Source organism: Rissa tridactyla, chromosome 3 (genome assembly GCF_028500815.1).
Source record: "Rissa tridactyla isolate bRisTri1 chromosome 3, bRisTri1.patW.cur.20221130, whole genome shotgun sequence".
Taxonomy (NCBI): domain Eukaryota; kingdom Metazoa; phylum Chordata; class Aves; order Charadriiformes; family Laridae; genus Rissa; species Rissa tridactyla.
The window spans coordinates 60,974,748-61,241,443 of record NC_071468.1 but is presented as its reverse complement, the minus strand read 5'-3'; the positions used below and the strand labels follow the sequence as shown (position 1 = coordinate 61,241,443).

Sequence of the window (266,696 nt, the reverse complement as noted above, 5' to 3'; positions counted from 1 at the left end):
TTATCAATAACTTGATTTAACTTGTAATCATACTTTGACCAATCGCTGTTGAAATATTTTAGTCAGCCAATCACTTGATTACTACACACTAATGCATAAACGTCACATGTAACACACTAACGGCCTACCTTTACATGTTTACCTTTAAAGAACACGGAAACCTCCTGAAATGTGTCAGATCCGCTCCCCTGTATTCAAGTCTCATTACAGAAAATGCACAGAATATGACGATTTAGTGGTACTATTTTTTAGAAGGCAATCAAAAACCCCCATGTGACAAGTGGCATGTATTAATGAGGATGCTGGGTGTGCCTGCGGACAGTGGACGCTACCCTTGAGCTTTATGCCTTGAAAGGTATGGGAGGACCCTCCGAGGGAAGGAGCCCAGGTTTTTTTTCCAAGTAGGATCTTGGCAGATGTCAAACTTGTAAGGAGTGATTTGCAGCATTTGGGGGTGGATTTATTTTTCTCCTCGTTTCATCACTTTTTAAATATCAAGAACAATTTTATTTTAAACCTTTACTGTTAACAGCTTCCTACTGTAACCCATTGAGTTACATAAAATGCCACTTCATTTTATTACTTTTGAAAGGCTGATCTATAATCAGACACATCTCTGTAACCACAGGGCCGGCTACCGAGTTACAGGGCAGCAGTGTGTCATTAATGGAGCCATGATAAAAAGTTGTTATACATTTAGTGTATGTAAAGACAATAAAACCATATATAGGTCAGCAAATTAGGCAAAGGGCTTAGACGTTAAAGTCAGGGAAACCAATCATGCAAACCAGTTTGTGGAGCAGATGTTTAATGCCCGGTGCTGCAGCTGCTGCTATGCTAAGGAGACTTTCCCCTTCACCCTTCACTTAGCCAGTCTTTGGCTACTTGGTCCATTTAATTTTCAGATCTCCTGATCCCATCACGGCACTCCCATCCTCAGGACTATCATTTGCTGCAGTGACAGGGAAAGGGAAAGGGAAAAAGAAAGAAGAGAAAGGGAAACTGAAAGGGAAAGATGAGAAAGGGTAGTTGTCAAGGCCTGCTCTGCATCTTCTTAGACTTTGCACGTGGTTTCTTGCCCCTTCCCCAGGATATGTCACCCTGACCAGTGATGGAGGCAGGCCACTGGAGTAGGTGGAACACACCACCATGGCTATTTGTGCACCTGTCAATTAAAACTAATATTTTTCACCCTCCAGCTTTAAGCTGAAGATCTGCCACGGTTCTTCAAGGCAGCAGCTCCAGTATTTCCATGCATGGAGGCTAACCTAGCAATAATATCTCTGTAGTCCAGGAAGAACTTAATGCCTCCCGTGATGAGAAATTAGTCTGATAAGGTTCAAGCACCACACCAGAAATAGCTAAATAAATCTCATTGAAACCTTTTTTGGAAAGATAGCCCTTCCTCAGATACATCTGCTTGCTCAAAGCCAATGCTGCTCTTGGTCTTAGATTAAGCCCAGATTTGGCACTCAGGAGGAGTGCACATTGTGGTGATGTCTGTATGGATTGTATAACTATAGCCATCTAATAGCAGTTTGAATGAATACAGTTTTCTCAAGGAGTGTTGAATGACCTACCCTACAAAATAAATGCCAGCTTGAGTCTTTAGCATGTACCACCTAGCTTAAACTAGGCACTTTCTCTCCAGACTATTCTAGTAAGGGTTCTCAAAAAGCGTGGCTTTAGATAGGCAAGACTTCTCAAAAATCTTGACCGTATTCCATAAGTGAAGTGTAGGAGAAAGAGCAAATGCTAACTCTGGTCTGATGTTTCCTTCCATTGCCAGGTTTTTCCCACCCTGGGAGCCCACAGAAGCAGGTAGCGGGAGGGGAGCGCATCCCACTCTGCCCAAAGGGCAGAAGGCTCCCGCTGTCCCCGTCGTGCTGCGTTTCACAGCGCTCCAGTTCCAAGTGCAGTAAATGCAACAGTATTGCACATTTACAAAATTCCACCATGGTTTTCTTTTCCACTCGCCTGGCACAACTGCTAGTGCTTTTCCAGCAGAGGGCAGTGGCATATCGCTAGTTGTAAAGCTGCTAAAATCAAGTTAAAAACGCAACAAGATTCTTCCACGTGTAAGCACCAGAGCAGAGATAAGTAGGAGAGTTCATATCAGGTTTGTCTATTATTTAGCAATCTGTTACATCACCGGATAAAGCAAACACTCTGCACTCGGGGAAGTGAGGGGAGAGAGCTGTCTGCCTGGATTTGGGCATATTTAGTGGAAGGAGCAATACAGAGTCTCTCTGTATTTTCTCTTGCTGGTTGCTACGTTTTCTCCTTTTTTTGCTCTGAGGGGATGCGATGGAATTAGGAATGGCTACGCTGCTGCTGGCTGAGCAAACAGAGCCAGCTCACCATTTCAGGCTTGCACACTAGCTTATTCCAGCACTGGGCAAATGATTTCATCTGCTGGGCTGCCATCTTGTGACTCAGAAATTCACTGTGTGCATAACTGTCCAGGGAGGGGAAAAAAAAACCAGCAGCCCTCTGTTAACAGTGGCGCACAGGCCCACACCTCCCTAACGCTTCTTCCCTCAACAGCATAGGGACAAATCTGCTGTCAGCTGGGTCCTCTGCTCCACATACTTTTTCTCCATGGCACATAGTAGCAGGTCAGCTCAACGAAGATGCAGAACCCGCTGGCTACATGCTCGACGGTACAGCTGCCCCCAAGGCCATTCTGTCGCGGGGCACGACTGATCAGAAAGCTTCTCCATTGGAAAATGGCACTGTGTTGAAATTAAAATGTCTCATCTGCAATTCTGGCAAGATCTCCAGGGAAAAAAAGTCTGAAACGGTTTGAATTCCCCCATCTCTGCTTTCCCAGGAGTCTCACTGGCACGTCCCTCTCACCCCACACCTGCCACCAATACAGCTGGCACCAAGCTAAGGGGAGAGGGGTGGTCTGGGGCAGATGGGGTGGGGAAGGCAGGGAAGGGCATGACCTGCTTTAGCCTCCTACTTTTTTTGGAGAGAGCCCATAGGCATGGGTTCCCCGGCCATGGGAAGAAGGAGCAATGGGAAGGGAGGCTCAGGAACTGTCAGGATTTGGTGTACAGAGCAGGACGCAACACTAGTATGACAGACATCGTGACACCATCACTGCTCCCAAACACTAGTGATGATGCTGTTGCACAAGTTCAGAGTCACGGCACAGCTGCTTTACTGGCACATCGCCTCTCAGTGAAGTGACACAAGCGCGGCTGTGCGCAAGGCAGGAGCCAGCGTGAGTTCCCCACCGTTTCTCTGTGCTTCCTACAACCAGCGCCCGCTTCCCAGGACAGGAGACGTGCCAGTGAGCCTCTCAGTCTGGCTGCAAATGTCTGCTTGCTCAGACCTGGCCATTTTCTAGAATTACACAAGGTACGGGGTGAGCTGGGCATTATGCAGATGCTGACAGCACTACGGAGCTGCAATCTAAAGCTGAGGACAGTGAGCCTGCTCAAGAAAGGAGGGCAAATGTGACAAACCAGCACCAGAAAAGCTTTGCAGGTGCACTGGAGGACAGGTACTGAAATACTGTGGTTTTCCATGCTGGGTGCAATTCTAAGAGCTCTCAGAGGATTTTTGTGCGTGTTTGCAACAACTTGGTGTGGGACAGGTCCAGGCTGAGCTTTCCAGAGAGGGCAGCTCGGGGGGATGCTCCAGCAGCCGTAGCTGAACCTCGACCCACAGGTGGCTTCTTCCTGGTTCTTTGGTGTAGCCTAGAGATAGTGGTAACAGTGGAGCAAGATCTGAAGGACTCAGGCTGGTGCCTCTTATGAGTTAGCAGGATGTATTTGGAGCCAGAGCTAAAAAAGGATTTAGGCAGCCTAAGCCTTAAAACGGTCATCCAAACCAGCCCCCATCTCCCTGCCTCCCTGCTCTGGTTAGGTAGTGGCTCTTACTGGAGACGGGGAACTCACATTTATTTTAGCTACATTAGATGGAAGAGAAGCTGGGGTCAAGACTGCCAGCTCCTAGTAGGTGGCTGTGAGGATTAGACTGTAGAGGTGCTTCACTGGGTTTTCAAAGGAAAGATGAGCCCGTTCAAGCCCCACACTGCCTGTCTCAGGGTCTTTGTACCAGCTTCAGCTGGAGGCACAGTGAAGTGAGTCGGTTGAGGTGCTTCTGGGGTGGCTGGGCAGACCTAAGAGAAAAGCCGAATGCACATTTCATTGCAGGAAAAGATCAACCCAAAAAAGATGAGCACAGACAGAAGCAGCCTGTCCCCGAGAGTGTGACTGTCAGATACTGTTGCTGGGTAACAGCCAGATAACTTTAACACATCCCATTCTTTTATTCTCGTTTATTTTTAATGCCTCCCAAAGATGGGTCTTTTTCACTTTGCCTGTTGTTTTCACCCAAACTGGTATGTGCTCTGGTCCAGCAAATAAGCAATCCTCTGACTGTATTTTATCTTAAGAGATACTGTATACGATGTTTCCTAGATTCAAGCAAAGAGATTCTTTCATTGCAATCAGACTGGATGTGAATTTGAGACCAGTGTAAGGATAGTCTATAAATGCCTCCTGAACAAGGCAAAGGTGAAGGATATGTCCTAGTGAAGCACCGGAAGACTTTCAGGACAGAGGAGACCCTCCAACACTGGAGGTGTCTAAGAACAGGCTGAACCTGGGCTTCCTAAACCCACTCATCAGCATGAACAGCACTATCAGATGACACACAGAGACAACCTCCTGCTCTGTGATCCTCTTTCATTTCATGTAACTATTTTTACTAATACACTACACAGCTTGAGGAGGAAGGTGCTCCCACAATAAATTCATGCCAGTACCCTACATCCACAGTTTATCTTCTTCTCCCCCTCTAATTTCTCAGCTGTAAACCCTTTGCCTATAACAGATGCCTGATCCACCAAACAGCTTCCCCCACCCCCTCCCCAAACAAGGACCCCACACCCAGCACACTTCCACTCTACCATTAATCACCCCAGTTACCAATCTCCCCCACTGAGGCAACAGCCCCCACCCCTTCACTTACTGAAGCCTCTGCTGTAGATTTAAAGCAGAGATGGCCACAACAGAGACGGCTCCCAGCTCTTGAGCCCTGGCACAGTGCTGTGGTGCAGCCGGTCAGCAGTAACCTGCTGCGTGCAGGCAACATGTGCTGGAGGAGCAGGCACAGGTGCAGGCACGGTCTCCACCGCCACCACCACCACCTTTGAGCCTTGGTCTCTTTTAGAGGTGGGTTGGAAACCTCTGGGTTAGGCATATGTATCTCAGGGTTGCTTTTGACACAGATAAGATTGCCTTAAAGAGGGAGGAAAATTAGACACCCTCTTGAGAACTTTTCTGGTTCCATTTTCATTTTCTATTATTATTTTACTCAGATTAAAAGCCTTATAGGAGTGTTGCAATCTCCCATGGGCTTGTGTGGGACTGGTGCCTTTATGGCCCAGGTCAAATCTTTGCCAGGGGTTCATGTATTTGTTTCACGCCTTAACCTTTATGCTAAATTCACGCGGTTGCCTGTGTGAGCTGCTACTATGAGCATGGTGACCTGCACCATCTTTGACTCTGCCAGCTAAAACTGACAGGCCCTTAATCTCCCAGTTAAAAGAAATCCATCCAGTACTGAAGATGCTGCAAAGGACATGTCAGTGTTTTCTTTCAGCGAGGCTGAAAAAAGAACATGAGAAAGAAGCTTCAGGGATAACAGCAACATGAAGAAGTTTGACTCAAAGCGTTGACATCTGCCAGGGACAGCAAGCATTATCTTCTCAAATATTTGGGTGCGCAGATGCAAGGGCTGCTGCGGTGCTCCCTGTTCAAGCAGCCATTTCGGCAGGTACGCAGCAGGCAGTGGGATGGGAAGGATGTAAGTAAGAATGCATATTGGTACCACATGTGGAGGGAGGAATATCCCGATGCACATACACACAGCGCAGCCAGGTCTGAAAAACAGGCCATGTGTTTCTCCTCTTCTTTTTTTCCTAAACTGCTGCATACACAATCCAGTGCAAAAGCAAAACACAAGCTGCTATTGTTCCAAAGTCCAGGATGCAGAAACTAACAGATAGTTTTCCAGGATATTTGCAAGTAAACTGATCAACCCAGTTCCACGTTTAGGCATTTAATTAAATGGCTCGATTTTTGTTATTTTTCATACCACAGGAAAAAAAAATTCTCCCTTTGGCAGAGAGTCCTTCCTCCTTAGATCTCAATCTCTGCCTAACAGGGTTTCTATGTGCACAAACCTTGAATTGTCTTGGCACATACAAATCACGAGGTTTTGGCTGCTTGGTGATAGGAGCTGCGGTGGCTTATTCCCATAAACCAGACATTTCAATGTGTGTAGAGCAGCTCTATGGTTGTGATTGGCATGTGGCTACTTTCAACCAGCTTGTTTCCCCCATGGCTGGCACAATGCCAAGAGAAGCATTTTAATATTAAGGTGGTTGTGGAAAAGCAGCAGATGCAATAGCTGAGGAACAAAAAAAAAATATTGCTTTATGAAGTGTTCTGGCTCTTTTACCCGTTCTAAATAATTACCGATGACTAAGTCCCTGAGTTCAGAAAACACAGGTTGTTTGTCTAGCACAACTTCATTTGTCCGGTTTGGGATGGATAGGGTCCACTGAACCAACATCCACATGTAAGATAGGCAGCTCTTGCAGAAATCATTTCCTTTATATCAGCTAAAATAGGACCAGTTTGCTTTAACTCTTTCGCCATATACTTGTGATTTATTTATTCAGCCACACTATTGAAGGAAGAGGAGGAGCATCAGCTTCACTCAGGCTGAACCAAGCCCTCCTTCTTTCTCTCCACACTTGGAGGGCTTAGCCTAAGCCTAGTATTCTGCATAGCCTCCCTATATATTTTGGGGGTTTCTGGGATGGATGTCCTTTCAGTGGAGCATTACTGCAGTGGTTCTCCAGGCCTTGCTCATGTATTGTAATAAAAATGCACAAACAACCTCTATTGGTTATTCACTTTTCCATTTTGTCAGGATCTATTTAGCTGCATAGCAATACCTTTTAAATTCAGGTAGTTATGTGATGTATATTCTCACCGTAGAGGTAGCAGAAACTTAAAGCCACAGAGCTGGTGCTTGACCACATGTAATCTCCTTGGCTGGCCTCCCACATCCAGAAAGTTTGGCATCATTTCTCAAGCCCTCAGCTTTCCCTTTACATAAGTCTTGAGCCTCAGACATACAATCAAGTTATTGCCATTTTAGAAGTTTGCCCAATCCTTCTGAGTCATTGGGACTGCCAAGGTGAAGGTTCTTCATCCGCCTCTAGCTGCTGCCAGTCCTCACTCAGCTGATCCACGTAGAATTGCTGTAACAGAACTACGTGCCCAAGACCTGAATGCACTGATTTATTGAGCGTGATGTGCTACTGATGTCTTCTTGTTGTGCCTAAGAAGCAGGGTGTAACTAGTCATATAAAAAATGATAAATGATTGCTTGTCTTTGCAATGATTTTGATCATAAGAATAAATTATTTCAGAGTAGATGAATGAGGCAATTCTATTTGTAGCCTTTATAGCTATATGATTTCTATATGTAAGTGAAATTATCATTTTTAAAAGGCAGGAACATCAAGTTACAAGCCCATTCGTTACCACATATGTAGTTTTTTAAAATATCCATACTTTTTTTTAGTAGCATGCATTATAACATTTGGGGAATAGAAAGTAAAATAAATTCTCTATCATACTGGATTAACCATACTTTTGCCAGTAGAAGGAATGCTGCTTACAAGTTTATGGCAGTGGAGCTTTAGATGAAAACAGATTTCAAAGTCCTGAGCAAGAGAAAGGGAATTGCCCCTGGTCAGTCACTGCATGAGAGTGAATGAACAGTGCATCTTGCACTTCTGTGCCTGTGAGGGCAAAAACCCATTTGCACACACGCTTACCAAAATGTAAATTGACTGTCTTCTCTTGCCCTTGTAAATCTGTCAATTGCAAGAAGCTGCCAGATAGCTTAAACCAAAAGCAAATTTATAGTTAAGGCTCAGGAATGAGTCGAAGATAAAAATCAAGACAAAGGGTGGCCTTAAATTGTGTCATTTGTCTCCTGCAGACATGAGGCTCTGGGGTAGAAGCCGTCCTGAGTCTGGCCCACGAGACTGTCCCCAGGATGGGTGGTGGGTGACTCCTGTGACACTGTGCCCTCTGGGTTGCTCTGCTGGAAGAGCACCAGACTTACTACGAGGGGTCCAGGTTTGAGTGTAGTCATGGTGGGAGAATTTGTATTTACTGCCCAGTGAGGGGCTTCACACCTGGTCTGAGCCCCAAGGAAGGGACCTGCCAGTGCACCCACCTGAGCCGCCCTTCCCCCGGAAAGCAGGGAGTGAGGGAGGAGAAGGCGGTCAAGCATTCAGCCTGTAGCCCGACATGTGGACACCATGTGCATCCTTACTGGGGATCTGGGAGAGCTCCCGCACTCTGTACTGAGACCAAACAGAGCCCGACATGAGACAGACATCAAAGCATTATGAGGGCAATGGAGCAGTAATAAATCCCGAGTCCTGTGAGCCCAGTTCGCTGTGCTCAGTGGGAGTCTTTCTAGAGCACCAAAGGATAAGAAACATTTCCCCCACCAGGAAACTGCATTACAGAGCAAGACACCGTCTCGCCTTTCCCTCTCATTCCTGGACCTTTTCATCTTGTGGTCGCTATGCCACTGAAACAAGACCTTCCTCCTGACAGCAGCGTCAAGCGAAGCTCAGTTTCTGCAAGTTCATTAATCCAACTGTCGTCTTGTCCTCAAACTCCCCGTGGATCTCCTGGTGAGCACTCTGACACTCGGAGCACACCAACGCTCGGAGGTAGACACATGGGCAGGAAGGAGATAGTGCTTTCAAGGCACCCCGCTGGCACCCTGAGAGCCTCGTGCTCTTTATCTCCACCCCAGGCTCCCTCTGTGACCCTCAGCGGTGCTGAGGTTTTCACTATCTGTTTTCCTTTGGCAGCAGCTTGCAGATAACTAACTCTGGCTAATGGGGCACTATTCTTAGCCGGTGGCCCGGTGGCAGGTGCAGCCGTGGGCACAGAGCCGTGCGTGGGAAGGTGGCAGAGCCACAGCGAAACCATCCCGTCGCACAGCCCCGGAGCTTCAGGCAAGTTGGGAGTGCTCAGGGATGGGCGGATGATTAAAAATAAAAGAAATCAGGCCGAGGGTACTGAAGCGTTAGACAAAATCCCTTCTAGAAATGTAGAGGAGTAATCAGCGATAAGTGGCGTTGGAGTAAGTGGTGGTAGGCCCCATGGAAACCTTTTCCACCAGAAGCCATGCTGGTGGTTGTAGCTGCAGCCCTGCCTGTGCTTGTTGTGCTCCTGAAGCCACAGCAGCACCAGAAATGTGAAAGTTTCACCTTTCTTTGAGCTGTTTCGTCTCTGTGAGAAGTGCTGCCACACATGCTTGGCTCAGTAAACCCAGTCCAACTTCCGTCTGGAGCAGTTCAAGAAAAGACAGCAGAAAGGAAGCCGGAAAAGGCAACTGTCACTGAGACTCACCAGTGACACTAAAGAGCCGCAGACTCATAAGCAAAGGTGTTCCTATGAAATCTGTCACATGCCAAATGTTAAACTCCTGTCTGGTATAATTAGCTTCAAATTCAGTAAAGACATGGATACACTGATGCATAAGCTGTAAGGCAACAAAGACATTCAAAAGAAGTAAGAGAAAAATGTTGTAAAAGTTTCAAATATTTTTGCTGGAATATGTTTACAGTTCATATATTTTTAATTCTTCGGCATATTCTTTCATTTTTAAAATAAACTCCACATATACAAAAAACCTGCAGACATTGATAGAGGTTTTCTTTTTATTTATTTATGCTTTCAAAAAGAAAACTATTGTAGGAAATAGGTCAAAATGAAGGGGTTTTTTTGGTCAGAAACCACTTTTAATTCCACATTGGTTTCAGATCTGCACTTCAATGTGTTCAGAGGAGTCCCTCTATGCCTAAACAGTGACACCTGACTGCAAGCAGCGCTGAGGACAACACATTTTTCCCATTCTGCAGGAACTTCTAGGATTTTTTTAGCTTAATACAGGGAAAATCCACTGAAATGAGAATTCCCAGCAGAGGATCAAGTAACAAAAGGCACCAGTATAGGTTGTTTCTGAATTCATTCAATGCAGAGGTCCAACAACTAAGGACATTGCAAGCTACATTCTATAGCTGAACTAAAAATAATTTTACTGCCCTTTGAGTGGGCAAATGAGGCTGCAGCAGTCAAAGAGCTGCCTCTACCTCCTACCACCCCCTCGGGCAGCCTCCTGAATTATCTTATCTATTTTACAGGGTTTCATATGGCTCTGCATGCATGAACTTTGTCACGCCTAGTATCTACAGAATGACCGAGTTACATGTTGTACACGCAAAACTTAACTCCCAACATGCCAGCAAAACATCTGCCTGCGTCCAACTTGGCCTAGTGCTGAAGTCCCAGGGGGTGTCACCTGGCTCCTGTGGCAGCATGACCTGTGAGCCACTCTTCGAGCTTGTCACCCCCAAAATACCCTTTGGCTTGTAGGCCATTCTTTGAGGCACTGCGCTTTGGTGTGGAGGGGGGCAAGCCAACCCCTGGCTTCTACCTGCTGTTGGATAACTGTTGGGCTCATCAAAATTGCAATGTCCTCAAGAAAAAGAAGAAAAAAAGAAGAAAAAGGAATAAAGAATGAGAAACAGAGGCAGCAGAAATCACAGACTCACATAATGGTAGTGGTTGGAAGGGACCTTCAGAGAACACCTAGTCCAATTCCCCCTGCCAAAGCAGGTTCACCTCGAGCAGGTCACACAGGAACGCATCCAGGTTTTGAATATCTCCAGGGAAGGAGACTCCACAACCTCTCTGGGGAGCGTGTTCCAGTGCTCTGCCACCCTCAAAGAAAAGAAGTTTTTCCTCATGTTGAGACGGAGTTTCCTGTGTTCCAGCTTGTGCCTGTTGCCCCTTGTCCTGTCACCAGGCACCACTGAAAAGTGTCTGGCTCCATCCTCTTGACACCCACCCTTTAGATATTTGTAAGCATTGATGAGAAATGCCTGATCAGTTGTAGCTGAAAGGTCCCCCAGCTGTGGAGCACCTGGCTGTGAATAGAAGGGTCCCACAGCTACCTCAGTGTCAGTTTTGACTCTTTTTGGTATTCTTTAAGAATATGAGGCAAAGAAGATTATACATCTTTGTGATGATTATTGTTCACATGCAACAATCTTTGTCACTTCACTATTTTTCTACATTTACATGGTGTCTGTGTCTTTTTAGCATACCAAGTAGACTGGTCTGTGAAGAAGATGGGCATGTAGGTATCAGAAAGTGTTTAGTCTTTTCCCTCCCCTGGCCAGTGCCTGTGAGACATCACGCAAACATGCAGCACGATCATACAGAGGTGCAGCACAAAGCTGTTGTGCTCCTCAACTCCCACCTGAACTCTTTATTCCTCCAAGCCATTGAGTTCACCTTCTCTCAGGTTTGCAGTCTTTGAAAAGTATGAGAAAATAATTGCCCCTTCTCTTTCTAGAGCCCAAGAAAAACGTCCCTAGCAAACAAGCATTCACTATAGGCTGACTCAACAGCAAAACCAATAACTCAGTGAATATTGGCACATTACACTAAAGGTAAGCCATAACAGTAAGAAAAGGTTTGCTAGATTGTACGTGCTGCTTCTGGTTCTGTATCTGCCTGGTGGACGGAGAATCCAATCTCTAGTATAATGAAACCAGCACACTCTACAATGCTAAACTGATCAGAAAAAAAATCCTCCTGAAAAGAATAAAAAGTTTGTAATCAATTTCGATGTGGTCCATGGATTTAATTTCTTTTCTTTATGGTCATTCGGTCAAAGGAGGTTCCAACTATTTTGATGTGAGATCCTGAGAAAAGACATTTGCGAATTCCAGCATCAAAAATTTCTAGGAATATTTTTACAAGACACAATCAATCAATTTCTCCAGATAAGCAGGGAGTAATTTAGTTACTACATATGCTACCATCAAACTTGCCTAATTATTATGCTAAAGCTTTCTTACCTTAAATAATGTTTACTGTCTTTTGGCACTGTTTGAAAAATACACAAAAACACTTGAGAAACTACCATTATACCAAACTCCTATCAAATTCTCAAAATATTCTGAAAAAAATAGCAATAATTTTCTTTAAATACCACAAGATTAACTAAAAATACCATTAGGGTCTCTTATAATTGTGTTCTGCTTCTCTGAACAATTAGATACACTTCTGTTTTTAAGTACTTCTCTGCAAACATGAGGGTTAGAAATGAATACTTTACTTTTTAAATGCAATTAAGGCAAGCAAGCAAACAACCCCAGCTTCAGTTGGCATAAATCAGCAGAGTCTCGTTGGTGGAATTACAATCTGTGCTGAATTGTTTCAGTTAATCATCGCAGGTTCTTGCCATACATCTTTTTTGTCACTCCATTTATCTCACATGCTGCTTCTTTCCCAGGCCTGTAATAAATTCTAAGAAATTAAGATATAAATGCTTCCAAAGCAACATGTTTACCCTAGGACAATCTGAATCCTTTGCTTTTAACCACAACTGATGCAGCTACAGGCTAGAAAATTTGTCAGTGCAAGAGGTCGTCTCTTAGTATCCGTAGGTACTTCTAGTAAGCTTTCTCAAAGCTTAAACAGTTAACTCGGGCTCACTCTGATATTGCAACACACCACAACCAATTGCAGCATCACAACAGTGCCGCATGACATCAGGTTAGGTCAGAATCAGCCCCACAGGCTCCAGTGACCTGATATGCACCTGCAAGGGGCAACCAACACAGTCGTAGGAGTGCCAACATCTCCATTTCTACCCCTCTGCTAGGCCTACCTTGGTTTTGGTTGTCTTACTCCTCTTCCTCCTTTGCTTCTCTGGGTCACTTGGGAGGGCTGTGGGGGGGGCAGATACAGTGCTGGACCCCAGCCTGGGAGAGCTGCAGTCCCTTTGGTATTTACCTGTACGGACCTGCTGGTCCTTAGCAGGCACTGTGGGCTCTGTGTGCTGTTGTATCACTGGAAACCAAAGCTATTCCTTCTTCTCTCAGAAAAAAATGGCCCTGGCATGGTGGGTAGCCAAAGACCCCAGACTGGAAGAAATGAAGGTAAACCAAATCTATGGATTTCTGTGGCTTTGGCACTCAGCTTTTGCCCTTTTGGGGGAGATGGTTCTGGTTTTCCTTTCTATATCACCATCAGTGAGACAGGATTGAGCCTAAGTGGTGTAAGAGGACTCCTCACAAAGCTCATATTCTCAGCTTATTTATTCTGTAACCTGAATTTTCTCATAGCATTTTATAGCCACAAATAATGCAAATGTTCAACTGTCTCGGTGCACAGTTGCCAAAGTAGCAGAGCAGTGTTAAGTGAAAGGCCTATTTTACATTAGCCATAATCCCTTTTAAACTGAGTGCTTCAATTTGTAATTTCCTACCCTATACTGCTGGTGTTTACTTTTGTTTAACTTTATGTTGAAAATATCTTATTTCAGATATTTCAGCACAGTAATGATTCTACATAGGTTTAAAAATTCCAATTATAATATAATTTTAAAGAGTCCAATACTTTTTATGGGCTGGCTCACTGAACCTTTTTTTTTTTTCCTCCTTCTCTTATTCTTTCATAAAAAGCAAATTCCAGTTGTGAGTTCATGAGCTGTAATAGAAAGGAAATAGATATCAAATCTTTGTTCTGGGCTCAATAAACTACAAGTGCAATCTAGAGTTTATGAAGGGGAATTCTTTCCATAGATTTTTTTTTTCTACTTCACCAGACAGAAACAATTTTCTGATTTATTCTTCCTCCCTTTCCAGAGGTTCTGTTTCAGCAATAGACCAGGTTCCACTCTCTGCCACACAAGGATTGCAAAATGCTTGCAACTCCTGAGCTTATGATTTACTTAAGATAATGCTTTTCAAACATGTGCAGCACATTCCTGTATAGAACTTATGACAGCATCTACGAGAAGAGCAAGGAGAAATAAAAATCAAGAAACAGGAGAAAATACGTCCCTTACTTCATAGTGTTGTCCGATCAAGAGGGCACAGCACAGTAAACAGTATCTGTTCCACTGCATCTCTTCAGATGCAGAGAGTGGTCTAGGGAAAACAGAACATTCTCTGTCTCGGAGGCTGAGTATCGCTCCTTGATGCCACCTTCCATCCCACACTGTGCATGGACTGCAGCAGAGGGAAAGGGACAGCTAGGAGGTGTCTAGAGGAGAGGATGTGGTCCTCAAGTGACCAGTCCCCCCCGTGCCCCTGCTTTTTCCACTGTCAGTGCTGGTGCATAAAGGCCACTGCCAGATGGTTTTTGGTGTATGACGATTGACAGCGTCAGACTGAAAGGCCTTGAACAAGGCACCGGTGACGCTGCTTTTTGCTTTTGTCCTCCAGAGAACCTTGATCCTTCTGAAAATGGCACAGAAGGGAACCTCTGAAAGCACCAGTGGAATATAAAAAATGCAAGTGCAATACTGCGTCAGTGCAGGAACACTTAGGAGTACTAGGAGAAAAAAAGAAAAAAAAAAAAGAAAACATGTTAAAACTTTCTATGACATTTACATAAATAGAATATAATAGTCCATGCTAGATTTAGGCAGGGTAGTATTAAAATTCATTTCTTGTCCAAAACATAATATTTTATATGTTTCACACAGGATCAGAAATGAAGTCTCAAGAGATTTAAAACATAATTGTTTATGTCTTTCCTGAAACAGAAGCATTCAAGTATTTACATATGCTTATATTCCTGAATCCTATCACCTTTGCAATGTCATCCGAGTTTCCTCTGCTTTTTTGATTGCATGGTGAGAATGACACAATTTATATGTATTGTCCTGTAAGTCTGTCTTTTGTCAATATTACAGTACTAATTGTTCAAACATTTTAAGATAAAACTGATCGTCACAGAGAGGATAAGAAAGCAGAAAACATTTAAAGTGGGCTAATGAAGTCTGCATCTCTTCGCAATTTTTCAATCAAAATTTCCAACCACAACGAAACGCCATATGGGTTTAGACTGAAAATTCATCCAGCTTAGTACTTTGTCTGGCCAACAGAGGCTACCTGCAGGTTCTTTGGGAAAAAAGTATAAAAAACAATTCATGCCTGAAGTGATTGCCAGTAGCTAATTTTTGAGCCCATTGACTGGATTTGTCATTTTTCCCCCCCTATGCAGTACTTTACATTACATTTCATCTCTCGTTTTATTCCCCTGTCACCCAATACTGTGATATCACACTCCAGCTTCTCACTGTCATCCTTCCAGTTGAGTATCCCAAATCCCCTTCAGACTTCATCACCTCTCTATTTTCCTCACAAATCAAATATGGGTATATTTAACAGTACAGCCTGCAGTAATGCATCTCTCATGGGGCTCCATTAGTAACCTCAGACCATTGCTGAAAGTTTTCATTCTTTATCTTTTAGCAGCGATCTACCCCAAAGGAGTGTCTTTTCTAGTTGTAGGGAATTTTAAGTATTTTTTAAGTTTTTTTAAGGCTTCTGGCTAATGATCTTACTGAAAGCTTGTAGAAAGTCCAGATGTACTACATGGATCTACCTATATTACTTACAATATATGTACTTACAATATATTAACAGCTCTGGGAGGCATAACTGCCTTTGATAACATCCATATTACCTGTTCCTTCCTGTAATGTATTATCCTGTACCTGTTTATTCTACTCTTTATTAGTTTTTTCACTAATAAAGAGTAGTATTCTGATTTCCCAGAATGAAAAATTAGACTTACTGGTCTACATTTTCCAAGACCAGTCTTTCAGTGACTGAAGTTACTTTTTTCAGCTTTCATATCTTTGGTATTAACAAAGGTTTAAACTATGTGTTATTGCCACAGGCAATAGTTTAGCAATTTTATGTCTGAGGTTCTTCAGAACTCATGGCACCAGCATCATCTAGTCCTGAGGATGTGTAAAGTTTGTCTTACTTCACCCAAAAGTCTAAAATGTAAATACCTGCAAGAAATTCTGTTATGGTTTACAAGATAGCCTGACCTGAAAAATACGTGGGTTTTTTCTGTTATAACAAAGTCTTTCTTGTGTTTTATGTGCAAGGCAGTGTACTGTCTTGCCAGCAAAAAGGAAAATGCATCGTGTCTTTTTCTGGGATCCTCCCTTCCTTCAGGCTGTGCCTCAATACACAGATGGCACAGCCCAGCCGGCAGCCGGCCACGAGTGGTGCACAGGGACAGTTCACCTCTGGGCCCCTCGCTCTGTCCCACCAGCCTTCTCTCAGTGGCTAGCACCTCATGGGATCAGGAGAGGAATAGTTTAATGTCTTTCTCTATTCATCTAATTGCTTTTTGTTTGGGGCTACAAAGTACACAGGACAATGCCAGTCATTACACACCTAAAAATCTGTATACAATCTATACATACTACCTCTCCATCCACCGCATTAACCATAACTTCAAGTCTGTGTCCATCAAGGTCTGTAACTGGTGCTGCCCTGTAGGTATCCTGCAGCTAATTGCGTAATGAAGGAGTCTTGTTCCATAATAGCTAATCAGAAAAAAAAGTAATTTAAGCATGCTCAGTGGAGTACTTAAGGTAAAAGAATCATAGAATCATAGAATCATAGAATGGTCATCAAGAATGATGATGTTTGAAGAGCGGGTGAAAAAAACCCTCATTTTTAAATGAGAAAGGGTAAGGGAGGGTTCTACTGGAGCGGAGCCATGCATTCTGATGAAAAAAATTGCAACTTCTTGGCAGTTAGGCCTGGATTCCCACTTACCATGGTCATGACTCCTAAAAAGCAAGAGAAAGTAATAACCTCATAGATATGAATTTAAGTGAGGTTAGATGAGTCACTAGAAAATATCACGAGGGAGCACTCCTGGAGTGATAACTCTGAATTAGATGGATTAACAAGGTCTTTCCATCTCCAACTTCCATCTCTTAACTAAGATTTTCCATAGGTTAAGAGTGTTAATTCAGAATTTCCTCCCACATGCACACTCTTCTTTAGAAAATCTAATATTGGCTATGTCAGGATGATACATGTAGGTTTTCCTGAGCCTTTGTCCTCATTCATGTTTATCCCATCCCTCTTCCTTAAAGGTGTACAGACCAGTCTGTAGCTTGACTGTAGATGTGAACAATGCACAGTTTTGAACAACGCAAGGGAGCTCATTCTGGACTTTTCTCAGTTCTTTTCAGTATTTTCCCCAACTTCCTTAGCATTCCCAGCCCAAGTTTATCTGGCTTTATTTTTAATTGTCCTGCAAACCCCCTTACTTAGGGAGAAGAAATAGTTCACAGCTGGTATGTTCCTTACCGTCTTTGCCAATCAAAACATACAGCTTGCCATTTACTGGCAACATGATTATCATTATTCAAGCCACTTGGCTCTTCTGTTAGGTCCCTCTGGCGTGTCAAGGAAAATTCACACCAGTGAAGAAGAAAACCATCAAGTCATTAAATATTTATTTGATTATTTAAATCTTTGGCTGCAGAGAAGTGTCTAGGGAGAGTTCCATATTTAACAAGGGGGCTTGTTGAAACAACGCCTGCAGACAAAACTCTTGCGATTTGCTGACACATTTGCTGAACACCTCTCTGTAAAAGCAAGGTGGAACTCTATATTATGAGAGACACTAAAATATAAAAAAAATCCTTTTTCTTTTGGGATTGCAAGGTGATGCTGGTGGAACAGGAAATCAAATTGCCAATGATACCACATGTGGTGATGAGGAACTTACTCTCCCTTAGTCAGACAGACTCTGGGTAATAAGCTGGAAGTCAAATGCAATGATCCAGAGCCTGACTTGAAGTAGAGTGTGACTTGTCATGTCTCACACATTGAGCATTTTCAGACTTAGAGAATCCATGCTCTTTGGGATCTTCGGCCTTGAACTGAGCCTTGCCCATTTTCAGAGAAACTCTGTTTGGAGCATGGGCTCAGCAGCCGAAAGGCCACTTGGCCACAAAGTTGAAAGAGCTGTAGTACATACTAAGAGCTCAACCTGTCACAGGTCCTGCCGGGTCCTTCCTCATCCCTCCTCCTTCATGTAACTGCTATGAGCCAAGGCAGTGTGTGCCCTCTTATGGCACTGTCTCCTGCCATGAAACAGAAGAGACCTTACCAGTTTATGAGTTAAAAATGAGAAAGATAAAATCAAGAGCATCTATTAGATGTGCAGAGCAAAGAAAACGGTTTTTTCCTTCTTTCAAATGAAAGCCATTGTATCATATGAATTATTACAACATTAAATAGAGAACTTGGAGAAAATGAAAACCCAGACAGGAAATACAGTGGAGGAATATTTTTTGATACTTCCAAAAGATTTCATTTTGAATGAGGGCAGGCAAACACACAAGGGCAGGCAAAAAACATTAATTTTACAGTTGTATTTGTTTAGCAAACCAAATGGGCAAAACTCCCCAAAATAATATGTTCCTAAAGCAAGATCAAGTAAATCAGTCTAATGCTTGGAAAAGGAGGCAGTTTATTCAGAATTGGGAAGGTCTTCCTAGGAAGCCTTCACTGGCTTGTTTAGATGAGAAAGAATAATATTGTGATGACATAAAAGTCTCTCTTTTTTCCTATTTTACCCATGTAAGTTCCAAGGGAAAGTTTGTTTCTTATATAACTGAATGTTACAAATTTGTCTATACAAATCTGAATTGACATGAATGACAAACAGAGTTCCCTTCCTGTGAAGTTCAAGATTCAAATCCCTTTTCCTAATGAGTGTCTTATTAATAGCAAGAAAATAAGTCTAATAGGAGAGAGCCTTTTGCGGAAATAATCAATACCCATTGGTTATGGTGCTACGTTATTCTTAGAAAATCAATCCTGATTTTCTAAGAAAATAGACCAAGTGTCGGTCGCTAGCACCACTGAATTCTTGGTCTCACAGCTGACATTGCCCACAGGAATTGTCAGTTTTATGCTAAACTGACTGGTCAAGTAAAAAAAATGCACTGTATTCAAGAGCTTGTTACCACACGCTTAATCATATTCATAATGCCAGGCTGGCACAGCTGTGTACCAATGCAAATAATGCCTTTCAAAAAGTAAGTTAAAATCTTTAAACATTGAGAACTCAACAGCAGGAAAAAAATTATTTATTTTATTTCATTCTTGGCAAAAGTCTAGCCTTTAGAAGGCCAACAAATAAGTAAGTTTAAGTAAGTTAAATAAGCTTTCAGGATGTCCTTAGTTTCTTCATCGTTAAGGGCATAACAAATAAAAATTGGAAATATTCCCTGCTGCCCTAAAACATCCCATCGATCACAAACTTGTGTTTGTGTTGACATCTTTTTCTTTTCCCTCCAAAGAAAAGAAGTTGGCTAAACAGAGCATCTGCCCAAAGCCAGTTTTTTCCCCAAAGTAATCTGGTGCTTATTGAAGTGAAATGAAACTACCAGTTTCCAACAAATATTTGTGAGAGTGGAATAGGAATAAAAAAATCCTTTAGCATAAAAAGTAATTGCTTGATCAATTTAAACACTTGCCCTCTTCCTTCTCCAAAGTGGCAATAATTATAACTTTAAGTCTTTCTACTTACTACCTAACAATTCAGACTACAGATATAGATATACTTACTACATGTTCAATATACGTCATAAAAAAAACTCCATCTCTGAAACAACTTTTCAAAGACTGAGGGACCCAACTTGCAGAAAATGAGGAACATACACAGGAAGGAGACAGATTTGTTTCATTCTGGTTATCCATTGCCCATGAAAGAGAAGTAAACTCAATTGGGGAAGGGAAAGGAAGGCTTAGGATAGAATGTACAATAGCATCTAGCTGACTTGAAGAACTAAATCCTGCTACGGGACTTAGGATCCTAAACCTCACTCCATTCTTCCATAATGTGTTTTTAGGGTTAATAAAAAATATAATGTAAAAAAATTTAGAGAAAAAGGAATCAGGAATGCATCCCAAAGCCTCCATCTTTGTGCAGGAAAACACTAGAGAGTCAGCTAAAAACCTTTTCCAGCGGCTTCTTTTGAGAAAAGGGAGGATGTATTTGCAAGGCAGCACTGAACACAAGCGAGACACACAGAGGGACAGAGGCTCTGCCTGTCATTTTGCATTTTCCTAGCTTTTGCCACTTACCACCAGGGCCTCTGAAATGTCTGCCCCTGGGCAGTGCAAGGATCCCGAAGCGTTGATCATACTGGGCTTCCCAGCACCCACCTCACCCCCAGGCCTCCAAGGGTCCACGATGGGTGATCCTGGCCATGAGGCCCAGTGTGCCCCACTCAAGATATGCTGGCAGGGAAACACAGAGGGGTCCTCTCCGGCTTTATACACAGTCTGGGGTTAAAGCACACGGGGAGTGTGAGGCTGTGCTGCAAGCCCCTCTTGGCTTAGACAAAATGAAGATCATTTCACTTCAGCTGAATTCAGGTCCCATTTGAGCCATCCTCACCGGGACTATGTTGACCCAGATTTGAGGGTTCTGTATCTGATCCTGGGCCTTCCTCACCCAACTCATCAAAGTGTTTCACATGCCATTACGTCCCTTTTTTTTTTTTTTCTCAAATCTGTTCCATTGTACACTCCACTTATAACCATTTGTTTAGATCCAGCACACAGAGCTGACAATGGAGGGGGATGAGGAGGGACAGAAATGTTCGCTACTGCTGCTGACAGCAGTCTGGTCTATGCTTTCTTTTCCTCTGCCCCACCAGTGCCGCCTCCCTCCCTGCCGGCCTTGCCCTGGAAATCCATCCCAATGGAGGGACTGTCAGGGAGCTGAGATAAGATGCAGGCTCTCACTTAAGAACTGAGTGAACATTTTATTTTTTAAACTTTTGCCTGCAGACCTGGTAAAGGCTGATGTACAGAGGATTTGGTGAAGTTTGTTTATTGTGTACAGTGAGAGCAACAAGCACTACCCAAGCTTCACTTTCTTTCTGGTCAAAATATTGAAAACAAAGGAATTTTCAGACACTGATAAGGTTACTGAGAAGTTCCCCCCACATTTCAGGACGTCTTGATAAAAATCTCATCATTGCTAGGGCCAAGTCTTTGGACAACATTGTGTTCCCTTTTTCATTTTCTGTCAAAGAAAGGGGCCACCCCACTGCTCTGGGACCTGAGGATGCACACTGTGGCGTTCACAGACAAAGGATGTTAGGCTTGCTGAAGAGAGGTCCACAGTAGCGGACAAAAATCGTTTCAGCCACAAACGAACTGTATTACCCACAACTAGACATCTATAATTTTTGTCTTTTCAAGGCCATATACATTCGTTATACAGGGAGTACTGTCACTTCTCCTGTGGTTTGACCAAGAGGAGATTGGCACAGTGATCACATAGCTGAAGGAAGTCTGCAGGTGCTGAGTTGTAGCCTGCGCTTCAGAGCTGCTCTGGCATTTGAATACTCTGTGCCTGTCTCCCTGGGGCACTCACCATGACCATTATCCCTGTCAGGGAGCACATCCAGACAGCGCTCTCTGGCCAGCCAAGCCTCCAAGGCAAAAGTAGGAGTGCGTTAGTACCATTATAACTGTCCCATTACGTAGTTTCATACCCTGATCATTAATTCTGTTTGAGTAAAGGTTTGCTGAGCTATCTATGCAACATATGACCTTGCCAGAGTCAGCTGAGCTGAGATTTCTGACCTTATGATCAGGAACAGGTGAAAAGTGGCTGCCTTTATGGCTGTGCTTTAAACCAGGTTTGTTCTTCTATCTGGATGTCTCCCTCAGTTCAAAATTTAACACTGAGCATACCTGCCTGTACATTAATTTCTTTAAGAGTAGAAGTAGTAGAAGAGGTGGTACCTCTTCTAAGCTCCTAGGATGCTCAGTGGCTTTGCTTGGTTCAGTCAGCAACTTGAAAGACCTCTTACAACTGCAAATAGTCTCATTATGTGACCGTTTTTGGGCAGAAGTTGAAATACAAGAAATTCTACCAAAACATAAGAAAATTCTTTTTTTATTGTGTGGCTGACAGAACACTGGAAGATGTTGCCTAGAGAAGTTGTGGCAACTCCATCCTTGCAAATGCTCAAAACCCAACTGGACATGGCCCTGAAGTCCCTGCTCCAGCTGCCCCTGCACTGCACAGGGAGGTTGAACTAGATGATCTCCAGAGCTGCCTTCCCACCTCAGCCATTATGGGATTCTTTTTTACGTAAGCCCTTTCATGCACATAGGACACAAGAAAATCTTGTGATAACCTTTTGCAATCTACAATGGTCATAAGAGTCCTAGTGAAGGCTTTACCTCATGCTTAGTGCTGGATCTGAAGCCTCAGTCACAGTTAGACACCAGAAGTAGCTTCTCAAGGAACAGGGAGGGAGGGCTGTGTTGCAGCGCTCTAACAAAACCATGAAAAACTCTGATGTAATGATTTTGAAGTCTCTACTACAACAGAATGCAAAGCATATGTTGAAGAAGCTTTAAATTAAAAAAACCAAATGTATGGATATTTACCACTTCAAAAAAAGGTTGATTTGTTTTTTCCAGACTAAAAATGTTTTTCCTGCTGCCATCAGTGAAGAATGCATTAATGAAAACAAATTTCCCATGGACCTTTCACGCCATCTGAAAGTAAGAAGAGAAATTGCTGTTCCTATTCAGATTTTGGTTTCCGTGACGCAAGCTGTCACTGGCAATGATGTTATACTGCCACTTCCACAGCGTATATTTATCCAGCACTCACATATCCTGACTGAGTTGTAAAATATGATTAATTCCTTCTGCATCCCACACAAAATATCAGGGTCACTCGCATTACAAGAACACAATGACAATTCCTTGCACATTGTTTGTACTTGTATAGATGAAATCTCAACTCCCAAAACATCCACCAATGTATTGCATAGTAATTTCATACACTTAAAACAATATTTACTCTATTCCGGAGCACGTTCTGTAGTGCTTGTCTTTCAGCGAACTGAAATTGCGTACAGTATATTTTTAACACTAAGCAAGGATGTTCACCATCACAATGAATAGCAGCAAACTAACCCCACATACTGCCTTAAGATGAGGAAAATATTTGGTAAACAATGTATTACTGAAGTCAAGTGAAACAGCTTTCAAAGAGACATTTGTAAGTCATTTGTATAACTTCATGCTCATTATTAGCAGTAGCTTAAAAGCTGAGAAAATCTGTTGAAATATATTCTTTGATAAATAATCACCGTATACCACAGCTGTAATTTTCCTCCCTTGCCTACTGTTTTTAATGGCTCCGGGAAAATAATTCCCTTCTATTTATTTGCATCCTCATCTGTGAACAAGAATTGCTGATGTTATCAGGATAGGCTTTGGAATGAAGCTCATTAAATATTGTTCACCTAACCCTGCAGTCCCTAAATGACTAAAGTTTCTTTTAAAATTAATATGAGGTTTCTCTGTGGGCAGACTTAGCATTATTATTGTACTGCACTATTCTTCATTGTTCCAGACACCATTAAGCACCGTGCAAAACACACGGTGAAAAAATGTAGAACATGAGAAGCAAGTCCCTAAAAGCCACAAAAATATTTAAAACTGGTGATGCTTCACTCTACAACTCTAATAATCATCATAATGATAGGTACTTGATGAAAGTGTTGGTGTATAATGTTTATTGCTAGGTTTAGCACACATGTAATCAAGAGTCATTTTTTTCCTTCTTGAGGGAAATGAATGCAAAAACAAAAGTGAACAAAAAAAAAAACAAAACAGGCTAAAAATACTATTATCTTAGCTACAGACAGAAATAGTCCTTTGCCTCACCAGAGTACAAAAGGTGACATGAATGGGGCAGGCCCTGCACAATGCGCTTAGAAGTATAAAGTGTGGAAGGGTGAAGGACACATTTATATCTTTCCCGGGAGCACTCAGCCTGCAGCATGTCTGCTCCAGCGGAGCAGGGACAAAACTTTCGGTAGGATTCCAATGATAAGATGCAGACGTTTATACAAATAGCCCATGCAATTCCTTAGGTAGGATAACCTATAAGACCTGATAGTCCGGATGTTTCAGGGTGTAATGTAGCCACTATCTGGGGGACAGCCCAAGGGAGCCCATGTACCCTGATCTATTCCTAGAGCTGGGAATCCCTGCCCCATCCAGTGCTGACCCTTGCAGCCACCTGGCCTCACAGGAAGGGGGGTCTGGTGGCCATAAAGGCACCACACACCCCTCCTGCCCTCTCGGCAACATGGGATACCGGAGCTGTGAATACCCCAAGAGGGAGAGCACAGAGCCCACACCTGAGATTTTCCCAGTAGTTTTAACACCTTCCTTGGACTATGCCACACGGCCTTCAGACACAGTCTAATAAGGAAATGTCAGTGTCCCCCCGCTGCCCTTCACCTTCTGCACCACTGCCAGCTGAGGAAGCCCAGCTCAGGTTGCAGCGTCACGGTCCCTGCAAGAAAAGGGGTTTTGTTCTGTGTCCTTTCCCCTGGGATTGAGGTTTAAACTGTTTGGGTGCTATTTAGTCCTAGAGAATCTGGGACGTTTCAGAGAGCCGTAAGTCACATGCTAAGCGGTGCATAATGAGAAACCAGAATTATTTATGAGAAGAACAACTTGAGTTTATTTTATTTGATGATGCTTTTATACAATGGCATGTTTTCATGTTTTAAATAATGATATATATCTTAAATAATGAAATTACAGGACCTTTTTGTTCAATACACAATCCTAGAACTTCTGTTCTAAAATGTGTACGGGTTGAAAATGTCCAGAATGGGCTCTTCAGTCCTGGGCATTTCATTAAAAAGTAGTTTTAAACTAAAGGAATTTATCCCTCCATTTATATATTATATTTCCATGTATGATTACTTTACACAACTCTGGAAATTTTGGATGCTGGACTTCGAGTTTCACAGAAACATTAGTTTCTGAGTCACAGTCTTAACTGACTGAGGTAACACAATGTCACAAAATATCATATCGTAATTTGACTTGGTTTATATTAACATTTTCTCTCCAACATAAATGTCTAAAGAATCAATAAACATAGGACTCTGTGTCCTTTTTCATTGGAAAATCTTCCATTTTAAGAATATCACCTATTTAAATTACTAGTGGTCATATGAACCTCCACTATATATAAAAATCTTCCAGTGATTTATGTATGAAACCTTATCTGGTAACCAATGTTGTTTTGTCTGCACTGCCCATGTCCTTTGTATTCTACTGATTCATTAGTATTAATTGGATAACAAAAACAAGGGCGTGGGGGGTTCTAGAAACTGTGTTTTCCACAGCATATGGCTGATTCAATTGGTCTAGTACTCAGCCAAAAATCTCAGAAATCTACACTGAATTAATCCTTAAACTAAAGTCAAGGAAGATACAGAAACTTTCTGATTAATCATCTGAGCTTCCACTTAGTTCAAAACTACCACAGATGCTGCTTTATAGTAGATGCCATGATGGATTTCAGACCATGTTGAAAAGTAATAAAAGTTTTATTCTGAAAATGTCCTACTGACAAAAACAGTCCAAGGTACAAGAGAAGAAATTCAGCATTCAATATTTTTCCAAGTAAAAGCTTTCAGGGATTGATCCAGAGTTGGTAAAAGCATTTGATGTCCTTCCACTGACTGCAGAGAAGTTTGGATTGGCTTTTCAGAGTGGTGCAGGGGTCATCGGAGCTAAAATTTCTTTCAACAGAAAAATAACAGACTAAGGAATTAGAAGCCTACAATAATTCAATGCTGCAGGGATTCAGGGATTTTCTAATTATTTGAAAAGGAAAATGCTATTAATAAATATTTACTTCTGCATCGTACTTTCACATCATATTACTTTCCTGTAATTCTTTTCACTTGAAAATTTCCAACTGCTTGAAAAACATTAATCAAAGTTAATAGAATAAACAAAACAGAATCTCACTGTCTGAATCCAAGCCAAATATCTGATTTGCAAATTGACTGCAAAAATGGGGAGAAAGAGTTGTAACTAATTTTCTTCCAAGTTCTTGAACTGATGCCTAACACATTTTGGACGTCAACATTACAGTTTTGAACAGTTTCAGTTTTATGGTTACATAAGTATGTTAAAAAAGAGGAAAATGCACTCTCTGCTAAAAACGCTGTACATAGATTGAAAAATGGCATAGAAAGCTGCCAAATAATAAAGTCTTGGACCTGTTCTGCTTAGCAAGCTCACACATAATGTAAATTGATTTTTATCTGTTTGGAACAATTCTAGCTATTGTCACTTTTAACAGTGACTTTAATGCACGGATCAATTGGCCAATACCAAAAGCCACTTGTGTATTGTTTGTGCATAGGACACCTATTTGGCCTCACTTTTAAAAATCTCCTGCTAACAAGACATTAAAGAAAGTCACCTGTGTTATGCAGGTGCTCTACAACTGGACCTGATTGGAAACAGAAGTGAATTTCAGGGTCTATGGCACCAGGACAGTCAGTAATGCCAGGGTCCCCCAGGCACTCTGCCATGGAGACAGGTACCTGCAAGCCCACGAACTTTCCTCCTAGATGGAAAATCCACATTTGGAAAAAAACCAACCCTCTCTTTTTGGCCAACTATTGAAAATAATGGCTGGCCACAAGATTAATTTCTCTAAGTTTCTCTCTAGAGGAATGAAGGTTTAGCAGAAGCAGTGGAAAGGACGAGGTCTAAAGACCCAGGAAAACACATTTGATCAATTCCTTCAAGCTTACAAAATATTACAGTAGATCTTCACCTGTCCACACACTTAGTCTGGTACATCGTAATCTGGGATATGATTTCTAATGTGTGGTTTGAGGAAAATGGTTTTGATAAGTAATGGCATGTGATTCAGTGGGTTGGGTTTTTTTGCAGTGATTGCCATTGGAAAGATACCACTTACTTGGAGGAACTGATTCAAATTTTTGTTAGGAAAATTCTAACACTTCCAAGATAATGAATCCCCATCTCTCTCTTTTCTTCCCAGAAATTACGAAACTGGTAAGGAGTGATATCAAAATTATTGATCAGCCAGCAACAACAGAATCAAATGACCCAGCTGCAGAAGCCATATGGGACATATAAAGGTGATATAATAATGTTCAACAACCAAGTGCCACTGCAGTTTCCCTCCAAACAACTTTCTGATTGAGCTGGCTTACTGGAAAAGAAGGCAAAAAGAATGAAGCACAGGTTTCCCAAAAAACCCTCCCATTGCCAATGGAAATCTGGCTGCTGGGAGCTTCTCCTTGCTGAACCTCTCTGGATGTACTTTATCAAAGAGTACTTCTGGCCACCAGGACTCATTGTGTAACTTCAGAGTGTAAATTCACAGGTAAGAAATTGCCAGCTTGCTTTTTTGAGGCAAGACTTGCTAACAGTGAGCCTTTGAAGGAGAGCAGAGGGGTCTCCTCAGTGTTTGATACAAAGCATATACTTCTGGAAAGGCTCTTCTCAATAAACAACAGCCCATACAATCTAAACCCTCCCTTCATTAGCAGTAGATTTTCAGATGTTCTTGCTGCAGGAAAAAAAAAAGAACAAAAAGATAATCTATCTTATATTTGGATTGCAGTGATGGTCTAAACCTTGCATTCATCGAATCTGATTCTTTCTACACTCACTGCAAAGTATCTCTTCCAATTTCATCGGAGTTGCTGCAGACTTTAAAAAATGTAAATGCTAAAAGAAGCCATCTCAGTCTACTGGCACGGTGCTTCAGAAAGATAATTATGTGTTTTAAGATGTTTATTGCAGGAGGGGAATATGCATGAAAAATTGTTCAGCAATGTAATCTCCTGAGTTATTTCCACGACATTATTGTTGGATGTCTCTCACTGAGCACTGTAAAAAACAAAAGGAAGTGGAAATTGCCCTGAGAAAACATCCCAAAGATGCTTAGAAAATACCTCTGGATTATAGGTCTGTCAAAGGCAAGTGAAATGTAAGTAACGGGTGATTCTTCATTCTTGCTGGAGATGTAAATGTGCAGTACTGAATCAAAGAAAGGAAAGCAGAAATGTATTTTCTATTGCCTCATCTGTAATAAGTTAGACTGGCAGCCTAGATCGTCAAATAACTCAACATGACCAGAATTTATGCAGTGGTCAGTTAAAGTGGATCTTGAACATTTACTGCAGTGAGTAATGAGTTTCAAGCTGGAACAAAACAAACTTCTCAAGCAATTTCTCTTATTCACCTGTCACAATTCCCATTCCCTTTTCCCTACTCCAGGCAAGCTTTCCAACAGATTCCTTCTATAAATGTAGATGCTAGTGGTAGAATTCTATCTGTCAAATGCAATGAAAGTTATGCCCTTTACTTCAAAGTAATTGGGGTTTTCCTCTGGCACTGGGGTTCGTACTGCTGACGCTTGCATTCTTGTGTTGCTCTGAGGTTGCTCTTACTTCTTTCTTGTGTCAAGAGGAAATACTTACATAACAAAATTATTTCACTTTTATTGAAAATGCATCCTGCATTATTGTTTGCTAAAGTATCCAGTTGATTAAGTTAATGTGCACTGGTAAACAGAGCTGCAGAAAACCACAAACAATGCCAGAGTAGCATTTTGACCTGGTGCAGGACATACACAGGAGGTCACCACGAAGAAGTTCCGACTTACAGTGCTGAACTGAATGGGACAAGGTAATACCATGTGCTCACAGGGCAATTATTTGTGACTGGCTGATTCCAGCTGACTGCAAAGTGCCTCTCTCAAGCTCTCCGTCAAGGCTGAGTACCTGACTACTATTGCTGAAAAATACAATGCAATAGGTGGATGGTGAAGAGCAGCACGGTTTAGAAGAATAAGCACAGAGATGGGAGATGAAAATTGCTAATTCCCATTTGGCCTTGGACCTTTGGTATAGGTTTTGGCAGATTTCTTCAGTCCAGGCCTTGATTTCTGCATTTGCAATTCGGAGGTAACAGTTTCCATCTATTCTATTCCCCCAGTTGTCACAAGGAACATTTGATGTTTGTGTCACACTTTTGAAGGCGTACTCGTTTTATTTATGCTTTTCTTTTTTTCATAAAGCTTATGCTCCATCACACTGAGCAGTCTAGAATTTTTGAGCACCTTCTTGCCATAGGACCAAATATGTAAAGAAGGCATCAGACAGTCCTCTGGAAATCTGCCCAAATTTGGTCATAATACCAGGTCTCACACACCAACTGCACTATGTGGGAGGCAGCCTGGAGGGGATGGAGCATGCTGCACTCCAAAGCCACACAGAGTGAATGGACCCCCTCTCCCAGGTTGTCCCCACTTCTATGGCTAGGAGAATGTCATGGGAACTGCACAAAGAGATTGGTACCTTGGTCTTGTACAGGCCTTATAAAGAGGTGACGATCACAACACACTTTATAGGAATCTTCTAAATACACTTACCTGTGTGCATGTGTGACTGCATATATGGCAAGAGAGAGGATGGATCAGTCTTTCTGGAGCACTCATTTTCTTAAGCCTAACAGAAGAAGATCTACAAGGAAATGTATAGTCATGCATTCAGATTGTGTCTTCATGAGCTACACACACACACTACAACAGAGGCTGAACAAACGTAGCTACTCACTAATTCACCATTGCTAAGCGCATCTGTGGAAAATTATGTCTGCACATATTATTACATTCTAACGTAACTGTAACAGGGCAGATATTAGGGGAGTTGAACTGAAGCTGAATGGTCCATCTCAGTTGTACATTTCCTAAATTTTGAGTGCTTGACTTTGCAGTCATAGTGTTTCTTTAATGAAGAGTTCTCATTTGAAATAAATTATTTGCTTAGATAACATTATCTAGATGATTCATAGCAACAGACCCATCATCCATATTTGTACTCGACATGTTGCCGCAAGTGCTAGTTACAGGCAGCACTCATTGCCTTACACTCTCACTTAAAGGTCAAAACAGAAGGAAGAGCATTATAATGGTCTTGCTGGCTGAAGTCAGATTTTATACTTTGCAGCTTCATTAGATGGCATTACATCACAGGATACAGACAAGCAAAGCCTGAATCGATCTTACTTGACTGAATTCTAAATGAATGGAAAATGACTGCATGGTTTGCCAAGGAGCAGCAATAATGGCATGACAAATCTATGATTTTTAAGAAGATTTATGTCTTTATAGCACTTCTTTTCAGTTTATGTGTTTCAGCTGTGGTCATGGAATTTGAAAAACGAAGACCCTTTTGCAAGATGATTTTGCAAGAAAATTGAAAAAATATATTGATTTCTCAGTGTGTAATTTTAGAGTTTTTTCATTTCACTTAAAGACTCATGCCTTATCTCAAGCACAGAAACCTCATGGTATTTTGGAAGCTTATTTTATTGCATTGATAATTATCAGTTATCGAAATGCTTTCTCCATCACTCTCTTGAAAGAGGAGCAGAAAAAAATTGGGCATATACGTTGTACAAATGTACCTGGAAAGGATGAATCCCTTAATGAGTTAATGAGGAATCTGGTCTTGAGTATACCTTTACTTCAGTATAATTTTGAGTAGTTCATTTCACCTTTAATTCTGATTTTACCCTTCCCCAGAAAACCTCATAAGAAGGATATTCTCGCAAAAAATATCTCCAGAAAGCTTCAAAAGCCAGCTTATTCATAGAATCGTAGAATGGTTAGAGTCGGAAGGGACCTTAGAGATCATCTAGTTCCAACCCCCTGCCATGGGCAGGGACACCTCAAAGTCCCATCCAACCTGGCCTTGAACATCTCTAGGGATGGGGCATCCACAACTTCTCTGGGCAACCTGTTCCCGTGTCTCACCAGCCTCAGAGTAAAGAATTTCTTCCTATATCTAATCTAAATCTGCCCTACTTTAATTTAAAACTGTTATCCTTTATCCTATGGCTACAGTCCCTGATACAGAGTCCAACCCCATCTTTCCTGTAGTCCCCCTCTAGGTACTGGAAGGCTGCTATAAGGTCCCTGTGAAGACTTCCCCTCTCCAGGCTGAACAACCCCAACTCTCTCAGCCTGTCTTCATAGCCCTCTCATCCTCTTCAGAGGATATAGAGAAGATATGACATCTCAGTTTACAGTGATCACCATAACAATTTGAATTTCTGAAGAAGTTTGTCTAATAGTGAATACACTGTACTTTTTCACGAGTACTTCAATGTGTGATGAACAGACAATTTTATTCTCTTCCACTTCCTGCCATGTTCTTTCAGGCAGACGTTGATAACACAAAGTAAGAACAGTGTCCTGAAAACAGTTTTATTAAACACACTAACTGTGAGGTTCACTTGCAAAGACTCGTAGAAACACACAGGTCTGGCCAGTAAAGGGCAGAATAACCCTCCCTTTTGACAAAACTCATTCTCAGATAAAATTCCATATTATTCTCTCAAGGTAAAGGATAGCTTATTTTGGAATTCAGGAAGCAACATTTCTCAAACATTTGGCATGGCCAAGGATGATTTGGGAAAAATCAGGCATTAAGGAACTCTTCCATTGAGAAAATGAAAGTGCTTGCACGTGCTGTGATTTAAAGTTCTACATTTTCTTTGCTGATCTCTCTTAAAATAAAATATTTTGACCAGACTGGGTGAAAAGAATGAACAAGATATCCTCTTGTCGGGCCCTGTGGGTATGTTTTGAGTGGTGTAAGAGCTGTTAATAGAAGGTTAATGCTATCTCTTATATTAAACTTTCCTCCTTTTTCCATCTAAGATTACTCCATCTCCAAAACAGATTACACAACTATCCAGACAAGTCTAATCTTGTGACATGGTTGTATGATTAAAGCAGAATCTGAGCCCACAAATCTGGAGATGAATTACAAAGTTTGTGTCCAAGGAAAAATGAAGGGGTACCACAACCAGAAAGAGCAATGCCTGCTCTGGAGCTGAAGAATGTAGAGCACGCCAGGAGGAAGGTGTCCAAGAATTACACTGCTCTGGGCATTTTCAGGAGAGAGCCTGAAGAGGAGAAAGGAATATTTATAGGGCAGTGAAAAAGAAATGAGAGTCCTACAGAAGTAAGAAGAAAGGGTTTGAAGTTATTAAGAAACAAAAGAAGAAGAGAAAGAGCTCAAAACCTTTGAACTGCTATAGAAAGTATCATTTTTTAAATATGGAACAGTAGAAGTTTAATATTAGTAGGGGTTAACACCAGAATGATGGAGTAAGCTCTGCTTACAGAGTAATTTTGATTACGAAACAGGTTATAAATTTCAGCCTGATTATAATAATGATTTTGGCCCTCCGTTTCAGCACTCTTCTGGTAGCGTAATTCAATAGCTTCAGTTACCAGAACCTATTTCTGTGGCACTTTGTGTCTGTTTGTCAATATGCATTTGCAGCAAAGAAACTTTGAAAGGTTTGGGAGTTGGATTTGATTCAAGCAACCATCCAAACATCTTAAAGCTTATCCAATCTTTCTGCCTCTTTCATTTCTTGAAATAGAGAAAAAGCCATTGGAAATTTCAGAAACACAACACTTCTCTGAGATTTCTGCGACGTCTGATTCTGCTCTTAAATGAAAAACTGGAGGAAAAAAAATCCATGTCAAATACTTTAGAAATTTATAAAAGTTTGTTTCTTTACTTTTTCTGTAATCAGTTCAAGTGAATGAACCCATTTTCAGTGTTGAAGACACAAGCAGATGTGGGCACAGTCACCTGAAAAGACCCTGAAAACTTGAAGAAAGAAAATGAGATAAAGAACATTTAGAAAGCAGGGGGGAAAAAAGAGCTTTTTCTATAGTAGCTGTACTTCGATCATAAAAGAGATCCTGGTTTCTGGTCTCTAATAGCAGGTCAAAACCACTACGTCCGCATGACATAAAATCGGATCTGTTATGAACTCACTCATCGAAACAGAGTGATTATTCAGCCTGGTACTTTGATATAGCGCTCACTTCAGCCTCAGTATCATTTGTCCTCTGGCAAGTAGCCTGAAACTGGCAAAAAAAAAGTCCCGCAAGGCAACATGCAACCTGCATCATTTTATGCAACAGAAATTCGGTGGTGTACCAATGCCGGACCTGGATCCAAACCAGGTGCTATTAAGGAGAAAGACAATTTGGGTATAAAATACAGAGGAGATTGCAAAAATGGAAAAACAAAGAAGTGTTTTCAAACTCTCTAATCAATTCCTTCAGCAATTCCTTTTTCCTTCTATTTCTCCTCAAATCCTCCTATATCTCTCTCAAATAACATACTGTCTTTTTTAGGAGAAGTCAACAAGTCTGGAAAAGAAGTACAAAGCTGTGGCACTGCATAGTAACTTAGGCCATTTTCAAAGGTGATACAAATTGAAATCAAGAGAAAACCTGAAGATAGCAAAGAAAAGACTTTTTAAAAGAAATAAGAGAGATCTGATTTTTAACAACTCTTTCGCTTTCAAACAGAACTACCTTTTCTTTGTAATAGAAGCAGAGGTATATAGGCTCCTGTATTGGGACTCTGCTAGAGCACTAGGATGCCATACATGCGGGATCATCCTAGTGTTCCCAGTAAATCAGCTGAACAGCTTACAGGAGGGGAAGGAGGGAAGGATAAAGTCCCAAGACCTAGCAGTTGGGGGATTCCATTTTCCCCACAGAGAATATTTTCCAACTTTCCTCATATAAAGAAGACAAAATACATACGAGCAAAGCTTAGTCTCATATTAAGTCATGAATGTAATATTTTTCCCCTTGGCTTTCCAAATTGGAGCTTCATCAAGCCTTAAAAAACATTTGAATGCTAAGGTACCAATGCATGCCATCAGTAAATTAGCTTTATCACAGATTAAGTCCAAGTCATGACAGTCATTTTTTTACTTGGATTAAGGTTTAGTGGCTAACCAATTGCAGTTCAGTTTCATAAACAGGGAAGGTCATTTTTCATGAGAAATCCCTAACATTGTTTTCTTACTATATTTTGGAGATGTGTGCTTCTCTTGTTCTAACATTACGTGCAACAGGAGAGACTGGATGATGAATTAGAGAAGATGGTATTAAAATATACATTTAAAAGTTCTGGAAATAAATCCTGCAATACTTGGCTACAGGAGTCTGACAGCAATAGTGGTACAATGCATCAATCCACAGAGCACGTATCTGTGCTGAGTTGTGTCATGCCCTTCTGATGAGAAGGTGCTACCAGTGAAGTGAGATGCATTTCAGCATCACTAATGATTACGGGATCAGATCCATATTTATGAGATCAGACATTCCTCAGTCTTGCTGGTGATGAGACGCGGAGGAATAACCCCATGCACCAGTACAGGTTGGGGGCTGACCTGCTGGAGAGCAGCTCAGCTGAAAGAGACCTGGGAGTCCTGGTGGACAACAGGATGACCACTGTGCCTTTGTGGCCAAAAAGGCCAATGGCATCCTGGGGTGCATCAGGAAGAGCATGGCCAGCAGGTAGAGGGAGGTCATCCTCCCCCTCTGCTCTGCCTTGGTGAGGCCGCATCTGGAGTACTGTGTCCACTTCTGGGCTCCCTGGGTCAAGAAGGACAGGGAACTGCTGGAGAGGGTGCAGCAAAGGGCTACCAAGATAATTAGGGGATTGGAACACCTCCCTTATGAAGAAAGGCTGAGGGATTTGGGTCTCTTCAGTCTGGAAAAAAGACGTCTGAGGGGGGATCTTATCAACACTTATAAATGCTTAAAGGGTGGGTGTCAGGAGGATGGGGCCAGGCTCTTCAGTGATGCCCGGCCACAGGGCAAGAGGTAATGGGCACAAACTTGAGCATAGGAAGTTCCACCTAAACATGAGGAGGAACTTCTTTCCTTTGAGGGTGGCAGAGGCCTGGAACAGGCTGCCCAGAGATGTGGTGGAGTCTCCAACTCTGGAGACATTCAAAACCTGCCTGGACGCGTTCCTGTGCAACCTGCTCTAGGGGACCCTGCTGTGGCAGGGGGGTTGGACTAGATGATCCGCAGAGGTGCCATCCAACCCTATGATTCTAAGTGCGGAGATCTTGCTATTCTACCACCCAGCAACCACCCCTGGGGAAGACAAGACGGGTTTGGAAAAAGCAGCAACAGAAGTCTAATGGCCCCTGTGTCTGAGAGTTGTGGTGTTACTCTGGGTGTATGGTCATGAGTTCACTGATTTATGTATTACATATCAAAATAAAAAATAAAAAAACCAACAGCAGGAATGAAGCAGGGCTTTTTCCTGTTTTTTTCCTCCTCTTCTCTGGCAACAAAGAGACTCTGCATCATGAAGACTGTTCTGCTAAACTTTTTCCTGATAGACAAGACTCTGGCCAGCACTTTTTCCCATCCACAAGTGATTTTTCTGTGTTCTCTATCCCTACTCAGAACGTCCTTCCTACTCTCTGAGTATACCTCAAAATCCTGATTACCAGGCATCCCCTTTCTCTCCTCTGTATAGACACCAGATGGGACTTTGGACGTCATCGTGCTGACATCCAAGTATCCCGCTGATCTCCTTTCTTCCTGTCCAGCCCCTCTATCACCTATCCCCAGGTCATTTTTTTTTTTTTTAATGTTTTGTGTAATAAACTTTTTCAATGTCTGGGACTGGGAGAAAAAAAATCCTCAGCTGGCTCTCTGTAACAAATAGAGCTGCCCTCTAATGCCCCACAGGGGATTAACCATGTATCCCTCCAGCGAGTTCCTGCAAAATCATGGGAAACAAGGGATGGGGTGAAGAAAGAGCCTGCACCTTATCCTCTGTTGCTCTGTAGTCTGTATCTTCTCATAAAATTGTGTGTCCTTTCCTTGTGCAGGATACACCACTCTTGTCTCTGAACAAAAAGCTGCAGTACAAGCCAGCACGAGGCAAGAATCCTTGCGGAGTACTCAAATATCTGGTATTACTGTATGAGTATTTGTCATACCTGAGTTAGTTTTTTAATGACTTCATTTCTGAATCCATAGTGATGTCAAAACAGAGAGGCAGTCATTGGGAATTTTCATCTAAAACTTCACTTTTTTTTGAAGACAGTGTTTCCCTTGACAGCGACCAGGATTCCTGCCAGCATAAACACAGGCTTTTTTTTTTCATTGGACTGTCTGTGCATGATTCAGTGAAATGGATGCAGTAGTCCAGAGAGAGGTTTAAAACATCAGCTATTGTGCTTCTGGCATTTTCCTCATCTTTCAAAAGGACCAATCTCGGGCTTTGAATTTTTTCACTTTTTTTAAATGAGTATATTCTAGGAAATGGCTTGATTGCAAATTCTATGTGGAGAATAGCACAGAAATGTCTTGCTGATTATTGAAAGAATTTTTGAAGTTACAATTCCTTCAATTCTACAGGAAAAAATAAATATTAAGGTCAAACAAATGTCAGCCTTAAAGCTGGAGGGCTTAAGGTACTTACTGTTCTGTATATCTCAAAATTTTCTGATGATACTGCTACAACAGTAAGATTCACAGAAGTCAATTTAGTAGGAGAATGTTCACACGACGCATAAGGGGAGCAAAGTCCACATAGCAATGGTCAATACTGATTCATTTGGTGATTATTGCATCTTTCCTGCTCAGGTAAAAAAAAAAAATACACTGCAAATTCAAAAAATCTGCAATGTAACAGAACTAACCACATTATCTGGTATGAATATGGTCAGGGACTTTGTTACTGAGCAAAATGCAGTAAATATAAACCAAAAGAATTGCTGAGGGAATGTAGCTGGAAAATAAAACCAACAGGCTGCTGGAGAGAGCACTTAGGAATCTGTTGATTGAACCATAACCTGTTCCATATAGGGTGAAAATTGGTTTATTCTTCCCAAGCTTTGTAGAGTTTACAAAGATGATCAGAGGGCTGGTGCACCTCTCCTATGAGGACAGGCTGAGAGAGTTGGGGTTGTTCAGCCTCGAGAAGAGAAGGCTCCACAGAGACCTTATTGAGGCCTTTCAGTACCTAAAAGGCATCTACAAGAAAGCTGAAGAGGGACTCTATTGCAGGGGTGTGTAACGATAGGATGAGGGATAATGGTTTTAAACTGAAAGAGGGGAGATTTAGACTCGATATTAGGAAGAAATTCTTTACTGTGAGGGTGGTGAGACACTGGAACAGGTTGCCCAGAGAAGTTGTGGATGCCCCATCCCTGGAAGTGTTCAAGGCCAGGCTGGATGGGGCTTTGAGCAGCCTGGTCTAGTGGGGGGGGTGTCCCTGCCCATGGCAGGGGGCTTGGAACTAGGTGATCTTTAAGGTCCCTTCCAACTCTAACCATTCTATGATTCTATGATTCTTTAATTTGTATTGCAGTAAACAACAACATGTATGTATTTCTTTTAGCTAGCCTGTTTAGTTGATCAAAGGCTTTTCTGGATCTCATTAAATTATGAACAAGACACCCATGATGCTTGAGGACTTATGTTAACTAGCTTGACAGAACCTTTGCATGACCTTTAAGTTTTTAAAGTATTTTTTAAAAATGTAGGAGTCTTTCTTTGGACTTGTCAGAAGTAATTAATGTATTTTGCACTTTTACATGTCTGCTTTTAAAAATTGCCAGACAAATATCAGTTATGAAATACCAGTTTGTGCATCTGGTACTTCAGTAGTTCTTCATATAAGTAGATAAGATTAGTTCCTTTTTATAGTGTGCTATAAACAAGTATGGATATAAACATACATATATACACACATAGAAATGAAACTGAGCTTGCTCAGTTTCAGTTACTGACAATCCATAAAAGTCCAGATCAAGACTTGCCAATATACACTTAACGGGTTGTGGACTTCAGAGACAATCAATAAGGTAGTTAAACTGCACAAGGTTAATTTGGGGGAGTTTTCTTCATACTGGAAACAACAGCCCATGTTACGATGATCATCTGACCCCAGCATATCCAGGTTGTAAAAGGTTTTCCCACTGCTGGACAGAGCTGTCTTCCTAAAATAATTTCCTCAACATGAGGAAAAACTTCTTTACTTTGAGGGTAGCAGAGCACTGGAACAGGCTGCCCAGAGAGGTGGTGGAGTCTCCTTCTCTGGAGACCTGCCTAGATGCATTCCTGTGCAACCTGCTCCCAGTGAACCCACTTTCACAGAGGGGTTGGACTAGATGATCTCCAAAGATCCCTTCCAACCCCTACCATTCTGTGATTCTGTGATTCTGTAAAATAGAGAATATTTTAAAGATTATTATAATAGATAACAAATTTATCACATGCCTTCCTAAACCGTCCAAGGGTCTAATCATCTGCGTTGATGGAGCCCATATCTGATTTCAAGACTAAATGTTTCTGTCTTCAGAGCCCTCTCATGGATCTAAGCCACATTTACGCAATCTCGTATCACACTGCTTTGTATGTTTAACAATACACACTGAAAGCATCTTCCCTTTGACATATATAGTCTTCATGTAAGTAACTGTAATGTGTTATTAGGGTCATCTCTCAGTCGCCTTTTCAATACGTGGATGAGTCTGAAGAAATATTTACACCATGCAAAAGGGCACAGTGCAGAGACCCCGAACCAATGACCAGTATGGGCACCTGCATGGCATGCGTGCTTGATGGAGGTAACAGCATAAGCTCACAGAAATCTAGCCACATCTTTGCACCTCAGCTCATTAGTCCAAATGAAAGCATGCAGTAAGTTATCTCTATGGGGTCTGCATTTGGAGATCTAGATGTAACAGCTAAGTAAGCAATACAATCGCGCAAGTTCCTTTGCTTTACTACTGGAATCCAGCCTTGGTCTTCCAGCACCCTATCATTTTTCAGCTTTCTACAATACCTCTACAACATTTTTTTTAAATTGTGAATGTCTTGAACTGAATACAATAATCTCCATATAACCTACCATTTGACCAGAAACTGATTCTGGGAGAGAGACTCACATACTGATGCTTCTCTCAGGCTATTTGTAAGACTAGAGGAGAGTACTAGACCACGGCAGGACCCTGTACGTGACCACTGGCATCTCAGAGGGACACAACGTGACAGAGCACCAAAGAGGAGCAGGACACAGTGGTATTTATAAATGTTTACAAGAAAAGATGGATAAGGGGAAAGATATAGAGCTTTACATATTAGTATAACCTTTTGCTCCACATACTTTGAACTCTTAATGTTTTGTTTGGAAGGTGATGTTTGTGTGTCACTGACAGTTAATGGTGACAGTGATTCCCAAAGGAAAATCATCCACCTCCCAAACTCGGATGAGTTTTCCATCAATAGGGTTCCAAAGCTGCTAAACACTTTGTCATAATAATTCTTCTTTTCCACTTTCCATGCAAAGAAATACGTTGTCACCCATGGCCTCAACTCCGTGATGGAATGAAGTCAAGAACAGGCTGGATATTTACAAACACAGATCCAGAGCCTGGAACCCGGTCACCCTCTTCTGCATTTCATTTTTCTGCCCGCAAAACAGAGAAAGAATTTTCCAACCGATCGTGATCTGTAAGGGTAAGATCCACTATGGAGTGTTAGTTATTCAGAATCACAATAAAAAAAGTGACGGAGCTATGACAGATTTGATACATGGGTCCACAGTGCTAGATGGTCCCAGGCAGATATAGCTCAGGTCTCATTTGAATAGCCATAATTTAATTGTGGCTTAATAAATCTAGAGGAGATAATAATTTTTTTCATTTACTTGAGAAACTTTGTAAATTGAAACAAATCACTTCATCCTGTTAAACCATTTCACAGTGAATATGCGCAAAGGGGAGTAGAGCCTATTTCAAAGCATTCAGCAGTCAGCCAAAGTGACATCTCTCTGACAGGTGGCACATTCCTCCTTGCAAGTTTCAGAAATTTAACACAGTGCATAGACTCTTGTTCAATAGTTATGTAATGTTCACAGCTCCTAAGGGGAAGACTAGGATACCACACAGAAGGAAATGTTCTTGTACACATACGATAAGCCAATATGCAGATTCTGTCAATATAAATGAGTTGGTGTCTGTTTCCTAGTCTATTGTAGGAAAGAAAAATTATGCACAAAGCCTCTTCTCTGTCCTTTCTACCCTCCCCCTTTTCAGCCAGTCAGCAAGGCAATACCATACACAGGGACTTGGAGTCATTACTTATTTATGGCAATTGTTCGTGTATTAAGCAGTCGGAATGCTTAAACAGTAAGGTTGCTTCCTTCCACAACATGTTTACAGTCAGACTTAAATGGATCGTAAAAGCAAAGGATGAAAAAAAAGTAGTAAGCTTACATAATTTCCCAATAAATTCTCAAAGGCATTTAAGCATCTAACTCCCAGTGAAATAAGTGCTTTCAGCTACCGATAGAGACCGAAGCTTTGGCACAGGTGCCAGAATCCACACGTACCTTTTTGGTCCATCAGACTAGCTCTCTTTTTAATGTTTTAGTCAATGGCAATAGACAGGAGGAATTCTGAAGAGTTTGAATGAATCAAAGAAGGATGCTGTTTAATATTAAGTTCAGCAATTCCTGCTGGAGAAAAGCAAGTTAAGAATGAATAGATGGAAACACTGTGCGCCCACCAAATGCTTTCTCCAGTTGATAAAATGCTGTCCTTGAGCTCCAGTTTGTTTCCTGTTTCTGACTTCAGCATGGACACTGAGTGAGTCCCTTCAGTTCTGCACTAATTTCATCTTCCACCTTTCAGTTTTCTTAGTGTGAATTTCATGTTGGCTGAAGTATCAAGCTGCTAAATAAATATCAAAATAGTATTTACCAACAAATAGTGAGAAATAATTAAGAAAACCATTCTGTGTGTAAAAAGAGGAAATACTCTGATATCTGCAATGTGACAATGGCTCCTGAAAAGCTTTTTTCTTTTTTTTTTTTCCCGAAATCAGAGAAAAACAGAAGGAGCTCAGCCTGTTGTTTGGGCTACTGAAGTCACATTCAGAATATAGGGTAAAATTGATCATTAAAATATAGCATTTTAAAAGGAAGAAAAACAGCACTGGATAATCAGAAGTACTTAACATATTAGGTTCAAAATTAGAAGATCTTTGGTATGTTCTCATAGTCTTTATTCAGGCAAGCCAACTATTTGAACTGAATTTGTCTGCTTGGAATTATGTTTGATTTCACAAAGGTAAAATGCCTCCAAGACATAGAGGCATATGGGATTCAGAGGATTGCAGCTGGTGACTTCAGGGTCATTATTTTTAACCTTTGGGACAGTTTCTGCCTGGAGCACACACGGATCCAGTGTTTCACAGAAAATGCTGGCACTTCATGCACAGTGGCACCGGCTTGAGGCTGGCAAACCTACTCAGAAGACTGTGCGCCCTTCTTTGCCCAATAAATTAGCAGGTTTTATTTCCAGAAAAAATATAAATTTCACAAATAGCTGATGAATATTCTTAAGTCAGAAAAGCCTGCAATGTGGAAAGGACTTTAAGATGCATAGGAAAGTCCCCTGCTTCCCATGAGGCTGGCAGCAAGGAGTTCTCTCTGGGGCTGAGCTGTGGCTGCCCAGTTGCTATTTGACCAAGGCAGTCAGGGAGGGTCTGTTGGCTTCCTGCATCCATCAGCTGGTCATGTTTGTGCTGGATTCATCGTCACTCTGCTGGTGTTTGGCTCTGACTGCTCTGTGTTGCTTGGGCAGACACATCGGGTCAACGCATTGCTTCTTGCTGACAGTGCCTGATTTGGTGCAGTCAAGGAGGAATAGCTGGAGCACCGCCTGGGGTTATTGCAGCTACGGCTCCAAACCTACAGTCAACATGAAATGGGGCATAACTGCTCAGAACTTGCGGCTGACCTGCAGAATAAGTCACCAGGCATCACCTGGCCTCTGACAGCAGGCAAGTCAGAGGAACCACACTGGAAAGGACAGCAGCCTACTCCAGGCCCTTGTGCCTTTTCTCAGTCGTGTTACATGTTTTACATATATATGGGCACCACAGCGCTGTCTCTCAGTAAATGAAGACACACAGATAGCCCAATCCAGCCTGGAGATCACTGACCAGGCCAGCAGGCCAGCTGGTGTGTCTGGGATCATCCAGGGCTCCAACTGCACAGATTCCAGCTGCAACAAAAAAATAACTACATTGAATTCAGAAAGAATGATTCAAAATAACAAGTTCTTAGGCAGAAACAGGAAAGCCTGAGATTTCCAGTGATCAGATTAGGTGGATAAATAAGAGAATCACAGAAAATAGAGCTGGCTGGGTCACCTAGTTCATCCAACTTACAGCCCAGGACATCCAGGACAGAACTGTTGATGTTGGTCTCATAATGAGTTGGAATTAACTCTGTGCAGGGCAGGCAGATGAGCAGAGAGCCAGACTTGGAAGAGTTAAACCTCAGGAACAGCCAGGCACTCAGAAGATTTACTGTAGGTGGAATTTCATTAGAGAGAGAAACTCATGGCTAGAATAAGCTGCCAAAGGAAACAATAGAAGCTACTACCTTACTTTAAAGACTTAAGAAAATATTTAAAAGAAATAAATATTTGGTAGTACATCTGCCATCTCAAAGGATACCTAGCTTCCTTTCATCCCTACAGTGTTCTCCATTACAGCTGCAGGATATTTTTCCTCATTGCACTTCTAATTCTTTTTTTTTTTTTTTTTTTGGCTTAAAAGCAGCATCTGCTACATTTTAACTTGGTTCTTTATGCACACCCAAGCTACCATTAGTCCCAGTCCCAGAAAAATGGATATAGAAGGAGATTTACTCTGCCTTTTGGCCTCTCCTCAGCTAAAGGATGAAGACAATCGCTGTGTCACCCCCCAGGCTATACCCCAGCAGGCTCAGAGCTGCTCTACTCATTGCCTAGCAGCTATGGACTATGGGGCACCTCGACATCTGCTCCAGGCTGGAGAATATGCTGACAATTAGCCATCCCTCTCTGCTTACCGTTTGACCTGGGACACTGGATTTTGGCTAACTTGTTCTGCTGACAGGCAGTGCATAAAGCATTTTATGGGACCATGAAGGAAGACCCTCTAAATTGTTAACCTCAGCTGTCACAGCAAAAAAGAGTTAAAAAAATTTAAGTTCTGAATTTGGAAGCTATGATTAATTTCTGTGCGGGGAAGGAGAATTATACGTGTATTAGTTTCACCATGTGAGGAACATATTTTTGCCATTACCTAAGTAATGAAGCTCCAAGGACCAGAAAAAGGAACTTGGAAGCCCTATTTTTCCCATTTTGATCCAACAGCAGCGGGGGTCGGAGCCTCCTATGTCAGCTTGTTATAATGAAGAGTTACTAAGAGGTTTTTCTACTTGTCAGTTTTCTGACAACTCTTGAATGTGGTAAAGGTGGGCTAAGAGATGATTAGTCACCACCTGCCTCTAACAAACAAGTTCCCTTGAGTAACTCATGTGAAATGTTTAACTATGAATAAACTCATTTAAAGCACCAGCTCTCCCAAAGGCAGATGGTAATCAGGCTCTGTTTCTCTCCCCAGGAGGTGTCTTGAGCACTGTCCCACAGAGCAACTCCACAACAACATGGAGCCTCTGGATTCCAGTGGGGAGAAAGCCAGGGGAAGAAGCACATAGAGCAGTTTATGCTCAGTGCATAACAAGCATTTTGCATTTTGCTTCATGTCCCATTAGGCGTATTTCAATACAAGGACACTGGGTGTAAGCACCTGGACAGCATTCCTTGGCCCTGAGCTACTTCTCCCAGCAAGGGGAGCACATGCATCCCGACTGCCGTAAGACGGCCACAGCTCGGACACTGCCCTCGGCTGTCCTTCAGTGCTATACCATGCTTCTTGAATGGTGCAAGGAGCTTCAAATGTCCTTCCTGCGTGTTTTTGTGCTAGGTGTGTTTCATATATACATATTATGAATAGGAAAAGCAAAAATAATAATACGTATTATTTTATTACTCACTGATTCCCTTTAATTCCTCCTCTCTTCTACCATTTTAATTGAGTTCCCAGCCTTGTCCTTTCAGTCCAATACACTACTTACCTTCTTTCTCCCATACGCTTTGTTTAGACTCTCCGGTCCCACCGTATGTGTCATTTTGGCCCCAATGCCTAACACCAAATTCATAGACCACCTGCACATGTACTCATGCACACACACACACAAGTATGGAAAGGCATGACAAAAAGAAACCTTATGTTCTGAAGAAGTCAATGCATGTCTTTAGACTTCACACTTTTCTGGCAGAAAACGGTTCCCTAATTTGTTATAATACTTGTCTAATAGTAGCAGGTAGTCCAAAAGCCAACCCACACAAAACACCGCAGTCTGGGCTGCTGGTACCTAAACTAATCCTTATGCATATTGTGCCTTGGGCTGTATTCAAAACTGAGTTTGGCAGCATCCCTTTATCATTTAATTTGGAGTGTCTCATTCCTTTTCTCTGCTGGACTTGTCTTCTAACCCATTTCATAAATGTACTGGGCACCAAGGGAAAGTTGGCAACGCTCATTCAAAAGATCAGCTTGAAGAGAGAACTGAAGATGATAACTGATGCCTATGTAAGATGATGAAGAAAAGGCTTGAAGAGCAAAGATGGTGATAAATGAAGGAGTAAGTGAAATTAGCTGTAAAACTCAGAGTTTAGTTGCAGTGGTTGAGACATCGAAAGCTTGATCCCCCACCTTGCACAGTGATGGCGTGACAGCTTCCATCCTCATTCATCTAAAGGACTGAGGTAAACATTACTCTTCCCCCCTTCACTGGGAGGCGGGTTCCCTGCTCTTTTCTGGCAGGGGCCTACGTTCCCTTCCACATCACCCTGAAGTGTGATTGCAGGCAGTTGGTTACGTTTCTCCTTATCTGTTGAAAAATAGATTTCGTGTAGTGCTTTCCTCTCTAAGGAGCTGTGGGATGAGCTAGCACGCTGCTAGGCAAACACACCGATCTGTACTTGAGAGATCTAAATGGAGGGAGAGGCAATAATGTAATTCAACTGTTAAACCAATGACTGTACATGTAACATTAGCTGAGACATTTTCCCAGGTGAGAGAAACAACTACCCAAACATAGGTACCACTAAAAGAATTCAGATGGTCAGGTAAAAGCAACACAAGTCTCTGGAAAGCCGGCAGACCAGAAACAGCGTTGGAATTGTAATACAGACTCATATACAGGTGAGTCACAGAGCGTTTTAGACCTTTTGAGAATAAGATATATTTTAGCAAGGCAGATCAACCCATTGAGTGTATATTTGTTCATCTGACACTGGGAATGGATGGATCTGCCCCCTGTCACTCTGAATTTTGGTTCTCTCCCATTCAGTTCTCCCATCTTTTCCTATATCATGATGAAGAGAAAACCACCTTCAAGGTGTTAACTTCACAGTTTTCAAGGATCATATGGATTCATTTAGACAAAAAAGCCAGGTGATTTACAGGGGACAAGCAAGTATCAAAGACACTCGTTGCACCAATGCCAATTCCTTTTGAAGCACAAAATCCCACATCTCTTGTTCTAACTTTCCACATCTGCTCCAGGCTGGAAGAGTGTTTTCAGATCATAAAGGAGAGTGAATCAGTTAAAGGAGAGCAACTTGCATCCTTTGGCAAAGACTACAGGTGCAGGGTGGGTGGAAGCAGGGGGAAGGGGCAGAAAGAGCCATACACATTTCTCCATCAAGCCTGCAGAGAAACCTTTTTTATGCTAGCCCAAGACTACCTGGAACACTTCCCCATGAAATACAGTTTGCCATCCATTTTCTAGGGAGCACACTTCTTTGATTCCCACAGAAGTGCGTGCTAAAAACTTGATGGTATAATTTTGCCTTCACATAAGAGATCAACTCTCTACATAAAGAATATTTTCAGTATTTTCTGTATTCAGGTGTACTATGGAATGGGGTTCCTGTCTACTAAACTGGGCTTTGCTGTCTGTGTTTAAATTCTGCAGGATGATTTATTTGTGAACAATCCATGTTGCATCCATTTTATGACTCTTTGGGGCAATTATTCATCTAAAAGGCTTTGGTTCCAGTTTTGCCCCCAGATAAGCAGACACAGCTGCCATTGAACTCTAAGGGCACATGAAAATCACACAATCTTGACACCCACTTCCCTGTAATCCATTACCCGTCATCCGATACAGGACAGTCAAACAATTGTTGAGTCCACTCAGAGATTAATCTGCTCTTGTTTAACAGGCAAAATATCCTGGGTATCTTTTTCTGAGACTGGACTTTGTATTTTCTAATACAGAAAAAAGATAATACGTTCTGTTCATAGAAGGCTGATCAAAGAAGAAATCTTCCTTGAAGATTCCAAGAAATCTTCCTTCCACTGATTAAAACTTTTTAATTTGCTGATTTGCTGAAAGATTCACTGATATGTCAGATAATGTTCAGGGTCACAGGAAGGGTCTACAGAACCATCTTTGAAAAGATGCGTTAAATAAAACAATGAGGTACTTTCTGTGCTGGTGGGTGGGAATAATTTGTGCTTCTGCAAGCAAGAATATCTTGCAGAGTGAATGAGGAGCCCAAATAGGGGAAGGAAGAAGTAAATAAAGAAAAATCTCAGCTACACTGAATCCACAAAAGCTGTGCAGTTTATGGAATCATGACGATTGTTACAGAGCTGACAATTATATTCACATTTCCAATGACGCTTTCAACTATAAAGCCCTAACCTCATTCCTGATGTCAGCGAACTCATTCTGACAGAAGGTAAAGAATTTGGTCAACACAAATATAAGCTATCACTTTGTCCTTCTCTACCAATACTCCCAAGAAAAAGGAAAAAAACAACAAAACAAAACAACCCAACAACCTGCATAACATCTTTGCTCTCCTCCGTCGCTAAAAGTGAAAACTTTTTGGAAGATATAACAAGTCTGCAGGAAACCTTGAAAAAGAAATAAAATTCAGAATTTCTCTAATTCTTTAATTAGGTAATTAATTGAACTAGCTGAAGAGGAAGAATAGGTTAAAAGAGTGGGTTTTGTTGAAGGTAAAGGAAGCAAAAACCCTTGCTCTAAAGTAATTATAGTTTGCAGGTCTGAAGTCACCTTCATTTTGATGTTTCTGATCTGAATTGGTACAGCTCAGCTAGTTGACTAAAACCAAGACTACCTCAAGCAGAGCTAAAAATCTATTATTATTGTTGTTGATTAATTACTGTTGGTTTTAAAAATAGTTAATGTTTTTTCTCTGTTTCTTTACAGTTAGAATATCCAAAGGGATTTCATGTTTCCATTAGAAATTTGATTTTCTTCAAATGCTTAAAAATACTTAAAAAGTATTGCAGAAACTTAAAAGTAGCCTCTAGATGAGTCCAGGTGTCACAGCTAATATTTGTGAGACTAATCCAAAGCCACAGACTTCAGGAATTTTTGCATCAGGCATTTTTGCATCTGTCCTTTTACAAAGGACAGATCAGGATACTAGAACTCTAACCTAATCTGAAAGCTAGAGCTCAATGAATATAACTGGCCCTACACAGCCTTATATCCACACTTGTATTGTGATACTCAAAATAAAATAATAGCAATAAATGTACTAGAATTCAAAGTCCTCTCTATTCTTCAGCACCCCAATGAGCTGTATGCAGTACATAAAGGTAATGAATCCCTTGATGCTAGACTGTTTAAATAACATACATAGCAATGCTATTCACCTCAATACTTCTGAAAATTACCAGAAAACTGCTCAAAGGTGACAAACATGTAAATGAGCTCATTTTCTTTCTTTTTGCCGAAATTGTCTGTGAAGCTGATTCAAAGCAGTGTTCTCCTCCACAGGGCCAGTTTGCACAACAAAGTGTTCCAAATTACATGTTGTGCAACTCCTAAAGTATCTGTGTTCCCAAAAAGAAAGCTCCTTTTTGCCTTTTCGGTTTGTTTGCAGGGATGTTCAGGGTGGTGTGGGAAAGATTTCTTGTTCCTGGACTAGGACTAACTGGACCCACGAAACAAGCTGATATATCTGTGCTATGATAAGACATTTCCATGGTATTTCTTTCACTAAAGAAACAGGAGGATGAAGAAAAAAATATTTTCATTAAAACATCAGAGTGTTCAAACCAAGCCAGGTAAGTAGTGATGGACCAATCGGCAAGTTCTTGGTGGGTTTTGGGAGAGCTTTAAAATCAGCACAATTTATTATTGTGGACGTAGCCTATGCAATCATAGAAAGAGAGGCATTGTCAGCTGAAAAGCCAATTTAATGACCCAGAGGACAGACCCTTTATAGGTGAGTGGCTGGCTGGAGGGAACTGGGGAAAGGGGATTACTGGAGAGGTCTGCTCTTCCTTCCTTGCTATAGCAGTTTCATGGATCAATGGAAAACCTGTTTCCAGTTTTGCCAATTTGTCATTTGTCAACCTAAATAAACAGACCATTTAAAGAAACGTCATTGCATCGCGGGAGCCCAGGACTAATTCTGTTCTGCCAGCTCTTGCCAATGCCAAGATTAACACCTGCGGTAGGAAAAGTAACATAACTGCTAATGCTGCGTGTTGGCACTCTCACCATCCCAGAACAGGCTCTCACTTGGTATAGCCAAGTGCTCTCTCTTTCCCTCCATCTCCTTCTCCCCAGAAAGGAGAGATTTTTAAAGATTCGGAGGTAGATAAAGACCTTCAGCTAGTGGAAACCAGTGTGGCTTCTCTGACTTTTTACACAAGCTAAGGAACTGGTGCCAAGAGCAAAGAGTTATTTTCTGTAGGGAAGCAGGAGAATATAAATTTAATTCTCACACTCTGTTCCACTGAAGCTGGCATGAGCAGCCACTGCTGAGTGACTGCTGTTTACGTGTCCCACTTCCAGCTGGTTTTATGAGCATATGTTATATCTACAGATCTGTGTAGGGAGCGGAAATAAAGACACTATGGAGCGATCTGTCTTCATCGACTGGAGAAATGCTTAAAAAAAGCTCTTTTTACACATGGAACCAGAACTGCACCAGTGCTGAGGAATGAGTTTTACAGGCAAATTTGGGGACCAAGGGGGCAAGACTAGCAGTGAAACCAGAGCAATTCTTCTCAGGGGGGTGGAGGAGAGAAGGGACGTCCTAACTCTGCTTTGTCAGGAGACCAGGTCCTTCCATGGAAATCTCCTCTCCATCACTTCACTACGGGCAGAAAGGACCAGAAGGCATGGAGGAGACCTTGAAACTGCAGGATCTGCCAAGGTGGAGACCTGCTAGACCCTGCGGCTTGCTGCAGAAGCGTGCTGCCCCCAAAGCCCACGTAAGCATCAGAGCTCGGACAGTGCCTTTATGTGACCTCCCCAAGGAGATACAGATGGGCCAGGGAGAAAAAGCACTTTCACAGTCTCTGTGGTTGTGAGCAGCCATCAAAGAGGAAGGTATTCTGCCTCTTCTCGAGGTCAAAGCTTGTCTGCAGAAAAAGTCTCAGCCAGACCCTCATGAGTCATATTAACTGTTTTAATTTCCCAAGCGTTTTGTTACACTTACCAGTAACAGGATCACTTAAAATTTCAAAATTATTCATGCAGAAAAGAAATCTTTTGTTTTCAGTGCTATTTGTCAGCAACCGGTTACCCTTTACTGTGAGCGTTTGATTTATATTACGACAGCATGAAGCACTCGATGGAAAATAGGTAACTTACTCAGGATTGTTCATTTCAGATACAAGAGATCCTGCATACCTTGATAATTCCAGATCAGAAGTTTACATATTTCTTTGGTTCCTGTTCCCCAAAATCAGCTTTACATGGACACAGACATAAATCTTAAAGCAGAAAATGGTATTTATGTTGAGTTCAAACAGCTGAAGACCACTACTGCGAAGCTTTACTAGAATAAGGACTTAGTCCTGCTATCTGATATCCAGCAGATTCTAGGAAGGAGCTTAGCTGAACTTATTACACCAATGACTGGCTTTAACATTTTTAAGCAGGCACATAAAGCACATTTTCACCCCTTCTTCTCCCCTGCCCCTACCAGTGCAAATACTTTCAAGATTTTCTCACCGAGAGATAATTCAGGATTTTGAGGAGAGATAGTGAAATGATTCGTTGGGCAAAAACTCAAATGTAAATGTCTTACTTTAGGACAGATTTACAAATACAGCCAGGGAACAGTATTCAAATTCCCAAACCAGTGCAGGAAAAGAGTGCAAGGGAAGGCAAAGAGGTAGTTGCCATTTTCTGACCTTGCTTTCCACTTGGGGTTAAAAAACCTCAATGCTTCCAAAAGACACAGAACTCCCACACACTATTCAGACGATTAACGTAAGAACAGTTCTGACATATGCAGAGAAAACTTGCCAGATTTATCTTCTGTACCTTTTAGTAATTGCTTCCAGTTATGTAGCATGGCTGCAGTATCTGGAAAATTAAGTCAGAAGTAGCTATCAATTCAACAAAAATCTTCTCTAGTTAAAACAGTTTGTTACAGAATCTTCTTGCATCAACATTCATATGTCCTTTAAAATCAACGCAGATTAATAAAAACCCTGATCTAGGGCTTGCTCCAAAGACCTTTGAAATCCCATAGTCAGGCCCTTACAGTCTGAAATGCTTTCCCATACTCAGCATCTTTTCTTTCTTCTTAGGAACAACTCCAACTTTTCTGTCTACACCTGCAATTATCTGAAATAAAGTTCAACATGGAAAACTCATCTAGAGGAGAAGTATGTGTTTAAAACATCTAACTCAGGTCATTCAAACACCAAAATTTATATTCTTAAATATAATTATATAGTCACAGGGGGCGACACTTTTAAGCTACTTTTAGGCATTTACAGATCAAAAGATCTTTTAGAAAACCCACCTGGCGTCCAAATGCCTCTAAAAATGGACTCTGGCATCTACTTTACAGTGAGCATGGAGGTGATGCTTTTGCCAAGCAGGTGGAGTAACCAAGGGCTCGATTTTCTAGTGCCCATAACTGTCTCTTTCCAAAGAAATGCACCTGAGCCAGAGGTTCACAGAGACAGAAACCAGCTATCAACCTCTGATACATCATTGTTAGGCTGTATCTCAGGAGAGCTTGACTCTGAAAGATGATACCTCTGTTAAACATCTTGGCATATCTGAAAATCTAGCTGAGATTGTATTCCTTGTATCAGCTTCTAGGAACTCATCTTGAGCTTCTTTTAACCCAGTCTGAGCAGCCCTCTGAATATAGCTCATCTTCAATGAGATATGCTCAGATTTTCAGGAATCTGATGGCAAGATGTGGACCAAAGAAAAATAACACAGCCTGCATTTCTCAATAATTACTAAAAAGGAAAAAAAAATACTTTGGAACTCTTTAGCGTTCATGTACTTCTTATCTTTTCTTCCTTTTTCACATACAACTGCATGTAAAAATGTCATCTGACATTCTCACATGCTTCAGGATATGAATCGTCTGTTGATAGACTTGGAAAGAAAGTTCCTCTAACAACGGTTATATGTAAATATCCTCTGCTGGGTTTCTTGTGCTGGTATTATTAAAAACAGATGAACGGGAAATTCAAATTGTAACTGCTCAGCAGTGGTAATTTGTGACCAAGGAATAATCTGGCATGGAGGGCTAGAAGGTCCAACTGCAGAATGGGTTAAGCTGGCTGGAAGCAGGAATGCCAGAGCCAGAATGACTTCATGTAGGGGAGTGAGGTTTCCCTTGGTGCTGAGATCAGAAACAGCCACAGCATTGTCTTGCAGCACTCCTGGAGTACCGAGGGACCACCTTTGGGCAGCAGAGCTGGGCTGGGCGATGGACCCAACACCGGCCTGAGGCACCTGATGCTGATGCTCTCAGGATTGGTGGTGGTGCAAGTGTGTATAAGGTACTGGCTGGTGACCCATCTTTTCAGACTCCTTGTAGATCTACTTATAGTGGTAGGACACTGTCCAATGCATTGTTCATCAAATCTTTATATCTAAGCACAAACTTGTGATTAATTTGCCTCAAGGGCAAAAATAAAACTTCCCTTGTAGTTGGACACAAGACTTGTCCAGTTTAACAGCTCACATCTTGCTAGTCACCTGATGGTCCTCTGACCCAGCAACGCCCTTCTCTGCACTGCCTTACATACTCTGATGAAAAACTAGTGTTACTTAATCTTTGCATACCTACCTATATTGAAACCATACTCCATTCCAAGTATTTTTATGGTGCTTAGTTGAGGCATGCAACTGGGAAAAAACTTTCTTCATGAAAAATATGGGGAACTCATTAGGTTTTGACCATCAACCCATTTGATTTTCCACACATAAACCACTATATTGCTCATTTCTCCAGAACAGAACTTGATTTGAGAGCCCTTACCTTGACCACAAGCAACTTGTAGAGGACAGGTGAAATCCTGGTTCTGCAACCTAAGCAAAAACTTACACTGTATCAGGGAGGCCAAAATGTTACCTATTACTTCAGCTTCCATAGTGGCACCAGTCAACAAGTCTTTCTTTTTGCTCTCTAGTGGGGTTTTTTACCCCAGTTTTCAGGAATGTTTATGCCTTTAATGTTCAGGGCAGAAAATGATACCTAAATACAAGAGAGTGAACTAAGGGGAATTTACACTGCAGTGAAGACTCTGTACTCTTTCCCGATGTCACTGCTCTCAAACCCATTCCAGGATGAATTAAATGCAACCTAATTACACATTTCTAGTCTGTGGGAAAGGCCAGGAACCACAGAGGTACATATCAAAGAGACTGCACAAGCATCGTAAAGGGAGTTGTCTAGTATCAGTCAGTAGGAAGCACTGAGCAAGCCTGTTGGTAGGATTTAGGATATCTGAATGTGGCCCTGAGTAACATTAAGCTGGAAGTTGCCTACTTGGCTTTCAAAGGGAGTAAACACGGGAGACTTAGACTCTAGAAAATTCACAGATCAGCTTGCTCATCTGAATTTTGTGACACAAACAGGTCCTTAGTCTTTGAGAGCTAGGACTAGTGAAACCTCAGTTACTCCTGTAGTCACTCCCATCATCTGTCTGTGCTAGAGTAAGAGGACTCAATCATCATAATATATTACATTACTGCAAGATTTTCATCTTGGTATCAAACTTGCTACCAAAACTAGATGTACACAGATTGCTTTTGTTTGTCTGTCATTAAAGGGAGCTGGGAGAGACCAAAATGAGCAAAGTGTATGTATTTAGACAACATAAGCTAAAAGCTCAGACCTGCAGTAACTCAGTTTCTTGCAGTTGTCTGCCCAGGTTCTTGGGTATGGTGACACATTTTATTAAGAAAGGGAAACCCACTACAGTGTGCTGGTAATTTACATAAGTGTCCAGGATATATATTAATGTAATAAAAAAATTAATAACAGTTTCATTTAATTTGTTGGACCTTAAAGAGTCATTTAAAGAAAGGACACGTCACATCTGCTCTCTAGCTGTGCAGAAGAGCCAGCAAGGAGGTGGATCTGTCCCCAGTGGGACTACTGTAGTGTAGTGCACACACATTTTGGTGACAACAAAAACACAGGTAGGTTGGTGTAGTGTTAAAGAGATTTTTAAACACAGATGTATAAATCCACAAATTCATAATTCAGAAGTGATCCAAGCAAAGTGTCTCAAACCTTTGAAGAAGACCATCCCCTGAGCATTTTCTGTATGTGAAAGGATAATTTTGTTCGAATTCTTTGTATGGAAGGAAACATCTTAAGTCTATCATCACTTGTAACTATCTGCTGGTGGTTCTGTTGCCTCTGTTGCCATGACCATATCTTTGTTGCAGAGTTGAACCATTTGCCATCGAACCATTTGCCTTGCAGTTAATGCCTTTTGGCTAGCCTGGCTGGAGTGAGAGCACACTGTGAAATAACACCTGTACTACACACAGCGATTGGCTTGCCATGCAGAGAGATTGGATTAGCAGCTGGGGAGCTGAGCTAATAAACTGTAGCTAATGGTCCCTTGTGAACCCACTAATTTGAGTTCAAAATGCCACCCTGATGAATTAAGGGGCTTGTGTGTAGAAGGGATTTGTGATGGTAGCAACACACAGGTTATAACAGCAAATATCCCTCTGGCTGATATTATGACCTTTGAAGTTCTGATAAAACATGAAATTAATAAATAATATAAAGTTATAAAGTTATAAAATGATCTAAACTAGAGATGATGTGATACACTTCTCTGAGTGTCACTCAGAGCCCAGGAGAAGGAAGGAGGAAGTATCTTTACACCATTGTTAAACCTCTCCAGATGTGCAGCCAGCTTGGGAAAGAAAGGGGGCACAGCAGCCACTGTCAGTTGAGGCACAGCCCTATCTGCACCAAACTGTCTGTCCCAAACACCACAGAGCCATGGTGACAGCCACCGCCTCCTTCTTATGTGCCTCAGACACGAGAAGCCTGAAGATGAGAGCCACAGGATTACCCTTCTGGCCTTTTCCCGCCCTAGAAACCCTACACTTACGCATAAGCACAAAGAGGCTTTTCCAAAAGCCTATTTCAACATCTAAGTCTCCTTGTACATAGCAAAGCCAATTTTTAATACTGTTCTCTGTAACTGGGGCCAGAAATATTTCCGTCTTCCAGGACCAGAAGTGAATGCCAGAAGACACTAAGAGTTGCACCTCTGGGATGCCTTGACAGTCCAAGTTTCGCTTTACGTTAAACCAGCAGACAAAGTCCCATAGGATTGTTCAAGCCTACGCAGCACAATAATATGCAATATACAGAGCCCTGAACCGATGCCAACTGAGTCCACAACAGAAGCGGAGCAGGGTAGTTGTGGCAGCCAGCCCCGATCCCCCGTCGACAACGCAGAGCTGCGCTGGCACAGCAGCTTCCAGACCCAACCCCACTGCTTTGGGCCAGGATCGGGATGCGAAGGATGCAAAAGACGCAAAGGATTCCAGCTCAAGCCCGCTGTTTGGGCCACTTTTGGATCACTATGCCTGTAACGTTTCTGAAGATTCCTGAATAGATTGTTTTTTCTCCAGACACAATATCTTGCTGACCTGGTATTGAGACTGTGTTGCTTGCAATTAGACGATACGGTGCAAAACTACAGGTTTTATAGAATTAAGCCGTGTAGGGAATGCATTTATGATCTTGAGTGAGGCCTAAGTTTTTTTTCTAGATTGCGACTAAAGCACAAAACAGTTTAAGAGCAGGAAAAAGGCCAGCTATGTTGCTATGTCTACTCTTCTTTCACTTAAATGTCTATTTCACCATATCCCTCCCCTCATCTTTTGTCCAGAAATAAACACAGGTGACTCTTAAGGTTATTTATGCTCCTTGCTCCGATTTTCTTTCTTAGTAATTTATTCCAAAAGTCAACTGAAATTTTTTAATTATAACATTCTCAACATTTTGAAGCGTTTCATAAATTTTAAGTGTGGCCACAGTAGTGGAAGTTTCACCTGAAAAAGGAAAGCAAGATCTGATATCAAACCCTCAGAGTACATTTTTCAATTTGACTTGCTTGCTTTTGTTCTCCAACATATGAACCTTTTTGTAATGAATATTGGCTATGATAAGCCTATAGTTTTTTTTAAAACCACATGACTGTTCAGAGGGAAAAATACCAATTTGACAGTGAAAAACCTTATGTAGACACCAGCCTCACATTTGTCATTACAGGCACAGTCTTGGGTTAGTGCTCATGTTTCCAAGTGTAAAATGTAGCTGCCACTAACACTTTCTCATGGAACTGTATATTGTTAAATCAATGTAACTTAGAGGCAGCTTCCTCTAAAGGGAATGAAAGATTAGGATTTGCAGATCTCTTGACTTTCCATGCCTTCAGGTCTAATCTCTTAAGGTAAAGTTGGCTCTTGTGTTCTCAATAAAGCTAATGCAAATATTTTCAGTGATATTTTTTATTTCCAGAATTGCCATTCTGCCAAACCTATAATGTTTTGTTAATCAAAAAAGGTTTCCTATAGCCTACCACAGAAGAATGCAGAATAGCTGAAAGTGTTATTTATAAGGTCTTCACCTTACCAGGAGCAGCTGTTGTTTTCCCATATGCCAGGTTAATGCCAGGTTCATCTGTTGACTTTTTTCTCTCTCCTGATTCTTCTCTGTTTGTTATTGCCAAAAGACTCTGAAATTCCCATTTTCATTCCACCACATATGGACCAAAACCAAATTTCAAAACCTCAGAAATACTCACCAAAAGAAACTGCTGTTTTCTGGCCAGGGGTAATCAACAATCCTAACTACAAATACTCTTAGCACAATAACCCAATACAAAAGAAGAGGAAACCTCACAATGAGTGTAAACATTCTGACGCTTGCAAACCAGTCCCAAATGCATTTTCAAATACATTCCTTCATCATTGCTCGGGATGCTGCCTAATGAGTTGACAGTAAGCCAGTGACAGTCTAACACAGCAAAAGTTTAGTGCTTCCTTTTTTGGACATTCAAGTATTCCCTATTGTTTTGAAACTATTAGTAACTCTGCTTCTTTGCTTTTGCCATCCAACAAGCCCTTCTCCAGCAGTGACTCATTCAGGTTCTGGCACTGTGTGGGATAAGGGAGAAGCGTTAATAGAAAACGCTTGGTGACATAGATAGGAGGAGAAGGGGAGGAAAGATGCAAAACAGAGTTCTGGCTCTGTCACATTTTCTTTAATTTGTGGAGTCTTCTACTGACTTTGGAAGCTATAGATGCTGGGGGTCACCACACTGCATTCCCTGCATATGCGTAATGCTGAAATCCCAGAGAGCATAAGTTAGTGAACACCACCTTATTTCATGCGGTTCCTATTAAAAAGAGCGTTTATTTCAATGGTCTGTGTTACTTTTGTTCTCCATGATGCATGTTGGATTACTTCACTGTCTCCTATAACATGAATCTTCATAGTTATGGAACGCTGGGGCTGCTGAGCAGCACTGCTTTTCCAGGGATGGACCAGCTAGTTACTTGTCTGGAGTGATTTCACCTGACTGGGATGGGCAAGAACGCTACTGTTCTGACAAGATATGACCTTTGCACCTCATAGCACCTACACTTTGCATAAAATCCTCTCACATGAAAGGCAAGACGGAAACTCCCACTGCCTTTATCTCTGACAGTCTTTCACTCTCTAAATTTTATTTTTTTAGAGCTCCATAGGGTAACTGGAGTCTTTGTCCTCTGCAATTTCAGAGCCTTCGGCAATGTAGATGGGCATGACTAAGAACACAAACTGCCTTCAGGAGTTTACCTTCTGATCTTCTCGTATTTTCTCCATGTAATGAAACAATTCAGCCCATTGTCTTCGGTTCCCACTTCAGTTTCATGTAGGACTAACACTTCCGTGTTAAAGAGAGACATCTAATCTGTAAGTTGAAAGAGTCCCCAAAATACTGGTAGGACGGAATTTTTCAGATAATGTGGACATGATTTTCCTTCTTGATGTAGTGCCGACATTTTAATGGAGTCCTGTAGCTATTGGAGTAATACAACCCTGACATTAACAATCTAAAATTGATGCAAGAGGAGAGTCAGGTTCTGTATATTTTATTAGCTCTTAAAACTAAAACAGTAAAAGTAGTTTTGAAAAGAGACAGAGAGGTGAAGAGGTCTGAATAAAACAGAGAGAAGAACAAGCTCAGTTTATTTCTCGTGTATTTCTTGACTATATATCACCTTGAACTCCTATGAAAAGCATGCTTTTCTGTACTATTGTAGTTTTTCTTTTTTCTGCTCTGCAGTCTTTGGGACACTCGCTAAAAGCATGCCAAAGGCAGGGTGGGGGTGGTGGAAGAGTGGCGGTTTAGACATTTTAAATCTATTAAATAAAATAACACTTTTGAAATACTAAAAAACATATGGAAATGTGTTTTCCCCCATATGGGAATTCAGCTGTTCCCAGGAACAGCCTGGGTGTCAGGAGACCAGAGCAACATATGAGGAATGTATTAAACAAATGATGGAGGGAGGATCGAATAGCTTGGGGAGCTGGAAAAATATTACATAACTTTTCATCTTCAGTCTACCCCGGACTGACAGTACAAATGAAAATCATTAGACTCTGAAGATGGTTTGGTGGTCCATGTGGAATCACTTGGTGGTTTCTCTGGAGTTACTAATAGACGTCTTTCTACATCACAGAAACTTCCATACATTTATCACCCTTTTCAGCGATCTTAGTGGAAGCCAAGAATAAGGGTTTAAGAGAGAAAAACATTTAAGCATATGCTTAAAATTAAGCACCTGCTCAAGTACTTTGCTAGATGAGAGGCTTAAAAACTGCACTGCTAATACACGTGGTAAAAATATGAAGAGCAGAAAGGAAAGCTGGATTGTTCATGTGGTACCTGTTCTGGAAAAGATTTTATTTTCATTAAATAGCTTTTAGCAACATCACATTGTATTTAAAAAAAAAAAAAAAGAATCAAGGCTATATTCCAAAGACTATCAGTAATGGACTATCAGAAAGGACCAAGAGTATCAGTATCCCATGCTCTCTCACCAGATGCTGACCATGCTGAGTTTCCTCATGTGCTTGCATTTCAATGTAGATTGAATTAACAGATCCCACCATATTTTCCATTTCTCTGCGGTGGGCAATGTTACAAATACTGAAGCAACTTCCAGGTACGTCAGTAGAAGTACACAGCAGAGTACCAAAAGATCTCCCTGGAGTCCTACCAGCCAATATAGTTGTGTTAACACAGTGCAGGCACATCTACATTTCTTCTAGTTTTGAAGACAGATGCAATATCACAGATTTCTGTGCTAAGTGCCGCACTGCATGGGACAGATATACCTTCCTTTACCCGCAGTGCAGGGAATGGAGCTGCTTAGGGAGTGGCTGTGCAGGGCCTCACCATAAGTGACAGAAGCAGAGTGCTCATCCACCCCATTCTATGACACAATTTTCATTTATTTATCACATATATTGGAATGCACCAATCCAACTTCAGCAGGGGAACGCTGAGCAACATCAGCCGAACTTGCTTCTAGTGCAGAATTTACACTAACGCCAAGCTGAAAGAAAAAAAATCTAACAACAAATCAAACTAAGAAGAGCTATCCTTGTCTCACCCAAAGACTGCACTTTATTAGACGTCTAAAATAAAGCTGAAGGGAAATAATTCATTGGACCATGATTATTTTTTGACTGCATTGGAACTGCATCAGGAGTATTTGAAAAAGTGTAAAAAATGTTCTGTAGTAAAATGGGTTTAATTTTGTCAATAGATGTAAAATTCTTACTAGCAATGTTAATTGTGGCAGACCATTCTTTTACCTACACTCTCTTCTTTCTACAAATTAACTAGAAAATGAGAAGATGCATTTGCTTCTACCTGACTACTAAGTTCATGTACTACATTGCTAAATACACTAGCAATAAGAAAATATTTCATTATCTTTCCTTACTTTCACTGACAAAAGGATTTAAGAATCACAGGTGCTATCACGTTTTGACAGCCTGAAATGCATGGAAATATTTAAGCACGTCTTGATCGACTGTTTTCCTCTGTGCCAGCTGTCAGAAATTACATTAAGAGAAAAAAATCTCTGCTATAATTTTTAAATTCTTTAGGAATGGTAAAAATTGAGAAGATAAAACATGAGAACATATTTATATTTCATTCATAATGAAATTTATGACCTAATGGATTACAAACATTCCTTACATTACAAAGTAAGGAATTGACAGCAACTTCTTTAGCCATAAAATGGGATTCTTACTTAAAATTACATCATGATAAAACAGAAAAAAACCCACAAGGATTTGTTCAGGCATATATATCATGGCTCACCTTCCTGACTTCACCCTACCTAAAAAAGTTATCCTACTCCAATTCAGCCAAATTCTCAAACATGAAAGAAGGTGAAAGCATGGTCTTGCATCTTGTCTTGAAGAACAGGTTTGAAAGGTAATTGCAGACAGGGTTAAGGTCAGCACACAGTCCTCGGGGGTCCTATTCCAGCTCTGGAAGCTGGAGCATGCTTGGGTGGGTGCATGCTCTTCTGTCTCTTTTCTATCCCAGCACAACGCCTTCAGCCCAACACCCTTCAACTTTTTCCTCTTGCACTTTGTTTCCTGACCGCTTCCATGACCAGTACCATGGTCCACTCGCCAGGTTTCTGGATGCAGTCCTCTTCCCAAACCTGAGACAAGCCCAGCCCCAGAATAAGACTTTCCCTCTGGTCCCCGTCTAATCTCCACCTTTCCACACCCTCCCTTCCTGGTTTTCCCTCCCAAGTTCTTTGCCAAGCTCGTGTGTCCCCACCCCAATGTCCCCAGTGACATTCCTCTCTCCTTAGGTGAGCTTCCCACTTCCCCTGCCTCCAACTACTCATTTCATTACTTTCCGTGTCCTTATCTGCTCCTTTCCTCTCTACTTAAATCACACGGCTCCCTCCTGTCCTATTGCCCGGGTTGATCACAGCAGGGGAATATAGGGGCAAAGGGCAAATGCTCGGGGTTTTGCGTCCCACCCTCCTTGGCGCGGTGCAGTGGGAAGCCGCCTTCGCAAGGAAAGCCCGGCTCCTTTTCTCGACTGCAGGCGAGACCTTTCCCAGCTGCTCTCTGCAGCCGCCGTGTGATCAGCCACAGGCTCTGAGAGGCTCAGACCTGCTCGCTGCCACTGCAGTTTTCAAAGCTCTTGCTTGAATTTTAGAAGCCTGTAATGAGCAGGTATATAGATTTTTTTTCTTCCCCCAAATCTTGTAACTTCACTGATTTTCATGGGGGTTTAACTTGGCATTGGGAAAGGGGATATCCCAGCCTTCTACCAAATTTCAGCTTGCTGTTTCAGAGAAGAAAAGCACCAAAGCAATCAAAAGGATACAATTATTTTTAACATAGGCAAAATGGGGTTTATTTCTTGTATTGCAGGAATACCTCAACTACTTTGAAAGAGATTTTCCTTCAAATTCATAGGACAGCACTTGGCATGGACAACTTAACCCCAGCTGTTACTGTGACAGGCTTGGAGCTACCGACAAGAGAGTTGTGTAGCAGTAGGTGATGCTACTGATAACCCATGGCTATTCCAGTCTGTCTGGTTATAATTTCTGCTTGAAAAATGTTGCCTGAGTCTAGGGGAGCTCCACCAACCTGTCTGCCGATACATGGTTTCATGTGTCCAAGTGTCCAAGCATGTACACAGCTCCAGTCCTGCTCACTTGCAGTTTATCAAGGAGATACCTAGAATGGAAATTGTAAGAGGATCACCCTCATCTTCCACAAACACTGCAACACAGGCTTTATAAATTTAATTACAAAGCCTGTGGAGGGACGAGGATGATCAGCTGAATATGGGATGTTGCGAGTTTAGAGTAGCATGAATAAAAGTGTAAGAATGTTAAAACCCACCTGGATTATCAACCTCAATTCTCTTGATTTACTGGAATTACTCCCAATTTACTCCTGTGTAGTGAGGTGGAAATGAGAGCTGTGCAGCAAGAGCCTTCTCTTGGCAGCATGAGCTTCTCTTGAGCCTGGCAAGAGACCCAGGAATTTGCAGCACCGCCCTCTCTACTATGGGTATTCTGCATGTATGATCGATAGGTCTTCCCTCTCCAAGGGTCAAAAGATGGCATGGACCACACTGGTAGCAGCCTCATTTTTGCTGGGATTGTTGAGTACAGGGAGGTATATATGCCAACTCCTGCCTTTTCCGCTCCCCCTCTATTTTATGTTAATCTTTGCTGAATTGAACCGTCAGAACTTCCTGAAACTGGACTAGAGTTTTCAGGACAAAGATGGTGAAAACAATAAGGAAAAGATTTTAATCTACCGACAGGCGTTAAGAGCACTTTAAGTGACATCATCAGATATCTACCCTCTCTTTCCTTGCTCCAGGTCTTTCCTAAGGGGACAAAGAGGCAGGGCAAGTCCCGAGTTAATCTTTTATGAAATGTCTTCCAGCAATCTGGCATTTGCTTCAGGGACAACAATCCTGAAGGAGTGAGGAAAAGGGAGCACAGACACAGAGACCCTGGACCCCACAGCCCCCTGGGCAAACCAAAGCCCTGGCAGACCCCAACAGCTCCAACAGGGAAAAGGTGCATTCCCAAAGAGGGAGAAATACTACCCTTTGGGCTCTTTTGTTCCAGTCATGTCTTTCTGGCCTTACAGAAATACAGGATGGACTTTGAGAAATTACAGACCATTCAGGAAAGAGTTAAACACCAAATACAAGAGTGCTCCTGCTTTCACCCAGGACACTGTGATTTTATTACACTCTTCTATGAAAGTTGACAGGCTGTACGCCAAGGACTTTTTAATTTTTTTATTTATTTTTTTTTTTACTTTCTCACACGCAGAAATTCTCCTCAAAACCTCTTACTTTTAAGCTAAGTGCCAAAAAATGCTCCAGTGCCAGCCCGTGACTCATCTTTTAAAAGCCTGGCTTTTGGAAGGTGGTTTTCATTTCAGGAACTTGGGATTGCTTCCTGGATACTAAACATTGTGGGATCAATAATTAGACTAGAAAAATGTCAAAAAAGAAGGAGTTTAAATATTTAAACATCAGTCATCTTTGGGGGTTCTGTTAACTAGAGATACGTGGGAGTTCCAAGAGAAGGAAAAAACAGGAAGGCCAAGAGTTTGGCTGATGACTCAAAATGGCCAACATCCACTTTATTTTTTTTTATATATACTGAAACATAGTTTAAATCATTTTAAACTCTTTTGAGTAATGGAACCAGACACATACATCACATTGCCTTGGAAAGAGTAAAAACACTATTTTTTTTTTTTTTTACGTGGGTGCAAATGGAAAGCATATGATGACATTCCATCTCTTCCTCCCCTGTGCTATTCTTCACCCATTTCTCAACACACAACACAGACATACGGCCTTTATTAGTGCTGTAGTTACAAGTCATCATTTTGCCATCATGCAAGCCAAACTTTTGAAGTGCTCTTTTGCTTCTAGGGATTTCCTTGTTTACACACCACATAAAAAATTACTTGCACCATGATAAAGGCGTGTGGGAGCACAGAAGCCTGTATACAGGTGAGGGCATCTGTCAACAGGCAAGGAGGAGGAAAGGTGCAGATCTGCTTTGAAGCCAAGCATGGAGTGTTTCTGTTTGGACGCAACACTGTTTATCAGCCCCAGCAGGACAGCGCTGGGCAACTCAACAGCACATTTCTAGAGGGAATAAACAAAGTGGTAGAAGAAAATTTAGAAAGCAGAGGGAAAAAAATGAGATATTTATTAAGTCACATGAATTACCTCTTCCTATGTTTATGCAGGCTCTACAGCATAGTGTTCAGGGTAACTGTCTTTTTTTTATTATTTTGCTGAGGTCATTTATTCTTTATATACCAAGGTTAGCAATTATGACTTGTGTGGTGCGACTCTCAAAAGCTGCTTATAAACACAATTCATATTTTATGCATAGGACAACCTGACAGGGTGCAGGTGCCCTTGTCCATGGGTGTTCTGGGTGAAATATATATAGCAATCTGGTTATTCGGGGACTGGTAATATCCTGGACTGACATTGCAATCTGTTAAGAAGCAGTTTTGAACAAGTCTGATGACATGGTATAGATTTTCCCGGAGTATGAAGGGCTATCAGAATTCCCTCTCACCTAACCTGCTCTTCTGTATCAAAGAGAAACTAGCACCAAATGTTCAAAGTAAGGCCAAGAGTCCTTGATTTAGCTAGTTACAGTACTAACTGTCCCTGGAGACTATTATTCCTAACCACTCAGCTAACGCATATGTATGTTTAGCAATTAGACAAGCACACCACAACTTTGGGCCCTTTTATTCCATTGGTGTGTTTTGGAGAAACTGCTAATGGAACCATAGCTTATTTTTTCTCCTCACACAAATCAGCCACAAAACTGAAATTTCTCCTATCCTGTCAAAAAACCCAACCAACGAAACACTATATCCATTTAGCTATGATCCAGCTTTAATTCCCAGAAATGAAGATTTTCAAACCATGTTACTAAGTGTCATAATGCAAACATCCCATGCTATCTTTTTTTTTTTTTCCAGTGTGTTGACAGCTGCAGGTTAGGAAACTTTATTCTTGTTCAGTTAAAATGTGTAAAAACATAGACCAGACAGTTGTCTTTAAAAATCCCTGTGTGCCACACTGCAACCACAGCCAGCAATAAGTATCACCTATTGCCATGGTGCTGGAGGCAGATTTTTATCTGCACTGGTGAGACAGTTCATCCGCTGTCAGGCTTCAGACCTCCACTTAATTTCCTGCTCAATCACCCTTGCTTGCAGAGTCCAGTCTCTCAGGATGCGCAGGTCCCAGTTTTGCTATCAGGAGCAGGAGAGATGCTTAGATTCCTACACTAGGTGGCATGGAAGGACTAAGTTTCGCCACCCCCACCACCGTCTGATGGCAAGCGTTGCTGCTGTTCTGTGTCTTACAATCTCTTTTGCCCGCGTTCTGCAGAAATGCTTATTTTTTAATTTAATCACCTGACAGAATTTTTTCGGGATAAATGCCAAAGCTCTTCTTAGAGGGTTTCCCCTGTGACTTTTCCATTCCAACTGAGTGGCGAGCTCTTCAATGTCCTTGGTGACTTTCCCTCTTGACTTTCCGACTTTGACTTTCAAACATTGACTTTTAGCAGCCAGATATTATAAGCTCAAACTCTGTACCTTACCCAGTTAAGTCTCAGGATTCCCATTCGTCCTCCTCATTTCCCCATTACTCTACATTCACAAATGACAAGAAACAGCACAGACATCTTTGAACTGTTACAATTCACAGGGCAGGAACTTGGAAGCCTGTGTCTGAAAATGCTTCCAGCTCCTCAGTATCACAGCACTTCAGATGTCTGAAATAGTCAGACCTCTTGAAGAGGTCAATTTGCTTCTTACCTTGCTCAACTACTAAGCTGATTACTGCAAATTGTTGACCCTATAAATCAACTAGGCTGGATCCATCAGTGCTGTCATTGGGAAGGGCAGCGTTGCTCAACACTGCGCTTGCCCTAACAGGACAGCATGTGCACTGCTACAGCCCTGCTGCAGCCCTCCTAGTCCTTACTCCTACCCCACGGCAGATACAGATGTGTAACGAAGGCCATCTCAGTCAAGTGAGGATGTCCCTCTGGCCCTAAACCATTTGGATGAGAAAACTCAGAGCATAGTCATTACCTTGTATTATTGCATCTCCATTGTCACCACACAGCACCTGATTTCTACCTGGCAGTTTCCAATACTGTATGCATGCAACGCCATTCCCATTACCTCACTGTTCTCCTGACATGATACTTAACAGCTTTCCAGCAAATAAACCCTGCCCATGCACACCCCCCACAAGGCCATATATGTAATCTGCTTTCCTCTGCCTGGAGGAACAACAGGGGTTGGATTATCTCTTGAGGTGCTTTCCACCCCTGTTTTCTATGATTCCCTGGGGACAGGCTTATCTCTGAGGTAACATCTTGCAGGACTCCAGGGTTACGCTGGTTAACATGTTAAGGCCAGAAACAGGGAAGGGGATGTTTAGAATTAATGGCAGAGGTCTGACTTTTCAAAGTGAAAGATTTTCTCATCATGTGAGAGGGGCCGAGTCATTCAGGTTTTGTCAGATGGAGGTTCAGCAGAAGAGATGTCCCAAGACCTTTTACTGTATTTTTTAATCTAATCCTGCAGTCCCAGCTATTTAACTCTGTCTTGTCCTACTTCATGCTCCCTTGTTCTTACTGAGGTGATTTTCCTTCCCTCTTCCTCCCTGCTGTTACTGAGCTGCCACCTTCTCCCTTCCCTTCTGCCTGGCCCAACCCTCCAAGGCCCTTGCCAGGGTACAAGGAGAACGAGGGAGACCACTTGTACGAGGAGTAGAAAAAGAAAACGTAAAAACACCTGGAAGTGTGAAGGAAGGCTAGAGTCAGGCATAAAGCTCAAGAGTATGTTTTAACCTAGTTTTGGTTCAAGATGTCTAGCGAATATACTCTATGGCCGTTTTAAATGCCTGTATTTCATTGCTTGCTATACAGTGATAAGCACCACTAGTAAATTTCAGTTTCCATGGTATCTACAGAATTATACTTTCTGGAGGAAAAGAATTTCTATGAGATGCTATAGACTACGGCACTGTCACCACTTGGCACAGGGGAGCCCACTGTGCAACACGAAAGGGAGAAAGCAGTGCTACCGCACAGCTCCCTCCTGGCTGTGTACCACCCAGTTTCAAACCAGTGTGAAAGAATTCCGAGAAACTTCAAGGAAGACCTGGGAACAAACAAAATGAAATTGTGCCTCTTGGGCAAGACGTGCTGTCCTCAGTTCCACCAGTGCAGGTGTAAACAAGAGCTAAAAATTACACACAGGGCACAAGCAAACACATGACAATGTGAAACACTATAAAGTTTTAATTGCCACTTATTTGGTTAAGCCCTTCATAGCTCTCTGCTGGTGAGTCTTGAGCAATGTGGTCATTTCATCCTCGGGCTCATAAAGATTTACTGCACGCCTTCACGTGTTCTCCCTGTATAGCTCCGTTTTATTTCACTGGCAAAATATGGCCAGCTGGAGTTGCAGTTCTGATTAACTGCATGCTCGAGATGCAGAATGCAGTCCCCAGAATACATCATATTCATGGTAATATTCTGACTGTAAAAAAGGCTTGACTTTTTAAGTTGCTCCAGAGATTCAGATAAATGTAATGTGTCAGAAATAGGGACCACCTACACATCAGATCACACTTACAAGGATAATGTATGCAGGCGTATAAAATTGCCAAGGAACACAAAGCCACCCAGAAAGGGGTACTTCCCCAGGCTACTGACTGGTTTATTCCACATTTCACTGACTTTATAAGGCAGCCGAGTGACTTTTGGTTTCAGCAGAGCCACCTGAGGGGATGAAATTGCACTGTACTTGGACAGGCAGCACCAGGGACATTATGATTTTAAAATATCTTGCCAAAAGACAAAGCCATGAGCAAACAGCATTGCAAATCAGAATCTTCTTACTTCAAAATCATAAACAAAACGAATGAATATAAGCTTCCTAGGAGAGACACTGAAACATCTCCATTAACTTTTAAGATTCCAGTTCTTAAGATTGCCAAAGTATTTTTAGGGGAAGGGAACGAAATATTTTTCTGATATTCTAAAAAAAAAAAACAAAAGGCACACAAACAAAGAAAAGGGGAAGAAAAGAGGGAAGAAAAGAAGGAAGAAAAGCAGTTCTGTGACTCAGAGATGCAACTCAAATAAAAATCTAAACACTGCCACAAGTGGGATCACTGAAGCTCAACGCAAGACTCCAGGTCTTGGAAATTGCCAGAGGATCTTGGAAAAATCCATTGCTTGTAGACAAAGAACTGCAAAATGAAAAGAATGTCGAAAAGAAAATTCGAAAACAAAATGAAGGACTTAAAGCTAAATCTTTACTATTTCTACAGTCAGAGCAGTAAATATTGATTGATATACAGCTTGGTATTGTAAAATTATATATTTCAAGCTTCCTGCTCTTGTCCACACATCTGAGGAGGAGGAGACAGGAAAAGTGTTCATCAATGTGCTAATGCCGGGTAATTTTTCATCTTTCTCAATAAATCTGAACGCTGTTCTTGTTTGGTTTCCCAGGGTTCATCTGAAGAGCCCTCAAACAAAAGCAGCCAGCTTTGCTTAATTCAGATATGATCCTGTAGCAAGTCTTTGGAAGAAACAGCAGGAATGAAAGAGGTGTAGTGGCACCCCCAGCTCCCACCTCAGACACATATGTCCGTCACCATGGACTGTTCTGTCCAGATGCTCTGTCTTGTCGGACAAGATATATATAAATTTATACCCCACGGTCACAGTGGTGATTGAAACCTTGGGTAGTACAAGGATGTCATGCTTAAGCCCCGCACACACCACTGTGTGCCTGCACTTCCCAGGTGAGTGTCCCAGCTACCCGGGAACTGTTGGCACTCTTCCTCTCAACACCTGCGAGAGGAGGGCTTGCAAGGAGCTGCCCGAGGCACATGGGTGCCCAGAGCCTCAGACACAGTGCTGGGGAGCACAGGGTGCCCACTCAAAGCTCTGGTGCATCCTTTAGAGGCACATCTAAATCGAGCTCTTCCATCTGGCAGATGAATGTCCCACAAATCCCTGTCCGGTAACTCTAAACTTTCCTGGATCTCCTTAGATGCTCCATTTGAAACCAGTCTCCTTGGAATAAAATACTTTTAGCAGGCGCTGAAGCAGAAGACAAATGTGAAAATGATTCACACGTCTGGGAAGTGGATGTTTGGCTTCTAGAGCATGTTGCAGTGAATGTAAAATGCTGCACACATGGAGTGGGTGTTGCATCAGAAGAGACCAAGGAGCAATGCAGGCGATCGCAACTTCCAGGCGATTAGTAAAAACATTGTGCTGTGTGGCACATGCTCCCAGATTTCTTCAGAGATGGAAACTGAACTAATTCTCCTAAGGCTTGATGCGTACTCCAGGCCACTGGGTAATATATCCTCCCACAGCAGCTTTTGTGAGTCTAGCGTTTATTTCTTTGGTCTGCAAGGGCCCAAATCAAATCTTTTCAACACATTACGTGTTCTGGGATTTTGCCTCACCAAGAAACCAAATTTTTTAAGCTTTTTTTGAAGTTTTTTTTTGTCTCAGAATGAGGGCGTGAGTTGGCATCTGAGCCAAAAAAATCAGTTAAATGCACAGCTCCTCTGGTGGCAGATTGTTTCCTGTAGGAGGTCTCTGGTTGCTCTTCACATCTCATGGGTGTTACAGAAGTAGTTCTCAGGGAACTGTAAAAAAGGAGAAAGGAAGGTTGTTTGGCATATTCAGAATAGAGTGTTCATGTAATCAGAAGAAAATATTGCATTCAGTTCTGTGAATGGTACACAGATACTATGGGCAATTGGAGCCTTATACATTTATATAACTCGTAATTACTTAATTCAATTATTCAAAGAAAATTACTTCACACCCCCACAAAATACCCTATGTCTTACTAAGGAGACAGATATGCCTGGTTTTACACTCAAGTAATGTCACCTCCAGCAGAAGCTCATTTATTAAAATACCAGAATACTGCCGTATGATGCCTATCGTAACACCCACCTCCCACACACGCAGGGCAGTGTGCGTCTTGTAACAAAGGAGGCATTCATAGCTATTATCTTGAAAGGTAGTAGGGGCGATAAATGCATTAAAGGGACCAGAGAAATGTTCACTTCACCAAAGAAAAGCTAAAATAGCTTAGGGGTGCTTTTACTGGAAGTCGCGGCGCCTCCACACTTCTATCCCAGGACCAGCTTCCCCTCGTGTTGTCAAAAACTTTATTGTAGCTTTGAACTTCACCTGAGCTTTACAGCTACCAAGAACCCTGAAACCAAACACTTCACCCCGTGCTCCCAAAAGGTCCAAAACTAAATTTGGATCTCAGCTTTTGGCTAGGGCCCTTTGGCTAAGCTGCTTTGCAGCTCTGTCTGGACTTGTTACCACCAGGGCATCTGCTGCCGCTTCAAGCTCTGTCACAGGCAGGAACAGGAGCAGGGCTCCCGAGAGCCCCTTCCATTTGGGTTCGACAAATCTGGTGACTGGATTCACTGCTCCCTTGCAGCAGGGTGCTAGCTGCAACTCATTTTGTTTTTATTATCACTACAACAGCTCTCAGTCTATTAATATGCCTTTTGTGCAAAAACCAGTCTGGCACTTTCAAGAAGGGAAAGGTGGTAATGAAGAGACTCTGAAGCTCCAAACTATTAGAAAAAAAATACTGAGAGCTATAAATTCTTGGGACAGAATTAAGGAAAAAATTGAAAAAGCAAAACCCAACCTCAGTGCTGCCAGGTCACTCAATGCAAAGTGAGTTCTCTGATCTATTCCTTCGCCATTGCTTTTATTGAATATTTTAGAAAGATAACAAATTTCCAGGGAGGCAGCCTTACAAATGACGCTTTAAATTAGAGGTCGGCCCTCCGCGTTGGCCACGTGAAGCTGGCAACAACCTGTTTGTCCAGTCGGCAGCTCAAGATGTTCAGCAGGTTTAACTGCAAAGGTGACAGCTTTGCTTTCTTAGCTCCGATTGTGTTACTCAGAGCAACCCGCCACATCTCTGGTGTCGAAACTCGCAAAGCCCCCTGAGACCCAGCCCAGGCAGAAGCTGCTTCCAAACCGGAACAGCCAGATTTGGGGGTTTTTATATTAGCCACAGGAAGGAGATCAGCAGTCATGAGGTTCACGTAGGTCAGACCTTCTCCTTTCCTCGGTTGCGTTTGACTCGTGAAGCACAGCAGATGCACGCGTCGCCTCAATGCTGTGTCCCAACCAGTGCACGCAGAAGGCAGGAAAACTTAGCGCACGCTATATAAAGCAGCAGAAACACATACATTGTGTAACGAATGTATGTTGAAAGGAGATAAAGACACAGCCCGATTTCTTTCCCTTTTTTGTTTGCCCGTGTCCTCATTCCCCTCCGCCTGCTCGCCTTACTGTCTGGGGGAGGTTTCACATTGCATTAGCGTTACCGCCCGTGCCTCGGCCGGCCATCGCAGAGGCTTCGCCACTGCGCCACCGCCACTGGCCGCCTGGCAGCTGGTGTGGGGACAGCCTCCGACAGGGACCTCTCTGCAGCAACAGACCCTGAGGCCGAGGGGTGGGGAAGGGTCTAGAGGGAGATGTGCTGGGGAGCAGAGCGGCGACACGGCATCGTCACAGCTTTGCCCATCACTAGCTGCCGCTTCCAGCTGCTGTAGGTAGGGTAGCTTCAGTAGCTCTCAAAGCCTACTGCTTTAACACTGATGATCCCCAGCTAGACCTCGACTCTCAGCAGCGAAAAGAAATCTTTTCTTTTCTTTTTTTTCTTCGCCTCCCCCCCCCCAGGGAACTCCACGGTACTGCGCAATGCCTCTGGTATCTAACCTCATTAAAGGAGCTCATCTAACTCCACTGTACTGAGGAAACTCTCACCTCCCTCAAAGGCAATGACTCAAGATACTAATCAGTGCAACGAGGATGTCTGAGGGTTTTTCCATCCACTACTTCAGTCTGGGCTATGCTTTTCCTTCCCCCATTACTGCAGCCACAAACACTGTGCTCGTGTTGCAGAGGAAGGCATCCAGCTACTTCTTGTGCAGACTGCCTCGGGTATATTTAAATTTAAGCCAAGTGCCAAATAATTAAAATTGGCCCTGAGCACACCCAGAAGAGGCTGTTTTTTCTGCCTTTCCATGATCTTCCCTCTTTACTGCTTTCTGTTACTGTTGTCTTTGGTTTCTGTCATCATTTTACCTTCGCAGCCTTTTGGGGTTAAAGGAAGACACTCCTGAAGAAGAGCCTTAAAAGAGAGATGGCTTCTACATCTGGCCCTGAAACACAGTCACAGCTGCTGACCATCATGGCTTTGCCCCTGACTGTTGAAGAGATGAGATAGGATAGGATATGTCTTAATAAGGCCTGACTTAACAACATCACGTGGGTTAAAGTCACTCTGTTCTCATCTCTGGAGATAAAGTTGGGAAGTTCGGACCTTCTTGAAGTCATGAGCAATGAAGGGACTGACAGCAGCCACACACAGAGTATGGGGATTTTCTGAAAAACCGAGGACACCCCCACTCCCACTTACTTTCCCTCACAGTGCCTGCCCCGGTCCTTCAGGCCAGTACAGCAAATCTTCATCAGGACTTACTGATAATAACACCGAGCCACCTACAAAAGGTTATTATTAAAAGTCATTCATTACATTAATTTGCAACCCTCATTTAACGTCAGCAGACCTTTATCTTTCAGCCTGGGGGTTTATGCTAGCTCCTGCAAGCCAAAGCCCAATCATAACAAGTGTCTCAAGTTGTAATTACAGGGTGATTTCCAATGATAGCAACTGCCTATTTTGCCTCCATACATTTTCAAGGCCAAAGGTTGCCTCCCTATTTCAATTCCTGTGTGTCTACACAGGGGGGGGAAAAAAATCATTTAATAAATAGATACATTATTGGAAAGAAAATATATTATGAATAAATAAACAAGACCGCCTATGTCTGTGCCTGACGCAGGAGGAGAGGAGACGGGGGTGGTTGAGGTGGGAGCAGAGCGTGCTCTCGGCAGGCAGGCGAGGCCAACGCTTGAGCAACTGGCTGCTCTCTCTTTCATTAGGAGGGGAAAGGAGCGGCGCAAGAAACGAGGAGATTTCATTCCTCGTTTCTTTGAGGCTGCTAAGTTGAAATCAGTTCAGATTCCTCCCACATTTCTCCTCCTCCACCACCACGGTGCGTTAAACCTACTTGACTCAAAAAATGACGCCTGCTACTCCCTCAGCTCCATCCTGCCCCTTTCAGCTGAGTGAGAAGCCAGCTCAGCAAGCCACTTAGGCAGGTGCTTAACGTTAAATACGGAGTTAAGTGCTTGGCTGGGTCAGGGCCCTCCTAGTTTGGAAAAACATGCTTTTACAAGGGGCGTTTTAAGAGATTTAGGATGCTGTCTTGACCAAGTTTCTTCATAATACCCTAACACAAATCTAGAATCTCTCAAAATACTGTTGTTAGGTTCTTTTTTTTTCCTCCCCAAAATATATCACGGTGAAATTATATTTCAAGAAGCAAGCAAAGGAACCAAGGTATATTTATTTTCTAATTCACACAATAATTAATGATAAGCAACAGAATGAAATCCTAGAGTAATGGAAGGAGGGAGAGTTATGAATATAAGCACTGCTAAAACTCTTTTGATGTATGTTTTCTGGTCAGGATAAACAGTTATGTTTAACTTAAGCCAAGTTTCAAGAATGCAGTAATTTCCATTGAAAATAACGTTGTGTTTCACATTATTTTTTTATGGTTATGCAAGTATTTGATAAATATGCTGTCAATGGACTACAAGAAAGACAATATTTTACCTAGAGAAGGTGTGCTGAGCCTAAGACACAACAAGGGATAATGAATTGTTATTTCAGAGAGTAATTAATTTTATTGGCTCTATGCTAAGAATTATTATTTTCTCTACAACCTGTCACATATAATCCTGTATTCATACCAATTACAAGATAACATTTTTTTAATCCAAGCTGTATGAAAAAAAATAAAGGAAGAGTAAAGCCTAGAAAGTGGAAATAATTGCAAGCAATTTTTGTTAAGTTAACTATAGGCATAAGGAATTTGGTCAGATGTTAGAAACACATCCGAGAAGACGATCCCAGCCTATTTAAAGGTTGTGGAATGTATCTCTCCCTTCAACAACGCAACTGTTGACAAGCTGCCAAAACTCTGAATTGCAAATCCTCCAACCATGAATAAATCAAAGGAAATTCCAAGATATAACTAAGGCAGCTTAAATGACTTATTTTGCTATAGTAACTGCAAATTCTCCATGAAGATATATGGGATCTGCCACAATGAGTCAAACGTATTTAAGCCACCCTCGGTGGGTATTATGACTCTGCTGGTAAAGACACGTTGCATATAATCCAAGCATGTCTGCGAGGATCTGATCTGGTTCCTGCCGAAGACCGAATTTTGCAGTAGACCCAATAAGCTATTAAGAATGAAATGGCCAGTAGGCTGCGCTGTTGATCTGGGAACACCATGTGCTTTAATTTCAGGGGGTATTTATGTGGCTGGGTAAAATCTTTTCCTCCTAGGCAAGGGACTTCAGGGGAGTGCACTCAAGGAAGTGCCTTACTTTGAGTAGCATACGTCTTAAGCAGGCTTCAGCAAGTCAACCTGCCTGCTACCATCCCAGGCCCTGCTTTGGCCTGAGCAGTCGGCAGTTTGGGCCACGTAGAGTGCTTCCATTAGGATAGCTGGCTGGCACAAGCCAAGTGTTTCTTGCACTCTGACTGTTCCATTTACAAAGAAGATGCAAAGCTGTTTCCCTTAATGGGGAAGAAACAATCAGGAGAGTCCTGTAGCCCAGAAGAACTGGGATTTGCCCAGTCCCAGAGGCACAGTGCTTCGCTGTGAAGGAAGCCAAGCCCAAATAAACTCTTCCCCCATCCTGTGGGATGCTGGGGTGGGTGGACTGCCAATCCCTCGTAAACTCACTGAATAACGGTAGGTTCAAAACCACCTCTGTAGATGACTGTGTCAGATCTGGTCAAGAATTTTATTACTCTCAGAGTTTCTTGGCTCCTTCCTGGGGAAACTTCCAACCATTTTCTAAAGTAGTTGGCTGCTGACAGCAAATATTGATTGCCTACTTCTGCCTCAAGCAAAGGCTTACACACATCAAAACCAAAACAAAACAAAGCAAAACCATGATCCATGGATAATCCCATGAGATACGGCTGCACAAGGGCTGCTCTTGTCTTACATGGATCCTTTTCTGTAACACAAACATCACCTCTCCTGTGCCAATGCTCTTTAACCTACCTGCGTGTTATGCTGTTCTTTATGTGAAGGGAAATCCTTAAGTGACTGCATTGAGTTTGCTGTCGGTGGGGATATTTTAACCAGGATGCTGAGGGAAGCTGAAGGACAGGGTGATGTTTGGCCACTTCCTATTTCAAAGGGAGACATTTTCTGTTCTTTGAATTCCGTAGCTTTCTTATAAATGGTCATTTATGCAATCTAATCTACTGGATCAATTTTTCTTTTGCAGTTGTCATAGATCTCTTTTATAAAATAAGCAAAATGTTTGCATGGATTAGGTAAAAATCCATATAACCCATGATATCTCTGATAGCTAAAATTTAAAATTAATCTGTAAACCTGGACTTCAAAACCAGACTCAGTTGATGGCAGATTTTTTCTTTTTCCACTCTTCGCTAGAACTCTATTGCAATATAGAATTTATTATGTCGTCTGCTTTCTGAGACAGAGCCACTTTATCATAGCAAACCGTTTGCCTACAAACTATTTGCTTGATCTGTTCATGTAGAAGTCTTCCTTTCTGGCATTTATGACATCATTCAACAGCAAAGAAATCCGCTGTCCCAGCTATCCAGAGATTATTGTTCAAACTTCAGAAGTCTATTTTCCAAATTTCCATTATTTCCTCAGATCTGAACAATTGCACAGCTCCACATCACATTCTGCACCTGAAACAAATACAAGGCTTGTTTTGGGTCCCTTATTCTCTAGCATTGCTCTACACAACCCTTCTCACTACAGTCATGTCATATGTGAGCCAGCACCCATGTTCCCATGCAATTTCCGGGCGTTACTGCATTTCAATCCTCAAATTTTCACTCTCATTCTAGAGTGTCTCACGTCTTCCTTCTTTGTCCATTTTTTTGGGGTACAGTTCCATCACATGGCTGAATGGCCTCCACTAAGTTTTTGGGATGTTCTGTTGCTAACAGCCTCAAGCCTATGGAAGTCCTTTCATGACCTTTTTTTTTCTCTCACTGCACCCAACTGATCCGCTTGCCTCAAGTTTCTGTATTGCTGCCAATTTCCACAGGTTTACCAAGCAAATATAGCACTTTTCAGAAGTCTTCAAAAATATCACAGCCCAGTTTTACATCCTCCTTTCCCTCATGTTTATTCAGCAGAAAGTTGCCCTTGCCAAACTTGTGATGACGGGCTGCCATCCGACCAAGGGCTCCTTCTGCTTCCACTGGGCTACTGCAGGGATTTATCAGTGCATTACACATACCCCTGGCACCTCCTCTCACCCTCTTCTCACTGCCTTTGCTCTTTAGTTCAATTTGCTCTCTAGTTCAATACTTAACAGTTGTCCAGAGTCTGTTTATCCTGCAAATCCATGCTAAAATGGAAGTGTGCTCTCTCTCATGCACATGTGCATGCATTCCCTTGCGCTTTCTGAAGGCTGCAAAGGTTAGTCCCTTGGAAGAGGATTTCCTGGGACGACAAGGGTCTCACTCCCCAGAGGAGATCAGTAGTTCTCATAATTGTTTTAAGTCAAGTATATCTAGTGTGCATATCAGTCTCACCTTGTTTGGAGCTGCTGTTGCAAAGTCTGGCTGAGCCACCTTGTGAGCCACACAACAGAGTCAGCTGCAACACCAAATCCTTGCATGTCTTGAGCCCTTTGGGGTAAGCAAGAGTCCAGACACTCTACCTGCCTCGGGGGTCAGTAAACAAATTCTTGAGAAGTAGGTCCTCCACCTAGTACTGTTTCCTGAGGAGCGAGACCCACAGGAAAAACACCTGATCCTGCATTCCAGACAGAGCTCCCAGAATTTCACTTTCTCTGAATTTTAGGTGAGAGGCAAACCTTCCGGTTTATATATTAACTCTTCAAGAACACAAATGCAGTATGTAACCAAACATCCGAAATGAGTAGGTAGCCTTTTTTTTTAAAAAAAGCTTTAATTGAATTCCAAGGACAGACATCGTCACTGAACAGCTGTTGTCCCTAGCTCCTTGGCTCATCCACTCCCTTGGGCATCCTTGGTAATTCATGTGCATTCAACAGTGCTGGGATTTCCCTGTCTTAAGGATTTCCTGCTGCAGGCTGTTCCTCAGCTGTATAAGCTGATTGGGGTTTAAAATGATTCAAGAGGGTACCTTCTCCGTCCTCTGTCAGATCAGTTTCTGATTCACCCTGTCTGATGACGACAGCACTTTGCCAGGTGACTGCATTGCCAAACTAAGTTATGTGGTGATGAACCAGTTTGACTTGACAGGAGAGAGCTTATTGCTCAGAATGAGTGCATTGCAATGGTATCACTAATTATCATTGCGAGCCCTGTGCCAGGTCCTCCTAGGAACGTTAGTCCGAGTCAGAGGGTGAAAGGTAGCAGCAACAAAAAGATCAGCCCTCTGATAAAACGGAGTTTTCCATATCACACAAATGTGCAAGATCCATAACCCATAAACTGTTCTTAGACAGATTCCCCAAATCATCACGTCCGCCATAGACACCAGCTGCCTGCAGCGTAACAAAATATTACAGCACTTATTCTCTTGTATGTCCTGACTAATACACCTCACTTGGCTCACTCAAGTGCACTGGATATTAATGTGCCCCAAGTACAACGCAGAGAAGGATCCAGCAAAATACAGGTTCAGTACCATGAAAGCAACCTATTCTCACATGATATCTAGAAGCACTTAATAAGAGAGCAAAGACTTATACCTGTTACCACGACACTGGTTCTAAATTCATGCATCTTCTCACTCAGAACACAGAACACAGAAATATAAGGACAGCATTTCCTGGTTTACTCATATTCCACTTATCTCACTTTATACTTGAAATCTGAATTCTTCCCCTAGTTGAGTTAAAAATCTTAAATTAAACATTCTAAACAAAGGCTTGGATGTCTACTTTTTGACATCTCTATCAGGAATGTTCAATAAACCCAAAGCTTCCAAAAAGCAATTCACTCCAATTTCAAAGTTGATTTCAACTATTTTGCCTGACCCCATTCACAGTAGCCGCCAGCCCGTCACGTACAGCTCTTTGTTAGAATATATCTTTGAAAGTTTGTATTTTTCACTTTGGTCTCCACATAGACCTGCTGTGGTTTCATTGTTCTTGTGAGGGACTGATAGCTGAATGGGAAATCATAAGAAGATCATGTAATAAGAAATAGAACCTCGTGTAAGAAGAGATCCTTCCTAGATTTGGGGGTTTGCTTTTTGTTTGGGTTGGGTTTTTTTTTTTTTCTGATTTGTTTATTATCATCTCACCCTGTTTTGGTTATCAGCTTGGACTTTAAAATGACCAGCGTCCCATCCCCGACTCTTGGGAAACCTGTTTTCAGAGCCTTCCTCTGGCTCGGGCATTTGCAGCCTGGAGCTCAGTCCCCCCCAGGCCTCCCTGAATGGCCGCCAAATTTCTGTGCTGATGGGAACCAACACCTCAAAGCTTGCAGTTTTTCCCTGTACCTTATTGTCAGCTGTCAGTAAACTGTCACTAGGCTGGTGATGAAGGACAACCATGAAAAATTGTACCACTGAGACAACAGGAAAATGTTTAAAAAACTTAAGCTTGCCACAACACTGTGAGTTCGCAGCGCTGAGGGTTATGATAGCAACTGTCATCACAATCTTATATTTGGTGAGGATGAAACAAATAGATTTTTAAATACAGCTGTATATGGTTTGTTGAAGCTATGTATAATCTAAGGACAGATATATTTGGTCCACAAAAGTACAGAGCTGGTTTTGGTTGCCATTAATACCTTTTGTACCCACCAGGAAACCTCAGAAAGCGAAAGCAAAATTCAGCTCCAGGCAGCTTTTTTTATCCATCAAAATCATGGAAAATTAAAACCCAAATTCTCTGTTGAATTAAATCACGTTAGCTTTGTTATAGGACCTGCACCAGCAGAGATGAGGCGCTCTGGAGGTCTGCTCCCAAGCCCTCCCCATGTGCTAGGGACAGGCTCACGTCTCCCCCAGGGGCCGGGAAGATTGCTCGGTGAGGAAATTTGGCCTCCAGCATACGGCAGAGAGTTATCTAACCCGGGAGCGTGGAAACAGCTGCTGGGTTTCCTGTGCTATAGAAATAGGGTTACCCATTACACTGCCACAAGTGTTGTGCTTGGAAGGATGCACTGTCTGAAACAAAATCTTGGCCAAAGAGGCAGACAAAAGCTGTGACTGAAAGAGCTTACAAGTCAAGGCACAGACCATACAATGATTTTAAATATGTTTAGTCAATGGGGCCTCTCTGGGTGTGTAAAGTTAAGCACATACCTCCAGCTTTGTAGGACCAACCCCCTCCCCTGAAATTTCTCTCTGTGGGAGTTTGGTACAGACACACAGTTTTTCCATCCTCTCGGTCTTTTCTTCTTATGGAGAATTTGCACACAAAACCTCCCACAGCTCTTCCTGAGGTAGGAAGCCTTTGGAGGGTATGCTGGAGAGCTCAGTTTTTCCTTCACAACGAGCAAGGCAAGTACAATTAATGCACAGAAAGTAAAGCCTTTCCCCCCAGGAGCTGGGAGCTCCTTTTCTGGCACTCCCAGCTCTTAGCGAGCACCAAGCATTAGTCACGAACATGAACTCCCCAACCCCCGGCCCAACTGGGGTGCATTTAATGCTACATAGCACAGCCCTTATTCATGTTAATAAACACCCGCTCACTTAAGTAATCCCATTGATGTCATCAGCATGAGCAAGAATTGCAAAATCTAGCTGCTTTTAAGTAGCTCTGTGTGTTATAGGGTTGTTTTTAGCGCAGGTATAGATTTTTATCCATTCAGCTTACACGACCTGTCTCATCATCCAGCTGAGCTCCGGGTTCCCCACCAAGGTGACAGATTCTTGTTCATCCCAGAGGCCGTGCAGTCTCCTGAGCTTCCTTCTGCCTTCTCAGAGGATTTTTGTGGATACAAAGCAACAGCCTTAACAGCAACTCTCTCCTTAGCATCAGTCCCTGGTATCACTTTCAAAATTACTGACAGCCAACCCTCCTCTATCATTAGGATCCCAGACGCCAGCAGAAACCAGGTGCAAAAGAAGGAAATAACATTTCCAACTCAGATATGCAATCTGAATTCCTAAAGTGCAAAGGATTGCGCGTATGCTGTAATGCAAACCCTGGGAGGTAATGTTTGCCTGTAGTTTGACTTTTCACTAAGATAACGAGGGAGTAAGCATACCTCTGAGTTATGAGCTGAGCCGGTTCCCCCTCTTCAGCTGGGCCAGCCTGCTCATGTGTCGGAGTAGCTCATAGCTGGGCAATAGCTTAAGCTCCAGTGAGAAAGACTGGAGCTGATATGGTGGTTGATGGGCATTTTGGGCAGGCTATAGCCACATACAATGATTCCAAACGCATTTCCACTGAGAGAAGCAGGTGACTTGACTAAGCTTGGCGGATCAAACAAGGTGAGATGGTGTGGGAACAGATAACCATGCAGTTGATACAATAGCCTTTTTCTAAGTACAAAAAAAAGCCTGCCAAGAAGAGGGCGGTGGTTCAAGCTGTGGTTTAGGCACATAGTTTTCCAGGTGGAGGACATGAACAAGGCCTTGGGCAGCTCTTGTACGTCCTGCTGGAAGAGGGCACAGCATAAAGCAGATGTCTCACAAGTTCTCGAAGGAGCTTGACCCACCTCTGAGGAGCTATGGCAAGGCTGAGCCACATGACAGCCCTGGACTGTGCAAACAGCCCCACACTGGAGGAGCCTTGGCAGCAGCATGAAGGGATAGCCAGGGCTGGAAGGATACGTGCAGCAGGGCACCATCTTCCAGTGGGGTGTTCACTGTTTGCTCATCGTCTGGTGTTCACCACTGGGTGAAGGAGATTGATTTGTAGCCTACCCTATCAACTGGTGTTTGCACCTGGACCGCTCGCACTGGGTGGATTGTGACACTGTTCAGGGATACGCGACCATTTTCCTCTACAGGACTTGAATGCATAAGGCCTATTATTTCCTTTGAGACCAGGACTAACTAGGCTTTGCCCAGCAGAGACCCTCAGAGGATCTGTCTTACCTGTGGCAAGAGGAGATTTTTACGTGGGAAGGAAGAGGATCTTGCTGACTTAAATTCTGACAAAGTTCTTGACATCCTATGTGGTAAACAGAGAGTGAAGGGCTGGAGGAGTTAGGAGAGAGAAACAACAGGAAAAGGGTGAGACGGACACAAGGCTCTGGCAAAAAGAAAATGATACCCAGGGCTCAAGAGCCAAGCTTAAGAAACTTCTGGGACTCTGCTAAAAGCATGCCTATGCTGTGGGTGCACAACACAGCGATGGGTGCACAGGCGTGTAGCTCTTTATGCAGTTGCAGAGAGTCCTTGACATGCAACAACACCAGCAGCATGCAGGCGAAGAGATGGTGGCCCTGCTAATGGTGCCAAAATGCCCCAAGTCTGCCCACACCCCCTGAGGTTCACCAGCTCCGGTCCTCCCCTGTTTACCCGTTTCCTTGCTACAGGCAGTCGAAGATCTTGGCAGAAGTTGGCCCTTGATGGTTCCCCTCCCCATGTCGGTTGTCATCTTCTTGGCAGGTGGGTTGGCTTGTGTGTGTACAGGCATATGCATGCACACCCTCCTTGCGGATATGCGCAGGGTGCGGTCATAAAGCATCCATAGGGTTTATTCCTAGGCAAGGACATACTTCTACCAGCCTGTATTTACATAGCACTTGGAGAATAAACTAATGGCCAGCCCTGTGTGTGTTAAGAAACACCCTGAAACCAGGAGAGAAACAAGGCAGCACTAGGAATCATGTTTTAATAAGCCACAAGAAGAAAATAGCTTGTGTAAGGTATGAACTAGCTGCATGAGCAGAGTGAGTCGACCCATGACATCGAAGGGCTTTGAAACAGACAGTTCTTGCTGGAAAAAATGGTTCGCTAATATGCACGCGTAAATTTTTCACAACGAGGTGGAAACATCAGAAATAACAATATTGGCATCTGCCTGAGGACAGTTGCTACCTTCTTATAACTTTTTTTTTTTTTTTTTTTGCATCTGGTTCCATTTATGACTCATACTTCCCAAACAAGCCATATGTTGCTGCAGAAGGCCTTGATTCGTATTGAGCTGTATTCCTGGCTGTCAGCCAAGTAAATGTAATAAAACCACTTTTTCCATCAAAAAATAAAAATGAAATCCCATTTGCAGTGAGATTTAATTAGCAGCCAGTAAGTCATTCTGGTGTTGAAAGCATGCACACTCATGTTTTGTTATAGCCTGATTTGCACCTTCAAACTCCATTGTAGCATTTTATTCGTTATAATACAGAAAGGTTTCCTCTTCCACCCACCCCACCCCCCACCCCAGCCTTCATTTCACTGCAGATCCTGTAGCATTTGAATGATGGTAAATTTTTGAAAACTGTTACACCCCCAGAGTTCTTCTCTCTGGATGTCACATTTTGCATCACCTATTTAGAACATTGTGACATTGATGATTTTAACACCCCGAACACCGAGCTGACAACAGTAATTTCTGCTGAAATAGGCAGTCTATCAAGAAACTTGTGTATAAAATCAGGAGCTGGCATCTCATTAAAGCCCGCAGAATACAGATGACTAAATCATCGTCACTGCTGATGTTTCTGAAACTAACAGGCCAATGGGGAAGGGGGGGAGAGGGGGAGAAGCTATCCTACCTATTTAAATCAGTCAGAGACTTTCTCCAACTTTCTTTTTCGATTCTGTTCTATTCTTCACTGCCCTTTTTAATTTAATGAAATTCTCAGGCAATGCACATTGTGACAACATATTTTTGGCTCCTGTCTCATATTCCCCCGGGGAGGGGTAATGTTTGACACTGTTGGCATTATCTTGAATACCTTAATTTTAAGAAAAACAGCAAACCGAACCGTTGGAGGGTTTAGCTTGTCCCCTTTCCTGGAAAATCAGACTGCAGGAGCCAGGAAACTTTGCGAGCTCCAGCATACAGAATTTCCAAGTACTTTCCGGGAGCTCGCGGGGCACCGACCGGCCAGAGCAGCCTCGAGCGACGCGTCTCCAAGGAATGGCACCCTGGAGCCCCTCCGGCAGCCCCCCTGCCCTTCCGTGCCCCGCTGGGCTGAGCCCCCCAGCCAGCACGGCCCCATCACGGCTTTCCTGGCACCGGCCGAGGCAGCGGACGGCTGCGCAGCGGCAGCTGGAGAGCAAGCCCAGCCAAAGTTTAGGCTGCTTAAAAGCGGCGTTAACTCTCCCTTGGATTTCTGCATGGAAATCCAGCGGGTTAGCGCAGGGCAGCGCTCTAGACGGTGGCTGATCCTTTGCTCTCACAGCCTGGCAGGGATCCAGCTCTGCGGAGAGCCAGCAAAAACGTTTCATGGGATCCCGCAGCGCAGGGGCAACACCGCAGGGGTGTTATTCCCCTCAGCTTCTTCCCGCTGCCTGTATTAATTGATGGAGCAGGCAGCAGGGCCGGGCTTATATCACCCAGCCCCCTTCACCCCCCACCCTGAGGGATGAGCTGGATCTGAATCCCTTCTGCTCGCAGTAGGACCAGAGGAAATACAGATGGAAAAAACTATTAGACTATTTAGCTCATCTTCTGCCAGAGAAAGACTGTTCCCTGCAGCACACCATGCCTTTGCCTTTTTTTTTTTCCAAAGTTAAAGGCCCTCCTCTCTACTGAGTGCCCAAAGAAAACTTCTGAAAGATTTAAGATGAGTCCGAGATGCCCCTCTGTACCAGTCCCATGAGTTAAAATGTCATTTAGAAATATGAAATGGAGAGGAAAAACTTTGTCACAAAACTGGTCAAAGCCTCTGCTTTATCATTTTCATTTTTCTGGGCAGTAAAAAGGATCAGGCTATTTCAGCCATGAATGTTTGGTCTTTGTTTCATTCATTTGTTTTTTTCCTTCTTTCTTTCTGCCTAAATATGGTTGTTGTGGAGGGAAGAAAGATTGTGAGAAATAGCAAATGGAAGTGAAGTGCCAGACGTCATTAAGTTAGTCATTAAGAAGTTTTTAAGGGGCAGATTTTCACATGTGCCCAGAATCCAGCAGTTTCTGCCGAGAGCAAGTGTTCAGCACTTCTGAAAACTGACCACTTCATCTAAGTACTTCAGCCAAAGAGCCCAGCTCTTCAGAAAACCTGGCTTATGAAATAGTCACCCTTTTGCAATAGCTCTTTGGAGACCAGGAGTCTATATCTACTTAGGAAGAATAAGCACAATGCTCCTCCCCCCCCGAGCCTTCATTTGCCTTGCAGACTATGCAATGCCACTGTTTACAGAGGGCCAAGACTAATATGCCCAGAGGATTCAGGGCATTTACACCAGCACCGAGGACATTCAGGGACCAGCTCCTTCCACTGCCCAGAGCTGCCCGCCACGGCTCCCCCCTGTCCCGGCAGAGCACGGCTGAACCAGGCAAAGACCTTCACTTCTCTAGGAGCAGATGGGAAGGAAAGAAGTTGAAACGGCAAAATGCCAAGCAGTCTGACATCCCTGCAACTTTAGGAGCAAGATTTCTCATCACCTCATGGAAACAAGCCTTTGGAGACTGCATCTCCTGCTGTTAAAATGAATGTGGAAACTCCATTAGTTTCTATGGCATGGTGTCAGCCTCTTCTTATATTCTGGCAGGGGAGAGGGAAAGGAAATGCTGTTCTCCAGTACGGAGCCGGATCTGCCTCCACTGGCTTTCTCCACCTTGCTGGGTGTTCACGGGGCCGTGGACGCCGCCATGCATATTCATCCTGGCTGCTTTGCTTAGCAATACTCCTGTCAGTTAAGAGATGTCACCCATCAGGAAAGAATGTGAAAAGGCAGTTTATGTGGTAATATTGTTTTTGTTTTTGATTAAGCCTGCTGCTGATCAAGCTCCCCTTGTCATGTCAGCTACAGAATGAATATTCATACAATGCAGAAAAGCAGGGAAACTCACTGGAGCAGAAATTTTTACTGGTTTTCAAAAAACCACTGTTTTCTTCTGCCACTGCTCCCACCAGCCTGCAGTCCAGCCTGCAAGCGGCCAAGACCTTGCCGGCTATCTGTATGCCTGAACAGACCTCAGAGGAGCCAGGCTCCCAGAGTCCCTTGGCTGCCCTACAGCAGAGGTGCGCTGGCACCACTGGAGCTAGCTTGATGTACGTTGGCTGAGGAGCTTGCCTGTAGGAGATGATTTTACAACATACAGCAATGCAAAGCGCGATAGGAGGCCATCCCCGCTTCTCAAAGCTGCAAGAAAAATGCCACCGAGGCACCATGTGCAGCCGGAATAGAGAGCCAGCAGTGCCTGAATGCCAGTTCATCCTTTATGGGGATTCCAGTGCTTCATGGTCCTTGCAGGGGTCTGCTCCCAAGGATGAGTTTAATCCAGCTCTGCCTCCACAGTGGTCCTGCTCAAGATTATCTTGCATAAAATAGTAGAGACGTTTATCTTTTGCTTAAATTCAACCACATGCCTAATAAACCCCTACGCATATGAACCATATGCACAGGGCACCTCCGTACTCACAAATTAAAGAAACTCTTAAAAAGAGTCTTCCTCACCAAGAACAACCATTTGGACAAGACTTATGTACACAAAACAAATCAGCTTATTACAGCTCATGTAGGCATCACATAGGGGCAAAAGCCAAGCGTTTCACAGCGAAAGCTGTTTCCTGTGTTCCTGGTGCCGTCAGTGGTACCAAACCCAGTTGAAAGCAGGCATATTAGAGACAGCGCAGACACACGTGACGGATGCAGCTTGTGCAAAGCCCCCAAGAATAATTGCAGAATAGTCAAACTATCCAGCACTTTCAGCTTAAATTGAGCCTACAGTAAGCATATGTTCAGGGTCTGTGTTTAGCGTATGTAATCTGTGTATGAGAAAAGGGCACAGGGACATCGTCACAGGCATAAACTCAATTAGTACACAGACTGCTGATTTTTTCATGCAGGCAATTTAACTGAAAAAACCCCTCCAAAATAGTGGCTAGACTAAAATATATGACGTGTTATGCAGGCTTTGCATTGAATATCCTGGATTTACTTTAAGGACATTCTTTAGAGGATATTGATTGTGATTTTCAGGGGTGGCTAAATGCCTTAAAAGGATAACTCCCATTGACTTGTTCCACTGTGGAATGGAATAAATCAATAAGGCTTGTTCTCCCTGAGCTATTTAGGGCAAAACCCAATAAAAGATTCAGGCATTGCAGCACCTAACTTTTGGGGCTTGGTCCTCATTCTGAAGCCCAGAACTGTACATCTGTCATCTGTCCCCCTCCTTTGGACATGGGTGGGACAATCACCTCAGAAAGGAGCAGGATATGAAGTAGGGAGCATGTTTGAAACCATGCTCTCCAAGCTGTCTAGAAAGCTGCAGGCAGGGAACTGCTTGTGCTCAGTCCCTCTCCTTCAAAATCTGTCACATCACTCTATTCACTGGCTTTCCAGATAGCTCTCTCCCTGCCGAGCAGGGCACATCCAAACAGCTTTTCTTCTTGGGGGCAATAGGCTATAAGCCTGATGATCCAATGAATCTTGAAATTTTTGCTTCATAGTAGCAGAACTTCAGCGGGAAAGAAAAGGCTTTTCTGCTCCTCGTGGGGTACTTAGGGCACTCCTCTAGGAGACCGGAGATGTTGATCTAGCCAGTTTCAACACAGATTTGGGGTTTTTTTTAGATACCCAGGAAAGGGGACCAAGTCATTAGGCTAATCTGTAAGAGGTGTTGACAGCACTTGCCAGAAGTACAATTCAACAGGGAGCCCCATTTCATCATATGTCAGGTATTTTCAAAAACCCGCTCAGCAGGGCAGGTCCCTTGGAGGATCTAGGCCAAGAAATACGTAGTTTCTGGTGTCCAGGTCAGTTTGGGTGGGGAAGAGGTACAAAGCAGTTCCGAGCAGAGAAGTTCAGCTCCTGCCCAAAAGCAGGAAACAGCCTCAAACAAGGAGGCACCTTGTACATGTAGGTGCTGCTGGGGTTAAGCGGGAGCTGGCTGCAGCGTTCTTGGATTGAAATTCTTGCACTTGAGTCGCTTGACTCCATTTGGGCCTGTTATATCTAATGATGTCCTTTATTGGTGCTAATTCTTATCCACTGCTGGCAATGTGCCCTGCAGCAGGCAAGTCCGCATAAAGGTATTTAACATGCGACAGAGTAACTACCCTGAGTCAGAATCTAAAGCTTCATAAGAGGATTGTGCAGGCAGTTATATGAGACCAATATGATCTCTGTTTCGCTGACGCAAATAAATCCTGAAGTGACTCTGGTGACAGTATTCCATGAGAAAGGAATAAAGAGAGCTTGCCAGAGCATCTGTATTTCCCTTGTGCTTCACAGAAAAGACATATGGGTCTTCATAGAAAATTATAACCTCCTTGAACAATATAATAGGTAATTATATTCCTGACTTAGAAATTCTATAGCATACTGCATCTAAAAAATCCTCATTCAGTTCTGCACTTTAGAAGAGTGCCCTGTTAAATCTCTTCTTTTCATCCCTTTTAAAAACACACAACTTTTTCATTAGAGACCGCCAAGTTACTCTTCTTGGTCCCATCAGAACTACATGCCCCCACCACACCAAGTCATTTTGGAGGAACCCCCTCCCCGTCACCCTCAGAGGGACTGTCAGCACACACGGGGGCCGCCAAGCCTTGCCCGGAGACCGACAGCCCCGGCTGGGAGCAGTGCAGCTGCCTTCCCCCAGCGCTGAGCCCGACCGGGGAGGGTGTTATGTCAGTACCGTGGGGCACAAAGGCAGCCCCACACCTTCCTCACCACTGAGGGCTCGGAGCCAGCTGCAGCCGGGAGAGAGCAGGCAGAGGGCTCATGAAATTGTCTGTCCCCCAGTCCTGGTTCGCTCTACCAGCTCTGTTGGTTCCGAAAATTGCCCACGCCCGGGAAAACTTCTGTCGGCCGTGTTTGCTTTCCTCCTCCACACCCCTCCCACAGCGTGCAAAGTGGTCATCATTGATGCCTAGGCTTTCTATGAGGCTATGATTTGTTCAAAGCACTTTATAAGCATTAACTCATTAAGAAAATACAATTAAGTATTAAGTACCTGAAACCTCTTTAGGGTTGCTCCATTGTAACCCAAAAATATCACAAGTAATCTCAGTGATACTTGCTCAATGATTATTAAAAAAAAAATGCCCGAAGGCTGAAAAGGTAGATGGTAAATTGCAGCTGCAAATTAATTAAAATAATCAAACAAGCCAGAGGTAACTCCCACAGTAAGGTGGCTGCTTATACAGGCTATGTTAACAGAGCATTTACCACCGGGGGTTGCCTGGTTCCCTTTTAAAAAAATATCTGTGATTACCTGATTAGCTGATCATTGTGCAGAGCATTTTGTTCACAATCCAGCCATGCAGCCAAGGAGGAGAAGAGAGAGGCTTTTATCAGACAAGGCTTGTTTATTTAGAATGTAAAACTGACTTCTCCTTTTTTTAGGGAAGCATGATCCAACAAGCTGCTCACCTCCAGCTACACACACTGCTTCTCCTCTCTCCAGTCTGAGATGAGCAAGTTTTCTGGCATGCGCTTATCTTGGCAAGGTTACCCTCATGATCTGGAATAAAGGTAGGAACACTGCAATGGATGTGAGAAACCAACCTTTAATGGTTAGAAGGGGTCACCGTCCATTATGGTATTACATGGGTCATACGCCATCGTGCTAGAATGGCAACGACAACATACCAGCTGTGGTTCTGTCCCCACATGGTATTATTGGAGAAATAAACTGGTTTAAGTTGATAGTATCTGAGGAGGTCAAAATACGATCCACATTTTTCACTGCCGCTCACAATCTTAAGGGCACTCCTTCTGTGGGAAACCAGCGCTTGGGAATAAAAGGTTCTAACAATATACTGGAACGCCAGTAAACCTGGAAAATTCAAAGAACACATGAAAACTAGACACCTGGTGCATGTAACTGTATATTTATTTCTTTTTAAAGAACACTCCTTAAATGTATTGTAAGTCAATATACAAACTTGGTTTCACAGATTTATAATCCACTAAATAGCACAAAATATAATCCAGGTCGTTGGTTTCTTTCGTGTGTGTGTGTGTGTGTGTGTGTGTGTGTGTGTTTGAGTGCGTGTGTGTGCACACGCGTGCACACACTCATGCTGCTGGTGGTAGTGGTAACCCACCACACGCGTTCAAACACAAGCCCGGGCTCCTCCTGACTTTCCTCTGGAGCAAGCCTCATCCAGATGGAGACCCTGCTCTGGAAGACTGTGACTTTCTCGACCATGAATCCCGCTCCTTGAAGAGGCCGGGGTGGCGGTGCTCTCTGCCTCTCCGCACGGCCATGCTCCTCCCCCGAAGCTGACCCTGAAGCTCCTATGAAGCTCCTCCATCATCCTCCCCTGAAGCTGACCCTGAAGCTCCTCTGAAGCTCCTCCGTCATCCTCCCCTGAAGCTGACCCAGGTACCGCAGCAGGCAGTGACCAGCCGTGGTGTTCAAGTACAAGGAGACACCTTTCATTTCCTGCTCCAAAGCCCTTTCTGACACTCCAGGGCACGTTCGCATGACACCTATGCCCCAAGGTCATCCCTCGCGAGCAGGGGACTGCCGGGGCTCGGCGGGGCGAGCCAGCGGGCCGGCTCCTCACCCAGCCCCGTGCGGCCGTAGGGGCCTGGCCACCCTGCTGCTGGAGGCTGGACTCTGCCCGCTGGTGGCCAGCGGTGCCCCGGCTCCGCACCCGGCAGCACAGCAAACCTCTCCTGTCCCGCTGAGTGACACAGACGGCACCAGTGATGCACTTGCACATATTTACATGGGGTGGAATGTTTTCCCATCGCTTTTTAAAGGAGTATATAGATCAACATGTTCACATAAGACCAAATACTTTTAATATATTTATAACTGTTTTATAAAGCTTTGAAAAAACTCACAATAGCACATTGTTTTACTTTAATGCTTTACGGTACTATCAGTTTAAAATCACAATCAGCACTTAAGTTATAGTCAATCCGGCAAACAAGAGACAAAAAAAAATTACAAGAGTTAAGAACTGACTGATACATCCTTTATCTTTTCTTTTTAACTAATGCATAAGTGCAGAATAAGATAAGATACTCTAGTTTAAATATCTTGTTTTACAATATACATTTTGTTCTAATTACGCAACAGTAAATCCCATGCTTCACATAGAAAAGCAATCCACAACATTAAGAAAAAAATTTACAATTTATGAAACAAAGTAAATAAATATTAGTATTACAGAATCAGAGCTGTACATAAAAGCTGTTCAGTTTTAATCATATAAAAATATGTTTTAGTGCAACCTCACATATATTGATGCTGTTTTGCTTTACATCATTTAGATCCAAGTGTCCAAAAAAGGAAAGAAATTACATTTATTACAAAGCAGATACACAAATTCTAAAATATGTACAAATTACTGCTAAAAAAATGCTTATAAGAATATAAGCAAAGTAAAGAAAAGGCACAAACATCTGTACAATTTAAAAGTACCAGACCCAATAAGAATTTCAAATTTAGTTTTGGTCAGGCTCAAGATGACTTGTTATTTTATCTAATTCTTTTGATATAACAAAAGTATATATAATAGCAAACTACTGTAACTTAGAACAGGCATGCTGTAAAGTTGAATACTTCTATCTCTAGAAAAAAAAAAAAAAAGTGGGGTAAATGTATGAGTGAAAGTCTCCATGCATCTCAGATCAATGTGGCTTGCTCTTCTCAGATGACGGATCTTTTCTTTCCTGTGTGCTTGATGGGGGCTCGCTCCTGCTGTGAAAGCCCAACTGCCGGACGTCCACAAAGCTCTTGCTGTAAAAGGTGGGATGGGCTAACGCAGTCTGTGATGTACCAAAACTGTCCTGTTCACCACCGTGCAAGTCAGGATGGGTGGCTGAGGCACAGGTCTGGCCCGGCTCAGATCCACTAAAGTGTTTAATGCTAAAATGTGCACTTTCTAAGGGTTTCTGGTGAGGCTCAGAAGGCCTCTGCAGCTGCTCCGCCCCGTGCAGAACGGCTTCTTCTGTGGCGATTCGCAGAGAGGCTATGGCTTTTGTACAAGTCTGTATGTTCTCCTCCTGCTCCCTCTCGGTAGCTACGACACTGTCCTCCGATGTGCTCTGCGTCAGCAGCAGCAAGGGAGAGGAGGGCGCGCTGGAGGGAGCGGTGGGGTGCAAGCTGTGCGGAGAGGTACGCTTCTCATGGTGCTTGGAAATACTATACGATTCTTTTGTAAGGATTTCCGCAGTTCCTCTTTGCTTCTCCTCAGAGCCCTCCCTCTGCAGGGCCAGAGCGGACGGAGGATGTAAACCTGAAAGGGCCACCGGTACTGAATGGACCATCTGGATACCCCCGATAGGCATCATGGGGATGGGCGCTCGGATCTGTTGCTGGGAGTGTAGTGGAAGATGACTGAAGACGTAGTCGCTCGGACCTTCAGGGAACGGGCTAGGCCCGCGGTGCTCCATACCTCCTTTTTCTCCATATACGTTGAAGTAAGGCCCCTGAGACAACCCCCTTCTCTGTAACCAGAAAAAAAAACAAAAGAAATGTCAGCGCTGCTACTAGCAAAATTCTTGTCCGGCTGCCAAACCACCTATCTGCTTTTCTGTCTAACCCAACCTCCCATTCGCGCAGCACCTTTCATCCAGATGGATCCCAAAGCGTTTGGAAAACTCCACTAATTGCTTATCCAAACAACATAGGAGGTTTTGCTTAGCTCAGCCCTACAGGGCTCATGCCCCCGAGGTGAAAGGCAGCAGCTAGTTAAGAGCGTTCAGCAACACAATGCAGCAATTTAGGTCAGGAAGTGAAGAGTATTATATTCAACTGAAACTGCGGAGAGAATTTGGGGTAGAGTTTCATTCCCCAGGAGAAATTTGGCCAGGAGATCCATCTTACCCTCTCTTTTGGCAAACTGTGCGAACTGTGCTGGCATTGCCAGTCCACGCTGGGTATCAAGACTTTGTTGCGGAGAAATACACATCCGAAGGCTCCCTGCTTGCCACCACTGCTTGGCAGTATGGGAAAAATCTGACTGCATGTACGTATTTTCTGCCTGCCGTCCCAACTGCTCTGGAGCCCCAGAGAAGGCACTCGCTCCTCCTACCCTCCACCATGAGCTTTACCCAGTCCTTGATGAAAGGGGACGGGTATTTCCATGGAAGTTCAAGTGCCTCTGTGCAATGAAGACCCAAATTTTTATAGTCATTAAGACAATGGAGCACCACTCTGGCCTATCTGTAGTGTAAACAGTAAATAATAACAAAAGCACAGGCATTAGCTGTGAGTGAAAGTGATGATTCTGTCACAGGGAGACTCACCCACTCATAATGGGATTGAGAAGAATGAGGGATTTTGTAACGGCTAATAAAAACCAATCTCGCAATATTGACATTTTCAGTGCCTTCCCATTAGTTCCTGCCTTGGAAGAATGAATAGCTCCATCTCCACTCAGTATTAAATATGCCCCAGGCTTTTGGGTTTCTCTTTTTTTCATTCTTAACTTTTAAAATTTGTTTTCCATCTGATGATTAAGTATCATTTATTGCTGACCAGAGGAATAACGATGACAGAAGTGCAGGATGACATTTTCATAATTGTGTGTGGGATTTGGCCACACAACTCTCAGGGACTCCCGTAGGAAATTAAACGAACGAAAATGCTCATCTCTGCTCTGCAAATTGACCAAACACCTATCAATTGCCCCAGAGCTGTACTGCTACCACAGCCTTGGCACGGCAGCCCGAGGACTGCGCTGTGAAATGCCAATGCATTAAAGTGGCAGCACTTCACTGCTGGGAAATCCTAGCTCTCAGGGCATTAAGCAACCTCTTGATCCCATCCCAGAGAACCGGTTTAGGGGGCAATTAAAGATTCAGTTTCTGTGCTACCCAGGGGCTCAATCTCACTGCGCTCAGATGCTTTGTCCTGTTCGATATAAATCAAAGTCGAGACAGGAAGGGTGACCCATAATCATCAGGCTCGAACTTAAGGGATGTTATTATTCAGAGCCTGATCTATGTTGGGAATTTTCCTATTCAGAAAGTGAGACACTTGAGTCTCATAAAAGAGAAACTGTCATAAGAAAGCACAGTGACAGCAAGTTATACCGCTGAATGGGGAAAAATTTACAGAATAAACTGCAGTTGCTAAGCCACAAGACATAGTTCACCTATCCTGTCAGTCCTTCCTATAGCTAACCTCACCTCTGCACAGCTGCTTGCCCCCTTGTTTTTTCCATCTTTGGTCTGTCAACCCGTTTCTCAGTCATACTGTCCTCTCGCTCTTGGATGTTTCCTAAGCTATGACATTTATCACTATTGCACCTGACGTGAACTTGGGCTATGGGAAATAGAGCAAAAGCAACCAAAAAAAAAGGAGTAAAACTCATCAAAGAACAAACCTAGTCATACACAGATCTCTAATTGAAAAAGACATTGGCTTCATGTTGTACCTTGCCACAGTTTCAAAAGGGAATAGAGCAGCACTCTGTCCTTGTCGGATAGAGGTGGCTAACATGGTAGAAACTGCTACACGCTTCACAATCAGCAGTATCATCCAATATATGTCTCATATGCGTAATTTTTACATAGACAGTGACAATGTGTGCGTGTCCACTGGATGCCTTCCAAGCCTGGGTGAGCACATATTGGATTATCTTTCTCTAGCTCTGGCAGATGAGTTTGGAAACAGCCAACATAAATGGTTCCAGGCATTAATAACTGTTCATGCCTCTCTCCCAGCTTTTATTTCCTTTACCAATATCTAGCATTTTCATACCTACAAGCAGACACACAGATACATCTTTTTACGGGGAAAGACTGAATATCAGAGGAGCTGTTAACAAACATCCCGAAAATGCAAAGACTTTGCTCTGTTGACAGGGTAAGTATTATATCCCATCACTGAGCACAGAGCAGAAAGTCACACTGACTGCGGTGCAGTCAGAATGGGTTGCAGCCAGTGCAGTGAGATGAGCTCCTCTCTTTTTCAGGTGATGGGAATCCAGTTCATTTCCTATTAATTCTCGTTTGTTGCAGTTGAGTGTATTTCCCTCCAGCTCCAGGTGACATATAGTTTCCCACCCAACAATACTCTGTAGGAACTTTTCATTAAACTCTCAGACCTGGTCATAAAGCTAGACTGCCACACCACATCCCTGAGCAAAGCCACATCCTGCTTCACAGGTCCCTCAGAATGCCTAAGGCATGAGATAGGGCTTACCCTATATCTCATACATCACCCAAAACAGGCTAGGGGGGATTAAGAGGAAGATCGTATTTCAAAGCCAAGCACCCTTCACAGACATCCTCCTGACAGCCTCAGACCACAGCTTGCAAAAAAGATGGCGGGTGGAAAACAATCTCTTTGATTACCCTATCGTAATGTACTTGAGGCTTTTTAAAGTTAAAAATCAGAAAATGTTGAACTCTATTGCGAAATTCAATAACAGAGCTTATTACCGATGTGCGTTCTGAAAGACATGATGCTTATTAAAGTGACCATAAATCTGTGTGGACTTCAGTTTCAGCATCCGCTCGACTTGCAGTCCTGCTGAGAATGCACCAGGGCAGCCCACGTACACCAGTATTTACAGTTACCTGGACTTCAGAAGTGTTACGCTGGCTTTCTGTTCAGGAACACATTTCACTCAAGATGATAAAGTATTGAGTGCTTGGGAAGGGATTGAATATCCATATGTCTGGGACGATCAAAGGATCTTAAGTCCTATTGACTTTCAAGTGGATATAGAGGTGCCTAACTCCCTTCAGCCCTTCTGGATATATCGAGACAGGCTTCAGACCTCAAAATGAATGGGAGGCGCAACAAAACAGCAACATGAGCAAATCCCACTACCTCCTACAAGCTAAAACAGTTGCTAGGAACAAGTTTGTACCGCTCACAGCAAGATATATTCACGGTCTCATTGTGTCTAGCCCTGGGACTGGAAGAAGAGGCAAAAGCTCTGGTCCACGCTAGGAAGCAGCAGGGTGCACTAGGAGTGGGGACAAGCAGGAACAGGGTGAAACTGCTGGTCCTCGATCCCACATTCACAATATAAGTGGGGTTGTGGGGTTGGAGGGGAAGGTTGCTTTGGACTATGTGGTCTCTTCTTGCTCACTTGAACGCCCAACTCACAGTTTAAATGCACTTGCTACACTCCTGGTGCACATTGTCTGGTTTAATTTAATCTGAAAACAATCCAGGTCACTTATTCCGTGACTGCTCTGCAATGTGAGTGGATCAGTTAGCCTGATCCAAACTAAAGCGCTAACAGAGATGCACTCAGGGTGCACAAAAGCAGCCTTCCCATCTCTCCTCTTTCTCTCAGGACCGGCATAAAATGACTGGGTAGAAGAATAAGAGCCCTTCAATAACAGCACCAGCCTCCTCAGAAAGGACAGAGACCTCTGGCATTGACTGAAGAGGAGATCTCGAATGTATTCAGAGAGCAATGGGGATCTGCCTTTAAATTTAAAGATGGGCACTTAACTTTCCAAAGCCAAATGTGCACCAGCACCAACCAGAGCCTTAGGCTACTTTGGAGACAGTATCCTGCTGCAAGAGTGTATCCTGTTATTAACTGCCAAAGAAAAAAAAAAAAGTGTATTTTTCTGTACGATTGCTTTCTATGTGGTGCTTCCAGTGCCAGAGCACTTTACAAGCGCCTTGCACAGGACCACAAAAGTGCATGACGTCCAAGGGGAAGTAACGTGAAGGGGAACTAGACCACCACTGGCCAAAGAGACTAGAGCAAATACATCAATTTCAGTGGAGAAGAAAGAAAACTGGCCTCTTCTGGGAACTGCAGGCAGCAGACGCACAAAACCACTCTTATTCCTGCAAGGACTGTGAACCCAATGCAGCTCTGAAAGAGGAAGCGGGATTGTAAACTGGCATCTGCATCACTGATGCAGTTGCTAACCATGTTCTGATTTGCTGGATTTCACTTCTCTGAAAGTGAAAAACAGCCTTTATTCCTTTTTCTTCTCTGACAGCTTTCATTTATAGCAAGCTCAGGTGTTATTTGTCTTCCCACACACTGAGTATAATAACTTGTGTTTCACCTAAACTCAGCTACTGTTTGGCTGAAGTATGCCTTCCAGAAAGGCATCAAGAGGTGAGGAATCCATCTTTCCTTTCTTGCAGTCCTTGCAGTTGAGATGGGCAATCATCCTCACTTGTCATTTCCTCATTCAAATTTGCCTGGGCTCTGCTTCCAGTGATGCCTGTGTTCAGGTTCCAGCGACTGTACTGAGGTCTGGGCTTCTCTCTCAAAACACTCAACGTGCCACTGAGTTGCCAATGCTTTCTGTAGGACAAACGATCTTTTACATTGGGTTTTTCACTGCCACATGCCTGATCCTACCTCAAAAATAAGGTAAGTGTTAAAAGCCCATCTGGCACGGTGGACTTTCCAAAAGAAGGAGCTAAGGGTGCTAAAAGAGTCCTCATAATGTGCTAAACGCCTTGCTCGAAGGTGTGCATAACACACAAGGCAAACATTACAGCAAGAACTGTCAGATGGCCAAGGGTGACTGTTACACACCCTTTTGCCAGCATCCTCACACATCCAAAATCTCTACTACAGGATGCCAGTGGAAGTATCTCACGCAGGACATTAGGGTCTGGGGCTCCCTGCACAATGTCAGCTGTGGCATCTCGTATAATCCCTTCCACTTGATACTAAGACATCGTGACTGTTAAACTGGTGGCTCTTTATCTTCTTGTTGTGCTTCCTTACTTTATCAGTAGAACCCCTGGCGGGATTTGTATCCTCTCTCAGCTACACAGTGATGTGCCCTATGAAAGTGCAGCAGGGTTTCAGCATGCCCTTCCTCAGGGACCGCTTAGCCAGCCACCCCTCTCTGCTGCTCTCCCCAACAACTTACGAGGGCATAGTCTAAGCTGGAGAGGTACTGCATTGTTCTCTCCTACACACATTGCAGCTTTCCCTTATCCCCCTGACTTTTGGATCTGCCAAGCTGGCGGCATCTCGGCTCTGTTTGGTCCATCCCTGCTTCAGCCACCTTTGCCCAGCTGCATCCCTCACTCCATTCCCAGGCGCAAGGAGCACACCAGCTCGACAGAGCAATTCACCCCAGAGCTCTGGAAATGCTGATTTTATGAGCTCAGGGTTCAATTCTTCTCTGCAGAGAAGCACCACAAAGACTTCCCAAAGAGCCAAGAAGACTGGTGATGAGGAAGCGGGGAGGAGAGCCCTGCTGGGAGGAGGGCAGGGATTCAGGAACTGGGAGGCAGTGGGAGCCTGTCACAGCTTGCCCGGCTTGAACCCACACATACGGGCTGATAAAGCAGGCAATGAGAGGGCAGCAGCAACATCAAACATGGCAAGGGAAGCATACTAAATAAATAAATAAAAGCAATAAATAAAAAAAGTTCCTTAACTCTAAAGACCAAATTTATTCATGGAGGGAGTGCTTTGTGAATGCTAGGGCCTGCCAAAAGTGCCAAGTCGGCAGTTTCTGAGAGCTGATTTACTGAAAGGGAACAGCAGAGACGGCAGCTGTGCAAGTTTTGCATATTTCCATTTCCACCCAGACGGTTGCATCCCTGCCGAAACAGCCAGTCGTGATGGCACTTTCTGCGGGGCAGACAGCTGCCTGCTCCTGTCACACGAACACATCCTTTAAACTCCAGCCACAAATCCTGATTTCGATGGGCACCCTGCTTTTCTGAGAGGTTCCATTTATTGTAGCGTTTTTATTCCATTAAACAATACTTTGGTGATGGGCACCATACTGCAATATGAGGGCCTTAAGCCCTGATCTGGGCTCGATCCCATCTGACAGTCTGGGATGTAAAAGGTTTTACAGTGCAGAAAGAAGCCCCACGTGCCATGTAAGCTTCCTGGGACATTTTAAAATAATATAATATAATATATATATAAAATAAATATAATAAAGATGGAGGCAGTTAATGTAAGCTAGCCTAATTTCATTGAAGTTAATGGAGCTACTCAGGCTTGTACCAAGTGAAGATTTGACCCTTAGGCTGACTCTGTTGCATCTAACTGAATCAACATCCCGTCTTGGTCCCTGCCTATTCCAGATTTCTTGCATTTGTTCCGGGACTTCCCGCCATGGCTCAAAGCTTATGCCTTCTTCTTCTACAAAGCTGCAAAGTTTTTTAAAATCCTATGGACAGATTAGGTAAGAACACTGTTTTTGACAACAGGAGTGAAAATATTCTTTCATACTTACTGAATGCCCCACTGGAATAGATTCAGACTGTAAATATTGACCCATGGACAACGCTGGATTATGGTATAAGCCCCTCCGGGGAGATGCCGCTCTAACAGAGGCCATATATCTCCTCTCTCGCCTAGGAGACAAATCTCTTCGAACAGACACGTCTTTCCCTGGTGACATCGGTCTCCTTGGCGATAGGTGACGTCTTGGTGACATGTCCCGTCTTGGTGATAACTCTCTCCTCAGCACAGCCTCCTTCCGTGGGGAAAGATGCCTCATGGGTGAAATATCTCTTCGAGGTGACAGGTGCCTTCTGGGTGACAAATCGCCTTTTGGCATTAAATACCTCTTTGGTGAGTTATCTCTATAGGGTGAAGAATCATAGCCGGGTGACGACTGTTGACTGGAAGGTGAGAGGTCCCTTGGAGACGAACTGGGGTCTAAGGAAAGCACGTAATCCTCATCCATGCAACTAGGTATGTCCAACTTGTCTTTATCAGGCTCTGAATCGGTACTCTTACTCTGGAAAAACCTCTGATATTCTGTCATCTGTGAGTCTTCGCAGGAGTCGCTTGGTGTTATAAGCTGAGTAACCTGAATGCTAGGTAAGGTGACCAAGTAACTGATGAGGGAGGAGTGTCCCACGGAAAGAGAGCCCTCAGGGGAAGTCCCCTGTGATGCCCCAGCCGAGTTCACCGACAGGGAGGAGAACCGAGGGGGCTGTGGGCTGGTGCTTCTTGACCTGGTTTTTGGTGTCGAGTCTCCCTGAGTATCATCAAAATCATCCTCATCTTCATCGTCATCGTCGTTGTCGTCGCCATCCTCGCCGTCTGACTCCTCCGCATCAGAAAACTGGTGCTCTGCTGACAGGCCTGCCAGGTTGCTACTCTTCTCTGCCTCCTGCTGCATGTCCTCCATGTTTTCTGAAACAGCCACAGCAAGCCAAAATGGTGAGCACACACCCCACCTCTTACGCCTTCCGCCACATTCATTCCCCACCCAGCACACCCACCGCCATCGCTGGATGCTCTTCATCTGGGATGGCTGCATAAAGCCACTCTTCATAGACTCAAACCACAATTTTCCATAGCAATACCTTAAAGCTCTATCCTTGAAAGGAAGTATAAAAAGCAAATTCACCCTACCCCACCTTGCAACTTTGCTAAATGCTGCCATCTCTCACATCTAAATTGAAAACATGGGGAACTTTGTATGAGACAGATGACAACAGGTCATTCTTTTATTTCTAGCTCCTCCTCAAGTATCTTAATAAAAAGTGTAACGCAGACAAATGGATCGGATTTATTTTTCATACTTCCTGTTTATTAAAAAGATGCCTCTTAATTAAAAAATGCCCCAAATACTCTTAATATATTTTCCCATGCCAGCCACTGTGCTAAAGTGCAATGAGTCATTTGCATACTCCAGAGGCCATTCCAACTGAATTAAATCATTCTGGCATACCTGCTTCTTCGGTTTCAGCATCATCTACGGATGTCATTGATACTCCAAGCTCCAGGCATTTTTTCATGTGTGCTTTAGACTTCATATGTTTTGTCAGATTTCCTACAGATCAGAGATTAATCTAATTAACGGACAACAGCAAAGATCACTCTCCAAGTCAGGTTTTGGTGTATCTTAAATCCGTTATCCTGCAGATGGGGGTTTTAGTTTAAAAACAACCACAACAGACAGGGCTGACTCATCCAGCCCATTGCCCTCAGAGCCTATTTTAATAAGAGTAGGTTTTTATATCTTCCAAATAAAAAAAGAAAAATTTCAAATAAACTTAAACTCAGGGCCTGAGAGGTATATAGGCATCTCTCCAATTTTCCACATGACATTTAGGCACACCAGCAAGCTAAAAAACTCACTTTTGAATGTTATCTATCCCTGGACTCGGTGTTCGTGACATGTACAGACTGTTTGGACATCAAAGTAAGTCCAATGCACATCAGCCATTCAGGGCTCACACTCCTAGTTTCACAGCGGCACTTCAAGCTGAGGGCTCTCCCAGGTACAACATGGAGGTTCCAAATGTCAGTGTGTTTGAAACATATTGAAGCAAAAGTACCCCACAAAAAAGACATTTATGGGAGACTTCTCTATGCAAGTTCACTGTCTTGCTGCAGTCTCTGAACTGAGAAGAGCTGTACGTACAGCGTTCACCTGGGATGTGGGAAATCCAGGTTCAGCTCCCTGATTTGGAGTACGGATCTGTACCAGACACAGCAGGGATTTGAAATCAGATCTCCCATTCCCCTGAGGGAGCAATCTAACACTAGACTGACTTTCTGGAGTGCCTGTCTTGGTCTGTTTTTTCACAGATAAGAAAACTGGGTTGAGACTGGCCCCAAGAGACATTTCATGGCAAAGAATCTCGAGCACAAAGCACAAGCTGGAGAAATGAGAATATCGCTCTAATCCATTAACCACTTCAATCACATTTGTAACATGCAACGGGGAAAGCATGGCACAAGCAAACCCAACCCACTACCAAGACATGGTGCTTCTTAGCTCAAGGAAAGCACTCTGTGAATGTACCTATGCTGCTTCTGGGACTCCAACCGGCATCTCCAGATGGTGCATGTGGCACATGCAACCTCGGGGCAGGAACACCATACCACTCTGTTGGATAGTGGAGGTGTGCTTAGAAGCTCACAAGCCAGGCTCTTCTCCTCTGACTATCAGTGCCAGCTAGTTCAAATAATTCCTTTCTCAGTAAGAGTTTCTCATTGTGCCTGCGCACTGCATGACAAGTGTAACCTGGCCACAGATGCCTCTGGATGGCTAAACGCTCAGGGTGTACACTGAAAACCTAAGTACCTCTGAAGGTCTGTCTTTTACTGTTCTCAGAAAAAAGCAACAATAGATATGAGGCTGACAACTGCTCATAAGCAGTAAAACACTTCTTGTACTTCGAAGGCTCTTCCTACTCATGCCCTTCTTGTGCAATAGCATACCACCTCCTCCCTGTTTCTTCTCTGCCAGAAATGCCAGCCTCAGCAAGCAATTTCGCATTTCTTTCCAGGCCATCCCTTCTGCCTGGAATGTCCTCTCTGAACACAGCTGCAAAACCACAATCCTTCTTCAAGTCCCTCCTCAAGACCCGTTCCTCCAGCAATGTCAAATGTAAACAATGATCCACGAACAGCTCACCAGATTGTCTACTGGGACTACAAAGAGCAGCTCCTTGTCTTTGTCTCTACACCCCCATGAAAGTTCTCATCTTAAATTAGGCTGACGGGTCTACTACCATCCATCAGCTATTCCCATCTTTGGCAGAGGAAGAACTGCTGGAGTCATGGAAACTATTACAGTTCTCAATCCTCAAAACAGCCATGAAGCTGCACTGAGATCTTGGGAGAAATTTCCTTCAGCTTCCTCTCTCCCCCTTCAAGTAAGTTCAGCGCACTGGGACCAGAATCCATTTCCCTTGTCTGCCAAAGGGAAGCTAAGAAACTGAGAATGTAAGGCTCATTTGGACTGTGCTACAAAGAAATGCTACCAAAGAAAAAGATTTTTCTCTTTTAAGGAGATAGTTGCAATGCAAATCCGAATTCCAAAGAATATCATTATCTGTGGCCTCAGGGTGACAAATGGAAGCTTTTTTCTGTGCTGATAAATACATGTGAACACAAGCTATCAGATCTCTATTCATAATTAATGCCACAGTGGATGGAGTGGCCCATCTGGGAGACGTACATTATTTATAAACTTGAAACTGACCCACTGTAAAGCCTGTGAAGACATGTTTTCCTCAGCAGCTGATGCTCTGCTTCTACATTATGTCATAACAAGTGTACTCTCCTGGTAGCATTTAAGGGTTGCTGCAATTAAAATTTGCACCATGTAACAATTTTGGCAGAAAGTATTATTTGTAAGGGCGGTTCTTATGCTACTACATTTTCTCTGCAGACAGATGGACCAGCCGAGAGCCTATAGCTCTTAATGAAGCTACCCAAGGAGTCTCGGAGTCTCACAGAATCCCTGGATCAATTAAACAGAAGAGAAAAACCTCTCTCATGAGGTCCCATATACATAAATGCAATAGTTTTATTCTGATCAAAATTCTCTCCTTGATTGTAAAGGGTGCTTGGATCCCAGACAGCAAAATAGCTCACGATTTGTTTGGGAAGTGGCAAGAGATCAGCAAAAAGGGTCAAGTACCTTTAGTTTTGAAGGCAAAATTGCACAACTTGCATACATAAGGCCGGACATCAGTATGAGTGCGGATATGTTTTTTGAGCATGCTTGGCTTTTTGCAGCGAATTCCACATTCTTCACAAATGTACTTTCCTCGGCCACGACCTCTGACATAGACATAATCCTCATTTGATTTATACCTGTTGGAAGAGAGCAAGCATTTCAATCATACAGACTCTAGGTCACGTGCACAATCCTCTATGCATCTGATCCTGTATATATCTCACCACAACAAATCCACAGAAGTCCATAGGAACTACTGAATTTTCAGTCTGGAACTCACTAAGTATTTGCCTTTCAGGGAATGCACTGTTCTCTATGTGTTTTAACAATATGAGACCAAAGGGTTGCAATACAAGAACAGTATAAACATATAGATAGACACTATAGATACTATAGACACAGCGCAACTCCAAATACAAGTCTGCAGGTTGGATTTATTTCAGCTAACTGTGGTCTTGTACAACGCAGGCATCTACCACCACTGAAAACGGCATCATTTTGCGGCACAGTTCATTTAACCATTTTAGTGTATTTTTCCCTTGGGATCAGATAAATCACATCCTGGAAATGCTCGTTTCTCCCCATTAAGCATAAAGAGAATGTAGATGACTAGCAAGGATGTACGCATTTACACTACAGATGCCTGAAGTTCCCAAAGATGGATCCCTCCCTCAGGGACACCAAGTTGAGTTCACTCAGGTACGTGCTGCCTTAGAAATAAAATGGGAAACTTCCAACCTGCATACATAGCAGAAAGCTGTCAAAGGAATTTTTCTTAGCACAGGCATAAACTCCATGCTATTTTTGATGATTACATTGTGTGCAGTTCGATAATAAATAAGATATGCAAATCTACGTAAAGCTGTACATTGCCTATGATATCATGGTAAATTGTTAATACTGAAATCTAAAGGGGCCCAGGGGATCTGCTCAGGCTGTTCTGAGGTTTGAAGAGTACTGGGCATTCTCTAGAAGGAGAATTTCATCCTCATTCACCCAAAATAAAATCCAGAATTGCAAGAACTGAGAAATAATATTTTTTTCTGCCCTCTGTCCTCCGTTGCCCTCTTCCTAAGCAGCACAAAGTACTTTCAGTCACCCTGCGGATGCACAGCCCACAAAATATACTGACAGTCAGCACTTTAAATAAATAAGGGGCTGTGTGAAAGATTCTGTTAATGTGATGATAACTCTACAAGAAGCGAGTGGCAATTTTTGGGTTACAGAGCTGAAACATGTTTCAAGTGTGCTTTTCTTAGATGCACACTTCTTCTATAGGTCCAGCTATATCACTGGCAATACAAATACTGAAGCTAATATCTTAGAAACACACAACACACTGTCCTGTTCTCATGTCCATCTTGTTATCTATTAAACACATCAGCTCCTCTTTCAAACGTGGATGCCTAAATTCAGTTTTTTTCACCTTTCCAATGAAGTCGGCCCTCTCCCTTTTCCTTCATTGTCCCACAGGCAAAACTGGCATAGTCTAATGTCATTTAATATTTAGGAGTCTCTCTAGCAGGTTTTTTTGTATAACGTTTCTGGGATTCTGCTTTTCTGTCTGCCTCACTTCCCAGGTTCTCCTTCATACACACATGCCAATGACTCCTAGTCATCTCTCTAGCCACTATTTCATCAACTACCTCCAGGCTTTCTTCCACAGACAGAAAAAATGTCCAGTATTGTTTGAAAGATTGCCATTTTATCTTCTTTTCATCTCTCCTTACAGTCTGATTTTGCTGGGATGGAGTCTACCCTATCACCCCTGATTAATACTTGTAAGATGAATGCTGTGCTATAACATGTGTTTTTCTGTTGCTACCACGTCTACTGTTCCTCTGCCTGACCTCATTCCCCCGGCTTCTGTCACCTGTCAGACCCCATTGGGCACAAAGACAATTAGACAAGATCTGTCTCTTCATCATTCATATGGATTGTTCTTGGCCATAACTGACCTTGACTCTCTAAGTATACTTCACCATAAAAATGACTGGAAGAGAAATGACACAGGCAAATTTGACATTTAAAGAAGGCTTGGTCCAAAAACTGAAACACCAGAAGACTGAGTCTATGGTGATAGTCTTTCTAGCCCCCAGTAATATTAGATCTTGTTATTAACTCATGTCTCCCTCAAAGCTTTCAGTAATTTTCCCCTTCCCACTACATAACTTTCATATAAGGGCTATGGTCACTGCTGCTCTGAGCTTCATTTGAATGGGACTCTAGAGTTAAAAAGCATTAACAAGCCTCAGAGTCCTGCTATTACTATCCAAAATATTATTTTATTGGGGATTTTCAATTAGAGTCTATTACCCATAGATATAAAAGAGCAAACATAAGCAAACTGTGAACTCTTGCTGTCAGCTGATAATGTCATTAAGCCAGATGTCAGACGAGTGGGCATGTTTGCCCTGTCCCGCCTTTTCACTTCATGCCATTGCTAACTAACTGACTGTACTGCAGCGAGTACTGCACTTCAAATTGCTGCTTTTCTTCGAGGAACATTGCTTCATATCCTATCAGAGTTTTGCAGTCACAGATGATGGAAAGCAGATTTTGTGATTCAGATCATTTCATTCGAATCAAGCCACCTGCCAGAGGTAATAATGATGGCTGTTAGCGTCTTCCTTCAAAACCCCCTCTGCCGCGACGCTTACGAACTGCTCTTGACGGGCTTTGGTGCAGCAAGGTGGTGATGTGCTGTGACACCTGCCCTTTGCCTCAGCCCCGTTCATTCTGGTCCTTCAGCTTCTCACTCATCCCCGGCCCCGTCTATTTGCTTTTTGCCCACCCGCCATAGGAGCGCTCCTCCGCTCCCCTGGCACGAGGCAGCTGCACAACTGCGCTTCCCTGCCCAGCGGACAGGCACTCCCACAAACTGAACTCTGACAGCCACAGATCTTTCTCAGCTATGGATTCTCGATTGCCTTCTTGGCACTTACAGAAGAAAAGTAATCGAGAAGCCCAGGCAAATCCACCTCCCAGGACAACCAAAAACCAAAAGGAAAATAGCCTGCTGAAACAAGGTATCACCACACACGCTTGCCTGGCCAGGGGAGAAAACGTGAAACAAAGACGACAGACATTTGCTGCATAGTTCAGTGCACCACTTGCACGTGCTGAGATGATACGGAGATGAGCTTGGTGAGAGCAGAGCAGAACAGAGTACGACAGAACAGCTCTACAAAGAGCAAGCAAGACGGAAACCCACCCTTGTTAAAAACCAGCTTTCAGAATCACAAACAAAAAACTGAAGAGGAGGACAAATTCAATAGTCAGGACAGAAAACAATGAAAGACACAGTTATAATATGTAAGTAATATTAAATTATTAAAATATTAAAAAATAAAAATAAAAGTCATTTTAAAAATAGCCAAACTAATGAACGAATGAATCTACCCTTCCAGAAATAATTCCTATGGAATAAATGATAAAATTATGATTTATAAGGAAAGAGAGGACTCATTAATACTACATCGTCTCATTCACTGTAGCTTTGCAGATTATATGCTCCTATTGGGGAATTCCCAGTCTATTGCACAGATTATTTGTCCCCCCCCCAACTCCAGAAATGAACATGCACATTAAGGTTTCTTACTTTTTGTTCTACTCAAAGGATAGCCAAGTACTAAAACATAGCCAAGTACTACTAGGAGACTTTTCTAGGTGACTTGTGAATTATATGCTTTTACACAAATAGTTTTATAGACCTTATTGGAGTACAGGGAAACTTAAGACCGTGCAAGTAACATACAAAGTTTCTTAAACAAGGTGTTAGATGGTAGAGGCGTTTTATAGAGCTATCTGTTGCAGCTCACACTGATCTGAATCCCCCTGTAAGTCGCTTTTCTCAACACACTTTTATTCTTCTGACCTCCCATTCACATAGCTTACATCAGTGCAGACTGTCTTCAGCTGGGTGATCCAAATTCAGAAATGATACATAGTGGGATGCAGGCAAATGTTATACTTCAAAGTGGGTGTGAGTTGAAGCAACTCCTTAAACTTCTTGTAAGCTTAGGCTCACCCCTGAATTTGGGTCGCTCTTGTGCAGCCAGCCTACTGGCTTGGGTATCAGGACAATGTACAACTACAGAGAACAGCCAGGATCAAAGTGTCTGGGCCAGCATACCAGTAACTATCTCCAAAATAATATTTTCGGTCTTTCAGGCAAGAGGTAGGCTCTGCTCCTTCAGTGTTGCGGACTACAGAGAAATGCCAATGTTCATTTCATGGAGACTATCCAAGTGGAGCCAAAACTCATAATGTTAATGAAGGACAACTGAGATTTTAAAGGGTACAAAACTGACAGCAGAAGGAAATGGACGTACCAATTTCTCACATCTCCATCCTGACCTATTTAGTTCCCTCAATAAAGCAGTTGCTGTGAGACCATTTGAGTTTGGTAAGACTGAAAAACACAGCTTATTCAGCCACCTGACTACTCACTACTAACCACTGGCAAATTGCTTGCATCATGTCAGAATTCTGTAAAAGAGATAATATCTTCCATTTTAGAGTGTACTGCAGAGGCAAACAAGTGTCCATTTCATTTGCTTTTTATAACAAGCCTTATTAGCCTCAAAACAATGCTAATGGGCTTTCAGGTCGCCTTTTTCTGCTCTCTTTGTTAGTTGTTTCTCTTATTACTTGAGTGATAGATGGCCATAGTAAAACCAAACATTATTTTTTCAACCATACATGACAGATCTATGGATTAGGCTTAGATACCATAGACTTTGTTGTCATCTTACATTTTACCTCCAAAAACCAACTCCAGTAAATAATAAAAAATTACAAGAATAAGAGTACGCATGCCTAGCTAACACATTCAAGTGAGTGGAGGTACACAGTCTAAAAATGGAAAGATATCCTCATGGAAGCCCTTAAATACAAAGAAACGGTATCGAAAATATCAAAATAGTAACTGTTTACCCAGTTCTTGGACCTAAGGAATGCAAGTAACAATTCCGAGCGAGTGCTCTCACACAGATAGAAAATATAATTGTCCTAATAGCAAAGTAGAGCCAACAGTAAGTACACAGGTACCCTACAGTTTGTTTTAAGACTGACATACACACAAAAAAGAAGAGGGTTGGGAGCTACAAGACATGGCAGGAATACAGGAGACTGTTCACATCCTAATTCATTCATATTCATTTTTAAATCTCTTTAAAATGACAAGCTGAGCTTGAAATTTCCAGTTGCATTTTCTTACCCTCCTTCAAAGATTTTAATTCGTATCGGCTCAGTTTGTTTGGATGCAATGTCTTTATCTCCATGAATGTCTCCTTTTACTCTTTCTTTTATAATATTCCCCACTACTTTCTTTTCAAGCTTGCTGCCAAACAAGAAGAATGGCTCGTGTTTCATCTGTAGAACAAAGTCAAGGAAGGGTGTTACTGCTGGAGCACACAATAAACGCACACTTCATTTCAAGTACTTTTAACATTCCAGGTCAAAGTCAAACTCTTGTTTTGGTGCAACTCTATATGATGAATTAATTTGCCCCATTTAACTTGAAAGAGAATAAGAGAGGGGGCAGCATGGACAAATTTTTACGAGAGTCTCCACAGAAAAGACAGCACCATATCTTTCCTCAGAAAACAAATCATGGAAAATAGAGATGGAAAAGCCTTAGAAGGTAATTTATTGCCATTACAGAATTTTCCCTGGCATCATTATCTAATGCTTAGTCCATGAGGAAGAGTCAGTATGTAAAAGACATTAAATGGATCTGAAGATCCTTACTCAATTTTAACTTAATCTTTACTTATGAGCTTGCATGGATGTTTGTGTCTGATACTGTTTGAATCGGGACATGGCAAAAACAAAGGACAAAATAAAAGGAGTTTATGTATCAGGCTCTGGTACATACGAAGGGAGGGCTTCAAAAGCCTAATTTTTTACACCTGATTTTGAAAATGGAGACAGAGACAGCAGAAGTAGCAGAGCTTGCAGAAGGGTAAATTGAGGCTCAAAAGTTGTCATGGGAAGATCTCGTGCCTGATTTCCCAATGGGAATGTTGTTTTTTTTAAAAAAATATTTAACTTACATTTCACAATTTACTAGTATTTTCACTAATAAAGATAAATTACTTTAATTTTATTAAAACGTCTCATTTACCTGAGCAAACTGCTTCCATGCATTTGATGATGTCAGTTTACCAGCTCCAGGTCTATGCATAGCAGCCAGAGTGTAGATTTCCGTGGTGTTTTTTTGCTTGGACCTTAAAAGTGCTAAAGTGGTCTTTGTACTAAGCCCAGATGGGTTTGGGTTACAGGAACTTATACACCATGAAGCATAAACAGAAGATTTGAGCGTTGGTTGCTGAATGTAATTGGGTTTTGTATAGTTTAAGAAACACCAGCTCACAGTAGTAGTAGTGCGCAGACTTGGGAACTGAAGGATCTGCTGAAAATCTGCCACGTCTGTCAGGAGAATGGTTGAGCCTGTGAATTTCCCACTGGCATTGGATGACATCTGGACCAACATCCCAAGAGGCAACTTTTGATGTTTCAGCTGGTCTTCTGGCTGAATTTCTCCTGGTGGCAATGAAGATCTCTGTGGACTCATGCTCATATCTGAGGCTGTTTCATCAACATCCAGTTCCTCTGGCGATTCTCTTCCTTCAGAAGGGCCACTGGACTTCTGCCCCGGTGACGTGGAATCAAAACTGGAAAGTTTCTCCCTGCTCAGCGGGAAAGCGTCAGCTGTTGCCATGCTGACAGGTGGTAAATCTTGAGATGACGAGGACGACAATGGTGAAGAGGATGACATGGATGGCAGACTTTCTTTTGGCTCAGTAGCACAGCTCTGCCTTACTAGTTGAGGCTTCTGCATTCTTGGAAAATCTTTCTTTATATCCGAGTTAGTTAACTCAACTGCACTTAGCTCCTCAACTATCTGCCCATACATTTTTTCTTCTTTGACTCGTTTCTGCTGCTTGGTCTCCATGAAGAGTTCCAGGCTGCTGGCAGGTGACAGCATTCGTTTGCTTCCTCCCAAGGTAGAAACCATGTCAGAACTGGAAGGCAAGCACAGGGGAATTGGTGGCTCCAGTCCGAGTGGTAGTGTCTGAGGCACCTTCCACAAAGGATATTTTTCTAGCCCTCCATGCTGACCCAACATCTGAGCTATGTTAAATCCAATTCCTTGCATGGCTGCATTAGTTGCCAATGTTCTTTGTGAAACAGTTTCATCAACTTTACAAATTACAATCGCAGGACTGTTACTCTGTCCGAGGATCTGGGAAATGCTTGTGTACATGACGCTACCATAAGATGGCACATGGGTTTGAATCCTGACGGGAACAACTGTTCCTGGCAAAGACTGTACGGATCCATCACCTGGGGAGTCAAAATCTGTCTGAAGATGCTGCTCAGAGGAGGTATCTGTTGGTTTAATGCTATGGTCTGACTGGTACTTAGCAAGAGTATTTTTTGAATACTGCCCAGATGTTCCTGAGTAATGCTGGTATGCTTGCTCTTTAGCGTGCACATAATCAGCTGGTTTCTTTCCAATAAGCTCTGGCGCATGTTCCAGGTGATAACTTGGAGGAACCTCTGTTTGGAAAGGCTGTTTGACGTAAGATTTCTGCAGCTGTTGCACAAAATGATGCTGGAAGTGTAGAGGCTCTGTGCATGACTGCCACAAGACAGGCTGCTGAGATGGTGGTAAGTGAACCATGCAGACAGCTGGATACGGGAACTGAAACAAGGTGCTATGAAGAGTGGGAAATGGGACTTTTTCCTGATGTGCAAATAGCTGCTGCTGCTCTGATGGATGTTTGTTAGGAATATAAGGTGCTTGTTGGATCAAGGGAGTCCGTAACATTTCCGGGCTGTCTGCAAGAAGAGCCTGTTGCTGGGCAATGTGGGATGAGCTATTACTAAGCTGAGCACAAGAGCCAATAGCCTGTTTTCCAGAGTCATCTACCTGAATGGGCTGAAGTACAGAGGAAGGGGAGTGATGCCAAGCAAGCTGGGAGGAGCGAAGACCAGCCTGTGCATGTTCCATCTGCTCTTGCTTTATACTTTGTTCTGTGCTCTGATCAGTCTGAGAAATCTCTGGAAAACCACTGAAGGAAGCCTGGCGAACCAAGAAGCATTTCTTCCTTTCTCGGGATGGAGACAGTGCCGTAGTAGGTGTCCCAGCCGAAGAGGCATGAGACAGGTTCCCATAATCAAAGGACTTACTTCGGATCTCTGGGATTTCAGCAGCATGAGGACAGGGCATCTGTTCAGATGAGCAGCGTCTCATTTCCCTCTGATGGTGATGCCCAGGGACGGAAAGTGAGTAAGCACCAGCTGGAACTGTTAAAAACTCAGACTGTTTTCCAAACTCATCTTGTTTGGGAGGCGTGATGAACTTCATATTCTCTTCTCTTTCGAAGGACATTGAAAAACTTGAGCTGTGGGACAAATTACTTTCCTGGCTAGGGCTGCGAGAGAGGCTTGTACCTGTGGACTCAAAGCTGGATTCTCCAGAGGAGTGCTCCATGTCAGCCAGTCGTAAACGCTTCTTTTTGGGTGGTAGCTTTTCGGCTGGAAGTTGAGAAAGGGTTTCACTTCTCTGGGGCCACTGGAATTCTTCAGTGGGTCTCTCCTGCTCTTTGTTCTGCACTTCTTTATCTTTCTCAGGCTTATCTGGCTCCTCTGTGACACGAATTTCAGGTACCTGTATGTTGTGCTGGCGAACCAACCTGGGCTGCACATGATACGGCTGAGGCTGCTGGGATGGAGACGGCTTACTGGTGTCAGCATTTTCCGTTTGCGGAGCTCGGTCTGGGCTCATTGGAGACTCACAAATCTCACTCTCACATGTTTCGGATGGTGAATAGATCTTTTCCTGCTGGCATGAAATATGTTCTGTAGATTCAGACCTTTCAAATGAGTTTGGCCTGCTCAACGAATTTGTGTGCTGAATGACAGAGATGACATTTCCAGGAGGCTTTCTAGCTAGTGGTTCTGCAGTCTTTTCTTGCTCTGCAGTTAAGGAGGAGTCTTCCAGAGAAGCTGCCGGGCTTCCAGACTGCAAGTAAGGCCTGCAGATTTCAAAACGCTCCGCATGGCAATGAGCAGCATTCTCCAGGCCTTGAAGGGCAAATCCACTCCTTGGCACTTCCTGAATTTGGGATTTCGGATCAAAGTCCAAAGGCTGAATTCCCCCAGTGGTGCCAGTCGTACTGCTGCAAAGCATGGGACTGTCTTCCTCATCTCCAACACTCTCCTCTTTCCTGCGTTTTCTGTTTTCAAAAGTTGTTCCAAGCATGGACGGCACCGCCTGAGACTGTCCGAGTGGATCAACAAAATACTCTCCCGCCTTGTTCATCCCACATAAGGATGGTGAGTCCCTGTAGTTCTGCTTCTGAGCTTCAAATTCTTCCCACTTCCTGTAGTGCTTTCCACTGGCATCATAGTCATAAAAGGTCTTGTCTCCTTTCTTCTCTTTTAAGGATGCTCCTTTGTCACCTGCTGTCTGTCTGCTGGAAGCAATAATGATATTTTTCCCTGGTCTTCCATGATAGTCCGAATCTGAGTGCCCCTCCTGCACAGAGGGCAGTTCAAAGGCAGCCTGTCTTCTCAACATTCTTTGGTGGGATATTCCCACTGTCCCGGGATAAAACACATCATCTGAGCCAGTCATCTTCTCATCAAATGAATGGCTTCCTCTCAGGGACGGGGGAATACTTAGGCTGTTTGCAGAAGAGGTTGGCATGGAGTTACTTCTGATAAGAGGAGAAGAATCTACTGGGGGCTCTAGAAGGACGGGCACGTCGCCCTGCTGACTGACTTGGTACAGGTTGGATTCACTTTTGATGGATGAAGTGGTGGTTTGGGATTGTCTGGATTCTGTACTGCTGCCTGGATAAACTTGTGTAGATTTAATAGTGCTCAAATTACTGGAGTCAATGAGTTCTTCTTTATTTGGAGTCAGCTGAGAAATATGTTCCTCAAGCATCTTGACATCTAATCTGTTATTTAAAAGAGGTAATGGTTCTGCTTTGCCCTTTCTACCCATTAAACTGTGTTCCTGATTTGTTGTGGCTACTGTTAGTGCTGTCCTTTGATTAATCCTATAGAACTTCCCAAAGATGATCTCTTCATAAGACTTTGCATTAGTATTTGGTGGGCTAATTTGCTGCTCGGCACTTTCTGAGCGGGAAAAATAACCAGAGTCAGTGCTTCCTTTACTGTGTGGGCTCAGGAGGTTTAACGACTGCTCAGAATCTTGCCCTTTTTTCTCTGACAGTCTTAGTGCAAGTCGCTGTTTAACTGTGTGAGAGTCATCAGACTTGGTACTTAAGGATGGGTTTTGCAATATGTCAGAGCCAATATATGGTGAACTCTCACTGGGTAACTGAATTCCACTTTTAGGGATTATCAAAATGGGCACTTTCATCGGCCCCACCAAGGACTCTTCCATGGAGGAGTGAAAACTGCTCCTGCTAGCGATGTCCAGTGGGAGCTGTGGGACGGGGCTCAGTTTGTCAGACCCTTCCACTAGGAGTGAGGTCTCCTCATCAGTGTCCGTGCTCTGCTCGCCATCTGAATGTATTTCAGCTTCCACGTCGATGTAACTGGCATCTAGGTCCAATTTGGAGACTGCTGACTCTGTGAAAGGTACCAGTCCTGCTTTAATTGCATGGGCATGTGACTTCCTGTGCTTGTAAAGGTTGCTCTTCGTCTTGAAGGAGAAACCACAAGGAACACAAGGGTATGGTCGCTCCCCAGTATGAGACCTAATATGTTTTTTAAGTACACTAGGTTTGGCACAAGCCCGATTACAGTAAGGACAAATGTACTTGCCAGGCTTTTTGGGTTTGTGCTCCTTTTTGTGAGCATCTTCTGATTGTTCTAAAGACTTCTGTGAATATTGGCTGTATGCGGGGTTCAAACTTGAAATCTTCTTCCTGGAGAAACCTCCACTATGGCTATGCATATGAAAAGGAAACAAGTCCTCTGAGGCAACTGATTGCAAGTGGCTAGGAAACTGCCACGGAGGGCCTTCCAAGCTCTGATGTGGCTTTATGTTGTGCAAGAAGCCTTGTGGCAATGAATGCTGTGGGAAAGAAAGTGAATGTTGACATGAGTAAGGACTTGGACGATGCTGTGGATATTGCTTCTCCGTGACTTGCTGTGCAGCTTCATTCGATGATACCAGTTTCCCAGAACTAAAAAGTTGTGCTGATGCTGTGTTTCCAATTTGCTCGTGATCTATTTGTGGTTGCCTCTGTACTTCTTGATTGCCAAAAGTGCTCATCTTAATAACAGCTGAATGTTCTTGCCTCCATCTACTTGGTACTTTAGCAGTTTCTCCAGACCTTGAGGTAGCTTTTTGCCCTATAGCTGTGTCCCCAGAGTCCATTTTGTTACACAAGGTCTTAAGTGCTAGTTCACTTGAAAGCTGTGCAGACACATGGAGTGTGTCCAAAGCTGTGCTTTTTAAAGTTTTGTTGCTCCCATTTTTCCAAGGCTGTTGCAAGTTCACAGACTTTTCTTTCTCTTTGGAACTTTCCACACAGTAGTCTATAGGCATTAGATTTGTGTCTGTACACTAATGTGAGTATTATACACTTCTGCTCATGGCAGGAACTTTCCTAAACAGTTTATTATACATTTGCAAAGACTTGTTATAGCATTTGGACAATTTCCATTGTTATTAAATACTGAGATGCAGAATGACCCGGGGATATTTGTGATCTACTAGAGCAAAGTTCTCTTCATCTCTTCCATGGTGACACAGGTATCTGTAAGGAAAAAGCAAAAAACAAAGAAACCACATGCACCAATTAATATAGCCATGCAAAATAACATCGATGCAGTCAGCTGCACTTCCACTGAGCCTTTCATGAAAAATACCGAGGTACTCCAGTAAAGGTAACTACATTTCACAAATCCCCTTTTGTCAGGAGACACAGTAAAGACTGTCTCCAGAGACTGTAAACAAGCACAATCACTACTCAATAAAAGCCCTAGGAAGAGAAAACAGGGATCTACACTTTCCAAATTGAATAGTAGCTTTGGAAGGATTTCTGGGGACAGTTTAAAGGCTTGATTCTCAGAAAGTCCAATACCTACTTTCAAAGCTCTTTCAGCAAATCACTGCTGAAAATAGAGTCCTAACACCGTGGGTGGCAACTACCTTATCCAGTATTACTCACCTACAGCTCAGACATGCACTTTTGTCACCTGGTCTTCCTCTAGAGTCAGAGGAGGGTGATCAGTACTCCCAGAGGAGAAATCTTTCTGTATCGTGATGGGTGCTTCAGACACAGAGGACGTCTATGCACATGGCCCTCCACTCTGGAGATGCCTGTTTCTCACTGTTGGCTAGGCAGAAATCCTAAATGACTACTTGGAGCATATACCAAAATTTAAGATGGCTAACGTGACGTACTTCTGGTTTTACAAGAAGGTGTTGATCATCCTTTTAAACCACTTTTAAACAGTCAAAAGACGGACATCACATAAGCATTCTGAACACAACACTATCGGTTCCTTTCCACACCTTCCAATCACTATATTAAATTTTAGCGAGTGTCTTGCTAGAGGGAAAACACGTATTAGAGAAATGAGCTATAACTGTGTTTATGTGACTTTAGCATTTTAGATTTCTCTGTTGAGACATTTCCATCCAGCTATGCACGCACTTTTTATGCTTAAACGCAATAGGTTTCCACAGTTCTATTATAAAGAAGAAAAGCTCAGAGGTATGATTTTCATAGACAAGTAGAGCATTTGAATTTGAAGAACAATGTAGGCTTCCTGCTTCCGTATTATCCAAACACAGGATATTTTCGGGATGAAGCCATGAGAACTATAAAGGCAGTCACAATTTTACAACAGCAAGGAAAAGGTTAAAAAATTAAGTATTAGAGATACTGGAATATTTTTCATTCTTACAACGGAAAAACTGAATTTGGCTTGAGGAAACATAAGCAAAGTGGAGGAAAACACACAGGGAATGGGAATACAAAACAATTACCTGCATCTTCTAGGTAGCTAATAGGCATGACTATCTTCAAATTTCCTGTAGAAAAAAAATAATACAGTCATAACAAATTCTTGATATTAAGTGTAGACACTGAAGACAGTTTTCTCTTCTTTACAGTAGAGGCCTGAAAATTTCATTTATCCATCCACTGGGAAAATTTCATGTTGTGACTTAGAGGTCCGAGCAACCACATTTGAAGAATAATGAGTGAGAGTCTTTTTAAAGTATTTATGTTTCTAGTTTGTAGATGAATAACTGCAAGTCTAAACTAATGCAATCTCACCTTTCTGAATCAGTAAAAAGAGAGCTGCCAATGTCCCTCTTCATACCTACGCCTTTGCTAAGCCTGGATTATCCCTGAATCCCATTGGCAAATCCCTTTTCAATGCCTCTTTCCAGCTAATGCTTTTAGGCTCCCAGCCTCTCATTAAATGTTTCAGGGACCAGAAAGAAATCCCGGTCAGGGTGTCACCACTAAGGTACAAGAAAATGTAGTGAAACGCAAGTAGGTTTCCAAATCACTTAACATCGGTGGGATACTGCTCATGAATATATGGCTGCCTTCTCAAAGAAGAAACCTACAGACCAAATACCAAATGGCTAAAAGACTTCTGTGACTGCCCTGATTTGCCACCTGTCTGACCATCACCAGACGCAGGCTGCTCTTGGTATTGCAAAAATGACTGGCACAGAGAACACCCCTGACAAAGAGAGCCAGAACATCACCTCCCTGCCCTAAAGAGCATTTCTCCCATTAAAGGAGGACCCTCCCTTCTCTTTTTCAGCCAATCTTATCTTGAAAACAGATTTTGGTTTTTGGTTCATTAAAAAGGCTGTTTGTTCAACTGTGATAACAAAAGCAACAATTATGGCTTTCCTTTATGGTTTTTATTCAGGACAACATTCAGAGCATCTCTAAAGAACAGATCTTTAGAAATAGCTGGGCTATTATCTTCAGAGTATGGGATATAGGCTACTATAATGATCCTCAATTAGAAACTGCCACGAAAACAGCTAGAGCACTCATGCTTTCTCCATTGAATAAAACCAACAGATGATAAAATCGTAAAGTCTATAAAAGAAAAGAATCATCAAAACTTGAAAAATAATTTTAAATTCTTTGTAATTAACAACACTTTCAAAGAACAAATGGACGTTAGGAAAGCCCCATGACTTGACGCAAATAGAATCTCTACTGTGCCACCTGTTATCAACTCTTTATTTACTAGTACAAATAACATCAGTAGTTAGGACAGCGATAGTTAACGGACTGTTGCTTTAGTCAAATATGGATAACATATTTTTAAATTGTAACTATAGAGAAATCCCATCTAGAACAAAATAACAGCAAACCAGAATATTTTAGGTCATAATGTCATTCAGCTTTGACGTGCTAATGGTTTTTTAAATAACTCTCCTGTCTGATTCTCTAAAAGAAAAAGTAATCCAAGTAAAACTTTTCTTTAATTTTCCTAATCCGCTTCCTCAAATAAAAAGTGTCCTTACAAATAGAAAACGAAATCCTCGTGTGCGATTTACAATATATCAGAAGTGGTTACTACAGAGCAGTTCTGCAGTGCCTTATGAGGAAATACCAGGTAAGTGGCAAAACATTTTCAGCAGCTGAGCTAAACTGAACCTCGGGTCAGTAATGATGCCAGTGTATGAGCATGGATGTAAAGGAAAATGCGTGTCTTGAGAAGCAGAAACAGGGATGAGAGGGAATGTTCCTCACTGACAGAGCATAAAGTTATTCACCTTTTTCAAAGAAAAATACTTTTCTCCTTATTAGGCAATTTTGCAAATGGTGAAGAAGAAACTTCTACAAGATGGGAATATCCTTGCTGTTCCATACTCCCTCTACCGAGAGCACCTCTAGAGAAGTCTGCCAGACACAGAAATGTGACAGTAATGGTTTTATTTGAGCAAAAGATGATGCTAATATGCTTCCAACAGTTTTCTGTTCTGGACTGAGACCTCCGTTACAGAGTTCAAGCCACTCTGCGGTCCTGCTATTTTCGGAATGTTCTATATAATTTTTCAACCTACACTATGAAACAGGTATAGGCTAATTACAGGGATTATTGATGGCTTAAATTTGGTCAGAGTCACTCTCCTGGGGAAAATAAATCCCTTTCCAGAAGCAACATAATCATTTCTGGTTTGGTTTGAGCTGCCATCCATCCTGTGTCAAAGATGGCTTTAGTATTATTTCTTTCGGTTTCTGGGGTTTTTTTGTTTTTTTTCCCTCTCTAATGGGAGACTGGCCTAACTGGAGAAATCTAAGACACTGCAAAGCTAGTTTGCATTCTCTCTGTTTTTTTCCAGTCAAGCCTCTACCTCATCCGCCTGCATCCGCAGCCTTGCTTAAGCCAACAACAGACTTCCATTTTTCAACTGATTGTTTCTCCCTTAGAAAACACTGTAAATATACTTTTCAACATTGGTCTTCATCACAGATATACTACTCAATAAACAGAAACTCCCTATATTTCAAGTACTACATATTTCAAACTAAGGAACTAAGGATGATAAAAACGAGTGTTTTCTTTAATACCTTTGGCATGGTTCAGCTCCGCTGGGGTGACTAAGAGGAGCCCACCTACACGGATCAGAAGCCGTACGGGAGTTGCGCTGAGCACATCGTTTGACAGGAGCTGCAAAGTCCTGCCTGGCCGGGGGCCAAGCCAGGTTTCCCAGTAGGAATGCGGCCCAGGAGCCAGCTCCCCCAGCCACACTAACTGCACTATCTACCCATTTCAAACCCGGACATTTTACTTCTGTGAAAACTTTGAATACGAGAAGATTACTGGGAAACTGGGAGCCGTATTTATGTCAGATGCACCTACTAAATCAAGACTTTTAAAACTTTCTAGAAAGGAGTATTATCCTGTCTCTCCTTTTCCTAAGGTGCCTTTGTGTGCTGCATGCAGGGGACATATATCTGGTTGACTGCAGAGCTCCAAGATTATTCCTTCCTTTCTTTTTTTTTTCCCCTCTTTTTTTTCAGACCATTAAAATGGTTACACTCAACAGCTTTAAAATAAAATTTGGCAAAATACAACTTCTACTACTTCTCAATTTGTAGCTCATATTACGGCTCTTGCAAGTGAACAAATTGGAAGCTTATGTCTTCCAGGCTAAATCCTGAGTGCACCATACAGAATAAATATTGACTCTAGCGTAAGGACTAAGGGTCAGATCCAGCCCTGTTTTAAATCTTTTCTGTCCAGCTCTGCCAGCACAAAGCCAGCCTAAAACCACAGTAACTGGCCCCTGAAGAATTCATATCTATAGGGCAAGCGTTAGCACAGACAAGCTGCAGTGGCTCCTATGAAATCCTTACACTCATGCACTGTGCTCTGCCAAGACCCTTATGAGGCAAGTCTAGTTTACGTCTGGGATAAGCCCAGCAGCCAAGCAGCTTTACAAGAAAGAGAGGCCACCTCTGAGCTCTTCCCCACCTGCAACCAAGAAAATTGCCTTGGCCTTTTGGGAAGAAAGCACACCTTTGGCTTGCTGTCCTACCCCACGTTTCCCTCTGCCCCACTAAGGATATTCCCCAAAGAGCTGTTTGGTGTTGACATCCCAGTGAAAAATAAAGACTGGGAACCCTAATAAAACATGGATTTACAGCTTCTTCTACCTAGGCAAAGTCATAGGTGGGCAAAGTCTGAAGAAGAGCTCTCAAGCAGCAGTCAGTGTGCACCTCTGAACTGAAGGATATAACTGGCGTGAAGACAGACAAGCGTTTGTTCATCCTTCTGCACAAGGTTACACATTCATTCATGGGCTGCGGATGTTATGTGGCAACATAACAAAAGGAATGCAGTCCTTGGGTTATATGGTTTTGAGATTTTACACAAATGAAAAAAAGATAACCAACTGCAAGCTTTTTTATACTACTTGGCACCACACTTGCGGTCTTTGAACTGTACTTCCTAAAAAGACAAGCAAGAAGAAACACTTCTTAAATTTCTAATTTCTGTAAAAAGGCTTCCCGTTCTTGATCAGAGAGATTCTCTTTGCATTTCCAACAGCCCCTGGTTAGGGGGTCCCATCTGACTGTGGTTTTGAAGCTGGCCTTCTACCTGTCTATTTGAACACCTCTAGGAATGACTGTAAATTCCTATGTCAACCACTGGCACTTGGCAAAGTCTTGAATTACTGGGGAATGCAAGGATGCCTGTGCTTTTGCTGCAGTTTGGCAGGAGTTTAAGATATCCTTTTACATACACAATTCCAAGAAGGCAGCCCTTTTAAAACAGGCTAGGTGTATTTATTTTAATCTAACACTTTCTATATTGTAATTGCTGTTGTTACCTCTTCACATTTGAAGATACTACTCTAATTTTTTTCATTTAATTCCACCACAGATGTTCTGCCTGGCCTCCGGATTTCAGTGCTTTACTGAACGTACTGCCATTCTCCAAAACCAGCCAGAGAATCAGTTTTGAAAATACCCTGAAACATTTAGAATAACACACATGTTTTTTAAATTTGGGCAGCTGAACCAATCATTACAATGTATTTTTTTAAATGTCATTTAAAAGTACTAACCAATACAAAAACAAATACTGCTCAAGAAGCACACATAGTACATAGTGCATTTACTATTAAATGATCAAAGAAACTGTACTAAGCTTACTTGAGGAGAAGCTACAGGGCAGGACCTGTTCTCCATTAACACTTGCGCTGACATGGATTCCCCAAGCAGCCAGGAATGGAGGGGACTGACTGAGAGGATCCAGTTACAGACGCACATCAAGGGTAGACTACAAGCTCGCCGTGACCAAACACCAACTTCAGGCTCTTACTCTCAGGTTTCTATGAACGCACGTATGTGTCCCTGGTAGTTGCTGTTTTCAAGGAACAAGGTCTGTGCACATAAAACTAGAAGCGGTATAAAGCCTGGCATCCTGATTTGTGCGATTATTATTTCAGTGCTCGCACTAAATCTGGCTCGTACTTTGAGAACTATTCTAGAATTGCAGCCGTTGAGAGATGGTATATAACAGCACATTTTAGTTAACTGTAGTAGTATTGGTTATTTCATTCATTTTAAGGCTTTACCAGACTCGCCTTAATCTTCTTAATTCAGATAATTCAAACTATTATCTGAGACCATTATCTGAGTATGTTGAAGAAGGTAACTGGAACCTCTTTGCTTAAAAGCGCTTAAAAGCACACTGAAGCCAACGAAGAAAACAAATAAATAAACAAATCTGTTGTACTCTAACACCATTAACCTTAACTGTAGGAACTTATACCTGTCTCAGACATTTCATAGAAATGTCAATGGGTATATGCCGTGAAGAAGAACAAGGCTGTCCTTCCCTCCTCTGAATGTGATCCTACCGAATCAGAGGTCAGGCACACTCTATCCCTTCTGCGGTGATTTTACAGAGAAATCAGGTACAAAATAACAGTCTCTCATTTGATTTCAAGGAGCTTTGAACAGATACAAGCTTTGACACAAAGCAACTAAAAGGAGACAAATCATTGGGCAGAGAAGAACCTAATGAGGTTCAACAAAAGCAAGTGTAGGGTCCTGCACCTGGGAAGGAAGAATGCCAAACACCAGTATAGGTTAGGGGCGGACACGCTGGGAAGCAGCTCTGAGGAGAAGGACCTGGGGGTCCTGGTAGACAGCAAATTATCCATGAGCCAGCAGTGTGCCCTTGTCGCCAAGAAGGCCAATGGCATCCTGGGCTGCATAGGGAAGACTGTGGCCAGTAGGTCGAGGGAGGTCATTCTTCCCCTCTACTCTGCACTGGTGAGGCCACAACTGGAGTACTGTGTCCAGTTTTGGGCTCCCCAGTTCAAGAGGGACAGGGAACTACTGGAGCGAGTCCAGCGAAGGGCAACCAAGATGATTATGGGACTGGAGCACCTCCCTTATGAGGAAAGGCTGAAAGAGCTGGGACTCTTTAGCCTGGAGAAGAGAAGGTTGAGGGGGGACCTGATTAATGTTTACAAGTATCTAAAGGGTGGGTTTAAGGAGGACGGAGCCAGGCTCTTTTCAATGGTTCCCAGCGACAGGACAAGGGGCAATGGGCACAAGCTAGAACATAGGAAGTTCCGTTCAAATACACGGAAAAACTTCTTTACAGTGAGGGTGACGGAGCACTGGAACAGGCTGCCCAGGGAGGTTGTGGAGTCCCCTTCTCTGGAGATTTTCAAGACCCGCCTGGATGCAGCCCTGAGGGATGTGCTTTAGGCAATCCTGCTCTAGCAGGGGAGTTGGACTAGATGATCTCTAGAGGTCCCTTCCAACTCTGAAGATTCCGTGATTCCGTGATTCCGTGATTCCAACAGCAAGTAAAAGTAAGAGCCAAATTTCGCTCTACATTATCCTGGTATGAATCTGAGGCAATGAGTCGCAAACCCAAGGACATGATTCCAGATTTATTCCTCATAAAAACAAATAGAATCAGACGTCACTTAGGTTTAGGCTCTTGCATCCTACATACTAAGTATCTGAAGCTATTTTTTACAAGGTGAAAATAAATTAATCCAACACCTCCAAGATGTCTACAGAGAAATTTATAACATATATTGCAATAAATGTCCGATTACCCGGTAGTAAGAAAACATGGGCAATTCTTTAAGAGATGCTGGTTTGCATCAGAAAAGCTTAGAGCACAGATGCAGCAAAACACTCAGTTTTTGCTAGGTTAAGTATCTCAAATATAATTTTAAATTGACACTCTCCATAGAAAAATAGCACCCCCAAAAACACTTAAATTCAAGTTGAGTGCATTTTAAGAAGCCGTAGAAGGAGCATTGCTCACTTCAAGCACATCACTATTTCCTCTTTCAGCATCATACACAATGTACACATTACTACCGGATGGAAAAAATGTATAAAAAAAGCTTTCACGTTGCCAAAGTCCAACTGAACACAGACTTATTTCCACAGGATGGCTATAAAAAAAAAGGGGGGAGAAAAAGCTACAGAGGAGCCAAATTCATCTGAAACATTTCCTTTATAGGTAAAAGTTTGCAAACAAATCACACTTCTCCTTGAATTGAACAAAAACCTGCTACCAAAGAGATGCCAAAACAGCCAACAGGACAAACAATCTTGTCAGCCAATTAGCAGCTAATTGATTTCTCTGATCCCACTGCTTTTAACGGATCAGGTAAATATTTTGTTTCTGATCGCCTACCCTTGCTGTGCACATAAGAGTCTGTCAGAGGTGCTCAGGCATGTCAGATAATACAAAATCTACCTGTTCTAAATGACCGTCTTCCGACGCGGACATCCTCAATCTACCTCTATAGGGATTATTCAGATATGAAACTAAATAAGAGAATTATATAAACTGCTAATCTCACGCTGTTACTTATTTCCTAGGGGAACAGGTTAAAATACAAAACTGGATGAGTAAAATACCAATCATTTCCCATGTGGACTTTAAAATGTGATGGCAGAGCAACAGCAGATCAGACAGACAGCTCTTCCAGTGTTATCAAAATTTCAGAAGGCAACAAAAATATCACAGTCGTTTTGCTTCCTCCCCCCATTTTCTTTTGAATCATAGTACACAGTGACTTAGGAGAGTGAGAGCAGCTCCCATGCAGAGAACAGTCAGAAAGAGATGCCCACCACTAAGGCCCTCTTTAAACACTATTTTGATGGCTGAAGTTAGGTTTATATGATGCCTAATCCCATTGGTCCTAACCTGCAGAAGAATGAGTTTCTCTCAAGGGTGAGTTAAGCAGTAAGTAAACACTATTTACTAAATTCACATTAAAAATGTACAGTAGTACCCAAAACAGTACTGAGATACAAATGAGCTCTTAATTCTTGGGCTGCTCTCTTTGTCAGCAGAAACTCAACTCTATCTCACTTTCTTCTGAGCCACAGCAATTGAACACAAGGATATGGACGTACTGGAACGTGTCCAGAGAAGGGCCACGAGGATGATCAGAGGGCTGGAACACCTCTCCTATGGGGACAGACTGAGAGAGTTGGGGTTGTTCAGTCTGGAGAAAAGAAGGCTCCGAGGAGACCTTATAGTGGCCTACCAGTATCTTAAGGCAGCCTACAAGAAAGCTGGTGAGGGACTTTTTAGGATGTCGGGTAATGGTAGGACCAGAGGCAATGGATTAAAACTAGAGATGGGTCGATTCAGATTGGACATTAGGAAGAAGTTCTTCACCATGAGGGTGGTGAGACACTGGAACAGGCTGCCCAGAGAGGTGGTGGAAGCCCCATCCCTGGAAGTTTTTAAGGCCAGGCTGGATGGGGCTCTGAGCAACCTAGTGGGAGGTGTCCCTGCCCATGGCAGGGGGGTTGGAATTAGATTATCTTTAAGGTCCCTTCCAACCCTAACAATTCTATGATTCTATACTGTGCTAAACCGATAAAGTGTGAAATAGCTTCTGATCACCATTTGTAGGTGTGATTACCTTTTTTTTCATGCCTGCAGTGTAGAAAAGAAATGCAGCTTTGGCCCTGTTCTTGGTGCCAAACTATCATCGTGTACACTAATAGGCATTATGTAGCTCCCCAAATGCTAAATACCTAAAATCTGTGAAAAGCAAAGGCTCAGATACTAACCAAGGATGCTATGTGATGCCATTGGGATTGCAAGGAAAGTTTTGCATTTGTCAGAACTGGTGAAAATTACTGAGACTAAAGAATTTTTTCTCAATTCAACACAAAGAAAAGTGTTAATCAGAAAGGGAGATTTCACACCTTAGAAAGGACAGATTAACTAAACTATGAATTTAGCAGCGCTTGTGACAGATAAAGTGTATGCAAAGACCATGAGTCCCATGTGGATGTGGTTTGTAGTCATTTCTAGATTTATAAAACACCATCCACAGTTAGAAGGGTAAGAACAGTGTCACTGGAGAGTTCAAGCTGCTAAAGTTGTCAGATACAACAATTTTCCTAACTGAAACGACATGCAAAGTCTGAAATGCCTCTTCATTTTCACACAAGAACTGCAACCATGGGCAGCAGCTGGGGAGCGCAGACCTGTGTTGGTAAGTCCCTGCTAAAATACCATACAGCTTTTCCCCAAGTCTTCCTAGGTAAAAAAATAATCAAAATTTGTGTAAATACTGCATCATGTTGAAAGACTCAGTAATTATTATTCTGTTGCCAAATGGAAAAACAAGGCAAAGATCAGGCCTTTGCCTAGCATTTTCATCTTAGAGGGAAAATCTCGCTGAATTTTCTGGGAAGTGAGGTGCTTTTAGTTTAAAAGTTACGCAATCCTAATTATGCAACCACGGCAGATTTTGTGAACAGATATGCCTCCTTTCACACCGTGTCAGAAGAAGCCACTTGCATTTCACATGAAAATATCAGTGTCTTTCAAACACTTTCTTGAATGAGCAAATGCACTGCCTCCGACAGACGCCCTCTCCCTGGGAAGGATTACATAGGAAGACATTTATAGTATCTGAGCTTGCGTTTGTTTTTCACTCACACCAATTATTATACAAGCTTATTTTAAAACCTGTCATTGTTTACTAAGCCCTGTGGTCACCACATGTCAAAACAAAAACAGACGCATGCTAAACATCAGTAGCATGTTCTTACCATTTTTTTTTCCATTTTTTTGCACCCAAAGTGGAATGGGCCTTTGCGGCAGTTTTATTTCAATCCATTCTGAATATTTTGTTCAAGTTCAGCTGAGATCAACTGTTAAGCCCCAAATCCTATATATCACATTGATGTCACTACAGTCACTCCTCTGCAGCCAAAATGTTTCATTTTGACTAGTGACTCAATACAGGTATTTTGCCATAGCAAACGTAGTCATTTAGCATTGCCTGAAGACTCTGACCACTACAACGCTAATATAAGATACATTAATTAGACTGCACATTTAAGGATGCTGCTTTCTTTGCAACCCTCAGGATGCCTAGCAGGGGAAAAAAGAAAAAAAAAAAAGCGCTCTTTAAAATTATTCTGGCCGTATTTTACGGTACTTTCCTTCTTTTTATTGCATGAAGCACCAGAAGTCAGTATGTATAATACCCAATTGCATTAGAACACCTCTTAAAAATTTCAGTAAAATAGTATGCACTTTCTGCTGTGTTTTTTAGGTATACATGAAATTCCACCCTTTGCTACAAAACACAAATCAACTGTGTTTATTAACATGAACTCCACTCTTTTGAACAAACACTTCTAAAAAGATGAAGGTCTACCAAGATGCCTGAATCCGCATATAAAACCTCTCTTCTTTCACAGGGCTGTGCTGATATTTGAGGGACAGGCCAAGCTGACGGCTCAGTTACAGATTCTCAACAAGCACAAAATAATAAAACCCAAAACATTTCTTGGAAAGGCACTGCTCAGGTTTCATGATGACTATCTATCAGACAAGGTTAGAGCAGGGTGCAGTACCACAGGGCACTCCTAGTACAAATAGCACCTTAAAGTTTCATACATGTATCCCACATCACACTGACTTTTGAAACTACTCCAAGGAAACCTGCAATGTCAAGCCATTATCATGTACTTAATAAGTGACACAATGGGACACCAAATCGCTCCTACCCAGGAAAAGTCTAAGTAAGGACAGCAAAAATCTTAGTTTCAGCTGCCAGGCAGGAGCTCGGCAGGCTCTAAGAGAACATTTTCAGGGCTGATGGTTTATCAAAAGGGAAAGCAACCACTGCTCAGCTCTAGAAACCTCCAGGGTTCTCCTTCTTCTGCATCGTGCTTGGCCCACTCCACCAAATTTAGCTTTTTTTCCATTGGCAAAAGTGGAAGTGAAATCAGCTAAAGACGTGGTCCAAAAGTCTCTTGGGTGCTTGTGATACACCAATGACTCTTGTACACCACAAATGAAAGAAGGTATCAATCACCAACATACCATCACAGAAGGGTTTGGGTTGGAAAGGACCCTTAAAGATCATCTAGTTCAAGTCCCAAACACTCCCTAGTCCAACCCCCCACACCCCTTTCGCAGACAGGAAAATAAACGCATAGAGTACACACACAAGCATATGGGGCTCCATGTTTGCTCAGCTACACTGAAACTAATTAATTACTAAACATTCCTTGGGATAGCTCCTAACAATCTGAAAAACTGCCTTGTAAACCAAAAGCAGATCGGCTATTTTCCTTAAGACTGAAGCGCCACATTTTAGCACTCAGACCTAACCTAAGACAATTAATCAACTTGCTTATTCAATTGAACTCTTCCCCCTACTTCTCTCTTCCTACCCGCCTCCCCTTCCAGGATTTGAGGACACCCTGTTCGCCCGGAGACAGTGAATCACTGCAAGCCAGCAGGCCCACTCGGTTCCTCAAAAGACACAAAAGGTGTAAAAATAGCTCCTACTAATGAAGCAAGTACAGCGTCAGCAGCCAGATGAGCGTGGGTGATCAGATAAGGGTCTGTTGTTGCAAAGGGCAAATTATTAAGAGAACGGTTCTCCCTCTCTCTCCCTCTCTCTCTTTTTACTAAGCTTTGTTCTTCCTTCACTGAAACCAGCCCTCTGCAACGCGTGATAAATGACACCTGACAAGACTGACTCCTCCTGTAATTGCAAGTTTCATACCGGCGCAGGAAGCAGTGCCTCACTACCAGCTGAAGGTACAGTGGAGGTGTCACTAAAAAAAATAAAAATAAGGAGAGGCAAAAATAAAGCCTAAAAATAGCCAGGACTACCCACTGAGTATGACTGTGTGGGTATATTTAGCCGGTCTAACACCAACTTTTCTTGTTAAAAACACAATCTTACCTTTATGTAAAAGAGTTTCCTGTTTCTAAACATAACTTGAGAAACTTGAGAACATGAAGGGGGAAAATTCAGATTTTGAAATTGTCCCTTTTTCACCGAGATTACCGAAAGATTAAATGTGAAAAGACCAGGTAGATCGTCTACGTGGGTTGTGTATCCTGACATCCCGTCACGAATAGACGAGAGTTTGCTCTTAAGGCATCCTAATATGGATTGGACTAGGAAATAGATTCAGAAGCAAAAACAGAGCAAACTCCTCCGGGGACCAGAGATGAGACTCTGGGAGCTGACGGAAGGGGGACACGTCCTATGCCAGCTCCACTGCCTGAGCCAGCGCTGCCCCCGGGAGAAGGCCGTGCCCCACCAGAAGCAGATACATAACCCGAAAGACTGACCAGACGCAGTTGCACTTTCACAGCCCTGTTCTGCAAGTCTCATCTACTCTGAGGCGAGTTTACGTCAGTTTACCAGCACAAAGGAGCTTTTCGGAAGGGTGTAACTATAACTTAGGCCCATTGAAAGCACTCAATGCTTCCTAATAAAGTGGCATGAGTATAAATGACCATCTGATATGTATGAGCAATATCAAGAAGCGCTTCCAACCGCACATTTGAATCTCTGATTCCCAAACACCTGTATTTACAGGAACTAATGAATGTGCCTTTCAAGTGCTGGTGTTGTACCTGTGCCTGTCAGCTGGCACACATGCGCCGCTGAGCAGAGATCCCCGCTCCGACACCACGCACCATTTACCTGCTCCACTCGGCGGCAGCCAAAGCGTTGCCTCACGCCCAGGAACAGGAGGGCTCGCACCACCGGCACTTGCTAGCCATGCTTACGGTGCCAGGCCAACCACACGCTGAGCCCACTGCTCACCCCACCTTACTGTGCCAGGAGTCCTGAAACTTTTAGGGATTTAATTGCAATTGGATGAGCCACAAAGATGCTCGGCAGAGATGTTCAGAGATGCTCAGCAACGTCTCTTTCCAGGGTGACTTTGTGCTTCTGCACAGCCTGAGTTTTGCTCCCCCTAACCCAAAGGGAAGGCAAGCCCAGTCCCAGGGAGCCTCTTAAGAGTGTCTGCAACTGTTTAAAGTACGTTACTGCAATACTACTACTGGAAGTAATGCACGTGCCAGCTTTCTAGTGCTCTGCGTGAGCTGTGCAAGGAAATGGTCTTTTCTACAATTATGGTTTTTCTATTTAATATCATGACTCCTTTGGCTGATGCTTACATGAGGGTTTTGTTTCATTATTATGCAGCCTTCCTGTGTGGCTCCACATACCTCACAACAGTCGTTCTGGGGCCAGGCTTAAACAAAAATGCACAGGTTTATACCAGACCTTTTCTCTCATTTACAATAGGAAAAAAAGCCCACTGTAAGTCATTGACGACTTCATATGGAAGATTTAATGAAAATGATTATTCTGACATCACAATTTTTATTTTGTTCTGATTTTAAAATTTAAAAAAAAAGTAATTGAAGTTAATAAGATTGTATTTTTAACATTATATCCAGTGGGAAATTGAGAGCCTGCTCTTCTCTCAATATGCTGTGATTAATTCCCATTGATACAACCATTCTTTGTTCAGCATCATAGTTTTGTCTTTTCATCCAATGCCTTCGCAGTAAATTTAATAGTCACTGATTTTTTACTAGAATAGATAAACATTGTGATGTAAGACAAATCAGCTGATGATATTATTCTTCAGACAATTTAATTTTCATCTGAAATGAAGAGTAAATGTTATTATATTAGAGGAAATATGAATGTAAAAATAATTATTAGTAGGTTTAAATACTGAAGACCATACTCTGGCAGTACATTTACATAAACTTAATAGGAGATGGGACCACATACCCCAAACCACTCTTAAGTAATAAAGCCAAAAGCATAGTGATCAGAACCACAGCCTATATCCCCACTCAGATTTGGAGCAGAAATTTTAAGTAACAGCTATATATTACCTATCTTTTTAAGACTTTACCTATTTAAAGAAAAATGTACAAAGGAGAAGATGAAATTTAAAAAACAGCAGGAAAGCTTATTAGACAAATGAAAAATTACCTTCACTGTACACTTAAGAAAATACTTGTTATTACATGGTATTTTCCAAAGTTGTGTAGAATAGACTGGTGCTTTTTCCCCAAAGTTCTGCCCCTCCCGGGGCCGGCGGCAGAGCCCAGCAGTTGCCCCTGGCTCGATGGGGCTGCGGGAACCGGCAGCGCTGCTGCACCGGCCCCGGGGGGCTGCCATGGTGAGGTGCCACCACAGCCCCCCTGCACCCAGACAGGCCTCTGGCTTTCAGTGCCCCCACAAGAGTCAGCTTTAACCGTGCACAAATTCAGCTTGGAAACAGGGAAGGGGCTGAGTGGAAAATAATGTGAGGGAAAGAAATGTCAACTTCTGGGTCAGATCCACCCCTTGGTGGGGGTTTGCTGTGCAGTGGCACCAACGGCAGTCGGGGTTGGAAGAGGAAGCCACGGGTCATCCTGGCGCAGGGCATGGGTCTGTGTTGCCACATCCAACCCAGCCCTGTTCAATGCCACCTCCCTCCTTCCCCAGGGGCTCCAGGGCTGCCCACACGCCTTCTCCTTCCCTTCTCTGCTGCCCAAACCATGATGAGGATCTGCTGGACTGGTACAAACCCCACAGTGTGTTCAATGCTATGAAACCTTTCATTGTTCAGTGTCACACACCACACGCAGTCACGACATAGGTAAGATAATGAGCAGAAGTAAACCAAAATGGGGTGGTAGCTCTTCTTCTCGGCAAGTTCCCGCTATGGGCTTTCTCCATTGGCCAATATTTAAACTGTGAGCGTTGCAAAGTTATTTTCCTGAGTGTAAGTCAGTCCCTAACTTGTGCCTCCACAAGCACGTGGCACGGGTGAGGTGAGAGCTGGGACTTGGGGGTGTCTGCACCTCAAGAAAATGGAGGACCTCAAGGAAATGGAGCACCTTTCTTACGAGGAAAGGCTGAGAGCCCTGGGTCTGTTTAGCCTGGAGAAGACTGAGAGGGGACCTCGTTGATGCTTGTAAATATCTAAAGGGTGGGTGTCAAGAGGATGGTGCCAGACTTTTTTCAGTGGTGCCCGGCGACAGGACAAGGGGCAACGGGCACAAGCTGGAACACAGGAAATTCCCATTTCAACATGAGGAAAACCTTCTTTACTTTGAGGGTAACAGAACACTGGACCCCATCTGACCAAAGGGACGTTCCATGTCATACTATTATTAGAGCACTGGAACAGGCTGCCCAGAGAGGTGGTGGAGTCTCTGTCTCTGGAGACATTCAAAACCCGCCCGGACGCGTTCCTGTGCAACCTGCTCTAGGGGACCCTGCTCTGGCAGGGGGGTTGGACTAGATGATCTCCAGAGGTCCCTTCCAACCCCTACCGGTCTGTGATTCTGTGATTCAGGCAGGACAGCACTTCCACGACAGCGACTCCCACAAAACAACAGCCAACACACGTGATGGTACCACCCATTTCGTGCCCTGGCTTGGGTCACCCCACGGCAGGGCCCACGGAGGCGGCGGGCGCTGGGACAGCAGAGGACAGCAGGGGAGGGAGGCTGCAACGGGAGCCACGGGAGGTGGTAAGAAGAGCTGGCGTTAAGTGACGAGGGGCTGCGCTATCTCACATCTTCCTACATCCTGCCGCAGGTGGCTTTTCCTGCCGCAGCCTTCCCCCTCCCGCCCCTGCGCGGTGTCACTTTCACCGGCGTGCACTCCCTTCCCTCCCACTCACCAACCCCTAGCGCACACCATGATTTATGTCACCTCTCCAATCTGGCCCGGCATCGCTGCGGGTGCGAGCAATAGCGGCAGTCTACAGAAGGTTCGGATTAATGCTTTATTGGCAATTACAGCAGGCAAGCGGCTCAGCTCGGCACGCAGTTTTTCCCTCGTGAAGACCTGCAGGAGGTGGGAGCAGGTTGCCACGGGCCGGGCGCCTGCTGCGCGCTGACATATGTCCTCGCTGCTGGGCGAAAGGGCAGGTCCAATTAGGTGTCTTGTATTATTAACGCTCTGCTCCTTCATCTGTTGATCACGTATCCCAGGTAGGCACTGCTCTACCCAGGAAAGCTCGAGCGGAAATCTGGTGGAGGAGATGGGACATCTTCCTTTCGCAGGCCCGAGCAAGGGGCAGAACAGCCAAGAAGTTGAACGGATCACTGTAACCAGGATCCTCAAGCTAAAAGATGAGAAATACGAGATATCTGCCCTGCTGGCAGTAATAATTACAATGTATTATTAACAAAACTCAGGTTTCATCATTAACTTGACTCGGGTTTCAAGACCTGATCTCACCCTAATCATCCTCCAAATTACACCCAGTGTTTCCCTCAGAGCTGAACTGGTACCAGCAAGGAAGGCTGCTGGTAACTATTATGTCGAAGAGAAAGCACAGGTAAAAATGAGCTATGAATACCACAATCAAACAGGTGCAAAAAACTACAGACAGATCTTAAGTTGCCCGAACCAAGGGCCATCTCACCACTCGGATCTGATCCTGCCAGAAAGATGGAGCCTGTAACTTCAAAGCAGCGGAGAGGAAAGGGCTTGCTGTCAGTGCAGGCTGTGTACGGCACAGCTGACGTGACCCCGCTTCTGCAAAGGATTGACTCCTCTCCCCTCAAAGGTGTCGGTAAAGTCACAGCTCCTCTCTTGGATCTCAAAACATGAGGAAGGCCACCTACATGTTTGCTATAATGAAATAGCCAACTGTTTCAGTCACGACCCAACTGCTGCCACAAAAGACCCGTGTTTGATTTTGTTCCTCTACCAAGCTCATCATCAGAGACACTAAGATCTTCAAAAGCTTTTTCTCAGCCGCTACGTATGAGATGAAAATGTCATTTTAATTGTGGATCAGTGAGGTCTGCTTGAGTAAAATAACCCAATCACTTGGATGCAACTGCGTAACAAACACCGCTCTTCTAGCAGGGACCCTAATTGCTCTGCCAGCACCAACAAAGAGCTGCCGGTTCATTAGAGCAAGCTGGAGGAGCTGCTGTTTGCATCTTCACAAGCTGGGAGTATTTGATTGCAGAACCGCTATGGATGTTTGATCCAAAACTCAGCCTCTGATTTCTGATGAGCAAAACTTAAAAGCAAGGAAGCTCTCAGTCTGATATTTTTCTTCATAGCTTTCTTCAGGGTAACAATTTATTTTTCTCCTTGATCTGTTCAAGGATGTCAAATCTAATCTTAAGATAGGATTTGGACTTTTATATGCTATATAAACCTGCTTAGCAAAAAAAAAAAGTAGCAAGAATAGATCTGGTATGAACCAAATAAGTTTCACATGACACCTGGAAGACGCTGGCAGTTACATTGCTGCCCTGCAGCCTGACTGCACCAGGACCTCACCAGAAAGTGCAAAGGGCAGAGGAAGGACAGAAAAAGGCCAGCGGAGGCCAAAGACAGCCACGCGTCCTGCTGGCTGCTCACAGCAGGTTTGGATGGCAGGGAGACCAGGCAGATGGCAGAGGAAGCATACTTCCATCTTGTCCAATGGGGAAACGATTTCCTGAATCACACTAAAGGGGAACGTGGCAGCTAGTCATAGAATCATAGAATCATAGAATGGTTCGGGTTGGAAGGGACCTTAAAGATCATCTAGTTCCAAGCCCCCTGCCATGGGCAGGGACACCTCCCACTAGACCAGGCTGCTCAAAGTCTCATCCAGCCTGGCCTTGAACACTTCCAGGGATGGGGCATCCACAACCTCCCTGGCAGCCTGTTCCAGTGTCTCACCACCCTCACAGTCAAGAATTTCTTCCTAATATCTAATCCAAATCTCCCTTCTTTCAGTTTAAAGCTGTTACCCCACATCCTATGGCTTTACTCCCTGATAAAGAGTCCCTCCCCCTCTTTCCTGTAGCCCCCTTCACGTACTGGAAGGCTGCTATAAGGTCTCCCCAGAGCCTTCTCTTCTCCAGGCTGAACAACCCCAACTCTCCCAGCCTGTCCTCATTGTAGAGGTGCTCCAGCTCCTTCATCATCTTTGTGGCCCTGATCATCTTAGTCCCACCAAGATGTCCAGGAGCTCCTTTGCCTGTCGCAGCAGCCCCCAGGAGCAGTTCTGCGCCCCTCCTGGGAGCCCATGCCGCTGTGCTCAGGTTTGCCTGTCCACCCCCTCCTTCCCTCACTGTACGGGTTGGATAAACCCTTGTATTCCTTTACACTTTAAGAACGTGTATTTCTGTTTCTTTTTCCTTCGCAACCATCTTTAGGCAGCACACATTCTCACTGGAAAACATAACTCAGACAGATACCTGCCTCAGCAAGTCTTATTTTCTCCAACTCAAACTCCACACGTGAATACATCCGCATACGGGCTCAGACATATCTGCATAAAGAGGTCCATTTGCCAGAGGTCCATTTGCTAATGACTGCTTGGCAGTCAGAAGGACACCACAAGTGCCTCCAGTTGTTTTTCATTTTTTAAAGAAAGGGTTAATTACACCTCTAGGAACAAAGCGTTGCCGGGGTTGCTTATAAAATGCACCACCCATGGATTCAAATCCAAATCTTAACATTGACATGAAAATTAAAGGTGCAATGAAGAATAACTCCCCCCCACACACTTTTTATGCAGTTTGAGTCAGCTTTTGGGAAAGTTAATAGAAATATTCCATCAGTGAAATGGAAAGTGGATCAAACCAGTACATCACAAGCCTTCAAGACAGTGGAAAAATCCACATGGGATGCTCTCAGGAAAATCACTCAAATGCAGTGCTACCCAGTGTGCTGAGGGCTTGGGTAGGTCAGCTCTTTGCATAGCCAGGACCACGCTCTGCTTTTCACCCAAGGTGCTCGTCAGGATTGGAATCTAAAACCACCTTCTCTGACAGGTCATGAATTAAATAACTACAGCTGGTTTCCAGGATCTCTTTCCTTCTGCTAGCAATCTCACGTTAGAAACAACAAAAGTCCTGACACTGTAGATTAGTTCTAGAGGTATCTTTTTAATCACAAAGCTGCTGCAAGATATTTCTTCTCCGGTAGCAGTAACAATGAGCTCAAGAAGCTCAGAGCACCTGCCAGCATTAAAAGAAGAGCACATCTAAAACCACAGGTCCCAGCTGTTAAAATGCTGCTTGTAACAGGAATTTCATCTATGTTAACGCTTTGCTAGAGCAGTCCAGTTAATAACAGTAATATCAAACAACAAGGAAAAAGTAAAGTTTTGTTAACTGACACTTTTATGTCCCAGTAGCGTTAATGCACCCATGAGCAGGTCTGGATTTATAGCAAAGGAAAGACTAAGTGCATGATTACCCCACAGAAAGTTTCTATTTCAAAAAGTGTCTGCATTGCCTGAAAATCAAGATCACACCACTGAAATTCCCACCCGTTCAATACTTTCTGTTTCCTCCTTGGTTTTCTTTTTCTCTCTACAGTGAACTGAGCTGCTCTAGGATTATTTTTCTGTGATTTTCAGCAAAAGTAGATACAGAAGAACTGTGGACAAGCACTGAGGGCATCGAGCCCACAAGAGACTTAGCCTTTGTCCCCCTTGAGAAATGGATACGATGCCAGCTTGAGTGGACTCTGAATCCTAGTTTTAATTAGAGAGAAGGTGAAATCAGGCAAACCTACCTCTTGCTCAAATACTATTCTTTCCTCAGTATCCCTCTGTTCTCCAGAAAAATGGTCTTCTCCCTGTTGGTGACCATTTATGCAGACACGAGATGCAAACTCTTTCCCCCTGTGTCCTCACAATCTGCATGTTGTCTACCTCTCTATTGACAGCTTCCAATAAAAGCTTCCTTTAATAGAGTTGTCCTGACTCACAGGTGGGGGGGGAGGGAAGCTGACCTCGCTGCAGCATCAAGAGTCTCTGACGCATTTTGGGAGGCTGTGGTTTCAGGTCTGAAAGAATTCAGCCTTGTTTTCAACTAAGTTTTACAAGTTTAACTTTCAAAATATCACCCTATAGCTCCACGTCTGCTTGCCACTCGATGTTGTTTAGTGGTTCAACTTGCATTATTCAGGGCTTCAGCCATACGCTTGGCAAATTAGCAGTACTCACCAGCAGAAGAGAGTTTCTCAGAAACGCAGCCACCCAGGCTCCTGGCTGGCTCCACCTCTTGTCCGCCCACTCCTAGTTTCAGACATTTCACATTCCAAAACTGGAAGTGTCTATGCAACATAAGGTCACGTTATTGCACAACGCGCTCCGCTCCTTCTAAGAGTCACTGCATCCTCAAAAGTACATCAACTCTAACAGCAAGAGAGCTGTTTACAGTGAATTTCTATCTGAGTGGGAGTATTTTCTCCAAGAATCTTACAATAAGGACATGAGGTGTATGACTCTTCCCTACATTTGGTAAAATTGTTACCGAGATGGCATTTATTTAATACTTCCACATCAGCATTCCTTCCCCTTTAAGCTGCCTTTTGAAAAATTGAGAATTAATTTTTACACTTCCCCAAAGTATTTCTGTGCTGGATAATTTTAGGACACACTAAACAGAACAATTTCTCCCTATCTTAAATTTAGAACTGAGGCCATTTGTAGCTTTTGCAATGCAACTGTGAAATACAACTGATTGATTGTCACCAACGTAGACTTTGCCAATCCTTTTTTCTTGCCAAATGGTCTGAATAATTGCTATGATCCCTCCTTCACTTAGTCTTTAAATTCTAACAGGTGAATGAAAATTCCAGGTTCCATTATAACTGAAGAACACCTTCTCTTTTAGTATAGGGGATTGAAAGTGAGGTGGGCTTTATTTTTTGCCCCAAAGGACAGTAACACAGGTGGAAACGGTGGGGTCGCGTTATCTTTAAAACTGTGTTCAGCTTTTCAGGTACAATTAAGCGTTTGCTGTTAGAATGGAAAGCCTGTTTGGTGTTCTCTTGAATGCCAGTGAGTTACAATGGTATCTCCTCAAGGCAATTTTTGACATATTTAAATAAAGAATAAAATACCAGTCCTTATGTGCCACCTCTTCTTTCAATTCAGATCTGTCGCCTTTGTCCTCAGCACCATGGGGGCAGCTGAGCAGCGGGGAAGCAGAAGGGCCCGGGGCTGGGAGGGCTCCCAGCACCTTCTGGTGAGAATGGGGATGCTGGCCAGGCTAATGGCTAAGGTAGCTCTCAAAAAGCCCTCCTGATTTCACAGCCAAGTGAATTCTTTATAAGCTGTCACTCCTGTCCTCCCAGAAGCGAGAAGGTTCAGATCCAGCAGTCAGCATTCAGAAATCTGATTCAGGCTACCCAGTGAAAACTACAATGGCCAAAACAAACCAGTGACAGAGTAAGAGGGAGAGGGAAATAGGGAGAATCCTATGAGAGGGGCAGAACGAGAAACAGAGGAGGGCTTTTGCACTTATCTGTTTCCTTAGATGCACTGGCACCGTGCTCTGCTGTAAGCGAGGCTAGCCCAGGATTTTCACTCTGAGTCATTCATTTGGAAGATATGACATGATTGAGAGTCAACTGCCCTTCGTCCCGTGGAAGAGATACTTAAAATGGAGCTAATGGTTTAAAGTTACTTAGCTCCTGGTCGGTCTCTGAGCAAGCAAAAGGTTAGACTGTAATATTTAACCACAACTCCCGTGCCTTTCTGAGAAGCGCAGAGGAGGCTGCCTAAGGAAAAGTCAGACATCTGCCATGCTGCTTCCTGTGTGCATGAGGTGAAGAAATCTGCGCCAGCCTTTGGCCTCGTGCAGATAAGTGAGCTTCCTCCAGTGCAGTGGCTGCCACGCAGAGTGCTTTCTGGTATGGCCCATTTCCTTCTGAGGGACATGTTTCCCCCAGGGACAGCATGGGATAGTGCTCTGGGCATGCCACCAGCCATGATCATCAGATCTGCCAGCTGGCCACCATGCAATATAGTCAAAGGTTTGGTGCTTTAAGTAGAACTGGTTGCACGTCTAAATAAGAACAGGATGAAGAACCGATGAGGGACAGCAAGACAAAGAAAAAGATTCATAAAAGTCTGGAGACACAGTACTGTAAGGAGAACACAGCATCTGCTACAAATCTTGGTGAACTATTCAAACTGCTTTACTTTAAAAAGTAAAAGTGGTATGTGCATTCATTCTTTTTTAACGTTCATCCATAAGAGGTCACTGTGTGACACAACGAACACCTTGGTGTCAGCAGCGTTCCTCTCCCTTCCCATATGCTCAGCACCAGGTGTCCAGTCACCTACAGTAATGTCCCAGCCGTTACCCAGCTGCCTTTCGTAGGGACAGTTAGGGCAGGCAGTAAAGCAAGACACGTGTGGGAGTCCTTCACTTTCATCGCGTGACCTTAGCCAATTTTACAGTCACTTAAATGTACTTACTTTTTATTCCCCATTAATCTCAAATGGAATCCAAGAGTTTTATGAGCCCCATAGATGTTTTAAATAACCAGTAGAAAAATACACAAAAATTTGGGAAACTGCATTTGAATAGCGAAGATGTAAGCTCACAAACGGCCGGGGCTCCTCTGGTTTCCCAGGGTTTGGTGCCTCTATTTTAGAATCTGTTTCGCTATGACATTGTTTCTTCAGTAGTTAGTAGACACTTTCTCAAGGGTGACTACAATACAGTGTGGGACACGGAGGACTCTCAAGGTGACTTGCCCACAGGAACTTCTTAAGCATAAAGTTTTTGTACTGCCATTCGCATGAGACGAGAGGGAAAAATAGGCAGATGCAACTTAATGGCAACTGAAACCATTTTAGCTTATTTCAGCTAATTGAAGATCTTCATGGAGTAAGGTGACTTAAAGGGAAGTATTTCATTCAGAGATTTCCATGGGAAAACAAAAACAAAAAAAAAAAATAAAAATAGCAATAGGGAGATTTTCCAGTGGAAAACTTGTTCTTGGGGAAATTCCACTTTCAATTGACAAATTGTTTTTATGGGAAATTCCTAAGCAGCTGTAGGCACAGCCCTCATGCTGAGAAGTTTAAAAGCAGCTCATGTCAGACCCAGTGCCCTCAGATTTCCCACATCAGATAAACTGCAAGAGCAGAGCCCTCATCTTTCCCTTGCTCCCATGCATACCCTGCAGCACACAAGCGGTCCCACCGCCAGCACGACAATATATTGACTGCAGCGGCAGTACGCACGTGGTTACAGACGGGATGCTCGAAGGATTAATCTTTTAATGTCCCAAATCAAGATTAATTACAGGCTTTTATATATAAGCTGTCCCTAATGCTCTGATACTGGTAAAGCTGTCATTGACTTCAGCAACAGGTTTACCTGCACTGGGGACTGCAGGCTTGGGAGAGCCTTCAGTGAAGCTCCTCGCAGTAGTCTGCACCAGTCTGCTGTTACGGTAGACTGCACCAGAACTTGGGGCTGACTTTTGTGTGGTTATGAGAATGATCACAAATCATGGATGTAACTCCGTTGTTATTAATTGTTTTACACTGGCTTAAACCTGTCAGTAACTACACACTCCACAGCTAACACTACAGAGAGTAAGACAAACATTTATAGTGAGCTTGCTAAGGGTCTTCTAAATTTGCAGGAGAAGCACCAAGCGTCTCCTTTACAGAGTGATATTAGAAAAGGGTAAACCATTAATTATAACACATCTTCTTTCTATCAACGACTTTAGCATGAATCATCATATTGTGTAAGCAGGCTAAAAATCATGTTTATCACAGGGCTCAAAGTATCTCAGAAAGTCAGAGGAAGAAAAAAGCTATTAGAACAGGCAGGCTTGTACAACCCCTCACAAGTCCAGCAAGTCACCGAGCACCTAAATCATTCAGCTAAACATTTGCAGTGATTTACAGTATTTCTGTACCAGTATTTCTGTGTATTTCCACGTTAATGCATTTTTAACACAAAATAAAATGTAGATCCCTGTGAGTAAAAAAGTTAATTCTACTGACAGCACGGGACTGGTCTTCACAACTTACTGTCAAGAGTAGACCTTGCCTCTTTCCCAACCACCTCCTGTCCCACGTAGCCCACCCAGCAGTAGAGGGGACCCAGCATTCCCCACATCGAGCCAAGATGGAGCACAGCAGAGCCGTGGCAGGAGCAGGGAGCCCCAAGGTGCCATTGAGGAGGCTGTCGGCAGCTGGCCGCCTGCCAGGCGCTGCGGGCTACAAGGTGAAGGAGTGGACAAAGGCCACCGCTCAGCTGCTACAGTGACCTTCAGCTACACTGACCTGCAGCGGGAACACAAGCCCTTGGCCACGCTCACGTTTCTAAACCGCATGCTCTCTTGGCTATCGGCAACACCGCGTAGGCACATACACCGAGTTCACACACAGGTATGGCCCGTGCCCCTGAGGCACAGGAGGGCGACGTGGTCGCCCCTACCCCTAAACCGCAAAGCGGCCAGGCAGTGAGAGCAGGGTTACTGCTGCTCTGCACCCAGGCAGCACAGCAACCACACGTGCTCACCAAGGCGCGCCGACTGGCTGTGAAAATCACACACGCTGAGATCGAATTGCAAGTGACATGAGTTTCACAGATCGGTAAAAGAAATCCTGCGTCCCTCCACCCAAAGGAGTTATTCTTTTGGGGCATCACAGTAATAAAATACAATCGTGATGAAAATCTTATTGATACAAGCTTTGCTATTGAAGTGACAAGAAGGGCATTTATTTTCAGAGTCAGACACTCGAAGGAATAACCCCGCGGGCTAGATAGTGTAAGTTGTCTATTCCAGTATATAACAGAGATAGCTCTACCACATGTGATAAGAGAAGAGGGCCCAGGCTCTTCTCCATATTCTCTGCATACCTGTTAGTATCACACAGCTGCTCTCAAGTCTACAGTTTCCTGTGCAGTACAAACTGCATACCACTTCCCCTACAGAAAAAAAAAAAGAAAAAAAGCCTTGCTTGTTCTTAATTGACGATGGAAATACTGTCATATTTTCCACTAGCCAAGCTTGAAACCATTACCGAACGAACCTTCATTAATTTTTCCACAACATTTTGCAGAAATGTCAGGAAACAGCTGCACCAGAAATGATTAACTGTCCTTATCACCAGGGCTTTATTGGCCAATTCAATTATATAGGCTTCAAATCATATAGGTTTTCTTCTTTCAAAACTCTACATTCAGTGATGTTTTTTGTTATTCTTTAGCTGACTGCCTCAGTACACTGCTTTCTCTTCAAAAGTATCCACTTACACAGGTTCAGAGGCGCACAGACATTTTACGACCGGTGGAAGAATTTGTACAGTTTGGAGCTGCATACTTCTAGGAAAAGATTGCTTCCTGCAGATTGCTCAGCTGTGTCTTTCTTGGATCAAATTCAATGAAATTCACAACTTGCAGTCAAATTGCATTTGCCAGTCAGACTGAATTCATTACACTGACATAAACTCTTCTTGCTGCATTTTCTTACTCCTTTCCTCTCCCGTCCTACTCTTTTCTTTCCCCTTTTCTCTCCCCACACTCTCTCTCTCACCCTTTCTTTGAGCTATACCATGTGCCAAAGCTTATCATACAATGCCCTCTACGTTTTCTGGCAAAACCAAGTGGAACAGTATACATCATCATTCCAAACATGCAACCACGGAGATGCTAGAAGACTTGGTACAGGAGTGCAGCCATCTGGAGATAACTGCTAGCGTGGAGCTGAGATTCCCAGCTGGCTGAAACTTTGCAGTCTCGGAACTTTTTAGCGAAGCGTCAGCGAGCAAGAGACTCCACTCACACGGATTTGCACAGAGCACTGGATATTATGTAGTTTTTCAAAAACGTAAATTCTTCAAATTTCTGATAAGTACACGGCAACAAAAAGCAAGGTTCACAGGATTACTTTTAAAGACCGACAAAAGAGGTTGTAGCGAGGTGGGGGTCGGTCTCTTCTCCCAAGTAACAGGTGATAGGAGAAGAGGAAATGGCCTCAAGTAGCACCAGGGGAGGTTTAGACTGGATATTAGGAAAATTTCTACACCAAAAGGGTTGTCAAGCATTGGAACAGGCTGCTCAGGGAAGTGGTGGAATCGCCATCCCTGGAGGTATTTAAAGGATGGTCAGACGTGGTGCCGAGGGACATGGTTTAGTGGTGGATTTTTTCAGCATTGGATTGATGGTTGGACTTGAACTGAAAGGTCCCTTCCAACCTAGGCAATTCTATGATTCTATGATTCTAAATGCTACAGTTTCTTGTTTCTATTTTGAAATATTTAATTTAGCTCTACTACAGCATGGCATGTTACAATAATTCTGCATATATGTCACTGGCGGATTTAAAATTGCAATTGTTCACTCTATGTCTTCATTGAAGCTTTAAGTCTTGAATATGTAACCTTACGATATTTTTAGACAGAGGGAAATATAGATGCAAATAGATATATACATGTATTGGAAGTTACATAAAATGAAAAGTGTGGTTCGGTGCTGATACCGTTACCACATCCTACCCTTAACAAAAGGTAGGTTACTCGCAGGAATGATACACATAAACCTCCACATAAATAGAGGTTTATCCAGGTACTACAGAGAGAGAACCCTTCCTGCTGCCTGTAATTCAAAACGATTTGCATTTCTTGCTTTTTAAACAGGTCCCTTCCACAGCAGCATGCACTCCAGCACAGAATCCCTGTGCAGCACTGCTCAGTAGGAGCCGGCCACTGATGGCCTCACCCTGCGCTAGGTCAGGGTGCACTGAGCATCCTCGGTGCCTTCAGCAGCTGTACCTACAGAACCTGGCCCAGAATGCCTCACACAGGCCAGCATCGCTCTTCAATCGGTGCAGTGCTGGCTACAAAAAAGAAAGGTCTGTTTTTAAATTACTCTACCGAGATACTTGCTTAGATAGCAGAAATTGCAGTACACTATAGTCTACTTAAAATACGCATAAATATATATGGGTTCTAGTTACAAGATATGAAATACTGCCAAAAGTATCAAGTTTTTTTAAGGATTCAATTTTATAATACGCCATGCCGAATTTCTCCTTCACGATACCCTTATCTGTCTCTGTTCTAGTTTGAAAGCAGTAGCTTGTGGTGCCAGAGGATTTCAAGGACCGCATCCTTCCAATATGTGGCATGTAAATGCGCCGCCGGCTATCACATAGCTGTCTGCCGCTGCATGGGAGATGCCCCAAGCACATCTTGTGTATGGGGAAAACACGAAGTTAAATTGTTAGATTTCACTAAATATGTCCTGATTTTTATTTCTGGGGGCTGGTGGGGGGGAGATGCGAAATAAACAGAATCAGAAGGTAAATGCTGCACGGCGAGTGCACCTCCTCGCCCGCAAAAGGCTGTCGCCGCTTCCCGAGGGGACAAGGGCTGGCAGGGGGCAGCTGCGGCAGGCGGAGGCTTTTTTCTTCCACATCCATCTCCACCGGCACCGGCCCCCGGCGACCGCTGCTGCTGCCGCCGCCGCCGCCCCGCAGGCGCGCCCCCGCGCAGCCGGCAGCCCCGCTGGTGCCCGGGCGCTGCGGGCAGCGCCGCTCGGGCACGGCGGCGTTTCGTGCCCCGGGAACTGGGAGACCTGGTAGTCGCGGCGCCCATTTCTGCCTCCTCTGGATGTTTTCGAGTCTCCTTCTTCCCCCCCCCGCCCGCCCGCCATCCTCCTCCAGGCTGGCGGAGAATTAGCAAATGACTGTCATCCCGCCACCCTGCTCGGCCACCTCCTGGAGGTGGAAGAAGAAACATGTTTTCTCGCCCTCTCTGACTAATAGCGGGACAAGAAATGAGTGCTCTTGCTTCCCCCCCACTTCCGCCCCGAGTTTGCACATCTTGAGCTCAAACTGCCACGAAGACACAGCCGCCTCCTGTTCACACCGTCAGCAGGATCTAGGGGCAATGTCATAACAAAAAGAGAGACCTTGAACTTGCTTCACCCTTTGCATAGTCATTTCTATTTGGGCAAAGTGGATAACAGCTCTTTTAGCACTAGGGTAGTGGCATTTTATGCTCGCTCGGCATTCACTTCACCCAGGTATAAATAGCAAAAGGTTTCAGGCGGTAGAGAATCGGGACCAGTATCTTCAAAGGATTCTCGGCTCACGCAAAGCAGCTAGTCCTCCGCACCACAGCTTGTGCAACCTCGCTCTGCTGCAAGAATCATTCCCTGCAGGGCGCCTGGGACTGCTGGTTTGGCAGCATTGCATGCTCCCGTCTCCAGAGAAAATGTGCCTTCCTATCACCCCATATCTAGCAGTGGAATCAGACTGCAAGCTTTCACCTGTAAAGTAGACACTAGTAGCGTTCAGTTTCTTAATGGGAGCCTTTTATTAGCTCACACAGCATATTTACTACCCTACCAGTATTAAGTGCTTGCTTTAATATCCTTAGCACACAAGGTAGCGACACATATTATCATAGTTACAATAACACTGGTCTGAACTACGTTAATTGAGAGCATCAATTCTAAAATTCAGTTGTTCCAAACAAAAAAGTAAAGCGTACCATTACTTGGCTGACACATTATCACGGAGAGTTCTCAGCGTACGAAAAGAGCCACAGCAATAAGGGCCCAATGCACAGAAGTACCATTAAGTTGCACGCTAATGAAACCTGAAAAATTTATGCTAAAACCCCATTTCAGAGGATGGCCGCCACACTCTTGTGTACCAAAGTTCTCAGTTTTCCACTTAAATCCTGCCTGGTGAGTCAGAACGTGGCTAGGTTTCTGTACTGCAGAAGTATTCCATTACTCCTGCTTATAAATTTCACACGCTGTTAATGCTTCCCAAACTGGCAACAGAGCTCAGGGGTGCATTGAGGACGACAGTTTGTTTTCCTGCTGAACTTTCAACATAAATTCCACAGGACCTCTGGCAGGGATGATGCCTTCTTTTTCCCCGACATGTTTGTTGGTAACACCCCTGCCGACAGCCATCAGCTTGCACCCCTCTCACCCACCCAGCTCTGAGCCCGGGCTGCACGGAAAGATCTTGGTTAGCTCGCGGAGACTGCAGAGGGAAAAGAGTACAATGCAGACACACACAGCTTCCACTGCAGGGGCTTGGAGATGGATCCATAAGAAGAGACGTCCCATATAGCACCACCCTGGCCTGCAGAATATGTGGGATCAGTTCCAGGTTTGAGCAAAGGTTCAAGGGATAGCCCATCTCGATTTAACCCCCTCCATTCTTTCTGTCAATTCATATGTAGAATGAAACATCAGTCCAACACCATTTACATAGCTCTGAAAAACCTGGGGGTTTTATCTCAAAATATATTCTGCGGTTTCTTTGAACGCCTTCTCCTGCGGGAGGGAATCTCCAGTGTACTCTTTACATGTCTAGCACTTATGGTTGCAGACAAATATTGGATAATTAAAAAAAAAATAGAAGGCCAATAAGAAGGATCAAACTTTTTCTTAACTTTTCACTATTTCAAGCCAGTCTCATTAGATTCTGAGGGCTAACAATTCTCTGTCCATCAAGGATGTGCCCGTACAGAGAAGATTAGAGAAGAGGAGCTTCTCAGTGCCTCAGGTCTCCTACATCAACAAAAGTAACTCTGTCTGTACTGCACCCAGGCACAGTTTTTGAGACAAAGTGAAACCTGTCCAACCAGGGACTCCCAACCCAAATAAACATGGAACTGCAATGAGTAGCTGAAAATGGACCTTTTCTTGACAAGATAAACTGGCTTCTGAACCATCTGATGCCATAGTAAGACTGCTGTTGGGGATCCACTAACTTTAAGGTAGTTTGGGTGTCATTATACTACAGTGTCAGCACTTTCATAACTGCAGTTTCTATGTGCCAGAAGTGTTCAAGTCCAGAGGAAAAAAATAAACCTTGACAGTATTGTCAATGGTGCACTTGAAATAGCAAGACAGTCAAGCAGAAATCACCAACTTATACTTTAGGACAATTTAAAAATGAAAAAAAGAACCATTTCAGATCTCGAAACCCCATTTCTTCTTGTATTTTTACAAGTACATTTTTTGGTTTATTTGGTTCAAAAAGTGTGCTTTCTGGATGCTTGGTGCAAGAACTGCATAGAGAAGGGAAAGCAGCAAACCAAATATGTGGAAAAGCAAAGGCAGCACTTCCAAATGAACAAAAACATGACCTGTCCCCAAAAAGAAATGCCTCTGATTTCAGCAAGAGCTGACTTCAGTTGTAACGAAAGGACATGCAATCAGCATTTAAAAGTGAGTGACTTCCACGTGAAGCCTTCTGAGAATGAAAAACGATTCACTAGGGCCCGCTCCCTCAGGTCACTCAAACCCATCCTTTCTTCGCTCTCCTACCTGGCTGCCGCCGTCAAAGGTGCAAGTGAGTAATGGTTCCAGTCAAGGCAATTTGGTTCACCACTCCAGTGAATATGGCTGTTGACTCTCTCCTCCACCTATTTGGAAAACCAATATGAAAGATTTTTAAGGATTGTGGCCGATTCAGCCTGCTGTTTGATTTTATAATCTAAATGACATTACGGTGTTGGCTACATCAATACGTGTAAGAACTTCAGAGATTCAGTCACAGTTCTTCTTGCTACTCAGGCCTTTTTCCCTCAGAGCAATGGGGCACCAGCATTCAGTAGCTGTCCTGTGGTTTCCAACTTGCTGTGGGGGCTAGAATACACACCAACTAATATATTCTGAGGTGAAAACAATAGACAAAGAAGACCAAAAGGTGCATACAATGATGTATTTTCAAACATGATGTATACAACTAGCAGTGTAAACACACAAAGCACAGAAGTGCTTTTGTAGTCTATTTACCTTTAGGGCTTTCAGTTCCAGGTTTTCTTCCTAATTTCTGCCTAATTTTGAAAAGATCATGCCCAAATCAGAATTTAAGAACACATATTTTCTAATTAAATGCAAATGCTTTCCTGTTATTAAATCAGAGCAGTGCAATTGTTTTTCATTCTGCTTCTTTCCTGTCTAGTGCTGTGCTTTAAAAGTGAGATCACCTCTAAAAATTCCCTTACCAAATGATGCTAGTCTGTTTTAGAAAATAAATTATTAGTACACTGTGAAAATCATTCATAAACTCTGTATGTCTCTTTACACGTGATGGTACTCTGGGAAAGACCACAAAAAGGCACTTTCTGTACACAAAAGACCTGCTGTAGGCATGTATGCAGGCTTGTATGTATGTCTGTGCGTCCGAGGCACAGAGCACCAGGAGATGCGTTCGTTAATGTGTTAGATGCGTTAGGCAGCTACAGGCTGCCCCATTTACACCTGCAGGGAGGGGGTTATTGAATACATAGAGGCTACCCTTAATCAGGGCATACAGGCAATGCACCGTGAACTGGAGACTCATATCTAATTTGCACATAATGGAGCTGACTGAAATGCCCACCTCATTAATACTGAGACAAGAAACCTTCAGTGATCTTCTAGTGACCACACACTCCAACGGGCCTGGCTATTCTGATTTTGTTGAGGACCGTTGTGAACACACAGACAACCACAGCATGAATTTTGCCCAGGGCACTTTCTTTCAGGCTTCCCTGTGTCCTTGAACGCCCACACGTGAGATGCCACCCCAGGTGACATGACAGGGATGGGGGATGAGTGTGGGCATCCCAGGGTGGATATGCTCCTGGACAGGGCAGCACCCCAGGGGAGCACAGGGTCCCCACGAGAAGTGCAGCTCATCTCACCCCTTCTCCTGCTGTCTGTCCTGGCTGTGATGCTGAGCCCTGGCTGGCCACCATCTCGGGGCAGTCGGGTCACTGCAGCAGGAGAAGGTACCTGCTCCTCAAGGGCTTACAAATGTCATGGCAGAGGAGCATGCTAGAGGACCTGGACAGGAAAATCTCAAATGTAGCACACTGGACTTGCAGATCCTTGCCCATGGCCTGACCATAGTGGCACTGCAGCCAACAGCAAACCCCCCTCTGCTTCCAGCAAGTGGGACGGCTGCCCACGCTGCCCCACACACAGGGCAAAGCCTCTCCAGCATGGGGTGGGCGACGTGTGGCACCTCCACCTCTAGCAGAGTGGGGATGTGAACTGGTGTAAACGGGGTGCCCAAAGCTGAAGGGCAAAGCAGGCCTGGAACCAGTTAGCAATAAAACGCATATGCTTATGCTTTTTTTTTCCCCTGTAATGTTTGCTATCAGCTACAAAAACAAATAGCAAATGGTAATGTGTTACTGACCGGCAATGTCAACAGTGTCTATATAGGCATCTGAGTATATAAAATAACATATGCTCTGGCTCCAGACCCTGAAACTTTATCACATCAATATAAAACTTTCTAGGAAATGATCTGGATGTGGAGCCAGGAACCACTTTTGAACCTTTGAACAGACAGGGCCCAATACGGTTTTAATCTGTGGGTGAAACCTTGGCACAGCTGGACTCAAGGGCAAAACTCTGTTTTTAGCAGGGCCAGTATTTCACTCGCTATTTTTACAACTGGCCTGAGAAAAGTTCCAGTCAAAAAACAATGCAAAGCAATAAAGAAGTCATGAGTCCTTATTCCCCCATCCTTCAGCAGGACCCAGGGGTGCTCTGGATTGTAGCGTCCTCTCCCTGGAGTCGCATGGATACCTTCCAGCCCCCACACAGGTCACCCTCTGCTCTTACAGGCCTAACTGGCTTCAGTGGCGCTGGCTACACATGCGCAGTTATTTTTAATTAATGTGCATTGTGAATTGGTTTATCTAATCGACAACCCAAAACCAAGGTTCTTTATTCCCATTTACACTAAATCCTCTGAACAGTGCCCTGGCAGGAGCAGAGGGGACTTTCATGAAAAGAGAATGAAGCTGTAAGTGAAAGATGTCATTTATGAAGCAAAATCACACTGCTGCTGCTCCGGCTTCATAAAGAGTATTTAAACTGAAATCCATGAGGAACACTATATGCCGTTTTCCCTAATTTCTTTTTTAGCTCTTAACTAATGGGAGCCAGCGTCTTCCCTCACACTGTGGTAACCTCACTGTCTTCAGCAGCGTTCCTCAAAGGATACTTCAGCCTCTGATCCAAGTGTGAAAGGCTCCCCCTGATTCCATTGAAGGCTGGATCAGTTTGTAAGTCTTTAAGAAGCTTAATCGTTACTTACAGTTAGGCAAAATATTATCCAGAGCAAGATCTGGTTAAGGACAGCAAGATTTTGTCTAGGCAGCACTACTGCATCTCCTTACTAACCTGCCACCTTACAGCAGCGCTGGCGAACAGGACGTGGTCTGAGGGAACGGCCAACCTGCAGAGTCTCTTAACAACCCCAGATAATGTGTGTGCCATCAAACAGGATTTTACTGCCCAATTAAAGCTCCCAGAGGCATTGTTGAGATACTAAACCCAGGGACTTTTAATTTGCTTTTATCACCGCGTTAGTAGAATTTGTGCAATCCTTGGTTCTTTGGCAGCAAAAGTAAACGAGCGCGCCTTCAACGACTGCCCACCAAAGACAGAGAGCGGTGCGACCACCACTGCTGAGCCTTTGCTGGTATTCGGTCGTATCTGGTCATGACTCTCCTCACCTCCTGCAGTTGTTTGCCAGCCATGGAGACTAAGATTAAACAAGCACATGAGAAGGGAAATGGGAGGATGAGAAGCACGGCATGTCTTACTGCTTGGAAGAGGTTTTTTCTTCAATTTGAACTTTGTATCTCGGACACTTGGGGATTAGCCTTTTATGGGGGACCTGGAAACACACAGGCAGAAGTGCTCTGATAATGACTCTTACACCATCTGCTTTCGAAAGACTGCTGGCTTCTCCCTTGGCAACTCCCCTAATCATTTTGTAATTGTAAATCTACACCATCAGTGGTGAAATAAAAATGGAGCTGTAGGCATCGGCATCATCTGACCATAAAGATTAATTCATTTCATGGATCAACAAGAAGGAGGACTTTGTTTTGCCTTATATATCTGTTACACCGACACTGTAAGGTCAGTTGGGGGTAGGGGGGTAACAGGGAGGTTCCTGTGCACTTTACGAGGTAATAAAATATCAGAAATCTCATGTGTATTTTAATCAGAAACTGAAGTTTAAAGAAAGCAACTGGATAATACATATTTTTTTATTGCAGACTATTCAAAGGTTCTGAAATAGCACAATAAATGGACAAAATTGCCTCAAGAGTAAAAAAGGCAAATAAAGCCAGGCCCGTGTTAGTCCTTAACTGGCTTGTAGCAGATAGCGTTCCAGCATGGACCCTACCATGGTTTGGGAATTTACCTAAAGCCTCAGTTTGACCAGGTCTGTAAGAAAGCCAGGTGCCATTCAAATTGCAGCCAGGTTCCAGGATTGTACAGGATAGTGTCTATCAAAGAAGAGTCAGGCAACGCCGGTAGAAAAATGTGCACATTTCTGTAGCGTACCACCCAAGGGCTTGAATTCATGGCTGGTAACGCAAAGCAGTGAGGCTATATGCAAATCTCCCACTTCTCCATGGGTTCAAAACCCCCTTTATAGATGTTTTCTTACTAAATACAATGAATTGACCATGCAAGCTTCTGCACTGTAGTATGTAGAGACTGTGAACCTGTGTGGATTTTCTAATGCTCTCTTTGTCCCCTTTCTCCTTTTCAAACACAGAAAGTCTGGAGAACTCTGCGAATTACAGTCTGTAATGGGAGAAGTAAGAAGTCTAAAATTTGCTTGATTGCAGCTATGATGCATTAAGCTCCAGGCATCAATCTCAATCTCAGTACTTTTTCTCTCAATGGGCAATATTTTACAGTTATCGCTCTCTAAACAAAGCACTATTTATTATACACACAATTTGATAGCTACAGCAGCCAAGACTAGAAGCAAAAATGTCTTCCTACTTGAGGAGGGTAAAAGCAATGTCATACTTTAAATTGACTTCATGTGATCAATGGCAGAACACAATCATCTGAGAAATGACGTTCATGTCCTGATCAAATGCAATCATACCGTATGCAATTGAATTTGGAAAAAGTGGAAGAAAATTATTCCCATTACTTTACTGGTGTTCTTAATGCGTTCACACAAATCATCTGTGAATAGATGAATTAAAATACTTACAGTGTCTCTACCTTTGCCCTCTTAATTCCAGGTCATTCTGGCAGCTCTCGATACTGCAGAAATACACTTTCCTACAAGCAGTTTTGATGAAATTAATGGATCAAATCTTGATCTACCTCCAAAGTTAAAGGGATATAATTTATTTTTTGAATCAAATGTCTCTATGCTGTAAACATCTTCGTCTTTATTACTAAAGCAGAAAGACATTTGAAGCCTAATTTATTTTTCAATACTGCTTTTCCCAACCCCTCCACATTTTTCTCAATAGGAGTGTGATAGTCCATTTAAATTTTGTTTATTGACAGCTTTTCTTCATTTTGGTATCCTGCATGCTAGCACCATGTTGCAGATCCAGACACAAAGAGCACCAAGAAATCTCTGTAAAATTTTAATTTGTTGAAATGTATACATGCATGAATTTATATGCATACATACACGTGTGTAAGTACCTAAATATATGTCTGTATGTATGCATATGTGTGTATGTATTCATACAATATAAATAAAAATAGCCATATTTACTAACACGCGTGTATGTTAGCAGAGCTGGTTTTATTGTCTCTCAGGCTCTGCAGAAAGTTAGCAATCAGAACAAAATTTACCTAAATGATGTATCATGACAAATAAATGACTTTTGGAACATCACCTATGAACTTTTTTTGTTTACTTTACGCATAGTTGATTCACTTTATTAAAATCAAGCACATCATTTCTTCTTTAGATCCTCCCTACATTATCTCCTCTATCCCTAGAGCCCACTCTGCGCAGGATCTTATTTTGCTGCCACCGCTGGAACTATGATTTTGGGTTACTTTTTTTTCACTTCAGCCAGGAGCTAAATTAGCAAGAGCACATCCCCCTAAGTATAGGTCCATAACCTCACTGCAAATAACAGTTTAGACACTGCCAGCTGAGATCAGTGCCCTCGCTAACCAGGCTTGATGCTTTTAGACAATGGTCAGGCTGACAATTGACACAGTGGTCATATACCCACGTTGCTCAACTCTTTTGCCCAGCCTGCTGCTGCCAAGAGAAGAGGGCTGTTTGTGCAGGCGGCTGGCAGCAAGATGCGAGTGCATCTGGCGATCCTCCAAGAGTGGGCAGAGAAGGCGAAACATCAGGTCTCAGCCGAGCCCAAGATAGGATTCCAGGTAAAGCTCACGCTCTACGCAATCCAAACAGGCTTCAGCAAAATCATCATGAGGAACCTCCTACACCGAAGGAGGCTCTCCTTCCTTCTTTGAATGACTACCCTGCTGTGACACCCTTCATTGGGAAAAACCAAACCAGCCAGGCACACAGTGAAGAAACTGAGGCAGAGCCACTCGTAGCCACCAAGCAGGCAGGCTGCAGTGTGGCAGGTGTCCTACAAGCCCATGACAATGACTTGAGCTGTCAAAATCATCTCCATCTCCATGGAAAGACCATCGCAAGTTCAAGCCCATGGCAGAGCGATGGCAGCAGCACTGGACAATCTGAGTGTGTTCATCTACCGATGAACACTAACTTGCCCCTGAGAAAATGGCAACAAGTCAGACGTGCAGGACACGAGGAGTGAAGTGTGATGCCTGGGAACAACAGAAATTTGTCAGCAGGGAAAATAATCTAAGGACTTGGGGTCTGTTTACAGAGTTTTGGTTGTTGTTACCCGCAAAATCTAAGCCAACGTTCTCTATAAAATAAAGCTAAGACCTCAGTGAGGCTGGTGCTAAGTCAAAGCACAGACTTCATTCAAGGCGCTCTGGATTTACACCAGGCAAGCTGAGCTCGGTCCCTGACACTATGCTCCTGGTTGCAAAAACAACTTGTACAGCACAGGATACGCTACTGTCGTTTCAGGTCGGCAGCCACAATGAAGCACCATCACTGGCAGCTGACTGTCTTAAAAATCCGAATGGGCCACCAAAACACCTCTGACCGCACACTTTGTTAGCACTTCTGCTGGACGCTGTGTGAGCTCTTTACAAGGAGATGAGTGGTCTACCTCACCGTCCCTTGTTACTGCCACATCTAGAAAGGGACTGTTCAAAGTGCCCTCCTTCCCAGTACCTCCACGCTGGTCCTCCAGGTCTAAAGACAGACAAGAGGAAGGCAGCCGTGGAGTCTTTGGTCCTCCTCGGTGAGGCACGATCCCTCTGCACTGATGTCACTCTGCTCTTGGTGTGTGCTCAGTAAGTCAGTAATTTGTCATGAGCGTGGGCCCTACCCATACATGGCAGGCTGGAGGAGGAATGACCTCAAACTCCGCTTCTAATCCAGGGGGCGTTGCCGAAGCACAGCGTTTGAGTTTGATGCATGAAGCGCAGAGATATTTTCAGCTCCTGAATCACACTTTTGGCTCCACAGCTAACTTGAACTTCTCCTTAGTTTTGTTTGCAATTTTTCACCTTCTGCAATCACCATTGACTCTCAGAAAATGAGCTGGTATGTTAAAGGAAAAAAACACCCAAATGGTCATCAATATGAAGATTTTTTTAAAATCACTTTTATTTTAACAACTTCTATTTTATTCTCTTGCATGTGCGGAGGAGTGGAGTTAAACAAATTACTAAGAGATAAGTGGTGCATCACCAATGTCTGGTTTCTTTATTTCATGTTCTAAATATATGCTATTAAACGCTGCCAGTGAATGTTTTCTAATGATTTTGGTGTCCAACACAAGAATGAAACAGTCTGAAAAATAAGGCAGTGCAACAGCAAGCAGTTAGCCTGGATACAGCTACAGGAGAGCTTTTAGCTATATATTCCTATAGCTGAAGCAAAACCATTTTGCTATACTTGTCCTGTGAAATCATATTTATTTGACCACAATTCACAACCATAATTTGTAACTGGCAGTAATGAGAAAGCAAACCCTCATTTTACAATAGAAAGGCAATAAGTTTTAATTGGCATATCCTGCCGATTACAACTGCATCACCTCTCTGTCACTGCGGCCTGAGTCTAGTCTCACCGAATTCAACAGGAAAGCTCCAGCAGACAAATTATGCAAGCTCAGTCACAGCTAAGCAAGTCGTTTAAGCATATGCTTAATTCCATCTCTAATCAGTAAAGCCAATTCAGCAAAGCAAAGCATGTGCTCAAGCCAAAAGTGAATACGTAGCGTGCATCTTTCTGAATATGGGTTTTTCACAGGCTGAGGATGTTGCACAAAACTTCCCTTGATTTCCTTCAGAGCTCATCATGCTGGAAGACGGTAGAATTCAGCTGTTAATCAAACTGCAAATTAAGCATGTAAGGTACTAGCATTTTTGACTCATCCATAGATTGGTTAAGCAAAAACAAATTAAAAAAAAGCCATGGGATGTGTCCTTGGAGTGGACACAGCTATACAGACATGCTACCCATGGATTGCAGGGGACCAGAGAGGCGGAAGGAGATAACACAGAAAAGATGAGGTGAGAAGCTAGCATAGGAAATCCCATACGTCCAGAATTGCTGATGAGCCTCTCTGAGCCTTTTCAGAGAGTGAACTGGGAGCTTTCTTATCCACTGGAAGAAGAGCAGAAAATAATGGGCATTTTAACTCCTCGGTTTCAATTTCCCTCCCGTGGGAATGAGGGAAGAGTAGGGACAACATACACACCGCTTCAGTAAGGAATGCAGCTCTTTCCTTGATGCACTGACGTAGCTGGGCAGCCTCTAAAGTCATCTGAAACCTTTTCCTTTCCTTTAAATTTCCTTTAGTCTTAGCAAACAACATTAATCTAACAGAGACAACGTCTAGGCAAGCACGGATCCCCGGGAGCATTCCTCGACTGCAAACGAGTGGGAAAGGAAAAGCCTGTTGCGAACAGCGGGGTTGGAACCGGTCACGGGGAACTGACGCTCGGCAGCCGGCTGCACCGCGCGCCTGCCTCTGCCCCAGATGGAGGGGCCTTATCTACCTTTGCGTTTCGTCTCAGAGATCAGGAATCAATCAATCACAAACGCCACGGGGCTGCCCTAAATTAGCTTCAGCTACCCCGGGCTGCTTCTTCCCAAGCGGGTTCCCCCCGGCTGACGGCTGGGGGGGACGTGGGGAGGGGAGCGCTGCAGGCCAGGCTCTACCTGTTCTCCAGCTCCTCCCGGCTGCGGGGGACAGGGGACAACCCTCTGATCCCTGCTCTGTCTGAGATTACAATCTGTCCCTGCCCCAGAGGCGCTGCGAGCTGTGGAGTAGAACTGTTAGGAGAAATCCAACAACTCCGGCAAAATAACGCATTATGCAAACATCTCCTCTCTTCCCAGATGACACAACAGGGAGCACCAAGCACAAACAAAAACCGACCAAACAAAGCGCAGAGGCATTGTGGAAAAAAAATAAAATCGTTTAACGAAGAGCTTCTCTGCTCTCCTTACAGCCATTAGGCCAGCGATAATGCTGAAATGGCTGGCCAGCCCTGGAAATTGGATAAACTGAGACACAGAAGAGACAATTGAAAGCAAGGAGACAGACGGCAAAAATAAGCGAGACAACAGATGGAAAGCAGAAACGCAATGTCTAAACTGCAGCTGTAATTCTGCTAGTAACAAGCACGTTTAAGCGTAGATCGGCTGGCATTCCAGTTTTGGGGAGGGCAGGAGTTTTCTTTTTTTTTTTTATAAAAAGAAAAACAACTTGTTAGCAAAACTGCCGTGGGTTCTCCCCAGATAGTTTGTGGGACAGGAAAATTATTTCTCTGCATACCTAGGAGGGAAATGGTGCTTCTAAGAAAGGCGAAAATTCTGACACCCTCTGGTGTCCTGGTTGCCCTACTACTGCTGGGGGTGGAGAGGGGGTCACATCATTAAAATCTATATCCAGAAGTGCCAGAGCTGTGTTTGAGATGCTGCTGGCCAGGGGTCAGCCACAGGAATTGTTCCGAGCTCTCCTGTGGCAGCGCCGCTTCCTTAGCCTTGCTCCTTTACTAGCACGGCTGTTACAATTAGGCAGGAGAAGGGTAGTTATTGTTCTAGCAACATTCTATAGACTAATTTATCAGGTTTTTTAGCAGGGTTTTAGTACAGTTTTGATAACACGCTAGTATAGGAAAGAAGGATTTCCACATTGGCCAAAGAAACGGTTGTGGCAAGACTACCTATTTTTAACACGGTTTATTCCTAGCACTATTTCAGACACAGCATTTTCTCTCCCATCTGTTGACACAGTTGTTTTGTTTCTTTAAAGACACAGTTGTCTGTCTCTTGGGGAAAAGAAAAAAAAAACAAAACAAAAACCAAACCACAACCCACCTTCAATAGTTGCAGAGAAAAACATGAGACTGAAACCCAATCAAACAGTGATCTGGTCAAAAGGTAATGCTGGCAAAGCCTTACGACTGAAATATAGAGCAATTCTTCAGATGCCTCTTAAAATTTACATCAGGTTTGGGCCTCTGTGGTATTGTAAGTGCAATTGTGGATTTTTAAAATTCCAATCTTGTATCTCAACAACTAACTAAGATGGTTTATTGATCTAAGGAGTCTGACTGCGAACCTGCCACGGGAGCGACACACTGGTGTGCTCAGGAGGAATGCTGCCACAAAAGCACCGAGCAAGATGCAAATGCTTTCTTTAATAAAGGAAGGAAAATGTAATGAGAGCACCAAGTGGAAAAAAAACAAACCCCAAGGTCTGATAAAAATTAAACTGGTGTACCAGGACAAAACATTAAGCAATCTTTCTGACACATGGGTTGCCAGGCTGTTTTCTCTGATTTTTGGTGATAATTTTTTTTCCTCATTGGACTGATGGAGTTCATGGTTATGATCTCCCAGGCAATCTGAAAACCTTGTCTCCTCTCAAAGAGCATTTCGGGCAGCCTGAGAGTTTGCAGGTGGAAGCAAATAAAACTGAAGCATGGCTGAGGTGGGACCTTTGCAGATCACTAAAGCAACCTCAGTTCTTGTAGGACAGCCTATGTGCTGGGAAAGTTGCAATATGAAAACCTGATATATTAAAGGTCAAGACTCCAATACAGAGCAGACTCATCTGTATTGTGTTTTAATTTCTTTTTACGCTGAGAGGTGCCTGGGGACCTGAAGAGGTGACAGAAAGATAAATCACGCGTGACAAACTGGAACAGAAGACAAGGCTGTATCCAGAATAGGCTAGCTCTGCCGGTGCAGCTGTCCCAGCAAACTGTACTGACAGCGTGTTCCCAGCACAGCCCTCATTCGTACCAGCAAAATCATGTTATTTGCTGGCACAGCTTTTTCCTGAGGTGCCTCTTCCCTCATCCAGCAAGCGAAAAGTGTTTCAGTAAAAGTAAAGGTTTGTCCTAAGTGTATCCACAGTGAGAGCTTTTGTGTCAGCCAGGGATCAAGTCAAGGACCAGGCCTCTTTACGCTTTTGGCCAAGACAGCTATTACAGCAAAGAGCTGTAGAAAAGGCATGTTCTTCCTTTGGCTGGAGTGAGAAGTCCTTTGTAAAAGGCTTCAATGCTGGCCTCTGACACTTAACGCGAATCTTACGTTCTCATTTGCTTTTGCAGAAATCCAGAGATAAAATATCTCACCACCCCTGCCCCGATTGGAATAATTACAGCATTTCCACAAGCAAAAGAGGTCTCCAGCATGCCTGCAATTGACCCCAGCTGTGGCTCCACCACTGTTCTGGAGGAGAGGGATCACCCTCCCTGCTGAGTGCCCTTCCCTGGGGCCCTGGGAAGGAGGAAGCAGCCACGGGCTCCGTGCCACTGACTCCTGCAGGCACAGCCTTCTCCCTGGATGGAGAAGGGAGGACCACGATGTACAGCAACACAGGAAAAATTATGCCAAACCAAGTGCCTGGGATTAGGTGTGCAGCTTTAAGAAAGCAACCAAATTCACTAAGATGATGAAAAATACAGCTGATTTAAGATGCCTTTTAAAGGAATTTGTGGATCTGCTTTCAGGAGCTGTATGAAAAGATATTTTCCAGTTGTGCTATATGGTATGACCTAGTGGTCACAATCACCCAAGTGATTGACGATTTTAACACTGCCGTCTATGAATTTCATTGGAGAATGGACAGTGATTTTAACACGCCCTTGAGGAAATTAAGATCAGCGAGGCATCTGGCAGCATATTCATACACGGCTTTCAGCCCGTTAAAAGGGCTTACCTGCTTACCTGCCTTTGGTTTGGCAATGTCTAGAGCTGTGGTCCTTGGCCACCTAGTATTATCTCCTTTCTTTATAAGGCATGCAGTACGTATTTCTGGAAGGTTGGACCTAATCCAGGCTACTATGGTTTCCATGGACAGGAAGCTTGAAGGTTTGGAATTAAAACGGCAGGAGGCTGAAAAGAAAATTGAGGACCTGGAAATAACAACCGATGGTCCTGACGCAATCATCACCAAGAACACTGCAGCTCTGAAAAATTTAATCAACAGCCTGGAGAATAATCTCAAATAAAGGGCTAGGTTTTGGAGGACAGTGGAAAGCTCCTGCAAGTACAGTTACCAGACAGCTTCTGGTACGCTTTTGCATATGAATTTCAATCGGTTCTCCACAGCATCACGTAGGAAAACACACAATACAAAAGCTTGTAGCTATCTGATCTACCCCAGGATGTCTCATTGAAAGGAAGATTGCTGCTGGCGAAGACCTATGACAGAAGCCTTCTTCCTCTAGCTGTGGAAGCTGAAGGTGGTCCTATCCCCACTTGTTTCTGTCTGGATGGACATTTCCTACCTCAGTCAGTGTGAGCCCTCCACTGACCTTCAGCCAAAGGCAACCCAGATGGCTTTGCCTGGAGTAAGAAAGAGAGCACTTCCACAGCTCTTTCAACAAGTAGAGTGGTGGTGTGGTAATTTCAAGCGAGTAAGCAATCATGATCCATGGGCAGAGTGTCATCTTCAACCTCTGTGGCCCCTTGCAAAGGCAACACCTGTCCACCATCTGAGATTTGAAGCATAGGTAAAGAGTTATAGAAAAGGCAAGATGGAAAGTTTCAGTTTCTGTGTCACTACAGTACTAGCTAAAGAAATAAGTTTACCAGCAACCCTACTGAACTTAAAAGCCCTAAGTAACAATTATCCATGATGCGGTACTTGACAGAAGACTCATTACTTTAGGGCAGACACACAAGTTTTGTCCTGAATTTTCAGGACTCGTGCATGTTGTTGTAGGCAAAGTACCACCCTGATATCCTTTTGTGATGGCCAAGACAACAGAGTCAGAATAAAATTTTAGACTCCAAAACAGTGTACTAAACCAATCCCTCTCTAAACTACCTTTATTTACTATCGCCAGAAAGGTCACTCAAAAGCATTGTATTTTAAAGAAGAGAATTATTGACCTTTGAAACATAAATGGCAATGCAGGTGAGCAGAGCCTCCACTGAATTTATTCATGTCTGTGTCCAAGAGTCAGGTGCCAGATCACATGGATACCCTACCACTGAATGACAGAAAGAGGCCTTACAGCTGATATTCATCAATGATCTGGATGAGGGGATAGAGTGCACCCTCAGCAAGTTTGCTGATGACACAAAGCTGGGAGGGGTGACTGACACACCAGAAGGCTGTGCCACCATACAGAGAGACCTGGACAGGTTGGAGATTTGGGCAGAGAGGAACCTTATGAAATTCAACAAGGGCAAGTGTAGGGTGCTGCACCTGGGGAGGAATAACCCCATGCACCAGTACAGGTTGGGGGCTGACCTGCTGGAGAGCAGCTCAGCTGAAAGAGACCTGGGAGTCCTGGTGGACAACAGGATGACCATGAGCCAGCAATGTGCCCTTGTGGCCAAGAAGGCCAATGGCATCCTGGGGTGCATCAAGAATAGTGTGGCCAGCAGCTCGAGGGAGGTCATCCTCCCCCTCTACTCTGCCCTGGTGAGGCCGCATCTGGAGTACTGTGTCCACTTCTGGGCTCCCTGGTCCAAGAAGGACAGGGAACTGCTGGAGAGGGTGCAGCAAAGGGCTACCAAGATGATTAGGGGACTGGAACACCTCCCTTATGAAGAAAGGCTGAGGGATTTGGGTCTTTTCAGTCTGGAAAAAAGACGTCTGAGGGGGGATCTTATCAACACGTATAAATACTTAAAGGGTGGGTGTCAGGAGGATGGGGCCAGGCTCCTTTCAGTAGTGCCCAGTGACAGGACAAGAGGTAATGGGCACAAACTTGAGCATAGGAAGTTCCACCTAAACATGAGGAGGAACTTCTTTTCTTTGAGGGTGGCAGAGCACTGGAACAGGCTGCCCAGAGAGGTGGTGGAGTCTCCCTCTCTGGAGACATTCAAAACCCGCCTGGACGCGTTCCTGTACAACCTGCTCTAAGGTGACCCTGCTGTGGCAGGGGGGTTGGACTAGATGATCTCCAGAGGTCCCTTCCAACCCTATGGTTCTATGATTCTACGATTCTATGATGTAGAGACTGACATGGATTAGCTAAACCTGGTTTCTGAGGGTGTTTCCTATTAATGTGGAGTATCTTCAAGGCCTGGTTGGTTGCCCCAGGAACCAGACAAATGGAAAAATTGGTTTTAAGCTGCCTTTGCTCTCTCTGTTGTGTTCAGCAGAGCTTTAGTGCAGCTGCAGGCAAAAAACTGAGGACGGCAAGGTGGCAATTTCACCGAGACTTGTCCCCTTAAAACCTCAAGGATTTGATTCTACTTTAGGGCTTCTGCTCAAAAATTAATAAAAAACAGGAAAATGGTGAGAGGCCACACTGACTGTAGAAAGTCCAACTGGGGAAAACCTGCCCTAGGAAAGGAGCCAAGAAAGTGCACGGGACCTAAAAACAATTGCAGATAACACAGTCAATATGCCAGACAGCAAAAATGTTTATGTCAGGAAAACATAGTGCCACTGCTAAGAAACATAAGAAATCAAGTTAAAGGCTTTTCATGAGGAATAAAAAGCACAGCAAACAATAGTGATCATTCAGAAGCTCAGACACAATTAAAGACTAAGAAAGGCGGTAAGTTAGAAAAAAAAAAAAAAGGACAAAAAAGACCCCTACTGAATTCTACATCTCCAAAAAGTTATTCAAATTCCTACTTGAGTATTTCTAGAGATGAGTACCACCGATTCTGATTCAGGAAGTTACAACAGATATATTAAAATTCAGTCAATTATATCCCAAACTGTTATCGTGCTGTTCCAGAACCTCTGTGACCAGCAGAAACCACTTAATTGATAAAAGAGCAAGCACTCAAAGAAAACAAGGTATTTTTCTATCAATCAGGACTACTTCACAGGAGACAAGCAGAATTAGGAGACCCCAGGAAAAGGCTCCAGGCGGGCTCACTATGCCAGATCTACGCAGCGTGCCTGCAGCACACAGTAAAGCACTTCTCACCGCTTCTCTAAGGATTGCTTACTAATATGCCAATCCTACAGTAGTTTCAAATGGGATTTAAAGGGGATAAGTAAATGGAGTCAAAATTACCTTTGCTGGGGCTACTCTTTTCCTTTCATTCTGACAAGTGAAAGAAATCCTTAACTTGAAGGGCAGATCTAGGTTTCAGCATCTACGTTCCAGTGTTTTTCATATCATTTCATTACGACTAGTCCTGGCAACAAGCAGTAAAGTCCCCAGTGGGTTTGCAGATCATCACAGCAACATGATTAGGAAGCTTGATCCAAGTATCGTAAAAGTCAACGGAACTTGGATTGAGCCCAAAGAGAAATGATTTTCCCTGCTATGGATGGTTACCTATACATTACGCTGCTTCTATCGATAAAAATGAATCTTTCTTCATGCACTGATTTTAATTACTTAACAATAGAGCCTGCTTTTGAACAATATAGTGTCATGAAAGAAATCATAACCTGGAATAGGGAAAACATGTCTTCTGTGCCGTGGGATCAATTAAAAATTCCACTGACTACAGTAACTATTGAGTAAGACTATCAGACTACTACTTAAAGGTATGCACATACATATGTACACTCCCATGCACTGGCTTACTGAGCTGTAGGTCCTCCAAACCCTTCCCTGGGAACTAGCACTACGGTGAACCTTTGTAGGAGGAGAGATGTAGTTCATATGGTCATGAGGACACAGAGCGTACCTCAGCTCCTGCATAATATTATTCTCTAAAATTTTATACATTTCCCATCTTTAAAATATGGAGACATTTCTGTGGAAAAAAAAGTTTTGTTCTAAGGAAGAAAAAAATATGTTTTAAGAATAGTCTAAATATTTGTAAGATATTTTAATTTTAACACAGATTTCAAGAGATTATTCATAATGACAATCACACTATTGAATTTATGTAATAAGTATTTGTCATTTTACATCTGCTATAACATGCAGAAATATTGGTAATATTTCTAGGATACATGCTGTTCTTAGTGCAGAGGGCTTTTTTGTCAATAGGGCTGTAATAATTCCCATACCAACTGGAAAAACAAGTCAATCTTAAAAGAGTAGTACTTGAAGAGAACAAAAATCACCGAAACATTTGGGTTGGAAGCCACCTCTAAATGGGTCATCCTAGATCACCTGTAATAGACACTTATCTAGTCTAGCCATGACTGACTCGGCAACCTCCCATGGCAGTTTGCTCCACTGACCTAAATGTTGCGCAGTAGTAACCCCTTTCCAATATCGAACGGTCTAGCAAAGTATTCCCTGATGCAGCTTAACCACAGTATTTCCCCCCCTTTTCTCTTCAATAACATGTGAAAATACTTTGCCCTGTTCTTTCCAGCCCTTTTGCATATATACATACGGTTAAAGTTCTGACTTACACTTGCTCCAGACTCAATGTACCTAGATTTCTTGTCTCAAATACTCTTTCACCTTGACTTTGGGTTTTTCTGTCTTCTTGGAGAGTCCTGTGGGTTGAGGTTACCTTTTGGATCTTGATTTTGTGGCCTGAAGAGAATTTGAAATGTTTGCACCAAGTCTAGTTAGGAATTTATATTATGAGGCCATTAGGCATTGCTAGGAGTGAAGCCACGTCACCAGCAAGATTCCCTGAGCATTTACACAGAGCATCTGAAGGCTGTCGAGGCCACACTAAGTTTCCAGTAGCAGGAACTTAAAAGCTGCTTCTGATATGCCTGCTCAGGCTGCAGTCATGGCAAGGGCACCATATACTTTGATTTTTAAATAACACCCTTCACCTGATACACGTTAATGATGGTGACACCCCTGTGCTCCCAACACAGAGGAGGTCCAGGAGCACAAGAGAAGCTGGTGGCCTCCTCACGCTTACAGAGAGAGTCTAACTGAGCTGCCTGGAGTCACACAGTGTACGTGCAAGGCATGTCCTACCAAACACCCACCCATCCTAACTCTGCCAGTGCCTAACACTGACCCTTCTGAGTGATTTCTGAGCAACCCATAAAGACAGACTCAGGTGGTCAGCTTTTCCACCTGCGACAGAACACCTGCACCAGTTTGAATACCTGAGGATTCGCAAATATTTCCCCAGTCGTGGATTTAGAATACAATTTCATTCGATGTATCATTGTATCATAATGCACGTCCACTGAAGTAGAATCTGGGAATTCAAAATCAATTTGCCTGTAACATAAAACAAGTCCATTTTCCCAATGAAAATGTATGCCTAAAGAAAGTGGTAAAGAAGGGGCTCTCACATATGAAGAGGAGACTTTTTTTTTCCTCGGCTTTGACAAAAAAATTGGCAGAGGGTGTCCAAACAGCTCGCTCCACCGTTGCTTCAAATAGCTGCAATATAATACTCATCTGACTTGTTTTCAGAATCAATATGAGGGAGTTTGGGTTTTCTAGTTTTTCACTGTTTCAACAAAGAGAGGACACCGCTGCCGGGACTGCCTCTGCCTATTGCCGGCCTGAGAAGCTGAAAACACGCTTAACAATAGCACGGCACAAGCGATTTCTATATTAAAGAGATAGCTGTAAAGCCTGATACAAACAGACAAGCGTTACGTTTTCCAATATGCAGCTCAGAAGACCGGCTTATTGACCGTAAAATGAGTTATATAACCCAGCGTGTATTATGTCATCTGGGAGCTTGGTTAGGCCACTACCTTTTTTTCTATATACATATAGGTATCTATTATGTTTGGCCCCAGAAAACTGTCAAGTTACATTCCTTATGTAATGCTGCTGCGGTGCGAACCTGAAGCATAATGGCTGTGCTCGTCATAGGGTTATTATGAATTCTGAGAGGAAGAGCTGTCAATAATTTGATATGTTCCATATAAGGTGAAACATCGCCTTTGTTGTAAAGGGAATCCCAGTTACATCTTTTTGAAACAGTAGCACAACTCTTCCTTGGTTTAGGGGTGGTAATCACAGGCATGCAAGCCCGTGTCTCAGTGGGTGCGTGGGACAAGGAGACAGGGTGCTGCCACCTGCATCGCTGGATCAGGCCTCAGCGTACAACCCTCTGCATCCTTGACCCAAAGAAGATGATACAGAATACTGCAGTGCTCACGGCCAAATAGATTCCATGTTTTCTGCATAAATGAAAAACCTATACACAGTAACTTTTTGTGATTGTTCAGTCTTGCTTTTCTTTTTTTGTTGTTTTTTGCTGCCCGTTCAGTGCAGCCTATTAAAGACTGTGTAAAGAAATGGCCTTCAGCAGGGATTTATATTCCAATCACATAATCTCAATTTCTTCCAGAAAAAAAGAGCTATTGAACTGATTCTCCAGTTTTCAGATAAGTCAGGTCCAACTTTAGAAGTTGGCCTTATGTTGTAATTATGTATTGCCAATGAATTCCTATTTAATATATTCCAAGGTAAATATCTGTGCAATTAGGTTCCAAATATGTTACAACAATGACGGTACAAATAGGTAAGTCTCTTAACGCCTCTCTAACGTCCATTTATATGGAAGGGGTTTTGGCCATCTTTTTTTAAATACCCCTGACCTAAGGGTCTGTTAAAGGCCTCACCGCTGGTGAACTGGGAGAGAGACTTTTGTTGCTACAAGTTCTTATAGGAAAAAAGCAAAGGCGTTCCTTTCCTGGGATTTCAGTTTGGCCCTTACCATCAGCATTCGATTGAGTTGCAAAGTGTACACTGAATTCTGTTCAAAACCCTGACCGGTCTTCATCCCGGTTTATTGCAGTTGTTTGCCTACTGGCTGCATTTTTATCCCCAAGCGCCACTGAGGCTCTGCTCGCTGCAGGCTGATGGATCAGTGCAAGATCACAGACCTCTGAAATGCTGCCGGCCACTGTCTGTGCGCCTGCTCACTTGCTCGTTCCCCTAAAGCCTGTGGGCTACTTCACGCAGCCAGGGCTCGAGGCCCAGGCATCAGGATCAGACCCCTCTGCTGTCTCAAAGAGAACTGTTGATGTCTAACATTCACATGTAAGGCCCACCGAGGCTGAAACGAGACCCCCAGAAACAACATGGAAGGAAGGTAAGTCGATTTCAGTGCATTATCAGCAGTTTTTCTTTTCTAACAAACTAGGAAAAAAGAAGAAATACTAAATTTAAGGCTTCTGCTCCAATCCTCATCACCTACAAACCAGACACGGTAAGACAGCCCCATTTCCCAAGCTCACTAATACAATGCACTTCCATTTCTCAGGCTCCAACCCACAGCCCACCGCGCTGCGGAGCCTCCCCCCGACCCCGGTCCCTGCGGGGTGACCTCTGCTTCCCACCAACTCACACGGGTTTGCAGCTAGAGGTGGGAGAAAGGCTGCAGAGAAAGAGCAAACCTTCTCTTGACCATGGTGCCCCTACACATGCCCACCACTCTTCCAGAGCCTCCTCTTTTGGGCTCAGCCCCCACCTCTGCTGATCCCCCCCCCAAGCCTTTTTTCTGGGACCAGCACAGGCTCCGCTCCCTGCCTGAGATGCTGAGGAGTGACAGCCAAGAGTCTGTTCCTGCACAATCCACCCCAAGCCATAACTCTAAGTGTATCTTCCAATTCTACTCACGTATTTATAGCCCCCTGCACGGGGACATGTAATTCTTTCAAAAATATTACAGGAAAATGCTGCAAGTGATTGTCATAAAAAAAACCTCAATCATAAGTTCATTAAAAATTAACAAATAGAAAGCATTAGTATTGTCCTGCCAACTAGGGGTGTGGGGGGGTGTCTCATATTATTAAATTGAGAAGGGCAGCAATGGAAAACCTTTTTAGATTGGTGTTTCCATTCTTTCCTCTTTTGCGTGGTTCAAAAGTCCTGCATAATTAATACTGTAGTACTTAATAAATGCTTATGAACCTACTACCTCTGCTCTTTCTGTTTAATTAGGTGATTGACTTCAGGCGTACTATAAATTATAATGACAATTTAATTACTTTTTTAATGTGCACACTTAAAAGATTTATAAACAGGAGTAGAGTAGTACAGTGCACTGAAAACTAGAAATACTGTGAACTGGAGAACAGCACAAAGTGATCCCATCTAAAGCATTTCTCCAGTGTCTGAGCACCTGCAATGTCTGGGAGAGATGGTATTCACAGGGGCTGGCACAACCACAGAGAACTGTGTATTCCTATCCAAATGCCCACCTACGCCCCTTTTAACTTTTTCTTCTAGCACTTGCGTATCTCACTCGGCTTCATGGCAGGATCCTAAAGCCGTTCCACGGAGAAGTCAGGCTAGGGATTTTCACATCTCTTTGATAAAGTGTTCATAAAAAGAGGAAGTCCCTTTTCCTTCTTTTAAATAAATGGTAAAACTGCCTCATTTCATCGTAACACAGTCATTGTTGAAATTTGCGGGGGGGCCAAAATCTCCCAGGGTATTCCAGCTGGCCCAGGCAAATCATCAAAGACCACAGATTTCATCATCTCAAGAACGGACCCTTCCTACTCAGGAGACAGAACTGTCTCTCTGAGAATATTTCACGCCATCAGCGGCACATACTGCAACAATCGAAGTTAGCTCTTCTGATACTGTTGTTATGCCATCTACGACTTATTCCCCTGTCACTTACAGGAATGCAAATTATAACTGAATTCACAAAGCTAAGAGAATTGCATATATAACAAATCGGATAAAAATCAGACCCTGGTTTTCACTTCAAACCAGTGCTCAGAAAAGTACAACTGATAAACTAAAAATAATCTTTTTACATTTAAATACTTTAAGACATGAAGAGAAGAGTTAACCTACCTAAACATCCAGACATTTTCAACCCCTAGTTGGTCATTGAAAACAAAGAAATCATCACTATTTTCTACAAGTTACCTGTCACCAACATAGAGAGACGACAGCATTTGTTTTAAATCACACTGTATGCTATATTGGTGAAACTTTCTCATGTAAAAAAGTCATTAAAATTTGGGCTAGAGGAGACACTTTCCCATCTGGGAGCTGAATCTGGTTTGGTGTGACTATTCCTGTCTGTTAATTTAGCAGTATAAAGTATAACTGTACATTCTTGGCATACTTACTGGGGATGCTGGCATTTCTGTAACCAGAACTGCTTTCAGAGAGGGGAAAAAAAAAAAGGCTGGGCAATTTGCAGCGTGCTAGAAAAATGACGGGCAATTCAGTGTTTTAAGCATCATTTATCAACAGTGTTGAATAGTCAAAAGGGAAATAAATTTAAATATATCACCAAGGCACAGTGTTGTGATAATTGTCTTCTGGTTTTCCTTTTTAATACAGAAAAAAAATATATAAAAATGCCAGACGCTCGTCTCATTCACGCCCGCTGAAGCTGAGCGGGAAGCAGATCAGTCCCACAGCTTCCTTGCACGTCTGTCCACCTCGGCCGGCACAGAGCAGGACCAGGAGAGGTCTTAGGTAAAAGAGAAAACACCGTGAGGCCGAGCGGCGCGGTGAATCGCAGGGGAGCCGCTTTGTCTGCAGCTTCCGTTCTCGGAGGAGCTGCGCGGGGCTGAAACAATGGCTCTCCTATGGAGCTGCATCTCATCTACCTCCTCTACAGCCGGTGATGGATGATGGGTCAAGAGGGCAGCAGACTTTGGGTGCACAACCCTTAAATACTTTATCAAAGATGGCAAAAGGCCATGTACTACAATAACACAGCAAATACTTCCTTTTGGTGTAGAGCAGACAAATTCCTTCCTCTCTGCTGGCTAAATCTGAAGCTTTTGGTTCACGGCTCAGAGCGTGTGCAAGTTCTATATTCACAAAACATACACGTAAAAAAAGCGGCATTTTTATTCCTGAGACCATTCAATTGTAAACATTCTCACAGAAATGAAAAGTCAGCCCTAGCTGTGCTGAAATCCTATGCAGTCATAAATATGTAATTCTAGGGATTTATGGGGTTTATAGACAATAAAAGGAGGCACGTTTCACTCATTTTAAAAACTGAAACTGCATAGTAAGAATTGAACAAAATTGTGAAACTGTGTAACTTATCCAAACTTTTCATACTGAAAGGGTCTCCTGAAAGAAAAACATACTGATTTGATACAAGTTAAAAGTTCCATAAAAAATAGAAATTTTGCCCCTGGTTTAAATGAAGATTAATAAAAGTAACAGGCCTTGTGATATAACGAGATACTTCAATACTAACAGTTTAACAGTATTGTGGTGCTACCCAGTGAATTATAATTTAACAAGCCATACGAGATGAGCTGGAATACCTTCACAATCAAAATACCTTTACGCAAAATAAAACTGAAGCACATTTAAAATGTTCTGAAATAAGATCTCTTACTGTATAACCGTTGTCAAGGGTTTGTCCCAGTTTAGAGCAGTAGTAAAGTATTTCAGAACCTTCTGCCGTTTAAATGTTCTTCCAACCAGTTTTGTCCTCTGTTCCTCCTTAGCTGCTTCCCTCTCTGTTTATCCTCCTAGATGGATGTCTTTAAAGCATGATCTAACTGCTCTGAATTTGACAGCATAACCTAATGCTCTCCCAGGACACAGAAAGCTGTGGCCTCATGTTTGGTTTCTAAAGGCAGCAGCAGAAAGGAACCTCCTAAGAAACCTCCAAATCAGCTGTGACCATTTCAGCTCCTGTACCATCCGACCAGAGCATCAGCAACAGAAGACGACCACTAAGCTGCCCACCCACACGGCCCCCGAAAGCCGAGGTAACGCTCTACTAACGGAATCATTGATTAATGGCAACACCACCTAATACTGGCTCAGAACTTTCCCAGTTTGGAGACTGTGAGGAGTCGATCGCGACTGGTTTTGGGGCAGGGCAGTGGGGGCAGCGAGGCAGCAAGCTGTGCCGTCCCCGGGTCCGTGGCAGCGACGCGGGAAACCTGCACCTCCCACCTTGGGGCATGTTAAGGCAGAAGAAATGGGCCATTCCCCGCCCGAAGTTCTTACAGCATTTTATGCTACGGCAGTGGATTTGCATAATTTCAATCAAATGGCGTATTACAAATCTCACCATAGATTCTGAACGTCAGCGCTTCAGAACTGAGCAAAGTAAATGGTGCTTCTGCTCAGAAAATGGAAGGTCTCGGGGTGGAGGTATCTCAACTTTCTTACAGCCCTATGGAACAGATTACAAGCAGGCCTGTCATCTCTAATTCAACCAAGTGTAAATTTCAGATTAAAAAATAAGTGGTTTTAATTAATAGCCATAATGTGTACTGAAAAGCTTCTCAAGCAATAAAAGCTTTTGCACAGCCTCTATCACCCAGAAAGCAAATCTGCACACAGGTAACTCGCCCTCTGAGTTTTTTCAGTCCTTTTTTAGAGTGTGAAGCTAAGGTTGGTGTCAAACTGCACCGTATTTTTAATTCATTTTCCATCTGAACTGGGAAGCACTTAAGGAGCCACAGTGATGTCCCAGAGAAAAACATTTTGAATCTAACTTTTCTGCTACACCCACCTGCAGCTCGTGGCCCAGCACTCTGCTACCTTCTGTTCATCCAGGTAAGGAGAAGCTGACAGCCGGGGGAGGGAAGAGATTGGGAGCCATATGGAGCTACAGTCAATTTTCGGTATGTATTTGTGAATAGACACAAAAGAGATAAATGCTGGCATGCATAAATTTATATTTTATCGGTATCTATTCTGGTACTTACTGTCAGAGTAAGTTATTCAAAAAAGGCTTTTAAAGGCAAACACCGGTTTAAAGAAAAACCCAAATCTCTGAGAGGCTCATTCCAATCCTGACTTATTCCTTTCCACAGCAAGTCCAGGATCCCGACGGCGTGAAGCAGGAGGCAGAAGCCCACTCGCTGGGTTTATCTCCCAAAGCCAAAAGGGAAACCGGTGCAAATAACCAAGAACTCAAGAGAAAGTTTCTCCAGGCCACTGCCCAAAACAAGGGACCCGGGAACGGGGCCACTCGAGCAGGGGTGGGCAACCAGCCCGGGGCATAGAAGTGCCGAGGGTCCACGTCTGAGCTGCTCATGCAGAGGGCAAACAGAGCTGAAGGTTTTGCATGCAGTATCTGGTAATGACAAAGGCTATCAAAATGACAAGGATTCGCTCGTTTTGCTGCCTGTCATTGCTGCACCTACGAATGTTCAGTTTCACTTCTCAGACTTATTCAAATTATCCAGCCCTCATGGGTCTGAGAACCTGAGCTGCAAGTCTCAACACGGAAGGGGATTTATTAAAAGACTGCTGGTGCATCTGACCGTGACAAAATGCTTAAATAAAAAAAAAAAAAAAGTAATGAAACACACTGAACATTTCTGAACCCCAGATTATGTTTGGTCTGGATCCAGCGGACACGTTTGATTTCCACTGACTCCCCTATCACAGACTGTTATCTCCCCAGACTGTGACCTAAGGCCACCACACAACAAGAGCAGGAGGACAGCGGAGCAAAAGTATTTGTGAGAGTCACTTATTCCATTAGTCAGAAACTGAAAATTAAAAGAGCCACTTCAAAAGCTGACAGAATGCAAAAGCTCATCACTTCCTTCCAGAGAAGGTCAAAAGACCTTATCTGCAAGTATTGATCAGAACACGTGCTGTGGCAGAAAACTTCTGGACTCTATTCATGGCTCTTAAATAGCTCTGTGTCTGGACTCGGGCAAATGGTTTGAATTTTCTATGCTCTTTCAAAATAGTAATAAAGACACATACCCACCTCAGAGAATAGAGGCTTCATCAATGTTTCTAACTCACTCTCAGCTTCTTAAGTAGACAATCCTGCAAAAATGCAGAGTACCGTTATTTAGATTTTATTTCCTTTGAAAAAAATTAATGCTCTCTATTTTTTGGTGGGTTTTTTTGCCAGGTAGGAACAACTGTGGATGCAAAATCAGTGTCCCTGTCTGCAGGCTAGTCTCAGGCTCCTGCCTTGTGCATAGGTGTATATCATGTTCCTACATCTTCCACAATACATACCACGAGTCTACGAACGGGTCAGTAGGACAAAAGCCACGCAATGCACATCTAAATCTGAATGCAGAACAAACAAAAAAACCGTAGGTATTTTTAAGATCAAAACTCTTTCCTAAGAACCTAATTTCTTCCCGGTCACACAGTCTGGGTGTGACATGTAAGAAACGGCTTTCTGAGGCACTGCGGTGTCTTCTGAATCACTGCCATTACCCGAGAAAACCCCAGGAAGTGGTTTGGATGAGAAGCTGGACCCGACTTGCGTAGGTATCAGCTGATGTCAGAGTACACACAGCACAAAGCCCTAACAATACGGACATTGTGAAACCAGGAATAACCTTCTCTTATCTCCTGCAGTTTGGGAAATCATTTCTAACCTGGTGACTACAGAGCTTAGGAACAAGTCAAACAGTTAATTATTCACTGCGCGCTTCATAATTAATCTCCGTTTCAGGCCAAATCTTTGTATGCCCATAATAACATGAAGATCTCCAGTGAGGGAAACAACAGCATGAGCTTTTGGACCTCCTTCTGCAAAGCAATTCATTTTTCCATAAACAGTTACTATTAAGCAAGGACAAAGCAACAAACCAGACAGCCATCTGTGTAAACCAATTTAAAAGGATGGTGACCTCATAAAATTTTTCAAACTAATGCTCTCCATTTAACTTCTGCCACCCCATCCTGCCCCGGCAGATGCTGGGTTCGAGCAGGTCCTCGGGCGAGCGCCGTGCTTCCTCTTTAGGGAAAGCTGGGACTTTAAAGCCACAGCAATTTCAAACCTGTGAAAAGAGCAGGTCAATGAAAATACCTCGGCATATATGGAAGCAGGACAACCTCATCGGCAGTCCACGCACCTCAGAGGGTGCTGCCACAAAGGTCTGCGCTACGTTTGCCAGCTGAGCTTCCTGGAGGCATGAGGTCAAGCGAGCACAAAGGTTCAGGCCACCGACGATAACGCAGTCCCTGCTGAAGTGTGTTCTTTCTTCTGACCCGGAGAGAAGCCAGCACAAGCACAGACGGCAACCACATCAGAAAGGACGACGAACCTAATAGCCTTAGAGCAAAACTCACGAATCCAGGTGTAGCGCAGCTATCCTGTACACACCCGAGATGGCCACAGCATCCACAGAGCCCTCTGCCTCTTCAGACTTGATTCTAATGAACTTTCAGGCAAAATAAAATACCAAGTAGAACACCCACAAATAGGTGCAAGTAATAAACACCCAAGGCCGTGTCCTGCACCAGGTCACTTGCAGAACTGCCCTTTATTCCGTTGACTGAAGTCAGTCAGAGCCACACAAGAGCTGAGAGCAGGGTGTATCAGGAAGACGGTGGTGGTACCAGACCACTGGTAGCTCAACAGAAGGAAGTACACAAACTTGTTTACAAAGGCATGTGGACTGCAAACATTTCAGTATCAAAGAAGGTATCAAAAAAATATATATTCTCTTCCCATTTCCAAACATCAGAACAATATAACAGAATAGTAACTATATTTAAGCGGTGGAAGGAAGCATTCACTTCTCCATTATATAAAGATGATGTTTCTAATCCACGTAGCGCAGACACGGTAAAAATTACCTCCCACAAAGCCAAGGCTTGTTACATTGACTCTTTTTCTCTTTAGCCTGCATTTTCAAATATTCATTACTTTACTGTTCCCCTTCTGCAACGCCTGATATTCGCGTGCCTGGTAGTTGTGTTTGCTTTAAAATAATGGCTGTGAGGCGAAGGTAACTTGCCCTTCTGACCTGGCGCGTAATTGTACAAGTGTTTGTGCAGTAATAACCCATCATACACATAAAGTGACATTTCTCTAATTGGCATTTGCTGAACGCAAGGGCACCCTCTGCAAACACGGTGGCTTTTTTATTGGCAACCTCTTTAATTACCTCACTCTTCCTAACACAGAATCTCCTTTCTATCATTAGAGAAGAACAAACCGCTCCTCACCACAGCTACAGTAATACTATATATTTCATATTACGTATCAGTGAATACCATTAAAGATTAGCCTTAAAAGACAGAGTAGTATTAACAGCTGTCCTGGGAATTTGTTACAGAAAAGGGAACAAAACTGACCTTTGAGTCCATGTTTCAGTGCCTTTTCGATACGCTTCAGAACAAAAGTTCAAACTGCGTCTCATTTCAGTTTGTCACATCTTGTTGCGTGTAGAAGTGAGGAGAGAAATTCAAGGGAAGCCGGGCTGGTGTGGCTTTCCCTTGCCTTCAGTTCTGCTGTGTCAACTGATGCTGGCACATGCAGCGTATTTCCCTGCTTCCTTTGGTTTTGTCTTTCCTTGGTCATTGCTTTGAGTTCCTACCCAGCCATCCAACAGCTCTCCTGTTGGCTGCCACTTCACGTAAAAGCTCAAAAATGGCTTAGAAAACATTTAAATCTGAGCTATCTTGGCAAGCAGTTAATCCTTGAAGCAAATGCTACTTACACAATGGAGTACCCGCGTTTCCTAGCCCGCCGTGGAGATGTCGTGCCTCATCTCATGAGGCTGTAAGGAATGCACAACGCTTTGTAACATACCTCGGACTTTCCGTTTCTACTATACAAGGACCTCGTTATCAGTTTTTATAGGGAGGGAAAAATGGGAAAGGAAATTCCTGGAAGAGATTACAATTGTCAAACAAGCTTTTGATATCTTTTAAACAGCTGAAGCATTAATTTTTTGGCGGCGCTGTCAAAAGTCTATGAGGGCTTCCTGGCTGCAGTGGAAGAAATAGTACATTTAGTTCAAATACAAGCTGTACTTTTTTAAAAATCCATATGAAAACAGACTCATTATTCATTTTTCTGTTAATACATGGTTTTGCCCTGCAGTTTCAATAGTATTTTTTGTAAGACCTTGCAGTCTTAAGAAAGAGCTGCAACTTAGAGCTAACACTTTAATAAACTCTTGTTTATATTATAGTCAAACCAGAACAAACAAAATAAAATAAAGCTAGAAATGACATTTTTATAGGAAGTCAAGAAAAAGATTCATGTGTCTGAATATTTTAGTTACAGTACAGCAGGCATGTTTATTATTTCCTGTAAAGCCAAATTTTAGCTTTAAAGAACTGGAAGAAGGCTAGTCTGGGAATAGAGCATGGATATGACTTGGGCCTCTAAAGAGTAGCTAGATATAAATACCATACAATTTTAATGCAAAACTCCCATCAAGTATCCTGGAAATTTTACAATGGAGCAATGGCAAGATAAGGCCATGAAAATCTGTTTGGAGTCCTCAAAATACCACCATGTTTGATTTCTGCAAATGCCTCCCTTTGTGGTAAAAAGTGCCAAAAACTTTAAGAAAATTTTGCAGTGAGACAGGCAAGAAAAAGACCTTTTTTAAAAGTGATCAGAGAATCCCAGAAATTAGATCAAAAAGGAAATGGCCAAAGTCTATTAGATCATCTTGTAGCCAAATAAGAAAAACCTATGTAGTACATTTTACAGTGTTTTGTGCAGGTCACTTTTGAGTTACTCAAACTCATCAGCTCTTCTGGTTTCCATCAGGGGAACAGACCTTCACTATAATGATTTTTTTTCCTGATAGTTAACTTAATACTCCTTTTGCTCATTTGCACCATTTTACTCCTTTATACATCTTTCAGACTATTATTCCCTTCTACGCGATCTTGGCTTTGATGCTTTTACCACTGTGATATCTAATTTAATAGCAATCAAGGTAGAAAATGCTAAACTAAAAAGAGCAACTGATCTCCCGATTTACAACCTTGCTCCCTCTGTAACCAGCAGCAAGTTTCTGGTGGAATGAGACCTGAGCTCCTGGTCGAGAGTCAAGAGGGTGAAAAATCACCATCGTTCACATTTAAAGCCAGGCTGTATTTCATCAGCACATGACCCTGAGCTTTACAGAGGATGGAGATCTACTAGCAAAGCAACCTCAAAGGTTCCTATTCTCTTTACTCAATGTGATGCTCCATGATTTAGTTATGCTAAGAAAATATGGTTACCATTACTTCTCTCTGCACATTAGTGAAAGAGGGTTTAAAGAGTTTTGTGTCTCCTACTTGCCATAACCCCATTTCTTTCTCATTCCCAAATTACAGATTTCCAGATTAGGATTTCTGGCTGGCCTTTGTATATGGAAATGGAATTCCCTGAAGAGAAGGAAGGAGTTTCACACTGCAGATTGATACCCTACCTCCCAAGCAAGGGACAGCAAATGTCAGGACCTCACGGACTGACTTCGTATCTCCTCTGTCCCTGAACAAAGATTGCAGCATGCAGAGCAATCCCCAAATGTACATTCACATCACTGCCTAAAAGTATAAGTATGTGTACAAGAAGAAAAGCTGCAGAGAATCCATCCTTGAGTATGTTGGAATCAGTTTGCGAAAACAAAATGACTACCTGATAAGGAATTTAATTTTTTAACTTAGTTGCTACTATTTCTAACTAGTAGTGTAGCAATTGGCAATTGTGCTTGAGAAAAAGAAAGGCTGGATGAGTTTCTGGAAAGCTCCCCAATGCTAAAGGCCTGTCTGCAAAGGGACAAAGTCATGACATGAAACTACAGACACTTGGCAAACTCCTCAGCAATCTTGAATTAGTGCCTTGTACTGCACTCATGTCATTAGCTATTGCGGTATCATGTAAATCCTTCACGACAGTGATATTTTTGAAGTACGGCTGTACTGTCAGGTGTCCTGACATTATCAAGGCTCCTGGGGATGTCGGTGTGCGGCGTTTCTTTCTCGCCTCCTTTACACCAAGTTTCCAAGCCAACCTGAACACCCTGCGGAGGGCCAGGATCTGCCTCGGGAAAATTTTAACCTGGGTTGGAAGGGAGCTTCTTCCCTCGCACTCTCCTTGGGGTACGGGACCTCTTTACCCAGGATGACCCTGTCCCTTACCCACTCCTGTCTCAGGGTTCACGTACGGCTTTGCATCTGAAAATAGGAGGCTGGTAGGGAGCGCTGGTGGCTGCGAGCAGATGGACGGGGGCTCTGCGCTGAGTCACTGGCGGCACACCACTTGTTGAGATGTTTGAGGTCCTGCAGGAAAAATGCTCACTTTGTGGCACTAAAGAGAAATACTGCCAAGAGCAAAAATCCCTGCAGGAATTACCACACCGTGCATATACAGGAATAAAGACAGGAGACAAAGAAAAGACTTTGCCACAGTTTACAGGAGTTGGTGCCAGGCCACTGACATAAATGAGGTACCTTCCCGTCTGCCACAGTACACAGGCTTCCCCTGCAACATCTTCCTCCTCTCTTTTTCCCCATGTGCGAACAAATGGGTGGGTTCCTCTCAAACTAACTCGACGCCAGGGCAATATTTACGAATCTGTTCACTCACTGACAGCCTGGTCCTGGATCTCGAACAGTCTTATGAAAGTCGCGGCCGCTTGCAGGAAGGACTGAGCTGATGAGGACGGGCTGCAAAACCGAGGCCATCAGGCACAGAGCATGCTGGAAGAGCTGAAGTGTTATCTGACTCCATTCATTCACATTATTGTACACAATAACATCAAAAAGATAGAAGGCTCTTCATTTGTCTTATCAATTGGATTAAAAAAATGAAATACCACAAAAATGAAATACCAATACCTTTTTTCACTTTCCCAACTTTTTTTTATGCTGTATTTTCCTTATACTATTTCACTGCATTGCTTTTCTTCTTCTTCGCTCTGTATTACTCCACTCACTACAAACATCAACAACATTTATGAGTAACTCCTCATTTTTCCCTGCAGCAAAATAACGTCTAAATGAGGCGATGGCTAACCCATATTTCCTCCACGACACCTGAAGAAACAAAACAAACCAATGAAACCTTCCAAGCCCTTCCTCACACAAGCTGACCAAAATCAGAGTTTCCTAGTATCTAGGAACTGGTTCAACGATTTCAATGGGACTTTATGGAAAAACAAAGATCACCTTGAGAGATCAAGTACTTATGACACTAATAAGATGATTTTGAACTAACATAATCAAAAGATACTGTGTGCTCTGAAGTAGTGAAATCACTACTTTGCCTCATATTTCAGAATATGTTTCCAATGTATAGCCAGCTCACAGTAGCAACATATCTCTACTTGCGTTAATGATGTCGTTAATGACTGAGCAGCACTGCCTGCTCCATACAGTCACTCTTCAAACAAAATAACGCTGTCAGAAGGGAGGGCCATGGGCAAGGTGAGCTTTGTATTACCTTTGCTGTTCTTCCCATCCCAGGGCACCTCTTTATTCTCAGGAATATTTAAGCACTGAGAATACTTTGTCAAAAAGATACAAAACTATTAAATACCGATTCACTGTTATGACCCTCAACAAATATCCAACACTACAGCAGCTGATCAGAGCATGCAGTCACAGATTTAACAGGCAGGAGAGAAATGAATTGTATTTAATCTTTAAAAAATTTCAAAATTAAGCCCCTGATATTCCCGTGTCAGATTCAGTCTGCGTTTTCACCTCCCGAGTACAGTAATTACAGTCCTGTGCCCACTGGGAACTAGTTCCACACTGAAACACCAACACGCTTTGCTGGAGGAGGGAGAGGTTTGCTGATGGAGTTATTACAAGATGCAGCAGCGGATGCTTTGACTTCCAGTGAATGTGCAGTATCCCTTGCTCACAAGACCTAATTATTTTAACTACCAAGATGAAGAAACATCTGGTTTGCCATTGTCCAGGGCAACTGATGAGATTTTAAAGGTGGCCATTGAATAGGCAAAGGCTCTTCCGGAAAAACAAGGCCTTAGCCACCGCGGTCATTGTTCCTCAATTCAAGCTGTGCAAGCAGAAGTTGGTGCCTGCACTTAGTCACTTAGGTCAACAGGGCATAGGCACATGGACCCAGGCATCCACCTGGCATGACCTCGCTGCCGGGTCGGCACCTAAATTAGTTTGTCCCCAACACGACACCCCTGTCACAGCACACAGGGAGGTACCTGCACACATTGCCACATGCCAGTTTGGACTTCATCCCTCTGCCTTGCAGACAGCCCCAGTGCCAAGCATGAGGAAACGGCGTGCAACTTGCTAATGCTTTTTCCTCGCAAACACCGACCCTTTCTGCAATGTTTTGAATGCCTGTGGAGTCTTTCTGGAATGCTGGTGATGCTGAGCTCCCGCATGAACACTGTAAATGAAAGCTACCCTAAAATACTATCACTACTCTAAAATAAAATCCTCCAAAAAATGGGGGAAAGGCAGGTCAATATTAGCCAAAAGATATGAATGTGTAGCTGGGCATAATGATTCCTAGAAAGCTGTGGCAAATATTACCTATAGCAACATCAATCAGTTAGCAAGCTTTACATTTTATAATTGCAGTAGCCCAGGAAAATTCACTGAATTTTAATGCAAATGACTGAAGATTCATCAAGCTTTTTGTGGTTAACCTTTCACAGATTTTGAATTATATAACCAGTTTGTCATGAATCACAGTTGTATTGAAGTGACTGAAAAAAAAAGTAAAAAAAAGAAAAAAGATATAGAAACAAAGGAAGGGTATACTTGTAAATCACAGTTCAATGAAAACCTCCTCATTCCCTCCTCTTCCTTGATTTTCCAGGCCTCTTTTTAATTGCCGCTTCTCTTCCTACTACTTCTGTCGCGTGCAATTCTTAACCAGCACTCAACTAGCCAGAGAGGAGATGAGGAAACCTGCTTCAGACCCAGGGCGGCTGTTGTACCAGGCACCTGTCTGCAAGGAACGGAAAGGTATACATAACCTGTATCCCTCGGAGCGCGGGCATCCACGCTATGACAGCACATGCCTTGCCACCGAAGGCAGCTGTGTGCCAGCACTGTGTCAACAAATGCGCAGACGTGGGGTAACCGGCTCCTGCAGGAAGCCTGGTTTCATTCATTAACTGCGACCTCTGGGCTAGTACATGCGGAGGAGGAGACACACAGGCGAGTTCAAACGCCGCTCCTTGTTTCCCTCTGCAAATTTTCGAATCTCAAAATCCTGCACAAAAGCCCCATTCTGCTGCCACCTGAGTGAAAAAAAAACAACGGTAGGCACTCAGATATGTAAGGCCGGCGTGAGAGTTTGCACGCCCAGTCCGTGCGGAGGGCCACCTGCCAACAGGAAGAAGTGGCGAGGAGGAATTTGGATCCAGTTGCTATCCTCCCTCAGCCAAACAATGTCGTGCGATAAACAGCATTAAGGACTTTTTTTTAATCATCAATCACACCGAGAGCATCCACGTCTGTCATTTTTACTCCCTGGTTGCCAGGAGAAGGGCTCGAGACACTCCTGAGCTCGAGTTCACAGGGAGCTGATCTCCTGTTTCCTATCACAGCTGTATCGGGGGGACTGAGCCCGGGAGAGCCAGGAAGAACAGCGGGGCGAAAGAAGAAATGACAAAGTGCCTCGCCATAGGGCTGACTCAATCGCTGCTAAATCCATCCCAGGTAACACTCACAGAAATCTCGTAGCTGCCTCGCAGTCCCATTTCGCATGTCAGCTTCTGACAGGAAGGCAGAGTAGAAGGAGAAAGAGGGGATAACTCAGTATCTGCAGTCCTTATTTTCATAATACGAAGTGCTGAACACCAGGAAATGAATTACGACCGCATGCTCAGTGGGTCACTGTGGCAGGTGCAACTTAACCTTAAAAGCACGTAGCCTACTGCACCTTCAGATTTAGCCCAGAGAGCACCTGGGTTAAGCACTCCAACAAATCCGCTCACTGCTCATGGGCAGTAACAAAAAGGGTTAAGAAAACAACCAGGCTGCGGCTGAAAATTCCACAGCACTTCCCTCCACAGCGCTGCAAACTGCGCGTCTCCCTGGGTAAAAGGGACCGACGAACTGCCCTCAAGATCAGCCAGTCAAACACATTGAAACGCCACCGTCAACCGGCGGACACGTACGGCTGGAGAGCTCAGGAGTTAGTCAGAGCATCACGGTCGCTCGTCGTTCCTCCGGCGCGGCCGCTACCCCGGCGTCCGGGGCAGCCTACCTTTCGGCTGCACGGCAGAGCCGGATTCACCGCCTTGTAGCCAAGGAACCCCCCTCCTCCTTCCTCCCCGCCTCGGCCCCTGGTGAACACCCGGGATCTGGGTACTACCTGCGTTTATCAGCAGAGCCATCCCGGGTCTTCAGTCATTCAAGGAATTTAACAGCCTGGAAATTCCTGTTGTCCATTATTTGAGGTCACAGATAAAAGCTAAACAGCAGCCGTGACTCCCATCAATCATAAGTCACTCACTGATAGAGTGTATGGTAGGAGACCTACTGATGTAAGCTAGTCACCAGAGAAAATACCCACTGATGACGCATATCCAGGCACAAAAATAGTTACAGGGCCCCCAAAGGGATTATTCAACAGCCTACATTTAGATATTCTTACAAGAGACCCGCAGTCAATTTGCTGCTATTAGATGGCTGGGGAACGTTGAAGTTTAAGTTTCCTCAGCAGACATAACCACAAATAGCTGGTTTAAATAAGCTACTGCAATTACAAGCTGTTTTGTAAATTTTAACACTGCATTATAGGGATTAAGTCTAAACAGAACCACGGGCTATAAAATGCTGTATAGCCTTTGCTTTTACTATTTACCAATTCCTTCCGTATATTAGCCAGCAATGAAAAGAACAATTTAAAATTAATTCACAAATGCTCAAACCAAGTCCCTTCTGCTACCCAAGAGCAATGTTTGTTCTAAATAAAAGTATCGACACATGTGAGGCGGGGTGGGATTTTTTGGTGATGCTTCAACGCTATCCAGATCAACTTCTTTGTAAAACACTTTTGGCTTAATTTTTACCCCGCCTTGGCATCTGCCTCTCTACTACTCAAAGAAACACCTGAATAGTTAATGTTTCTTGCACCAACCAAAACCACCAACCAAACATGCAGAACCATGCACCATGCACCTGCTTTGGGCAGGGGCTAGAAAGGTGACCCCCAGAGATCCCTTCTAACCTATAGCACTCTATGATTCTGTGCAACTGGATTCTGTTGGGGCATTGATATCAAATTAAAAACATAATCCTCTAAATTAGCCAATCAACGAGTAATCCCACAATAACTCCTGCCTCTTCAACAGTTTCAGGATCCCTCTCATGCCTTCACAGTAATCAAACTTACTAAGATGTAACGAAGCCTGCCATCACTGCTGATGGGGCAATACTGACTTTGCATTTATGGCAATATTAAAACCTCTGTTTTTTTAATTAACTTATTTTAACTTCCAAGCCCCCTTTTCAGAAGAGATTTTGGTGCTTGGGAGTCTAAAAGTTAATGACTTTCTATTGCATATTTAAAATCTAAATATAGGAAAGTATTTTGTGACTCCGATGCCTACTTCATTGACATACTTTTGGAAAGCATTACCTAGCCAAACAAACACTCAAGGATTTATAGTGTTTACCCGGCAAAGCAGGAGAAAGAAACATCCCAGGCTACAAACTCCTACCTCACTTTCTTCATCTGTGATAACATTATTAAAAATAACACTGAAAATTATTTTTAGCACAACTGTTTCTCAAAGCCCTCATGTTTCTCTCATGCATCTATATGCTGGAGTCCACATGGCCTAATTTAACAGCCCTAAGAAGAAATATTCATTGGTGCCCTCTAGCTGATTATCCTAACAAATTTTCTGCAGACACCTAGTACCTGTCTTTTCTCCTCCTGTCATTCCCAGGACATTTGCTGGTGCCCACTCAATGCAACCTTCTGGAATAAAACAATTCACTCCCTACAGAAGATGTGGGAGTCAAAACATTCAAATCCCCTAGTGCTCGCAATTGTAGGAACTCTTACAATAACACAAGAGTCGTGAAAAATAGGAGAGGTGTAAATGTGCAAGATACCATGTCACCAAGAACCTGTGAAGTACCTGAATATACTCTTAGCAAGTTTGCAAATTCCATGGGAAAATACAACCTGCAGTGCTTCCCATGAAACACACAAAGCCCCTCACCCCTTCAGAAGTGGGTATTTCAGTGTGTCCCCCCCTCCCCAACTCATCGGGAGCTTTTAAACAGTTTATAAACCATATATTACGTTTTGCTTAGTCAGTGATGGATCAGACAGTTTCACAACTCACAGCCTTTTTGCCAGCATGCAAGCCGGAGCGAGCAGAGAGCACTTGCCTCTTCTTTTGTATTGACATCTGTGGAAGGGACGTTCTCCCCTCCCCTCTACCCCGGCCCCTCTCCGCCAAGGCTGTATTGGGTACGACCGAGGTACACGGCCCCGTCACCCCACCGTTGCATGGCTGTGGTGGGGACATCCCTAGAGCACTGCTGCATCTTCAAAGCTGCAAAAGCCACGAGGCAGCGATGCTAACGCATACCCTGGACGCCATCTCTAGTGTAACAGGTGAGGAAAACGAAACGGTGTCCAAATCCCGACCGGGAGATCCCCCCCCGCCTGGAAGGAAATCCCTGCTAAGGAAGAGCTGTCCCCGGAGACGCTGTGCCCGTGGTGTCCCCGGCACCAAGGGAGGAGCAGCACGAGGTGACCGCCAAGCGCAGGCTGCCAGGACAGCTCTTTGGCAACTCCTCCAGCGGGTGCATCTGCTCTGAGTCACACCAGCGGCCACCGGCCACTGAAAGGACACGAGGGGTGGGGAGGCTGTGTGGAAAGCAGGGTTAAAGCTCTGTTCTCTTCCTCCTTGCAGGAGGCAGAGGCTGGCCGGAGCTGGCTGCCTCTGTGCATTTAGTTAAAGCCATAGAGATGTCCATAGCACCGCATCAACCCGTAATCAGAGTAAACACAGGAGGGAGACAAGGATCTGAAGCTCAACATAAATACTGTGAGGCTGACTAATTTTGAGGGCTACATTCATAATTCTCAAAAGGTCTGTGTATAACTTGATTGGGAAGAAGAAAGCTGCAGCGTACGCCCTCTTATTTCTGTGTCTGAACAGCAGCTGTAAAGCAGTAACTGCTCAACTGTTTGGGAAGCACCAGGCTGCTCCTGCAACATCCACCTGTGCTTGGAAAATTAACTTCCCGCGTACCATTTGCCTGTTGAAACACAGAAGGGGTTAACCACAGCAGCCAGGCATTTTGGAAGAGTCCTGGGGCTCCCTTTCTCTAGCACCTTATTACAACATTACAGCCAACGTTCCTTTCACACATACACCCCAGGAGAAGGACACCACAGACTCGGTCAATGCTCATTAAGGGGATGCAATCCAGATCTCTACATCATTAAAAGACCAAGCGGTTGTTTGAACAAGGAATAGTCAAAACAGGCATTTTACTCCATTTGGAAAGTGAAATTTTTAGCATAGCTCACTTTTCTTCTTCCCTTTTCTTTTATTTTTTTTTTACAACCAGCTGTCGGTTCTGTCAGTTCTCATACAAGAGACATAGCACAAAACTGGCTTGTGCGACTATTTCTGGAAGCCAACAGACTTTTCAAAAGCCTGCTTTCTTGAAACATAAAGGAACCCAGCAAACCCTCGTACAGAATAGGTACGGATGGGGGAATGTGGCAGACGGGCAGTGAAGGTGGTGTCTATGGGGTAAAAGGAGATGTGGAAAAATGAGGATGTGGTAGTAGCAGCTTTTACCATTCCCAGTAGTAAAATAGTATTGCTTTTCAATATAGAGAAAAAATAATGAAAACAGATAAAGGACAGAACAGGAATCATGATGGTAACTAAATGTACCCATCTCAGTAAGTATAAATTATGAGTGCAGAGATGTCCTGTTATAACAAAGCTTCATGATAGTTTTAAAAATGCTGTATTTGAAGTAGGAAACTGATTAATTATCTCGTATTGACCCATGAGTATCCAATTAGGAATATACATTAATGTGGTGTAGGAGTATTGTTTATGAAAAGTAAGGAGACTATAAGCTTTGCAAACAGACAGTAAGAGAACACCCCAAATTAGCAAATTATTTTTTAGAAGTTTCTACAACTTTTGAAACGAGGGGTAATATTGGAAGAGATGTCTCGTTCACTGAGGACGGAATAGCATGGAGCATTTAGTCACCGTGTCATACAACATTAGATAAACCAGGACACTGATGTCAGAAATATAAAAATAGTCATGCTATTCTCATTCTGCCTGCACATCAATCTCTTACGGCTTTTCTCCCAATGCTGGCATTGGCAAAACAGGTAATATTGATTATACTTGAAAAGAAAAATTAAACTATTATAGAAGTAGAGGCTTCTGAGACTACGTAATGATTTTCTCTATTTGGAAGTAGGAAACTGATACTTCCCTTTGCATGCAAACGCCCCTAAAGAAATCTAAGACAAGCAACGATGGTGGTGATGGGAGTTGTGCTTAATTTAGGTATTTAACATGAAAATCAACATTTTTATTTTTGGAAACAAGTATACTTAAATTTCAAATTATCACTACTTATTATATAGCCTAAACTGGTTACATTTGGTAGCATAGTTAACAGTACATTACAGGGTTTATGCCAAAATTTTAAAGCAAATCAAACCAAGAAACTAAGGAAAGCTGTTGCCTGAGCACCTGGAACCAGGTTTTGCTGAAATGAGAAACTAGCATTTGATAGCAATGGCCTCTCCTGCAGCTGGAGCAAAAGGATCTGAGGGTTCTTCATTTCACTGTACTCAGTTTGGGTCTGTTAAATAATTAGCTCATTTACAGTTGAGTAACTGTAAGTTGAGGAAAGGGTACTTTCCTATTCCAAATACTAATTAAAAAATACTTTTGAGATCTGTTCTTTACCAAAATTCTTTAAAAGTATTTTTAGAATACGGTGACGAAAAATAACAGCAGTCTCAGTGGTCTGTTCACATCATATGTAAGCCACTGGACTTGAAGGGACCAAATAAAGTTAACCACCAAAACATGACAGGTTTATTCTGTATATTATTCTACAGTGACTGTGTTGGTGGCTAAGGAAAGAGGAACTGATGTGATCTATCTTGACTTCTGTAAGGTCTTTGACACAGTTCCACGCAACATCCCTGTCTCTCTACATTGGAGAGATACAGATTTGATTGATGGACTATTCAATGGATAAGGAACTGGCTGGATGGCTGTATCCAAAGAGTTGCAGTGAACGTCTCAATGTCCAAATGGAGATCAGTATCAAGTGGTGTCCAACAGGGGTCCATATTGGGACTGATACTGCTCAGTATCTTTCTTAATGACGTAGTGGGATTAAGTGCACCTTCAGCAAGTATGTGGATGATACCAAGCTGAGTGGTGCAGTTCATACACTTGAGGGAAGGGACACCATAAAGAGGGATCTTGACTGGCTTGAGAAGTGGGCCCGTGTGAACCTCATGAAATTCAACAAGGCCAAGCGCAGGGTCCTGCACCTGGGTCAGGGCAACTCCTGTTATCAATACAGATTGGGGGATAAAAGGATTGAAAGCAGCCCTGTGGAAAGGGACTTGGGGATATTAGTAGATGAAAAATCGGATATGACCCGGCCATCAGTGCTCGCATCCCACAAGGCTAACCACATCCTGGGCTGCATCAAAAGAAGCGTGGCCAGCAGGTTGAGGGAGGTGGTTCTGCCCCTCTACTCTGCTCTGGTGGGACCCAACCTGGAGTACTGCGTCCAGCTCTGGAGCCCTCAGCACAGGAAAGACATGGACCTGTTGGAGCAGGTCCAGAGGAGGGCCATGAGAATGATCAGCAGGCTGGAACACCTCTTCTATGAAGAACTGCCGAAGGAGCTGGGATTGTTCAGCCTAGAGAAGAGAAGGCTCCGGGGAGACCTTATTCCAGCCTTTCAATATATAAAAGGGGCTTATAGGCTTACAAGAAAGATGGAAAGAGACTTTTTACCAAGACCTGTAGTAACAGGACAAGGGGCAACAGTTTTGAACTGAAAGATGGTAGGTTTAGATTTGACATAAGGAAGACATTCTTTACAATGAGGATGGTGAGACACTGGAACAAGCTGCCCTGTGAAGTTGTGGATGTCCCGTCACTGGAAGTGTTCAAGGTCAGGTTTGACAGGGCTTTGAACAACCTGATTTAGTGAAAGATGTCCCTGCCCATGGCAGGGAGGTTGGACTAGATGATCTTTAAAAGTCCCTTCCAACCCAAACCATTCTGTGATTCTATGATTCCAGTGCGCAGCAACTAGGGAATACCTAGGAGTTACTGTAAAGCTTTTTATTTCTTTGCAAACAATAAAAACAATGACTGCAAACAAACAATTCTGAAATCACATTCATTTCAGTTTGAAGCTTGTCTCAGTTTGATTGTGACTCAGTTTGATCTTTGATTGTTCACAGGTGCTGCCAATAAAAAAAAAAACAGCCCCGATTCTGAATGCGTACACATTTCTAACTCCATCTGGAAAGGGAAACACAGAGAGTGACTTCGGGTCACCAAAAGCGGGAAGCGGAAGAGGGTAGCCTGGGAAACACCGCTGTGCTTCACCATCATCTTCTTAGATCATCATTCCTGATTATGGTGATAGTATAACATAGTAGTCAAGTGTGAAGGACCTCACATGTACAAGATCTGATCTGCACATTGAGGATGCAGTTTCATGCTCTGGCGAGGTCAGCCCAATGGCAAGCTGCCACCCAAGAGGGGGAGATGCCACTTTGCTTCTCTTCCCCCCATGCCGGCCATGTGGTCCTGCCAGCTCCTGTGCCCATGGGGAGCCAATCCAAGGCGCTAACACATCAGAGACCCCGGGCTGCCCAACAGCTCGCTGCCCATCCAGCTGCCCAAACCAGCCCAGCATGAGCACAGGCAGGCGGCCATGGAGAATGGGAAGTCAGAGCAGCCCCTCCGCGATGTGAAACCACAGCCGGGACAGTGGCAAACTCTTCCTCAAATCCTGACCATCCACTTACTCTAAGTTTCAGCAGTGCTGGAGAGCCCGGGCTGAAGAGAGAAAAGCCGACCTCTCAAAGTTGAGAGGTGTTTCAGATGTTGATGCCAACAGCTTCAGCAAGGACCATCAGGCAGCCAGCAGGGCCATGGCAGAAGCACAGGGGGAGGAGAGGGGAAGGTCCAAACCACCCCATGCAAAGGAGAGAGCCCCACCTCGGCCGCTGGCAGCCTGCCGGCCAGCCCCCGCTGCCAGGGCTCGCTGAAAGGGGAACTTGCCCCCAGAAGGTGAATTTGTGTTGATTTGCTTATTAGGCCCGTCCAAAACCAAATACGTCCAATGTTTCAAAAATGCCCATTTCTGACATTTTTCAAAACGATTGTCCATTTTTTTTCCTTCTTGCCAAACTACGTGGTTTAAATCTGTGAGTGGTTTCCTCTAAAAGAAGTGGCTGCTTTTCCTCTTGCAAGATTTTTTTCTTATTACTCAACAATTAGGGAAAGAAAGCAAGGATTAAACTCGGAACGTATTCTTCAAAAATCAAATTTATTGATAAAAGCACAATTATCAAATCACAGTGCTAGACCTTTTCTTTTTGTAAAAAAACCACACCACAACACAGATACAATATGAAATCTTGCAGAGACTCTCCAGAGATTTCTCCTCAAATGACAGTTTCTCTCGTTAGTTATGTTCAAATTCCTCTCTTTCTGGGACTCCTTCAAACCACCAGCTATAACTGTTATCTCTGGAATATGTTAAACCAAGAAGAAAGCATTACCTTGCCTATTTGGCCTAAGAAGAGGGGGATTTCTCTCTTTGCTCTTATGGGAATGCCTACTGAAACGAAAGCTTCTGGGTTGCTCATGCTTACACACTCATAAATTTGACTTTTCTCTTACTGATGCCTCCTGTTCTTACGAAAAGTTCAAAAGTTCAGTTAGCCACAATCTGATGTCTTAGCTTGCTGCACCAGCCTCTGGGTTAGTTAATCAAGAAATTAGAGGACTACAGCACATGGCAGTACATAAACCACATTCAGTATTATGAACTCCTGTTAATAAGCTTAAACAAAAATGCCAGCATACATTTATTTACGATTTTAATTATTTATAGTATACATAAGCAGCCTATCTGTAAGAAGTTAGACCTAATCTCTAACAGACTTCCTGCTGTCGTGCTGCCAGTCTCTCAGTGCAACTGTGGCCATTCTTAATTAAATAAATAATTTACCCTGGAAGATTTCATTGAGTGCCAGCCACAAGCACCAGGGCTGGGTGAAAATAAATCACTGCCGGCGGCATGCCAGCACTCCTTCCTAGAATCTACGGAAAACGGTGATTTCCCTACAGCGAACATTTTGCATAACCCTTCTGCGCAGTTTAATTGATCTCTGCTATAGCACAGTAGTAAAACCCTCTCCATTTCTACGTAATTTAAGAGAGTACTTCATGTTCTGTTGATTTCATTCTCTCTGTATTTGGCTGACTTTTTGCATCAGTTGTGCAGCTTCTTGTATAGAATCATCCGCCTCTTTTTTTTTTTTTTTTAATTTAGGCCTAAAGTCCTCCTCATTATCACTTCTTGTTATGTCACTGATCCAAATCCATCCTTCAAAGACAGCATGAGTGTTTGAGTCTACTATCATCCCCTGCTTTGATTTCCACCATACTCCTATCAGTGTTACCAACCAAACTCAAGTTTCTTCCTCCTCTACCAATCTACTCTTATCAGTAGACACAAAAGGAGCTTTTAATGTTTAACATTTACTGCACTACACTGCTACTTAGGCCTTTTCATAACTGCAGAAAAAATGAGGAAAATTCCCACTTTGTGCTGTGATATCGATCTATTTCAAAATCCATTGCAAGATCCCACAATAAATATTATGGTGTGACTTCAATACCCGACAGCAGTGTAAACATCAGCAAATTTTCATGGGCAATCACAGGCATCTCAATTATCTGAATACTGTCTCAGTTATCAAAAGGGCAGCCTGACCTACTGTATGGTCAATGTCTTTCTATGTGCTAGCAAAGAAAACCTACGCAGAAAAAGGAAAGTCCTTGGATGCTCCTTTACAGACAATTTCTCCTTACATTTTTGCATCCGAAATGCAAGATGTGAAGTGATCGCCCCCCATGCAGAAGAGCTCAGACGGTTTGGGAGGCCGGGCTCACCACCGCCTGCCCCCCGCCCCAGAACCAAAAGGTGAGCTCTGGTCTTCCCACCAGGTCAGGGTTTAGTCACTGTTCCCCAGTCTTCCAAAAAATCTGGGTTTTGTTGCAAAGTTTGGTGATGAGCACGTATCACTTCCAATGTAAAAACATGCCAACATTTAAAGAAAAAGCTGATCACCTTGATGGGGCTTCCCCGCTGAGGAGATAACAAAGGAAACGCATTCTTCTCTGCATACGATTTACCCTTAAGGCACATGACCTCCCAAGTGCTACCAGCATTTCACAGCTCTCAAAACTCTGCTCGGCCACCTACCACTTTTTGGCCAACTGGTTGACCCAGAAAAGCAGAAGAGAAACAATGGCTGCCGCAGGGAGGAAGCGGCGAGCGCAGCTTGTGAACCGGCACACCTCCGCACATGGAGAAGTTGCTCGCTGGGTACGAGTGCGGGCTATGGCTTGCCCTGGAGCGAGCGATGCGATGGGGGTCAGTCGGACCATGGAGGTCACGAGAAGAAAGGAGAAGGAAGAAAGAGCACACCAAGGGAAAGAGCTTTCTGCTTCTACTGCTGTTAAATCCCCTAAATTTCATTCCTCCTCCTGGTTCCCCAGTTTCCAAAAATAACCCATACAAAGGCAAGAACTGCAGAGGCAGGGAGCCTTAAAAGAACTGCAGCTTGAAAATACAAAAAGGTGGCAAGGGAATTGAAAAAAAAGACACGTTCTTTTTGGAAAAGAACAGTGACATCTTTTAGCGTGGAGGCATACCAGCAGGGATGTAGGTCGGTAGCTGGAACCAGCATCCGTGGGGTCTCAGGTACTGGGGGCTGGCGCAGGCGGCTGCAGCAGCAACCAGAGGGGACAAGGGGCTGTTGGGGGTCTCCCCGGGAGGCTGGGGAAGGCTTGGGCTGGCCTTGGATGTTCCCTCCATCACATGCTGCAGCTCAGCAAATGGTGTCTGTTTAGGCAGCCACACATTTCGCATGTCTGGTATCAGAAGACACTCAACATTTTCCCTTAAAAGTAAAGGCGCCTTGATGTGAAAAACATCTCTTAATGACTAAGAAGAGAGTCAGCAGCGAGCATTTGCACCCAAAGAATTCAGTTCCTCCCACATCAAAGCAACCTCTTGGAAAACTGATTATAAACAAATTAACAAACAACTAGTGTGTCTATCAAAAATAATTGTTTTACTGCTGGAAAAGAATTAAAGACTCACAGGGCCTGAAAAAAACACTGAGGGTTAAATTGGATTCCCAATTGCTGGACTGGACACCAAGGTGAGGGAAGGGAATAAACCTCCTCCTGTTGTGCAGAAATGGCTGCCCAGCTCACGTGACATCTGGGGAAAGGGGTGATTTTTCTTTAACATCTAAGAAGTAAATTCAGGTACAGGTTGAGAGATTTGGGGTTACACAAACATCAGCCATGGTATTCCCACCTCAAACTGGCTTTGATTTCGGGTGATTCAGCCTTGTATTACAGCACCCCAAAGCCACATTCAATTTTTTTGCTTCTGTTTTTTCAGCACTGATCAAAATAAGCAAGTATCAGCACATCTCTGCATAACTACAGGGCGATACAGGAATGTCCCTACTCACCCCACCAAAGGTGGCGAGACTGTGTTCACCAACATTTCTCTTCACCACATGCTTTCTCTACAGTAGGAAAAATTATTAGGGTCTCCAGGTAAGCTCAGGTCCCCACATTTTTACCGTAAAAGCATTCATCTTTATCGTAAATACTACCACATACTGCAGAGTATTTCAGACACAACTGCCCAGTGACAACCATTCCCCTCCTTGCACAAAACCCACTATTCCAACACACGTTTCTCCTCCCCTGCAGACATTCAGACCTTCTCTCCTAGACAACAAATTCCACTCAATTTCAATAATCGCCTTCTCACAAGTCTCGAGAAAATTGGTGGCTGGCTCTGAGGAGGAAAGTCGGCCCGATGCCCCGAGCTCAGCCCTGGGGGGTTGCATGGCCACCACGGTGGCAGCAGGGACACGCAGCCCCAGCCCGGCCGGGCAGCCTGCAGCCTCCCGCCTGCTGCCAGCGACCTGAAGGAGGTGGGTGAGAAGTCCTGGGGGGGTGAAAGGGGCACGGGAGTAACACGTATTGGTACTGCTGCCCACAAAAGAAGCGATTTCAGAGAAAGGGTATTTCTCACCTTTGTGGTTTTGGAGGAAAGTTTAAAAATATAACGCAAGTACAGCCCAAGTGTTTAGAAAACAGGAAGCACAAATGGCAGAAATGATTTGGAGGTTTGGGGCTTCAGGCAGGGTTTAAAATCTCATAATTCCAGATCCTTTTCTTCTCTTTCATGCTTAAGTAACCATTTGCAATTGGCACAGCTAGCAGTGCCCATGACTTATTCCACAACAATCTTCTTCAGCCTCCTATCATGATGAAAGTCACCGCAATCTGAGAAAACATCCCCTGGCAAACAATGGCACTTAGTGGGCCAAGCCGTGCCTCCTTCAGAGAAGCAGCAAAGCCGTTGAGGGAGAAGCATTTTTAGGAGCGAAGTTTAGGAGAGTGGGAAGGAGACAGCTTCACACAGCCTTAGCTGCTTCTCCCAGCGGAGAAGAGATTGAGAAGGAAAAACACCACAAGCCTCCCATCTTCTTTGGCTTGCCACAAAAGAGGGGTGTATTTTTCAGCAGGATCTGGTGAGTCTGACACTGAACTTAGCTCAAGTGACATGAAATGTTAATATTTAGGAACAAGGTAGGTGGAGAGGAGGAGGAAAGAAGACATTCGCTATTTGATATAGAATTCATTCAAAACCTTCTTTTCACAGCCAGAACTAAATTTTCCATTCAGCTGTTTATTTCTGGTAGCCTAGATAGCTTGAACAAGTAGAAGAGGAGGGATCTGGAGGGAGCCCTTATTCCTGCTTGCATGGCAACAGCCCTTCCTCAGATACCTTCAGAGGGAACCGGACACGTTTTTCTGACTGCCAGTCTTCAAATGCAGGATGGGCAATTTTCCTTCCTATTCATACTGGCTTTAGGCTTCCAGCCAAGGTGCACAGAAGAGATCTGTCCCCAACCATCCACTCTGGTGCCTGCAGCAGCCTCCCAATGTGGCCCCGCTGCTCCCCACCAGCCCCCCAAAACCTCCACATGGAAAATGGCACAAGATCTTGATGCTACAAACTTAGCAGCTACTATTTGAAATTGGCTGGACCAGTGTATGAAATTAATCTGTATGTTTTCTGTGTTTTTTCTGTTCATGTCAATCCGACATGACAGTCCCCCTCCTTCATAATTCTGATATCCTCTCCCACTTCATGTATTTTAATTTTCTTCCTCTTTTTTTTTTTTTTTTTGGCTACATTACATCTGAAAAACAACTTTTCCCTCACAGGCACCACAGCATCATCTCTTTCCTGTGTTGTGCTCTTCCCAGCCCCCTGTTGTTTCTCTCCTTGCCCTTCTGCCTTTGCTCTGTTTCCTCACTCTTCCTGTCCTTGATTTCTCTCCTCCTTCTCTTCTTTCTTTGATGTTCCTCTTGGTACTTTCTCTTCATCCTTCCTGCCGAGCTGAACGAGATGCTCCACTGGGAAGATGCTTACAAACAGCAGCTAGCGTGTTCAGAGGGTTATGCCAGGTCGGGACACCTACACGGGAACCCTTCACCTCCCTTACTATGCTTTTGGCTGGAGTGATTCCTCCTCTTCATTCAGGGTTGTATGCACAGTCCCTTTGTCAAAAGTTGGGAAAAGGAAGGTGTCACATAATTAGGGAAGCATACGCTAGTATTTAATGAGCTACATCTATTTTGTTGTTTTAGGGGGCTGTGCAGAAACTAGAAACCACAACCACAAATTTGGGAGAGTGTCAAATGCAGCATTAGCAAGTGGCTCAGGCTTCCCAGTGCTGCTCTCCCTCAGAAAGTGACTGTTTAAAAATGAAACCACCTTATTTTGCAGTTCTGCTGCCTCAAGGGTGAAATCCACCCCTTTGTACGATGCCAAGACAGGGTCATTTCATCATTTCAATTCTATTTATTCCCTTAGAAAAGATTTACCCATGTTGTGCTGGTCTTCTGAACAGGGAAATCTCCCTGTCGTGGTTTAGCCTCAGACGGCAACAAAGAACCACGTGCCGCTCGCTCGTGCCTTCCTAATACAGGAAGAATCGTAAGAAAAGGCAAGACTCTTGGATTGAGACAAAGGCAGTTTAACAGAACAGCAAAGGGAACAGGCAAACAACAACAACAACAACACGGATAGGGGAATATACAAACGCGATTACGGAACCGCCGCTCCCCTCGCCGCTCGCCGCTCGCCGGCCGGACCCGGGCCGCCCCAGCCCGCTTTTAAGCAGCAACTTCCTGCCCCCTCCCCCGGCAGCTCAGGGTGGGCGTGGCTCACATGGCATGGAATACCAGGAAAAGTTAACCCTATCCCCACCGGAACCAGGACACTCCCCCAAGTAGAATCTCAAAGACGGGGTTCCCACTTCAATGAAAGCAAGCCTTGTTTTTAAGGAAAAAAATATTCCTGTTGCTAGTCAGAAAAAAGGAAAAAAAAAAAAGGGATACAGATAAGAGAGAGACAAATTTTATTCCTCCTGGCACAGCAAGAGGAGAGTGGTTGACCAACTTCCAATTGCAAAGCTATATTCTCTCCCCAGTTACACAGAGAAACCTCACTGAAACCTATAGGCCAGATCCACTGATATGTTCTGGCTGCTTTGCCTGTTTTAGCAATGCAAAGCAGCTGTAAATCCAGTTTAACTTGCCAGTTTCTGTCAGCTTTACCATGCCAGATTAGCACTGCTGTTAGCCTCAGAAATACCAACATCTGGAGGTTCCCTCACCCCCCAGTCAGACTTTAAACCTTGGAAGTCCGCAATTCATCCACCCGTCAGCACAGCTGGCAGGACCAGCCTTAGGTAGCTCTTCACCCTGAGCAAAACACGTTTGTCAGAATCCCCCATCCTACATTCACGCAGCCAATCGAGCAGATCAAACAAAACTCACGTAATGATCAGCTCTGGGTTATTCCCTGGCCGATTGCCCAGCTGCTCCCGAGGGTGACTCCTGACCCTGTCTGGGAGCAGGTGCCTTCCCAGTGCGGGTCTGCAAACCCAAGCCGGCTGGCAAAACAAAATACACCATTTCCTCATACTTTTATATTTCTTTGGATGTCAGGAAACAGAGCTCAGTCTTGTTTCCTGCTCCTCAGCCAGGGCAGGCGGGGGAAACTGGAGGTGGATGTAGAGAACGGCAGAAAGAGGGCAGATCAAAAAGATCAAGGAAAATAATTATAATAAAAAACCAAACGCTGCTTCACTCTGCTCTGTAAAGCAGTACTTCTTGGAAAAAAATACCCCCCCACCCCCCCCCAAGTCTTTCTCTCCAGGGATATTCAACAGTCTCAGGAATTAATAGCATTTTCTTGCAACATTCAAGTGCTGCTGCACTTAGACTCTTATAAAAAAAAAACCCAAAACCAAACAAGAAAACAGCCTCCTCATTTGCTTTTTGCCTGAGAAAAACACATTTAAACAAGAACCTGAGAGAATTGGGGGGGGGGGGGGGACGGGGACGGGGCGCGTGTATTCATGTCAGTTATGATTTTCTAAGAACAAAGGCTTTACTTTATATATCAATAAATAAACAGGAAACATTCGGCATGTTTGGTTTTTTTCCCCAGCTTGCTCCCAACCCCTCACTCCAAATGCATTAATACATACACCTTAAGCACAACCGGGCTCTTCGTGTTGCCATGGAACTGAAACCTTTGCAGTTTAGATGGCGATGTACGCCAGGAAGCATACTGTTCTTACACTTCCTATAACAGAAGCAAAATCACTGCATAGCATTAACTCCCTTAGTATTTAAGGCATTCGGTGTCTTTCTTGTCTGCTCATCTTCACACAGAGTTTGCTTTTTCTATCTTGCCACATGCAAATGAAAAACATTTGACATAGCTATTCTCGTCTTCATGAAGTCAATAGCTCACATGCTGAGCACATTATAGAAGGTCCACAAGATTACGGACTTTCCCTTTTTAATAAGAGGCTGTTTGCAGCCATACAGCAGCTAAGACAAGGTCTGGAGAAAGCGTATGTATATGAAGCGTATGTGGATACAGCAAAGTATTATATATCAAAGTAGCATTTAAGCGGATTTTTGAAACCTAGTTAACATATTTATTGCTAATGCTCTTGACACTCCTCTTGAATATTCTCTTGCACCCACTTGTCTGGACAATCAAATTACAGTATAAAGCTCCTGCAGCAGGCACCAAATCTTCCCATACCTTTTTTACATAACCCAGGCTGGTGGGCTTTCAATGGTGAGCGCAGCTTGGGGCACTTCCATTAGAGAAAAACTTAGTACAACTCTGTGCCATCTAAAGGTCCAGCCTACAGTGATTATCTTCAGCAGATCTGAGCTTTTTGCCAAGGCTTCGGAAAATGGCTGTATACACCTTGCAAATACATACATTTTTATGTTCATATCAAAACCGGGGTACACAAATATCCAAGTTCATTATAAAAAGATTACCATAATAAATACACAAACAAACAAATAACCATTCGTGTACATAAACATTGGATCTGTACCTGCAGAAACAGCTGGAAGCCAGTCCCTGGTCTGAAGCCAGCTTGAGGCTTTTTTGTCCAAAGTTAAATATTTGGGTAGTATTAAGCTTAAAATTACAGCATTTGCTGAAGAAACTTGCTGACTTGTGTATACGGAAAAACAAGAGGGAATTTAGCTTCCCTGCACACAGGGGCAGATTCTTGGGATGCCTTCTCCATCCCATGAATTCCTGGACAGCAGAGAGACAGACAGACAGACTACCAACCAGGGAATTCCCCGCTCGCTTTCCGGAGGATTTTGCGCGCAGGCTGAACAGAAAGGCAATAACCCAGGTAGTTATTTTATGAAGAAGGCGTTTGTTTCTTAGGTGCCTGCCCCTCGACCACCTGGTAACACTCCTTCCTTTTAGCATTGTCCCCGGCACAGAAAAGATCCATTCACCCAGCACCTCCATCCCAGCAGGTTTGCCCGGTCCCTGTGCCGCAAGCCACCTCCTCCCAGCCAGCAGCTCTGGGTGGCCGTGTCAGCCTGCTGGGCTCCCAGGGATGTGCTCACTGCCCTGGGGACGTGGGCTGGCGACTGCTCATAGAAGGGCTCTCTAGGGCTGGGTTTGGCCCCCCGGCGTCCCCCAGCTTGCCAGCAGAAGACACAAAAGCACCGCTATCTGTCTGTCTGTCTGGGACAGAGTAAAACTGCTGGTTTCCCATTCATGGGTTCACGCTAGACCCCACGAGCGCCTGCGGCATCACGTCCCCTCTCTTTCCCTCTGCCGAGGGAAGAGCCATGCTGGCACAACACCCTCCCTCTCCTCCTTTCACCGGCAGCGAGCACCCGACAGTCACACGTCCCCACGGCTGCATCCATTACCTCGGGTTTACGTAAGGCTCTCACCATCGGTTTTCTAGTTACAGGAAAATGTATATTGTGCTGCGATGAAAGGCCAGTGCAATGTCAAGAGCATTAAAAGGACTCCAGGGACTGATTAGAGTCAAAAGGGAAAGGATTTATGATGGTTAATAAAGTTAAATCAGCCAGAGTCCTGCTTATTCTTTCCAATTGCAGGTAACCAAATCTTATAGGAAAAGTTATTAAAATGTTGCACATTATTACTGTCCCCTTTGAAAGAAAACGCACATTTTGCCATGAAGCACCTGGCCAGGAGAGAGCCTGGCTCACCGCGGCACCTATGGTGACCCAGAGGAGGAGAGGAAGAGGGGACACATCACCCACCCACGCCTTGGGCCACCAGCAAGGACCTCGGTACCAACAGGTATCTTCAGCACATGTGTCACCAGAACGGTCCCCAGTGGGTCTGCAGCCCGCTCGGTTGCTCGGTGGCTGGGATGGGGTTGGGAATTCCACCTGCCATTGAGCACCACCGCACTGCGCCTCGGCAAGGGGCAGGGGCAGACGGGGAAGGACAGCTTCCCCCTCCGTCAGCACGGCACGTCCACGTGGGAGAAGGACGGAGCAAAGAAGGAAGCTCTTGCCTCTCATTCCCAGCCTGGTGGCACGTGTGCACCTTCTGCTGAAGAACGCAGCCTTAACTGGACTCCGTAGGACTGCTCTGAAATTTGTTTTAAATGCTTTATAATCTAACATGCACAAAAGTTGATAGAATTTTACAGGATTTACCACGTTGAGGTAATGACACCAGGAGAGGGCAAAGGAAAACAGAGGGCCAAATTTTTTAAAAACTCTTGGGAATTTTGTATCCGTATCTAAATCACATGCACTTTATTGGGTCTCAACTTTTCATTTTTCTAGCACTTAATAATCACAAATACGTTATATATGCCCTTTCCATTTTGTCATTCTTTCACTATATTACATCAAATTTAATTTCCTGTGGCAGTGTGTAATCTTTTCAGCTGTGACTGTCTCAGAAGCTTTTCTGTAATAAGCAGAGCCTCGTCCTCCAGCAGGCCAATCTTTTATGAGCTGTGCTCCTGCAGATTCGTTTCCTGAAATGTTTGCAATGCTATATGAGAACTGGCAAAAGAGGAAAACCAAAATAACACCCAAAAGGAAAAACAAACATGAAAACCTTCACTTCCTTCTGACTCCTGCACTCACCGGTCAAAGGAAATTTCATTTCTATTTGGGTAGATGGAAAATGCATGAAGGTTATTACCACGTATCAGAAGAAGCCTCACAAGGTGCGAGACACGGCATCCCTTGCTCTACAGCTCGTTAAAGGCACGTCAGCAAGACGGCTGCTCGCTCTTTGTGCCCAGGGAACGCGGGGATCTGCAAGCGGTCACCACTCCGGCAACCGCCTCTCCCCGCCACCTGCCCTCAGCTCTCCGAGAGGTCGCCTCCACCGGCGAAAAGACGCGTTCCACAAAAAAAGTGAAAATGTCAACCAAGATGCATTCACGCCTTTCATGACGAGATACCTGTGAGGGCAGGAAGGCAGACCAGCTGGCCCGCTGGGTCCTTTCCAGACCTCTGCCCCTGCAGAACGTAAAACTCATCTTCTTCAAACCAGCTTTCCATTACCAGTGCTCCCACACACACACACACACCCCAAAACAACTTATTTACAAAAACATATACCAACAAACAATTCTGAACGTTTAATCGACTCAGAAGAAACAAAAGCAACAGAGATTATTATTCCTATGTCCCTCCTGAAAAGGCGCTTACATACGGATGACAGAGGAGATGCCTGAACAAATGCATAGAAAAAGTCTGTAAAGGGTCATCTTAATGGTCTTTGGCCAGCAGGGATTACTGAGGGTGGCTACACGGGCGTGATAGAAGCCCTGCCAGCACAAGCAGGATCAATGCTCTCTCACTTCAGCGGGAGATGTGACCTCCGGGAGCTTCTCTTTCCACCGACCCAGAGTCCAGCCAGATTTGGAAACCTCTTCACCATGCAGCGCACAAGGCACCCGAGCTGGGAACTGCTCTCCCACAACATGCTAAATTGATCGATGGAGCATGACCTTCCTCTCCCCACTCCCTGTAAGACTTTTACTTTGCTTTCCCTCTCCCACATCACTGATGTAGCAGCAAATCATTCCCGTTTCTGACAAACAGTGTCTTCAAAATGATATATAAAATACAGCGCATTAAACCCAGACATACACTTTTGGAGCAAACAGTCATCTCTCCTTATCACTTTGTAACTTTTGAAGCTAGACAAGCATTTTCAATAATGGATTCCTCTTTTAGGTTATTTTAGCAATCCATTTCCTTGCAATTCTGTTTTATGCTTATATCTTTAATACTTAATCTCTAAAACGTGGCTGATCAGTAAAAAAATCCCATGCAGGGAACATTACTTAAACAAAAGTCTCAGGTGCTACGCGCAGTGCAATTCAACTCCCATCAGCACGAAGAAACGTTTTTCGACCAGCTTCAGCGGGTGTTGCATCTGGGCCATAAATCAGATGAAGATGCTCCATGCTAACGGGTAAGCGTCGTGCTACTGAACTGCTTCAGAACATGAAACAATGATGTAACCACTCTCATAAAACCAGTTTGCTCATGGTTTTATAGCACCTGAGTGTACGTTAACAATTTCAAGCCAGAAGAGTAGAAAAGAAAAACATGCCAGCTATCAGTGACCTCACATTTTTGGCCTTGTAGGCCATAAATTAAATAGCCTCCTTTCACGAGATTTGAGTCTCAGTCTCCAATTCCTTATACAGGGTGAGGAAAAAGGCTCAATATATGGATTTAATTCCTATTGAAATCTTGGTCAAAGATGGTGGGTGATGTAAAGCTAAACATCAAGGGAATAACTGCCATCACCTGGCTGAGTTTGGTAAAATGGAGTTAATTTACACTTCTTTAGGGATCCACTGGTGTGTGAAATTAAATTAATTTAGATTGACCAGAAATTGAAAATGGAATGAAAAAGAAAAGCACTTAAAGACCTTTCCTAAATGCAAAAATAGTACTGCTTTAAGTGCAGCGATACAGTTATATCTGTAAATGAATACATTTTCAAGTTAAAACAGTTCACTGTTCTGCATGCAGACCAGGCCTATCAGATAAAACATCTGCTGGAACAGCTCAGTGTAACTGATTGTACATGTGGCTTAACATTTACTTCAATGACTTTTAGCACCTTCACGTTATTGTTTCTGCGTTGTTCCAACAAGCAACAGTTAATGTAAGACGCAGACGTTCACATACCGTATACTTAGGAATAACTGGTTCCCAGAGATGTGGCAGTGATAACATTGTCATCGTACGATTCAAAGTAGCTCGTTGTAGATCACATATCAGAAGAGGGTCCCACCTGAAAACATAACAAATCCAGACAGTAAGTTCGTCGTATTCAGAGGTTTACATCAAGCTCTGCATTTGCGTGTTTCCACGTACTCCTCCTCGGCATTAACAGGGTCTGTGCTCTTCGCAGGCTTATAGAAAACATTTTCCTGTTCACAATGGCAAGTGAAAGTGTCCTGATGTAGCCAAACGGTTTTGGCCCACTGCTCCAGACCAGACTTCAGGCATGCTACCAAAGCAATGAAAACTAGTTTTCAATGTTAATGCAGAAGCTGTAACTGTCTGCCGGACAGATACAGAATTTCAGATTCCCCATTTGTCGGGTCCTTGACAAGCACGTAGTTCTTTTCCCCAGCGCACTGCCAGTTTGGCTCTACCTTCCTTTTTTTCTTTTTTTTTCTTTCTTTTTTTTTTTTAACATTGAAAATTGCTGGTTTAGAAGACACAACGTTGGAGCTCCCTCATGAATTATTCTCTTGAAAACAAGGGGTCTCAGGAAAGCATTTCTTTCCTGTTGGTGACTACAGGCACCTTACTTATTTGATCATTTCAAATCACTTAATGGCTGAGTCTGTTTTAAAATATTTTGATATATGTTGTAGACAACCAATGCAGATAGGGAAAATGAGCTTGTCTCCAATGACAGGACACGTGGCAGCAAACAAACAAACTTTCTAATTTAAGAGCTGAAAAAGTTTTTTCTTACTAAAACTAATGGTAAAATCACAACTGATTGAAACAAATGTAGGTTCAGGCAACGTAAAAGTCTACAGCATTAAATAAAGAAAACTCACTTGGACTGTGTATAGCCATAAATATGTATTTGAAACAAAAATTAAGAAACTCTTGCTTGTTAATTGCATTGACTCATCCTGTGATGCGTGAGGATGTGGACAAAGCCATAAAACACAGCTATTGATACAAAAAGCAGATTAGTTGGGTTGTCTTTATTTTGAAAATGTGAATAATGTAACTTACAGGATACAGAAATATACCCAGACACACACATGTACAGACACCCACAGCGATGGCAAGTCACATCAGAGATAAAGCTGGGGTCATATCTTTTTAAATCAAGTCTCCCCAAAGAGAAGCTGAGCTTCCTCCTGCTCTACAAGCTGCATCTCATCCTAGGGTCAGAGGTAGTCCTTGTTATTTACAACAAAAAATTTTAAAGAAATGATGTTTTTAGATTTTAGCCACAGTTTACATGTTTTAAATTACTCTAATGCTTCTTTGACTCTTCATACCTCCAAAGTGGCTTAGAGGCCCTTGCCTTTATTATGCTTCACTGGCCAGCCACAACATCACGCAGTTCACTAGCACCAGTCTTCATTTGCTGCCACCTAAGCAAGTCAGTGTCTCCTGTACTCTGTATTTGGTCTTCCGTAACAAGCATAAAAGTATGTAAATATTAAGTTACAAAGAACATACTCCACGGTCCAAAACCAAAAAAAGAAAATTTGGTAAAGGGTGCACTTCCCATAGGTATGATGCTAACATGTAATATCTAATGTTCGCCTGCTCGGAAACAGTATAAATACAAGTTGGCAAACAGAATCGGCACAGAGTAGTGGGCACATATATTTCAGGATATACATACTTAAATGCCAGGCACGGAGGTGAGTTGCTGAGCCCCAGCATGCGATCCAGCAGCAGAGAGGAAGATGGCAGAGCAGTGACTGCTAACGGTGCCCAGAGGCGGCCCTGGCCGGCGGAAGGTGAGATGCTCTGCCGTGCCCCATCGCCGGGATTTCAGCAGCTCTCGCCTTCACTGGGGAGAGCCCTGTCCCTCCCGGCAGCTCCTCTAGCTCCGTGTCGGGGCTGGGGGGTTCCTACTGCAATCCAGTGGCTGAGGCTGAGACACCACCACAACCACTCGCCCCCCTCCACCCTGTAACCCCAGCAGTGGCTCCCTCCCTTCACCCACAGCCACGTCTGGCAGCTCAAGCAACATTTAGCACTCGCGGAGGTCTGACGTGTGCAAATCCAGGTTGGGGCTACCGGTAAGTAAGCGCGCGCATTGGCTGACATGGGAAGGACCAAGCAAACGCCCTCCGGCAGGGATGCAGCACCGGATGGGCTGCGGACCCGACACGAGCCAAACCGGCTGGCTGCGGGCACTCACGGTACAGCCGAAACACCTGCTTCAGAGCACGAACATGTGAAAACCACTCAGCTGCCTGGGGAGTTCTGCCAGAAGGCACAGGCAGAGGGCTCACCAGTCTCTCGTTTTCAGAAATGCCAAAAGATAACCAGGTATCTGCATTCCCAGATACGGATAGGTACAGGAGAATAAGAAACCATTGTCTGGATTTGGTGGACAGTTTCATCTTGCACTTAGAATTTTTAAAGAACATACATCCCTATCTCTTCACATCCAGGCTTGATGTTGTAGAGGAGTTTCCCTGAAACAGACATTTTTCTGAGTGTGAGATTTTCCATTCTATTGAACTGCTTAAATTTTTCTTCCTAGTAACTCTGTTTTATCTACAAAAGCAATTCTTTCTCAACTCCTCGAAGGCTTAAGAAGAATCTCCCTTCCCAGAGAAATCACTTCTAGCATCCTTGCCACAAAAGGATGCTGCTGGAAATGGCCAGCTGTCTTCAACAGGAAAATACAGTAAGACATGCAACTCATTCTTTTTCTGATTGCAGATTTATTTGGAGTCATTTAATCAACCTGTCCCTAATGACTGCACCTAATCATTTACCTTGTATCACTTCATTTACCTTTTAAAAAACTAACAGAATTTTTCTGGCGAATAATTTATCTTAACATTTTTATTTTATTTTGTTTTGTTGCTGCCTGTTAACTGTGCCCTCAGAAAACAAGTATTCTAAAACAAAAGTTCCTAAATCACCACATGAATCAAAAAGAATGACCAGAAAGTAGCTCCATCTTGAAGAGAAATCTATCATAACACATGGTAGCAAGCGAAATGCAGTCTTTCATCTCTACTGAATCAGTTCAAACCAAATTCAGGTTGGTCGCCATCATCCGCTACCATTGACTTCCTGCTGTTTACTGTCCTATAGGAAATGAGTTTGTAATTCTACGTTTGATTCCCTTGCGCTCAGTTTCCTTCACTGAGTCTTTATCCTCTTCTTTGGCCAGGTCAAAGCCATGGTCCAGATTTTCAAGGCCACAAGAGATGCCCCATCTCCAGCGCTTATTGCCTTTCTGCTCGCAGTTGTGATGGGGGGATCTTGGAGACCATGGAGGAGAAAGCCAAAACTGCTCAAAACAAACCACCTCTGGCACAGCAGGAGGGACTAAGGAGTGGCTGCTAAGAGTCGACTGAACAACTTGTGAATGTCACAACTTTCAAGATCTTTCACGAAGATCTTTCTGGCAGAGACTCCTAGTGCCTTCCCTTTGGTGAGAAAGAAACACCAAAGTCCTGAAAATACACATAGAAATTGCGAGTCCTGGAAGAGTGTCTTTAAAGCAAAGGCAAAGACTGTCTAGGTGAAGCAGAAGCATGGAAGCCTTTGTGAAATCTGAAAATGGAAATTATATGGGAGGTATTTAAGTACATGGTTCTGGCAATTATGGAAATAGCTAGAGTTGACAGGAATACGCTGGGGACCTGGTACTTAAAATCTTGGTGGGAGAAAGATTGGGAACTAAACATACAAATCGATATAGTCTCTACAGAAAGAGCGAATTGTAAGAAAACACACACAGTTCTTGTCCAAACTGTTTATCTTCTATGGCTAGACAGTGCCATCAATTAAGAGCTTCCTTTTTCAAAGCAATGTTTTAAGGAAATGCAAACATTAGGCACAATTAGAAAAGTTAATGGAAGCTGAAATGTAATTTTTGCTGCCAACTTAATTGCACATAAGCGTGCCATCGCTTCTCAAAATTGAGTCTATCAGGCTTAAGACAATCCTAAAATTGTATTTACACGTACTAAACTACAGGTAAGTTACCCTCTCACACCAAAGAACTCCTTTCTTAAACAAAGTACAGCACTGAAGAAACAAATATGCAATCTTTTACATTATAAGCATCATATTAATGCACACAGCATATTCACACCAACAGAGCTGAAGAGCCCTTACAAACACAGGTATTTAGAAAGTGCCGATAAAACCACCGCTGTGCTCTAGGACTTAGCAAGATCTTGACAATTCTTTCTCCACCTTCAAGAAATACTATTTGCTCATTTGAAAAATGAACAAGGACTTATAAAATGGACAAAGTATCTAAACCAAGTGTTTAGATTGATTAGATATAGGCATTGAATTGTTTACTAAAATCAAGTCTAAGTATTAAGCCTAAAAAACTCCCCAGATACATGTATTTTATTACAAATTTTGAAAAAACTACGGCTTCTAATTTCAAAAAGATATACCTGTGAATAACCCTTCAAAAAACATTTTTTAAAATGAAAGAAAAAATGTAATTAATGATCTGAAAAACCGTTCTTCTCCTTTCCTCTGAATAAATTTAAAGAATTAAGAAAAAAAATTACAGTTTCAAGTCTTACTTTCCTGGTATCTGCCCTTCTGTTTCAGAACTTCACCATTATTTCCATGAAGGTTGAGAAAGCTGGTATTTAGTTCTTTCTGGCATCAGAAGCTACATTACAGACGCGACAGCTCCTGTATACTTTACTATGCAGCACAAAAAATGGATGGATGAATCAACTGCCTATAAAGCACATCAGACCAACATCCAGGCAGACTGAAGCCCTCTTCTCCGCACAGAACAAGCATGGCGCACAACGACAGTACAAGGTTCCTCTCAAACCATGTCTTCCCACACACTCCAGCTATACTCTGGAATGAACAAGAGCAGGAGTTTGTCAGTAAACCGGGAATTACGTTGCTGGTAAGGGCAATTCAGTTTTGCGCTTGTAGCGTCCGAACACAAATAAGCCACATCAACAAGTGGGAGGGGAAGCGGGAAGAGAATGAGAGAAAGAAAACACAGCTGCAAACAGGGGGTAAATTGCAGCAGGAGGTTCCACGGTGATGCACACCCATCTGCCATCCGACGGCATCAGGGGATTTAGAAACAGCCGATCAGAGGCACCCCCTGGCATGACGCTGCACAGAAGGAGTGAGCGACATGCCAGAGCTGTACGAAAAATAACACGTGAAAATCCCAAAACAATATTTTTTCTTTGACTTTCTTTGATAGCCTGCACAGAGGGCATTTAAAATAAAAAAAAAACACCACTATCAGATTATGTCTGGTGTGATACACTCCACCAACATCACCTTATTAATCAAGCGTATTGTCCTTTTCCACACTATGACTTTCTTTGACCTTTCTCTTTTTTTGACTTTTTTTTAATTCTGCTCCTCATTTTCATGAATTCTAGGGATCACAAAATATATTGAGAGTGACAGACAGTAAACATTACTGGAGGCTGTTGCACTTGGATGCGATGTGGGTGCTCATCTGGAGGCTGGTACACGAGCTCGGAGTTAGAAGGTCACTCAAATACCCATCCCTCCAAAGATCAACACTGTCAAAAAACACCCTCCGAAATTAAAATCTAACACCAAGAGTATTTCACAATAATTTCTATTCCAGCAGCAGTAATGAAACTTTTATTTCAAAGAACAAAAGTCATTAAACAGAGCATGTTGTCAAATGTGACAGTAGATGCCGGGGCTATGAAAGCACGGGGAAAAAACACCCCGTTCCCCAACATCACAAGTGCAGGTGAGAGACATGCAGCAAAAGACAGACGGAGAGTCAGTCTAAAAAAGCACAAAGAGATTTGATCACTAATCAGAGACAGAAACCCATCTGAGAGTCACAACTGTCTCTGCAGGCTCTGAAAGACAGAATTAAATTGGCTTAGTACTATATTCAAAAATGAATTTAATTAGCTGACATTAAGCAGGATAAGTTTGCGGTACCATGTCGCTCTGACAAGCTGTCTCCAGAAGGGTAAGTGGAAGGTAAAATCTTATTTTTCAGGATGAGATTACGGCCACGCACTGAGACAGAAGGTAATGGTGCATCTGCTGAGGGCAGCTTAAAGTTGGTGCTGGGCATTTCATCTCGCACTATAAAAGGACGATATGTGATAGATGAGCCAGAAGTGCGAGTTTCAGATTCTGCACATTTATTCATACGGCTGTGCAGCTTCGTCTCTTTGTGGTGTTGCTACTTACGTGAAGAAGAGAGCCTCGGTATAACCTCCGCTAGGAGTTTTTTTCTCCAGCTTCTCTCAGGCAGAGCTGTCCCCTGGAAAGACTGCAATACCCTCGGTGCAATTTATTTATTTTTGTTTGTATGAGACCATGTTGGTCCTCAGTCGGAAAAACGAGGTTTTTGCAGGAGGCGGTTTCAGGGCTAACCTGGGGGGCTGCCAGGCCTGCCATCTGCTGTGCACCTATCGTGTCTTTTATGGGGTGACCCACAGCACCCCTGCTCTGCTCCCACCATCTACCGAGACTTCTGCCACCTTCTCCACGTGGCATACAGCCTACGCGCCACAGCACAGCCTGCAAGCAGGGTGGCAGTGGTTGACAGAGAGTAAAGTAGACAGAAACTATGTCCATAATCTAGAGGCAGATAGTGACTACAGAAGAATAGATGGTAAAATCCATAGGAAATCCGAATTAAGTATTTCCCTGAGGAAGACATGGAGGAAATGGAATAACACATTTCAAAGCAAGCGTCCCGTGCGTATGAGACGTAACAACCCGCACCTTCTCATGCCTCCTTCTACTTAATGATAGATTTAGTTCTGGGGAAAGGCATCTCGCTGTCAGTGCTAGAAATCCTGCTTATTTGCAAAGCAGGTGCATGCAACCCCAACCACGACCAGGGAAGCTATTGCTCACATCACTTATATTAATGTCTCAGCTCTGTCACACCAGAACCAAGCCAGGCTTACCAGGCAAGACAAAGAGGCTTTGGCCATCCCATTAGCAAGTCACTAGGGAGGTGTTCCTCCATCACACGAGACAACTGCTCAGCAATATAAGCTCTCTATTTAGGCTGGGAGTGCCCTTCTTCCAACTCTGACTCCTCTCACCAGGACCGTGTTTAGGCTGCGTGACCTCGCATAGCAGTTCACAGATTTTAAGAGCAAGCACAACACACTGCATGCCCTTCTCTGGCACCCCATTAATCACACGACTTTAATGACTTCTTCTTCTGATAAACCACCCTGCGTACCTAAACATCCCCCCCAGCAGCTCCATCTAAAGCAATAAATTAAACCCGCCCTTTCCCATACCCTGCCACTGCGTAATCCACTGGCAGAGATAAAGCCACTGAGAACATCAGCTGGCAGTTAGGGGTGAAAACCTTTGATTCTATGATTCTAAAACCAGCAGGGAACAAGAGACACCGGTATTACTAGCCTTGACTCTCTCAGTCTATGCTCTCTCCTACTTCTAGAGAACAATCGTATTTCTTTTCAGCTATACCGAGAACCACAGATACAAGATACTACGTATTAGTGGTATGTATCTAAACCACCAATTACTATATGTAACTACAGATAAGAACTGCCTTCCACTAAACAAACGTAGCTACAAATAGAGAACATATGATTTTGTAGTATTAATTCCTAATTATTTCACTCTCTTCCAGGAAACTCAAGTCTGCAGCTGAGCACGACTAAAGACACAAGATCTTTATGATAAGAAAAGCAAAACAATGGCCTGACATGACCTAACGAAAGCACAGGATACTACCCCCCCAGGGTAGAGATCTCCTTATTCCAAAACTTCCTTTCAAGTGCTCTGAATACATTACTTGACAAAGAAACAAGAAATTCACTTTTGCAAGGCAGTAACATTTTTTAAAATAGCAGCATCTGACATAATTCTATAAATCTTTCCCCAAATCAATGTGCTTTATATCAGACGGAACCTTTAAACTTCAGAATAAAACAAATTTAGGTCTGATTCGCAACACAAAGATACATGTAATAAACTTTAAATATGTCAAAAGCTTCACTGGAAAAAGGTTTGCTGAAGGTTTAACGTGGAGCTAAGGGCTCACGCAGTATCGCAAGATCGACCTCTGTGCTGCTAAGCGATGTACGGTGCTGGGAGTGCTACCAGCTCGTAGGGCTTGAGAAACAGACTGAGCTCTCAGCTGCCACGGATTTCATATCTGACCACGGAGGGCATCTCACAATCTGTCTGTCTTTGAACCCTGTGATAGCATTTCTTTCCTCTCTTCATCTATCAGATACTTACATTGTAAATTCAGTGTGTCTGAAGACGTAAAGACAAGGAAGCCTACGTCTTCATAGAAGCCTTTGGATGTTACCACAGGGAAAATAATAGTCATCATCATAAAAAAATCACTTATATCACCCAATTCCAACATTTTACCATTTTCACACAGCTTCCTATACGGAAAGTATTCTCACAGGAATAAATTCTGCCTTCCTCCCAAGATCTCTTTTGTAGCCTTGTTTCCTACGCAAAAAAAAGCCTACAACGCAAACTGCATGTAATGTCACGCCTGTGTCTGTCTGTCTTCTCCTAATAATTTCTCTAAAGACATTTAACAAAGAGGTAGCAATCTCAGAATTATTCCGTTGCCAGAAGCTCCTTCCAATTCCCACTTGTGCTTAAAGAGACAAGTCAGAGTCCGCATTAAGGGAAAAACCTTCCATGTTGGCTCATAAGACAGTGCAGAATCCGCAGATAAAACAGGTAAAACCCAAAACTGTGCTGAAAGCTGAAGTTCACAACTACAGGTGCACCCCTATGGCTAAATAAAAGTGAGAAAGGAAGGAAGTCTGAGCACTGCAGCACACTGTTCGATAGCTTGCCTTCTGCGTGGTTTTGGAGCACTCCATCTGCCTCCTCCTGAGAAGACAAGCCTGCCATCAGGAGAGCTGCCTTCACAGCACGGATGCGACCTGGCTGTCAGTCCAAGGGCCAGTCCTTTGCCTCCTTTTACAAAGCAGCCCAAACACAGCCAGGGACTGCATCCAAAAGACAGGCACTTAGAGAAATCTGGTGTTTGTGATTTCTGCTGCATACTGAAAAATTGGAGGTGTTTTCCAGTGCATCTGGGGGTCCAGCACTGAAGGAGCAGAGAACCAGGGGAGCGGGAAGGTTTGCAAATACACACATGCACCCTTGCCTCACCATGACGCCCCACTGACCTTCTGTCCCACCACTCTTCCATCTTTGACCCAAGCATGAATGTCAGTGACGTAAGTCAAGAAGTATAAAAGCACCGACTGGGCGATATCCCCAGTAGAGCTGCTTCTGGAATTGAGCTTTGCTTCCCAAGCTTTGCTTTTCAGAGCGAGTGCCTGGCCCTCCCCACGGCCCCTGCCGGCTTCCATGTCCCTCCACAGCAGGCACTCCCAAATACTCTCTTCTGAGTCTCAGGGAAGTGGCTGAGGCACCATCCCTGGAGGTATTTAAAAGATGGGTAGACATAGTGCTTAGAGATATAGTTTAGATTAGTGATAGTTTTTGTCAGGGTTTGGCTGATGGTTGGACTAGATGATCTGAAAGGTCCCTTCCAACCTAGGCAATTCTATGATTCTATGATTTATATTATTGCCACAAAAATCTACTACTGCAGACATGAGGTTTTGTAGCCTATACCCAGTACCCATCATACGTTTGAAAACAGTAACCTGTGCATACTTCTAAACTTTAGAGCCTTTACATTCAGGCGACAAATCAATAAACAACACATAGAGTTTATTTTGTAGAAATATGTATCACCCAGAAAGTTTTGAAGATGCTCACTGCTTTACAGTTCTCTACCCACAAATGTTCAGGACTGAAATTCAGTAGCAGAAAGGTCAATGACACCTCTAGGCTTCTTTGAAAGTTTCAGGTAAATATTTTAGACAACATACTACACAACTAGAACTCCATGGCTATATTAATTATATCTTCCTTTTAGGGGTCTGCCTTATGTCTTTTTTATCCACGTCTTTTTTATTCATGGAAATACATGAATGCTTTATCCCAGTACCTTCCGCCCATATTCCAGCAGCATCACAACAGGAGTCGTACAAACTGCTTGTCTAACACAACTATTTTTATGTAATGTCCTGACAAACAGAGGAAACCAGTGTTGCTCTTCAACCCAAGCATTTAAATTCAGGAGCTAGTTATTCCCTCGCTGAAGTCCAAAATCTGTCAGTGACTCTCTGTGAGATTATCCCTAGCAAATCTTGCCCTCGAAATCTTTCTATATTGGGAGAAACCTTCCATATCAGGACTTTCCTCAGTGTGATTCACCTCCACTACCTAATCCCAGAAAGAGATCTCTGTAAGACTGGAAATATGTGAACGGACATCGATGGGATCCTTTTGGGCCACACAGGAACCTGTTAAGGAACGGCTCCTGCCAAATGCTCCCCCATCAGGGACCTTCCATTTCCAAGGTAATGGTTTCAAGAGAGGTACCATTCAACTGAATCCTTGGAAATACTAAATCACTGAAGAGAGTACTGGGATAAGTCTAGGTTTTAGGTATTGGAAACAGAAGTCCTGGTAAGATGAGCTGTTTAGCAGATAATTAACCACATGCAGTGAAGGCTTTTCTGTTCTTCATAGTGGGGAACAACCAAACAAGACTGGTGACCTCCCAACACAGATGCTCCTCTAATATCGAGCACAAATCCGTACAGGGGATTAATGAGGAATGGAGACAGGTGTCAGCACTGAATTTCTCATGAACAGAGTTCTATGGCCCTAGCGATCCAACCATCCTGAGATGGACAGTTTGAGTTTGTAATCTGTATCTCACTGGGAAGAGGCTACAAAGCTCCCATCGCCTGAGTGTCTCCCATGGAGTTTTCGAGGGAAGACACGGTGCAGTATGTAAAAAATCCTGAAGCCCTCCATGAGAAGCTACTGCTTTGAAAACAGTGGGAGAAAGGCCTCAAAGCTGTAACAGACGTAAATACACACACACATGTGCATGCACACCGGAGTACTCATTTCAGTTGCAAAGAAAACCTTGCAAACCTGAAATGATAGGATATTTTCTCTCTAGTTCTGTCACAGTTGGATGATTTACCAAAATGTAACAAAACTAAAATAAACAAGACAGATGAACTTCATTGCTGCCCGTTGGAAAAGCAGTGTGTCTGCTAAAAATACGTTTGTGCTACCGCCGCTGCAAGACAGAAAAGTGGGATGAGCAGCAGGTGAATTATAATCAGCATCACTGGAATTATAATCTTATTTTGCTGTAAAAAAATTTTTTTAAAAAAAGAAAAATTGCAGTATTTTGTTACACATCACATATTTGTGTCACAAATTATATTAAAACAGATATAGACATTGATGATACTTCAAATATACTATCTGTAAAATGAAAAATACGAAGAAACAACTTTTAAAGTAAGTTATTACTTATTCCCACACTTGGTAAGAAAACAGTATTATATCAATTCATTTATTTTATACTATCACAAACATCTTCTTTTGAATGTTGTTTCTTTCCACTACTAGTTTGTGGCATCCGGCTTCCATTTTTGCAGCTTAGGCAACTGAGAGTTTCATCTGTTGGTGGGAGGGAAAAGATTTGAGCGGCTAAGAAGTAAGTGCAACTACAAGAAATGTCTTGTAGTTGAAAGACAGATGACAGCAGGATGGAGCACGTAACCAGAATATTTTAGAAGTCTAAAATTCTTCTTCCTATTGATATAATATGGACAACAGATGGGTTTTTAAATGCAGCTCTTGGTACAACTTAGCATGTGAGAAGGAAAATAATTTGGAGTTCACGGGAACAGGAGCAGATTGTTCTGCGGATCCAGTTGGTGTCATTCTACAGCCTTAAACTCTCCCGCAAAGTACTGTAAGCAGAACAGCAGGAGTCCCAAAATTCCCCACGCTGGCTCCAGCTCAATAAGCCATTTCTATTCACAAAGTATATAAGCATATACTTAACGTCAGGAGCATGTGTAGGACCCAGTGATTTCACTACAACTTAGGAATCTGCCCGAAATTCAAGTTTCACTTAGGGGTTTTGCTAAGCAAGCACCAGATACACCTGGCAGGTATTGAGGGGCTTCTTTTTTCATTGGGTCTGTACGTTACGTTTTGCCCCTGCTGTAGCATTTTCTTCATTTGCTAAGCAGTGCGCCCACCAAACTGGCCAAGATGAGAGTAAGCTGCGTGTAGGAGGCATCCAGGCAACAAACGTTGCCGGGCAGAGGGCAAGACAAGCAGAAAGGACTGCAAACAGGCAGGACATCCTCCCTCCCAAGTACACCAGAAGCGTCACTGGCAACACAGAAGAAAAGACGACAAGCAGTATTGAGTGCAGAAGTTTAATTACTTATTTTTTTCATGTTTAAGTCTTAAAGAGGCAAACGGGGCTGGGGGCGGAGGGTGGAACCCTGGTGGTCTGCCTTCTCTTGCTGGTGAGGTCCAAGCCTGACCACCGCAACACGGTTAGCCAGGAGCAGCCAGGCACCATGGTCCCCTGGCACGGCCCGCTTGCAGCCACCGGAGTACACATCCAAAAGACTACGAGCTCTGTGCATGTAGCAATGATGATTAATATTTTCTCAGAAACATTCATTATTGAGATGTGTGGGTTGCTACCAAGTGGACGGGGTAAAGGTTACATGTAGAGTGCAAAACCAGTCCAACCCACGGTTCTCCTGAGCACTTCCACTGCCACCTCCGATTCCCCCACAGACATTTGCAGAGCTCAGTCGCAATGTCCCGGATCATGTGGGAAACCAGAGCAGCTATGCTCTCTTCAGACACAGAGGGATGGGTATCACCTGGCATAAATCGGGGTGGCTTTCGGGCTGTCAAGCTGATTCACGCCTCCCAAAGGTTTAGGGCAGGCGAGGCTGGGAGCATCCCTGAGGGCACTCCGCCGGTTTAGGAAGTGCTGATGTGTCCTATAGACCCCAAAACATTTTGTAGTGTTCCCAACAGCTATCTTAAGCAAGACTTTGCTCAGGCCAGTTACCCTTTGAATTACCCAGGTACTTCAACACGCAAATTTCACAAAGTTGCAAAAATCCAGAGTAAAACCGGCAGGTTCTGCATTGCCCACATGCACCCGCCCAGCAGCAGAAGTATCTTTTCCCTCCACTCCGCAAAGCTGTTACTCACTAACGTTCATTGCAATGCAATGTCTTACATTACAAACTTCCACCTTGAATTTTACCAATTTGTTTGGGAAGAAAATTTACCCTTTCGTTTTCTAAACACGGCATTTAACATCTGGATCCAGGTCTACGCATGCTGCCCTTTTCTAACGCCTTAGCTGCTGACTGCACCTTAATTGGGCTATTTTCACCCTTAAGTAAAGGAGTCAGAACTGGACTCCAAAGCAGCGTGTAGCCTGACTTCTGCGATGACTGTGAGCAAGAGTGCAACTATTCATCGTTGAGAATGGTCACTTAAACACAGACACACAAACCGAAAAATGAAGGTTCAAATCCTGCAGTCAGTTTTATCATAAAACTCTTACTGGCTCCCTATGGATCAACAGCAGAATACAGCATCTGCCAACAGCCCGTTAAGATCAGGAAGTGAAACAAACATAAAGAGAATTCTGCACAGCAACAGTATTTTTGGCCTAACTCGTATTTATGAATATAATTCACATGAAAATCAGTGTTAAGGTGTTGTGACTCTCACCCCAAACTCACGAACTGTGTAGCAGAACCAGGAATTGAGCCTACGGGTAGTAAGTCCCCACCGAGCCAGCTAGTCACTAGACCGTATTTCCTTAGGTAGAGAATTACAGTAAGTACCGTCAAGTCAGCTGTGTACTGTCGAGCTTGTGTGATCACACATCATAGACAGTAAGACATGCCACCATAAACTACAAGGTATATTCCACGCATATGGCACTGTCATTTCTAGTTTCGATGCAAAGTGTTCTAATTCCGAGTGCATTTAAATGCATGAATTAAAAGCAGTTTCACAGGTGAAATAAAATATACATATACATTGAAGCAGGGAGTGTTATTCTAGTTTTCAGAATAGCTTTAAGAAACGGTTACAAAAAATTGTCATTTCGAATCCACAAGAATGATACATCAGCAGAAATGAAAAATTTCCTTTCTCACTAATGCAACCAGGCACCTTACTGCAGTATGCCAGCAAAACTGACTGGCTGCAGAAGGAATTGAACTGGCAGAACCACAGCAGAAAGGATTTTAATCTACAAACGCTGCACTGTGGAAAGCAACTGCTCAAGCAAGCATGCTCCATGCAGATAAACCAAATCTTTCATGCCGCACTTAGAAAAACAAATTCCATTCACAAAGGAAAGTCTCGCTACAAACATTCCCAAAGTTTGGGCAGGTTCAAAGCCAGAGTCATCTGAGGTAAAGAAAGACAGCAGACATATTTTTGGATGGTGAAACAAGTTCTGTAAGACACAGAAGTGTGTTGTATTGGTGCATCCACAGAAAAATGAACCACGGCAACAGCACTACAGTGTTGAACTCACCTCGGTAAGAGTGATGGTAAGATTACCCCCATGGCTGATCTTGTCTATGACTGTACAAAAGTTTTCTTCTTATCCCCATAAACAACAAAACCATCGTGCCTTGTGATCTGCTCTCCCAAAGCAGCAGCACGTTCACATGGGACAGGCCACGGGGTAGCAGGACCACAACAAGCGCAACTACAGGAGCCAGGCAGACACTCTCCACACTAAAATCCATTCCTGAGACCACGCACCCGCTCAGGTTATGTGCTATACAAAATCTGGTGTTTCCTAGGGGTTGATTTCACACACACACAACAGCTTTGGGGAGACTGCACAATGTCTGTGTTTCAGCAAGGCAACCTGGAGAAAGCATGGCCATTGCACAGCTCCGGAGATCATACCAAGGCACATGATGTAACCAGAGTTAAGAGGAAGTAAGCCTGCAATAATGAGAAGATTTTATTAAAACTCTCCTGTTTTAATCTATTTAGACTAAAACTTTCTTTTTATCGGTTCAACTGTACATTTGGGGTTTTTTTCCTTGAAAAAATGCTTCAATCTGCTAAGAGAAGTCTTCTTGCAGATGGACTGGTAATGAAATACAAATAGAATGCTAAATATGAAAAAAGTAACGCACAGCGTATTTTTTTTCTTTACTTATTTAATCTTAATTTGCACCTAGTTATTTTCATGCTGAGCATCTCATGTAGTTAAATAATTAGTGTAAATTAAATTTTACCTCTTTTTAACTGGCAAAAACGGTGAAACTGAGTTGGTAATTATTTCAAGTCTTGCTGCAATATGGGAACAACTCAATAACCTGACAAGACTTAAGGGTTTGAATGGACAAGGTACACGGGCTTTTAACAAAAGCAAGGAAAATGGAACAACTGTGTACAGCAACTTGGAGGGCAAGGAATCCTTCTCTACAGAGCCTTACGACCAGAACTATTAACCTCTGAAGATCTAGTCAAGGACCTCGGGATGTGAGAGGTTACTCCTGAGCAAGCGGCTGCCCGGACACACGCAGATACACCCCCTCCCTGCCCATGCATCAGTTGTCACTCGTGGCAGTTACTTTCTTTCGCCTGGCAGCCACATACTCGCCCAACTCTGCTCACTCAGATCGCACTGATCTCAATAGAAACTCCACCAGAAATCAACGCCAGCCCACACCTCCCACGGCAGAGGGTGAACAACCCTCGCGCCGAGCCCAGCAGTGCCCATCTGACGTGGCTTCTGCTGCGGCCAGCACAGCCCCAGCTCGCAGCCCGGCAGCCATCAGCCCACCTCTGCTGGCAAAGGCTCTCACCAGACAAGATAAAGCAGCCACAACAACCCCCTCTGCAGTGATGCCCATCCCACAGATTCTGCCGAAATGTGGGGTGAGAGCTCCCATGCGTCCCACAGTGCTCCATCCTACCCTCCCAGCCTTACAAATCTCAGCTCCTGACGAAACCATGAGGACTTCTCATCCAAAAGAGTATGGGAAATTCAAGTAAAGGACACTCAAACCCTCCTAATTAACCACATCAGTAAACTGCAACCATGCTAATATCGATAGCGTGCACAAAACTTGCAACACTTTAATATGATGCCCCACATAATATTCATTTGTATTAAGAAAATCATGGCGCTGCAGAAAGCACATTACTATTAGCCAGCCAACAACCACTACTGAGTCAAAAGTAATGAGTACTGGAGTCAATAGAAATGGAAAGCATTTGGTGAACTCTATATTTTGTTACAATCATGCAGATTCAGGGAAAGGTCTTTCTCCACCTACAAGATCTTTGTGTCCTTATATGCCACTACCTAGATCCCCAGCTCTAAGCTTCTGCCGTTGTAAGGGTAACACATGACTACATAAAACTACATCAGTTCAGCATGATAAATGAAAATTCTCCTGAAGACTGAAATTTAAGTTTTCCTAAAAAGCAAGTTCTGAAGGATGTTGCACTGACAGCCCAAGAGAAATCCTGCATTTGTTTGGAAAATAAGGACATAATGAAAGCAACACGGCCCACTTCCTTATAGTGCCTTTTCGACATCCCTTGGCCATGACCTGAATGGCTTCGGGTGTGAGAAAATACATGTTTCTGTCTGTGCTTGTTCATCTCTTCTTCTCCGTGCTGAGATTATCAGCAATGGTGCGAGCTACAGAGGCAGCTCACAGAGGTAACTGTTTCTCATTATAACATCTCAGCTCTTGTCTGTACTAACGCATAATCAGCCCCTGTGTACGTGTGCACGTCTGGCAGTATGTAAGAGGAGACCATAAATATCAGCACTCATTTTTAAATATTTGTTGTTAAAAACCAATACAATCTCAAAATACAGTAGTTAATAACCCTACGGCACACCTATTTCACCTATAGATGAAAGGAAGGAAAAATACAGAATTGCTTGGTCAAAATGAGAGGGAGCAGAACAGTTTGACGGGGAATTCATAAGCACTAAACCAATCCTTTCCTAAAAAGTCATTATTTCCACTGCTTTCCTAAAGACCTGTTAATCTCATGCCTTTATTTCCTAATATTATTATTTAATTTTTGTATCCACGCCACCAAAGCAAAAGGTCATCCCAGGCTTAACAACTCAGCATGACTTTGAAGATCAGAACTGAGTAACAGCAGAGAAAATTGTCAAGGAAATATTATTAAAGGAAGATTTAACTTAAAATCAATTGCTTTTATTCTAATGCGTTCATATAACTACTTGCCTTCCCCTTTTGCATAAACTGGTTGCAAAGTCTCTTGAGAGAGAGGACTATTTAGTATATACTTGCCTAATGACCCTATAGGGGCATATTTAAGAGAAGAAAAGAGATTTATATAACACTTTATAGGGGCAATCGCAGCTCATCAACTTATTTTCTTTTACATGTGAAATCAGTCCCATTTAAGAGACTTTTCCCATGTATTATTCTACAGTCCTTTTCCAGAGGAACAACAAGAGGCGGGGGTGGTGGGGGCGGTGAAGGCGGTCAAGAGGGGTGGAATTTGGCATGCATGTATACAAAACCCTCCAAGGACTGCACATGCCTGAGCAAATTCACTCTTCTGCCTGTTAAACATTCCCATCCCAAGACTTTGTTTCAAGACACATCCTCATAAGGAATAGCCTGGACCTCGTCTGTACGGCTGAGAGTACTAACACACAGTATTTAATTTCAAAACCCGGGCATATCCTATTCCGCTAAAGGTTGAGTGCTGCTATTTCTTTGCCTTTCTTGCTTCTCCCTGCTTGCAAGCATCTCGCCAGGCACGATTCGGGTTACGCAACTCCAGCTGGTTAAAAACAGCAGTTATTTAGCTAGGTAGCGCGACAGATTCATGAGGTAAATCCACAACTTGCTTCTTGCAGAGCCCAGACAAAAGCTGCTCCTCAAATAATATGCCTATGCAACATTAAACAAATGAATAAGCAACCGCACCGGCAGTGTTTACATTCAAAGTTAATTAAATCTTTCAAATTCCGGAGACTGTACTCTAGACTGCTCAGTGCCTCTTCTCACACCACAATATGCAAACTCGTTTCATTTTTTATGCAAATATGTTTTATTTTTTTAAAGACTGATCCGTTTCCCCCCCCCGCAACCATTAGAGAATAACAGTTGAACATTGAACCAATCAATTTCACTCGCAAGAACCCTGTATCGCTTTAATGTTTTGGCTGACACTGATGAGACAAAATCCTCCTTCCCGAGTTAGCTGCAAAATGCTTGTGTTTCTTCAATAACCATTCTTACTCATATCCCTGTTTTGGTTACGAAGTGTAAAAGCAGCAGCCGGAGAGGGTTAAACAGGTTTCCCATCAATGCTGTGCAAGAAGCAAGCCTCCGCATTCCAGCAACGCAAAGAAATCTGTTCAGGCCCTGTATATTCAGCATTATTCAGCACTATCGGGACCGTATTCCAGGATCCCTGAATGCCCACCTGGCAGTGTGTCCTCTATATTACGCAAGTGATGTAGTCTCCCCAAGGAAAATCATCACCTGACCATCCTGGTCTTTGCAGCTGAGCTGTATCCAGTGACATGCTCCGTGGAGCAAAGCATGGCCACATAACTGTGTTCTCTTCTCAGTCACTTCTCCAGGGGAGGGGGAAAAAAATAAAATAAAATAAAATAAAAAATTAAACGGCTCGTATTTCTGGCATCACCACCACGGCAGAGCAGTAGGGAGGCGAGGGGGCAGCAGCCATGGGGGCCCTGTGCGAGCACCGGCTGGATGCCGAGCCCAGACCTGAAACTAGGTCTCAGCCTGCTCGACTGCAGGGGAAGGCAGGGAAAAAAAAAAAAAAAAAAAAAAAAGAGAGAGAAAAAAAAAAAGGCAGCACTTTCTCAGAGCAGGAAGAAGGGGAGGCCATGAGCGTTTCCTGTTGTGCAGCTGAAACAAGCAGAGACGTCATTACATTTACACTCCCTCAGGGTGTCAGCAGATTGAGGGCCAAAGTTCAGTCATTTCCAATGCACTGCAAGGAGGGAGGTTTTGGAGGAGAAACCAGCAGTGGCTTTATCGCTAACAGCGTTCTCTGCACTTGCATAGCAAAACAGCTAAGCAGCGTGTTACCAGGCTCAGCTGCAAAGTATCGTATGTGACTAGAAACAATATTTGCTCAGGAGCCATGCTGCTCTTATTTTTCTTGTACAGCTTGTGTAAGAATATTACTGCAATATAGAAATGCACTAAGCTCCCGCTACAGCCCATACTTCTGCAAGGATCTGGAAACCAAGCCTTACATATTTTTGGATCCCATGGAGTAAAACATGTTTTGTGAATGCATTTGGGGCAAAACTGGAGTGTAAAACGACAGATATGGCTGACAACCCAGCAAAGCAAACACAGACGCTTCTTTTAAATTTTGCCCCTGCCTTTCTGAAGCAGATAAAGGCCCAGCTTCAGGAAAAGGGTGAAGGCAGAGGAGTTGTGCAGTGGCATGTGGGAGTTCAGCATTCGGTGACTGATTGTCCCACAGGTTGTCCATCTGACCCTGGGTAAATCATCAGTATACTTGCCTGGCAAGCGCAGGGAGAACCTGGATTGCAGTCCTACCACCATTACTACTTTCTTAAGTTAAACATTAGAAAGACCTTTTTTAATGGAAAGCATTGATAAGAATCCAAACGGAACCATCCAAGGAGGCTTCAGAGTCTCCACCACTGGAGGTTTTAAACAGTAGTCTGAACAACCGCCCATAAGAAATGGTGTGGGTAGACCTGATCCCTGGAAGTGTTCATAGACCAGGCTGGATGAGGCTTTGAGCAACCTGGTCTAGTGGGAGGTGTCCCTGCCCATGGCAGCAGCGTTGGAAGTAGATGTTCTTTAAGATCCCTTCCAACGCAAACCATTCTGTGATCCTCTCCTGGGGCAGGGGGAAGGACAGGCTTACGGTACGCTCTCACTCGTGACACACATTCTAGACCCATTTTTGTTAGTGTCTGAACAGCATGTCAAAATACAGTGATAAATCCAGTCATTCCACAATAAGCATGTCCCAGCAACAACCTCTAGTGTCCAGGACAGTAGACTTTTCCTCTGTACAGTGAATGAGACAGATTGGGTAGCAGTGCTCCACTTGATAGAAGCCGATTTTCAAATAGACAAGTTAATTCAACGAACCTTGACGAAAAAGGTTACAAGGAGTTTGGAAAATGCTTTTCCGGATCCTCATCTCATATTACCATCACTAGCTGAGGAGAAGTATTTTTACCATGTTTTCTGCAATAACCGCCTTGTGGTCACACCAGGAACTGAAACCAGTCTTTCAGCCCTAGTAATTCAGACTATTACAGCTGAAACTAGGGAACCACCAGTCTGTATCTTGGAGTGATAATAAGTTGTACCTTTCATGGGACATACACAAGGCTTAGCAAAACTGCTCATTTTACTAAAAGAAGGTCAGAGATAATTTTTTTAATTATTTATAAACTAAACACTTCGGATATACTGTTAAAAACATATTCTTCTACAAGGATATGAGCTGGTTTGGTTGTTTTCTACCCTTTCCTTTACAGGTAAATTCTTCAAAGACAGCTTATCTTGAAGATTCCCTGCCTAGTCAGCATGAAGAAACCTCTACTGCTTCTTGTTCTGACATTAGCTTGAAGACTTAATCTGAAGGTTGACAGTCTGGCATTAATCATCAGGACTCTTTCCAATAAAAAAAAAGTGGACACATAAGTCTTTGGTGTTGGCAATGACTTGCAGTACACAATACACAATCTGAGGAAGAAAATCTGATTTTAACTCTGCATCAAATCAAAAAGCATTAACTTTACAAAGACAGTTTGGATTAGTTCAATCAGAGTGAAGTCCCTTTAAGGGGACTTTAGGAGGAAGGACCAGAATCTGACCCTTACAAATGTGGGTGCTGTATCAGAATCCAGCCCATATCATACACCGCAATGGGTAGTGACATTCTCCTGAGAGAAGGAAAAAGGGGACGAAACCTTCAAAGTACTGTAAGAACGCTTCCACTGTGCACCACATCCTAAACAACACATAAGAGAGATATTAAATCTTGTGAAATCTGACCATAAAGTACCACACTCACTCAGAACAAGTTTGGTCAACTATTTCTAGCCCCACATCCAAGAATGAAAGAAATGCACCCAAAGTTCGTACTTTTGACGGTACCGAGACAATTGCCGCATGGCACGACCGCGGGACGCGGTCAGGCTGGGTAACCATCCAGCACCGGCACACGGTATCGCAATAGGCATTTTTCATACACGTATGGCTGCCCATTGCAATCCAGCGTCTGTTAAAGAACGCAGAATATAATAAAGAGGAGCAGTGTTTTCACACACCCATCCATGTCCTGAGAGTTAATCTTCAGGTAATTACATCTCACTGTTCAGTTAGCTGAAAAATGGTATTAAACCATCTCTACCATGGTTTGAGGTGAGAAAGTGCCGTATGTTCTCTGCAGTATACTCTGCATCCAAATAACGACCCTAATATTTTTAAGAGCTGTATCTGTTATGTTGGGTTTTTTCACCTAAAGTTCGAAACTTTAGATGAAGGTACAGATGCAACAGGACAGATGCAAACTGTGAACTGGCCTCACTGCCAGTGCCCTTGCTATGCTGATGAAAACATGTGCTTTTCCACCCAAAATAGAAGTTGGCTGCAGTAAGTACAAATACATTTGAAAAACAACTCCTAAGCAAAGTTGGCTACCTACAAAATATTTACAGATTCCCACAAACTCAGTTACACTTTTACCCTTTACAACCCATCTGTGTAATACTTAGAACGAAGCCAGTACATTGTGTCACTTGGGAATTTAAACTACATACAGGGCTTTTGTAATTCTCTCACTTTCATTTGAAGGAACGTTTGAGAAGTGCAAGTGGAAAAGCCATCACCTTGAGATTTTTCGTTGAACTATCTCATCACTAAGGGAACTCTCTCAAGCAACCCTATAAACGGATAATTAAAATATCCTGTGCCACTTTTATGAGGAAAACAAGGCCAATAAAGGTCCAAGCTTCCAAACACCTGACAGCAGATATTATTTATCTTCAAAATATATATGGCAGAAAACTGAAGTGGGTGGGCTTGTTTTTCACTGTGAACCTGGTACCCTGCCTAAATAGGCTGTACATGGGATGTGGCGTGAGGGACTGCCCACTGCTGAAGGACACAATCCAACCACCAGTTAAGTGGTGGCAATCAGAAATTCCTGAAGTATCCCCCATTTTCTGTCTTCTCATCTACTGCTCTCGGCTGCCCCATGCCGTGCTCTCCTGCCCCAGGAGGACTCTGCCACCAGCACCAGTCTCTCCTCCCACGTACCTCAGGGGGTCTCCAGACACGAGGACACTCAGCCACCTCTTTAGAAGCTACTGGAAAAACACTACTGCGATTATGTGGAAAGGATCTGGTTTAGGATGAAAACATAAACCTTAAATTTCAAGTGAGATTAACCCATCCATTGCAGGTGTGGGCAAGTGTCCATAGACACAGTATGAGAGCATATATGTGTGTGTACACATATGTACACACATACTCATGTATGTGCGTGTGTATATGCATAAAATAATATATCTGTACATGTGCATATATAATAATATATATATACACACATAGAAAAGAAAAGTTAACATATGAAAGTGATTTGGCTAAGAGGAACCAAAACCCTGGGACTGTAACTATCTTTTATAAGTAACAGCTTAGGGAGATCCTTCGGACAAAACACATTAAGTCCTGGAAGCTAAGTCGGGGAAAAGGCAAGCCTTTATTGTGGGGCTTGCTCGAGTATTTTTATTTTCTTTCAAATGTCTAATAAAGACAAAGTAGAGCTGAAACCCATGTTTAAGAACCTGCAGTTTTCAACAATAGGTAACCCAATTTCAAGAAACCAAAAGCAATTGCTAAAATATTTATTGAAATTGCTTTCATGGAAACAATGAGAAAACACTATAAAAATGTTAAAAATATTAAATCAACTTGACTGCTTCTGTATCTCATGAATTCAACAAGATCCTAGGCAACAATAATATTTAGAATAAATATTTTTCTTATGGGAATAGCATTTTCACTCAAATTGACCAGATGATAGCAATTAAAAAAACAAAGATTAGATACAGAAAACACATCTACTGATTTAAAAATGAAACTGTACTCCAGTGAGTACAAAGCTTGTCTAAGAAGACATTTACTTTTCCTTTCAAAGATCTTCTTCCATCGGCTTTTTTCCCTTACAGTATTGGGAACTAATTTCAATCCAAATGACGAAAATCTGTTCACTAAAACTTCAGAAAGCACACACTACTCAGTGTAAAATACTGCACGCATACACAAGCATAAAGATTGATATATCAAAGGCAAATTCAATACCAATTCCAAGTTCTGCACTTAAGCTATATGCCCACTTTAAAAAAAAAAAAGGGGGGGGGGAAGACAAACAGCGAAATAAATAAATAGAAGTCGGTGATACAAAAATACAGTAACTTTCTACGTAATATACCATCTGTTCCACCAGAAAACCATGCTGCAGCAAGCCACAGGGGCTACAGCTATGAAAAGCCCTTGTAGAAGAGCCAAGCGCTGCAATGAGCAGTTTCAGAAGCTGTGGAAAGTTGTACCAGCCACCCCAGTAAGGTGGCGGCTCAGTGGCAGCTCACTGTCCCCCTGTCCCGCAGGCTGGGGGGGTACCCCGGCTGCCATCACATCCTCAAGAGAGTTCCCCAGATCTTGCAAGCCCAGGGTCAGAAGTTCACAGCCTACCAGTAAAGCCGGGCAGCGCTGAGGAGCAAGGGTGAGTTGTTTGAGGTTGTGGTGTTTTGCCACGGCTTTTTACGGGAAAGTTTGGTCTCCAGAGTTACAGACACAGTAAACTGGATTTCCCCAACTCCTCCACAGACCACACCTCCGTGGATGCTACTCCCTGCTCTTCTACTACCAATCTGGTATCTGCACACAAAAATAGCTTCCGGAACATGGGAATGAGCACCCTGGTACGCCTGCTACCCTAGAGGCTCATTAAAAAGCGGAGCCGCTGTTGCATGCCAGATGCTTGCTCACTGCTGTGTGCCTTACAGCAAGCCAAGCGTGAGTCTTACAGCCACTTGGGCAAAGAGGCAGGCAGGAGAGTCCCAGATCAAAGAAGTACTAAGGGGTGCTCTGTTATGGTTAGGAAGGCCAATTAAGGTGTGCAACCCTCTCCTTCCAGCTGGCAAAGCCTCAGGTACTTGGGATTATGTAGTAAGAATTTACTTCTGCCGCTTCTATTATTATTCATTAGGTGTATGTTAAAAAGGTATCCTACCTTTTCCAGCCTTTGGTTGCAATATCACACCAAATACAGGCTTTAGGGCAAGGCCTGAGTTCTTTAAACCATGCTTGTAAAGGCTTTGCTTTTGCTCTCCATCACCATCTCCGGAACAAACGATGGAATTGCAGAACCCTGGGCAATTAGGAGACCATACCTGGACTGGAGGGAATTCATGAGCCAACACATTATCATAGCTCTCATTAATAAAATAATAAACTGTGCAATTACAGTGGGTTGTACACATACCTCAGGGTATGCAGCAAGGCACAAATTTAGAAATGGAATGTTTCCAACAACCAACAACAACTTAAACAGGCAAGGATCCTTATCAAACAATTAGGTTACTCAAGAACTACTCCAATAACTGGCCCTTTTTGCCCAAGGTTACGCATTCTAAAATCACGTCATAAGCTTTGGTTGATCTGGGCTTTTTCCTCTTTGTTCTTTTTATTTTGTTTGTAGTATTTAAAAAAAGAAAATAGCTCATTTCCCCTCTAATCAACCCATCAGGTGCAAGAGTCTTTCAAAATTACATCTGAAAACGGGAAAGTGCAAAGAGAAACCCAGTTATCAGTGATAAGGCACTTCAGTTTGGTGCTACTGAGCTTCAGCTGGAGAACTAGATACATAGGACAGGTAGGTTACACTAGAATGAAATATCACACTAGAACCTTGCAAACCTATTGTAAGTATTGTTTTCCTGTGTCTTTTTTACGCTGAATTGCACCAGACGCAGGAAAAAAAAAAATCTATGAAATTACACCACTTGAAACAAGAAGGTATCAGACCTCATTTAAAAAAAAAATACATAAAAAAAATACCAAAATGACATCATGCACAAACTGAAATGAAATGCAAGTTTCTCACATCTTAACCAGCAGTTCCAAACTCAGATAATGGGATTTCACAGGGGAAAGAAGCATACCATGCAGCTAAGGTACAGTCCAGGCTGCAAGCTCACAAACTCTGCTGGAACTACAATGGCCTCAGGAACCCAGCAAGTTCCTTTCTCTGATGGGTTATAACGAAAAAAAAAAAAGATAAAACCGCAGCTCTAAGCCACTGTCAGTTCCAACACTTGTACCCAAGACTTCACACATTTTATATTCAAATCACAATGAAAGCACCTTGGGGTAGATAATATATCTTTACTCTTTCTTTCCAAATTACCTTATACCATCTGGCAATGTAACAATCATTTCTGTTGAGAGCGCCTTTTGTTTTATATCTTCTCTCCCTGAAGTATCCAGAGGCTGTTTCCATGTAGACAGTTTTTCCAATATTCTCACCTAGTGTTACCATACCCAATGAAGACCAAACCTCACATCCTGGGGGTTTCCATTTATAGTCCGAGACAGCCACAAGGAGCACTATTTCAGCAGTACAACTCCTATCTACAGCTGATGGCAAAATCCCAGCCTCATGGAAAAAAAAAAATAAAAATCCGTAACAACTTGCCATTCCACACTTTTACTGAAGTCAGGATTTGATCCAAAATGACGGAGTTTTCATTTTATTCACAAGAGACGAGGCAGTTCACACGGTAACACAAGCTGTGGCGAGCACAGCTTGGTGTCATCTTCTCAGCTCTGAGGCACCAATTAGAAAATTGTGAGATGAGGGCAAGATGGTTTTGTGCTTGACACCAGAGAAAGTGAAGGTCAAGCAACAAGATAACAAGTCTTGTCATAAAAACCACTTTCATTGAGGCATCTTTCCTTTACATAATCTATTTACACAGGTAGTCTGTTCATGGGTTGATTTTCTGGTCACATTTCTACAGCCATGAGACCTGGCACCACTAGTTCAGCCATGACGCTGAAGTGTGTGTCCTGCCAGAGCGGTGAGGGTTAATGAGCACCACGCACAGGTTGACCACCATGACCCACCAATAACAGGGCCTCAGAAACCATCCTTGAACCTTCTGACTAGCCTAAGAGTGATACGATTACGTCCTTCAGAAAGAAGAGGATGTAAAAGGAATTCAAACTGCTTCAACTTAGAAGGCAAACATCTTCAGGGTCCAACAAGACACAACCTTGACTGAATCAGGCACAGGCAATAAAATGGACCACGCTCGGTGACTGACTCTGCTGGCATCAACGTTATCAGCAATGTACCAGGAACAGTGAGTAACACCTTAGAAAGATCACCTGGGCAGGTTCTGATACCCATTGCACCACACTGAAACCACAGCAGTTCATCATAGAGAACCAATATGATTTTTTTTTTACCTGTTTAATAAATATATGCATCTATATACACGCTTGTGAAATAAATGCTAATACTCACACATAAACACTGCAAATGATTTTATTTATTTAAAATATTTTCTTTGATATTTAAATAATAGCAGAAGTTGAACCTGCGTTGAATCTAGGACAAATCTTCCTCTCAGTGACAAACAAGCCAGACCTGCAACCATGAGCTCTCATGAAGTTATTTCAGGTATACTGTATTGCGGAGGAAGGAGACAGAACATGACTGGAGGCAAAAGCTATGATCACATAAATGTACATGCATGCTTAAATATTTTTTTCACGCAATATAGCAAAACCCTTCAATTTTCTGGTGTAATCTGTATATTTTTATGGGGAAACATCAAAGCACGAGCCAAAAAATGCATTTTTGGCTGCGATAAAAACACAGGTGCAATCCCATCATCTGGATGTGACACTGAATTATGTAACGAAACTGGTAAGCATGGCTCTCTATTTTCTAGTGTGTGAGCCTGTAAATAGTCCCAAAACCTATTTATTACACTCTTCGCTTGCCAGACAACCCACTTGACTGAGAAAGAGCTAGTCAAAATTGGTTTCATTTATTCCCCTGCTTGCTAGTTAAGTGGGTTGAACTATTGACCAGGATCAAATGATACTGCAACTAAATTAAATCAAAACAGTGCATAAGCAAATGTAAAGAGAAATACCTGCAAGCATTGAGCAAGATAAGAAGGCATTGTATTTTCTGTGTAAATTATCTGCGGAGCTGTCAAACAACAGAAGTTAGACGATGCCACCACTGAATCCAAGCTGGTACCTTCTATCGCATCTTGCTTACTCATCAAGATGTGCTTGTACGACTTGCGACTGTACAGGGATTTTAAAGGCTGTAGTACTAAAATTCTTTAGATTGAGGACTTAATGTTAGAGGGAGACTTGATCTGATAAAAATAACTTCTTGTAGGCAATTATAATCCACTGTCAGTCACAAACTTTCCCTTCCCATCTTATCTTCCCCTCTAGGCCTCATTCTCAACCAGCATACATCCGAAAATGTGTATTTAGCATCCTCGTTTTCTTCTTTAATTACTAAGGCTGTGAGAGAGAGAGAAAGAAAACTAAAAGGTTTCTCTCATAGTCACTCCATTTGTGGAAAATATGCTGCACTGAAGCTTTGGAGAGGTGTGCATAAAGGAACTCCATCATCCCATGTGTCTTTCTCTTTCCTGCCATGCAGAGGGTGATCTGGGGAGCAAGGGAAGGAAAGTCAGGGTATATCTACTGAAAGCTACTTTGCTGCTACTACAGAAAAACAAGCAAAGGCCCTAGACACATCACTACAGAGCATCACATAGAGGACACAGACCAAAACTAAAGCAGAGATTCTTCTTGTACACTTATCTTACAAGTGAATGTGCCAGACCAACCTGCCATCATGGCAGGCTCAGGTTTATCAGCTCTAGATGCTGAAATCTGTATAACCCAGAAGCAAAACAAGCATTACCAAGATGGTGTATAAATGCACCTTGTCCTTGCTCCAGAAGAGGAGCTTTGGAGGATCTGATATGCTTCCACTTCCTTGTCTATGACTTTCTCAGCTCTCTGACAAGCCTGTTCACAAGAGCAACATACAGACTGATGAATTTTTCTCCACAAAGAGATCGCTAATTTAATGGAATCACTGAACAGCTACATGGTAACAGTTTTCAACTATTAGTGAGCTGAGCTAAAAACAAAGCAGAGAAAATGAAGGTACTATATGTAATCCTTTTGACTCCTGAAATTTTGCAGACCAAAGTCCTGTCAGTAACAAATCAGACCAAAGGAAGGTGCTGTGGGAACCTTCATACCATTATGTATCAGTTCCAATTTACAACTTTACTCCTTTACAAAAACATAACTGACTCTAAACTGCCCTACCGATTACTCCAAATTATGTAGTAGTTTTACTAATGCATGGCTGACTATGAAGTTTTTCACCAATAATTAACTTTAGCCACTACAATAGATTAGGTCAAAGATGAGTGCAATTTCTCTATTTTTTTTGTTTAGTAATTAAATAAATCAGAGATTAAAAAACTAAAAAAGATGTGAACAATATGTAACAACGTGTATCAAACATGACAGGTAACTTACTGGAGTAACTTTATTGCCTTCTCCACCCCAACGTTTTGCCACCACACCAGCCTACTGCAGAGGGAGCAACGCTAGTTTGGCATCACTCTAGCTCTAAAACAAACACCTTCCTGTGAGTTTGTACTTCACTAACATCACGTTAACATCACTAACATCATTTCCTACTCAAGCATATTATATAAATGACTGATACCCTTACACTTACCACAAATTTCTTCAGATGTATTAGTAACATCTTGCTAAGCCTGCAGTGAAATTCAACTGTACCTCACAAAATTAAATACGTGTAGCTTTATCCACTATTTAAGTCTTAAGAAAACAAAGATTCCAGCCAAGCAGCACTGTGAAAATATCCACCAACTTTTAAAGGAATTTTGCTAGAATTGTAGGACCAATCACAAAATAATGGAACAGGCTGCTAGTTCATTTGACACAATTTTCGTAAGAATGTTGGAAGTAATTATATTCACATGGCTTTGCAGAGATTTTGAAATAAAATCTCTTTAAGATCCTAGTACCACAGCCTCTCCTGGCGACCAAAACAGACTGTCATGTCAAAATTAGTCTACCTTGCTACAGAAGACCATGAATTGTACTCGACTCTCTCTTCTACAACATTAACAAAATAGTTTTAGAAATTCAAATCTCAAGATGACTCAGTGTTCACAGGTGTCACAGAGGACTCGGTTAAACACTGACAGCACGCACAGATGTCAGTTAACCAGGAGCCTGCATTACTCTCTAGAGCATCTCTTTTTCGCTGCTAATGCTTGTACAGAGAGAAATAAAATCACTCTCAAACCCCGCATACATTGACAAGAGTTAGAGCAAATAAAGATAACTGAACTATTTTAGCTGTCTTTGAAAGACAAAGAAGGAACGTGAAACTCCACATACTTTTAGGAGTTTTGTGAACAGACTACACTTGAACTACAGTCAGCGATGAAGACTGCTAATAGATGCCAGCAACTTAGTCTCTGTTGAATACTGACTTTGGTCTAAACTAAATAGTTTTTGCTCTAACTAAATAGTGTCATGTCTTGTTGTCAAGGAAGGGTAACCCCAGTTATAATTCCATGCTCTTCGTTCTTGACACACTACATGTGTTTTGTTTTAATGCAACCACAAATACAAAATACGTAACTACAGAGATTGGGCCATTTATCTTATTTAAACAAAAAAACCCCCACCAATATGCAAGAAAACCCCACTGTCTAATAAGACTAAGTCTGATCATCCTCATCCTGCCCCATTAGATTTTTTTAAACATACAGCTCCCTTATGCTCAAGCACAGATGTTACTCTATGGGAAAACTGCTCATTAAATAATATTATTTCAACAAAACTAAGCATTCTGCTCTACTAAATTCTCTGAGATTATATCGTGTCCTACAACAGGTAATTGAATATTTCAGCTTTTAAAATTGCTTATTAGAAAACACCTAGCATTAGTCCATATTCATAAAACAGTTGATAAGGAGTGCACCCAAGCTCTGCCAGTCCTCCACCAAGCCCAGCGGAGGAAAATTCCAGGCACACCACTAGGGTTTGGGGAAGATTAAGTCAACCCAGTCAGGTCAGCAGCAATACTAACCTCTGTAGTCAAAAGAGTCTAAACTTTGCTGTAAATTGCAGAAAATAATGTGGAGGGGGTTCTGCTTTTTTTTTTTCCATGAACATTTTCTTATGGAGAGGGTCAAACCCTACTTTACTGCATTACATTTAAAATGTCACCTGACACTGTAATTTCAATTCCCTTTAGCTCCTCTAGTTTTCGCTTTTCTATTAAATTGAACTACACATGCAAATTACCTAACTGCTTTCCTTTGTACGGAATATCCGATAAACCACCATCTAAAAAAGAAACTCTGTAGCAATCAAACCTTGAGTTCCTCCTGTATGACACAACAGCAATCAAAGTGTGCCTTTCAAAAAATACTGCACGTGCTTTTTTTCCTCCCTTTGGCAGCTTACATAAAGCAGAGATTTTAGCAACAGCTGCAGTAGTTTATTACAACTTACCTAAGTTGCAATTAAGTGAACTTGCATTTTTAAGAACAGAGATATTCGTTACTTTTTTTTGTGTGCAGGCTGAGATTTGTTGTATATTACAGTTGCATTTTTCAGACTCTGTAAGTATATTAGGACAGAACTGTCAATCACAAGAAAAAAACCAAAACAATAAAATAATTTTCTGTTAAACACAAATTGAGGTGCAACAAAAACTCATGTGTGCATGAAGTGGCCATAAACCCATTACCAACAACATTATTACATTACTTATGGTTTCTATGTAATTTTTAGAAAGGACTTTTCTGTTGAGACCAAGTCTACACTAACAGAGGTAGAATGTACATAAACAAACTCAGAAAAATTGATATAATCACTATACAAACTAGTCATATCAGTGTAACCATGTACCAGGGGAATTTATATCAGATAATTACATCCACATTGGTACCCTGTATTACTTTAAGAATATTACCATCCAAGTGGCACGTTTTTTGGTAGGTACGCTCTGAGATGCCCCATCCAGAGAAAGTGGAGAAAAAAACCCCAAACAAGTATAGGTCTTTGCCTACTCATATATAAATCTATGAAAAAGTAAAAGGCAATATTCTGTTTCAAGAAACAGTAAAAAAGGCATGCCCAGGGCAGAACAAGGAAACACAGAAACACGGGCAATGTTGTGACCATAAACAGTTGTGGTCCACGCTCCGCTGCTATTACCCTGGCATACAGAGAAGAGAGAGCGACCGCTTTGCGGATGTACAAAATGTGCCTGAAAGACAAATGAAAATAAAAACCCAGAATATCCACAAAATTTCCTCAGAGCAACAAGAAACGCTTATGTTTAGACCATATTAATGATGGTGAGAAATTAATCACAAGACAATAAAAAAAAAAGCAAGAGACTTTTAATTTGACAGGCAAAGTTGCATATGATACTTGTACGTCTTCTGATTATTTCACCCCGGGGATTTGGAAACACCGCATCAGACTGTTTCCCATACCCGTACCCTCTCACCCCTTTTCCATGCTCATAGCTTTGGGAGAGAGATTTCTGGGGACAAATCTTACCAGGGGGAATCTACTACAAATAAGTGGTTAGGGCAAGTCAATTGTTTAATTTCTGAAGAAAAGTTTAGACTGCTAAAATAAGAGGTATGCGGTGCCTCCCACTTGCTATTTCGGTAAAAAAACCCACGAATCAGATGGTTCCAGAGATTAACATATTCTTTAAGTGCACTGATGATTTCTTAAGGTCCAAGTAGGGTCTCGCTAGTTGGTTATCATGGAAAAACTTCTAATGCTTCTATTTACAATTGACTTTTGCTCTCAGGCTGTCAGACCAGCACTTTTACAAGTCCTAATTTCACTTGAGAATGAAAAATATGGCCCCAATGAATTGCTTTTTAATATTTCCTGCTGAAATAGAACAGTTGTTGCAAAGTCTTATAAAAAAATATTTAAGCCCCAAAAAGAGAAACAAAACTGTACAAAGCTGCTATTTCCTATTAAGATGGCACAGCCAGCTTGAAATTTTCATTCTTCTGTGATAACTCTGTCCTATTTTAATTAAAGGTAGCATCCAAAATTACTGAATGAAACATGTGAAAAATACTATTCTCCATTTTCCATCTAGCTTACGCTTCCCCTTGCTGTTTCTTCACTTCTTCAAGAACTGCTAGATAGTTCCTTCTACTGAAGGAAAAAAACCTCGCAGTTAAATTACAGAAGAAAACCAAATAACTTCAAAAATAGTTATTTTAATCTGTAACATACCAATTCAGAGACACTGTTTAAGAAATCTGTTAAGAAAAAATAACCTGCCTCTTTAAATAAAAGAATTTTAGAAGCAGTTTCCTCATAACTTGTCGGACCTTTTTCAAATAATGAAGGTATGCAGCCTCTACACTCAACACTTCTGTGGAGCTCCCAAGAGTATTAGTAATTAACTCTTGCTGAAGACTTTAAGCCAACAGATCTAATAATAATTATGCATTCCTCCTTCTAGGAGGACCAATAATTTAAAACCACATACTGTCAGGTTCACCTCTTCTCAATGACTGAGGTAAGACAGATAAAATATTTTCCTCTCCTTACCCTGTGTGAAGGCCATTGACATGAAGAACCAACTTTTGCTGGGCCTGGTTTATGTTAGGACCTAGGACTGGCAGAGAAAGTTAGTACTCAGCTCTGGCAATTTACCTGGAATTCTTATGCAGAATCAAGTAAGAAAGACATGGAAGTAGCACTTGCTGAGCTCTACTTACAGAGCTGGATGGATCACTATCAGTATAACTGATCACAGCTTATTACAAAGCCCCACCATACTCAAATTTGGGAGACAGCTCGCTGTATTTCGTAATACGAGTCACATAACTGTGACTTGTACACTCTACAGTAATACTCTCAAATGACAAGCATTTTTCTCTTTGGTGGGTAAGTATTGCAATATTTCGCTAGGTAAACCACTTCTGCTAGACACAAAGCTGCTACATTCCCACTACCTTACCCAATATGGTTAAATTTCAAAAGTAGTAACTGCCCCTGCTGATGACTCAAAAACGATGAGGACAGGGACATGCAAAATGGTACTCATTACTTTCACTTTTGTTTAAATCCAACTCACCTTAATTCTTTTAAAAACAAGCACCTAAATAAATGAATAAGCAAAGAAGTTTGGCAAAATGCTCAACAATAAAAGTCTTGCTTTGAAAACCTCCAGTTTAGCTAAAAACATGCAGACCAGTGTCATAAGTTTATTCATGTAACTGAGTCCAGCCAATGGCATTAGAAATAGTTAAAAAGTCAAAAAAGAATGGCCTTGTAGGGTGCCACCACATAAACTAAACATGATATACTGCCAAACACTCAAGCAGACACATGTACCATTATTCAGCAAGGACCACATGAATGCATATGGCTCTCTGTTTTGTCTTCATAGTAACAAGAAGGTTTGTAAACAGATCTCACATATGAGGCAATCTAGTCACTTGAGAATCTAAAAATCTGCCTTTGTAAAGAAGTGTTCTGCACTGTTGCCACACAATTGGACTTAGATACACAATTAAAAGTCCTCTACATTTGCGCTTTGGGACAAGTGCTGCGCTGTTTTATTCCGATCCCTAGCAGCGATGTTTTAACATGCTACCTCAGCCAGGATGTATATGCCTGCTATGCCAAATAGCCATTGGAAAATAACGTCAACACAATAGCCTACAAAACATTAAAAATTTGGACTGTTCCATCAACAAAAGTAATGATACCCTGACTTTGTAGGATACCACTGCTGCCTTTGCACAGCTGAAAACCACAGTAACCTTACATGTATTTACAGATGACAGTAACAACTTTTTAAAACTCATATGGAAAAAACCCTCTCAGCCTAATCTACAACACTAACATTTTTTTTTTAAATGAGGCAAAGCAAAAAAAATCATGAAGAAAGTTTCAGATAATTCGTACCTGCAGTTTCAGAAGTATCTCCTGCCTGGAAGGATAAGGAAAGATTTAACATCTAACCGTAAATAAATACAACTCCCAGGTTACAGGGCATCTATCTCAATATGTCCACATGCTGCAAACCTAAGAGGCAAAGACTCTCCTATCTTTAAAAACAGATGCACATTTTTAGCACGTCTGCGTATCATTTTCACTATCAAAATACTGAGGATTCTGCACTGCGTCCTCATAACCTGAGAGGCAAATCCCTCTGGTAGTCAGTGGTAATTCACAACAACAACAAAAGAATTTAAAAACTGGGCCCGCTGTACCTTGTCAGACCAGTAGTTCTTTCTATTTAGTAATTACTGTAATTACTCGGTGTCCCCAGAACTAATGACGACCGGAGCCCCCTTGTGCTGGGAGCTGCAGGCACAGCTCCGCGCAGCAGAGACACAGACCTGGCGATTAATGGTCTGCTTTTTCCCACCACGACCACTTGATTCGCTTCTTTCATAGTTCTTTAATAATTCACACTTTAGATCTATTCGCGAGGGGGGAGGAGGGAATAGATCTAACACCTCTGACTAAGTAGGCGTAAAATGTTTTCTGTATTATTTAATAACATACAAAACCAGACAGGCTTTATATTAAAGCTAACTTCATTTCAAAACGCGAGAAGGGAAACTGTCTACCAAAATATTCCTGCTGAAACTCATTAGTATTTCTATTAGTTTAATTCAAAAGCATATTCAAGAATTATTGTAATAAAAAAAAAAACACTGAGCAGAAGTTTAATTTCTGCAATTACCATCCGAAAGAGGGGAAAAAAAAAAAAAAAAAACAAAAAACAAACTCAAAATAACGTCTGACCATTACTGCCAACTAATAAGAAAAACAGAGAACCCTTTTTCTGGGAAATTAAGCTCGGAGGACGTTTATCGTTGTCCTGGGGCAAGCCGCGGCCGCCTGCCCGCGGAGACAAGGCGGGCTGGCCGCCGGCCGGACAGAGACCCGTGGGCCCGGCGGCCTGAGGCGGCGGCGGCGGCTGCGCCTCCCGCCGGCTTCCCCCCCCGCCGCCCGACAGCTCCGCGGGGCAACACCTGGAGCAGCGACGGCGTCTCCCTCCCCTCCGCGGCCGGGAGGGGAAGGCCGTGCCGCCTGCCAACCCCCCCTCCCCGGGGGGAGGTCGGGGCGGGCTGAAGGGGCACGACCCGGGCTAAACCGGGGCTTCCCCACCCTCGGCCATGCCGCGGGAAAGCGGCGGGACGCAACATCCCTGCCCGCCGCGCCGCCGGCCTGAGGTGCCGCTTACATAATCCCCGCCGGCTGCACGCGCGCCCCGCGTTACATAAGGGACCGTGCCCCCACCAGCCCCCACGGCAGCCCCGCCGCCGGCCGGGCGGGCGGAGGGAAGGGAGGGAGGGCGGGCCGCGGCGGCCCCGGCCGAGCCCCTCGTTAACCCCCTTCCTGTGGCGTTTACACGTCATGGAACATTCCCGGAACGGGCCAACGTCCCACCCACTTCAGGGAACAGTCACCGCGGCGCGGCGCAGCGCGCACACACGCACCCCCGGCCCGGCGGCGGGTCTTCCCGTACACACGCACACCAGACCCCTGTGGGGGCATGCCGGCGGCCGGAGACACCACCAACACCAACCACCCCCCCGCCTCATCCCCCCCGGCGCCCTGCCCGCCGCCGCGCCGGGTGGCCCCGGGCGCCCCCCCCCGCCCCCGCCTCTCTTGTTCTCCCCCCGCAGGGCACCGGAGGCCGCGGAGAGAGCCTGGTCGGGGCGGCCCCCCCGCGGGCGCCTCTCCCCGGCGGTGACCATGCCCATTGCCCGCCGCGGGAGGGGATTACGCAAGGCAGCCTGCTCCTCATCTGCATACACTTACAGGCTGGGTATTCCCCACATTTCCTAACGGCGTGTCACCGACAAAGGCCTGTCCCCGGCCCCGGCCCCCTCTTGCGCCGGCTCAGCAGGGCGCCCGGCCGGGAGAAGGGCCGCCGGCCGTGACGCCCCAGGGGATGGTGCCGGTGACTGCCGGCGGCCAGCCGCCGCCACGGAGGTGACTTACCGGTCCGGCGGTTTTACAGCCCCGCCGGCTTCCCCCGCTGGCGCCCTCCCGCCGCCTGCCCTCCATTTACCCCTGCAGCCCCAAGGGCCGGCGGCGGCACACGGAGCGCCGGCTTCAGACACCCCCACCACCCCTCCCGGTTCGGCAAGCGCCCTCTCCGCCGCGGCCCGACCGCCAGCCCCGCACCCGAGCCCCGCCGCCGGCGTGCCCCCCGCCGCCGGCAGCCGCCCCCCGCCGGCGGCGCGGCTGTCAGCTGGTGCCGGTGACAGGGGACGAGCGGCGGGCAGGCGGCGGGCAGGGAGGAGGGGGCTGCCCGCAGCAGCCGCTGCTGCTCACCTGGAAAGTCACCGAGGAGGAGGAAAGAAGAAGGGAGGGAAGGGAGCCCTCCCGGTGCCCTTGTTGTTGTTGTTGCTGCTGCTGATCCCGCCGGGCGCTCTTGTCGCTCCTTTGCTAAGGGCTTGCCTGGAGCGAGGTGGCTCGCGGTGCTTCTTTAGATATAACGACAGACAGACAGAGATATTCCAGCGGCCGAGGGGCGCCCGTTTCACGCACTGATCTTAAGGCAGGTCATTTCTCTCCCTCTTTTTTTTTTGGGGGGGGGGGTAGTGTGTGGGGGGGAAGGCTCATCACCATCACCCTGACAGTAGCGGAGGGGCTGGTGTTGCACGGGGGAGAGAGAGAGGCGGAGGCCCGGGAGCCGCAGCCCGCCCCGGCGGCGGCGGGAGGGAGGGAGGGAGGGGAGGGAAGAGAAGGGAGGGCGGGCGGGATCGCCGGGCGCTGCAGGCGGATCCGCCGGGGCTATTCCTGGCACCACTTCCCAGAACCAGAAGTTACGGGGCGGTGAAGCGGGGAGGGAGGGAGGGAGCGAGCGCGGGGAGCGCGCGCCACCGCCCGTGACGTCACCGGGTTCCCCCCGCGCCGCGCCGCGCCGGCGGGGGAAGCGCAGCGGGGGCGCGACCGGCAGTGCCCGGACGCGGGGTGATGGGCGCTGCCCGCCCCGGCCTCCCGGTGCGTGTGTGAGGCGGCGAGGGAGGGAGGGAGGGAGGGAGGAGGCAGGGCTTCGGGAGGGCGAAGCCGCGGCCTCTCCCCGCCGGCGGCGGCGACCGACGTTCCCCCTTCCCCCGCCCGCCGAGGGAACTCCCAGGAGAGCCGGTCCCGACTCGCCGCGGCCGGAGAGTTTCCTCCCAGGACGCGGAATCCTCCCGTCCGCTCCCTCCACTTCCTCTGCTTCCCTCCGCTCCCTCGCTCCTGCCCGGTCAGGGTCACGTTATCTGCCGGGGAGAACAATACACCGGCCGCGGCTTCCCTGTCGCCGGGCCGCCCGCCCCGGCTTCGCAACCTGCCCCCCGCCGCCGCCTCCGCAACGGGGGACACGGCTCTGCCCACTACCCCCCCCCGCTCATCACCCGACGCGCCGCCTTTTCACAGGGGCACGGCAGGGGAGCGACGAGGGCGCTCCAGCCGCTCCCCCGCGCTCTGCCGCGGACAACACGCGTTTATTTCAACAGCCGCTCGCCGCCGGCGAAGCGCCTTCCCCGGGAGCGGCCGGTGCCGGCCAGGGTCCAGGACCCCGCCGTCGCCCTCCTGGCTGGGGGCGGCCGCGGCCACCTCACGCCGGCTAACGGCCGCCCGGGGCTCGCGCCCCCGCTTCCCCCCGCCGCTGACGGCACCGCCCCGCAGCCAATGAGCGCCCGTAACGTCCGGCGGCGGGGCGGAGCCCGGCCCCGTCTCCCGCAGCCGCCGCCGCCACCCGGAGCCGGCCCCGGGGCAGGGGCGCCGCGGGGGGAACACCCACTTCCCGGGAGCGCCCCGCCGCTCATCCCGGCACCCGGCTCAACCGGCACCCGCCCCAGGTCCCGCACCGGCACCCGCCACCGGCGGCTCTAAGATAGTTACAGCCGGGGCGAGGCCGCGGCTGCGGAACAACGTTTGTCGCCCTGAGGTTTGTTTGAGGCCGCTGGGACCCGGCGGGTTCCCTCGCTCGGGAGTCCCTTCTCCGTCTTGCCCGGTTTGGCTTCGCTGTGGCACAGGGGCGTGGGGGGGGGCGGAGGGCGGGTCTTCGTTTAATTATCTAAGAAAAATAATTTTATTTGGGGGAAGCCATCCAACCCCGTCTGAAGGCTAGTGTAAAGGGATCTCGATGCGATGCCACCTCACCGCGCTGTCACTGTGACGTCGGAGGTCGGACAAACACCTGAGGTTATTGCCTTGGCTCACATCAGGGAAAAAATCTCAGCCTCATGGGTGAAAAGGGAAGAATGCGCACATAAATCCTGAAAGCAGCAGTTCTTATGGCAGATGCCAGGGCAAATAAAACCATTATTTCTTAATTTTAGTAGTTGAGTAGTTAGCTTTTAGGGACTAATAACAATTCAGTGTGTGTGGGTGGCATATTAATAAATATCCCGTCCGCCTAAATGTGGTCCCTGGTCCCTGTTGACTTTGGTGGCCTCTGAGTCAGGTTCCCTGTGCTCAATCCAGGAGGTGCAGGAGAGTCTCAGGATTTCTTGGGACTCGCCTCAAGCGATATGGGCGCCAGCATCTCGCGTCATCATCATTTTAGGACAACCGATGACTTCAGTTACATAAAAGGCTTCTCCTGCCAGCATGTTTGGTGCTAAGGGAACTGAACCATAGCTAACGGAGAGTTGCTTGCTCCTTGAGAAGCCTGTGAGCACGTCTGTCTTTGTTTTCCTGGTTTTTAGTGTAAGTGATACTGTCATTCCTGACACCAAGCATTGTTTGACTGGAATTATTCTGTCTGAGTAAACACATCGACCTTGGGCTTGTGATCTTTGTTTGATGTCATGTCAGAGTAAGTCAATGGGAGATGGGAGTGCTTAGGGTTTCTTTCAAATTGAGGTTTTCCCATCCAGCCGCCTTCCACAGCAACTGCATTTACCTCTGCCCCAAAATGACGGCTGCCAGTATCTTCCCCTCTGGGAAGCCGCAGCCTCCTGACCAGCATGTTTGATTTCTTGCTGTATGCCCAGCATCGTCTGCTTCTCTCCTGCCTCTCACAAGACTTCAGAAGTTCATCTTTCTTGTCAAAGAGCCCAGCCCACAGGAGCTACTGCAACAACGTTCAGTGTTCAAAATGATTTTAAGTAAGTAAAGTGTTTATTGACAACCATTCTCAAAGCAAGGTAAAATTGTTCTCTCCGTAATGCTATTCAAAATAAGTGTCTTTTTCCAATTACGTTCGTTATCTCAATGAGTTTTACTTTGTGTCCTTTCCCACGTTCTCTTTCAGCAGCATCTGAGCCATTTCTTTTGCCGTGGCTCTGCAAGGTACCTGCTGGAGTTACAACTCTGGGGCACCTCAGTGGTCCCAGGGAAGAGACTGAAGCTGCACATGCACTCGGAGAGCTCGACTGTCGTACCTAATTAGTTTGGCTCAAGCCCCGGAGCAGGTTTTGACAGGCTGTACAACTTGCAGCTGCGAGAGTCCCTAGCTTGGAGGACACCTTCCCCCAGCCAAAGAGGCAGGGAGATCTTCGCACAGTTCCTTCAGCCTACTTCCCCTTTGAGCACCGTTGTTGGGGAATGGGTGTAACTGGGTGCAAACTTGCCTTCACCCCTGACCGATGCCCCTTTCCCCTCCCACAGGGAGCCGGAGGCAGGAGCACTGTCCCGCAGAGGGACTGCAGCTGGGGTGCCTGGGTAGTTTTCCTCACAAACTCCTGCCAGTAACTCCACAGAGAGGCAGCAGACATCTGAATCACTTTCTCTCGCCTACTTGTGACAACAACACAACTTAATAATGATGTCCTTGCATCATACCATGCTATCATTTCCCTCTAGATTATTTGTTTTTTAACATTTACATCCAGCATTTAATAAAACTGTCACTCTAACTAACCCGAGAAGAGAACTAAGGGAGCTTTCAGGTGTGAGATTTACAGCTGTTATTTAAGTACAGATTTTGCAGATTCATCAGAAAAGAAGTAATTCTCACTGCTTGGAAAGCACCTTGGACATCACAGCTGCCGCTAGTAGCAAGCGCAATACAGAATGATGATAGTCAGCAATGATGTTCACAGTTTATTAAACACCATAAATTATTCTGAAAACTTGGTTTGATCTCAGAACATACAGAATCCATCAGTTTTTGTAAACCTTACTGCTCCCAAAGTAGATAATAGAAAGCCTTACATAATTTTCCTATAACAGTTGAGTTGAAATATTAAGTAACCATTCCTAAAATAGCTAACAGTTTTAAAGCAATTCATTATTTCTTTCTTGGGGAAAAATTACTTGGTCCCTAACCTGTACCCACAAGCTCTTAAGTGTTTCTTCACAAAGTTGTTACAGATAGAGCTACCCCAAAAGAATATTCCTTTATGTAAAGGGATTGATACTATCTATTGATTTCAGTGTGAGCAGTGTAAAGCAAAATGTGTCCAATTTTCTGAAAGTGTCAGACTGAAAATTAAAATTCAGGGTATTATTTTGCTGCTTAGCATCCTCTTTCTTAAGTTTGCTCAGGTGAGAAAATCCATGGGAAACTGCCTGAGACTGGATTTCCTCATAAATAAACCAATACTAATAGTTTCCTATCAATGTTGTTTAAATAGCACCACGCTTATTTGTGTAGGACCTTCCTTTCGATTTCCTTCACTCCTTTTTCCAACTGCCTGAACCGCAATGTCCCCCGCTGCCCTTGCCTCTTCCGCCCCCACCGCTGCCTTTCCTAACTCCCTACTAAAATTCAGTGCTCCTTGCGCTTAGTAGTAAAACTGCAAGATCCTCGGGGCTGGCTTTCCGGTGCTGGGAAAGGGGTATACTCCGTCTTCTGTCCTCCTCCTCTTTGGAGGACCTGCACTTTCTCCCCTTGTGAGTGAGAGCAGAGCCCTGAGCTGGATGTTGGGGCGATGAACAGCCGGCAAGGGTGGGGGTCCTTGCTGCCAGCCCCTCTCCAGGGACTCCTGAGAGCCTGAGGGGGCACCCCCTGCAGCTCTGGGGCTGGGAAGGAGGGCGAGAAGGGCGTCCAAGCCAGATCAGAAGGCTTGGCGAGAGTCCTGAAAGGGCTGCATTTGTCTCCTGCTTTACTTGGATGCCGAATGCATCACAAAAGCATAAAGCAGTATTGATTTGGGTAACTGAGGGGGATTTTTATTTTGAGAGATACCTACCTTCTCCTGACCATCTCGAGCTCCTCTTCTCAGAGGTAACTAGCAGCTACCTATTTGTACGCATTGCTTTCATTTTGCTTGAGTGCTGTCTTATCTTATGAGAAAAGAAAAAAAGGCATCACAAGTTCACCCTCCCAACACCTCTCCCTGTGCTTTCCCTGGATCTGGGCTGCCGTATCTTGTTTGTCTGCTCTCCTACGTAAACAAGGGTAATCTTTCCTCATAGGGGAGTGTGCCCGTGACTCCTCCACAGAACACAAAGAAGTCACAGTGAAGCACTTCTTTATCCACGCTGGCTTCAAGCTCACGCAGTATCAAATGGTGCGAAGGAGCAAGAAGCCAAGGTGGTTAGCTTCAGCAAGCCTGTGCGTAAATAACTCTGGCAGAGGGCCCAAAGGAAGGGGAGCACTATTTGCCTGGTAATGAACAAATGGCTCTATTTCCTGAAGGAAAAATATTTTTCTGCTATATTGAGCTTTCCCTCCAAAAAAAAAAAAAAAGTGATTTTCTCCGCATAAAGTATTTCCAGATGCAGAACTAACATGCTGTGTGTATCAACAGCTTGATAATAACATGTCATCACTTGACCTTGGAACTGGGGGGAAAAAATGAAAAAGGCAGAATTTTCTGAAATTATGCCCTTTCATGGGAACATTTTTAAAGCCCATGAATTCTGGGGAAAGACTTTTAAATAAAATTTGATTATTTTTACTCATTTCCATTTTTTTCACAGCTAATTAGCAAGCTGAATAGGCAAGTCTACAATGCTGACCAGAAACTGAGCCAAGCGATTAAGCGCACTTCTCATATGAGATAAATGACTCCTGTAAGTGCTACAGTCAGGTTCTCTTTCATCATAATTTTTAATATCGCAACCCAAATAAGTTTTTTAAAGACTCTTAGGCATTTTGAACAAATATTCTGCCTTGCTAATAAGTGAGCCTTGTTATCAGGCACTGGTTATTTCTCTCTAAATAAAAAGTAATAGCTCCTATGTATTTTGTATACTGTACTCAGTTCTCCCCCCACACACCTTGCCACACTTTTTCTAGGAACAGCCGAAGTAAGAGCCTGTCAAAGACGTGGTGTGATTTAGCAGCTTCTGAGTTATATATAACCTGAACAATTAAGCAACTTAATTTTCTAAAAGCTTACCTATTTATATTCCTATTAGACCTGATAGCCCTCCATTTAGTGTTCTTCTCAAATAGGCGACTTTCAATTTTGCATCATCTTCCAATTCAAAGAAACCTCGAGTGCTTCATGCGTAGAGAATTTAATGTATGGGCTGAGCGCTCTTAGTCATGAGTAGTGACAACTTGAAAACAGAGTAAAGGAGAATATCTTGGCGTCTCAAAATGGCAGAGGGCTCTTTGGAGAAGAAAAATGACATTAAGGAAGTTGCAGCTACCTAAAATGTGGCCATATTATCCTATTTCCTCTAGTCTTCTGGCACATGCCATGGGAACCTTTCTAACCGCATTGGTTGCCCTCCTGGTTTTGCATCTCAGGAATCTTCCCACAGGCCAGCGCCCCAAGCATCCTGCAAATACCTTCCTTCACAACTGATCCAGAGGAAAGTGTGCCACCTACTGAAGGACCTTAGCCACTTTCTGTACAACTTGGACTTTCTTAAGTTCTTTCCCATTCCTGAACTTTCCAGGCCTTCACACTACCGATTTGAATTAGGAATTAGTCTTTGGTTTATGAAAGTTTGTGAACTCAGCAATTGGAAGGTCATGAAGATGGACCATGAGCAAATGTAATCCAGGCTAGTTCCATCTAATTCAAGTGTAAGCAACGTAATTTGAGATAAAAATAAGTCCTCTGTCTGAAAGCAAGGATAAGTATTTCCCCTATATCGCCACTTTTGCCAGAAGTGGGATAAATATCAAGAATTATCGCTGTAACGGTAAGAAAAGATTAGATTTGGGGATAATCGGTACAACACATGGATGTGTTGGCAATACTGACATACACAGTATTTGCAGTTTAGGTATTAGTTGGGCTTTTCTAACAAAGGAGTGAACAACTTCCTTTACTGCCAGATAGTAGTTACCTTTGATAGTGCACTCTTCTTCTTAATTGTTTGGTTGAACAAGCTCAAAGGAAACTTTACACAGTCGTTGTCACAACTTGTTTGACACACCTAGAGAGTGGCCTTTGGTTACCTGTGTCTCATGCCACTGAGTTATTCATGCATAGTAATGCATCATTTTTGCTATCGAAAAAGTTGAAACAGATGTCAGTGTTGTTTCAACTGTTGTATTCGTGGGTCATAAATAAATATTTTAACAAGACCGATTGCTTTTATTGAAATTTGTGGAACTGGGTAACTGAAAAACTTTCAGTTTTGGGGCTCATCAGAGCTGTTCACTTTGGAGTCAGTAATTTAAATTCTGCTCATGTAGATAATCAAAACATCTAAAATTGTGATTCACTGAAATGAACAGATAATATATGTCTCGAAAGCATATCACACTTCTGTATTGGACCTATTCGTTCCTAAGAAATATTGTTCTCAAAAATTCTCATGAAGCATTTCCTCAAAACTTCATCTGGAAAGTAAAGAAATAAAATAATACATTTTAGAATAAACATCTTAATGTATTTACAGTTTGAGAAGGTGTCTAATAAAAGGTTGTAGTATTTCTGCCAGTTTTGTCATGGTCTTAACTGTTGTACAGTACCTTAAAATCTCTGTAATACCTGAAACTGCACCATTCAAGGTTTCACATATGTAGGAGACAGAAGGGAAATAAAATTCATTGTCAGCAAGCACAAAACAGGGAGAGATTGAACTCTAGACTCGCCATCACAGTCACGGGGTCTATACTAGCTGTCACCAAGAAAAAAAGAGTTCTGGAAGTCATTGGGGGCAGTTCTGCAAAACTATCCATTCAGTCTTCAGCAATGGCCAAGAAGACAGAGCAATTACTGGGAGTTTTTCAGAAACGAGAGGGATAAAAATGCTATAGAACCGTATAGGTCTAGGGTGGCACATACCAAATGCGCTTCTGGTCATTTTCTGCCCACCGTGCTCCCGGTGGGACCGCTCAGCTGGCTAAATTCTTGGGCGGTGGCTGCTGCGGTGGAAGCCCTTTGGGAGCAGGTTTTTCTGAGCTGCGAACCGCTCCTCGAGCTCCCTGCCACGCAACTCCTGAGGCACGGCTCTCTCAGATGCAGGAAAGGTTTTTTGAGTTACGAAGGGTGGCCATCCCTTTGGTAGTATCTATTAAATTATTAATCGTGACGAGAGGGTGAGCCAGAAGTGAACACTCACTTTGATATTCTCAGAAATTAAAAATTAATAGGGTGCCGTCCCTCATTCCCTCCCTCTCTCCAAGAAAACTACCAGATAGCAGATTTCAAACAGGCAAAAAGAACCACTTCTTGACACAGGACACAGTTAAAGCATGGAGCTGGGGCAGAAGAATGCAGTGGGGTACCATAGTATGAGTGTCTTCAGAACAAGATTTGCCTCATTAGCTGTGAGATAGTCCATAATCAGCTCTTAAAGAAATGGCCCATATGCACACAGGTGCTCAGGGGGTCACTCCCTAAACCACTTGCTGACTGGCAGAAGAGGGTGTATCACAGAAAAGATAAAGGAGCAAAAAGAGGAAATTCTTTCTCTAGGTGATGTAGCTGGCTACACTTGGAGGACAATAAATTACATGGAGCTTTCATCTGGCTGCAGTAGTTGCAGCTCTTACCTTCCTACCAATTTATGGGGGTTTTTTTCCAGTCACAATTAGCCTCTTTTTCTGCAAACGTGTGACTACTTTTGGTGATTTTCAGTTTCAGTTTCAAAGCATTCAATAAAAATTTCAGTTCATCCTTGGACTGTTTTTCTTCTTCATAATGAGAGGCATTGCAGAGCATGGTATATTTTCTGCTTTGAAAACAGAAATACATTAAAAGATCTCCAGCAGGATACTGATTTGTTGCAATGTAACCAATTCTAATAGTTAAAAGATCAATATAAAGTCTATTTGCTGAATACCCCAATTTTATAAATGTGAAATACCCAGACAGCAAACTTTGTATTAACTGATTTTTTGAACTTCTAATATTTTTGAGCCATTGTCAGCCCAATTAGGTGTTCAGCATATGTTTTGCATTTCAGAATCCATATACCATTCATCTGTAATAAAGAGATATGAAAGGGATGTGAGTCATTAGTCATATTCAGGAAACATGTTTCTGAAAAATTAATACATGACCAGTTGCCAGTAAGTAGCAATCTGCTACATATACGAATGAAGTATGTTATAAAGCTACATATTTTAATGATAGTCTTTAAATGTTAAAATTGTAAACTGTAATGGAAACAACATTTCTCTAATGGAATATTTAATATCACTTAAGACCCACTAAGGACTGCCCAATAATTCTTGCATCAATGGGAGCTGGGTAAAATTGCATAGAGTCAGTATAGTCCAGTAAAGTCTGAAGTCAAGCTGGTGTGTAAAGGTATACTTACTGTTAAGTGCAGGAATAAACCTAGTGATTTCAGTCATGTTCTCCTGGGATTAGAGTTAAACAAGTCTTTAATTGTCCTACACTTTACAATCCCGTGGCCTCCATCCTTTCTCATAGACAGTGACGTTTCTTACACACCTCTAGGAGGAGAAGTATGATTTGACCCAAATCAGTACACTAATACAAACACTTTTCCATGCATTAGTATGCATGTACATGGTTTTCTTACTTTTTGAGAATTATTGGATTTTTCCAGGGTAGACACTGCTGAATTCCAACAGGTTTCATTCATTGAAAGGAAGTTCTTTACAATGAGGGTGGTGAAACACTGGAACAGGTTGCCCAGAGAGGCGGTGGAGGCCCCATCCCTGGAGACATTCAAGGCCAGGCTTGATGAGGCTCTGAGCAACCTGATCTAGTTGAAGATGCCCCTGCTTACTGCAGGGTGGTTGGACTAGATGACCTTTAAAGGTCCCTTCCAACCCAACACATTCTATGATTCTATGATTGGATGTTGTTCGTTAACAGTTTTAGTTGCAGTCTGAGTATAATTATGAGGAATCACTGGAGATGGGAAAAGGAGGAAAAAAAAGGAGTCAGATTGTCTTTTTTGGTCAATAAGGACATTGACAGACTCTTTAAAAAGCATTTTTACCCTAAAGCTAAAATTTTAATTGCTAGTGTAATACCAATATTTTATTAAGGAGCTAGCAAGAAGCCTGTTCAGCTGGGGAAAGCCAGTTGGTGGATATCAACGTGTATAAGTAGAGACTCATTTCTGGGCTTACAGCATGGCCATCCATGTTCCTGGCTTAAGGTCCCTGGGCTGTAGAAATGACTAAATGAACAAATTAAAGTCTGTGGCATCTTCATTTAAACTGTAATTACAATTCAACAATCCAGAAATTTCTGAAACTTCAGAGAAGTTGGCAGCAGCTAATCCTGTGTGCTGTGAGCAATGGGCACGGAAGCCTCATTCACAGCCATTAAAGGCCATCTTTTTGTCTTATTTTCTCTGCCCTAGGTAAGTATAAAGGTCTGTTAAATAGTTTAAGCAAAATGCTTTTCTTTCAAAAAATCAAAATTGCATCTTTGGTTTCAGAGCAAGAAAACTGGCTAAAGACGGTTCATGACTGTAGGCAACAGATGTTCCTGAAGTATAAATTTACATGGATTTCAGTCAAAAGAGTAAAATGTAAAAAATATTCTAGCAGCCAGATATAGCAAGAAAGTGGGAGACCTTGGAAGGGGGTGAAATCACTGGATCCATGAAGTCGGATACAGCTTCAGACATACTAAAGGAAATACGAGTAGAACAGTCTATTAGAGGAGATAATGTACATTTCAAACTAGGTGGCTGTGTTGACAGTAAACCAGCCTGACAGATTTGCTAGTCCTCGTCAATGCTAGCCCTCCAGTACCATCCCAGCAGGACTTCAGACATTGCATAGGCGTTACCCATTTACTTGAATATAACAAGTTATTGCCTGCATACTCTGTGCCATTCAAGCTACCACAACTGAAGAAGAACATCTGTGGAAAGCACAACAAATATCTAAGTCCTGAGAAAACAGAAAATTTCAAGTTTGGCTTCCATGAAATGCTATTAGTGCAATCAAGAATAAAACTTTCTTCTAAGTAAAGAAATAGTTGGCCCAACAAATCAGGTAGCTGGTGCCCTAAACTTGTCTACAGTTTGGGATCTTTAATTATGGTGTCTCGGACTGACTAGCTGACATACAGTGCAGTACTTAACAAGCTTTTTATTTCCCTTATCTGTCTCTCCAAGAAATGGTGCACAAGTAGATTTTCCCTCCATATCATAAGTTCTGATGCCAGAACAGGCTGGTATGGAAATCTGAATCCAAATTCATTTAAAGATATTTGGACTTTTAAATTTGGTTCTTCTTCCTTTTCAACCAGACTCGTACAACGCAGAAGACAGCAAAGCTATAGCCGTGCTAGTCAATGAACCAGGCTAGGGCCTGTTCTCTGTCCCTCAGGTCTTGCATCTTTAATGCCTTCCCAAAACAGAGAGGCGTCCCACAGAGTGCCTGGCAGGAAGAGCCCTGAGGCCATTCCCCAGGCTGTGCTCAGGTGTACCTGGCAGGCTGCTATTTGGCACAAGCCAAAACCCTGCCAGGAAACATGTCCACTGCTGAACAACTTACACGGCTGCATGCAGAGGTGTGGTGGTTTTGCATGGGGTAAGAGTTGATTTTCTTCATAGTAGCTAGTACGGGTCTATGTTTTGGATTTGTGCTGGAAACAGCGTTGATAATACAAGGATGTTTTCGTTATTGCTGAGCAGTGCTTACACCGGGTCAAGGCCTTTTCTGCTTCTCACACCGCCCCACCAGCAAGTAGGCTAGGGGTGCACAAAAAGTTGGGAGGAGACACAGCCAGGACAGCTGACCCCAACTGACCAAAGGGATATTCCACACCATACCATTAGAGCACTGGAACAGGCTGCCCAGAGAGCTGGTGGAGTCTCCATCTCTGGAGACATTCAAAACCCACCTGGACGCGTTCCTGTGCAACCTGCTCTAGGTGGCCCTGCTCTGGTGGTGGGGTTGGACTAAATGATCTCCAGAGGTCCCTTCCAACCCCTACCGTTCTGTGATTCTGTGATATGACATCATGCTCAGCATATACAGATGGGGGAAGAAGAAGGAAGGGGGGAATGTTTGGAGTTATGGTGTTTGTCTTCCCAAGTAAAGGTTTTGTGTGATGGAGCCCTGCTTTCCTGGAGATGGCTGAACACCTGCCTGCCAATGGGAAGCCGTGAATGAATTCCTTATTTTGCTTTGCTTGCGTGCACAGCTTATTAAACTGTCTTTATCTCAACCCACGAGTTTTCTCACTTTTATTCTTCCGATTCTCTCCCCCATTCCGCCATGGAGGGAGCGAGTGAGCGGCTGCGTGGTGCTTAGTTGCCAGCTGGGGTTAAACCATGACAAGAGGGATAAAACCATGCCCTGGCCCTGCGTTACACATTAAGACAGAAGTAGCCTAAGAGAATGAAAAGATACACAACTGGAAAGTCAAGGGATCGCTGGCAATATGCAAAGAGGGAAATGAAGTGCATATTGGCAGGGGGTGAAAAAATAAAATTGTGCTGGATGGGAAGAGAAGAAATACTGAGAAGGAAATAATCTCAATTCAGGAAGCACTTAATAATGTGTTTTAAGTTAAAGCATATGCTTCAATATTTTCTTACCGACAGTCTGTGTGCCTCAAGTTAGGCATATATTTGGGCAGCTTGCTGAGCTGGGGCTCTGCAGTGGAGTTTCACAAGCTGCTTAAAATGATATAAATCCATGGGTTCACTGAGAGAGATGAGCTTCCCCTTCCCCATGTCCTTAGCCCCGTTGTTCCACCACCTCTCCTCTGCTGGCATTAGTACTTGGTGTGAGCTCCACTGTCTGTGGCACCAGCAATGCGCTTGCACTGGGTGCTGGAGGACGAGGCAAAACTGGCTTTTTCAGCATCTGCAACTGAACTGGACACAAGCTGAAGACACTTGTCAAACTGCACTCTGTGTGTCCTCACCTACTCTACTCCTTCTCCTTTAGCAAAGCTAAACAGGGATTTCAAACTTCTCTCGCATGGGCTGCCTGAGCCTTCGCAACCTTTTTCTGAGGTACTTAAATAAGCACCATATCTCTGCGCAGACATGGTGTAAGAAACAGATCCATCTACATGCCTGGAAATAAATTAAAAAATATTAATTTGCATTTTCAGAACAAACATTTCTAAAAATTGTGGAATTTATTTTTTTTTCCCAAAGAAGTGCCTGACAGATGGTTTGAGTGAGGAGTGGTGAGGCACTCAAACACTACCAATTTCCTAGTGTTCTGACAGTTATTTACAGTTTCTGTTGCACACATTAAACATTGAGAGCACTTCACCTTCATAAACTTCAACTTTACCTTTTAACGTATAAGAAAAAAACCTTTCAGATGTCCCATATTGACACCACTGTAATGATATTGCTTGAATTATTGGTCTCCATCATTCAATGTACAGTGCATATATAGACTAGTTCATTACTCAGGAAGAGACAATAAAATAGCACCAACCATTTAAAACCTATTAATCTGGAGAGCACCATTAGCATAAGCAATACTTTATTATTATCAAATCAAATCCATTATAAGTATCCTGAGTATCCAGTCAGGTTAGTAATAAACTGACTAAAGCTATCTACACGAATGACTGTACTGCTTGATGGAGTACATTTTGTATTAGTATACAGTAATCTGACTTTTAGTGTGCTGTACTGTTATTTATAACTCTGATAAACTGACTTTTATAACATGTAACACAGCTAAACATTTTATGAAAGAATAGTTAGAATATTTTCATAGGTTTTTTAGGATCGCTTTTTTTTTTCTTTTCAGAGGCTATAAGATATCTTCAAACATATCAGGGTTCCATCAGTCAGATAATCCCTGATCACTGTGAAACTTAACGCCATATTTTTGCCTTCATATTTTACAGGATTTGGGCTAAAGAAAACAGCAATGGAGACCAAACATAAAATATTTGAAAAAGTGGGATGCTGAATGGATATTCCAGGTGGCGAGGCTCTCGTGTTGCCATTGCTCCCACGGCGTCAGAGCCCTGCTAGAGCTGACTGAACATGGGTGTGCTAGTCTGTTGGGACAGAACGGGATTCAGACTGCTCCTCAAAGAAGACTTTAGATGCTTAAAAGGGACAGAATAATGTGAGAGATTTACTAAGGAGAATTTTAAGAAGAAAGGTAGGGGTTTTAACTATTTAACAGAAACACATGTTTTTATCTTTCTAAGGACACAGATGTGGGTATTTTTGTCACTTAAATGACTATTTTAAAAGCCTGCTATTTCTTGTAAGTGCCACATATGCCAAGTAAGTATATATGTCTATGTAATGCATGCTAAAATGTAGGATACAGCTAAAAGTCAACTCCAGGCTCCCCTGAAGATTTTGCCGGTGGAAGCTGTCTCTTTATTGTGGCTACTCTTGCTGTAGCGTGCAACTGCTTCTAAAAAGATTATTCTCCCAAGCCTTCTGTATAAGCGAGAAATCAGGCCTTTTCTACAGATGGGAAGCTGAAGCTAAAGATTATGACTTCACTTTGTGCTGGCAGGCAAGACAATCAGGAGGAGCAGACCTCCCTGGTGCTTTCTGCAACCTTTTCTTATTGCGTGGATGCAATTTCCTCCTTTTTGGTGCATTTCCACCACACATGGATGGGGTTTGTATATAGGATGGCAAATGAAATCAAGAACTTGATTCTATTTATCAGAAGTCGGATGTGAAAAAATTGCCATCATTGTCAGCAATTGCCTCCCAGATATAGATATATAGATAGATAGATAGATAGAGATATATAAATAAAATTCTTTCCCAGTGTCTTCCTAGGGCAGTACAACTAGGCTTTCACAGGAACAAAGATGGAATATGTTGCTTGATACCCAGAGAGGGGAGATTTCTATCATTTCCTGGACTTCCCTCATGCAATTTGCAAAGAATGTGGTAGGATCAGCATCAAGTTTAACTGGCCCCCAGTGGCAGATGTCTTACTCCATGGGATGGATTAGAGGCAAGGAACCAGAACAAACACCCGAGGCCCCAGGACATCAGGAATCCACTGGGATCAACTAAGTCACAGCATGGCTGGGCTGGCATGGGAAGGAAGGGACTGTGCCGCTTTCGTTTGCCAACCACTCCCATTTTTCTGATATCTGCCACATCTTAGTACTCAGTGCAAGTATTTTCTTAAGGCTGTTGTAATTTTCCCCTGAAGTAAGAGGATATATGACAGGGTCCTTTCCGATAAACTGACAGGGTAATAACTTACATACACGAATCAGGTTAGTTGACAGTAAATATACATGGGATGTGTTGTTTGAAGGACGTGAATAGTGGTTGCTGTTGTTCAGCCTGAAATAACTGCTTTCCTGAATGCAATGGGAAATCCTGCCAAGAAAAGTAGACTATCACAGCTGAACGTAGCTCAGTGTCATAAGATTGACCATAAGATATGCCTACTACGTTAAGCTGGCCTCTTACAGCTTTTTTCCAAGGTTCAGCCATAACAATCATTCTTCTGAAAGTCAGATTGTTGTGTGTAATTTTCCTATGTAGGATGACTCAGTTGCTTAAAAGTCTTTGAAATTCAAGAAGGAAAGAATCTAATGGAACCAGAAGCAAAATCTACTGCATTTTAAATCTCAGGGCATCTCTCAGGCTCACTTTTTTTCCCTTATGTGTGGGTAAATAAATTTAATTTGAGGATAAGAGATGTAGCTTTCTCCTACAAAATGAATAGATTAAATAAAAGCGAATCCTCTTCTGATTGTCCTTTGAGGAAATAGTTTTTCTTGGTTAAACTGAATGGATTTACATTCTGATCTTTTTTGCTACATTTTTACTACAGTCAAATCATTTTCTGCATATATAGTGACAGAGGCATGCCAATTTCATTTAGTCTTTCACATTTTAGTCCTCTTTTTAAGCAAATGGACATTCAGTGATCAACTGAATGACGTTATTTAAATACACTTTATGATCTACGCAGCAAAGATAAATACATTCCCTGGTCCCCCTCGGTGAGGTTGCCCTGGGGCTGAGCAGAAATCCTGTCAGCTATGGCTCACAGCGTGGTCCTGCACTTCTTTCCATCCTGAAAGGGAGGGGGCAAGTTGAAGAGACAGTGGGAGCATTGGTCCTTCTCCAGATTTACTTTGACCAGGATCTCGACTCCTGTGACTTACTCCGGCGTGCATCTCCAGGCTCAAACTCCCAGGGAAGAGGAGATGCTCTGCGGGGAGCCAGTGCCAATGGCCTGGCGACAGAGCTGCCCCTGGAGCAGCCATGACCAGGGTGTGCTCCCGGCCCCATCTGCTTTCTCTCTGCATGGCCACTCTGCAGGCAGCCTGCAGACAGACGGCCGACGGTCTGCACAGATCTATTTGTCATCTCCTGGCAGGCAGAGCACGATCTCAAGGCCTGCGCCGGCCACGCTTGCAGCCAGGCACGCAGGACCATGGCTGAGGAAGCGGGAGTCTAGGTTGGGGCAGATCTAGCCAGCTGGTCATGGGCCTGACCTGCTGGTGAGGAAACATCTCTTGCAGGAGAACTTTGCTGCAACCAGAGCAGGAACCTTCTGGCTTCTGAACAGACAGAGATTTTGCTCCTGGTTGCTTTCAACAGTCCCGATGGGGCATATTTTCCAGTTAGTCCAGTCTATATTTTCATGAGAAGGAAAACTTCCTCTGGACAAGGAGGTTTTTGTTACCAAGGGAGGAGATAGTGTCAAGTATCAGTTCCACCAGCCGTGTCTGGGGACTCCTCTTAACCAAGGAAGAACATTATCATTAATGGAAACGCAAATCTTTGCTTACATGGCTTAACGCAAATGACCATTGTGACTAACATAACCTATATCTTCAACCAAGGCAGCCTTTGTTTTGCATAAAAAAGTAATGTGAAATGTAGATAGAAAACGGTAGCTTCCTTGTATCTCTGTGGCACTAGCAAGATTTTTATTTCTTACTGAACTTTTGTTTAAGCCCTGCCAGTCAAGGTTTAGTCATACACGCTGGGAATTTTCTGGTACTGCTGGTGAATTATGTTGTCTGGCAAGCAATAATTGTCTAATTTTCAATAACAACATTCATCCCAATGTTTGGTTTAGTTCCAGTGGTACCCCTCTGAAATCTTCCTCATGAGCTTCAGTTTTAAAATCTAATATTCTTATCTTAATAGTTCTGCAAAATGCAAATGCTGGCAAAAAAAAATAAGAAGAAAGAGTCAGTTTTCTGACTAAAAGCCTTTAAAAAATTTAATTTTTGATTGTGTCCATAGAAAAGACAAATGGACTTGGGAAGGAGATGCAGTAATTCTTCCTGAATAAATACCTTCCGGTAGCAATTTTCCCTATGAGGAACTGAATCTGGAAGAAATGTCTCAGAGTACGTGGAACTCGAGAGGTATCAAATCGAATCCCTGAATTTCTCTCGAATGTTTACACTAACCTGACTGGTTAGCTCCTGCTTAGCTCCTTTGGACTACAGCCGTAAGTGCTGGAGACCTCCTGAAATCTCTGGCCATACTGCGTTGCTCTTGAGTCTCACATACTAAGGCACATGGAAGACATGGAGGTGATTCGAGACAGCCAGAATGGCTTCACCAGGGGCAAGTCCTGCCTGACCAACCTAGTGGCTTTCTACAACGGAGTGACTGCATCAGTGGACAAGGGGAGAGCTATGGATATCATCTATCTGGACTTCTGTAAGGCCTTTGACACGGTCCCCCACAACATCCTTCTCTCTCAGTTGGAAAGATATGGATTTGATGGATGGACTGTTCGGTGGATAAGGAACTGGTTGGATGGTCACATTCAGAGGGTGGTGGTCAATGCCTCGATGTCCAGATGAAGAGGGGTGACAAGTGGTGTGCCTCAGGGATTCGTACCGGGACCGGTGCTGTTCAACATCTTCATCAATGACATAGACAGTGGGATCAAGTGCACCCTCAGCAAGTTTGCCAATGACACTAAGCTGAGTGGTGCAGTCGATGTGCCAGAGGGACAGGATGTCATCCAGAGGGACCTGGACAAGTTAGAGAGGTGGGCCCGAGCAAACCTTATGAAGTTCAACAAGGCCAAGTGCAAGGTCCCACACTTGGGTCGGGACAACCCTCATTATCAATACAGGCTGGGGGATGATGTGATAGAGAGCAGCCCTGCAGAAAAAGACTTGGGGGTACTGATGGATGAAAAGCTGGACATGAGCCAACAATGCCTGCTTGCAGCCCAGAAGGCCTGGAGAAGAGAAGACTCCAGGGAGACCTTATAGCGGCCTTCCAGTACCTGAAGGTGGCCTAGAAGAAAGCTGGGGAGGGGCTGTTTGTAAGGGCATGTAGCGATAGGACAAGGGGCAATGGCTTTAAAGTAGAGCAGGGTAGGTTTAGATTAGACATGAGGAAGAAGTTCTTTGCAATGAGGGTGGTGAAACACTGGAACAGGTTGCCCAGAGAGGTGGTGGAGGCCCCATCCCTTGGAGACATTCAAGGCCAGGCTTGACGAGGCCCTGAGCAACCTGCTCTAGTTGAAGATGTCCCTCCTTACTGCAGGGGAGTTGGACTAGATGACCTTTGAAGGTCCCTTCCAACGTAAGAGATTCTATGATTCTGTGATACTGAGACACAAATGAGCTTTTACTATGTTCTCTGTAGAGCTATTTTTTAAAGGCTGTTTTCTCTGCTAGCAATCTTTCATGTGCTCAGAAAAGTCACATGTGCCCATCCAGGGGGAAAATGAGTTAGCTGCGGCTATGCAAGTAAAAAAGGAATATTGAATTCAGGAAAATGCATTTTTAATAGTTTGAAATTATTTGCAAATAGTTGTTCTAATTGAATACTTTTGACTGCAAGGTGCTTTTGGGAAGCAGGGAGGGTTGTATTCACAGCACTGCAACAGGAATAATGGAGGTTTTCTCTGCATCCCCTTTTTTAGTTAATAAATTAAGGGTTAAAATGGCTTACCCAAGATATTAGCCACACAAGTTCAGTTCTTTGCCTGAGAGAGTAACCTAACTACAAGGGTAAGAAGTCATGGGTATACAGGAATGGGGCAGAGAGTACATTCAAACTATCTCTCCCACTATCTTTACGTGAGCATCTTAATGGCTAAGCTATAGGGTAGTTGAATTTTCTACTGCTGACACCTTTTCCTTCACATAAAACAAGCTGTGGGCAGCCAAGGTCACAATAAGCACTCAGTCCATTTTCAGATATGAAACCCGAACACTAATGTCCAAAATAAAGAGTCACCAAAAATAATTGAAAGAACCCTTCCCCACCCAAACATATCCTCTAGCATGTTGGAGAGAATAAGAAGCGGGAGCTACATTCTAGTCTGTTCCTCTACTGGGAAGAACTGAGCCAAACTGGTGATTGCTTTAACCCCTGGATTACTCAGGGAAAAGAGTTCATCTTCCAGTCGCTTGTGTCCATCCTTTCGTCCGCTTTCCCTCACCCATCTTTCCTACAATATAATGTTATAGATCAGACAAAAAGGTTTTGCACATTTATTTGCATATCTTCTTACAGACCAACAGTTAGATGGTAATTTGCTATGCAGTTGCAGCCACAGACCTCACACTTTGAACACTAGGAATTGGGGGAACCATGCAAAACGGGGTTTACTTGAATATTGTAATCCCCATAAAGAGATGAAATGCAATGCGCTGTCAAATGTTAGGAAACATTTTAGGAACACCACCCAGTAAACATAAAGGCACTATGTAAGGAAAAAAAATATCATTAATTAGACTGCTAGAATATACAACAGAAGAATTTTATTTAACTGAACCATACACGAGTGTTTGTAACAAATCTATATGTAAATGCTGTTGACCAATCAGTACATAATGAATTGCATTACAATCACTGATTTCTACTTATGCACATGTAATTATGCATCTGCCATGGACATTCTTGCCTTGGTCTATCACTGTGCCGTATCTAACGCATTGCCATAGGTCAAAAACATCCAAAGCACCTTGAAGAACATCACTCAGATCAGTCAGCTGCTGTGCGTCAACAATGCTGAGGGACACTGCTGCATCATGCAGAAAACGTGTTCATAGCTACAACATCCATAGACCTTAGCGAGGCTAAAAACTGTGTTTTTTTCATCTCCTGTGTACTTCATCTCCTGCCTTGGGCCTTTTTTATTTGTGGGATACACCTCTGCAGCACCTCTAGTCTGCTGATCTATCTTTGCATTGTGCGTGTGAAGAAGCACACTTTTTTCTGTATTTTCCTGGTTTTGCCTGAAAACTGTGACAAAGGTGTGCAAGTGAGGTGCTTCCTTTCCTAGGTTAGCCTCAAATGCTGCACAAGATGATAAGAATAAAAATGGCTCCTTCTTTCAGAGCAGTGGCCCATTTAGCCCAACATTCTCTCTCCAACTGTGTCAGAAGGAGATACAATTTTGGGAGAGGCAATATTTTCCAGAAATTTACTACCTACTTCGTAAAGTAGTACTTTTAAAATACACTTTAAACTAAAGTTCTAGCTTCACTGACTGTCCCCTAGTTTTACTATTGTGTCATCTTCATGATTTAAATCATACATCCCTTAACCCTCTTCTTTCATAAGCAAAAATTCCCAGTTTTTTTAGTCTCTTATGAGACAGATGCTCTTTCTCCTAACCATTTTAGCTGCTTTCTCCATGTCTTTTTCTGATTCCACCATGTTTTCTTGAGCTGTGGTGATTGGAGCACTACATAGTACCTACAATGTGGGTGTACTGACATCTTATAAAATGACAATGTATTTCTTGTCTTATTTTCAATACCCTTCCTGATGATGTACATGTTATTGGCTTTTTTGGCTGCCACCTCACATTGAACTGATGATGTTAAGGAAATGTCAATGGTAACTCCAAGATCTCTTCTCTGAGTTAAAACTTTTCAGATCACATTGTGCAGGCATGGAGTTTAGATTCTTTTTCCATAGAGTCTGCACTGAAGCTAGTGTGACACCTGCTTGCCTGCTCTCACAACTTAGCAAGTTGTTTCTGGTGTTCCTTATTATTAGCATTGCATTTCATTGCCCAAAAAGAAGTCTTGGAGAATTCACTGCATACATCCTACTACATGTCATTGATGAAGGTGTCAAATAAAACTGGTTAAATTATTGAAACCCCAGTAGCTGATCCCGCCCTTAGTAGCGATCATCAAACTCCTTTGTTTGCCCAATCTTTTCAGCAGCTTTCAGTCCATAAAAGAACATCTCCTCCATCCCCGTGGAAAATTACCTTTTTTAATAACCACTGTTGTGGAATCGTGTCAAAGATATTTTGAAAATCGGAAATATTAAGCCCCCTGAATCATAGAATCTTCATGGTTGGAAAGGACCTTTGAGATCATCAAGTCCAACCATACACACACACACACACACAAAAAAAAAAAAAAACAACAAAAAAACCCCAATAACCTACAATCTCTGCCCTTCAGAGCATGCTCTGAAGTGCCACATCTAGACGTTTCTTAAATACCTCTAGGGATGGTGACTCAACCACCTCCCTGGGCAGGCTGTTCCAGTGCCTGACCACTCTTTCAGTAAAGTAATTCTTCCTAATATCTAATGTAAACCTCCCCTGCCACAACTTCAGACCATTTCCTCTGGTCCTGTCATTATTCACCTGGGAGAAGAGGCCAACACCCACCTCTCTACAACCTCCTTTCAGGGAGTTGTAGAGGGCAGTGAGGTCTCCCCTCAACCTCCTCTTCTCCAAGCTAAACATGAATACCCTTTATCCATGTGCTTGACTGCTCTCACAGAACTTCAGCAGGTGATTGAGATGGCCTTTCCTTTTAAAGAAGCCATGCTGACTTCTTCCCAACAGATGATGTCTATCTATGTGATCAAGAATCTCACTCTGGGATATACTCTACTATCTAATCAGGAATGGAGTCAGTCATCGGTCTGCAGTTCCTCAGATCTCTTTTAGAGCCTTTTTTGTAGGTGGAAGTTACACTGGCAGTCTGGCACAGTGGCCGTTCCTATAGATTTGTGAGACAACTTGGCTAGCAGTTCTGCAATCTCACATTTGAGTTCCTTCAAAATATTGGTTGAATGCCAACCTGCCCTGGTGACTTACTGATATCTAATTTGTCTGTGTGGTTTAATTCACTTTGAATCACTGTTGCTACAGCTGAAGGAAATGGGAACGGAGACTTGAAATAACTTGCCTTTGTCCCAGCCACTTGGCCAAAGCAGTAGTGATATGTTAAAATGGAAATCTGTGGAAAGAGATTTCTATCTATATACAGTTATCCACAAGTAATATGTATTGTGCTAAAAACATTGGACAGAGTAGTGATAGCAATCATAAAGGTAGTAGCGAGGCACCTTTTGATTTGCACATCTGTCATAGTAATGCCAGCCTACTTATGTGATGATAAAAATGAGCTAAATTAAGAATGATCAGGGAACCCCATTCGCATTATTGAAGCATCATACAGTAAGCGCAAGAGACAGGTGGCATAAGTGCTAAAACAAGATGGAGAGTCTGTGCTGCAGGGAATCAATCTACTGCATTAACGGCTAATGGCACACTCAGTGTTTATCCATTATTTATCACATAAATGAGTATGTACTGTCTAGACTGCAGAGGTGCTTTCATAACAGAGTGGCACTGATTACTGAAAATTAAAAAATGAGAGCTGATCTTAATAAATGAATTGGAAATTAGCAAATGGTAACAAACTCCACATGGTATATCTGCTTAACCTAATAATACTGGCTTTTGTTTTGGTTTTATGAAAATTATTTGATCCATCGCTATAATTTTAGAGACTACTGTAAAACATGGAAAAAAGGCAGAGGACTTAGGATGCAATCACTTCCTGCCACTATCACATACATTCATTTGCATGCACACTTTCCCTCTGAGCTGCTTTTTGTTTTGCTTTAATATTCTGCTCATTTATTTCTTTTCCCTTTCAACTTCCTGGCACATTAGTGAAAACTAAGAATATCTGCTCATACTGAGAGAAGAATGATGTTACTCAAAATGTATTGTGTAGCGGTTGTGCCATAGAAACTACGCTCTATGCATTGGTTTTAATGTTTTAATAATGCCAGAACACTGGCCTTGAATAACTAAGTTACAGGAGCTCAGGCTGGATCATGTATCAGTGGAATCTGTATCATTAAAATCCAGAAGAAGAAGGGTCAAATTTTCACCTCAGGCCCACTGAAGGTGTTAAAACTGGACACAAATTTAGATGGTTAGTTGAATGAGGAAACTGTTTATAGACGAATTCTAATAAAAGTAGTACAGGGCTATTTAGGCATGCTGATTTATTCATGAAGAACAGAAGAACTATATCAAATAAGTGGAAAAGATGTAGTGCTTAAGTTTTCCCAGTATATTAAATATCTTAAAAAGATGACTTCTACGTTAAGATGATTGAGTTCATAAGGACTGAGGTAGCCATTTAAAAGATATACTAATGCTGAATGTTAGTAAGTTTGGATTCACCTGCATTATATCTTATCTTCATCGCAGACCAGTAATTCCCAAGAGGAAACATATCATATTGCAGTTGATAAGTTTTTAACTAGGCACGTTGGCCCTGAAAGCAAGCAGTGGACTTCTTCCATCTGAACCCATCATAACTTTTCACTTCTACCATAAACAGCAAGCTGTTGTCCCAAAGTGAATCCCTTACCAGGATAATAGACACACTTGGACAAGTTTTGAGTGGATAGAATTTGGGTAACCTGGTCTAGTGGGAGGTGTCCCTGCCCATGGCAGGGGGATTGGAAGTAGATGATCTTTAAGGTCCCTTCCAACCCAAACCATATAGTGATGGTTCTGTATATAATAGTGACACTATCACTCTATAGTGATAGTTTTCAGTGAGAAGGTGAAAAATACAAAATTTCCTCAGCTTCTATCAGAAACGTCTGAAATTTTAAAAGTCCCTCTTTCCAATCATTGCTGGAAACATTCATGATATCATTTACTCTGATAAGAAAGACATCTCTTATGTTAGGATGCCAACAACAAACAAACAAACAAACAAACAAACAAACAAAACTCTCTCAAACCTTGAACTGCTTAGGTTCAGCAAACATAAAGACAGGACAGTTTTCTGATTAATTTAAACCAGCCAAAATTAAATGGAGTCTTCCAAAGACTTAGATTTGGTTCTGAATCCCAGTGTGCCATCTGGGCTGCTCATAAATGATAAAGCTGCTAGGTCAGAGGCTGCATAAGTACATGCAAGACTTGAAGATGCTTGAAAATAGGCTGTGTTTTTTAAAAATGTTCATAAACAGGATTTCTTCCACCCCCATTCACATGAATATTTTGGCAAAAAATTGAAGTCTTGTGCATCTTCAATTATCCCTAGCAATTGCCAATTACTAGAGCAACTAGTCAGATTTACCAGCTAATATACTTCAAAAAGGCACCTAAAACCTTTCAAAGGTATCCTAATTATCATATTTACAGTCACCACGATTACTTCCAGCAAAGACATCCTAATTCATAGGGAAGTGATCGTGCCTCTGTACTCGGCACTGGTGAGGCCTCACCTCGAGTACTGTGTTCAGTTCTGGGCCCCTCTGGACAAGAGGGACATTGAAGTGCTGGAGCGTGTCCAGAGGAGAGCTACCAGGCTGGTGAGGGGTCTGGAGACCAGGTCATATGAGGAGAGGCTGAGGGAGCTGGGCATGTTTAGCTTGGAGAAGAGGAGGCTGAGGGGAGACCTCACTGCCCTCTACAACTACCTGAAAGGAGGTTGTAGAGAGGTGGGTGTTGGTCTCTTCTCCCAGGTGAATAATGACAGGACCAGAGGAAATGGTCTGAAGTTGTGGCAGGGGAGGTTTACATTAGATATTAGGAAGAATTACTTTACTGAAAGAGTGGTCAGGCACTGGAACAGCCTGCCCAGGGAGGTGGTTGAGTCACCATCCCTAGAGGTATTTAAGAAACGTCTAGATGTGGCACTTCAGGGCATGCTCTGAAGGGCAGAGAGTGTAGGTTGTTTGGTTGGACTCGATGATCTCAAAGGTCCTTTCCAACCATGAAGATTCTATTCTATAATAATTCAGCCTCTTCTTCTGGTTTATTGGATTGCACTTTTTTAGCTAGTAATCATACTGCTAAGCCTTGTAACAACGCTGCTTCACATCTGCTTAAACTGCAGGGTCTTCATGATGCATCTGTGAAGTGTATACGATTGTGTTCCTTCTATAAGCAGAAAACAATGGCAAAGTGACTTGCTGTTTGTCCATTCAGTTACTGAATGTGAGATTTGGGGGCAGGAGCTGTGGCAGCCAAACTTTTCCCAAGGATATTGAGTACAAGTTTTTCTTGGCAAACACCCATTTATTCCAGTGTGTCCTCTGCAGTGGTTATGTATATTGTGCAACAGTTCTGTCATTCAGGAAAACAAGGATTATGGCTATCTGATTCACGTGCAGAGAAATTCCCATAATGTAGCCATCTCAAAATATTTGGATTTTTATTTTTGTTCCAGCAAGTGGGTAGCGATAATCATAATACAGAAAAAAAGGTGGTTGCGAGAAAGTTCAAAGTAATTTCAATGTGTTCGTTTATTCACACGTGCACTTGTGGTGATGCATCTAAGAGCTCAAATCTGCAATAGCGTACAGCTGATTTCTCTCTGAAGGTTGGTCTAGACCTCTTGCTTCTCCCTCACTTTTCTCCTTTAAAGCATATTATCATTCTATCCTCTGCAATTAATCTCAAATGATCATCAGACTATAAAAATATACAAAGCTGAACAAACAGTAGAGAAAGTTATTCATGGCTGTTTCCCTAAACCCAATTTGCAATTCAGTTTTTGTATCACATCAGTAAGTGTGTTTGTCTCCCTTTTCACTTACATTTTCAGGGTTTTGTTGTGGATATTTTTTTTCAAGCTGATTTAAAAAGAGCTTTTAGTTATGGAAATACAGACACATGGCAGATTAATAAGTGAGGAAATTACAGGAATAGTTTTCTGTCTACTATATCCACAGTGGCTTTGTGTGTCTAAGAACAAGATTTGAAAGGAGGCTGGAAGAGTGTCAATGAGCGAAGAAGGAAGGGATTTAATTCATCAGCATAGCCATGGACTGAATCAAAAAGGCAGAAAAGGCAGGAAAAAAACAGATAACTCCAGAGACATTAAGATACCTTACCCAAAGATTTCATGTTCTGCTTTTCCAGAATATGGATCAGCTTTGACCAAACATTTTTGATACACAGAGGAACAAAAAAAAAAATCAGTATCCAGGACAACCATCCTATGGATCCATCTATAGTGCAATATGACAGTATGGTAGAGACCCCCTGCCACCGTTAGTCCAGAGAAACGTGAGCCTTCAGCAGAAGATTGTATCAAAGGGCAAGACACATACTGAAAAAGACACAGTTTCTACAAGTTGTGTAAAAGACATTTTGAGGATGAGCACTAGAATAAAAAATTAGCTGAAACAACAGCTTCCAGCTGGTGACAGAGAGAGCCTGGTTACTGCTGTATTGTCTGGCAGATACTAAAAAGCCAGAAGCGTGGCGTTCTGCTGAGAGTCACTCCTACCAACACAGGAAGAGTTGGCAACGATAAGCATCTCCTGCAGGGGGGCTAGCAGATGACAGTAGGCACCTCCAGGTTTGCTTGGCAGCCCAAACGCAATACAAGCTTCTGCAAAGTCATCAAAGCCAAACTAGTTAAAAAAACTGGCTATGCCAAATCTCTGAGATGGGTATTTGGTTACTATCGTCCTTGCTAGTCAGTGCTGTCTCTCTGCTACTGAATGAAATGCCCTCTGTATTCTGGCTGTTGTATTAGATCAGTATTACTGCTCTCCCTTGATCAGTTAAACCTTAATGCAGCTGAACCAGAAAACTATTTCACCCATTCACAATAGAAGATACTTCACATTTACTCTTATTTTCCAGCACTGCCCATTAGTCGTTACAGAAAAGAATCTGTTTGTTTAAGAAAATACGGTATTTTTTAATATCTCAGGTTTCCTCAGAAGTCCAAGATGTAACTGGGTGAAGTATAATTACATATTTATAATTTTAAAATAAATTAAAAAGTAGTTCTTGCTGAGATGAACTTTCAGCCAGGACACAAGACAGGAATTTTTACTAGTTCAGTTTTATGAATAAGAATTTGGGGTAGAGAAAGGATGCAGACAAATAATTCTACAACTTTTGGTCAGTGATTTAAGGGTAGAGATTTTTTCCAATTCAGTTCATAAACAACAGGTATTAAGTGTCCAGCACAGATTAACAATAACATAGCTCTTTTACTTAGGAGATTTAAGCCACCAGAGAGCTGATTACCAAGATAATCTATAAAGTTGAGGCAAACTTGGTGAGTTATGCATTAGTTGCATATGTAGCTCCATTTCCACTACAGCATCACAGAATTGTTCAGGTTGGAAGGCACCTCCTGAGATCATCAAGTTGATCCCCTGTGCTCAAGCAGGGTCAGCTACTGCAGGTTGCCCAGGACCGTGTCCCAGTCTGGCTTTGAGTATCTCCACAGATACTGCACAGAGTCCATAGCCTCTCCAGGAAACCTGTTCCCATGTTCAACCACCCTGACAGTAAAAAGCATTTTCTTATGTTTAGATGCAATTTCATGTGTTTCAAAGGCACCTAGTAACAACTGTTGAGTTAGGACTGTCTTCTATCAACGGGGTCTAAGAGAAGGCTCAGTAAGCAGTTACATGCAGGGTTAAATTTTCTGGCTCTGTAATTGTGGAAATGTTGTTCATCTTCTTTTGCACATTTTTAATGAATAAGGAGCTGACTCACATTTCCCCATGGCAAGCAGTTCTGCTTTTTTACTGTTCACTGATATTCCTAAACAATACTGCATATCCAGCCTGATCAAGAAATTGATGGTAGGCAGATGTAGTGTAAGGCGTAAGCTCTTAAAACAGGACAGCAAGTAATTTACAACCATACACTGCATGTACCTAAACCATTTCCCAAAGACTACATCCCTCTGTGGGATTGCACGCTACAGCAGAAGAATGTTTGCTCTGGTTTACAGGGGGCCAGCCACATCACCTGTGGGCTGGTAGAATACTCCTGGTCACTGTTGCTCTTCTGCACCTCAGAGGCCCGTTATCTGCCTTCCCCTCCTGCCCTGATTGACGTAATCAGCAGAAAGCATATGAAATTAAGATATAAAATCCTTACCGTGAAAGAGCTTTGTTGCACACAACATATCTGATCCAAATAGGAAGCAAAGTTAATCTGCTTAAACACTTCACTTACATATTCAGAACTCCCAATTTGTATAATAAAGCTTCTTTATTTGTAAAATCACCACTTTGGGAAATTCTAGCTTAATAGGGAGGCAGGATGCAGCAAATTTTATCTGCTCATTTCTCCTTTATAGCAAGAAAGCTCATGGTCTTTGAGGATAAAGCAAAATTTGACTTGCAGAGAGGATAAAAAAGTTTCCAGCTGCCTCAAACTCTGTTCTGCTGATCTCCTGGTCATCTCTGCTCCAGCTCTATTTCCCATTGTTAAATACATATAGACATATATTGTAGAATACCCAGTACTAAATATGCCCAAGTAGTAACTTCACTGTAATTCTTAAACCTAAACTTGAAACTAAATTGGCAATAATCAGTCATCATAGAAACAAGTAGCTCCAGAAGGCTTATGAAAGACACTGCTCTTTATACCTGGTATAAATGTGGTCTTTTCGTTTTCATTATCTTTTTTTCTCCATCCTTCAATTTTTATCATTTATATCTCTTCAAAGTAAAATGAAGAAATAAAAACTTGCCTAAACTTTATTAGTAGTATTAACAATGGGTCCAGTTTACCAAAGATTTTGAGTTGAATCCTCCTGATATGTGGGGCATTTACTACCAAAATGATAGATCATCCGACTGAAGAGCTGTATGTTAAATATTCTAAACATTTCTAAAAACTCTTTTCTTAGGCATAGGCAATCTTTTTTTCAATAGTTGCCTGTTGACTTTCAACTTGGCAATGTTTCAATAATTTCACTTATGTCCATTGCGAGAAAGCTTAGTTTTTGCATGTGTGCTTATGTGGGAGTCGCACTCCCACACATCCAAGTACACTTACCTTGGCACAGTTTGTATGCTCTGCCTCAAATATTAGAAATTGCAGTATCAGGTGCATCACCATGAAGACATTTTGATGAGGCAGTATTACCAATTTCCTATGAGTTCAAGCATGCATTATTATGCTTATTATTATTGCTTTGGAGGCAACTGCTTGTGGCATAATTTCTTGTAAAAAACTCATTTGCATTTAAAGCAATTGCTTAAGAAAAGGCACCTCACAGGTCTCAAAACATCTCTCACTATGTCACCAATATTCACCAATATCTTTGAAATTCACAAAATACAATGCTGTTCAGAAATTCAAATGTTATTCCTTTAAAATAGAAAAAACAACAAAAAAACCCCAACCCCCTAAAACGCCACCGCCAAAAAAACCCTCTTAAGCATTCTCATCTGCTAGCCTGCATAGAAAAGATTAAAACTCAGACTCCAAGTTGTTACATTTTATTCTGTCAAAGTGCCAAGTAGCAAAAACATCATGCCATTCATTTTATACTAACAATTGGATGGGAAACCCACCTTTTTAATTCTGTTTTCTACTCAGTTCTCTGGCAGATTTTTAGGCATCTTGCTTCCCCCCCTGCAGTAGATAGAGTTTATTAACATCTCCCATCCTAGACATACCAGTGATTTGGACTCCCTCTCCTTTCTAAACCCATTTCTCATCGCTACTGAATGACAAGTATGACCCATCTCAAACTCCCACTTTCAAATAAATGTACAGTATGTGACTTAGGAAAATGCAGTTGAGGCTTTTCACAATTTGCATACAAACAAATATTTAAATATAAATATTTAAACATAAGACCTGAAAAATTACAGCATGGAATATCATATTTTACATGTTTAGTCTACCTAAAATGTTTAGTTTACCTAAAATGTAAACATTTTACAAAGTACTGAAAAGTTGCATTCATACAGCAATATAAAGGGAAAATTAGTAAACTTCTAATTAACATTAAGACCAAATCCAAATGAAAATAAAATACACTGCAACCCTGTTTCATTCACAGTCACAAAAGACTGCTGCTTGTCTCTCAGTAGACAGGGAGTATAAAGTCCACAGTAGCACAGGAAGGCTAATGGAAGCCTACAATCTAATTAGCCCTTATTATAATACTGTGTAGAGATTCAACAGATACTTCTTTACAAAGGACACAGGCACAAAGAACCCACCCAGAAAGGAGTTAAATTTCCTTTTAAAGGTCTAGAAGTGTGTAATAAAGAAGAGTCTTTGACCAGGAAGAAGCTTGATTGAGCTTGAAATGTTAGTTAGCCTGCCTTGAGATTTTCTTGACTGAAAGAAAAAAAATGGGGAACAAGAGTGTTTATACATTCTGCTTCATTTAGATTTTCACCTTGGCTTACAAGGCTGAGTGAAAGTTTTTCTATGTATGAGGTTAGGATTTTCTGTGAGCTTTGCTGAGATTTCTATGGAAGAGTGGAGAGTAGAACTGAAGAGCATACAAATGGGGCTCCAAAAAGCCTGGGTAGTTTTTCTCTTTTTTTAAAAGTTTTGAGGATGCCGTTACTCTGCAGGATGTTTAAATGCATGTAACTAAAAGGCAAACTGAGAATGGCAGTTATCAAGTTATGTCCAGTGAGTGTTAATGTCTGTGGTGCTGTGTTAGTGACACAGAGGTGACCCGAGGAGTGAGTTCCTGTACATCACAGGGGGAGGTGCGGTTAGAAAAGTAGGGGACAAAATGCCTAAGGCTTAGACAGCCCCAAACTCTTCCTGTCAGAGGCTGATCAAGAGACACAAGGGTGTGCATGGGTATGTAATCATCAGTTGTGCTGTGGAGCTCCACACAGAGTAACATGCCTTTGAGCAAGTTACTTGGAGAGCTTACAAAGCTCAAGTCCAGCGAGCCTTGCACTCTAAGGTGCCTCTACAGTAGCACTATAGTTCAAACGAAGAGTAAATCTGATCATCTGGACTTATATTGAGCTTTGGTTTATAACTTGACATGGTTTCAGAAAGCAAGCTGGATTCCTTTTGAATAAAACCAAACCAGAAGATATTCTCCAGGGGTTCACTTAACACGCTCCAGACAGTAATAAATATTCAGTCCACAGCTCCAGATAAGAAGTAGTCTGAAGTGAAACCTCCTGCGACACATACAGTACAGACATCAGGTCCTCAGCAGCAACTGTGCTGCTCTGCTTGTATTGGGGTACACCACTAACGTTATTTGTCTGCTCTCCTGCTGCGTTGCAGACATTGGTCTGGTCTCCCGTTGTGTTGCAGACCATTACATTTCACCCAGATACCTCTCACACTGAACCTGGAGACTCCAGTGAGACCAAACCCTTTTAGCATGTAAGACTGAAATACATGCCACAGACAACAGCAGGGTCTGATTGCCCAATGTACTTGCTGGGGCTGTGAATCTGGTTAAGATAAGGTAAAATAACCTAAAGGATCCAGTGGGAAATTCATGCCCTGTGCTTCTAGATGATTCTTTGTCCATGCCTGACATACAACTCCACTGCATAAGCACAGCTCTTAAACTGTGCTAATTTCATCTAGGATAGCTGCTCGCATGCGTTCTCCTAAACCGCCTTTCGCTTTTGTAGAACATGAGCACAGTGGATACCAGATTAAGAGGCACTGGCTCTATGTAATGGAATAAAAGTAGGGAACATATTGCACAGTCATTGATTCTTTTTGCCTTCCAGTAGCATAACTATGATGAAGCACCTTATTGTTCAAATATTTATTTCAGAAGACAGATGTAGTAGGGACATGGTGTTTATCGAAGTGGTTTGTCCATCCACACCCAGACATCACTGCTGGTGGGTTTTTCCCTTTAAAATAACTTTTCCAGATGGTGGAACAATTTAATATTTACCCTGCAATCAAGCACTTTAAAATCCTTTCCTTTTCAGGGCATAGAAGTCCAATCCTCAACTGCTCCTAGCATCAGGGATCCCTTTGGTGACCAAATGTCTGCTGACAGAAACAGTCATTCATTGCCTTTAAACCAAAGGCTGGAATAAATACTGATCCCACAAATCACACCAGAGCTCACCTACCCATGTATCGTCTTTCACTTGATTTTCCTCCCATGACATTTTTTTTTTAGTGTCCCGCTTTTTTTTTTTTTTTTTTTATTCTGCCGGACTAAATAAAAAGGATTTGGTCTCAGAGCCTCCTCAGAGCCAGCATGACCAACACGGAGATTCAAATGGAGATCAAAGTCTTTCCTGTTACCATGACCAGCTGCTTCTGCTAGCCACCGTACTGCGTGCCCCCTCAGAGAGCAAGAAGCCACCACTCGTCAGAGCTGAGGGCGTGAACCTTCGTGATGACCTCCTGGTCCCTGGGAGGGTATTACCAAGGGGTTAGTTACAACCAGGAACACTTTGTGGCCACCACCATCCACCATCAAGAAAGTATCCTTATAATGATACTCCACCCAGCCTTTTAATCAAGGGATAATGAGATAATCGTCTTACAGTGGTTGCAGGTATTGCAGAGCGCACTTCTACTGATTGTCTCTGGTAACACGGAGACCTTGACCGGGCCTCACAAACACACATGACAGGATGACTGCTCTCCGCGCCGGGACTGCTGTATGGACACCATAGGCCAACTGTGGAGCGGCAACAGGGCTCACAGCCCACGCCCGGGGCTCTGGTTTAGCCCGTCGGCCTCTCACGGCTTCTCACCTCAGGGACCGCCGCCTCACGGCCTCCCAACCGCCGCACTGGCTGCGGCGCGGTCAGCGGGTGGCGCGAGGGGCTGCCCGCCCCGGGGGCTCCGGTAGGGCCGGTCCGGCGGCCGGGCG

General features: G+C 43.4%; 1 protein-coding gene across 10 annotated transcripts; it reads right to left on the bottom strand.

The window, feature by feature from the left end:
• Positions 1-88,539: 88,539 nt before the first annotated feature.
• On the bottom strand, positions 88,540-234,098 carry HIVEP2 (HIVEP zinc finger 2). Of its 10 annotated transcripts, none has more exons than XM_054197057.1 (12): positions 233,962-234,098; positions 197,465-197,570; positions 168,564-168,629; positions 166,906-167,010; positions 144,006-144,103; positions 114,112-114,156; positions 107,248-112,873; positions 106,339-106,493; positions 101,079-101,254; positions 98,373-98,474; positions 96,921-97,831; positions 88,540-90,215 (listed from the first exon to the last, which is right to left on the bottom strand). In XM_054197057.1, exons 7-12 carry the CDS (start codon positions 112,660-112,662, stop codon positions 89,397-89,399), a joined length of 7,578 nt encoding a protein of 2,525 aa, XP_054053032.1. In that variant the 5' UTR covers positions 112,663-112,873; positions 114,112-114,156; positions 144,006-144,103; positions 166,906-167,010; positions 168,564-168,629; positions 197,465-197,570; positions 233,962-234,098; the 3' UTR covers positions 88,540-89,396. The 10 variants fall into 10 exon arrangements, with proteins under 10 accessions (XP_054053032.1, XP_054053030.1, XP_054053034.1 ...); XM_054197055.1 differs by having other exon boundaries at positions 168,568-168,629; XM_054197059.1 differs by lacking the exon at positions 166,906-167,010 and adding an exon at positions 148,714-148,784 and having other exon boundaries at positions 168,568-168,629.
• Positions 234,099-266,696: the final 32,598 nt, after the last annotated feature.

Coding starts and splice junctions, on each gene's coding strand:
- HIVEP2 (XM_054197057.1), bottom strand. CDS start 112,662: ATGCCTATAGACTACTGTGTGGAAAGTTCCAAAGAGAAAGAAAAGTCT. Junction 106,494..107,247: donor CATGGAAGCAGTTTGCTCAG/GTAAATGAGACG, acceptor TTTGTTCTACAG/ATGAAACACGAGCCATTCTT. Junction 98,475..101,078: donor TTTTGCCTTCAAAACTAAAG/GTACTTGACCCT, acceptor TCTGATCTGTAG/GAAATCTGACAAAACATATG.